The 280705-nt window shown below is 36.9% G+C and overlaps 3 protein-coding genes and 1 long non-coding RNA gene across 11 annotated transcripts; 2 read left to right on the top strand and 2 right to left on the bottom strand.

The window, feature by feature from the left end:
• Positions 1–21964: 21964 nt before the first annotated feature.
• LOC310886361 (collagenase 3-like) lies at positions 21965–29702 on the bottom strand. The gene is made up of 10 exons (XM_083810870.1): positions 29527–29702; positions 29189–29430; positions 27986–28134; positions 27762–27887; positions 26728–26889; positions 25978–26095; positions 25301–25434; positions 24783–24942; positions 23907–24010; positions 21965–23254 (listed from the first exon to the last, which is right to left on the bottom strand). The coding sequence occupies exons 1-10, from the start codon at positions 29647–29649 to the stop codon at positions 23154–23156; spliced, it is 1419 nt and encodes a 472-aa protein (XP_083666996.1). The 5' UTR covers positions 29650–29702; the 3' UTR covers positions 21965–23153.
• Positions 29703–61703: 32001 nt separating this feature from the next.
• Positions 61704–75294, top strand: LOC310904265. Its single transcript, XR_014588170.1, has 2 exons — positions 61704–66384; positions 67856–75294. It is a non-coding gene; the product is annotated as an uncharacterized lncRNA (long non-coding RNA).
• DCUN1D5 (defective in cullin neddylation 1 domain containing 5) lies at positions 73879–90658 on the bottom strand. Its single transcript, XM_083848723.1, has 8 exons — positions 90339–90658; positions 87770–87861; positions 85350–85420; positions 84870–84961; positions 79394–79502; positions 79196–79300; positions 78276–78378; positions 73879–77490 (listed from the first exon to the last, which is right to left on the bottom strand). The coding sequence occupies exons 1-8, from the start codon at positions 90422–90424 to the stop codon at positions 77435–77437; spliced, it is 714 nt and encodes a 237-aa protein (XP_083704849.1). The 5' UTR covers positions 90425–90658; the 3' UTR covers positions 73879–77434.
• A 161-nt stretch (positions 90659–90819) lies between these two features.
• Positions 90820–256625, top strand: DYNC2H1 (dynein cytoplasmic 2 heavy chain 1). 8 transcript variants are annotated; one of them, XM_083848651.1, is made up of 89 exons: positions 90821–91106; positions 93833–94003; positions 95034–95169; positions 95595–95713; positions 96286–96430; positions 97235–97467; positions 97787–97921; positions 98022–98135; positions 98328–98439; positions 98612–98736; positions 100199–100374; positions 101705–101900; positions 102608–102703; positions 103508–103660; positions 103771–103869; positions 105915–106054; positions 106144–106372; positions 106833–106960; positions 108240–108355; positions 109525–109652; positions 113151–113300; positions 114092–114297; positions 115072–115227; positions 115317–115431; positions 115776–115946; positions 116166–116548; positions 117306–117438; positions 117527–117644; positions 117814–117926; positions 118014–118133; positions 119112–119262; positions 119982–120184; positions 120698–120880; positions 121063–121245; positions 121407–121630; positions 122461–122576; positions 125506–125705; positions 126366–126630; positions 126980–127187; positions 127572–127701; positions 129112–129267; positions 130318–130577; positions 131247–131493; positions 132357–132508; positions 133519–133663; positions 134928–135030; positions 136527–136694; positions 136831–136955; positions 138120–138368; positions 139571–139679; positions 140445–140558; positions 141354–141496; positions 141897–141978; positions 144182–144336; positions 146163–146300; positions 148720–148833; positions 149426–149586; positions 149747–149870; positions 150404–150525; positions 151169–151255; positions 152789–152915; positions 154229–154370; positions 154901–155010; positions 156290–156388; positions 157638–157761; positions 160190–160353; positions 160755–160874; positions 162342–162476; positions 163300–163443; positions 164694–164783; positions 168775–168840; positions 170967–171017; positions 172557–172634; positions 173783–173914; positions 175984–176056; positions 177436–177596; positions 180356–180481; positions 183762–183872; positions 184527–184682; positions 186612–186687; positions 188278–188486; positions 189364–189468; positions 207126–207242; positions 218545–218754; positions 221990–222079; positions 240744–240853; positions 241197–241278; positions 251563–251679; positions 255948–256625. In XM_083848651.1, exons 1-89 carry the CDS (start codon positions 90918–90920, stop codon positions 256104–256106), a joined length of 12906 nt encoding a protein of 4301 aa, XP_083704777.1. In that variant the 5' UTR covers positions 90821–90917; the 3' UTR covers positions 256107–256625. The 8 variants fall into 8 exon arrangements, 6 of the variants coding, with proteins under 6 accessions (XP_083704782.1, XP_083704777.1, XP_083704778.1 ...); XM_083848652.1 differs by lacking the exons at positions 240744–240853; positions 241197–241278; positions 251563–251679; positions 255948–256625 and adding an exon at positions 228659–229979; XR_014588123.1 differs by lacking the exons at positions 207126–207242; positions 218545–218754; positions 221990–222079; ... (2 more) ...; positions 251563–251679; positions 255948–256625 and adding exons at positions 197796–197974; positions 198795–206123 and having other exon boundaries at positions 90820–91106.
• The last annotated feature ends 24080 nt before the right edge of the window (positions 256626–280705 follow it).

Here is a 280705-nt window from a genome sequence, read left to right as displayed (position 1 = left end):
TTATGTAATATGAATTAGTCACTGAATGTGTTAAAGTAATCATACAAGACAGCTAAATTGTTAATAGTTTTCTATTACTTCTTAAATATGATGTGCCCAGCAACTCTATTTTCCTTTTCTCCACCAACAAAGTTTCTCTTTCCTTTAGGAAATACGCTGGTCAAGTATGCTCAAAATTTCCCAGATTATATTTTAGCCATTCCAATCTTCTACGCCATCTATTACTTCATGTATTTAAAAAAAAATTTCCTGCCCAGAGTTGACCAAGAAAAAAAAAAGGGGGGGTGGGGAAGAAGAGAATTTATTTGCATCAAATTTTTAAGCTATTTGATAATCAGAAGGTGCCGAGTGCCAAGAACATTGAAACATTTGAAACAGTTTTTCTCCTGAACTTAACAAGTTTTGATTTTTGATTTTTCTTAATCAGAGCTTCAAATGATGGGAGAGCACCCTCACAGAAGAAGCTCACTGCATGTACCCTGTTTCTTATACTGCTCTCCAGCAAAGTCTACCACAACACAGTCTGGAGACAAAGCATGAGGTAAGCTAGGTCTTTCTCTTATTCACAGTGGCACCTTTTGTCTTCCTACTAAGAAGCTTTCACAGAATCACAGGATGGTTCACAGAGGAGATAATTTCCAGGTGAAGGGATCAGAGGGAGGAGATTCCTCCATTGCACTAGTGGAGCCTGAAGGATGGTCTTGAATAACATCAAGGGATATCTTTATGCACACAAACAAACTTCTTTAGAGGACTAGAAAAACAAACAAACAAACAAACAAAACAAAACAAAACACTGCAGCTGTGCCCTCCATTATTTCTAAAACCCCAGCATATTAAGGATCGGGTTAACCTAAAAGCTTTTGTCTGTGTAAATTCAGGGATCTGGTTTGTTAATATCTCCCATTACTGTCAAGGCTGTGTAAGAGGTGTCTAGGGAAAGCAATTTATTCAAACTGTCTGAAATAACTCTTTTTGGATGGAGCAAACTAACTTTTAGTTTCCTCTGTTTCTCCATTGACTATAGAGAGAATTTTATATCAGTGAGAGAAATTTTCCACAAGAGTCAACATTTTGGTGCAGCTGTATAAATAATTATGAGTTTTTCCTTTTAGCAAAAGTGCCAAAACTAGCTGCCAGTCATGTTATATACTGAATCATTAGCACAGAAAATGGCAAACATGGACAGGAGTACGTTCTGCTCTTAAGCAATTTAGAGGACACACAATCTGGTCAATTAAAGCTCATAATTTGTTATTGGTACAAAATGGATAGTGAAAAAAAAAAAGTAAAGACATCATGTGTGCTGTTCAACAAAGAATAATTCAGAAAGTGCAATAAGATTCTCATCATCCTATAGCATCTGTTCCCCATAGCAATAAAAGAAATACCTTTAGTTAACTTGATCTGGAAAATTTTCTAGAAAAAGAAATCTCCAGTGTAATCATGGCTACCGAATTCCAGTTCGGTAATTAAGCAGAGAGTGCCAATATCACAATTCCTCCTAGCAGGCATTTCAACAAAGGAGAATTTAACCTAAGTTGTACTGCAGGAAAATGAGTTTGACTCAGTAATCCATATCATATTTCTTGAAGCTAACTCTTTCTTAAGAGCGCTAAAATGATGTGTGACTCAGGTGTTTATGGATTATTTAGCAGAGTGATTCAATTATTAGCATCTGCTTGAGGCTCAGTTCTTGAACAAAGAGTATGGGAAAGTACTTGCATTTCACTGCAACAGTCACGTACCCACTTCCATAACTGGCAGAATTATACTGATGGGCTCTGAGCAAACATCCAGAAGATGTAGGTCTATGAGAATGAGGAAACACTGAGGATGGCGGAATATTCTGAAAATCCTATGTATTTAATGAAGAGCTAGGCATTGATCCTTCACGAGCATTAACTAAATCCAAGTTATTCCAAGGAACTTCCTTGAAAGAATATATTCAGATGAGAGATCTCTTGAGTCCAAAGCACATCTTCATGTTTAAATAATGAATTAGTAGTACCATTGTAGGTGTGGCAGCACAGAACCTTACTGGCAGAAATCTACTTTGTGTGTCATTTAGATAAACCCTATGCGCCCAGAGGGAGAGAGTGGCGACAACTTCTTAACACCTACCCAAGTACACAAAGAGGTTCAAGGACTGATCCTGGAGAGCATGGTGTGACTCCTGCTCTCCTGCAGCCATGATATTTTGTTGCCCCTTCCCCAAAACAGGCATTTCTTCTTCATGCTGTCTGCTGGGGTGCCTGGATGTATGCAGAGGCACTGCTTGGAGGGTGCTAACTGGCACATGGTTGGAAAACTGAACAGCACTGATCCACTGCTGCTGAAGCCATGTCCCTATCAGTTTGGTGGTGTGGGTGTAGTCTCTGCTGACTGTGACAGGTAATATTTCCCCTAGCTGTGATAGGGCCCTGTCAGGGCCAGGGACCAAATTAAGGTGTGCTCCACACAGGTGAATCAGAATAAGGCCCCTTCCCTCCTCCCACCAGTGCCATGCTGCAGGCCATGCACGTCAGTAACTACCCCAGGAACAAATCCCACCTGCCCAGCAGCTGACTGTCCATACTAGTCCCACAGCACTCAGCACCACCCCTCTCTTCTCCCCATGCCCTTTCTGAATGTAGGACATGGGCCCTGAAGTTAGCATGGAGTTTGCTGATATCTCATTTCCTGGCTTAGAATATTTTACCAGTGGGTTTGAGCAACCTTGTATTTGCCAAATACTTCTGCAGAAGAAGTACCAATCCTAAGGCCAACTAAAGTAACAAACACAAAATAACAGCTGCCACTTTCCTATCTGTAAATCTGAATTTAGTACTTGTGCAATACCTATCTGTCTGGGCTGTTTCATTGCTTTGTAATAGCATTAGCTATGTGAGAAAAAGAAAACTGAGAAGGAATCTCAGAGACGGAATCCAAAAATCCCTCTCCAGAGATCTGTCTTTCCTTCTACCCTTTCCTGATATCAACAACAAGCAAGGATTTGTCTTTTTTCTGTCGTTTCCCACACTTTTACATTATTTGTCCAAGAGCATTATTGACCACAGAGGCTTCCTGAATCTTTCTGCATCATCAATTTTTTTATGTGCTCAAATACAGTTTGAAAACATATATACAATGGAGATTCACTTATTCATAACAACTGCTTACGAGCAAACATATTGCTTTTCTTTTTTTTGTTGTTGTTGTTATTTTACTTTATTTATTTTATTCTTTCTCACCAACCCTTATTCTTTTTTCTTTCTTTTGCTGAACTTTACTGAATTTTATTTTGTAACTTAGTTCATCTTTAAATTTTGACTGCAAACAGAGACCCCAGACATTTAAATGCTGAAAGTTTCCAAATATATTATAGTATCTCAGAACAAGAGTCCAAGGACAGTTAGTAATAACATGACAGAGCAACAAGCACATGAGTTGTGGGTGAGAGACGGAAGAAAAAGAAGGCCAATTAGCCTTAACCATTATGATGTGACCTAGTGAAAAAGAACAAGTCACTTCAAATGAAAAACAATTTATCAGAATCAAAAACATATTCAGTTGAATAATCGTTTGAGATCCTTGGGTATATTTGGAAGAAACTTGTTGGAGCACTTTTAGAGAAATGAAACCTATGAAAGTCATCATTATACAAAGCTTCAGGAGTGAGACCTGTTTCTTATAATGCTGGATGTCTCTCTTTGGAGGATATCTATATGGAGAATGTGATTCGTTCAAGTGCAGGTACTTAAATGAGAGAAGATCTGAATTTTCTACAGGTCAAAGGTGGAAAGAAACTGTTTCTCCAAACAAAAACCAGAATCCTAGAAAACCTCTTCATCATATAAGAATACTGAGTTAATTCAAGGAAAAAAAAAAAAAAAGCAGAGGTGATACATGTAAGGTATAGAAAAGAGGTTAAATATAAGAGAAACCTGTCATGAATGTAGATGCTTCATTAGTTTGTCTAGGTTAGGAGCACAGTCATCCAGTCTCTCTGTTATGGTCTATGGACAGAAACAGATGTCTTTAGATAGAAGCTGAGATATTTGTGGTTGAATCACTTTCTGGCAGTGTCTGTCTCTCTTCATTGACTATATGGGAAGTAGAGAATAATTGTACATCTGGCTTAGCATTTCATTTAGAGGACTGAAGCTAAGTGGAAGAATGCAGGCATTCAAAAAAAGGTTCTAATTTAGAGGTTAGGAAATGTAGGGATAAAGTGAAAGCTGTCAAACCAAATTAGACCTTGAAAAGAAAATTTAATAGCAAGACAGCTGTCACTTGCACAGAGAATGAAAGAAGTAAAAGAGAGCAAGAAGAAACAAAGATACTACATGTAAAAAGGAGTAAAGATTTAAGATATTCTACGTATGGCTTGAAAGCAAGATTTATTGTCTCACTTTTTAGTAGGAACACTGGTACAAAACAGATGACCAAACACCAGATGAGTAAGAGGATGTAGACATGGAGTGCAAAGCAACACCTTTAAGCTGAAGCATATTTCAGAGAAAAATATATGAACTAAAAATTCTGAAAAAGTCAGTAAGCTGACTCTGAAAAAGCCATTTGTAAGTAGTTTCTTGAAAAGGAATGACATAGAATTAAGTAATATAAGACCGATATTTAGAAATGGTGGAACAATGAGCCAGACAGAAAAAAAAAAACAAACCTGTTAATCCAATCAGAGTAGTATGCAAAACATGAGATTAATTTGAAGGTAAGGAAAACTAGCTTTGGAAGCTAACAAAATATGAGATAATTATGGCAGGAACTGAATAAAATAATATGATAAACGAACTTACTACCTTCCTTTGACTAAGGAAATGCTTTAGTAGGCAATGAATATGTGGTAGATCACATTTTCTTGGGCTTCTGTAAAGTATTTGAAGCCATATCAAAGGAAAATTAATTAAAACATAGAACATGAACCTAAAGGTCCTAAGGCATTTGTCTAAAATGTATGTTATTTCTGGGGCTTTTTCCAATGGTAGTCTTTGGTCTTACTTCAGTTTCTCCTCTCCAGATCAGGCTAGCTTCTCACTCATTTATGCATATGCCTCTAAAAATATCTAAAACAATTGAATTTAACTTTCATTCCAGTTATTATTCCTCATTATTTCAGCTTTTTACAAAGCAGAAAAATGCAAAAATCAATTGTAGTATCAAAGTCACAGATAAAGCACAGAATTTAAAAAGTCCTCTAACACATCTTCAACATAGTTATATGCATCGACTATGTACATTTTTTAACTATACCATGTTACAAAAGGTCTGATATGACTATCATAAAATTTTAGATATTTTTGTTACTTTTAATAAAAATGCCTTAAAAATATTGATTTTCACTCAAAATGCTGGTATACCTATCATTTGCTTTTCGGTGAGAACAAGCATTATAGCAGGAGTAGATTTCATTGCAACTGCCAATCCCTATTTGATCAACATCCACAGGCTAAATTAGTCACTCTGTAAAAGTTAGCGACACAATAATATTTTGCAGTGCTGCAACAATCAGGCTTTAAGTGTGAATTTACTTGTATGCAGTCTGGAGTGCCTGCCTGGGTTCCAAATCTTAACAGAGCCTAACATACATATGTTATCATATATGCAATCTAGATATATTTAAAGAGCTATGTGGGAAACTGGCTATTGATACTGCCAGACTGACTTGCCTTTAACAGATGAGCCTATCTATGTTTTTGTGAAGATGCTAATGCAGAGAACTAGACAATCAATAGATCTAAGTCAGCCTGTACCGTGCTTTGCAGCTGCGCAGAAGACTCGGTTTGTAACTCATAGTGACACTTTCTTTGGGAAGTTTCTTATGAGGAATTTGCAATTATGCAAATGTCTGCTAGCGTTCTGGTGGGAGGACAGTTTTACCCAGGGCTTGCAGCAGATAACAGGAGGCAGAGGACAAGGAAGGAGAGCAGAGCCCTTGAAGAAAGGTGGGAGTTCTAGCAGGATGGGACCCACCCACAGTGCAGAGCAGAGACAGAGCTGGAGGGTGACACCTGGATGGGCTGACAAGGAGGGTCTTCAGCTGAAATCCTATTCAGGGATAACCTATAGGCTGAAATTCTATAGCCTGAAACCTGATTCAGAGTCTCTGTAACACCTTTAACAGGCAGGAACATGAAGATGTGAGGAGTCACCTTGTTGCAGGTGTAATAGGAGCTTGCAGTTACTGATCTCATTAAGGAAGTGAAAAAAAATCACCAATTTCTTTAACTTGTGTTTTCCTTTAATAGTTTTGTCAATGAAGTCACTTAAAAAATTTCAAAATAAGTGGCAAAAAACCACTATTCTTTTAACTTTCCAAAACTGCATTTGAAAAGACTCTGAGTTACGAGCCTTGACAAATCTCTTAAAGAGACATCTATATGGTGTTCTACACAGGCAAGAGAGCAAGAACTGAAGTCCTGATTAAATCCAATTACAAAAAGTGGCTCCATAAGCATCAATAAAATGAAAATCATTAGTTCCTATTATTATATCTAGATTAAGATTTACTAGTGCACAATGTGGAGATTTATTAGTGCAGTCTGTCACTGCTGCTAATACAAAACACATGAAATGTGCTCACCATTACTGTTTTCCCAAGCCACTGCTGCTCACGGCCACCACTGCTTGCACTATGCTAATTATTCAGTCCTGTGTCATCTCTGCACTCAATTTCATCCCACAATTTCCTTTGGTTACAAATGACGCAATGCATTTGGTGGCAAAGGAAGGTGCTTTAGTGTTCACAGAATCACAGAATCACAGAATTGTAGGGGTTGGAAGGGACCTCAAGAGATCATCGGGTCCAACCCCCCTGCCAAAGCAGGTTCCCTAGAGCAGGTTGCCCAGGTAGGCGTCCAGACGGGCCTTGGATATCTCCAGAGAAGGAGACCCCACAACCTCCCTGGGCAGCCTGTCCCAGTGCTCCGTCACCCTCACTGTGAAGAAGTTCTTTCGCATGTTGGTGTGGAACTTCCTGTGCTCTATCTTGTGGCCATTACCCCTTGTCCTGTCCCCACAAACCACTGAAAAGAGGTTGGTCAAATCCCTCTGTCTCCCACACATAAGTTATTTATAAACATTAACAAGATCCCCTCTCAGTCTTCTTTTCTCAAGGCTGAACACAATCAGGTCTCTCAGCCTTTCCTCATAGGGGAGATGCTCCAGGCCCCGTATCATCTTTGTTGCCCTCCTCTGGACTCTTTCCAGGAGAGCCCTGTCTTTTTTGTACCGGGGAGCCCAGATCAGTAGATCATGCTAGCCTCTGATAGCCTCTGCACTGTGTCTCTGTTATGGCTGGATCCTCACCCTGCTCAGAAGGGGATACATGGAAAAATAAGCCTAGATAAAGAAATCTGATGATCAGTGGAGATAACTGGACAGACTGCAGAACTCCAGGAACACTCCAGTATAAGGTAGAAAGAGACCAGGACTGAAAAACAACCACAGGTCCTTAAGTAACGTAAGTCAGAGTTAGTTTATGAAATGGAATGGTCTTACATTTTGGATAATACATAAGTACCTCAGTTTGTTATTCTTATTTGGAGCATCCAGCCACCTTTAGTAACGAACAAAACTTTGACTTTCTTTACACATTTGGCCATGAAATGATTTTTGTTTTCTGTGCTGTAGGTGAAAAAGGCTGCATTCAGACAAGCTGTGGGGCCAGTATGATATAAAATGATAGGAGCTCTCTTCACTAGTTCCCACTAATTCAAAAGTTTACGTGGGTTAACAATATATAGGAAGAGTTTATGCTGTATCTATACTGCCTATTCTCTTGGTACAGCCCAGCTAGTATCCACATATATTCTTTATCATCAGACCTATCTTATTCACTAGAAATGTGATTGTGTATTCATTTCTAATCTGGATGTAATTGTAGCTTTGATCAACTCCTCTTCCTTAAGCTCAAATTAAAACAAGGTACATGATGTCTCCATTATTTGACTTTAAGTGAACTCTCTGTTTCAATGAATTCATAGAAGAGAAAATGCATTAATTTGGAACTGATTATGGGGACAGAAGAATTATTGACTGTTAATAAAAAAATAATTACTCTGGTGTGCTGCCTCTGCCATTTCTGTCTCGCAGTTAAGTAAGTAAAAAAGAGTTTTACAATTTATCTTGTAGTTCTGCAGCACAAACAGATTTGTTATTTCTGTTATATACCTTAATTATTTTATTTCTTTTTGTGTAATACCATGAAAGCATTTCTTCTGGTTTACTGAAGCAATTTTTTATGTAAGTGCATGTTGTTTTCTGGGTCTGTGCTTTCACAGCCTTGAAGGTTTGCCTTCATTGAATAAATTCTGTTTTGCAATCATTCTTTCCAAGAAATGAGTCTCATCTGTTCAATCACCTGCCATCACATGTTATAATCTGTTCACTGTCAGGTGTTTTGGGGGCAAGACTGTATCCAAGAAATGTTTGATAAAGTCCCAGGACACTTGTATCTCCTTGCCTGCAAGGTGTTTTACACTGGGTAATACTTGAATTCTAGACACTTTGAAATTGAACAACATGAAAGATTTCAAGGCTCTGGGGCTGTGAGGTATGGAGATAAGAATAAAATGTGATGCTTAAATGTGTGCTAGAGCAGTTTGCTCCTGACAGATGGACCCCGTGGTACGGAGCCGTGTGGGAGCAGTTCTGGAAGAGCTGCAGCCTGTGGGCAGCCCCCCAGGCTCAGTTCGGGAAGGACGGCATCCCGTGGGAGGGACCCCACGGGGAGCAGGGGCAGAGAGGGACCGTGAAGGAGCGGCGGAGACGAAGCGCTATAGATTGACAGCAGCCCCCATTCCCCGTTCCCCTGCACCGCTCAGGGGGGAGGAGATGGAAGAGGGTGGATGGGGGGAAGGCTTTTTTAGTTTCTTTCCTTTGTTTCTCACTTCTCTAGCTTGTTAGTAATAGGCAATAATTTTACTAATCTCCCTACGCTGAGTCTGTTTTGCCCATCGTGATAATCGTTGAGAGATCTCCCTGTCCTTATCTCAGCCTTTGAGCCCTTTCCATAGTATTTTCTTCCCTTTCCCTTTGATGAGGGGGACTGAGGGAGCAGTTGTGGTGGATCTCAGCTGCCCACCTGAGTAAAACCACCACACATGGCTACAGAAATCTCACATAAATACACTAATGGGCTGAGGATTAGAGTTGGTCTTTCAACACTAAATCAAACTATATTAATCTTCATGCAAGTCCTAGCAAGCATGATTTCCTGTCACATAGCACACTGTAGCCCTGCACGTTTGTTCTTTGCTGGGTGTGGAGAGGCCCTCCAGGTCTCAGCTATTTATTCCACACCATCTGAATGTCTGACACAGCAAATGAGAAGAGGTTGTGGGCTGAGGCAGGGACCTGAGAGACAAAATAAAATTAAATCTGTGCAAGCTGCTTGATGGAAATATCTAATGATTCAAAGTGAGGAAGCAGACTAGTCAACTGGATCATTCTAGACAAATACTACACCCACACACTAAACACTGGATATTCCCAATAAAAACAAAACAAAATGAAACAAAACAAAAGCCAGTGGCTTATGATGATCGTCAGTATCAGAAGTAACTGGAAATCTCACCTGAGGAAAGTCACTTTCTCAGGTCTCCCCAGAAAAATGTTCTGAATTTGAATATGTTCAGTGCAACTAAGAATGGGCCCACAGTCCCCTGCTGATGGGTGATCCCCCTAAACCTAGGCTATTACTAACATTATCTTCTTGCTGGCTTAATACAGTTATTTATACAAGAACAGTTTCAGTGGAAGGTCCCAAGCAAATGTATTTACGATAAATTCAGAAATCTGGTCTGATTCTGGTCAGAAATCTGATTACAGATCATTCTATGAATTAGGTAGAAGGTGTTCAAATCTCTTAGAAAAAAAAAAAAAGAAAAAAAAAAAAAGGATTTTGAACCTGTATGTTTTTTATTCTGCATAAGTGATCTAACATAAATCAGGAGAGACAAATGCTTTTGCCTCTTCATCAGCCTTCAAGGATTTTTCTCTGGGGACTGACTTATTTAGACCACAACTACCACATGGGGTGACTGAGACAATTAGCTTGAGGAATGTGTAGTGTAACTGCTGTTTCCTAACATGCAGTGAGCTGGTTGCATCTCTGACCTCTTATGCAGTTCTGGCCATGCTCAGCGTCAGAAATATCACGTGACTTGTGGATTTACAGAGTTAGCTGGGAGCTTTGCAAATGCAGCTGACATTTAAATGTGTAGCTAGACTACTTAAAATTACTTAGCTACCTCTCAAACATAGTTCCGGATGCTTTAGAAATGCAGAGCTTTTGTGTCATTAAAAGATGTGGGAATAAGTGCAGTGACTCTGCCTGTGACCACACATCTGTGGCATTGTCACTCCATCACTGACGTGTATTCTCTCTTTGCTGTCTTATTATGGTAAGGGGAAGGAAGGAAGACAATTTGATAACCCGAAGCTGCTTCTTTATCAATCTTGTGGAAGGGTCCCTCAATATTACTTGTGCTGAATAGCAACAGAAATTCCTTGCTAAAAGATAAGTCACTTCAAACTTAACACTAAATTCCAGTAAATCTCTTCTTTTATTAAGACAGGAATGCAGGATTTTGTAAAACAACTCATGGAAAATGTTTACTGTTTGCATAAAAATAACCCATCCTTCTTCCTCTGAATCTTCAAACTGGAAGAGAGGGAGTTCAGCTTGATTCTGAAAAAATGCAAACAGTCCTGAGTGAATAAACAGGCAGGCTTGGAAGTCTTCTGTCTGTCTGGAGTGGTGCATAAGCCTGATATTTTCTTATAAAAATACCCAGTATAGACCAAAATCTAATTAAAAAAAATAAAAAATAAAAAGCAAAACCCAACAATCACTGCATTACCAAGCACAGATAGCATGAAAGTTTGAAGATACAATGTTAAGCTATGCCATTTAATGTCACCTCCAATAAATTCAGGGCACTTAAACACCTTCCCTAGGGCTAGGCAATGGGATCTGGGAGCACTTCTCAGCTCACAGGCCCGAGTGTGCTCCCTGGCTCCATTTCATTTCCCTATGGGAATCAGGTCAGGCACAAACTATCTCCCCCACACTTCAGTTCCTAAAGAAGGAAACGAGGTGGCAAAGGACCTCCTTCAGTGTTTCCCCTCTGAGTTACAGCACAGACCAGCTCCACAGTCCAGGAGTAGTTTGTGACAATCGCTCCAGCTATACTTTGCACCTCCCCTGCCCATCTCTCACTTTGTTCCCTTCCTTGCTACTTTTCAGGCCCCTTTTACGCCGGTCCTTCTCTCTTTGTTTGTCATGCTGCCTAGCTGCTTCTCCAGCCACCAAAATGTCACGAAACATGGGGAAAATTAACAAACCTTGGAAGGGCTCTGGCACCTGCATGGTAGGATTCTTCTCACACATGACCATGGTTGTACCACCATGCATTGTATCTACCTGGAGCACAAACTCTTTGGAGGAGGAATTGCTCCTTATCCCAGATTGGAGTTATAAAAACTGCTCTTATCTGGTCTGCAAGCAACAGCATGCCTGTGCCAAAATAGAAAGCATGACCCTTTCTTTGACCCCTTAAAGCCTGCCTCTGTGTTTCTCCCAGTATTTCAGAAGAATTGAGAATACCTTTTTGTCATTCTCAATGTGAGTAATTAGTGATACAGTAAGTCTCATATCATATAGGATTGCAGTTTCTATCTTGACTAGGTAGACATGCAGCATGTTGTTGTTTAGTCATCAAACACAGAGGAAGTGAGGTTACTTATGTCATTGCAGTGCTTTTAAAATAGATAATTTACATGTGCACTATTTTCAGTAACAAGTTACATTATTGGAAATACTTGACAATTGTCTTGGTTATACCAAAACCTACCCTATCCATTCTGAGCCTAAAATCATCTGTGACACCTACACAGCCGTGGTTGTTGTAAGATCAAGAGGAAAGTGGGTGGAATTACGGCTCCACAACCTTGCAGATAGATCTGCACTGACGGGTGATTTAATCCGCCCCTGTATTTCCGCATACGGTCATATCTGTTTGTCTCTCACATTTATCAAAGTTGTCTTGACAGTTTTTGCTCCTGGAAGGCTTGTTTTTATGCATCCTCCCTTTTAAGGACAGCAGCACTGATGGAGTTTACTGGTAATAACAACCTTCCCCTTTCCTGAGGTCTCTGTTTGTTCCTGTTTTGCACCCCAAAGTTTGTACTTCACACAATCGTTAGTCTTGTACCCTGACATAAAGCACAGCTGTTTACCCAAATCCTTTACCTCTGAAAAATGGATTTGCACGCTGAATTTCTTTCTTTTTTTTTTTTTTTAATTTACTCCCTAAAACCAGTTATAAGATTGGCACAATAATTTGAGCTCTAAGTACCCTGTCAGGAGTTAATCCGCAGTTTGTATTACATCAGAGGAGGTAAAACAACCTGTGGTTTCATACAAGTCCCTGACGTTGTCTAATGCTAATATCTATCTATTACTGTAGTCCTGTAGCGGAACCTGAGTATTTCCATTATAACAGGATGGATGGACTTTTTTTGTGATTCATTGTTGGTACTTAGTGTTGACCCATACTGAATTTGCAGTTTATTTCATTTAATTATTATCTTTTTGAGTAGCTTACACAAATCTCTGATCTTTAATAAAAACACGCAGAAAATGGTGAATTGCAGATAGTTAATCACTGAAGCAACACAGATGATGTCCTTGGCTCCTGCTTATTTGTCTGTTATTTTGGATGAATTCTTAAGTTTGTGTTCCCTTGGCATGTCTTCTCTTACTAGATGGTTTATCTGATAACAGCAGTTAAATAAACCTCTTAAAATACACACCTGTATATAAACAATAAGGCTATGAACTTTAGACAATGAGATTGAAGATAATGCTAGAAACACAATGGCCCGATTTACTTTGACCTGAATATTGTGTCTAGCTCTGGTCATACAGACTTGCTAAGCACATAGCAAGGATAAGTCTGCCAAAACTGTCAGAAGAATTCAGAAAGATGTTCACATCAAAGGACAGAAAATTGTCTCATCAGTTTTACAATTACAACAAATAGGAGATCTGCCAAAGACATATAGAGAAGCAACAAGGTGCTCTTATTCATTTTTTCTTAATATAACAATGATGACGTTCAGTGAAATAAGACAATAGTTTAAAATTAGATAATGGGGAAGTACTCTTTCAAAAAGAGTACAAAATAAATCAATAAAAAAAACAACAACAAAAAACAACCAACCAAACAACAAAAACTCTGGGGCTCACTGTATTATTTTAAATCTGAGATCCAAGTGAGAATGCAGATATTAAGAACATCTGTATCTATGCAAGACAGAACTAAAGAAAAGTCGTGTAAAAATCAACAAACAGGATCTGAGCAGACATTCTTCTTCTGAGCAAAAACTCTTGAAATAGTCCATGATGGCATTTTGTTTAGTCCTCACTTCCATTAAGGACAGAGAGAAATAAGATCATCTGAAAGGGCGTCTGATTTGGACGGCTGAGTAATTCTGATGTTCTGCAACTGTAATCATTAGATCCAAGTAGAAACTTCACACTTTAAACACGCAGCAACATTATGCAAGTCATTCCTTGGAGTGCCATGAAAAATCCAATGCAGAGAGCTGTGAAAGGAGCAAGAAGATCCATAAAAAATAACATTTCCAGTGTTTATTTAAGGCTGCATGCACAGTAGTATGTGTGTATGTGAGCCTGAGCTTTCTACAAGTATTTTCCCTCTGGAGTTGACGCTTGTGCAGCCTCACGCAGGGGCAGTAAGCCCACATCCGATATTTACTTTGCACATCAAGTGACTCAGTTTCATAGTGTGTAACTCATACTCTAAGTCCCATGAACATAATTTGGGAAAATTCCCGAATGTAAAGCCCTGAGCTGTGTGCTTCCTGCTTGGCACCCAGCAGAAAGCTGCCAAAAGGCTTCTGCTTTCATCTGGTAGAAATATTTGAATGGCACCAGAGCCAGGTGCTCATCCAACAAAACTCACTTATGTTAACGTTTTATCTAAATTATTATTCTTAGAACTGCTTGTGCAGAAGGAATAAGTCTCCAGAATAGAGCTTGCAAAGCAACTGTTTTCTGGGCAATTGCTTCCTGAACCAAAGTGAATTGAAATCAATGATGAGATTTCTGTTAACTTAATTGAATTTTGGTTCAAATCCTAGCAAGTCTCTTTAGCAATTCTTTATTTCTTCATTCTCACACTTTAGATGCTCATAACAGCTTTAGAAGTTAAGTAATTATACATAAACTAGTGTTATCACTTCCTTTGTGTTTCCCACCACATTGTGATTCTACTGTTAATCATAGAATCATAAAATCATAAAATGATATGATCATAGAACAGTTTGGGTCAGAAGGGACCTTGAAGACTATCTGGTTCCAACCCTCCTGCCATGGGCAGGGACGCCTCCTACCACACCAGGTTGCTCAAAGCCCCATCCAGCCTGGCCTTGGGCACCTCCAGGGATGGGGCATCCACAGCTTCTCTGGGCAACCTGTTCCAGGGCCTCACCACCCTCACAGTAAAGAATTTCTTCCTTATATCTAGTCTAAATCTACTCTCTTTTATTTAAAAACATTACTCTTTGTCCTGTACCAACAATTCATGATAAAGAGTCCCTGTCCATCTTTCTTCTAGGCCCCTTTTAGGTACCAGAAGGCTGCTATAAGGTCTCCCTGGAGCCTTCTCTTCTCCAGGCTGAACAGCCCCAGGTCTCTTAGCCTGCCTTGATAGGAGAGGTGTTCCTGCCTTCTGATCATCTTTTTGGCCCTCCTCCAGACTTGCTCCAACAGGTCCATGTCTTTCTTATGTTAGGGGCCCTAGAGCTCATACAGTACTCATGGGAGAAGATGGGGAGAATCACATCCCTCACCTTGCTGGCCATGCTGCTTTTGTTACAGCCTAGGATACAGCTGGCTTTCTGGGCTGCAAGAGCACCTTGTCTGTTCATGATGAGCTTCCTATCCACCAGCACCCCCAGGTCCTTGTCCTTAGGGCTTCTCTCAATCCATTCTCCACCCAGCCTGTATTCGTGTTTAGGATTGCCCCAACCCAGGTGCAGAACTCTGTACTTGGTCTTGTTAACCTTCTTGGGGTTTGCATGGGCCCACCTCTCAAGCCTGTCAAGGTCCTTCTGGATGTTATACCTCCAGAAGTTGCACCTCTCCCTGTTATATTATTACCCTGTCATTTCATTCTTTAGTGTCACTGTAGATAGAGCTGGTTGCATTTGATTTACCCAATATACTGAGATTCCATCTTTTCCTCATGGATGAAGTGAATTTGCACCAGGATTTCCAACAAAATTTCACACAGGACACTTCTGTGCTGCATATTACAGCCTCATTTAATGTTGTTTCTCTTAATTTGGAATTGACCTCAGTTGGAAATCTATTCTCATAAACAAGCTATTTTTTTTTGATTGATCACATTGAAGCTTTCCCTTTGTCCCTGGGGGTGTTCAAGGAAAGGTTGGACATGGTGCTTAGGGACATGGTTTAGTGGGTGCCATTGGTAGTATTGTGACGGCTGGGCCAGATAATCTTGAAGGTCTTTTCCAACCCTAATGATTCTATGATTTTGGAGCAGAACTTACACACTGAAATTACAAAGATATTCCCAAAGCATTATGTAAATAATTTTTTTTTGCAAAAATGATTAGTGTGACACACACAAATTTTCCATGAGAAAAGTTCCACAGAGGATTCCAGGAAACTGCAGCTGGACTCATTTGTGGTTGGAATTTGAAAACTGAAAACTATTGACTTAGTGAAGTAGGAAAAGTGCACTGCCATGAAAGGACACCAGCGTATTGCCAAGAAATGCACATTGATTTTCTTGCTTTGTCATGGGTATCCCGGGAGATGTGGATTAAATCTCCCGGTACTAAAACCATGGACAGACTGAAACTGGGCATCCAGCTGAGTTTCTTAAAGTGACCAATGGCCCAGTTAAAGCCTAAAGGTGTTAGCACCCTGTCAAGCCATCAGCTAAGTTTCTGCAGTGGACTTTGGGGCACAAACTAATTTACTACCTTGTGTCTAGGCTCTGTCAGAACCATAAAAATAAAGATTTTCTTTATGACTTTGACTGCAGGGTCTAAAGTAATAGACTGATACTATTAGATCAAAGCATGTAGCTGGAAGGGGACCATACATTTTACCGTGGAAACAGCCTGGTTATTCCGGTTGCTTGGCCACATCCTCACTGCCCCAGTGAGTCACTTCATTGGGCAGTTCCCTGTTGAACTGCAGGAATCATCTGATTGTCCAGGGTTAACAGTACTGAGGTCTTCTTAGGGTGCCCTCACACATGACATCCTATTCTATTGATCCTTTCAGCCTGCCCTGACCAAATTCTTCTTGGCATTTGTCTTACTCCAGTTTCTCTTCACCACTGATGTCTTTGACCCCATCATGCAGCTCTGCATGATTTATTGGCCACCATCCACTCATGTACTATAGCAAAAGAACAGGTGATTTGGACTGGGGGTGATATTTGTGAATTACCAGCTTTCTATGGCCAAGACATGCTGCATCAGAACCTGCAGGCCTGCATAGGGTTAGATATCTGGTTTCAAATTTCTCAGGCTTGATCTCTGTGAGTGGCAGTATCTCCTCCTTAGTATTGTGTGACCAAGGCTTCACAGCATGTCTGAAGACTTCTGCAACATTTCTGTGATACCTGCTCCAAAGCCTGTGTACCTTCTTTTATTTGAGGTACTCTGCAGGTCCAGGACAGAATCAACTGAGCTCGAGAATTCACAGAATCACAGCCAGTGGTGAAAGTCTACAGAAAGACAATTCTCTGGCTGGTGTGGAAGGAGAGAAATATTTTGGAGCCAAGTCCTTTCCTGAAGCAGTAGTCAGAATGCAAGAAGCATGCATCAAATGATATTCATTTCAACCCTGATAATAACTAAACTGTACTGCTAATATTAAAATACTACTGCTCTTTTTGTGAGTGATGAGTAATCCTCAGTTGGCCACCTAATGAAGAGCTCTTCCTGCACCTCCATGTCCTTGCCAGCAGCAGGGACCATGGTCAAGAAGAACTTTATCTCCTGATCTGTCTGGAAACAGACAGGGTGGAAATGTGCATTTAATGTATATGTATGGTATGCCTTGACTGCCGGGGCCTGTCTAAATTATCTTGATTCCTCCACCAACTCAATTGAATCCACTTGCCAAAACTAGTCACCTGTGTCCTTCCTGCCTTAGACTCTGGGATGTCAACATGAGCCACTCATGGGACACCAATGAACAGCACGTGTAAAAGCACCCCCCAAAAATAAAGCCCTCCTTCCAAATATATTCACTGTCCCTGGTATTTGCTAGGTTAGTGCAGGGCCATTCTTGTGTAGCACGCATTTACATTTCCCAAACTATTTACCTTCTCAGATTGGGGCATAGTTGGGGACATAACTTTGGTGACCGCCTAAGCTAAGTTTGAAAGTACGTATTGGCTAGATGTGTCGGAAGGACACTGTGAACTCCAGACCCTTCTGACCCAGCCAGTTCCTGACAAACTACCCAGGTTCCTCTGAGCAATGCAGACTCTTAAGGTCATTTTATTTCCTGTGAAGACATATAGTCTTCTAGAATAGATCAGATGACACAACTCATGCAGATATAAAAAGGACATTTTCTTCTTTTAAGAGCAGAACAGGACCACGTGAGGTCCAGCAGACACAGTGTGGACATGACCATTCTGAGGACACTATTCCATAAGCCAATCCTATCACTTCACAGTAGGACCCCAGTGTAGTCCATGCCAAAAGTAAAGATATAACTTGAGGGGCTCACTCAGATACACACAGAACTGCATCACAGTTTGTTACTATGCCAGTAGGATATTTATTATGTAACATATAAATAAGAAAACAATACCTGGTTTTCTGCTGCCTGGAAAGATATTTCTTGGAGGAAAATGCTCCCTCAACCTTTTATTATGAGGAAGACAGAGAGGGGCAGACAGCACACTCCATAGCACAATGCACAGGAGACAAAGGATGTTATAAAGGCAGCCACAGCCAGTGTGAGAGATACTCCTGAAACAGCATTGGCTGGAAATTCATACTGTAGTACGTAATTGAAAATCTGTGAGTAAAAAGGATGTGCCAACCACAGAACAACTGTGTTGGGTGGGAATGGGGAAGATCCCAGTTTAGAACGCAGCCTCTGTGAGTTTTGAACACCCTACACTATGCTGAAGAGAACTGGTGAGGTCCGATCTGGAAATGCTGTTTTCCCCCAGAAACAGCAGAATCATCAACCCCCCGAATTGGTGTGGACCCACAGTGCGTGTAGGCATACTACTTTGCACAAAACCAAGAATGCTGATTGACATGAGGGCTTGGTCCCTGAGCTTTCTAATCAGTGGGCAGTCAGTCTTTCCAGAGAGTGCTGTTTAATTGTATCTTTGTGAAAAGGAAACATCTCCTTCAGGACAGACAGAAAAAAAACACAAATAAGTGAATGTGCAGTTCTTTTCATTTAGAAGATTGAAGATTGAGGTCCAGACCTTCTTATAAATCAGGCTGAGAAAAAAACTGAAACAGTACATTGTTCCATCCAAACCCCGTAAGTATTCTGACTGATGATATAGCTACAGATTATTCCAGAGGATAAACACTGGAATCTCTTTATGTTTAGTTTAATTTTGTTTTTGATTAAAAGTTTCAAAATTTCTTGTTTTTCTTTCCAGTGGAAACAGCAAAGTGTCTGAAAATCTCAAAAATATTTTCAGGGTACAAAAATCAATTTCTGTCTAGCTTTAAATGCTCAGTACTCTTAATGATCTTGGCAGTATTAGGGATTCAGAGATCATGATCATATTCTCTGTCAAATATTCACAAGCCTGGAAATACTAATTCAGAATGACTGAGAAAAGCTGTCTATCAATTGTCCTTAGTTCTTTCAAGCAGATATGATCACATACTTGATATAACAGATTTTTATTTTTTGTATTTTTACAATTTTACATGAGTTCTTTGCAACTGATGTTTTCCTCTGCTTTTGCCTAGCTTCCATATCAGCAGTGCCATTTTTTTTCAGAAACCAAGTTGTAGCTGAGAGGTTCTCATGTTCCCAAGGAGTTGGATTACAAATCTGTGTCCGTGTGTGTTTTTTCCAGTTAATGAAGTTGAACTAATGGATTGTGTTATTCTGAGGACTATCCATAGAATACACTATTTTAAGTATTTTGCATTGATGTTGAAAGAGAATTATCAATAGATTAAAAAATTAGTGGTCTTTACAGTCTATATATCTAGAAGTTTCCTAAATATTTTAGTATCCTAATTTATTCCTCAGAGATCCACATTTCAACACAATATAAGCATTTAATTCTACTTTTTGGTGATGTTTGTTTGGTATCTTCATCTACTGTAAGAATTTGACATAATTGGCTGCAGCTTCCTTGCCCACAGTATTATTTTTGGTCTCGCCCCCTATGGCTGAGGGTTTCTGTGCTGGTCCTCTAGAGAGCAAAGTTATCACTGCCACCTAGTGTCCTTGAAACAGGTTTCTGGAGATTATACCAAAAATAAAACATTTTCACACTAAAATTGAATTTCTTCTCCAGTTCCTCAGCTAGTAGCTGAGTGTTTGTTGCCTTTCTAATGTATTATTTAACTCAGTGGACAGATGCCTAGTTTCTCACTTTGAAAAGTCTAAATGACATTTGCTCACTTTTGTCTCTCTTCTGAGTGACATCCTCTCCATCCTCCTTCTTCAGGATCACTTAACCAGCACAGAAACTGGTCCTGAGGAGCACCTGACAGATTTCATTCTCTTCATTACCCTTTCTTCCCCTCCAAATGATCATTCTTAGCAGAAACGGGACCAATATAAAAGACATATTAATTAACAACTCTTCCTGTGCTGTTAGGTGGATTTGTGTAGTTCCACATAAAACTGGCAATCTGGCAGGAAGCTATTAATTCTGCTTGTATTACAGCCCGGGACACAGCTGTCTCAGCCTCTTGTGGTCCTTTCCTCACTCACGACAGCTCAGGGAAGCCAGAGAGTTCAGTCAAGTTCTCAAGTAAGGGACCCAATTCTTTTCAATACCTGACGGTCTTGGTCAATACCCCTTAAGACCACAGCATCTCATCAGTGTGCATTCAGTGCTCTCACCATGGACTTGTGCAATGTTTTTCTCATGAGATGGCAGCAGGTCCAAAGGCACCAAGTCCCATGCTGAGTTTTCCTTTCTGGCTGACTGTGCAGTGTCAGGGCCCATCTGGCTCTGACCTCAGCTTTCCACTTCCACAGCACAAGCATTTTTGTTTTCCTTTTTTTTTTTTTTTTTTTTTAACAAAATGCCAGGAACTGACAGGCTGGTATTTTTCTCATCTGAGGTAGAGCTAACCGCAGGGCTGTGCGTCTCTCACTGGGGATGCAGATGCATGAGCTGGAGCCGTGTTTGGACTGGTGCCGAAGACTGCTTCCAGTCAGCCAAGCAGCAAACAGGAATCTGACTGTTTGGGCTGGGGAGCAGCTGGATATGTTCATGCTGAAGTTTCTGGAAGGTCCAGCTTCCTAAGTAGTACCTTTTACTGCTGCCAAATGTTCAGAAATTTACATAGATATGATTGATAGTAATCAATGTCTCCTTGCTTCCCTGTGCATTTTGCAATCCCTGCTCAAGTGAGGCTCAGGTCAGACCTCTGAAGCTCAGAGCAGTCAGAATCAACTGGTCTCTCTTTACTATTTTGACATAATTTTCCACCAAGTCTTTATAACAAAAATAACAAGGGCTAAGGTTAAACCTCCAGATCTTTATTTCACTGCAGACTGCAATGAAACTTCAAACTAAACTGCAATCCAATGTCAAACATCATTCACTCAAATGACGTCTATCTGATGTCTATCAAAAATGTTTTTGATATATAAATGAATGATTTTGTTTATTATGCAGAGAATTTTTCTTTTTTTTTTCTATTTCTGTCTTTTTTTCTAGCAGCTTTATCAACATTATGTCAAATAATAGGACTTTGATTTTAGTGCAAGTTTTTCCATTTGTAAAGCTTTTTCTTCATCTCTATTTACTTACATTTCCTTTAAATATTTTAAGGTCTGACATTGATTAATTCCAGTTTTACAGTCAGAATAGACCACTTAATCTGTTAAGCTCCCTCATCTGACCATGGAGCACCTCTCCTATGAAGAAAGACTGAGACAGCAGAGGATGTTCAGCTTGAAGAAGAGAAGGCCTCGTTGCATCTTTTCAATACTTAAAGGGGGCTTATAAAATAGACGGGGAGCAATTTTTGCTCGGGCAGACACTGTTAGTGCAAGGGGGGATGGTTTTAAACTAAAAGAGGAGAGATTTAGGTTAGAGGTTAGGAGGAAATTCTATACTGTGAGGGTGGTGAGACACTGAAACAGGTTGCCCAGAGAAGCTGTGGATGCCCCGTCCGTGGAGGTGTTCAAGACCAGGGTGGATGAGGCTTTGGGCAAGCTGGTCTGGTGGGAGGTGTCCCTGCCCATGGCAGGGGTATTGGAATGAGATGATCTTTAAAGCTCTTTCTGACCCAAGCCATTCTTTGATTCTACGATTTATGTGGCATAAATTACAAAATTAAACTCACCTAGCCTGTTGCTTGGTAAACCTGGCAATTTATGCCTATTTAAAAAACATTCAGCATTGATGGGCTTTGCTTGGTGGGCTGGCTGACTGACTGATTTGGGGTTTGGTTTTAAGGAGGAAGAAGAGGACAAGGCAGTTAGATTGAATTAGTTATTAAAGTTTAGACTTCAAGCTAGTGTGGAATTGATTTTCATAGTATTTTGTTATCATTTGTGCTACTTTCTCTATTGATAAGGACTAATTTCAACTTAGTTCTTATTCTGTGAACTCAGTGGTTCTTTTATAGTTTCTCTTTTTATGACTTTTTCTCTGCTCCTCTTTTCTATAAAATTAAAAAAAATCACAGATAAAAAACAACAGAGTTTTAAGTAGAAGCAAAAATTTTAATGAATAAAATGCACAGGTTAAGCTTCCTGATTTCTTTTATCCAATAACACTGTCTTGTTTTATAACATACAGTGTAGGATATCTTAACTGAAATCCTTTCACAATTTCATTTTATTCCTCCTGTTTCTTTAATACTACTTTTAAAACTGAGAAATAACCACAGTCCCACATCATTTGCATTGAAAAACAAAACAACCCCCCCCCCCCCAAACCTTACATGGTACTGAAACAATTGATATATTCGTTTTTAACATTATAAACATTTTTCATGTTTGACACCCTTTCAGTATTATTTTGAATATTTTAACTTGAATGTTCAGGTTCTCTGCTGGCATAGATAGGCATAACTTCTATAATTATCATTTGAACTACTTCAGTTTACACCAGCTGAAAACATGGGCTTTGTTGCCAGATGTAGATTCATGAAAGGTTTCAACCTGTGCGATTCTCTTGGTATCACTACTTTCTATTTTCCCCAGTGCCATACTAACTGATGATTTCTGTAGGGAATACTGTTCCCTTTTCCTGCTCTTCAGTCTGCTTTGAGATGACACCTCAATATTTCTATACCTGCAGCTTCTTCCAAATATCATATGGGCATCTATTTCTAGGGGGATGTTCCCATTCAAATTCCTTTGAATTTTCTAACTTTAGTGTTGCAACCTAGTGTTATGCTGCTGATGGCATCACCATGCAGTCCTGACTCATTCATTACATGTCTGAATCCCCAGTACTTGAAAAATAATTTTACAAAGAGCAGGAGGGTTAGTTTTAAAAAGAAACACTCCAGGGATTATCAACTCGATGTCTTCGGAATTGCTAGAAGATTCTGAGAAGATGCTAGACATGCATAGATTACTGGAAATTAGTAGTGCTTATGATCATGGAGGATGTATCCAGCATCTCACTTTAATGAGAGACAAACTTTAAATGGTGTAATGCCCCTTGAAATGCTTATCATTTCTTCTTCTTTCCTGTTAAGTTAATTCAGTTCCAGACTGACATACAGCTATAGAGTTCCATATATACAGTATACATTTGTTTCTAGGTATCCAGTGCATATTCACAGAACCTTGCTTTCCTCTAATAAACCTATATGCCCATATTATTACTTCCATGTACTACAAGCTGCTCTGCAGCCTGTAACATGTCATTCAACTGTAATCAGCACCAAAATATGGAGTTAGTGTGCAGGACACGGACAATTCTTTTGCTCCAGATGCTGTATTCAAATTGCAAAGATCCATTGAAGAGGTAGAGGTAACCTAAGAAAAAAGAAAATTAAAATGAATTAACCCTGAAAAATCTGTTATATTAAAATTTTCCTTCAAAATAAAATTACCTGTTTTGTCTTAATGTTTAATAACTCTTACAATATTTTAGTAAAAATGCAATATTTTAGTATTTAAAATGTTGAGCTAAATTTTTGAGAGTCTTCATTCCATTTGTATGATCTGGATCAGTTTTTTAAAATAAATAATATCTTAACCTAGTGTCAAGTTCTGTGTTTTATTATTATATAACATTTTTTTAGGAAAACATTAACAGGAAAACCCTGGTTTTAAGTCTCTGACTTGGAAACACTCCTGGAAAAACTGGCTATGAATGATCTGGATTTGAAGAAATAGAAACATTATGATGCATTTGTATTATGCATATCGCTTAGGTTCTCTTAGCAAGGTCTCCTTTGGATTCTCAAATACATATCTCCACAGTTTATAAGAGCATCTTTGCCAGAGTGCAACTGAGATCAGAAAATTGATTCAGGCAAGAACAGAAGTGCTGATGTCAAAATAAATAAATAAATAAATAAATAAATAAATTGAAATTACAAATGACAGAATTTCCCACAGGTTGTTAATCTCAGGTTTCAGCCACAACTAATTGTAATAAAGCTTTGTTAATTGGGCTATATACCATTTCTGTGATAGACTGCATCCACTCGATCACCAATTCCTGCAAATTCTTCCTCTATCAGTCTGGGGTAGCCTGCTTCCATCACCTCTGTCTCTTCATCATAACTACATTAAACATAAAAGAAAATAAAAATTCAGAGGATTTAGACAGCCTTAGATTTGGTGTGTGCCCTTTGTATGCATTGAATTTACCCACATCAAGAGTAGCCAGGAGCCATTGGGTACCGCATGTCTAGTGCACTAATGAAACTCAGTGTAATAACCAGGGCACCCTTACACCACAAGTACAATCCCAATAATCACAAAACCAGTAAAGTCACATTTTCAGAAGTATATAAGCTACATACTATAGGGAGGTGATGGTACTTGGACATATCAGCGCTGCAAGCGTACCCTAAGGCTGCTTAACACACAGGTTCTGGGAAGGGATGGTGACATCTTTCTTGATTATACAAATGACCTGGCTGTCAACCCCATTTCTGGCCAGGAAAAAAATGGCCATCCTAGGGTAAGATAGATTTCTTGCTCTCACAGACCAGCACTAATATCCAGCTTGTGCCACACAAGTGAATCTAGGAAGCAAGATAGGAATTTTATCTAGGAGACATCCAGACTCTCCTGCATCAGGGCAATTTGTTCTTCTCTCCTTTCTTTCACTTTCCTAGCTTTTACAGGCTGTGACTGCGTATTTATATCATGAATGTGCATGCAAGACTTCTATTCTACACAGCTGTTGCACCCATGAAAACCACACACTGGCAACATCTGAGCCACAATGTAGTGCCTGGTTTGAACCCCCCCAACTGATTTTTTGAATATTCTGGACAGGTTATGACTAAGGATGCTGAAAAAAAGCACCACTCTGTCTGCAGCTTACCTCCAGTACTTATTTCCAGTAAAAAAGAGAGTCTTGCCAGTGTCTTTAATATGGACAACTGCATCTATTCTTTTCATTTCTTTTGGGAATCCCATTTCATATATCTTTTTAGGAAAGCCTTCAACTATGTCATAGCCATTCATAGCCCAGACTTTCTTTCCTGAAAATAAGAACAAAGTATGTATAAGTCTTTTGTAAAAAGGCTCAGCTTTGAGAGAAGGATAAAATGAGGATGCCAGGGTCCTTATTTTCATAAAACTAACAGATTCTTAGGCCATGTACTCTGTGTGTATTAAACTATTTATGCTAAATTTAATCCTAGGCATCTGATCTTGTGTACATGTGCTAACTTACTGAAGGTTGTGTAAGTTTGCATGGGGTGAAGCCAGCATTCATAGGTTGTCTTTTGAACAAGGAAGATAGAATGTTATGTTCTTCCATCGATTACCTCTTGATCATTTACTGAACTTGACTATATATATATATATTTTCTACATACAGTAGAATAAAAAACTCACCTTTAAACATGAAGACAAGATCTTTAATGGGGTTTTCATAAGCTGCATCTATTTTGTTTGGAAGCTCTGGCCAAAATGATTTAATTAAAACCAGCTCTGCATCAACCATCTGAGGGTGCAGTCGCCAGAAAAACCTAGCTCAGAAAAAGAAAATATTGCATTTTTAGTGTCAGACTACAAAATAGCAGTATCCTCGATGTTCTGTACTAAAAATGAATTAATGGAGAATGACATTTTTCACAACATACAATTTTCAATACATAGAGGCCGTGGTAAGACTTTCCTCAGTCATCAGACTGCAGACCAATTCTGTCATTCACGTACTGTTATCATTTCAAAAGACAAAGGTGAATCTTCAAAGTACAACTTCATTCAGATAAATGTTAGTAAATTTTTGCATATTGAAGAAAGCCCTGTGAAATGAAAACTCTGTAAAAATGGGGTCAGCCTTCAGCTGCATCAGCTTCACTTCACATCATTGGGCAGTCAAGTCTGTAACTGCATTATAAATCCTGCCTAAAAAGATATTATGTAACTTCTTATAGGCATCTATGTAGATTTGGGATTTTTTTTTTAATTTATGTTTATTCAAATCTTTAGTGAAAAACTGAAACGTCTCTTTCTCTTGCTCAAATTTTATCACGTACCAACAATCCATCATATAGCAATCTCGTTACCTGTCCTTGAAGACCAGCATTTCTCCACGAAGTTCTGTTATTGCATCAAGTGATAATTCTGGATCACATTTCTCTGGTGTTTTAGGATGTTTTGGGTTCGGATCTCTGCCTCCAGCACCTGGAATCATGTAGTATGATAGGTTTAAAAACTTTCTTTCCCTTTTCCTGGATCATAATATTAAATAGGACATGGAAGAGTTCCCAAAAATCATGACGAATACTAGCATAATGAGCAAACCATTTATATTGGGGAAAACAGTTTTCTCCTTCTCTCCTTTAGCCAAATATGTTAATGGCCTTTGTAGTTCAGCTGTGCTGCAAAGATATTAAATGGACTTGCTTCCTTCTTTATCCTAAGTTTTGAAGGTCCCCTAAAAGTTTTATTCTTTCCATGATGGAACATTGAAAAAAGAATATTTGTTTCTCCTTTCTACTTCTCCTTGTTTCACCTTCTCTTATGTGGTAAAAAGGTCAAAAGAATCTACGAGCCCCTCACCACATGAAAGAGCTAGCAGCAGTCCACTGAAAAGTTACTTCAATGTTATTTCTTTTTCCGCTGAACAATTAAATCTGAGCATCTTCTGCTCCTAAAGAATTCTATTCCTAAAGATTGGTTGCCAAGAATTCAGTGATTAGGACTTAATCAGTCATGACTGTTGCTAGTGAGCATCTGCAGCTCTTCAGAAACAGTGCAGTGCATCTGTAACAGGTTATAATGACACCAGAAATATATATATTATACAGACTTACCATAGAGCTCTTGGATCCCTTGCACATCATCATCAGGAAGCACAAAACCAGTTTTTCCAGTATATGTGTAAATTGGAAACATCAGAGCTCCAGGGTCTCTGGAGTGTTCAAGTCCCAGTGAATGACCAAATTCATGGGCAGCAACAAGAAACAAATTATACCCTATAACAAACCCCAATGAAAGAAAATTTATAACCCTGGATAACCAAAGTGGACTTAACTACTCAATTAACATTAACACTGTGCTTTAACGTGGGATAATGAAGGAGATAATTGGAGAAATGGAAAAGTAATGTATAACTGATCGTCTTTTTCCAGTGACTATAAGTTTTGTTTTAATAAGGGCTCAATCAGTTCACTATCTCATAGTTGTTCTTCAAGCTAAATCTTATTTGACAACGGTGTTCTGTAGGCAGCTTTAGGTTCCTTGAAATTTCTTAGCAACACTGGGAAGATCTACAGTGGAGTCTTAGTCCCACTAAAGTCAAGAAAATATTTGTTGGGAATTCACCTCCAATGGAGAGCCTGTGTTGGTTTTGGTACTGCATCAATTAGCTTTGATGCCAGGAAGGTGAAATAACACTATCGAAAAAAAAAAAAATGTTTTGTTCTATTAAAGCTCAAAGCTCTCTCCTGAATAGGCAAGATGAAGAATTTTCGAATTAGATATAAGTAGCTGACTTGCAGCTGAGCTAAGTATATGCTTTTTTGCAAGTTTTAGGAAGATCATTCCCAACTAGCTGCCTTTGAGCAGAGTGAAATGTCTAGCTGACAGAATAGCTTGTACATGTTTTTTTGTTTGTTTGTTTGTTTTTTAAACCACTCCACTTACGATTTGTAAATCTGAAAACTTATTGTAGGCATATGTTATACTCCCATTTATGACTGGGGATTAAACTCAGTTTCCTATGAATAGACAGTGAACATACTGGTTAAAAAACAGGAAAACAGACAAAACAAACCATTTACAAACATCAAAAGGTAGAAATTATCCATCTATCACTGTCAGAAATAATCTCAGGAACCTCTGTTACCTCTAGAATCATCTGACCAAGTTTCATCATCATCAAAATGGGCATCTCCTCCATAGTCCGGACCAGGGGGGAAGGCATGAGCCAGTAATCCAGAGGGTCCATCAAAGGGGTAAAAGTCGCCGTGTTCTATACAACAACATTCAAACCAATGAAATCAATTATATTGCATCTTATCAAATTGGCAGCAATATAACTGTAATGAAAAAGAATTTGTTGTGTGTTACCTTTAGTACCAAAGGAGATCATGATATCAGCTATGCCACTTCGTATTCTGGTGAAGTTAAGTGGTGTCACATCAGACCAAACTTTGAATGCTTTTTTGAAAGCTCTGTCTACTTCCGCACGTCTCAGATCTGATGTGTAATTCATAATTCTATCAAGAAGATTAATATCTCCAGTTAAATTGTGTAGATTGAAGCAACTGTGTAATACATTTTTATCTGACTGTACACCTTATTAAAAAGTTTTGCTTGTTTCTGCCCTTTGTTCTTATCTAAAACCAAAGAGACAGCAGCATATAATACTCCAAGAAATCAAAATAACCATTTCCATTGCAGTTATTCAGAGACATGTGAAATGATCCAACAGATTTCTACAATAAATTTTATATGCACCAGAGGATTTAGAAAATGACAAATTGGCATCAAGTCAAACCATATCACTAACTTAAAACTATTTTAATGCCATATAAAATATCTCAGGACTCTCACTTCCTGGAGGAACAAACATGAACCAAAGAACTTTCTGTAGTCTTGAATCACCAGTATTAAAGTAATTATTACCAGATACTGGACTGGTATTTCTGAAAGAGTTCAGTGATTTTATATTTGGAATCTGCTACCCAGGGTCAACTGCCTGAGGACATGATGTAGTGAGGGACTCATCTAACCAAGCAAAGATATCTACAGCTGGGCTGTGAAATGGAAGAGGAACAAGGATCAGTCCCATGTCTCACAGCCACATTACATGGACTGTTTTGCATGCACACTGCTTTGAGATAACCCCTCTTGAGCAGATTTGTCCAGGACAGACCTAGGTGGAGCACACAACAAGCCTGGTCCAAAACAGAGCCAACCTAACGATTAAGTTCTGCAAGCTCAGTCCCTACCCCTCTTTCATTTGGAACCATGGATGTGCCCAGAGTGTTTATATGGAGGCCAGCTCAGGAGTGAGTGGCTTACACCACATTGGCTTTCCTACATGAAAAAGTCCAATAAAAAAAAATATTTGTATTTACTTCCTCAGACCGTATGGTGGTTCTAGGGGACCTTTCCAAAAGTAGGGCTGTAAAGACTATAAACTGCAACTTAAATTTTGTCAAACTTGAACACACTCTTCTCCCATCAACTTCATGTACTGAGCAACCTATGGAACAAGCTACATGGAAAGAAGGAACAGTAATAACATTCAAAATGCCATGCATTTACCTGTATGTCAAATTTGTTTTTGACCACTTGAGTTTTCTAGGGAAAAAGTTATATTCTCCCACATCTGGGACACCACATCTTGGTTTCCGCATGAGCTCATATGTTTCTTCATCTAATTTTCCTGTCACCTCCAAGCCAAAAAAAGCCTGCATTTCTCGAAGTTTAGATGCCACTGTGTTGGCACTCTTCTTCATTATGCCAGTGGGATTCAGACGGAGATCATAGTGAGTCCTGAGGTAGCGCTAAGAAGGTAAAAAAAAGTAATAAGCCTGATTTCCAAACAGCTGTAACTACAAAAGTATTTATAAAAAATGCAAATTAATTATTTTATACTGTACCTCTGCAAACTGAAGGTCTTCCTCTGTGAATTCATGGCTATCTTCAAGAGGAATAGGAATTGTCAGACAAAATGACAAACCCAACAAGAAAAAGAAGACAGCTGAAAGCCTTGACTGCATCATGTTGGATTTGTGAAGTCTGAAGCCCTGATGTTTTAGAGAGCAGTTACCTTTACTTTTATAGTCCTACCCCAGTGAGTCACCACTTAGGGACAAGTTAGAACTTCCTTGTCACTGAAAGTAAACATGCTTAGACAACTACTTTTTCTTTCCTCCCCGATGCTGTGGTTTAGGCATCTGTTGTCCCACTGAGGTCTCTGAAACAGTATCTTCATATAAACACAGTCTCAGAATTTACATGGGTTGTGGGAATAAATGGGCAGAAGAAAACATCACTTTTTGATTATTTTGCAATAACTTACACTGGCTTATTTCTCCTCTCTGCTGGAGTGATTGCTACTATTCTACTATTTGATAAAAAATAGAAGAGTTTTACAAATTTTTAAGCAAATTCTGCAACTTTTCAGTAGTTATACAGAGGCAGTTATATTTTAAATAAATGCTGCTTTGGCTGATGAGAAGTAACATCATGGAGTTTATAATATGACACCACATTTCCTTGTTTCTGTAAGGAAATATAATTCTAAAGCATTAATACTAATTATACTTCAGGGATCCTTAAAGTGACTTCCTGTCTATCTTTCAAACTAATTTACAGCTTGAGGAAAAAAAATATCAGAAATGTTAAACACCAGGAAAAAGCTTTGAATATTTAAAAGTGTTTTTGATTAGTAGTAAAGCAGGTCATGTAAAGTTCATACAATCTGTCTTCCTTAAAAACATGAATTTAATTTACTTCATGAGAAGTAAATTCTACATTCTACAGCTGTAGATCAATGAGAAAGCTACTTCTCTGAGAGAGACAACCTAACAGCTATAGGCAGGCAATGAATCTGTGTGTCTAGAATGACAGAAATATGTGATTTTGAGTTACGAGGTGGAAAATAGTATAAATCTGGCATTATGACATACATGGGCATTACTATGTTGAAGGTTCATTGATGACTAGTGTCTCCCCAGGGTCACTCCAACCTTAGCTGCTGCTAAGACTTGTATCGCAACACGTGCCCATGAGCGTGGATGCCAAGTGGAGGTCCTGTTCCACCTGAATTCACTCTCCTCTTTTGTGGAGGCTATTCTGGCATGGAAATCCTCAAGCAGCTTTCTGGTAGACATTGGTAAACACTTTCTGGTACACACTACCCTGCAATTGATGTTGCCTTGTTGACAAAACAGGAAACAAATAAAAATCAGTGTAGCTCGCTGTGAAAAAGCTCAATCTGTTACTCAAACAGCATTAGGAACTATTTCCTGAGACTTTGCAAAGTTGTGAGCATCACTGTTCTGCAGAACAGTACCAAACATATCTCAGAAATCTGTAAATAAAATGAAAAACTTTAAACTGCACAGTTAAAATTCTTGTGATTTCCAGATTCCCTGAAATGAGCTTTCTTGCACCTAAGGGAGAATAATTGTATACCAGCATTTGTATATCATTGCACTTTGCCAAGTTTAACAAAAAGTGTTTTACCTTTATCCAACTTCTCTTTGTCAGTTGTGACATTGGGACCTTTGCTTCTGAAATAAGAGAATTTAATTTAGAAGCTAATTGCCACTGTAAAAATGTGATCAGTCCATTGTTTTTTATGACAGAATAATCCCAAATTATTCCTAAGTGTTTTCAGGATTACGTTAATAAATATAGGTTAGCTAACTGGAAAAAAAGGCAACATTTCTGAAAACAATTTATTTTTAGATTTGTGTAAGAAGAGATGCATAAAGCTGGGCCTTAAGCTATTATAAGACAATGAAAAAAGCAAAATCACAGCCCATTGCTTTGAACAGATTCTGCATGTGATTAGATAACATTTAAAGTGAAAAATGTGAGGAGTCTATAATTATTTGGTTGCACAGAGTAAACAAAAATTGTAAGACAGAAATTGATTTCTCAAAGAAAGTGTAATGAGTATTCTGTGTATGCACTGTTGCTGAACTGTGTTTTCTGCACATTTGGTTGATTCCCTTGGGAGCCTTCGCCATGCAAATATACATGATCCAATATGTTTTCTTGCACATTTTATTTCTATTGCTATTTATAGTACACTAGTGGCAAGAGGCCCATATAGAGGCACAGATTTTGTTTGTTCCCTGTACACAAAATGAAGAGACACTGACAAAGCACCGTGCAAACAAGCATACTGAAGTGGCAGTGAAAATCAGCACTGTTCCCCCTTTTCAGAAAAAACATTACAGACGTAGTGTGTGATTTTTTTTTTTCTTTAAGGGCAGTCAAAAAGACTTTGACAGAGCTGAGAACTAAGTACAGAACCCTGAATTTGCTCTCTGTTACCTTAGTGCATTGACCCTAAAGCCTTTTCTAGGAAGTGGAGATTTTAAAGTTGGCAAGGACATATGGCAACTTCAAAGCCTGCCAGTCTTGGGCAATGTAAGATATTCAAGTTATTGCTCAGGCTCAAGTGATGCCACTGTCCGAGTTTAAAAATAAAAATAAAAAAATAATAAAAAATGGAGCTAAAAACTGTGAAGAGAGATGTAAATAGAGATAAAAGCAGACAGCAGTAGTTCATAGACCTTGTGCTGACCCCACTGCAAACAAGCAAGCACAAAGAAGTTACATTTTGCAAACACTGAAACCCACAAAACTGCTGAATACTATGTTTTGAATAAGCACTGCAAAATTTCTGCAGTCCTGGCATCTTGTGGGTGTGGGTAAAGTTGGCTGGGCTGATGGTAATTTTCACAGGCACAGCAGAGACTGGAATAAGCACGCTGTTTTTTCCCCCAAAGAAAAAAATGAATAAAGAGGAATGGGAGAAATGGTAAGAAGAAATGAAGTACCTCAAACCAGCATTAAAGTACTAAGTATTTGAAAACAAAGATTGTGCCAACCATATAGCTTCAACATGCATTTTGTGACCGCAGATAATTGAAAGGTGTCATGTTTTGATTTACCCCCTGTGTTTGGTGCTCAAAATAGCATTGGGGAGTGAACGTGGTGAATGCTTTCTAACTCTGAAACAGCAGGCACTTCACTCAAGACAAATAAACTAAGATAAATAAAGTCAATGGGCCAATTTGCTAATGTTTCTTACCACAAGTTGTATTCCAAGTTGGAACGTCTCCAGTGCCTAGGGTTACACCATCATGTTTAAATCAGCTTCCTCTGAGAAGGAAGGTATTCTGAGAGCCATTGTGCAGCTGGATAAATTAAGTCCTGGAGTGGTTAAAAACACATGCCCCAGCTCTGCCTCTGCAGGTTTGACTCCATCTGCAGGATCTGTTACAAGAGGGGGCCAATGACATGGGAATGGCTCCCACGGGCAGGTCTTCAGCTGGAACGGCCAAGGATATTGCGCACGCCTGACTCCTTTTTAAATCAAACCGCAGCATCCCTGTGCCATTTACTGGCCAAAAGATGCAACTGGGATGCTTGGATGTGTTCAGCAGGGGCTAGTGCCAGAGGCAAAAAACATATATACATTTTTGAAAAGGCAATGGCTCTTGATCAAATGAGTCCCTGCAGACCCTGTGGACCACTTTGTCCTACAGAGGCAAACTATTTGGATGGACTGCCTTTCTGCTTGCCTACATAGCAAAGCAACTTGCAGCACAGCACCTGCTCGAGCTTGGCAGGACCTGGGTGCTGCTGCCACACTGGGAGCTGCTGATCAGCAGCACCTTCTGTATTCATTAAGCTCCAGGGAAAGACTCAGCTGCAGAAGAAAAAAGAACTAAAATTTAAAAGAACTAAATAGAAGAAAAAAAAAAAAGAACTAAATTTGGGTATCTTCCTGGGTGCTGTGTGTCTAAACTTTCATTATAAATGATGAAAAGTTGGTCAATACACTCACTAAACTCTAGAGAACATTTCAGCTTACTCTGAGGTAGGCACCTAGGGCTTATAGTTGTTGACACAGACATCCAACATTGTTTGAAGGACAAACAGCTCTAATCATTCCTTCATTATATCTGACAGTCTCATGCAAATGTCTTGGGTTCCCTCCTGCATCTCAAATGCCACTGGATGCCTCTCTTCAAGGTGATGTGCTGACCCCTCACAGCTGGGTACTGCTGATTGTAATGACCTGATAGCCACCATCTGTAGAGGAGCCCTACCATCCAACGCACACAGAGATACACATTGCAGGTGACTTATTCTGTACAAACAACTCCTGGCCTGGCAGAAACTCAACAGATATGGGAAATGGGCCCCAGAGAAGTGCAGGCATCCCAGTCAGCTACTCCATGCAAGGCAGTAGCTGCAAACTCCCACAGAGGTCAGACCATGCTCTGTTCCTCCTTACCACTCTGAGCACTCACCAGGACCACAGCTGCCTTCCAGTTCTGCTGGAATGTCAATTTTTGTACATATGTAGTGGTATGTCACTAGGTACTGACCTGCTCGAGAACTGGTTCATTTGTTGTGCTTCTCACTGCAGTCAGGATAGTGCTCCTGTATCCAAGCTGCACTAACAGTTTGAGGAAGACACTTATAGCAGTTGCTGTAATTGAATTTTATTGAGTTGTGAAAGAAATAGATGGAACTTGTAAAAAAAAAGAGATAATTATTTGAAGAATGACAGCAGTCATTGTGTGCTAAGCTTGTATTTTATTCTTTCATTAAGGTTACTTTATTACTTTGTAAAATGTGGTACCCAATTGTTCAAGTCCAATAAACTCTGACTGGTCTCTTTTGGATATTCTACAAGTAGGGTTTAATGTTTAATACAAAGTTTACTTACTTGATTTTTCTTTTAAAGTTACATGGAATTTCGATTTAGCACAGTGATGTAGCAATACACTCAAATCACAATAAATTACAGTTACAAAGTGCAATTACAAATTACAGTTACAGAGTACAATTGCAACATTCAGCTGAATCACAATACAAATGTGATCCTTATTACCAGTCTCTGTTATATGCTCACTGTAATGCCACTGGGTGTCCACCGTTCCCATAAAGTAGTACATGGGTTGAAATCAGCTCACCCTTTGCTCTCTTCAGAGTTTTTTATTTTTTTATACTCGCTGTGGTGTTGAGCCACATATACATTCCCCATGCTGGTCTGGCTAACTCAGGAATACATTTTGCACTCTTCTGATTAATTCAGGGACAAACATTTACAAAGCTGGTTGATCCACTGAGTTAGCTGGCTGATCTGCTCAGCAGATGTAACCTCCAGTCCCATTTGCATTGAGAAAAGGTCAGATTTCTTTGCAACACCCACCATTAATTGTGCTCTGCATTCTTCCCTGACCTTCATGAGCACATCACCTTTCCCCATCTCCTCAGAGCCTTCTTCCATTGAAGGGGTTCGTTGACTGGTCACACCAATATGCACGTACAAAATATCCTGTTATTTCTATTGCTAGTAAACTGTAGGGAAGCAATATTTTTTTCTCTAGCCAGTATAATTTTGCTCCTAATGGGAAGGAACTGGTTAACAGTACAAATAATGGAAAATAAAAACCCAGTAATCCAGTTCAAAAGTAAAATCTTAATTTTCTATATTTGTCTTTTTGAGACATCCAACGCCCTATATTTCTATTTTTAAAATCCTACTGTTTACATTTGCAAACACAAAATCTATTTAAAGACTACCTCTATAGCACTGTGGGTCTCTGACATTCATAATTAGATCTTGGTTAAGTTTGATGTATTCTATTCCTTGTGTCAACAAAGAAATACATATAATATATAATAAAAACATTTTAATTTTAGTTCTTCCATCGTGGCAAAATATTTTCCCTGTCTGTAAACAGTTTTAGTAACATGCAACTTTATTCTCAAACCTTAAAAAATCCACTATGTATGGATAACTATTGTTCATAGAAATACGTAGTTGGTTGTAGGTGTAGTATAAATCATCAGTAGGAAAAAAACAAATGGCTTGATGATTTATTTATATAGTATTTCAACAGTTACTTCTAAAAGTTTGGACGATCCAGGGTTTAAATAAATTGTTCAAATGAAACAGAAATTCCACACGATTTACGTCCAAGTGGAGTTTGAACTTCAGTTTTGTGAATTCTACACCTTCAGGAAGGACAGATGGCTCTTTTAGAAATGTGAAATTAAAAATGTAATATACTCTGAAATGTTTTTGTTCAGGCAACTTTTTCGTAAAATTGGAGATAGCAGCCTAGCAGAACCACACACATCCTTCTGTCTCCACAAGGTCTTTTCTCTGATGTGTGTTAACACATTTACTATCAGTAATGAGGACTTCCCATGACTTCTGACTCAGCTTTCTACTGATTGGTAATTAAGAAGAGCACTGTACCTTCTGTACTTCCCACGTAATAACAAACCTGAACAAGTACAAGCATTGCTGAATAGATACTGGTATTTCAAACCAGTGCTGCCTCTTGCACTTAACCCTGTGGACAACTTTGTCTTCCTAGGTACTGTAAGAAGAAATGTCACAGAGGAAGAGGGCAGATAATGATGTGGATTTTGAGGAGGGGAGAGAAACCCTCTCTTTAGTGCCAGTTAAAAATATGAAAATTGTGGCTGCTGTTCACAAAATGATAATACATGCTGATTGAGGTATTACAAAACTCTTTTCAGATGCATCAGTCATTAAAAGTACAGCCTAGTTGAACCATATTCTTAATGCCTGTTCTTTTTCCAAGTCAATACCCAATTTCCACCTGAACATCTATCTCAGATTTCTGTTCAGGATCAAAGCCTCCCACATATATAAGCAAATAATTCAATATAATGTGAAATGAATGGGAAAAAAATAAATTGAAGATAAGAAAAAGAGAGAGCATCACAAATGCTAAGGACTGTTGCTTGTCCTCCACAGAAGTGCATAGAAGACCCTCTTTACAGCTTACTGTACATTTTTGATTTGTAAGCAGTTTTAGGAGCAAACCATACATTTTAAAAACACTTACAAAAGGAAATATGATTTTTACAGCCTTGGCTTTTGCTTGCCAACCACACATGTTTATACAGCTGGGCTTGTTAAAAAGCACTTTCTCAACTCTATTGCAAAAGCTCTTGAGAAGAAGGGAGGAAAACTAGATGTCTGATGCATACAGTTTTATAGGAAGTGTTACTGGCAAGTGGTGAGGTCAAAATTATGGTTTGAATTACTAGTAAAATTACTAAAAGGGGATTTAAGGAAATTCTTAGTGGTACCTAACAAAGTGCAGTTTTCCACTATAATGGTGAGTAGCACAGAAATAAACATCTAATTTTTCTACTACAAAGAAACACAATGTAAAGGTTTTGGTACATGTAATTAAAAATTCACCCCCTCCATATGGACTGAGTTTAGGGGAGGCCACCAAGATGGTGGGAGGTATATTCAAGTTCCATACATCACAGAATTTTGAGTATGAATTAGTCTTGGTGTTTTGCTGTATCTGAAGTCAGAAAAAGATGGGTTTGGAAAAAAAAAAAAAGGTTCCCAAATGTTGGCTGGCATTCAAAATCTATCTTTAGTGGACTCTCCTGTAGTTTACATTGTTTTTTTCAATCATGTTCAAATTTATTGATGCATATTTTCATGATATTAGTGGATTTCCTGTAACTGTGAAATACTGGTCAGAACCTGATATAGAAAAAGTAACCAATCAACACGGTTTGCAAATGCAAATGAAAGTTAATGTGATTCAGACTTAACTTCTCTAGATAAGTAAATTTAATAATTCAAACATACTTTATTAGCCTATCCACTGCCATAACATGCCTTGCATACTACAGTGCTCTATATAAATAAAGTTACCAGCATTTTCAGCAATTACTACAGATCTCCTCATTCCTTCTTCTGGCATTCTCTGTCATTCTGCCCTCTTTCCCCAGCCTCTGCTGTATAGATGTCCTCCTGTATTCACTTTCACAAAAAGATAACAGCTTCCATCCCTCTTTTTCACAAGACCTACAGATACTGTAATACAAACACATGATGACCAGCATTCAACTGCAAATACATGGGATGGGGAAAAGATGATGAAGTTTTCTCCCACAGAGTCTCTGGTAAAATGTTCTCAGTCTTCCTGATCAAAGTCATGCAGCTTTAAACACTAAACACTTTGAACAAGGTAGCTGTGGGAAGAAATGAGGATGAAAAAGATGAATTTCTACAGCACTTTTTATAAGGCCTTAGAAATTATTTTTTGCCATGTGTCTCTGTTCTTATACCTGCTGAAAAGTTCCAGTCATGTTTTTCCTAGCTCTGGACTTCAACATTTTCTTTCCTGTACCAGCAAATACCAGAAAGTGGCATTTTTCACTTGTTCTTCTCTCCTCAGTAGGCAGCACGCTCTCATTCACTGCAGTGATAAAGAGCATCTGCCATTAATTCACACTGGTTACTGAGGTTAAGGGATTATAGAAAAGTAAAATTAGAAATACATCAGTTAACAGAAGACTTGCCAAGGCTGTGACACTTATCATAAATGTTTATTCATATTGATGCTGAAATACCACAATGTCATTGTCAGAGAGACCATATCAGTGTTACACTATATGGAGGTTACACGGAGGCTCAATGCAGAGCCAAATTCATAAGAGCAATCAAATGGAAGCTGCAAAACTGTAAAGGCAAATGAATTAGGGAAAGTAGCACAGCTTACATTTGTGAGTAGACAAAGAAGGAGCTTTCAGCATCCTAATCTGGCACTCCCATCTCCCTTTCCTTAAGATACCTCCTTTTCACTGCTCCTCCAGGGCTGGCCAGCAGCAGGATCAGCAGCAGCTGCGAAATGCTCAGGGTGGGTGTATTCCCACCCTCTGCCATTGCTCTGGGTCCGGGCCCCAACCCTTCTCTCAAAGCACATCTGCACTCACGTTAAAGTACAACCATCCTCTAAAATATTTCTCTTGGCAGGCATAAAGACCATTCTGGTACTGAAAAGGATCTCACCAGGCTTCTCAATTGTGTGTGTGTAGACACCTGTGTTGTGTCACGTATAATGGAACAATTGTAGTGTTTCTTTTTTATGCCTTCCTGTGGCGGTTTTACCTTGCTAGGCAGCTGAACTCCACCACAACCGCTTTCTCACTCTTCCTCCTCAGAAGAGGAGGGGAAGAAGAAAAGAAAAAAAACAACTCATGGGTTGAGATAAGGATAAAGGGAAAATAATTATTAAGGTAAAATTATTATTAAGGAAAATTAAGTAATTTGGCAGAATTTGGCAGAAACCATTGAAATTTCTCTGGCAATCGGAGTTACAAACATGTTTCTCAGACCAGTCCCTAGTGTACAGTTTTATGAAAGGCAATATACTTAATTGTTTCAAGCCTTACTTTAGCATTGCTGTAGAAAGACAGTTAAACACATCTTACATATATGTCACTGTTTTCTATTGGATGAATTCAGTACTTCTCAGCTATACAATTTTGCACTGATTTCTTTTTAAATCTAGGTCAGATAGGCCATCTGCACAAACCTTTGTGGTAGAGGGGATCTGATGTTACACTACTCTGCAAAATTTCCCTTCAAATTCTCTGGGATCAGATAAGCTGCAGACTGAAAACTAGGATTTAAATCTCTCCCTATCAAGCTCTCATCCATAAGTGGAACTTAGCTTACCTTAAGGACAGTAAGCAATCCTTGGGCATAAGGACTTCTCATCTGATTGCCTCAGAGGACACCACATAAGACAGAGATAAATTTATGAGATTCTTCCTTCCTTCATCTCACAGAATGACAGAATGGCTGAGGCTGGAAAAGACCTCTGGAATTCGTCGAGTCCAACCCCCTGTTCAAGCAGTGACACCTAGGGCAGCTTGTCCACCACAATGCCCAGAGGTTTTTTGAAGATCTCCAAGTAGGAGACTCCACAATCCCTCCAGGCAACCTGTGCCAGTGCTCTGTCATCCGTACAGCAAAAGAAGTGTTTTCTGATATTCAGACAGAACCTTCTATTTCTTCTATTCAGCCTTCTAGAAGGTGAAGAGTCAGTCCCAGATCTCTCAGCCTTCCCTCACAGGAGAAATGTTCTAGTCCCTTCATAGTTTCTGTTGCGCTTTGTTGGACTCTCTCCAGTATGTCCATGTCCCTTTTGTACTTGGGAGCCCGAAACCAGACAGTACTCCAGGTGTGGCCTCATTGGTGTTGAATAATCTCATTATGGAGCCTTCTATTTCACTGTGTTCAAGTACTTTTAAAAAAGATATATAAGTTGTTTACTTCATTCCCTCTTGCTCTCTGACACTTTGTTTGTTTATTTGTTTGTTTGTTTGTTTTTAGAACTTTTGCCAAATGTATAAATAAAAATGTTTCTTTTTTATTGCCAATACATGCTGAAACATTATATATTAATCCAGAGTTAGTTTTCAGCTAGATGCATGTTGTAATCTGCAATTTCCCAAGATGTAAAGTAACCATTAAATTCTTTGGACTCTTCATGTGCCCAATAAGATAAGCAAGTACTTCTCTTCCTATAAAGCACCAGAAGAAAACAAAAATTAGACTGGTATTTTTCCCTTGCTGAAAACATTTCTAGTTGTAAGTCAATACCTGTGTAAGGAATCTTACAAAAGTTTACACCTGTAAAACACATAAGGAAAATACAGCTCAGAAGTAACTGCTCTTGCTAGAGTATTTAAAACATCACAGCAACAAAAACTAGCTTGTTACAGACATTAGATTCATGTTTTTTAATTTCCTGTAGTCCATTACAGTTGACTTCCATGTAAACTTTATCTGTCTGAAGATTGCATACAGTGGCTTATTGAGTTTATTTCATTGTCTTAATGAATATTAAATATGAAGGCAGTATATTTATTACCTGAGGACTGTGCTAAATCAGTCAGAAGGCTTTATCTAAGATCCACTACAGATGTCTACTTTTTGCGCATCTCTGTAGTTAACTACGTTCAGGCATTTCACAAACAGTAGGCGTATTAAACAGCTGCTTCTAATCACTACCACTATGATAACTACATATACATCCTGAGAGGTGCTTACCACTCAATGACTTTTACCAGCAATTAACCTCCCAGTTAAGGCTCAGAGCTGTTCAATCACCCTAAATTTCCTACTGTCTTTCCTAGCACTTGAGGACACACTAGCGGGAGACTAGGGGCTACTGGAAGTCATCAGCACATATTTCCTCCAGGTGAAGCATGGTTCAGTTTACTGGAAGACTTAGAAAAATAATTAAATATTCCATGTGTAAGAGAAGAATACAGACAAAATGCAAGCAATCTCATAAATGAGACTTCCTGTATGATGGTTCATACTTGCAGATTCATAAACATAAAAAAGTTTACTAAAATGACACAAGGCTTAAGTCAGAATAGATTCAGAGTAGCAAGTTTGTAGACTCCTTAAAATGGTTAGAGCACCTTCTTCTTAACCAGTTTTTCTGTTGAAATTGATCATGATACCAGAAAGACCACAAGACAGTCAGGAAAAGGTTTTAGGAAGATTTCAAGTCATATCATTCTCAAGTTTCAGTACTGTCTAGTTTGTTTAGTCACTTATTGCTAGTCAGTTCTGAAGTGTAATATATTATACAAACAGGTTAGAAAATACCTGTCTGGAGTTGTGTCAGAGTATTTCAAGTTAATAAAAAACCTGGAGCTATATGTCTTTTGGTTCCCCTGGCATATAAACTGGAAATTCCTCAATGAAAGCAAACTATGACAAACATTCACTGGAAGTTTCGTAGAGCTTATGAATTATGTTTTGTTATTGCTTTATTTATTTTCAGTGAAAAATAATTTATAAAACATGTTCCAAACTGACATGGAAAATTCTAACTATACAAAGTATCTCTACTATTATCAAATAAAAAGACTATTTAAATTCCAAGCTTAGATAAATGGTTACAAATAAGGTTTGCATATTTTTATTTTCCTTTAGTCCTGGATCAGTAAAGAGTAACAGTGGGGTACTATCTTTCAGGTTTGTTTTAAAAACAGCAAAATATTAAGAAACATCAATATTTTCTCCAAAGGTTGCTTTTCTATAAAGACTTATTTGAAGCTATTCCACTAACTCTACATTAAACGTTTTCCTACTTGTGTTTAGGAAGTGTCATATTTTAACTTCTGACTTGCTCCTGGACAGAAAGAGTAAGTGTTGTTTCTGTGTGGTATTAATCCAGTTGATTCTCGGGAACTGAAAGTCTTCCAACTGAAGAGGACTTTGCAACATGACAGATCTTATTTAAAGTGAATAACTTTTGGTTATTAGAGAATTTGAATAGGAAACATAATTTCAAATCCATGTAGTCAGCAAAGTAGGAATTTGAGCCTGGGTTCTCCCAGACCCTAGAATACCCATGTTGCTGTAGAATCATAGAATCATTTAGGTTGGAAAAGACCCTTAAGATCATCAAGTTCAACCATCATCCTAACACTACCAAGTCCACCACTAAACCATCTCCCTAAGTGCCATACTTACACAATGCTTAAATGCTTTCAGGAATGGTGACTCCACCACTTCCCTGAGAACCCTGTTCCAATGCCTAACCATTATTTCCATGAAGAAATTCTACCTGATATCCAACCTAAACCTGCCTTGGTGCAACTTGAGGCCCATTTCCTCCTGTTCTATCACTTGCTACCTGAGAAAAGAGACTGACACCCACCTCACTACAACCTCCTTTCAGGCAGTTGTAGGAAGCAATGTCTCCCTTCAGCCTCCTTTTCTCAAGATTAAACAACCCCAGTTCCCTCAGCCGTTTCTCATCTGTCTTGTTTTCTAGTCCCTCCACCAGCTTCGTTTCTCTTCTCTGAATGCATTCCAGCAACTCAGTATCTTTCTTGTAGTGAGGGGCCCAAAACTGAACACAGTACTTGAAATGCAGTCACACCAGTGCCAAGTACAGAGGGACAATCACTTCCCTGGTGCTGCTGGCCAGACTATTTCTGATGTAAGACAGGGTGTTACCAGCTTTCTTAGCCACCTGGGCACACTGCTGGCTCGTCTTCAGCCAGCTGTTGACCAGCACTCCCAGGTACTTTTCTGCTGGGCCGCTTTCCAGCCACTCTTCCTCAAGCCTGTATCGCTGCATAGAGTTGTGCCCCAAGTGCAGCACCTGGCACTTACCCTTGCGGAATGCCTTACAATTGGACATGGACCATTGGCCCCGCCTATCCAGATCCCTCTGCAAAACCTTCCTAACCTCAAGCAGATCAACACTCCTGCCCAACTTGGTATCAACTTCAAACTTACTGAAGGTGCACTTGATCCCCTCATCAAGACCACTGATAAAAATATTAAACAAAACTGGCCCCAGTACTGTACTCTGGGAAGCACCACTTGTGACAAGCTGCCAGCCAGGTTTAACTCCACTCACAGTGAGCCTTTGGGCCTGGCCATTCAGCCAGTTTTTTACCCAGTGAACAATAATCGATCCAAGCAATGAGTAGCCAGTTCCTCCAGGAAAACGCTATGAGAAACAGCATCAAATGCTTTGCTAAAGTCCAAGTAAATAAGTCCTTTCCCTTGTCCACTAAGTCCTTTCCCTTGTCCACTAAGTGAGTCATAAGATCATAGAAGGAGATCAGGTTAGTAAAGGGATGTACCAAAGGGATGAATCTGTTCCTCCTGCCTTTGTTTGTGTGAGAATAAATTAATCCAGTTTTTGACTCTACCTCCTGGAGCACCTAATTCCCAAAGCACAAAACTCTGATTGTAGAATTAAGTACAGATACTTTCATTTAGTTTTGATGAATTGCTTCAATTTCTCCATTTAACATAGAAATGCATAACTAATCAATCTAGTTCAGTATTCTGTCTCTTAGCAATGGTAACAGGAGATTACATCTAGGGAGAATATGAGTCTGATGAGTTTTTGACTGATGCTGTCTGCTTTAACAATATTCTGATAGCAAGCTCCAGACCAGATGTTCACTTACCACGCTGCAAGAGATATTGTCATTTCTGTGTCTTAAACTAGACTTCTACAAGCCTGACTGAATGCCCCATAGTTAGAATACTCTACAGCTTAAAACACAACAGCTTTGCATTCAGCTTATGATCCACCTTCAAGATTTTGCAGATCTTAATTACACCAAGTTCTTGATCTCATATTCTCCAAATTCCTCATTTGGTAGCTGGTCCATTCACTTAATTATTTTAATTGCCTATCTGGTTACTTTCCTCAATGTTCCTCAATTGTCATACATATGGAGAATAAAACCGCATTAAGTACTCAAGAACTGGACACAAGAATGTTTTATATAGTGGCAAAATTACGCCCTCCGTTGTGTTCTCAGCACTTATCCTGATGACGCCCAGAGATTTGTTGACTTCTTTTGACTGCCAGAGCATGTTGACCCAGTCAACATGATTTCTGATTTATTCCTGTAGAGTTCACTTTTGCTCTTATACTGCTGCTGTTTATCTTTCAAATCCAAAAGGCAGAAAGAATGTTTCTTACAGAAATAAATCTGACGATTGTAGATTTTTGCTACCATTGTCTTAGTGTTACCAAAAAAAAAAAAAAAGCAAAAAACCACCAACTCTAGAAGTGCATACTGTCCTCTAACATTATCAAAACACAAGGATTGTTTTACCTTATTGTGCAATTTTAGTTGCACTGCTTCATTATCATTTACAGGAAAAGAATAAATAACAGGAAGATCAATTTCCCATTCAAAGCTGACATGACAAAAAAAAATGTGGCTAAGTAAACTGTAAGTTAAATTATAGGATATATGATGTGCTGTGCACCAGATAAATGTTTTTTTTTTTTTTCCCTAAAGCTGTGTGAATAACTAATTTCTGTGTTCAGTCAGGAAAAAAAAAAAAAAAAAAAAAGGAATGATTTGATTTGAAAGTTTTTGTGTTTGTCTTTCTTGTCAGTGAAAAAGAACATAACACCTTTCAGGTATTTTTAATGAGAGCTAAGGTCTAAACAAAACCAGTTTAAAACATATGGTTTGCATTAGCAAACATAGCCATCAGATGCAGGGAATTGATCCTCTCCTCTTCTGTTTGACTCTAGTGAGAGCATATCTGAAGTAGTGTGTCCAGTTTGGGCCTCCCTAGTATACAGAAGAGAGTATGAAGAGGGTCAGGGGTTGGAGCACAGGACATGCAAAGAGAGGCTGAGAAAGCTGTTTTTTTGTGTGTGTTTGTTTGTTTGTTTTTTATAGCTGGGTTTCTTACAGCATTGGTGGACGGGGAAAGAGAAACTGATGTCTTCTACCTGGACTTGTGCAAAGCATTTAACACAATCTCCCCCAGTATTCTTGTATCTAAATTATCAAGACATGGATGTGATGAATGGACCACTCGGTGGGTAAGGAATTGGCTGGATGGTGGCACTCATAGAGTTGTGGTCAATGGCTCAATGTCCAGGTGGAGATCAGTAAAAAGTGGTGTTCCTCAGGGGTCAGAGTTGGGAGCAGCAATATTTAACATCTTTGTCGGTGTCAGGGACAGTGAAATTGGGTGCACTCTCAGCAAGTTTGTAGATGACACCAAGCTGTGTGGTGCAGTCGACATGCAGGAGGGAAGAGATGCCATCCAGAGGGACCTGGACAGGCCTGAGAGGTGGGCATGTGCAAACTTCATGAGGTTCAACAAGACCAAGGACAAGGTCCTGGGTCGGAGCAATCCCAAGAACAAATACAGGCTTGATGGAGAATGAATTGAGAGCAGCACTGAGGAGAAGAACTTGGAGGTGTCGTTTGATAAGAAGCTCAACATGAGCCAACAAGGTTAGCTTGCAGCCCAGAAAGCCAACCGCATTATGGGCTGCATCAAAAGCAGTGTGGACAGCAGGATGAGGGAGGTGATTTTCCCCCCTCTGCTCTGCCCTCGTGAGACCCTACCTGGAATGCTGCGTTCAGCTCTGGGGCACTCAACATAAGAAAGACCTATTGGAATGAGGAGGGCATGAGGATGCTCAGGGGGCTGGAGCACCTCTCCTATGAAGACAGTTTGAGAGGTTGTTCAGCCTGGAGAAGAGGAGGCTCAAGGGAGACCTTAAAGTGGGCCTACAGGAAAGATGGGGAGAGACTTTACCAGCGAGTGTAGGAATAGGACAGGGAGTAACAATCTTAAACTAAAAGAGGGTAGATTTAGTCTAGACATTAGGAAGAAATTCTTAACTATGAGGATGGTGAGGCCCTGGCACAGGTTGCCCAGAGAAGCTGTGGATGTCCCATCCCTGGAGGCCTTCAAGATCAGGTTGGATGGGGCTTTAAGATCTTGGTCTAGTGGGAGGTGTCCCTGCCCATTTCAGGGGTGTTGGAAATATGTGATCTTTAAGGTCCTTTCCTACTCAAACTCATTTGATGATTGTATGATTCCTTATCCTGGAGAAAAGAAGGTGAAGGGGAGACCTTAATGCTATCTACAGCTACCTGACAAAAAAATGCAAAGAATAGGGAGACAGAATCTCCTCTGAGATGCACAGAGATAAGAGGCAATGAGCGCAAATTAGAACATGGGAAATTCTAGTTAGATATTAGAAACATTTTCTTTGTCTTGAGTGAAGTCAAGTATTTGAACAGGCTGCCCAGAGAGGTTTCAAATCTTCATCCTGGGAGATGTTCAAGATTTGAATGGGGTCAAGTCCCTAGCAGCATAGACTAATTAAACTTGTTTTGAATTACAGGCTGCACATTGACCTCTGGAGGTCCCTTGTAACCTAAATTAAGCTATGTTTCTGTGATTATTGGTAAGATGGATGTTACCAATCTAGTAGGTCATTGGAAGGTCTTTCAGAAGGAATCTAAGTATTTTAAAATCTGAGGTGGTGAGAATGCAGTGCACTGCTCTTCCTTTGCTGATTTTTGTGGTCCTAATCTGAATTATGTTTCTTCTGTTCACTTCCGGTTCATGAACATTTTCAGGTGCACTGGAACTGTATCTTTCAGTGAAAAAAATATTTGTCTAAAAATTCGTTCATCTCTGAGTTTTCTCGGATTTCACAGTAACGAACACGAAAAAAATTGTGAACATTTGTCTTCTAGATTCAAAGTGCTTCACAAGCATTAATTAATTAATACTCATATATACATAAAATATATGTTACCTAAATAAGCAGTTTTTCTTGCAGTATATATAGTAATATTGAGAAAGATTGGTCTCAAATTTAAGGCATCTGTTAATTTCAGTACGCTTGTGACTAGTAGATTGTTAAGCACCTCATTTTAGTTCTCAAGTCCATGCCAGTGAAAATTGAAAGGTAACTGCATAAAGGAGGAACATAAAAATATTAGTGAAATCATCAATCAATATTAATTTACAGATCAGTAATATCAGCAAACATATTAAATATAGTCACAGATTTGAAAAACCAAATTATTTTTCAATATTTCAATTTTGCAAATTAATTCTTCAGACAACAATCTGAAAAAATAGTATCCCCTGCTAATTGTTTACCAATCCAATCTCTATATAATCACAGTGTATTGGTATCTCAGCTCCAACCAAATAACAAGTTGACCACCCAAAATACATATACCATTGGTAGGTTTCTCTGTTTAAATTCTATGCCAGACACTCTATTGATTCATAGAGTGAGTGAGTGAGTGAGAACCATATTTATGAGAGATGTCTGGAAAAATAAAATGAATCGTTACGTTGCCAAACCTAATAACAAACTGTGCAGGAATAATTTATACCATGCCCACTTTAACCTAAGAGAACTGAAACTAATCTCCTGTGATTTGATAAGACTCAATTGATGGTTATTGACTTAAGTCTATGACTCAAGCCTGAGGCTGAAAGTCAGACAGTATTTTTAGATTATTAAAAAATTGTGAGACAATTGAGACAGGGAACTCCCCTGTCTTGTTTACCTAAGCAATGAAGAGTAAGGTATTTTGCAGACTTTTGAAAGCAGAGGTCTTTTCCGTGAGTCATGAGTGGATTTTCCACAACTGTTAATAAATAATTACTAGAAGCACGATAGCAAACTGCAGAACTCTTAAATGAGCTACATACCAAAGAAGGCTGAAATTAAACTCTTCAAAGTTCAGTCTTTTTGAAGCAATTCAGAGCTAAACTTTGCCCAGATAGAACAGTGTGTTTGCATTTTCTCACCTCAAATCCTTTAGCCAAGTGATCCATTTGACATGATGTTACTTTATGCTACAGTGCACTTTATCAAGTCATTGCCTGTAGGTAGACGGTGCTCTAAACAACTTCTAAATCTCTTGCAAAGAGTCAATAAACAGTTTTTAAAAATGTATCTGAAATATATAGTTAATTTATTCATATTAGTATTTTCAAACAACCTATATTGGACATTTATGTCCAATAAAATGCAACCAACTTTCCCACTGTTTACCAGAATTGCCATTGAGTGCCAGGACTTTTCTAACTCAAAGAATTTTGTGATTAAATAAAAGGTGTATTTTCAAATACAGTCCTATACAGACAGCATTACCGATATGATTAGATATATATTCAGAACTATCTTGTTAAGAACGTTGGATACCTCTTTCATTGATACTGGTTCTCTGAACCAGTCCATACAGACATTGAAAATGTGTCATAGGGAAAATCCTGCTCCGTTATCACAAAGTACTCTTTCTCTCTCTCTCTTACTCTCTCTCTCTTTTTTTTTTTTTTTCTCATGGAACATTCTGTTTATGGAAAACATTTTCTGTTTCTACAACATGCTCTTAGTGGAATTTGGTGAATCAGCAGATTACTTTTATCCAGACAATCTAATTCACAGGTGAGACAACAGAATTAACATTCTTTGCTGATACCAGTGAAGTTACAGATATGTTGATTTCTCTGAGTAGCTGCCAAGTATCAGGAGCAATTTGTTAAAAAAGTTTGAGTATTGTCTGACTCAGACTGAAACCAAACCAATCCAGACAAAAGCAAAGTCCTCAGAAGTGGTAACTTTACTTGTCAGTCAGATTTATAGAGCAGGCTGTTAAATTCCAGTGTGATGACCCATATCTTGATTAACAAGGGTCAATCTTCCAGTATCAAAATGCTGAACCTGTACAGATCTAGGTTATATCCTAAACTTGAGATGCTAGAACAAATCCACCTACAGTTAGACAAAGAAGAATACATAATATACCCTGAAATTATTTTTTCCAACTCAACCTGAGTTCATTAAATTTTCAACAGAGGTATCCATAGAAGGAGGTCAATACTGCTTTCTTATTGGGAAAAGCCATTAGCCCTACAGATGCTATCTAAAGCTGGCTGCTAAACTTGGACTGCAAAATAAATAAATTTGTTGGAGTGTCCCCCTTAATACCTCTCTTTTGTATTCATTGCAGAAAGACCACTTCATCCTTCCTGCACTTCAGGACTCCTAATAAGAATGATGTATTTCTACTGGCCAAACACTTCCTGCCCTCCTTATTTGTTATCTTAAATCAGCTCCTAAATCAAATCGTCCCCCACTTTGAATCAGCCTATTATGCTGTCAGTACTCCACTTACCACATGCTAGATCACCTTGAGAACTTTCATGCCTTCTCTAAGCCAATGCTTATGACTACAAAAATTTTCCTATACATATCAAAGTTGCCTCAGTGTTTATCTTCACAGTTTCCTTTGCTACTGTACCAACAAAAACAATTAGGCCATTAATCTACCTGTTAAAAGTGATGCTCATCAGGACTGGCAATTTCTTACTTAAACACATGATTACATGTCCAGTGTTGTCTTTTTTCTTATATAGTAAGGCCTTTGGGGACAAATTCACTTCTTGTTCCATGTTTCCAGTGCCTACGTATTGTTTTGTAGAAAACTTTGTGTATACAATTGAAAAAGAGGTATTGAACATAGTTTTTATTCCATCTCCACTGCTATTTTATTCCAATATATCTCTAAAACTAAGCAAAATTAGGGAACATGGAAAATATTAGAAATGAAGCATAAACAACACACTAGGTCATGCAGAAGTGTTCCCAATAGTCTGATTAGAGGTTCTTTGCTCTGAGAATCTTCACTATATTCAGATAATAGGTCATCACAATTTTCCCAAATCCACCTAAAGAGTCACTGCTAGGAAATCTTTGGTATTAAGCTAAACTAACTGACCCTGCATTCTTTTTATCTGTATGCAGAATACTGAAACCAAGAACTGAAAGATTAAAAATAAAAAATCAGAAGACACATTAAAATGTCCCATTTTAATATCTCAGCATTACAGCATAAGCCTTGTGATTCTGTGCATTGATTTTATTAATTCTGTGGGATCTGACTCAGCTGTGGCAGGTTTGTGTCAGCAATCTGCAAAACCCTCTCAAAGGGCGTTGCACTTCTGCAGCCTCTCTCTCAGAAATCAGAGTGTGATCTCCCTCATCACCACATCTACCTCATTACCACATCTACCTCTCGTCATTGAGATCTGAATGACTTGACAGATTTCCAAGACTGAAATTCATTATCAGTTTACTATGTACAGGCTGAGAAAGAAGGCTCTTTTTTTGTTGTTGTTGTTTTTTCCTCTCTTTTTTCCCAGTCAGTCAGTATGCATTGCACCACCAGAATCACAACAAAAACAAATCACTGTATCCTAAATTTATTTCTACTGCTGTCAGTATTGGGACCTCTGCAAAATTTTGTATCTGCTTTAATGACAGGTAGGATATCTATTTTTTCTTTCTTATCATTAGGATAGAGCAGACCTGGCATCAGCATGGATTAGGCAGCCAGATCTGGCACTTAACTCAGTTTCCCATATCCAGTGAAGGCAACACCCTCACAATAGCCATACACTGTGTGATCAGACCTTAGAATGATCAGGAGCCAGATTTTATGTTCATCTTGATGTGTGTGTTCTAGCCAATTTGTTTATACTTTTGAATGGATTTTCTGCACATAGATCTGTGCACTGAAGAGAGGAGCCTCATGAAGGAATCGAAGGGCTCATGCTAATCTTTCTGATGACATGAGTACACAGGAGTTGTCCTAAAAGAGACGTTAATGATGAGAGCTTTCTGAGTCTAAATGTATAGCAAGATCAAACTAATACTTTCATGCAAGGTTCTGATATTTTTAATTCAAGCTATCTCTAGACTTTCTCCAAAAAAAAAAAAAAAAGTCCAAATACAATGCAGAGGAGATAGGTTAACAGAAACAGGGCAGGGAGAAACTGCTTTTCCTACACAGAAAACAAAACAAAACAACAACAACAACAACAACAAACACATGAAATAGCAGTATGAGATTACGAAACACAATTAAAGTCAGCCTTTGAATAGGTAACCACTAAAACAAGAGACAGAACCACTCATTAAATAAAATAATTCAGAATGCAAATGTTTATGGAAAAAAGTCCTTAGACCATAAGGTCTGATTATATGGTTAGTTGAGTGGACAGGGAACTTTCTAACGTACATTCATCTGCCTCCCACACCATACTTATAAATATATAAATATATAAAATATATACATATCAAATATATAATCTTATAATGCAGAACAAAGTTTTCAAGACTACATTTTACATTAATTGGGTTGCTAGACAGGCCTGGGATCTGAAAATGTACAAGAGAGACTGTGTTTTCAAACTATACGATATACAATGATTTGGGCATTCAGAACATAGGGCAATCAGAAGATGAAGCATTGCAAAACAGACAGGATAACAGTGTACTCTATTCATAAAGGGACTAGATTAATTAATTTGGGATGATGATTGTCATGAGACTGAGAGAGAAAGATCTGATGGAATTACTTCTTCATGTTCAGGTGAAAGGTGCTACAGGTTGTCCCGAGTATAGTCCCAGACTTCAGCAGAGTTAATCAAGCAGCAGTCTTGCTAGTGGATTTATTTATATATTTATTTTTCTCACAACACGGAGACAAAGAAGGAAGGTTGATTTATGGCTTGAAATCTTTTCCCCACATGTTCATCTTTTCCTCTCTGCATTTCTCTTGAAGTACTGGTTCTAGTTATATGAAATTGTGCATGCTCTAGTTGTAATTCACAGCAGAAGAACATGTTAAAAGTGAGAGGTTTTTCTGAGAAAGGTTTGTCTCAATACATTTTTCTTAGATATATTGGGGTAGCTTCATAATTAATTATTGGCATAAAATAACTCCATAATAGATATAAATAAAACGATCAGAACAAAATACAGTGTAATTGTGCTTCCTATCTGAAGCCTCCATCAAGAACAACAAATAAACAAAGATTAATAGTGTGAAGCCATTGAAATTAAAGAGGAAGCATAGTGATGCAGAGGAGACTACAGCCCCAGATTTGGAAAGGTGAAATATCTGTAATCTCAGATGTCCTGGACTGGTCTGTATTGTGTCACAAAATGAAAAAGTCTGGTAAACACAACACATGATTCATATCCTGGTACTGAACTCAAAATACCTATAAATAAATAAAATAAACAAAAATAATTGATGAAATATCAGACCCTGTTTTCTGAGGTACCTTGAACTTTCTTTGTTTTGTCCTCCACTGGAATTATTTTTTGCATTCCAAGGAGGAAATATTTATGGTCTATTAGAAAACAAGAACATTAAAAAAAAAAAAAAGGGATATGAAAAACCCATATCTCACATGCGTCACTAGTCATCAGAAATTAATGATAAAGAAAGGAACAGACAGTTTTAAAGCAGTTTTTAAAGCAGTGAAGCAGCTGTTAAACTCTACTCAGCAGTTCCTACATTGTCAAGCTAGCTACTCACCTCAGCACAGTATATGATCCATTGTAAGTCCAACCAGTGCTCTCTTCAGGTCTATAGCTAATGAAGGAGCTTGAAAACCATCAGAAGCAGGGATTCAGGTCCAATATACAGAGTCCATAATTAAAATCCAAGTATGCAAAATTGAATGCCCATTGAAAACAATTTACTTATAAATATAGGGATTTGAGCAGCGTAAATACTGACCGCAAGGATGAGCTTTTGCAGCCACAGGGAATATAAAACTACTGACTCAGGGTGGTATGCTGTCCTCAGCCTGGAGTAATTGGGCCACAAATACAGGTTAATCATCCCACAGGCACTTTGGCTAACAGAAGTAGACATTTTAGATAAGTCAAAAGTTTTTGTCTGAGGTTACAAATGTTCCAGGAGAGATTCCCATGGCCATTCACCAATTCAGACATACAATGACTCAAACTTCTGTTCTGTAACAGAATCCAAAATGTGATGGAGTTGAAAGACTGTATTAAATATTAATAACTATTGCAATGTTTTAGGACTAATGATACTAGCAAGAGCAGAGATTTCAAAGATTTTTTTCCCCTATTTCATTACCTGATGGTTTAAAAACTACATTATAACTATATTTTGAGTCCCTGGACTAAAATTACTGAGGGTTATAGATGACATTTAATTATTATATATACCAGAGGTGATATCTCTTTTTAGCAAAAGATAATACATGAACATAAAATTACTGATATTTGTGCTGTTCTAAATCAGTCATGAACAGAACAGAAGGCCATAAAGAATTAAACACATTAGCATTTACTAACCACATTAGTGATAACACTAATGCCTTTATACATCTGAGTTACAGGGCAAGGTCCTGTATGATTTCAATAGGTAACACGAAAACTTGAAAATAGAAAAAAAAATAGTTTGAAATAGGAGGAAGATTTTTCAGAGGGGTGAAATTCTACAGAGAATTAGGGTCAACAGCTGCGCAAGAGGGCCTTTATTGAATACTAAACACTTTCTCTTTAGATCAGTATTTTATCAGTTGAACATCAATAAAAATATATTTTGTATATAAATAATTATAAATTTCTGTCCTATCACAATTCACTACTATAAAGAATCCACATAGTTATTAGAGATATATAATCTTTCTTGACTAACAGGGTTTATCAGTCTTTTTCTCTTTCAACTCCCATTTCCAGATATAATAACTAAAACGGGATCGAGAACTACATTTTTAGATTGGAAAAAAGATATAAGATGAAAAACAGACAATTTACAAACTTGTTTTTGTAGTCTGCTGAAACAAAATGGAGTAATTCCATCAGTCGGCTTGTAATTTTATTAATTTATTTTTAATAACTACTTTATAATTATATCAGGAGAGTATCTTTCTATCTATCCCTAACATACTAGTTTTTTTTTTTTTCCAAAATAAAAGGAAAGACCACGATTGTAAACCCTGAACAAAGAAATCATAAGATTTTAATCATAAGATTTTTAAGGCTCATTCACTCCCAGTGTAATTCCATGGCTTGCTACTCGGTGGCACCACTGTGTTTCCTTGTGACTGTTGGGTTTACTGTGTGGGTGTGGAGTGTGGTGAGAATGGGAACCAGATTTCTGGCTTTCCCATTAATTCAGGCATCGTTTTGGGAAGGGAGCAATGAGCAAACTTCATTTATACTGTTTCTTGGCAGGGCCTAGGAAGTGTATCGGTAGACATTTAGGTAAATCCTTTCTTTAATCCACCTCAACTTTTTTTCTACTGAATTGCTACATTAGTTTGGGCAAAGCTATCCAGGATTAACAGAAATGATCAAGAAAGTCATTGTCACTGAGCATCCTGGACTTTTCCCCACATTGTCCTTGGGATGTGGAAATAACAGAAGTTTTACTGAGGCAGTTGTAAATAAAATATTTGATATAATTCAGACAGTTAAATAAAAAATACCTTCTGACAGGAAGAAGACAATTCAGCAGCTATGTAATCTTGGCAGAAAATGAGGCTAAAGTTATGGCCAATTGTAGGAAAACTCAGGTCTGTGCGTACAAAAGAATTACATCTGGATCACACTCTCAGTCTTGTCAACTGTATTTTAAAAATCTTAACAGTAAAGAGAGATAAAGGCCTGAGATCAGGGGGAAGCATTTTCAGCAGGGCAGGGACAGACACTTGATTGAGACCAATGATTTTTAGCACCAACTGCTCTTCGAAGGGCAGATAATGCAGTATATCAGCAGTTTTGCATGAGTAAGCAAAAGACAGGCTTTGCTGTCACCCATAGACGTTGGGAATGGAGATGGAGCCTGCGAGGTGGTAGGAGCTGCAGGGGCCTCATGGCTTCCTGCAAGGATGGGCTGTGGTGGCCTCAGGGCCCTCAGCAAGGGAGGTCAGGGTGGCTCAGAGCCCACAGCAAGGAACCTCAGGGTGGCATGGGCCAGTAATGAGGAGGGTCGAGGTGGCTCAGCCTCACAGTGAGGATGGTTGAGGTGGCTCAGCCCCTGGCAGGCCCTGCATGGGCTTGCAGAAGCTTCTAGAAAGTGCTGCAGCCAAACCCAAGTCAAACCACAGGTGTTTCCCAGCTAGCCTGTTTGGAAATTTGTGAACCTTCTTACAACACCACAGCACATAAATGTACCTCTCTACCTGATTTATTCTGAGGAACCATGGTTTACAACTCTTTTTTCTTGATTTTCCCTTTTCTTTCCTGTCTCATGCTGTTCAGGCTGAGGACCAGTCTGAAGCGACACTCCTTCCCAGCCCCATTCCTCCCCAGCCTGGCTGATCTCCATCTCAAACACAATATAAGTAGACAAGTCAGCTTTCTCACAATTAGAGGTGGGACGAATATATTTCACTCCTAGCTGTGTTTATCACTCACCCAAATGCACTTCAATATTTATATTCATACATTTCCCGCAGCAGCACTTTCCCCCCAGCCCAGCTCCGCACAGCAGGATCCAACAGGATTTCTTTATGGGAGACCTCAGCATTTTTCTTCTTGTACATGTAGGAATGACAGACACCTTCTTCTCCTGAACAGCCTGCAACTGAGAGAGAAACCCAGGGGTGAAGGCACGGGTTAGTGCCAGGGCTGTAGCAAAATCCTTCGTCACAGGCTCCTCCACCACAGCCACCGAGGTGCTCCTGAGGCAGAGCCCAACAGGGGCAGCACAAAGGAGGCTTACCAGTGTTTTATTACTAGCATGTTGTCTGAGAATAAAATACAAATACAGACTTCTGTAACAATAGTTAATTGTTCCATTTTTTTGTAGTAGAATCACTGGATTACTTACAGGTAAATCTTGAAATGAAGCATTATTGTCTGCAGACCTGAGCACCCAGTATAACAAAACAGGAACCCTACTACCTGTAGTGAAAACCATGCAAAATAAAAACATGAAACTGTGAGTGCTAGTTTTTCTTGTAAAGAACCAGGGAAAATGTAGTAAGCAAGAAAAGTATATTTTCCATGAAGTCTTTGTATGTTCTTTTTTATTTTCCCTGTAGGTTTTTTTTTTTTTTTTTTTTTTTTTTAATTACTCTCTACTGGTGAACATTGGCTGCTTTCTCCAGTCTTCTCTGAAGGTATCATTTTTGGTGAGGTCTCTACTCCGTTTTGTGGCTTCCAAGCATAATTTGGCTCTCAATAGCAGCCTGCAGTCCCAACTCAAGCCAACTTCTGATTAAGCATTTTACCAGACAATTGGCGTAAGAGAATAAAACAATCATAAAAAGTGCCTCAAGGTTCCTCTCAGCTCCAAAATCACAATTACAGTTAGGTAACTGCATGATGTGGAATAACACTTAGCGAAGGCATAAACATAATTATTTGGCACCGAACCTCATGAAGTGTACATACTGGAGCACATGAGGGACAGGACTGGTGAAGCCATGCTACTGCATGGGCACACCTGTGTTGTGTGCTGCTCAGTAGGGGGGGAGCAGACATGCCATTATGAGCTGTGTTAATGGAGAAGTATGGCTCTCCTGCATTTTCGGTGCCCTTTGGGAGTGGTCTGCTTGTATATAAGAGTGCACAGTAGACAAATAGCAGAAGTATGGTCTGGAAGCACATATTCTGGAGTCTCAAGTTGTGCAAGGGGAGGTTTAGGTCTACTCTGCGCTAGTGCTGCTTCACCTCGAGTACTGTGTGCAGTTCTGGGCACCACAGTACAAAAAGGACATTAAACTGTTGGAGAGCGTCCAGAGGAGGGCGACGAAGATGGTGAAGGGCCTAGAGGGGAAGGCATATGAGGAGCGGCTGAGGTCAGTGGGCCTGTTCAGCCTGGAGAAGAGGAGGCTGAGGGGGGACCTCATCGCAGTCTACAACTTCCTCGCGAGGGGGAGTGGACAGGCAGGTGACCTATTCTCCATTATCACCACTGACAGGACCCACGGGAACAGTGTTAAGCTGAGGAAGGGGAAGTTTAGGCTAGACATCAGGAAGAGGTTCTTCACCGAGAGGGTGGTTGCACACTGGAACAGGCTCCCCAGGGAAGTAGTCACTGCACCAAGCCTGTCTGAATTTAAGAAGCATTTGGACTGTGCACTTAGTCACATGGTCTAAACTTTTGGGTAGACCTGTGCGGTGCCAGGAGTTGGACTTGATGATCCCTATGGGTCCCTTGCAACTAGGGATATTCTATGATTCTATGATTCTATAAGCTGAATATTAGGAAGAATTTCTTCATGGAGAGGGCGTTCAAGCATTGGAACAGCTGTCCGGGGAAGTGGTGGAGTCCCCATCCGCAGAGGCATTTGAGAGACATATGAACATGGCACTAGGGCACATGGTTTAGTGATGGGACTAGGTAGGTCAGGTTGATGGTTGGACTTAATGATCTTAAATTTTTTTCCAACCTACATGATTCCATCACTTGCTGGGGTTCATCAAAAAAGAATGGGAGAGGTAGAGAAAACAGTAATGGTTGCAGGTTTGAGAAGGCTGGCTTGAAGAAGAGAGCATGGGATGGAAGGAAATGCAGTGGCAGCATGCTCTGGCCTAATGCCAGTTAACCAAAGTCTTTCATAATCTGCTGTCTCACTGTAATTTCACATCCTGTTCTAACTCATCTGCCTGCCCTGAGCTTGGGCCATACCTCTCCAGGAAATAATTTAAGAGTCGCATCCCATGCTCTTTCCTGTCTCACTGCTGACTGACATCACAAAATCTCATTCCACACTCTGAAGTTAGTACTGTAGCTTGCTGCAAGATCAATTCCAACTCTGTACAGGGTAGTTAAAAACTCATTTTTTATGCTGAGCTGGCAGATATGGGGATGCAGCACTAGGCCTCGTAAATGTTTTTTCTCTGACATTAGGCCCCATAAATTTTGTTTGTATTCTTAGTAATTGTGTAGTACATCAGCAGATTTTTGAGTGGCAGTATTTCTTCATTGGTTTAAAATCTATGCATTATGGGTGCTGTAATACAAACTTCTGAGTGGCTATCACTGCTCTTTCCCATTTTCCAAGCAGAGTTTTTGTTCCTAGAAGCACTGCTTTTGCCAAGAAGGGTAACCACAAAATTGCTGTTTACATCACAAACTTGTAGGGGACAGACAGCAAGTCTCTTTCTTGTCAGAGTAGAGAAGAAAAGACACTTGAGGCCCCAGGTTACCTTAGTGGGGAGGTGACCGGCCATATGAGCTAGCGTGGGAAGCATCCACCACAAGGAACATGACACTAGCAGTGGTTTTACTGCTGCCAGGAAGGATTGCAGAATGCCCTGGAGGACATTTCTTGGCCTTCCTTTGTTGTTATACTCTAAGGTTTAACTGAAAAATACCACCCTCCTCAACAAACTTTTCCCAGTTTTAGCATCACAGAGATTATAAGCAGCAGAATTGACAGTAGTTACTGACAGTAATCTGAACCAATAACAAAGAAACCAGCTTTGTGGGAAAGAAAAAGCATGCCAGCACACAAAAGCAGGAGAAATCAGCACATGCTTCTAAACATGTCATTAAATTTGTGTCATGTCCTGTTCTGTTTACGATATGCAATACTACTGGGGAGAAGGCAGGTTTGTACAAATGCTTCATTGTGGGTTCAGTCCTGCCATGGTGCTGAGCAGCGGAGCTTGCAGGGTGCCAGTGCATACAGATGCTAGGTGTGGGACCACAGTATTCATCGCTGCGGAACTGAGCCATGTGCTTGAAAAAACTCTCTGACAATGCTGGTGAGACTCATTTCAGGTCAACTGTAATTTGTTTCTTTATCTATTGTAATAAAGCTGAAGGATGCAACTACATTGTATTACTAAATCAGCAAAGCTCATTTTAATTCTTCAGCTTTCCATGATGTGTAAATTGCAGCTCCTGCACTTTCTTTTTTTTCTTTTTGATTTAGTTGAGATCTTCAGAACTGGATTTGCCTCTGATACTTAAAGATCCTGTGAGAGCCTTCATGAAAATACAGCTTACTTTTGGTTTTCTTGCCCAAAATATTTATTTCATTGCTTTTAGTGTGTATCACTCAGGTACCTCATCTGACCTCTACATTCCAAGAATTTCTTTGTGCACTGATTTCATCCCTTTAACACTTTGAATCTGCTGTTTAGCATTCAGTAGAAGCATTAGCATTCTGTAAAAGGAATTCAATTATTTAATATAAATCCCTAGTTGTTTTTCAAATGAGGTAGAAAGTATCCCTCTGTCGCTTTTCATTCGGATTTAGATAAATAAGTATTTAGCTACATCTCAGATTTATTAATTTCATGGTTTCTCATCCCCACTACATTTGACAAGGTTCTTCTGTCTATCTTTAAATGTTTTAGAGATCATAGCATCATAGAATTGTTATGGTTGGAAAAGGACTCTAAGATCATTTAGTCCAACAGTCCACCTACCACCAATATCGCACACTAAACCATGTCCCTAAGTACCGCATCTACCCTTTCCTTAAGCTTCCAGGGACGGTGACTCCACCACTTCCCTGTGCAACCTGTTCCAATGAAGATCCTTGGAAGCAAAAATAAAACACCATGATTATAAACATCAAGATAAATTAATGATAATACATTGTTTTATCCACTTATGCATACCTGAAAATGAATATGAAATAAAACCTTCAGATTAAAATAAAGCTAGAATATTACTCACAGATCTGATTACCCATCTAGGTCATTACCTAGCAACTGTAGCAACTTGTATTGTTTGCCACAGCTTTATTTCCATTTTTCTATATAAATGAAGTTTGCTTTTGGAAAGAAAGAATAGATGAGAGCAGTTGGAATAAGAATCACTGGTTTCAGGAAAGCAGACCACAACAAAATAAGGCAAGTGGTAGATTATTACTTTTGAGAAAATAATCTAAATCTAAGAAAATAATCAAAGAGTATAGGACAGAGTAACCTCTAAGAGAAGCAAACATAGTACATAAATTCTGTAAAGCAAACTCTTGAACAAGAGAAGGGTCAAAAGAAGATACCACTGTACTTTAGGATACCTGAAAATATGAAGGAATTGAATATAAAGTGGAAATACTATCAAGTATGAATATAAAGTAACAGCAGTATTATGTGGACACAGAACAAGAAAGATTAAGGCATGAAATCACTTGATTTTTGAGGGACACAAAGGGCAAATAATTGTAAACCATAGAGTATTTATACATGTCTTGGATGGCTTTGTCTATCAAAGAACTTAAACATTTTTTTTCTTTTTCTTTTTTTTTTTTTAAATTTTATTTTTAAAGATGTATTTATTTGCTCTTAAAGGTGCAGAAGACAACATACTAAAAATGAGGTGCTGCAGGATTTGGCAAATTGATGAGCAAATGTGTGCCTAAGCTTCTACATTTGGTAACATACAATCACCAAGCAAAGATGAGCAGGCTATAGAAGCATCAATGATGTTACAGATACTCCTAGAATATGCTGTCTTTCTGTTTTTCTAAGATGGACCCTAAAGCATATTTGGTGCAATTTTAATTAACGTGAATGTAAACATGAGCAAGGTACTGCATGATCAATAAATGTCATCACATACCTAATGAGAGAAGCAATCAACAAACAAATTTTAATTTTACAAGTGACAGTATGCTTCCAACACCAGTTAATCCCAGTCAGGCTCAAAAATATTTGCATTCAGTTGAGAATAATGGGCTAGATACATAGTATAGAGCAGCTGAACTGAAAGCAGTTCTGTAGTAGGTCACCCCAGCTAATGACAATATCGAAATATTGAATGGTGGCCATAGGCAGGAGGGCGTGCCCCGTCCACTGTTCCCACCACAGGTCTGAAGCCAAAGTATATTACTGAATATTTTAATATATTAAAGATGATGAAAATTCCCTTATTTTGCAATTTATGAATATTCCAAAAGTGATTTTTTTTTTTTTTTTGGGGGGGGGGGGTGTCTTTTGAAATAATGTGCAAATACTTTGATTTCTTGGATTTCTTAAGTCTTCACCAGTCCAGACTGCTGTCCATGTTCTTTAAGATCGTAAACTCTCACTTCACTCGGGAATATGTGGTTACTTATTGTGCCAGAATAAACTAATGACTACATGAAATGATTGCTCTCAGAAACTCCCATTCATGGTGAAATGAAGACATTTTGGATCCAGGATCTTTGTATTTTTAAAAATAGCTATTGGCTTCTGTTTTCTGGCATGCTGAGTAGCATTTGCAAGTCAGCTCTATTACGTGATGATTTCAGCATTCTCTCATTGTGCTATGGAAGTTGCTGGTGCTCAATTTTCTTTTTTATTTATGTAGATACTACATTATAGCTAATATACAAGCAAAAAATAGTGCAACTTCCTTTGAGGATAAATTTCTTTGCCCAGATGGAACAGAAAATGCAAATATTTATATAAGTCTGACTAGAAACACTAATACTCTGATCTTGTCCATGTTTTCAGCTAAAAAATATATCACACACACAAAAATGCTGACCGAGTCTTTCTAGAATTTCAGATCATATTCAGTGCCATAATTCATAAGGCACTACCTCAGATCTGTGAGATAATCAAACTGACAGCAATGCTGTTAAAATGAAGGATTGCTAAGGCACACAGATTTGTGCAATAGCTTTGCCTATTATCCGTATAGTGTATTTTATGATGAATGCTGCATACACGATATAACATGGATCCAAAAGTCAATCCTTAATTCACGTTTTTAAATGCACTGTGATTCAAAGTAATGAATACCAAAGACAGAACTGCAAGAGGGGGTGTTTTTCTCCTTGGTTATTCACCTATAGCACTCTTCAATAAAAGAGACTCATTCTGAACACTTCAGATTTAGCAGTGGGTACTGTAAACCTTAGTTCTAGCCTATCTCTGCTGAAAGCTTCTGTTGTTCTACTCTTTCTCTGGAATCTTTTCTCAGTGCATACATTTGAAGCAAGTTCAGGGTTTGTATTAGAAAACAAACATTTATTAAATTATGATTTTAGAATAACTATAAAAGTATTAAAATGTGTGTTTATTAATGTCTTCAGAGCTGCCCAGTGGTGCTGCTATTTGGTAACTCTGCTGTGCTTTGGGAAGCCCTGAAGGATTTGCTGTCATGCTTCTAGATGGAAATGAAAATAATTTTGGTCTCAGCTGTTCTCAGAGTTAACCTATTTTGGATCAGGTTGGTAGTGCTTGACGCAATGCCAGCCTCTGAAAAACAATATATATTATTAATGTATTTCCAGGAGAGATTTGTGTCATCAAAGCTACATGGTCCTGCAAAAGGGTGTGATCCTTTTCTCTGAGCTTCACAAATTCAAAGTCTGATCCTGTCATTCACAGTACTTGGGGATCCACGCTGGTATGATTTGCAGTTCCAGGTCTGGAGAGGACAAACAAGCAAAGGATGAAGAGACAGGATACAATACAAAGTAGTGAAAGTGATGGTAGAAGTAGTTCATTTATTTTATATGTTCAATTCAAGTAATAAGAAAAATGATGCTACATCCGAGAAAAAAAGGGAATGAGGAGTAAAATGAGCAATAAGTCTTGATTTCTGACTGTTTTTCCCTAAACAGAGAGCTGTGACTTTGCAACTCCTTGGAATTCAGAAGAAAAGTATTTTTCCAGTTACAGAAGGACAGCCAAAGCTGTTATTAAGAACTGCTATAAACATTTGGAAACGAGTTGCAAAGCAACAACTGACATTCAAACTGGAGGGTTATCACATGAACTTGTGCCAAACTGAACAATACAAAGCAGGAATTGTTTTAACCTGAATCACTGATTAGGCCCTATTACTCAACACAGAAATAGAATAACCTGACTGTATTTCTGACTGTCCTTTTACAGTACAGAGCTAATTTTGTCTGTTCATTGCTCTGTTTGGTGCTCCAGATCACCACCAGTTCTAAAAGCAGGAAAAAAAACAGGAGATACAGTGGTTGCAAATTAGGAAAGCTCTTGGTGGAGTGTGTGAACAGTAAACGAGGGGCTAGACAAGCTCCCAGGCTGTAAACCAGAGCCCAGCCCTGCTGCCTGCCACAAGGGGGTGAGTGGTTTTGGTTTTCCTTCACCTTGCTTATGCTAAACCATTCTGTTCATAGAGTACCTAGAGGTACAGGAAGATACAGGAACTTGGATCCAATATTCTGCTCTTCTCTGCCAACAAAAAGCAGCTCTCTGCCAGAATCATAATGAAAATCACAGAAACAAGAAATGTGGAGGCCTATTGTCAACAAGTCGTATGATCATACTTCCTGCCACCACAGGATTTTTACCTACTGCGCCCAAACAAGAGTTTTGTGCCAAGTAACTTTTAGGAAGCCTGAGCTCAGGTTTGTAGACTTTTCTCTGTAAAAAGTCATATTTATTTACCTTTTAGCTTAAGTTTTCAACTTTGTCATGTCACTGTCAATTCATCTTAGGGTGATTGCTTGTAAAATGTCCAAATATCCTCAGTCTTCTCAATGGTATGAAAATAAACTCAAGAACTGATTAGCCAGCTCTCACCAAGACTTGTACTCTTGGTTGGATTCTCCAGGTCCCAAGATACTGAGCTGATAAGGATAAGAATAAGCACTGACATTTGTGTTAAGAACTTTTGTTCATTGGAAAGCATTGGGCTTAATCAACAAGGCTCAATTTCCTTCTCCTTTTTTTTTCTTTTTTCTTTTTTTTTTTTTTTTTGAGTTAGAGGAGAATTAGTCACCTCAGCAAACGTACCTAGCAATTCAGACATCCATCTAACTAGATTTTCAGAAATAGGGAGTCAGCAAGGGGTGCTGGGTATTCAGGTTCTCTATGTATTTAACACCAAGTTGCAAGGTAAGCACTGGCATATTTTTAAGACATGGTCAACAACTCAATTACCAACTTAAGACAAATACTGAATTGGAACTTCCAGGAAAAACTGGTATTTCTTGCTAGAATGTCTGTATGGCAATACAGTGGCTTTTAAAGTCTGCAGTTATATTTCTTTTTACATCTTGAAGGCTGTTCTAGCTGCTATTGACTTCAGCAGGAACAGGCTCTGCATTATGCCTTTGTTGCTCCCTGAATACCCAATTAGTCCAGGAGTGCCTGGCTATGCTAGCTTGTAACATTCCATGGTCTTTATACTTAACTGACTTAGTTCTCTAGTTTTGTAAGAATAAGTCTCCTACATGATATTGTCATATTGTTATGATAATAACAGAGAACATTATGACAGTTCTGGATAATTTGTTTTTGAGGAAAATAAGTATTACGGGGGTGTGAGACCAAATCAATAAATAGGCATGACTGTTGCCTGACTTAATAACTTTCTGTAAGGGTAGACAGAATACAGCAAGAATGGTAATCACAGAAACCAGGCTTTAAAACACATTATTAAATTTCTAGTCCCTATTATTGTTAGGTCATTGGGATTTCGTTATTAGTGAAATTTTCTATTATACTTTATCCATGCTATTTTTAAATGTTGCGAAGTTGCTTCTACCACTCCCTTTGGGAGATTGTTTCCCAGTAAAATAAATCTCACATCTGGAACATTTTCACTATTATGCCTTGCAATAACACAGTTCTTTTGTCTCCACCAAAAATCAAATCAAAACCAACAAACACAAAACACCAAAAAGTATAATTTTTATTCCTTCTTACATTGTTATCATTACGTTATAGGTAAAAATTGGTATTAACTTCCACCCTAAGCCTTTTTTCAACTTTTTAGTTAATTTCTTTGTTCATTTTGTTCTAGGGCAAAATTTGCAAATGTTTTAAGAAGTTAGACACCAAGATGCTTTGAGAAACATCCACTTTTGTGTTGTGTTGCTCTAAATACTTTGGATGACTGAAGATTACTTTCTGTTGACTTTCAGATGAGGCTGCTATGCACTCGAAATAGCAAAAATGATACCTTATGCATATCCTTGAGTAACTCGGAAGAGCCATAAAGCTGGTTTATCTAGTGAGAGCTATCAGAATCAGATACTTTTATATGTTTCAGAATTCCATGTGTCTAGATCACATTTCAAAATGAGACTTAATCAAGTAACTCACTGAAGTGTTTGTAGGGATGCTTGTCCTACAGATAAACATTATTTAAAAGTCTGTTTTTATTCATTTTGTCCTTGTGAAATAAATACCCCAACAAATATAGACAGAAATAGCTAGGCTTGTACTCTTGGTATGCTTATTTCCTGTTTAGACTAGAATTAAAAGGGGAAAAAATGGTGACTTGCAAAAAAAATGATAATAAGGTTACTTGGGCTCATTGACGCCATCTCCAGGCACTGAGAGAGTTCAGCTCGAGCTGAATTACACGGTAGTCAAATTTGGGCTGCTCTATAGGGCTGAGTCTGAACTCTGAAGTCCAGGAGACCCCTAGTGGTAGCAACTTTGTTAAAATGTAGTTAACGAAACAAATCGTCATGTCTGGGCTCCTTGCGCACTGCTACTTGTTAGTTTGGGGAGGAATTAGGCTGTTTTAGTTTCTTTCACAGGGCATGACTTTTCCACTAATATTACAATGTTATTGTTATTACAATAAAAAAAATAATTTATTGAAAATACTCACAGAACTTCAACACTGCTCCAATATCAAAAATTTAACATCAGATACTACTCTTGAAGAACTAGGTAAAATACTATTTACATCCATAGCAAGAATCACTAGGTAAAACTCTACTACCATACTGCCAGTGTCATCGAGCGGATAAAACTAGGTAGTCATTTTGTTTCATTCTGTCCATACAATGTATTTGACTCACTCATAGAAACAAATTACATGTACAACTGAAAAAACAAACAAACAAACAAAAACACACACACACACAAAACACAGAGTACATAGGCTTCAGGCAGACAATATTTAGCAAAGGGCAGTGTAGTTTCACTGTTTCCCAGCATCATAGACAAAATATGGATATTTCTATGGTTAAACAAATTTCTGAATGTATACAAGGTTACCAACTCAGTACAGCAGTCTGGATTTTTGAGATCAATGGAAGAATTTCATACAGGGTTTAAACAAAGGAAATGGGCATCACTGATAGAGGAACTTTCCCGGGTGTCCATTGCAGGATTCAAAGTCTTGATTCGAATGGAGATTTTAGAATTTTAGACAGATGAAAGCAGCCAGCAAGGGATTTTATGAAGGAGGCACAGACACTTGGAAAAAGATGTCAGGGTAGATTTTGGTAGGTCAAGTGTTTTTGGTATAGAGTACCTTACATCAACTTTTTACTTTGAAACAAAACCACCAAATAGATATACAATAGTTCTATATTTGCTTAGGTTTTGCAACTACATTCTTTAGCACTACTCTTCAAACAACAACCTTGTTTAAAATCTGACAAAGGCTAATGCTGAATAACAAATCATGGCCTTTTTACGTATAGTAATTTAGCATGCTTAAATCAGTTTTCTTAAAGCAACACTCTTATAACCAAGCTGTGTTAAAGAGCTAAAGAGAGCTTGTAAAAGAGCTAGAAAGAGGTATTAAAATCCCATGGTTGTAAATACTCTGAGGTAGTAGTTATTTTTATCTATTAAAAATTTCAATGTGGGTACAGCCCAATGTTTATGCAAAGCTACTCTTTCTCAATAGTAAACTCATTCTCTGCAGAGCCTTTCTCAGCCTCTATATTTTCCTAGGTTAATTGAAGAGTTAAATGTGCTTAGTGCATCTGTAGTATTAACAGATTTAGAAGTGGACTTGGAGAATATTGCCCTACACGTATTCCTGTTTTTGTCATTTTAGGAATTCCTGCTTGTCTATGACAGCGTAAAGATAACATTCCCAGATCTCTTTGGAAAATGATATTTAAATGCTTAGCATTACTGGTAAGTCTCTAACTTTGGCTCCTTTGAGTTTATAGCAGGACTCTGTCAGTCCTCACTCATTTTTTCTAGGATTTTTTTTACAAGACAATCATGAAGGCTCTTGTCCCATTAACAGATTACATGGATGAGAATCTTGGTTAGGTTGTTATTATTAAAAATAATCTGATTGTTAATGAAAGTAGTCATAGTTTAAAAAATGCAGACAGGCAAATGTACTGCAGCAAGTGCAAGATGCTTGTTTAATGCATATTATTTAATCAGCAGATGATTGTTCACTACTACTTCTCTGGTTAGATTTAGCTAAAATTTGATTTGCTAAGTTGTATCATTTAACGTTCCACATCCTCCCTCTTTGTTAAAACTGAAAAGAACCTGTTATATTTCCCTATTCCAAAGAATTTCACACATTTCTCTTTGAAGACGTAAATAGGGCAGAGAATGGAGATGACGATTTCTAATTTAGTCACAATAATAGCTTGCCTTGATGGCAGAAATAATAAAGCCCATTGTAGAAGGCAAGATAGTTGCATTAGACCTAATTATTCTCTCTTTTAATACACTGAGATTAAAAAAAGTTAATTGGACAAATTTTGAATTTATGGTTTAAAAAGAAGGAAAATTATTATCTCAAAACAAAAGTGTCCTTGTTTTAACATCTCTCATTTCATTTTTAAAAATAAATGTGAAATGTTTGTCCAAGTCAAATTGATGCCACTGGTGGAAGTCTGAAGTACTGTAAAACATTTATAGCATAGAGTATTAGTAAAGAAAAAAAAGTGGGATTTTTTTTTTACTTGCTTTAGCTAAAAAAGCTATTTCAATATTCCTCCAAAACGTATTAATCCAGTGGTATCCAATCCAATTCATCCAATGGTATTAATCGGTATTAATACCATCCCTGCTCTCAGACTCCTGCATCAGATCGCTTTACTTGAATTGCATCTATCAGATATTCACATTTAAATTTAATCATACTGCTTAGGTGAGAAACCATTACTTTCTTGTTTTTACAACATACTTTCCTCAGATTGTTCATGCAAGGAAAAATTGGGAAAGACCAGATCCAAGGTGCAATTCTGAGGAAGCAAAAATAATTTTTTGCTTTGATAACAGTAGAATTAAAAAAAAAAAATCCTTGAAAGATGAGAGATCCACTAATATCTGTTACTAAAACTGGGAAGCAAAATATGATTTTAATATTAACTGTGAGCAACCTAATCTAGTGGAAGATGTCCCTGCCCATGGCAGGGGTGTTCCTTCCAACCCAAACCATTCTAACTGTACAAGAGTAACTTCTCCCAGATGTTTACAATACCCAGCAATGCTATGTATTGCAATATTGTAGCTGTAGTTCATTACACTTTTTTCTGAAGCTTAGATTCCAAACATTTAATTTTCCAAGCAAAGTATTCAGTAAAATGATGAATAAAATAAAACTCTCTAGTCACAGTTACCTTTGTCTTTATTTCAGCCTTCTGAACATTTTCTTCAGGATTTTTCCATTCTACAGCAGCTATATACCAGAAAGATGCACGATTGTGGGGGTGAAGAACAAGAAAGGAAAGGAAAAGAGAACAGAGGATTTCTTGTTGTCTACATGTAAATTCGTGTTTCAAATAGTAATATAAAATAGTATTTTTTTTTAACATATTGCTAATTCACTATAGTTTGGCTATAAACAGAAAACAATGGCAATGTTTATACTAATAAGAAACATTTAGTAACAACTGTAAGCACACACACACAGTATATTTTGCCCCCAAATCTTAAGATTTAAAGCCCTCCTCTGCTTGTTGAGGGCAAGCGAATAAACAAATCCCTAACCAAAATTGCTTCTCTATTTTATTTCCCTAGGCGCATTTATGTGAAGTGGTGCTGAAAGTTATAGAATTAGTAGATGTTTACATGCAGAATGAATTCCACCTGTACAGCTGTATCAAAGTCCCTCAATTTCACTTTCCTGCAAGCATAAAGCCAATGAAACTTTGACAGGATTGTAAAGGTTAGTAAAGCAGGTGTGAACTACAGACTCCTGATATGCCAGTGACTTGCCCTGTGACCTCTGGCACAGCACAGTCTATTAAATGCCAAATAGTTTTGTAGCTACAATACTGTGCAAAGTTTCACTCATTAATGACTACAAAGTGCTTTCAGATCAGTACATGACAGGCATTCTCTAAGTTCTCATATATTTCCAAAATGTAGTAATCTGTTTTATTTTCTTCTGTGCATATAAAATTGTATCTTATATAAGCAGAAAATACATGCATTTAGGTGATGAAACACATCTTACCTCATTGCATGTAGTAGTTGTATAGAACTTTTGGCTACATTTAAGAAGTTTGTTTAGTGCAAGGCTTTCAAACTGACTATTTTCTGGTAGTGATGTGCTTAGTTTTTATGCTAACATTTGAAATCATCTATTTAATATCTTTGGAATAAGAACAAAAGAGTTAGATAAAGCTATCCGTGTTTTATCAGGAACTAATTGAAATGGAAACTACTGAGGCATCTCTGGGCTGCAGTGACTGTGACCACAGCATAGTGTAGACAAACTCAAATTACGTTCCACGAAAGGGCTCAGAGACCTTTAGCTGTCTGGCGGCGATTGCCTGCACCTCTGCATACCACAAAGCCTGCACAAGTCACTAGAACAACTCAGTTGCTTAGCCTGCAGCAAGCTCTCCACTGCTGCACTCCTGGCACTGTTTCCATGAGCCAATAATACAGCCGACTTTACCATTAACAATGGCAAACCAGGAGAAAACAGTTACATAGGAATTTCTGTGTCTGCGTACAAACTTCTAACATTTCAGCTAGCATCAGTTGTTCCCCTTCTGTGTGTTGGTGGAACATAAAGCGTTGACTCATTGATTTCATGGGACCCACCTATGCAACTCTGGTTTGTGTCGATGAGCAAAAACTGAATTTAATGGAGTGATGTAAAAAGGACTTCTAAAAACAGATTAGCAACATTCAATAAAGCAACCATGTAAGCCGCCCTCTGAGGACAGAAGAAGTTCTGGACATATAACCATGTCTACCTATTCTTCAGCTATATTTTACTGACACTGCATCATGATGGAAAACCGTGATCAATTCCTTGTTTACAAAATCTGTTGCATATTGGATGGAAATATTTCCAGCTGAAAACCCACAGAGCTAACTCCGAAAAAATTTGGAACTTTCTGAAATGCAAAAACGCAACTTTGGTCCACAAACAAACTAAAATCTATTATTGTTGGTTAAATCCAGTTCTGCTTCATTTAGATTTGAAATGGGTATTTGAACATTCTTGCTTTTAGATTAGCTACAAAGCATTGGCATGTCACATTTCCATAACACACAGACATTTCAGGAAAATTTTGTTGGGTGCGTCACTCACCGACTCCTTTCTCTAGATCAGATCTGTCAGAAGCTCACTGTCTCTGGGTCACACGCAGCTGGGGACAGCCAAAGTGCATCTACCCCAAATGTCCAGCATGACATTTCTAACAAATGTGCAAGTGGAGAGGAACAGGATTCCAATGGTCTTATGTTCCCTCATGTGCTCTGTCATATTTGGGAAACTTTGAGCAATTAAATGGTTTCCTTTTCCTTGCAGTCACCAGAATGCTATTAAGGGGCTACATGAGTGCAAAGGAAAAGTGCCATGATTTTTGACACCCAGACCTTAAGAACAGGCCCTCTGTGTAGCATTTTAGGCATCTGCATTAGGAAACATCCAAAACCTAAAAATTCATACCAGATGATTTTGTTTGTATAATGCACTATACCAGCCAAAAGTTAAGCATCTCATACACTGCCTGACACTTTTGTACACTTCCTTCTATTTCTCTATGTCCCATCATTTCTAAATCTAAGAGGCTGAAAAATGTAGCATGGCAATCTTTGTTTCTGCAATATATATATATATATATATATATATATATATAAAAGCACAACAGAAATACAACCAATTCCACACCCATTTCAAATTGTAGCCCAAAGTGATACACATATAAACCTGGTCAGCAATTCAACCTGAATGTGAGCACTCCCTGTCTTCCACCTGGCATTCCAAAGTAGAAGTTTACAAAATTAGTATTTATTCCTTTTGTAGTAGTTATATAAGGTAGCCACAGTTTGAAGCTTAATCAGTTCACTAACAGCTACTGACCCTTAGGATGCTTTCCTGTGATTTCAGAAACCAGTGATTCATTGAGCTATGCATCATATTCCATACATATCAAAAGTATGTAAACCATAATAAACTAACCCTGTATCTTTAAACCAATCAGCATTTCAAATTGTACACTAATGAACTTCAGTGCAGCATATACTCAGTTGTACAGCATAGGTACGATAATACCCTTGCAAAATTTAATACCTGACCCAAAATCACAGTTCCATAAACAACCTAAAACAGAAACAGGCTAAGGGTAGGTCTTGGCACATAAGTATCCTGGTGGTTCATTCAAGTGTCAGCAACAATTACTGTCTTCCACCAAACACTGTTATGTTTGGCATCTCCATTTCTATGAGGGCATTTTTCCACAGCAGGCTGTTCATTCCTTATACCAGTAATCACCACCCCAGGGGGAAGGGGAAAAAAGAATAGAAAAAAAAGGTACAATGAAAGTAAATGGGTTTTGAACAAGCCTATCAGAAGATTCAGGAAGGGTGCAGCATTTCACTATCAAAATTTTAAACTAACTCTGAGGTCAGACCCCTCAGAAGAGATTTGGGATTTGCATAGGTTAGAAAGGTGACCAGCTGTATCCAGCAGCCCCCAAATATACATATGCTATAGGAAAACATGAGGAGAATGAAACCTCTTTTCTATTTCTCCTTTCCCTAGGTCAAACACCAGATGGAACACATTTTTATATATAAAATCTTGTGTATACAAACAGACCAGAACTCTGAAACAGGAACAAAGCATTCCCCCAGTTAAACAAATAGAAATGGAAATGATTGGAAAAGTGGTAGAATATGACCGTATTTTATTTTCAAGTATTTCCTATTCTTTCCCTTGTGTGCCAGAGAGATTTATATCTTACATCAAAGATCAGTGTCATTATCATGCCCAGCCCTTGGCACTCCAGCACTGCTATGTTTCATATAACTGCTCCAGCCCTTATGCAAAAACCAAATGCATGTGAGGGAATATGCTGCATTTTGTAGATCCATGCAGGTAGGACCAGTACCTCAAATTACACAAAAGAGGAACTCAGAAGCAAGTGCCAGATACACAGAGGACCTATTCCTTATGTACTTGTTACTCTTTCTATTGTTGCTGTAACATACATGTTCAAGTGATTACATTCCTCATGGAATAAAGGTAATTTATTTCAGATGTGTTCTGAGTTATGCAGGTGTCTTGACCAACAATTTCACATCCTCAAAGTATTTTGGCTGGATAGATGAGGACATAATATTAGCTGTTAAAATTTTATCATATTTCTTTTAAAAGTGATTATTCAGAGGCATTGCATCATAGGGTAATATTTCAGCTTTCAAAAAAGGATTTGGAGGTAACAGATTTTGAACACAAAATGTAATTTCACATACAGCTCGTAACAGTTAGCAGGCCACAAGTCACACCAAACATTGCATTTTAAGGCAATTCAAATTACTGTAACAGCAAACATTTCTGAAATGTTCTAAGATTAAAAAAACAATCATCTAAATCACCTGACTTGTATACCATTCACTTAAACTAGCTGGAAATACTGTTTTGTAGCCCTTAAATTTGTTAAGACAAGATGCGCAGTGCAAATAAAACTTATATAACTCTGAAAAGCATATGGAAATAATTAAGTTCCATATTACTTAGAATTTAAATCACCCAGAAATACCTTTAAATGTTTTTATCAGCACTAATTCACTACCAAGCTGATAAAAATTACATATCAACAAGAACAACAAAAGATGCGTAGCAATTTTTTTCTTAAATTAGGGCAGAACTTTAAGATGAAAAATACTTGTTTAAACCATCTTTATCAATAAGCGTATTTTGTAGAAGAGGAGGACAAAACCACAATATTTTAATAACACAAGGTGGTAAGTCATTCAACAGAAACATGTATGGAACCAACTTGGATGAAGAAATTGTACTCAGATCATTGAGATAAAATTCTGTCCACTACTGAGGCCTATCAAACATTCCTGAACTTACACCTCCTGCTACTGTTATGATGGTGAGTTACTATTCAAGAGTAATTTTCATCCAGACAAGAAAAACTAAGAGGGAGACCCTAACCTATAGGGAATGCCATACTCTGATTAATTAGGCTAAAAACATGACCAAGATTAAATTTTGCAGTCTAGATGAAGTGGTACACAGATTTGTAAAACTAACTTCATTTTTCTAAGTGGTTTAAAAAAAAAAAAAGGTAGCATTAGCCAACATCATCTTGCAGTACATATTCAGTCTTTAACATGCTTAACACATAATTGTCCTTTCCTAGAGAGTCAGAAAGGATAATGCAGAAGACAAGGGTAAAGAGAAGCAATAGAACAGTTGCCACATTTTGTAGCTACAGATGCGATGCCTGGATTGCGTGCACCTAAACACCTTTCTGACTCAGGGAGGCATCAAGCACTTCACCATCAAAAAAGATGAAAGCAGAACTGCGGAGTCAAACTGGCCTTGCCTTAGGTCTGAGAAAGGCTGATGGTCCTTATGGAGGGAAGGGCATCCTGAGGCAGGTATGGCACTGGAACGCAACAATGAGAAAGTGACAAGTAATGGAACCAGCAGCATCCATATGGAAGCAGTGGCACTAACTCAGGATGCTGGCTTTCATCCTTTCGGTAATGGGCTCTGAAAGACACTATGGAAGAGTACACCAGAAAACACCCAGACACATCACAGAACGGTTGAGGTTGTAAGGGACTCTGGAGGACATCTGGCCCAACCCCTGCTCAAGCAGAGACACCCAGAACAGGCTGCCCAGGACCACATCCGGGCAGCTTTTGAAGACCTCCGAGAAGGAGACTCCACAGCCTCTCCGGGCAGCCTGTGCCAGTGCTTTGCCACCTGCACAATAAAAAAAATTTCCTGATGTTTAGAACGAAGCTCCTGTGTTCTAGTTTGTGCCCAATACCCAGACACAAAGTTGTGCCCATTGTCCTGGCACAAAACATAAACAGATCGATGATCTAAGACAAGGGGGAGTGATAGAACTTCATCCTCTTCATTCACATGCATTGCAACAGGTTGTTGGAACAGAGCTGATCCAATGCAAAATTCATGACGGTTAATTATCAAGACCCTCACCTTCTATCAATAGCTACTAACATGGATATAACCAAGGATGGTGTGTGGTGTTGTTCCCAATTCAGGGATAGTTCTGGTTCTAGTATCTGCAGGTGCACAGAGCAGCAAAGAAAGCATTCAGGTTCAGTCTAGAAATTAGACTGATCCATTTTACTGGAATTAAGTCTCTCAATGATTAAGAACTCTTATACATACACAATAGAAAAAAATAAGAGGCAGCATGACAAAAATAAGTTTTCTGCCCTATTACATAACACTTTTATTCATCATACTTAACAAAACTAAACCTGTACAAGTTTGTACACATTGCATTGAAAGAACTGTTCACCAGCTTAAAAAAAATCAGAACATCAGAAACATTAGTCTTATGGTCCCTTTTGCAACTTTTTTCAGTCAATATCAATATATCTGCTCAAAGCTTAGAAAGATATGAAAAAACTTAACTGAAACATAAGACTACAGGGTCCCCTTCTGGGGGGGATCTGTGATTGGTACCAAGTTTGTATCTACATCTCAAATGCAAAATCCTAATTCCACTATATAGAAATGTGAAATTACAGCCATTAGTAAAGAATTAGATGTTTAAACAGTAAAGATAAACTGGATCAAAACTACAGTTACAGTTAAAGACACAGGTAAACATACATGACTGTTTAATTCAAAATCACATTTTTACATAGAAGAAATATTACATTCTGATCTACCAGTATGGCTTTTTCCATGAACAGGTGGGTGTTTTCAGATTAAAAAAACAAAACTAAGTTGTCTAAGAACTTAGAAAAATTTAGTATGTTAGGGAGAATTAGTACCAAGAAACGAAAGTCAGATTAAAGCGAAGATGTTAACATCAAGGTAGACACCACTATGATTTACTTTTGGAAGACATTTCACCTTTGCTTTTATTATTTGTCTTAGCTATGGCAGCATCTTTCACCTGTGAACTTTCATCATAAGAAGTTGAAAATAAGGTGTTATTTTTTCGATAGACTAAAATGCACCTGAGCAAAGGAAAATTAAAATTTAAAGGCTAAAGAAAGCATTTAACTGAAGCCAGTTTTGGCTTGTGGATGTGCATGAAATAAAACAAAAATGACAATTTTTGGCACGTATCCACATTAAGCTGTAAGGTGATTTAATAAAAGATAGCTAATAAAAGTGACCAGCTCACAATGAAACTGTACAAGCCATTAGTTCACATTTAAACAATATATCTGATTGCAGTTTAGAGCACAAGAACATAACTTAAAATCCTATTTTATTCAGATTTGAAAAACTATATTGATTTTAAGTAGTTTAAATACATTCATTCCCAGTCAAAGTTTTACAGTAACTGATGATTTTCAATCACACACACAACCAAGTTATAAATCCCTGAAACATGGATTTATTATAGGAATACTGATAAAACCTTAACAGAGATACAAATGATACATCACATAGTGTCTTACACCTTAATGGTAAGTACTTGACTATGTTGGACTGGTAGATGCATCACTCCTACTGTTAGACACTAATACCATCCTCTAGAACCAACTGGTTTAAATTGAATTCACAACAGTTCGCAATTACCTAAAAAAAGGATTATTTCTCCCCACCCCCCCCATCACACTACAAAATGTTCAATTTCTAACCTTTATTTCAACACTGGGAAAGAGAATCTCCCAGTTATGACAGGAACATACTAAGCAAGGAAAGCCATTGAAGTGAATTTTAGAAAGTCATTTCAGAATCAGTGTCCTTGCAGAGATTTAATATATAGCAGGACTTCCCTAGAAATAAGTCAATTGGCATATCTTTATGCTGTGCATTTTAGGATTTTACCCTATCAGTTGATCCTGGGATTCTTGAAGTTACTCTCATTCTGGCACTGAGTTTCTGTAGACTAGGGCAATTTCCAAATGAAAGGCACTCTGTTATGGGTGAAATCAGAATTATCAGCAATGCAAATGGACAACTTGTAAGATACTTAAGAGAACTGTTGTAGTCTACATGAGGTTTAAAATTAAGTACTTTCCTTAAAAAAGGTGGAAAGATATTTAGAACGGCTATAGCACATGTCTGCATGCATACAGACGCTAGCCACTGTACAAACACAGTGATCTGCCAGTATCTCAACTGTTCCTCCCTCCCTTCCCCCCCCCCCTTCACCTTCCCAAAGCTCTTTTGGATTGGGCAGAACCAAAAACTTCTAAGGTTCAACTGCACCATCAGGTGACTTTGCAGAATGGCTCAGGGAACACCACTGACCAGCACTACCACCTGCAGCCCTGACAGCAAGCAGCTTTGGAGAGTAAGTAGCAAAGGTGATCCCCTAGTAGAATGAGAGCATGGTCACACAGTTACTTTGTCCCACTTCTTTCTGCTATTTCTTCCCTTCTCATTACCCTTCCCCCCCAAGTCTCCCTGTAAAAAAAAATCCATCATCTTGGGAATAAAGCTTTCCTTAGTGATAGGAAAACTCATGCTTGTTAGTATGAATAAGGGATGTGCAAAACAGAAGTCATTTCCCTGAGGCAAAGATCTTCAAGTCATGCCTATCTTACATTGTCTATTCTTATTTCAAGCTGCTAAAGTATTTGGCACAATGAGGCCTTGATCACTGACTGGAGTCTCATGGCATTATCACAGTCTAAATAATGTAAGTATGCAGTAAAGTAGAAGTTACAAATGCTTCATTCTCTCCTATTTTGGTTTCTCACATTTACTTATTAAAATCCCCTTCTTTCTCAACGATGGCATTCAGCTTCCTGTGCAGAAAGGTAAAGTGACAAACTTCTACTGTATTTAAAGGTTGCCACAAATACTGAGTGCCTAAAAGGGGCAATCACAATAGTTATTGGACTCAATATATGAATAACAGGGTAAAAGTTATTAGCCTGTTATATACAGGTCAAAACTGGATGATTTAATAGTCTCTTACATCATGGAAAAACTTCCAGGGAGATGAAAGTCATGCTGTGAATGCTTCCGGTCCAAAACGCATAAGAAGCGAAACTTGAAGCCAAGTCTTTCCAGATTTCCCTTTTAAAATATAAATTGCACTTCTTATACAAAGCAATCCAAAGTCTAAACTGTAGTAAAAATTTGAAGCTGCTTTTCTGCACCACAGAGTATCTCTGTCATCTGAAGTACAGGCAACTTGTTTTCAGCTGTTCTGCTTGTAGAGCCATACACCCTACACCTTTCTGCTTAAAAAGTGTCTGCCATTAAACGCCGTGCCACTGGGTGGGTACTGAAAAAAACAAAAGTTTAAGGCCTTTATCTCCACAAGGAGCTGAAAGTTGTGGTACAACCCATGACCGATACTTAATATACAGCACACCCCCACCCAGGGCTCAAATAATTAGTCATTCTTTCTAACATTTGTTGCACAAGACAATCATACCAATCAGCAAGCGACAGTGCCAGTTAAGCATTTTTAAGGTCTCAACAATTCATAGCAAAGGGCACTTCCGAGAAAGATAATCTTAAAGATTTGGTTTTAAAAATCGACACCACACTCACATTCAAGGGACATTCTTCACTTTTAGGCCTTTGTCACAAATCTGAATCTTTATTGTTCTGAAATAAATGCTATAAACATAAGACTCAAAAACAAGAACTCCAACTTTCAGTCTCAGAGGTGTGGTTCAATGCCCATATCACATGTAACAAGAAAACTTCCTTAAAAAAGGAAAAAAATTACTGTAAAGTCTTTCATAAGAATGAAAATGCAATCCTTTGTTTTTCTCATTAGTTTGTGTACAGGCGGGCACCAAAAAACTTGCATTTTCTTTTAAATTCTTGCTATGACGCTTGACGAACTTTTTGCCATTCAACAAATTCATCCAGAAGTACAGGCCCTGCAAATGGACAAAACTTGGTGTTATATTTACCAGTGTCTTTCAAACATTTCCTCTTAACGTATGATGATTAAAACCGTTAGTCTAGGCAACATCTATGTCAACCACTATAGCCAAACACTTATGAACACCCAAATATGCCTACAATCACTTTAGTCCAAGGGTGGCAAGAGGTGCATGAATAACGCTATGCACAGAACTATGAAAAAAATGTTCCTGACACTTGACAGGTGCACTGAACTGAATGGAAAGCACAAAAAATAAGGTTATATTCTAAAATAGGACAAGTAATTCCTTCTTGTTAGACCTTTCAGAATTGCACATAATTAGAAAACAAAGAACACGATGGGATGCCTAAAGCAATTCAGCCACAGTAGGACTGACTATCAGCTAAGTGGAGATTCATCCTCATAAGCTATTTATCACGTATTAGTAGTTAGACGACTTTCTAATTTAACAAGAATTTATTATATATATAACAAAATACAAGTTTGCTGTTTGTAGTTTTGTTTCCAAGACTACAGTTTCATCTAGCAAGTCTCTATACTGGATCCTTAAACTGGATACAAGTTCACTCAAGTACGCCAGCATGCTTCTGCCATATTAGCAAAATTAGTATCTGCAGTTTGAAAGTGTGACTATTAGGACAGTTTTTCTATGTATTGTTGAAGAATTATTTTATACCTTATACTATTTTCTAGTACATTCAATTCCTATAACAATGTTATATGCCAACTGAAAATACTAAAAGTAATAGTAGAATGAACAAAGTTATGAATACTTACATGCACCATCTTCGTCATAGTTGCTAAGATCTGCATGGACAGTTCTGCTGAACTCTAGCACGTTGTACCACTGATCTTTGTTCATAACTCTATACTTCGATTGCTAGGGAAAACAATTTAATTTTAAAACACTGAAAGTGTCAAATGACATCTGACAATGCTGCATATTATTTCTAGTTTCTCTAATTTTATCTTGTCAGTTCCTAATAAACAATTCAATGGATAACAATGGCTACTATTCCCTCATTTTTCCAACTTTACTACACAGTACGTATTTGGTAGTTCTAGAACAACATAATATAGCTTCTTGAAAGAAGATCAGAGCAAGACTGAAATACCAAGGAATCAATTCACTGCTCTGACGCTTTAAAAATGGGCAAATATTCATTTTGCCCTGAAGTGGGGCGTGCTTAGTTAAGATGTTTCTAGAATGAGCAACTACAGAAATCTTTTCTCCAGAGTACATATAGCATGATCGTAAGGACATGTGCTTTCCAATGTTAATACTGATTTGAAGCCAGGGAACAGTATCAAGGCAAGCATGCTCCTCAATGTATGCACATCCACACTACCAAGCTGCTTATAGCTGAGCAGAATCTGAGCCAGCCACAGCTTTAGTTACCGACATATCCCACCTACACAAAGCAAACTAAGTTCTGCACAGGTGTAAGCTGGAGAGACCAAGATGCTATTAATTTTACCTTTATAGCCTAATTAAGATAGAATTTTAGCTGTCTTTTATGAGAGAAGGGGAGTGGGGCACAGTGACGCATACAAGCACAGCACAACTACATAAGCAGCCTGAGCAAGGGAAAAGAAGAAATACGGATACATTCTTGATCCAAACACAAATCCTGAAATCTTTTCACAGAACAGCCCAACAAGCATGCCATCAACCAAGAAGTCAAGGAAATGTGTACCTCCAGGTATTGATAAAATACTGAAAACAGTGGCCAAGTTCTTCCAAGCAAAAGAGCTAACATGGATTTTGCAGTATCGATATCAAGACTTCGCTGGTCTTTGTCCTAAGGTCAAATAAAGAAAGCACAAAAAACACTCAAGTACAAATTCATTAAGTAAGTAAAACTAGAAGTTCTTTAACATTCCAGTAGTCTTACCCTTGCAAAATCAAAGGCATATCTGTAGATATTCTTAAACGATGAAATGTCATTCAATTGCGACCGCAAGAAATCAAATTTACTCTGTAACTTTTCTGTACAGTCACACCTTAAAATAAAGGAAAATATGTTAGAATTTCAAAACAAAACATTTGAACCATTCCAGGAAACGTAAAACAATTAAAGTCACTAAAATGCAATTGTCAGGCTTACAGTAATAATACTACGAAAGTGACTTGAACACTGAACATGTTCAATGTTTTACTGACACGATGAATGCTGTGGTTCTATACTTTAAGCAAGTTTAAAAAAAATAATTTAGCAGCAACATATCACAGTCTCAGCTTTACTTCTCAAATAGTCTTTCTGTGCCATACTCTGCAGTTTATATTAATATCCATAACTATTTTATCTTCCAATCATTGTGAAAGTTTGGAGACGAGTATTCAGTGTACATTAAGGTGATACACAAAATCTTTATTTACAGCTGGATTCTCTGCCATGTACCTCTGAAAAAAACAGTAAAAAAACACTTCAAGACTGTACATGTTTATGATTGGCAGGATTGAGGAGGCACTCTGCAAAGCTTACAGAGGCCTGAGAGTAGTTTATGGCTGATAAATGCAAGCTCTGATAAGCCTATCACCTGGACTAGTCAGTAGTTATTCAACAGAAAACACAAGGTTGTACTACAATTTACAGGTCTGCTAGCTGGCATGAAAACCCTTCGCCAGAAAAAAACCTTTTTTAGGCCCAGAAATTATTTCAAATCCCAGACATAAAGGTCTTCATGTATTTTTATTTAGCAAGGACTTCTGTTTCCAAATAAAAAAAATCTGTTAGCTTCGCCAACACTGGCACTGGAGAACGTAACTTACACCTGTAAAGCCTCCAGGAAAGGCTCACTCAGGAGAATAGGTGTTATACTATAATCATATTTTATTTTTATAAGATAATGGCTGCTTTGAGTAAAAAAAAGCTTCCACCTTGTCTTGTGTGACAGAAACAATAATTTCATTAACACAGGGAAGAAGCAATGTGCATAAGTATTTCCTTTGGTGCACCCGTCCCTCTGCTGGTAGCCTGCCTCTCTGAGAACACTGCATCTTTCACAGCTCCTTCTGGACTTGCAACACAGGCCCACAGCCAAGGGCACTTCAGGAGTACTGCAGCACATTGCTAAGATGTTGCACTGCTGCTGTGCTTCCTATTCCTCAGTTCTGCTAGCCTGCGCATGCACCTGTGGTTGTCTCTGTCAGAACAGCTGCAAGGAGAGAGATGTAGCAATTCGAGCTGGTGGAGCCTTTTTGTTATAGGCTCCACCAGCCCCAAGTCCAAACTAAGGTCAGTGTTAAATAAATAAAGCTATTAGCTAATTAGGCTGCATAGTTAAATGACAAGAGCTAACATTTTACAATAAAAAAATATATTAAGTTGAAAAGAACCGTTGTTCAAAAAAATTAGGTAAAATTGAAGATATTTTTCCCTGTCTTCAACTACGTGATTGGTCTCAGTGTTGTATCCTTTAACCCTTAAAACATTATCATGAGTATAAAATGAGATGACCTTATAGCATAACATCTCTTCTTTCTGCATTCAGACCTTCATACTACAGTACCTGTCTACGTTTGAGTAGAAGTCTACTACTTAACACGTATCCAGGTGATTATGCAGCTTGTGTACTAGTAAAATAGGCAAGTTACTTACAGTAGGCTTAGCAGGCATTTTGTGAAAGGTAACCTGACTGAGGTTATTTAACATACTAATATGGATCCACACAAATTTCAGTATATCTACACTTCCTACAAAATATTCTGTTAAAGTTCCTCAAATATTCATAAATTTAAATACAAAGTAAAACTTACTGTCTACTGTACTATTGGTAATAGGTATTGTAACAAGTGATTTTCTTGATATAATTAGTGTGAAACTGTGCTAATTATCAAGTCTCAAGACTCTTGAGCTATTGTCAACCTATTTAAAGCTGAGCAGTTAAACGGATCACATTCAGACATGCGCTACTCTCAGGATTTGCAGGGACAAATCTCTTCAAGCCATTTAAGGCACTCCCACACCCAGGCAGTGATTTTCTTCACACCAGTGCACTAAGGAATAGTCAAACTTTTTTTTTTTTAAATACAGCCGTTTGGATTGCTGCACCATCAACAAGATGACTGAGATCACCCAGAATCATTTTCCTAGCTTAAAAAAAAGCCACGACAGCCTTTTAATTAGCACAAGTAAAGTGACAGCAAACTGCTGTACAGAGACAAGAAAAAAAGATACGAATTCTCAAACTGCCTTTGATGGAAAACAGTATTAAAAGCTACCTCAAAAACAACAAAACGACTTTAGCTTACTGTATTCTCTTCATATCCCTATATATATTTATAACACAGAACTTAAATTAGCATCACAAAGCAGTCCTATTTTTGTTTCTATTGAGGTAGAGAGCTCATTTGAGGCATAGGTGACATGGGCAGAGTAAAGATAGAGAATCTCCTACTCAAATATTCCCATGTTTATTCACACATGCTTGTCTTTTCTTCAATTAGGAAGAAAAATTAAGAGGAATACAAACATTAAACTAAAAGCATCTAGTAATGGTAATGTATAAGTAGTTTGAATGATCTTTGAATCTACAAGCCATTCCCCCCTCTCCCTGACAATCATTCAGCCCTCCTAAGGGAGGAAAGGAAATAAATTATCTTGCCTTCTTCATGTTCTGAGACAGGATCCTCTGAAATTTAGGTTTTATGTAGTAACTGGAGCATGGAGAGGCCCAAGGAAGTATCAGCTTAAAGAGCAAAGGTGCATTTTTTTTCCCCCATGTCCTGACAACGCAAAGATTTTGTTACTTCAACTGATCTACAGGTCTGGAGACCAGAAATCGGACTAAAGCATACACTAAGTAAGTATTTACATGATGCTTTGCATTAGCCCAGCAGCAAAGAAAAAGAAAGGCAATAGCTACAAAAATTCAAAAGTGGAAAATGAGCTGGTATTAGGTTTTCAAGAAAAAACAACCCATCTAAGTTTCTACTAATAATTGCAAACAGACAAATTACAAACCTGGCTTTCCTACCCTGTGCACCCCCCTCCCGCTCCCCTTTGACTTCTCTTGTACCTAAAAACATAGATCTTTCCCACAGTTGGGATATATTTTGTCTCTCTCCCCTTTACCTGGCCACTTATTTTCCAAAGATGTTTAATATAAGATTTTACTAATAATCTAAGGTTCAGACAATAGCCAAAGAGAAGTACTCAGAGAAAGCATCTGCTAAAGCCTCACTTCTTACACAAGGAATTGTTTGTTTGCTTTTAGCTATTTCGAACAATGGGGAATTTAATAAAATCATGAATTTTAATCCTTTTTTCTTGACCTTCATTTTATACCTAGGTGTTTTTCTTTGTAGGCCTATACAGCCCACATCTGACAAATACATGAGCACACTTCTGACCTATTTGTCAGATACCAAGGGTTAAATGCTCAAGTTCAAGTTATTCAGCCTCCAGTGCAAGTGTAGATAAACAGCCCCTTGCTGAGGGCTATTCATTTCATCCTAAGCAGGTGAAACAAACTGCCCACCTGAGGTACTCTGCCAACTACAAGAAGAGAGTTTCAGACAACCAGTTTTCAAATATATGTACAGGACAGGATTCACGCTACCAACACAACATACTGGAATCCTCTCTTTTGTACTGAAGTCTAATAAGCTGCCATTTAGTGCTTGAGCCACCTTCATTTTTGATGGTATATCACATACTTATTTTTCCTCCTCTCTGAAGAGGAAATCTCATCAGCATATCAGAAAGCTACAGGTTAAAAAACACAAATTTTGGTGGTCACTAAGATTCAAGCACCCAATGTTGGCATCTAAATGTAGGTAAGACTTCAGATTTAGGTGTCGCCATTCACAGAGCTCTAGTGAAGAAACCCTTAAAAGCAATTTGGGTGACCAGTCACAATGCCTTAGCATACACTGAATACCTCCCTAGGCTCCACTACACTGGCTAGATCTCCAAAGTTTGCAAAAAGAGCTTAAGAAATCCAGCTCCTGCACACAAACCACACTTGTTAATCTGGAGCTGAATTCCATCCAGCACTGTTCATGCACTTACATTATGTGGAATTCCACATATTTTGGAATAAGGATTCTGTAATATAAATCAGACTTAGAACACACATGGGGCTTTTAATGCATTCTAATGTCATTTCTTCATGCAAAATTGAAACAATGCTGTGCAAGAACGTAATAATACTCTATTGCTTTAAGTGTAAATCCTTCTCTCTGAAAAGATTTGTCAAATCTATCACAGGAAAATAGATTCCCCCCCTAGAATATTCAACAATTCAAGCCTACAGACTTATACTCTTTTTAAGGTATTCAGTCTTTAGTTCCTTCATATGAAGGTCACAGCTTTATCCAGATGCTTAGTCTACAAGCCTATGACTAGCACAACCTGTATTGTTTTGCTTCCCCTGAGTAACTGTTTAGGCTTAGCAGTTGCTCTGATTACACGTCCGTTTATATAAAGTGCACATCAGTACCGTATTTTCTCAAACACGTTAAATCTGAAGCATGACAAGCTCTAGTCTTGAAATGAATATTCCTAACTACAGCAGATTATTAGATAGAAATACAATCTACAGTATTGGCTCTGAGGAGCTGCAGACTCCATACATTTGCTTACCTTTTCGCTAGCCTGGCTGACTTTTGAAGCCTTCCAATTGGGTGTAAAAGTTAAGTACTTCAGAGAAGTGACTCAGTTATACCCATTTACACACTGCATCTAAAAATTCATGCATCCAAATCTAATTGAATGCAGTATCATAAGAAGTCACCCTTAAAAACATTCATGTATCATGTTTCATGAAGAACAAACAAAATGTGATGGCTGAACCAAGCCTCACCAAAGCAGATTAGTTTTATGAATCACGCTCTTTAGCCAGAACATAATCTCACCAAAAATTCCTGCTCACTGAATGATGTGAGAAGTGCATTTATAAATCAAAAAAAGTGTTATTTTACCTATGCATTAAGCATTGCTTCTGACCTGTATCCGATAAATAACAGTAATGATTGAAGATTATCAACAGTCCTTATCTATACAGCTTGGAAGTCAGCAACAAACTTCTCAGAATACCAATGCTGAGATGTTCACGGAGATCTCCAGATCTGCTTACGTGTGTCTGATAGCCAGTCTGTAACATACCTTTTTCTAATAAGAAGCCACCAAAGCCTGATTTAATTAATGTTAGACAAAATTTTGAGTGAATGCATTGGATTCACAATCTGATGAAACACACCAGATATTTCCATTTGGTGACTGAGACTGGACCCCAAACCGAGAGGTTCTGTGTCTTACTGCCAACGTACACAAAACTGAGGGCAAGAATCATTAAGCTACTGGTACAAAGAAAAATTGAACATTTTTGCATATGTGCAAAAAAACCCAAAAACAAACCACTTACTGTAATGAAGTCATCCCCTTTAACCATTCTTCCTTGGTAAAGAACCCCATGCTTTCAGCCTCTAGCTTCCAGGCTAAAACTAACATAATAATCTGGAGGGGGAAAAAAAACAAGGGGAGAAAAAGGAGTTAATACGTAAGACTGATTTCTAGATGCCAATGAAGAAAATTCCAAGCATTTAAACACTCCAGCAATTGTACATGCTTGCACTTTACTTGCTAGTAATAAATTCATAATTCAGCCATGTGCAATCATGCCCTTAAATTTAAATTTCTGAAGATGAAAGTACTACAATAAAACAAACAAAAACACGAACAACAGCTGCACATAATTGATGTATTCAGACAAAATCTTAGAACAACTCCTAAACGTAGCAAGATACACAGCACTTTACTTACTGAACTTAAGATTTGTATACAGAACTAAATCTACTAATCCAGTAACTCCTTTTAAAGGGTTGCTAGTATTGTAGAAACCTACATTTTCAGGCTGGACACCGATGTCTTCACAGAACTTTTCCATTCCTTCAGGCCCCACAACTTCATCAGGACCTTCAAAACAAAAGGAACCAGACTGAAATATAAGTAACATTCAATGAAATGTAAGTAACATTTGAATTGCATCATTGCAAGGGTTACACACAAGAATTAGACTACATTTCATATAAGCTATCTTCAAAAACAATTAATTATTCTATGAAGTAACTATTGTGTTAGAACCATTACATCAGTTGCAACTTGGAGGTGAGTGCATTACCTAAAAAAAATAACAGTACAGACTATAAGCAAAACTAAAACAGAACTGTTGTGAACTACCTCCCTAGAACAGCAAACATTTTGCTTATGTGAGTTTTCATAAGCCTCCGGTGAGCTTCAAATTGACTCACGGAGTTTTGCTGTGTATCTCTACTCTAAAAATAATATTCTTCAAATAGTTATTCTAACAACAACAAAAACCTCTATTTCCTATCTGAGTTACTGTTATGGATATTACTCTTTCAACCATGTTAGCATTATAGGTTCACACTAACACAGCAGAGGAGGAATCTAATAATAAATATGTTAAATTCTTTATGATGCTAAATAATATGGGGAGAGTGGTAAGTCAGAAAAATGCTACGCATATTAACCATGTATAAAGCACAAAAAAAACTTGACTATATTGAAATTACCTTGACTGGGGCCACAACAGTTAGTTTTATGCTGTCACTTTTCCCTTTTAATACAAAGAATGCTTCCAAAAAGCAGCAATACAGCATATTTAAAGAGCACATACGGACACATTATACAATCAGTTGTATCTCTGAATCCCTCTGGTTTCCATTATTTCTGTTGAGCCTGTTACAAAAATGACTTCTGCTCAACATCCAAGTATTATCAGAAGGCTTGCTGACATTCCATTTCGATGTATTTTGGATCATTTTGTTAACATGGTTTTAGTGAGTATGAACCTATGTAAAAGTTAAAGGCTATGTGTTCCACACCAAAATACCATTCTGTGATATTTTCGGCAAATGTTGCTAGTTAGACAGAAAGCCCTCTTTTTAAAAAAAAGATCTTGACGATACCTGTCTCCCCTTCATCTATATCTGCTGTTACTCTAAGCAGAACTCTTTTCAGGAGTTTGGATAACATATTTGAAATAATTATTCACTGCGAGATAAGAACATGCTAAATAAAAAGATATTGAGAATGACTAGTAGTACAGGAAAATAAAACAACTGGCATTTAAGATCACGAACGCTTACCTCTTTAAAAACATTGCACATTTTATTTTTTTTAACCTAGCTAAACAAGGCAAAACAAAGCCCTTATATAGAACATGTTAAACAGCCTGCAAGTTTAAGGTATGAAGTAATTATGAATTATTACACATGCAGAGCAGTTCTCTGGTAATGACGTCAAAATATGAATCAGTTTTCTGGCACAGAAATCACGTATACAATTCAGACATTATGTACTGTATGTACACATAGAGGTACACTCTCAATACAAAGGTTTCATTTCTCTACTTGCTGAGTATATGGAAATATATATTTAACTGCGTCTAATTTCACTGGAAACCCATTTTATGCTAAAAATGTTAGTTAACTGATAATCTAAATATGTCACATGTATAATTTTGTACACCCAGTTCTTGATTCAACAAGAACATTTATAGGCATTAAAAAAATAAAATTTTGTGCAGGTAACTCAATGCCTACAAACTTTATATGAAGAAAATCAACAAAACTGAAAGGAAAATTTTCCCAGGAAAGACTGATTCCAAAAGAGCATGCCTCAAATGCAAGTTAGAAAGTAGATTACTAGAACCAAGAGTAGTTCATTACTCTGGAAAGACTGCCAGAAAGGTATCAGTTCTGATTCACATGCCCAAACCAATTCCTGGCAGATAAATCATTTCATACTGAGAACTGGCCAATAATGAGTTTTAGTCTCCAATTAGTCAGTCACTTCAACTAGTCACTAGGCAAGAAACTCGTAACAGTTCACAGATCCAGAATTTCTAAGCATATAGTTAAATGGAGTAACAGTTTAGTAAATAAGCTGCAGAATACACTGGATATTTACTGAAGGCAACTTCTGTCCAAACTCTCTCACTTTCCTTTTAAAATCAGAAGCAGAATCATTCAGTTCAAGTGCAGTACCAGTTATTTCATTTTGAAGAACATCATAGTAAATTATAAAGCACAGAGGAAAGAAGAGAAAAATATAGAAAAACAAATACTGAGAATTACTATAGCTTTTACTAACAATTTAAACGCGTCTTATAAGGAAGTGAATATGGACATACCTTTTATGTCTACATGAGCACAAAAACCAAAGTGCAAATAATATGATGTGTTAGTTTGTTTTAAAAAAAGCCATATAATTTTAATTATCGATACACTACATTATTACCTGCATATTCATAAAACCAAGCTAGGCACTTCTTGCTTGAAAAGTGTTCCTCTCCACTTATTACTTTACCAGAGGCTTGTGATCTGCAATAGCTTAGAGAAACACAAGAATAATAAGTGTTACTTTGAGAAATGGGAAATCAAATTAAATTCTAAGTGTTTATTAGTTCAAACTAGGTAAACTGTTTCACAAAGTCAATATACATAAAAAAGCTGAATCTGTTAAGAGACAACTGTCAGTCATCCTATTTCAACATTTGTTGGAACAGAAAGTTACCTTGAAATGCAACTTTCTCATAGTCCAACTTACTGCAAACGTTACTTCTTCTCAACTGCCAGAATATTGTCACCTTGTAGATATTAAGCCAAAACCCCCACATGCAGATATTTAAAACACCACTGCTCAGTAATTCAAATGCTCCATTATCTGCTTATACTTATATATACAGGCGTTTAAAGTCAGGTCTCTAATAAGCAGCATGATCTTCAAGGGTGCTGAATATGCACAGATCCAATTTAGGTCAACAGGAGCTGCAGAGTTTGACATACATAAAAGTCAGGCTATTTATATTTAGGCATCCAAATTTGGAAAGAAAATTCAGTCAGTTTGTTTACATTAAACATGTAACTAAATCTCTAAATTCTATAGCTGTTTAGTACACACACCAGAATAGCAATATGCAATCTATGGAAGGACCAAAACTGCTCCGCAAAGGCAGCTCCCACCCCCCACATTATTTTCCTTATGTGGCATACAATCTCATTTGCCTAGGAAGTGATTTTTTTTTTAAATTGTTATTCTTTGAAAGAATACAGAAAAGAACTGATTTCTTCCAGTAAAAACACTGACACATGAAAGCATCTTTGCTCAGGGAGGAGTTATAGCACCTTTACAACGCACTCTCCTCTCAATACAAATTACATACTTTTACAACATGCTAAGATTTCTAAGAATGAGGTGAAAATTAACACCTCCCATGTATTGCTTTAAGCTTCACTAGGAGGAAAAGCAGTGCTTTCTAAGATGAAGCCATATGTGCTGAAAGCTGCAATTAAAGACGTACCACAGACAACCATCCATTAAACTGCCATTAAAAACACAAGTCACTAGAAAGAAAGAGCCATACTTTTGCTTGATGCTTTCAGCCAGTATATACCCACATATATACACTTGTAATCAATTTTTATTTAAAAAATATTAGCATTATATAGCTATATAAAAATGTTATATTAAAAATGCTCGTATCTTTACCATTTTGTTACCAGCTAACAGTGAGTTTCATTTACTTCATAGTTTTTGTCCAACCAGTGACTTTCATGCAAAGCTTTTTATTTAAAAAAAAAGCTTCCAAAAGATTTTGTCGAGTCAAAAGAAGTTAGAATAAAGTTCTGGTCAGCAACATTCAAGAAAGATGAACTGAAACTGGAACAGCTGCAGAGAAGGACTAGGATGGGCAAGGAAACTGAAAATCTCTTACGAACCAGAAGAATTTGGCTTGTTTGATTTAAAAAAAGCACAAGAAAACACAAGCACTCACTCCAAATGCACTTGGAGGCAGAACCATGAGGAAGAAGCTTTAGATAAAGGATGACTCAGTGATCCTTGTGGATCCCTTCCAACTTGGGATACTCTATGATTCTATGATAATGTTGACACAAGAAAGGTTATCGAGCACTAGCTGTGAATAAACTTAGACTGAAACTAAAAGCTCATTAACAAGTACAAAAAATGAGCTCCAGAACAGCTATCCAAAGTGATCAGTCATAAGAAGATAAAAGCCTAGTGACTTCTAACCTCAACCTCTAAGGTCAACCTATTAGGAAGGGCATACGCCACAGTTTCTTGCAATAGCCATTCCCATAGCATTGATTTCGTAAGTCTTTTGTATTCTTATGTCCTCAGGATGTTTGTCGTAACCACTATTTTACTGACACACTTGGAAAGGTCTAATAGATTAAGGAGGCATACAGCTCCTGCGGAAAGCCGTGCTGGAAGCTCCTGCTACACCATGCCAATGCTTTATCATGCTAATGGCCATTTCAGGTACAGAATCACAGAATCATCTAGGTTGGAAGAGACCTCCAAGACCACCCAGTCCAACCTCTGACTTAACACTAACAAGTCCTCCACTAAACCATATCACTAAGCTCTACATCTAAACGTCTTTTAAAGACACCATCCAGGGATGGCGACTCAACCACCTCCCTGGGCAGCCCATTCCAATGCCTAACAACCCTTTCAGTAAAGAAGTACTTCCTAATATCCAACCTAAACCTCCCCTGGCACAACTTTAGCCCATTCCCCCTCGTCCTGTCACCAGGCACGTGGGAGAACAGACCAACCCCCACCTCGTTACAGCCTCCTTTAAGGTATCTATAGAGTGCGGTAAGTACCATGATATTAATAAAAACGCTGCAGATAATAATGCACTTTCTACACATTTTGATCAACAAAATGCTTCGAGATCCTTCAGGCTCCGGAATTTATTAATGAAGAATGTCTTGATTCTGTTTTGAGGCGTGCTGAGGGCCACAAGCGGCCACCTTGGCCCGCCCCGCCCCGCCGGTACCTGCCGAGTTTACACTTCTTGAGGCCGGCCTCGTCCTGCGCCGCCGCCGCCCCCGCCGCGGCTTTCCTCTTCTTCTTCACCGGCATCGTCCTGCCTCGGGGCGGAGGCCGCCCCGCTGCCGGGGGCCGCGGCCGGGGCCCCGCCGGGCTCAGCGCTGCGGCGGCCGAGAGCGGAGAGAGGAGCCCCGGGGAGCCCCGCGTCGCCCCGCTGCTGCTCCCCGGGCCGCGCAGGCCCCACGGGCCGGGAGCGAGGAACCGAGCGGCGGCCGCTGAAGGAACAGCGGGCAGCCCGGACGCGGCCGCCGCTGGGCAGGAAGTGACGGCACCGCCGGGGCGGGGCTGCCTCAAGACCACGCCCCCCTCGCTGACCCCTCCCACAAACGGGCGGGGCTCCCTCTTCCCTCCCGCCCACAGCGCGCACGGCCTCCCCTCGGCCCTGCACCAAGGGGGCGGGGCTAATATAGGCCACGCCCACAGCGGGCGGAGCACCGAGGCGCCCGGGGCCGCCATTTGCCGTCACCATAGAAACGGGGCCTGGCAACGGGGAAGCGCCGCCGGGCCTGGGGCCGGGGCCTGCAACATGGCGGCGCCGGGCGACCCCCGGCAGCGCTTCCTCGCCGCCACCGCCGCCAACTTCTTCGGCCTCGAGCCCGCCGCCGCCGCCGCCGCCCTCCGCGGCCGCCCGGAGGTGGCCGGCTTCCTCGACGACGGCAGCCAGGCGCTGCTGGCCCTGCGCCGCTCCGGCGGCCGCCTCAGCGCGGCCACCAAGGTAACGGTGGCCCCGAGCCAAGCGCCGCGCGGCGTCTGCTGCCCCTCGTGAAGGGCTCTGAGATGCGGGGTGGTGCTGCGCAGTTGTGGGGCGAGGAGCAGTTTTGGGGTGCTGCATAGTTTTAGGGTAATACTGTACATGTTTAGGGTAATCCTACTGTTTAGGGTAATATTGATGCGTAGTTTTAGGGAAATATTCAGTTGTAGGATGATGCACAGTTGTAGGGCAGTGCTCACTGGTAGGTTGATCCACAGTTTTAGTGTGCTGGGTAGTTGTAGGGCGATGCACAGTTGGTAGGGCAATGCACAGTTTTGGGGTGCTGTGCAGTTGTAGGACGATGGGTAGTTTCAAGGTGACGAGCGGTTTTAGAGTGCTGCATAGTTGTAGGGCAATGCGCAGCTGTAGGGTGATGAACAGTTTTAGGGTGCTGCATAGTTTTAGGGTGCTGCATAGTTTTAGGGTAATAGTTGTAGGGCAATGCGCAGTTGTAGGGCGATGCTCACTAGTAAGGTGCTGCGCAGTTTTAGGGTGCTGTGCGGTTTTAGGGTGATGCGCAGTTGTAGGGTCTGCTCAGTTTTAGGGTGCTGCATAGTTTTAGGGTGCTGCATAGTTTTAGGGTAATACTGTATATGTTTAGGGTAATAATACCGGTTAGGGTAATACTGATGTGTAGTTTTAGGGTAATACTCAGTTGTAGGGTGATGCACAGTGGTAGGGTGCTGCGCAGTTGTAGTGCAATGCTCGCTAGTAGGGTGATGCACAGTTTTAGGGTGCTGGGTATTTGTAGGGTGATGCACAGTTGTAGGGCGATGCATGGTTTTAGGGTGCTGTGCAGTTATAGGACGGTGCGCAGTTTTAAGGTGATGAGCAGTTTTAGAGTGCTGCATAGTTTTAGGGTGCTGCATAGTTGGCAGGGCAATGCATGGTTGTAGGGCAATGCGGAGTTGTAGGACGATCCTCACTTGTAAGGTGCTGTGCAGCTTTAGGGTGATGTGCAGTTGTAGGCTGATGTGCAGTTTTAGGGTGCTGTGTAGGTTTAGGGTGCTGCATAGTTTCAGCGTGATGTGCAGTTGTAGGGTGATACGTAGTTTTAGGGTGCTGTGTAGGTTTAGGGTGCTGCATAGTTTCAGTGTGATGTGCAGTTGTAGGGTGATACGTAGTTTTAGGGTGCTGTGTAGGTTTAGGGTGCTGCATAGTTTCAGCGTGATGTGCAGTTGTAGGGTGATACGTAGTTTTAGGGTGCTGTGTATGGCGGCCTGCGGGATGGCTTGTCTCGCAAGTGCCAGGGGGAGCCTGATGCACAGCTTGTTCCCAGGCGACCCTGCAGGCAGGTGACAGGAGGTGGCACAGGAATGGTCACAGTTCCAGCGACCACGCAGGACACGTAGCCCAAAATGTGGCATATTGTCTCGTATCTGACGAGTCCCCAGGAGCAGGTTTCACCAAATCCTGCATCCGCAGGCTGCTGGGGCAAACCTGGGCTCTGCTGTGTGGAGTGACCTGTGCTGAGCACCGGAGGAGTTTTGTGTCCCGTCTTTCTGCTGTGAGAGCAGAACGGTGGCTGAATGGAGAGCAGAATGGGCACGGTGGCTGGTGCCTCAGGGACGGTTCCTCGTGGAGTGGCAGGTGGCGTAGGGAGTTGTTAACGTGTGAACTGCTCTGTGGACCAGTGGCTTACACATGTCTGGTGTCAGCACCTCTTCAGACTTTCAGGTCTAGTGCACATAACATTCATGCAGGGAATGTGTACGTTTTTGGGGTGTGCTACTTAGCCACTGTGTGATATACAAAACCACTGTCAGCAGCTGTGGAAGGTACAACGTCAGGTGTGTACAGGGGCCACAGTGTTCACCTGTTGTCCCACTGAAATGATGTTTGTAGAGTATGGGGAAAAGTCATGGTGTTGGGCTTAAGGACCTGGTAAGAAAGTAAGCCTGGCACTGTCCACTAAAACTGAAAGCTGTTCTTGCTAGCTTTCCATTTCTTTTAAAAGAAGAAAAAAAAAAGTTCACAGGTGTTTACAATTGCACAGAATTTGGGATTAATAATGTTAATAACGTTAATAAAGTTCTTTTGTTTTATGGATTCTTCTTTGCCCCAGGTAATTTCAACGCTTGATTTTAACGTGACATTTAGAATTTTGTCCACAAGTGGGACTGTGAAAGTAAAAAGAGTTGTCTGACATATTGAGATTTTACTGGTGAATGAGGATGCCTTTCTCTTTCCCTGAACAGTCAATGAATTACTGTAGAGCTCTGTATCTGCAGACTTAGAAAGACAATATAGAATATTGAGAAAAGTATTTCCAAAGTAATGCTGCGTAAAAATGCAATAAGGAAATTTAAATTCTTCACATTTACTCTTCTCAAGGCATGCGAGTGAGTTTCTGTTTTGTCCTCAAAAAGCAGCAAGCAAACATTTCAAAATAGAATAAGTAACTATGGTGTTTGTGGATGGTTTATGATGAAAAAGGCATTATGTTTTTGATGTTGGAAATTACATTTCAGGTTCCTATCAACTCAAGGATGAATATAATAAAAGTTTTGATTTTCTTTGCAAGTCAGGTACTACCAGAATGTTATCAGAACACATATGGAATAATGTGGTAATTTATCATTTTTTTCTTGATGTAAATCATTTGTGTAAATGGTAATTTAGTATAATACGCAGTCAATCACAGTTTTCTGAAAAACTTTCTCTCTTTTTTTTTTATTTTATTATCACAGATTGAAGCTACTGATTCAAAGAATAATGTGTTGGTATTCTTTAAGCTGCGACCTGATGTAATTACAGAAGATAATCTTCATAGTAATATCCTTGTGTCATCTATGCTAGATTCACCAATTAACACCCTTTATCAAGCTGTTCGACAAGTTTTTGCACCAGTATTACTGAAGGTGAGCAATACACTGATTTAAATAGTCTATAGATTTAATTGAAAAAATTAGAATTCCACTATCTTAATTATTCTGACAAAATATTTTATATTATAAAAATAAAGTATTTTAAGAGCTTAAATAGATATTTCTAATATCTAAATATCTGATACCTAAAATATCTATCTAAATCCATATTTCTAATTTCTGAGTTAAAGAAAACACTTTATCATATTGTCTCATATCGTCTTAGGAGGGTTCTGGATATGTGTGTGCCTGACTAGAAACATGGAATACATGGTGCTGTGGTTATTGGAGACAATGGCTCCTTACCTTCCTTTCCAGCAGTAATTCCGATCTTGTGTATTTTTCCTGTTTTAGATGTTTTATATTTTATCCAAAACGCATATGTCAGTATCACACAAAGTATAATTTCTACAGAATGTCAGATGGGTGTTCTGGCCTCTGGATTAGTTTGTACAACTGCAGTTTTCATAGATCTGGTATTTTAAAATGTTCTTAGGCTTTCGCTTCATTTCCATTAAAGAACATGTTTCTTTTGTGGATTTTTTTTTGTCAAAAACAATAATCATGTCTATATTTCATTATCTTTACAAGCAGAATTTCAGCAGTTGCACGTTTTTAATTTCTTGCACATTATAACATTAATAAAATAATTTTAGGAAAACACAACTTTCAATATTTGATTATAGCAATTTGCAGATTCTAGTCTAGAATTAGATTCAGAATTCATTTTTCTTAACAGAGAATTACTTAAAGAATTCTGAACACTCGCAAAGTCCTTTTATAAATCCAACAATTGACTTATGAATTTGTGATTAAAAAAATTGCACTGTATTACTCTGATTTGAGAAGTAAAAAAAAATAAATGTTTTTCCTTGGTGTTAAGAAAAATATTATGGCATCCCATCATGTGGGTAACTGTCACTAATCTGTCCCTGTGTGTGTGTGTGTGTGTATTTAGATAAATGGAAGGAAAATAGTAATGGTTCGGTTGTGTGAGTCACATTTTGTGAAATTTTCATTGCAGGATGAGACATGGAGTAAAACATTTGATCCCAAACTCCAGAAGCTTCTAAGTGAGCTTGAAACTGGTTTGAGTACTGTTCTCAGAAGATCAGATCCTAATTGCATGGGAGAAAAGTTCAGTGAAGATGATGTGCAAGGTTTGTTCGGCAGTTATGTTTTTTGTAATTAATTATCATACTATCGATATAAAGATTAAAAACACATAGTATAACAATCATCAACAAAGTATAATAAATTATGTTGCTATAATCAATTAATTTTAAATTAGGAGTAAATCAGTGTTTGATAAATTGAATTTCCAGTCTTCATGGAAAGACTGAAGTGCCTGCAGTGCCTGCAGAGTGTGAAATATAACAGCTTGTGCTGAGTAGGCTGGGCTTGGTGATGATCGACTCTGGTCTCTTGGTATGAACTTGATGCTACGTTTAGTCTGAGTCGGAAGTCGAAGGGCAATCACATAACTGTAAGGCAAAAATTTACTTTAGAAAGTATGTTCCACCTGTAAGTCTTTTGTTACCATTCATGTGTTTTGTATTTAAACATTTTCTGTTCGTATTTGCAGCTATACTTACACCAACAGATGAATTTCAGTTCTGGATAGAATGTGCTCGTCATGGAACGAAATTGTATAGTAAAGAGAGAGCTTCTCATTTTAAAGACCTATTTGAGGACATTGCAAAAGTATGTTTTCTTTTGTACAATAAGTGTATTGTATATTTGTAGACTTAAAAAAGCCCCAAACCCTCTCTCCTTGTGAAATATGTGTCTGTATATTTACACTCTTTTTAAACACATGAATATATAGCTATTTAGTTAATTTTTCTTAGGCAAGATTTTACTTTAAATGACATTTATTTAGTTCCTAGTGACAATGATAAAGGGGAATGCCAGAAGTAAATGGGGAGCAGATTTGACCATTAAATCCTGAGATCTGCTGTGAAAATGTAATGGTATGTTACAATTTGTTTATGCTAGTTGTGAATTTATTAAAAGAGAAATTAAAAATGCAGAGGACAAGAATCAAACCTTATACAAAATTTTAGGCACATGGGCAGCGCTTGCTCGAATAGCACTACAGATATCAATCATTCCTAACACAAATAAACTTAAATATTTAACATTTTTTGAGGGGATCCCTCCATATTCTTTTAAGCAATAAAACAAGAAAACTATAGCAATTACTAGCTTCAGTAAAGTATAGTTGTTTCTACAATACTAGTTGGAAAATGATTGTATTATTTTTTTTTCCCTAGGATTATTATAACTTGGATAGTCTCTCTTTATTTGAAGTTGTGGATTTAGTGGAGACTACCAGGGATACCCTGGATAGTGTGTGGAGACAAACGGAACATGATCCTTATCCACAGCCACGCATGCATAATCTCTTGGATGTAATAGGTAAACCTTTATGCAGTCTTTATTAAATGAACATTTGAGAAAAAATGAAATGAATCCTGGAGCAGAGACCTTCCTCCTCTTAAAGACCCCATTGATACCCTCCAGCATTAAGGTATTTGCTTGTTGTAATTATGATCCATTAATGCTGCTTGCCTTGCGGTGTCCAGCAATTCAGCCAGTTTGGGTCAATGCCTTCAGGCGTGCCTGGGAGGATGATAGATAATACCAACATGGAGTTTGATAACTTTTGAACCTGTTGATTAGATTTGTTTCACTTCTGTTTGGCTTCTTGTCTTTTTCCCAGAGGAGAATGTTTATTTGCATAAAACCCTCATTTGAAAGTTAATTCAGTTTGCATGGAAGTGGGAGCAGGACATACAGAGAGACTGCTTCCCTCATTCTCATGACAGTAGTCCCGTGTTCTGGGACAGACATAAGACAGCGAGCTTTCCTGCTGCTGTCAAACTTTTGTGTGCATGAGGAGGACGGCTGTTTGTATCAGGATGGCTGGGGGCAGACAGCTGCCATCACTGCTGATACAGATGATGCTTGTGCGTGAATTCCAGAATCAAAATCCATCAGTTTCTGGTATTGGGCCAACCTCCAGTTGGACTAACATGGAGATGTTTAAGCGATTTATTGAAGCTGAAACGATGTGAACAGTTACTGACAAATTTGTGTGGTTTTAAATAATAACCTTATAATAGTTTTTCAAAAATATTGTTGGGACTTGATGTGGAGTTTAAAAAAGTTATTTTGAACAAACTGTATACTGTTTTCATATACTTTTTTTTTGTGTTCTAGGGAGCTGTCTAGGTAGATTTGTTCAGAGAAAATTAGCAGCTTTGAACCTGTGGGAGGATGCTTTTCACACTGTTAAAGAAAATCTAAAGGCTGGCATCTTGATTTGTGAACAATGGGCATCAGCTTGTGAGTACTTAACTGGACAACTGTGGCAGCGTTATACTCTGCATCAGTGGAAAAATGAAAAGTATTTCCCTGAATCTTTAGTCAAACTCAGCAAACATCTCGATGAGGTATTATCCACATTTATTCATTATTTATTTATCACGTATTACTATTATTGAATAATAATTACTATTTATTGTTATTTATTTTTATCTATTTCATTAAACACCATTATTTAAAAGGAAATAGAAATAAAGTCATAAAAGGAAAGTAAAAACACTTTTTATAGCCTTTTTAGAGTGAGCATTCTGTAATTCATATGCTTGCCTGAGCCTTTCAAAAACTTTCTGTAAAAAGTAGAAGGGTGTCATGTAGTGCTTGTGCTTTTTGCTTTTAAATGTAAGTTTTATGTAAAAGCATGTTGATATGTCATATTTTCTTTTATAGGTCTTAACTGTTAGAACACTGCATGAAAAACTTACATTTTTTTTGCCATCTGGAGAACAAAATGCTTTACATGTTGCCCAGGTGTTTGAGCCCTTTGCTGGCCTAAATCCTGTACACTATAATCCTTACACAGAGGTATAATGCTTATTTTTAATTTATTGATACTCCCTGTGTGACTTTTTAGTATTTAGATGAGCAGTCCTAAAGTAACATGTATATACTGATTGTCTTCTAGCCATTATGGAAAGCTGCAGTCTCTCAGTTTGAAAGAATTATTGCACCAGCAGAACAAAAAGTAGCAAGCAAACTGAAGAAATTTATTTCAGAAATTCAAGACAGCCCTCAACAGGTACAGGCATTTTTGCAGTCTGAAAACTTCCTGATGGGAAAAAGTTACTGAGTTCTTAAGTAGTCAGTTTTGAGCAAAGGGGTAAATACTTACAGGCAAAGACTATTTATGAACAGCCATAAAGAGTAGTATCAGAATATGTTTCATTTTTTTCAGGAGAAAGAGATAACTTGTTTTAATTTCATATTCTAGCTTCTTCAGACATTTCAAAAACACAAGGAACTGATAAAGCGTCCAAATATAAGCAAAGAATTACTTTTAGAAAGGGAAACATTGCTAGCAAGGCTTCAAGATTATGTCAAAGGTAAAAATTATCTAACCGTGTTTGACGACATTAGTATTTTTGCAAATAATATAATTGTTTGTTTACTATAGAATTATGTCATTATACCTACTATATTTTTATAACTATAATAATACATTTAAGCTTGTTCTGTTAGGTTTCTGGTCTAACGTGAATCTTTTTCTTGTGTTAGACTATCAGACAGACTTTGAAACTCGATGCCATGGTGTTCCTGGTGATGTTTCTGGACCACTGTCAGGCAAAAACCTTTCTGAAGTTGTCAATAATATCGTATGGGTGCGGCAGCTGGAGCTGAAGGTAACAGATTCCATTACAAACAGATTTCATTGCTAGTTAGATATAGTGTTATTATACGAACATAAATCATACATAAGAGATTGTGGAGATAAAAGGTGTAAGAGAGTGTGGAGAAAATAACATTAAAAAAATTGTGGACTTCCAAGAGTTATAGAATCAGGATTCCTTATCTGTGGCACCATGTGCTAAGTTGAATTCTATTAACTGACACAATAAACAATCTTTTCATGATGAACTGAACAGCCTCTTTTTGTGACTTACTATTTTCTGGCAAAACAAAACAACAACAACAACAAAAAGAAAAAAGAAAAAAAATTCTGAGTGGAGATGACTTTTTTAAATTTTATCCTCCAGTTTGCGTTTTAAAATTCTATGTAAGATTTACACATAGCTAGATTCTGACATCGTAATTCTCATCTATTATTAGCCTTTGCAGTGTCCCCTTGAGAACAAAGAGATTTCTTGGTAATACTGTTTTGAGTCAGTGTCTGACAGGGAATTTACATTGCTAAATTAAGGAGTGCAGTTTATTTCTGTGTAGTAGAGGTAAATGGCAAGTAATTCTGTGTTCTCTTACCGCAGAATGAGTTTAAGACATACCTGATTCTGTTTTAGCTTCTGTTATTTTTATTGATCTGTAGTAAAACTTCAGTTGGAAACTCTGGAACTTTGTTTTGGAAAAGTATGGACTGGTTAAAAGCAAAATGTTTTGTGTAAACTTAAGTGCCATTGACAATAACTACGTATTTGAATGAGAATAGCTGTTATCCATCCCCAAATAACGATTAGTACAGTTTTTTTTGGATCACCTGTGATTTGCAGAAACTCAAGGGCCCATTTCAGCTGAATGTGACAGAAGGTGGAGATCTTAAATATCTTTTTGTGTGTGTGTGTGTGCGCATCCTTCAAAGGGAAAAGCAGCAGATAAGGTTTCACAATGATTTCTTCTGCTTGGTCTGCTAAAGCATCTCAGAGGGGAACTCAACTGGTGTGTGAGTTGTGTGTCTACCTTAAGCTGAGCTGAACTTTTGAATTCCTCTCATGTCTTCACTGATTGCATTGACTAGGGTCTTGATTCATTTGTCCACACATAGGTGTGAAATCCTGTCTGAAATGCCCTTGAGCATTGACATGAACCTTATAGATACAGCACACAATGTGTTGGCATGTGATGGGAGACCTGTAACTTTATGGAAAATGAACGAAAGACCACGTGGGATACCCCAGGATATCTTAATAGTGGTAGACACTTGTGGTGGACAACTTACTCAAGCCAACTATTTCAATTTACTGTAACTAGAATTCTAATACATAGGACACAATTCAGTATTCACTTATTTTTTCTAATCTGTTTTTGAATCCCACTGGGATGTTTTATAGTACTGATTTTTATTGTGGTGATTCTTCTTTTCTAATTTATTAGCAGGAATTTAAGCTTCCTTTCTTTGTGATTGTATTCAAGGTGGATGACACTATCAAGCTTGCAGAGTCTCTCCTCTCTGACTTGTCTGGATTTCAAAGTTTTCATCAAAGTGCAGATTCTTTTCTGGAACTGTTAAAAGTATATGAACAAGAGCAATTTGATGACTGGTCTAGGAATATACAGTCAGAATTATCAAATCCCAAGTCAGGACTTTGGTAAGTATTTAAATTTTCATTTGAATAATGTTAATGCTGAAATCTGTACCGTAGGGTAATTTGATAGGACCTGATTAAAGAAATACAGATTTTACTGAATGAATGCAGAAATAAAGTGAAAGAGTTCATGATCATTTCATCGTTCTGCCAGGGTTGGTTGTTAAGATGAAGCACACAGGACAATGCTAATGGCTAATCTTGTGGTTTCTATTGACACCTGTAATGAAATATGTTTGTTTCGCTTTTTGTTGTATTATCCATAGTGTGATAATGTCTAGAAACCAGATGAGACAGGAATATAACTGTTGATATACAGATCACACATGTAGAGTTACAAATAAATTGCTATTCACAAGAAATTCTGTGGTCTAAATTGCGCAGATGAAAGAAGGGTAAGAATACCAATTTACATCTCATAAGTTTTATTCACCAAAATAATGAAATTCAAATATATATCTATATATATTTAAATTTACTGTTTTTTTTGTTGTTGTTGTTATTTGTTTGTTTGTTTGTTTGCTTTTTAATTGGGCACATATCTTCTGTCTGCATCCAAGTGTTGCAAAGTGTTCACTAGGGGAGGTTTAGGTTGGTTATTAGGAAAAACTTCTTCACTGAAAGGGTTTTTAGGCATTGGAATGGGCTGCCCAGGGAAGTGGTTGAGTCACCATCCCTGGAGGTCTTTAAAAGACGTTTAGATGTAGAGCTTAGTGATATGGTTTAGTGGAGGACTTCTTAGTGTTAGGTCAGAGGTTGGACTAGGTGATCTTGGAGGTCTCTTCCAACCTAGATGATTCTGTGATTCTGTGAAACTTCTTTTGAATAAAGTGAGGGTTTGTCCACAGTTCCACTGGACACAAGTGTTGCTACTCCTGTGCCAACTTTTATTTTATGAAAAACACACTTATGTAACAAATTAGCAGATTCAGAACTGCAATATGTAGAAATGATATTATTGATTAGTACCATAAAAATTTGTTTTTGTGAGAGTTTTTTAAAAAGTTTTTTTTTTTAGCTTTCTGCAAAGAGATTAATTAAAAGGAAGAGAAAAGAGGTAGCTCACTGTAAAGGGGGATGCAGTGGATATGTGAACTCGAATAAGGTGAGAAAAAAAACTGAAAAAAAATGAGTAAACCTGAAGCATTTATGAAAGAAGCCTAGGAGGATGATGGTAGAAGCATTACTATAGTAGAAGAAATAATTGGAGTAAAATCTAATGATAGTTTAATGTTTTTGTTAGAATTATTTATTAGATTATTATACAATGCACCTAAGAAAAGACAAATATCAAATTATGTTCATGAATATGCTTAATTTGATTTTGGCTTAGCATCCAAGCTAATAGTCCAGTAATGGAGTTGGATCATGTCTTTGGAACGTTAAACATACTCTATTCAGACCGTTTGGTGACTCTCCTAAGAGAAGTACGTCAGTTGTCGGCACTCGGCTTTGCTATACCAGCAAAAATACAGCAAGCTGCAAACACTGCACAAAAGTTCTGTAAGCAGGCAGTCATCCTCAAACAGGTATAACATTAAATGTAGTAACAGGTAATTCATTGATACTGTGTTTTATTTTTAATAAAACCATTTTATTTTTAAAATAAAACCATTTTATTTTTAATAAAACCAAATAAATGCTATTGATATCTGAGATATTTGCACAGCTAGGGCAGAGGTGACACAGCACCTACAAAATACCCATGCATCTGGATTGTTGACAGGTGTTCAGGTGGAAACCTTAGCCATCTTAAGAAGTATTAGCTATCTATGTGTCAGCAGCTAAAGCAAGTTGTAGGATATCCCTGTTAGTCCAGCTGCCAATTTGTAAGGAAATAAATTGGTTTTAGATCTTGTATCATGTCCATGGAGGATGTCATGGATACTTGAAGGCATCTGAAATGGTACTAGATGCCTATGTTTGCATAAAACAGTGGAATTGTTCCACTTGCAATAAACTAGAGACTGAAGCCATTGCACTTAAGGTGAAGTATAATCACAGACATGTAAGTAGCACGGTTTTTTAGCTGTTAGAATTCATCACTAGAAGATATGATCACATTACCACTGAGTATGTACTTTATTCTTGTAAACATTTTACTATTATAGTTAATTCTAATTTCTTAGTACTGTTGATTTCACATTATGTTCAGAAATATTTTGTGAATCTTAAATGTACTTATATACAAGAACCAATTACATTATTTATAAGTTTAATCTGTTCATTTTTACAGGTGGCACATTTTTATAATTCTATTGATCAACAAATGATTGAGAGTCAGAAGCCAATGATGTTACAGTCTGCCCTAGCGTTTGAACAGATAATTAAGGTGAAAGAATTCCCCTCCTTGTATTTGGAATATCAGTGGTATCTGCATACCACCATATCATGCTTTTTCTGTGTTTTTACTGGACTTTTTAAGTGCAGTCTTCCAATACAAGCAACACCATCCGTTTCGTTAGCATTTGTTGAAATCAGTGGACCTTTCTTTTTGAAATCATGAATTTCAGTTTCAAGTGCTCTTCCCTCTTTCAACACTCTGCAATGTGAAAATGGTTGGAGAATTATAACATTCCCATAAATTCTGTATTGGGCCAGAAAATGCCTGCAGAGAAAGCGTTGCAAAAACTGTTGGAAACATGCTCCTGAGAACCATTTTGCAAAACAGAATATAATAGTGGGGCTGAAGGTAGAAGAGAAGTTTGGGTTTGGGGTTATTTCACACAAAATGGTGTGGACCAAACTGTGGGTTCAAAAGTGTTCTGGAAAAGTTTCCCAAACTTTTTCCGTGGTTGGGCTGCTGTTTGTGCCACAATATTTTATTAGTGTGCAGACCATAAGCTGGTGATTGTGCAGAAGTGTTCTGAGCCACAACATATTCTTCTGCCTGGCACGATTTCTGCGCTGTATCTTTTAGGAATGGGTCCAGCTGTGGAACTTTAAATGCTTTTGTTACTATTTTCTACTGTAAACTGCAAAATATGTTTAAAAAAAAAAAAACAACAAAGAAACACCAAGAATATTGATTAAAAAAACAAATGAAAAGGAGCTCCCCAAATTGTAATTTTTGCTTATGAGTCAGTGGAATTTTACAGTGGAAATATTATTTTTACTGATAAATGTGTTTTTCAAGCATTCAAGGTCTGGTCCTGGAGGAAAAGCTCAAATAACATGGGATAATCCCAGGGAATTGGAAGCTTATATCCAAAAACTCCAAGCTGCTGCTGAGCGACTTTCCACTGAAAACAGGAAACTGAGAAAGTGGCACACAAACTTCATTGAAAAGGTATGTTTTCCAGGTAAAATCAAAATTGGGTTTTTTAGAGCTTACTTTACTCTTTCTTCCATTTATGTGGTTATGAGCATATGTATTATCCTTTCAAATTCTTTTAACAGGTTATATCTCTTATGAATATTGATCTACTCCGGCAGCAGCAGCGTTGGAAAGATGGACTCCAGGAACTCAGAACTGGTTTTGCAAGCCTCGAGTCACAGGCAGGGTTTCATTGTCATATTGCAAGCAGCAAACATCTGATTTTTCAATACTTATCAAGATTTAAGACTCAAACATACTATGATTTAATTAATTATGATTAATGTTTTAATAGCTCATTAATCAGGATAATATTTTTTTTGTGTCATGCTAGTAATGGGAGAAGAAAAACACTTAGTCAAGTACCAGGGCTTAGGTGAATAAATGGGAGAACCTTAAGTCTTGTACAACAGTTGTGTCTGAGCCATCAACATGTGCTGAAATGCAGAAATGGGTGCAGCTATCTCCAGGCAGAATAAGATAAATGTATAAAATTTCGAATTGAAATGCATTTCTGACTGAAATAATGAAGATTACTTGTCCATCCATTAACTGCCAATTTTTGATTAAGAATATCAGATTATCAAAGTAACTCGGAATGATATTAGTATCACCTAAGTTATTTTGATATATCATTAGTCAATTTAATTTTTCCTGTTGCCTTCAACAGTGATGGGTCTGTAATCTTAGGTGGTTGTGGTATCCTTGGCCTCACTAATAGAGATCTGAATCATTTTAATTGGTATTTGCTAGTCAAATAAATGCAGTAGTTTCACTGTATTTTTTTTTAATAAAATTTTCCATTTCTCAGATAATACAAGTAAATGGATATTTAGCTGTATGTGTATTTTCCTTTAGTTTTTGGTTGGTAATTTGTATTGAAATGTAATTTGCAAATTTTTATCTTGAATTCAATTTATTTTTTAAGAAATTAATACATTATTTGCTCTTAAAGTTAGTTTGAAAATATTTTCAGTATTACAGTATATGGTATGGCATTTTCATATGGTATATAAAAAATGGAAGTAAACTGTGTTAAATCACTTTTTTTTTTTTTTTTTTTTAATCCTTGACTAGAACTGATAAAACTGAAGCAAGTGTATCCTGCTTTCACCATCCAAAATTACAATATATTATCGTCTGGCTATACCTTGCTAATATACTTCATTGTTGCCATGAAGCTGTTAAAATTCTGCATTATCTGACAAAGTTTTCAGGGCTCTATCTACAGAATGTGTAGTAGCATAGGGAAAACAAGTGCCTGGGTTTATCTGTGTAAAAATTATAAACAGGTTTGTATTAACACTTTAGACACATCATTTGGAAGAAAGGAGCCAGAAGTAACTAACTGAATTATAATTGTACATGATGGAACATTACTATTTCTGTAGGTTTCTTCCTTACGTTGTCCTTGTTGTCATACAGGTGTCAATTTATAAGAATTTTACACTTTTATTTAAAACCTATATTTATAATTGTCTTAAGATTTAATTGAGACAATTTCAAATTTCCCTTGTTTCTGAAACATTTCTGTTGGAAGAGTTCCACTGGGCAGTCTGAAATTGTTGGACAGACCTTAAATGTATGGCTTCCTTAGCAGCCTTGGTCTGACTCCAAAGCCCTGACTGAAAATTACTATTGAAATAAGTAAGAGAAACTGTTAAGCTGAAAGATGTTTCCAATTTCTTTTTTGGCTTGTATTGCCACTTTGAAAATGCTTGGGTGGCTTACCAGTGACCATTTACAGACTTAAGTATGTGATACTGCTTTGAACATTCTTATGGAATGTGCAATGTAGCACATTCCAAGGAAATTTTGATTTAAGATAAAAGTCTTGTATTGACTTATTAGTTAATACTTATCTTAAACACACAAGAATTTTCTGAAATAAAGGTTAGAAGGTAGCTTATATATCACAGGGAAGTAAAAGGTGTGATACATATTTAGATCTCTCATTCAGCCATCCTTGTATCTTATATCTAGCAGAATTCCATTTATTTTAGGGTACCATTGAAGAATCTTGTCATAGATTAATACAGTTGGTGAAGTTCTTAACCTGAAGTACAGTAGAGACTGTTTTGATAAGGCCTTCATTTTTTATTCCTATGTTCCTCTGAAAGACATTCTATATCTTCTTAATAGTCAAACACAATATTGCTTTGAATTTTACTAAGATCACTATCTTCATTCTCAGTTTCACTTAATTACAGTAAATGTTACATTTTAGGGTTTCAAATCATGTGATATGAAAGCTTGGAGACAACACTGGAATCATCAACTTTACAAAGCTCTGGAGCATCAGTATCAGATGGGCTTAGAAGCACTTAATGAGAATTTACCAGAAATAAATATAGATCTAATATTCAAGTAAGATTTTTTTTTCCCTAAAAATAAAATATTCTGGCTCAAATTGTATTCAAGTATTTATTTTTTGTATTATTTGTTCCACTTTTCAGGCAAGGCCAGTTGCAATTCAGACCTCCTTTTGAAGAAGTACGAGCTAGATATTACAGAGAAATGAAGAGATTCATCTCCATTCCAAATCAGTTTAGGGGAGTAAGTGAAACAGAGGAAGAGTCTATCTTCACAGTTATGACTGAAAGAAATGCAAATGGATTTCTGACTGCTTTCAGTAAAGCAGAGGATTTGTTCAGAAAGCTGGCAGAAGTTTCTAATCAATTCAAGGTATTTTCAGTATTGGACTCATACTTTTTCATGTAGATTTATCTTTTTAGGCTTCAGACATTCTAGAAGTAACTGAGCAATGAAACCTGTGCATTATCGTCCTTTTCTGCAAGGCATGTAAGCAAAAGTTTATTAATTCTATCCATGTTAAGCCAACTACTCAAGCACATGCCTAGCTTGAAGCATACATACAGTTCCCATTGAAATCTCTGTATTACAGCAGTCTTTTTACCCTTGCTCAAAATGTGTTTTGATCTTCCTTAAATGACTGGATACATCAAACCATTCTGTACCTCCTGATTTTTGTATTAAGTGAATCTGTAGGTAATTGAAGGAGCATAATGGTTAAAGAAAATGCAGCTTGAAAACATGATTAAAATATTTTAATATTATTGAGAAACAAAGTTTTTTAGTCTACTAAATATTTCTTTTCCATGAAATAAAAAACAACGTTGAAAAGGAATGGATTGTAATTGGGCAAGTAGATATGGAAACCCTGGTGACAACGCATCTTTCTAGCAAACAAGACTGGGAAAAAAACTTCAAAGCATTAAAAGTGAGAGGCAAAGAAGCTGAACGTCTTCCAAGGTATAGTGTAACCGTGTTCCTTTGTTTGAATAACGAATTCCATCAGATAATAAAGGTAATAATAAAATAGAAATACTCTTTTTATGTGGAGATACAGATAGAATTTCAAGTGTTTTTGAAGTAGTTGTACTTTTTAAAGGTTTAGATTTTTGTTCTTTGGTTTTATTTTTGGACCCTTACTCCCTTTTATCTATGGAGCCCTCTCAAAAAGCTTTTTGATATGACAGGAATCTCCCTCAAAATTCAGAGCTGGTTCTGAGATACTACAAAACACGGTGATATTTTAACAATTCTTTCAGCTGAGTCATGTACACCTGCAGTATATGTGGCCATTGGAAACAAACTTAGCAGATGTTTATACATTAAATAATTAATGTATTTAAGCACTTGATTAAATCCTGTAAGTAAGGTAGGCTAGTTTAGGCTTTTATGCTTACATGCATTCACACAGGATTCTGTGTATTGCATAGTTAGCATTATCAAATGATACTGGGGGGAAGCATGTTCAGAGCAACTAGAAAGAAGTCACGTTTCATGCAGGAGGATGTTCTGGTGGAACTTATTGGCTAAATGATATTCTCAGTAGTAAACATTTTCACGTATTTGAGGATAGACAGGGTGAGTAGAAGAGAAATCAGGTGATAGATCTTATAGCCAGAAAACACACACGGTTATGAAGTGGCAAAAGGCGAAAATAATTGGTGTTGAGGCAGGATACTCAGGAAAGTATCGAGTAAGGTACACTTACACTTTTGATGGTGTTCTTTAGTCTTCTGCTAATGGTCACTGTCGGAGATAAGATACAGGGCCTTGATATGGCTTGCTATGGCTTTTTTATGTGCATAGGACTATTAAAGCCTGGGTTAGTAAATTCTCATGGAAATTAGAGGTTTAAGGACATGACTGCACAAATAATTATTCTTTTTGTTTTTGAGTATAAAAATAGCCCTTTTGAATTTAGTGACATTAATTATATAAAATCAAGTGATTTTCTAAGTATTTGGAAGACTGAAGCATTAGACCTTAGTCTCTGTAAAATTGGGTATATATGCCTAACGGTTAATATGCCTTTCAGTATTACGAGTAACACGATTATTTGTCCATTAAGCTGGAACTTTTACTTGTAGAATTATGTATTTTGGCTTATGTAGAATTATGGTATTTTTTCTTATTAGGCTATAAAATCAGGGTAAACTGTAGACATGCATTGATCTTAGAGCTATTGAGACATATCTATACTTCTGAATATTTGCTATTTTTTAAATCTTTTGTCTTAAAGCATCATCAAGATAGACTGTTTAACTGTTAATTGCAACCCTGTGAAAACTGCAATTGATGATTTTATCCAGAAGTTCTACGATGTTCTTGTCCTTTCTTTGAGAAAATCTATACAAGGTAAATACCTTTGATGAACAGTAGCTTTTTATTTCTGTTGTACATGTGGGCATTAGTGTTACTGTATTTGTTAAATACTCTTTTTACTTTAGAAATACTTTACTCTTGGACATAGTGAATGGCAGAAATCACAGTGGAACAAAAATAATCTCTCAATATTTTTTCACTACATGCCAGATCTGAAACCCTTTGATATTCGTATGCATGTATTCCATTCACTTGTTTTGACCATATCTGTTCTAGGATAAACAGGATACATATGGATATTCTTTTGATTGTTTCTTTTATGTGGAGAATAATTTCTTAGTTGTTTGAAGTTAATTGAAGGAAGCATCACAAAATGTTGCATTCAAAAATAGCATTTGATTTTTCTTTTAAAAATTTAAATACTTCACCAGGAGTCTTAAATAACCTAGGCTTATTCCATAGAATTCCTTGTCAGTTAGATTGTCAAAATGCAGAGTATTGAAGAGTGCAAAATATTTCCCCATTTTTTTGTGTTCTGGGTACAGATGATGAGCAATACCAGTGTTTTATGCTTAAAATGTAACAATCAGCGCAGGAAATGTAGAACAGGGGTCATGCAAAGAGTGAATTAGTTCCATAGCCTGAAAGTTGAATTGTTTCCTGGAAGATGCATTATTTCCTGCAATTGTATATTTCCTTGCTAGGTGCTGTGCCTTTACTGTTAGGAAAATGCGATATTATAGCTCAGTCAGGCTTTTGTTTGTGAATCTTTTCACTGTTTAATGCAAGGTGCTTTATTTAGTTAGTTTCTTTTGAAACAAAACAAAACTCCCAAATAAAAAAAAAACAACAATTTTTATGTGTTTTTCTCTTTTTGCCATTAAAATACATACAGATTTTGAAAGTGTACAAATAAATGCACTAGGTCTGAATGTTTAATTCTCAGAAGAGACTGATACTTACATTGTAAATCATACTCTGAAAGTAGTGGATTAAATTTAAAAATCTATGTGTAAGCACAAACATGCAGTCTTTGTTGAAGGAGCATGTAATATTGAGGTCAGCAATTTTAAAAATTAAAACCTTGTGTGCAGTATCATAAATTATGATAGTGTTGTATCACAGTACATTTGTCTGACCGATATTTATTACTACAAGTATTTTTTCCATAATAACTTCATGTTCCGCCTTTCCTTATATAGCTCACCTACATGATGTTTCTTCATTTCTTACTGATGCCATGGAAACACTAGTGGTTAGGCCCCAGACTGTAGAAGAAATATCAGAAGACAACTTAAAATATTTAAAGCTACATGAACAAAAAGGAGGGGTAAGATACTATTTTATCATATCCAATACAAAAACTACCAAAAAATGTAATTGCTTTCCGGTCTGGAAATCTATGTTTAGTGTAACTAGTTTAGAACATACAGTAGCATTATAGGGTCAGGGCAGTTGTCCATATAGCACAGTATTTTGTCTGGGGCAGAAGAATAAGGTAACTATGTAGGGAAAAAATACAAAACCAGGACAGTGTATTTGATGCATTCCCAGACTTCTAGCCCTTAACCAGAACGGTTTAGAGCTTTATGTGGTTCCTCTCTGTATAGTAACACTCATGATTTCTCTTCCACAGACTTGCGTAGTCTCCTCTTGATAGCAAACACACCCTTCACATCCAAAATATCCCCTGAAAAAGTGTAGGTTGGTCACCCAAATACACGACACCTCCTTTTATTATTTTTTTTTCACCTGCCATCTGTTAACTTCATACTATTCATGTCCTATATTAGAAGAGATAAGGAGCAATCATTCTGTAATCTTACTTTTCATGACATACAATTGTATTGTTCTTTGTTGGATTCTGTATTAGCCATCTGTTATCTAGATGGAAGAATTTTAGTTTGTCTCATCTTATACATAAGCATATCCATTGCTTTGATCATCCTTGTTACAGTTTGGTATGCCTTTCCCAGTTTTGCAACAATATTTTTGTGTGGCACCAGAAGAGTTTTGCACAGCTGGTAAGATGCAGACAACCATAGATTTGTATAATGATATAACAACATTATATCTTTTATTCTCTTTTTGTTCATTACTGACTCCTAAAATTTGATTTACTTCCTACTGATCAGAGTAAGCTGGTGTTTTTTTAAAACTGCCTGTAATAGCCCCAAGATATCAATCCTGCATAGTCGTTAGCTCAGAACACAACTTGTCTATGTGAAATTAGGATTACTTTTCCATATATGTATCACATCATGACATTGTCACTGCTACTGTCAGTCACTGTTTCTTCTAAGATCATTTTCCCGTTCTTACGTGAACTGGTTTAATGCCTTGAATAACACAGTCGTCATCAATAAACATTATTGTTTTACTAATGTGTCTTTTTACAACTCGCTTATAAACACTTTGAGCAGTCCAATACTGGGCAATCTCTTTCAATCACAGGAACTACCCATTTCCTCCCATCTCTGCTTTCTATCTTTTACCTAACCAGTTACCTGGGGGTGGACCTTTCCTCTTACGTTGAGGTTACTGTGTTTCCTTAAATGCCTCTGGAGAGGGATTGTGTTACCAGATTTTTGGAAACCCAACTGAAATAGATGACTTTAATCTCCTTTATCCATACCCTTACTGATGCCTTTAAAAAACTCTTGTAGAATTCCACAGTTTTGTAGAACCGAAGCCGCATTTACTCTTCCCAGCTGGGCAATGTGTGTCCATAATAGGATTCAGTTCTAAATTAATGCATCTTGAATGTAGGTGTCTCTGTGCATGTGGCCATAGTGCGTGCACTATTAATGCACATAGTGGAACCCTGGTTTAGTTGTCCACAGGTACAGTTTTAGAGTTACTTGAGATGCGTATTCAATATCCATGCTAGACTGGCAGACATAACAGAGGAGCACTTGGGGGCTGTACCTTTCTATAGTTAGAGCTGGAGGCCATGCAAGTGTTCTTGGGTATCTCAAATGGCCCTGAACGTGTATATGAGAAACTGAATCAAGTCCCTAGCAAATGCAGTCAATCCATTTCTAGAGAGCAATCCATTTCACCTTAAAATAGACACCTTGTGGTTGATTTATTGATTTATTAGCACCATTACTGATTTATTAGCATAAATTGATTTATTGATTTATTAGCACCAATCGATTTATTAGCACCAATTGATTTATTGATTTATTAGCACCAATTTTGATTTTAATTGATTTATTAGCACCATTAAAAGCAGTTGTTCAGATGTAGGTGCCTACTGTTTTGAGTATGTCCTAGCATATCTGACAGTTCCATACCTGGCTGGTAGATATGACACAGGACATATGGAATACCCATAACTTTTTGGGCAGCGGCTTTAAAGCCGATGGAATAGAGTAGGGAATCTCAGGTAGTGCTGCCAACCTCTGTCATTAAATGAGGCAGTCTTGATTTCAATGATCTTCGTTAACAATAATGAGATTTTCATGCCTACTTAACAAGTCCATATACTGACATCTAATTTTAGCCCGATCTTTATCTTGGGTGCAGTTTGACCTTTTGGATGTTACTTAACTCAGTAAAGTCTGCGTTAGGTTGAGTGTAAGTATTTTGATTTTATAGCAGATCTCAGGGAGAACTGTTGGATATTGAAGAGAATTGATTTTCTGTAATTTATAAAACAGTATTGACCCTTAGCATTAGGGCCTGTTGTCACCACTTAATTTTTAAAGGAAAGCAGTCATAACAGGACATTTTGGAAAATATATAAAAATCTATGCATTCATTTAATTTTCTTCCAACTTTTAAAAGTTTAATTTTTGTTCTTTAAATTTGGTTGGCTCTTATGTGGAAAAAGAATTGATTTTTTATTTTCTACTATCAGAGAAAAAAGATCTCACTCTTTTATATGAAGATAGTATCTGTTTCAAAGTGTCTCCTTCTATCTTTTTGTTCTTCCATATTGTTGTAGGTTAACCGTGGTAGGCAGCTAAACAACACACAGCCCACTCACTGCTTGTTTACTTTCCCCCTGACCCACTGTGATGAGGGAAGAGGAAGGGAGGAGTAAAAGCAAGAAAACACGTGGATTGAAATCAAAACAATTAATAAAGGAAAAGTGGAAGCAGAAAGAAAGAAGTGATGCAAAGGCAATCACTCACCACCTCTCTTGGGTAGAGCAGTGCCCAACCAGTTCCCATACAAAAGATAACTAACCTCCCTAACTCCCCAGCTGCCCTCTTATTGCTGAGCAGGATGTTATATGGTATGGAATGTCATCTGTTTAGTTTGCGTCATCTGCCTGCTTCTGTACCTTCTCAACCTCTTGTACATCCCAAATACATTCACTGGGGAGACAGAAAATGCCTTGATGCTGTTCAAACACTGTTCAGCAATAGATGAAACATTAGCGTGTTAGGTGCATTGTTTTGCTCACAAACCTAAAACATAGCACCATACAGCTGCTGTGGCAAAAATTAACTCCTTCTCAGCCAGACCCAGTACATGTATATATTTACTGAATTTTTGTTGCTCTGATACTGTTCTTGAATCTGGTTGATTGGATATCTGCAAAAAATAAACAGTGTTTATCTGTTTCATGGTAAGCATTTGCTTCTGTGTATCACATGATCACGTCACATCAAGATGTTCTTTAAATACATTAGATACTATTTTCCTAGTGCTTTACTGTTATTATATAAACAGTATTAAAAATCAGCTGCATTTAGACAAATAATCTGGGTGTACACAATTGATGATTCTTATGTTTTTATTCACTGTCTGGATAAGCAGCATTTATTGATTTTTTATGTGTACACATATGTATTTTTAATCCATTTGAATTTAGATTTTTCTCCTGTTTCAAGAAGCTGAAGATAAAAACAAACTTTTGCGAACTGTGGCTGGTGCAGGTTTGGACACTATCAGTAACCTGAGAGCTACATGGGATAAATTTGAATTAATGATGGAAAGCCACCAGCTTATGATAACAGAGCAGGTAAAAATGAAAGTTTAGTATTTTATGTAAAAATAAGAGTGAAAATGTAAAATATGTAAATGTAAAATATGTAAAAATAAAGAGTGAATATGTAAAAATAAAGAGTGAATAAGTCTGGAGAAATACTTTTTCTTGAATTATATAAAATCCATAAATATTCTCAGTTCAGTGTTTACACCAACGTTAATGACTTGAGTGTCAGCCTTTATGGGAAGAATACTTAGACTGTTTAAACAATAGCTACGTGAAATTTCTATAGAACCGATGCGGAATGAATGTTACTCTGTCCTTCTGTCACAAAGAGCCACCTAAATACAGAGATGGCTTAGTGAATGCAATGGGTAGCTGAAGAAAACAGAATAACAGTTAAAAAATAACATTTATTATTTTATCATGCTTTTAGTACTGATGTTTGGTGGGTTTTTTTTGTTCATTTGTTGTTTTTTTCCCCCACAATTTGGCTAAACTATGTGCAACCCTGTAAGTGCCAGTCCATTGGCATACCACTGAACTCATTTGTTGTATTACTGAAGATAACAACATGTGATAGAAATACAGCAATTTTTCTGTGTCCAGGCTAAATAGACAGTATAGGCCAAATAAATAGTTCTTAAATACCAGCATAAAAAGTTAGTACCCCTTTTTTGAAACAAAACCAGAAGAATAAAACTGAATTCTTTCTTAGGGTATTACATAAGAAGTTGAAACAATGCAGTTACTTTGATTTTGATTGGATACTTAATGTAGTTCAGACCCATTGAAGGAATTCCATTTTAACACTTGCTTTACAGATTGAAATTATGAAGGGAAATGTGATGTCACATATTAATACATATCTCCAAGATCTGGAAAAATTTAAAGCTCGTTGGGATCAGCTAAAGCCAAGTGATGATGTCATTGAAACAGGTGATCACGATATGCTTGAGAAAAGTGCTCAGATCATAAAGGAAAAAAAGAAAGAATTTGATGAACTTGAAACCACGAAGGAAAAACTCATGTATGTTTATTTCTCTGTGTATGCTACTTATTAACATGTGGATCTTTTGCAGTAATTGTATCTCAGAAAATATTAACTAAATTTTATCACAACAAATGATATAGGTAATTGCATTTTCTTCTTATTACATGTTTTTTGTTCATTTTTTTTCAAGGTTCTTTTTATTCATTATATAACAGAAATTTCTTGAACTGAAGTTTTTTTTTGAAATGAAAAGTTGAAGAAGTGTCTTAGGCTTCCAAGTAAAGGAATGTGTAAAGTAAAGGCTTGATTCTGACTTTTGAACTTCTCACCAAGAGGTTTGCCATATTGGCCCAAGAAAGGGGAGTTATTGCTTCAGTCCTCTTACAACTTAAGTGGGCTAGAGCTCACCTCTCTCGTTTCTTGAGCAAGTGTCTTAACCACTAGTCTGTTGTGCAAAAGGAGAGATTTTTTTTTCCTCTGAGTGCCTACTTTTCAGTAAGTTCATCATTGGATATCCTGAGTGGACAAAGTTTTCTATTTCAATTCTTAGCTTGGCATTTAAATATGTAGAAAATAAAATTAGCATGTTCTTTCTTCCTAAAAGGAAGAAACAATCCATTCAAACTTATTTTTTAACCTTTTTTGGGGGGACACAAAATAATTCATTTCATAAATAAAGAAATGAAAGTTTATGGAAAATAATTGTGAATATGGAAAAGATTGCTGTATAAGAAGGTTATGCCTATTATTACTTTATAAAAATGTATAATGGAATAACATAGTGTATGTTACAATATTGTTTTTATTCAGTGAAGAATGCCATCATTTTAAATTGGAAGAGCCTGACTTCTCATTGTCAAAAGTTGTATGTCAGGATATTAAGAGTTGTGCAGGAGTCTGGGCTTTGTATGAAGAGTTTTATCAAGGTTTGCAGGAGAAAGCCAAAGAAGACTGGATTACTTTTAGGTATGATTTTGTTACTTTATTTTTCATGGACACTTATGTGTGGTTATAATACTATGTTATGACCATTTCTGTATTTAATTTTAATGCAGGAGTAAAACATACCTTTTTGAAGAATTTTTGTTTAACTGGAATGAAAAAATTAGGAAGATGGAAGAACATACTGTAATGACAGTAAAGTTGCAAAAAGAAGTGGACAAATATAAGGTAAAATGCTAACTATAAAAAAGTATCTAAAATCGAAAGTGTTCTGGTATTACTGGGTAGCATACTTCATCATGTTGCTCATTAAAAGCTTTAAACTAAAACAGGTTTGGATTAGATAAGAAAGAAGTACTTTAAAGTTCTTTAGTACAAGGATTACAATTTACATGAGCACACACTTTACAATGAGTTTTCCTGAGCAAATTCATAAAAATTAAACCTAGGAATTGGAAGGGGAAAAAAAGTGCTTTAGTTGAAGAACGGTTACAGAGTGAGAAGAAAATTAACAATTAATTTATTAATTTGCATAAGCACAAGATAGATTCACATATGAATTTTTTCCATAGATGATAATTCCAATCCTAAAATACATCAGAGGAGAACATCTTTCTCCAGACCATTGGCTGGATCTCTTTCGCCTTTTGGGTCTTCCGCGAGGCACTGCGCTTGAGGGGTTGCTGTTTGGAGATCTGCTTAAAGTGACTGATGCCATTATAGAAAAAGCAATGGAACTTAAGGTAGGAATAATGACATGTAAAGGCACTGTATTTTTATTTTATGTTTTATCTAGTATTCTTTTGTAAATGCAACAGCATCTTTCCATAGAATATCTTGTTCTGTATGCATAATTATATTTTTCTCTTATTGTAGAAATAGAATTTATCTTTTATTTTTGAATGACAAGTTTATTGCAAGCTCTGTAGTTTCAAATTAAATGTATTTGTGCTTATAAATAGGATTTGAATTGTCGGGCCCAAGGAGAAGTTACAATCAGAGAAGCATTACGTGAACTTGAACTCTGGGGAGTTGGAGCTGTCTTTACATTAACAGATTATGAAGATAGCCAAGGCAAGACTATCAGGCTTATTAAAGACTGGAAAGACATAGTCAACCAAGTTGGAGACCATCGCTGTCTTTTACAGTCCCTCAAGGATTCTCCATATTACAAAGGTTTTGAAGATAAAGTGTCCATCTGGGAGAAAAAAATGGCTGATTTGGATGAGTTTTTGCAGAATTTAAACCTAATTCAGAGGAAATGGGTGTATTTAGAACCTATATTCGGTCGTGGAGCCCTGCCCAAAGAACAGGCTCGTTTTAGCAGAGTTGATGAAGACTTTAGGTTAGTGATATACAATGAAGCTTATTTTCTATAGTATCTTTTGCAATATGTAGGCTACAGTGTTCTTCATGGTGAAAATATAAGGAACATCTGTAATATATATGGCGAAGAAATTCAAGAACAGAAATTCAGGAGGTATAGATGCATGGCTGTGTGTAAGTCTGAACAGAATGGGTAAGACATAGATTTTGTTTAGTGGAATATATGTTTCACATATAACGGAATTGCATGAAACATCAGTGATCTTGAACAAGGCATGCAAACACAAGATTAGTCTTGTGAAATGAAGCGGAATTGTTTTTCAAGAATCATTTCTTGCTGAAGAGAAATGCTTTGCTATGAAAGTACAAAGATGGGCAAAAAAGGTCAAACAGAAGGCTTATTTATTCCAAACAAGTTGTGGAGATAAGTAGGGAAGAGATTTCAGCAATGTAGAAAGATATGTACCATTACCTGTTCTGATTTGAGTTAAAATGACTTCATAAAGGGAGATAAAAGTCAAAAATTTAATTTTCTTGGTTTTGGATGGAGATATTTTAACAAAAAACAGTTATTAAATTACATTGATGTAAATTCTGAACTGTTTCATCATAGATACTGAAAACTGAAAGTTATATGTCAGATATTTATCCAGTTTACCTTTGCCTTAATTTTTATTAAATAATTGTGTGCATACGCCATTCAGATTAAAACTGAATGTAAAACTGGTAGTTTTATGAATTAATCTTTCTTTTTTTTCTTTTTTTTTTCTGTCAAGATCTGTTATGTCAGATATCAAAAGGGATAATAGAATAATATCACTGAATGCCCGGACAGGATTAAGAAATACCTTAATCACCCTGCTTGACCAGCTTCAGAGGTGTCAGAGATCTTTGAATGAGTTTTTGGAGGTACAGCTGACATTAGTTAAGTTTTCTGTAAAGAAAGTAAGTTTGAATTTAGATCAACAACAACAAAAAATCTTTTGTTTTTATACAGGAAAAGCGCTCAGCATTTCCAAGATTCTATTTTATTGGAGATGATGATTTATTAGAAATTTTAGGACAATCCACGAATCCTTCGGTTATCCAGTCTCATCTCAAGAAACTTTTTGCTGGTAATGCAATTACTCTTCATTTGTGAAATGCACTTACTTAGAAATAAATTTCTTCAAAACTAAATAATCTCTTGCAGATTTTTTTCTCCCTTTCTGCTACGAGACCTTAAGGATTTAATGTTTAAGACCTTAATGATCTATGACTTCATTGCCATTTTCTACTTAATAGGCATTAATAGTGTGAGCTTTGATGAAGAATTTAAATACATAGTTGCCATGAAGTCAGTAGAAGGAGAAACTGTGCCACTTAGAAATAAAGTTCTTCTGTCAAGTGATGTGGAGGTAAGAAAATTTGATCCAGGTATATTTCCAGGAATCTTTGAGAAGTTAGTTTGCTATGTAACTAGAGCTTTTTTATCTTTTTTCCAGGTGTGGCTAAATGGTTTGGCTTTGGAGATGAAGGAGACCCTAAAAAAAATGTTACTTGACTGTGTTGATGCTGGAAAAAAATCACAACGTTCAATTGATCCATCGCTCTTCCCTTCCCAGGTAGTAGATGATCCAATAGCACCATTGTGTAGTCTTAGATATAACAAAAAAGTTATTTTTGAAGGCTTATAAGGAAGTATACATATGGATTTGGAGGAAAACTCAAAACAAATCCCAAATTCTATTTATTCATATGGAGAAATTCTTTAAAATGTTCTTTCTTATAATTCTTCTGCAAACATTTGAAATTCTGAAGTCTTTTACATGGCACCTGATTTAACATCCAATTTATTAAATTTGATGTAAATCTTGATCATAGTTAGTAGCTCCACATCTAACAGTTACTACTACGATGTTGTAATGTTAAAAAGAAACCACTTTCTGAGTGTGATTATAGTGTGATTTCTAAACATTACCCCTATAAACAAAAGCAGGCATGAAAATGGACTTGTTTTATGCAATTTGGACCAGCAGCACATGTTACTTAGTTACTGTTACAAACCTTCCGACTGATATAATTGGTGGAATTTTGTGATACAGTTCTTTCCAGTTCCAAGTTTGACTGAATCTTTATAGCTCTCACAGTGTTTTTCCAGTGAACTTAAAGTATTTGAAACATAAGTGGTGTGTCGAAACCAAAAGACAAAATATTGTGTTAGCTGGTCAGTAATACAGAAAGTCAAAGGTGCTCCTGAGCCTGTGGCCTTAGTGTGCCTAAAAAGTGTTAGTTTCTGTATTACACGTCAGTTACGGGGAATCAATGCTTTTGACAATTTTGGTGCTATGTGTTGTAGAACAGCTAAGGAACTTGCTGTATTAGATTACATTGCAAGGTTTTGCTAAATTTTGTCAGGTTTTTAAAGGTGGCTGTATTTGTTCTTAAGAACATAGCAAATGTATCACTTCATTTAAAAATGTGGTAAAATACTTCAAACATTGATAATATTTTCATAATAAGCAATAATAAATGAGTTGAAAAACTTTTTTCCTTTTTGTCTTCTGTATTATAAAATATAATTTGAACTTTTTCTTCCAAAGATTCTTTCCTTGGCAGAACAAATTCAGTTCACCGAAGATGTTGAAAGTGCTATCAAAGACCACAATCTTCAACAATTAGAATTAGAACTCATGGCTAAACTGGAACATTATACTAGCGTTGATACTAGTATGGAAGATAGTAGCAATACAGGTACAAAAATGATCTCTAATATATAATACCTGACAATGGCTTTATAGTTCATTAGCATTTGGCATTCTGTTTATTTAAACAGGAAATTACAAGTTACCCACCTATTTTTGCCAAGATTAATGTATTTAATATTTCAGTGAACAACAGATTTTCATTTAGATGAAAAACTATCTTGGAGCTTTTTCATATTTGCTAACATAGGTGATTTATATAATAAAAATGAATATAATTATATATATAATAGCTAAATATAAAAATTAATATAGCTGTATATATAGAGAGCGCTCCCTCTCGAGATCCTTCCTGCACTCCCACTCTTCTGAGGTAAAAGCTCCACATGCATCAGTTTTCGGAGCTTCAGCATATCACTTAACAGATTGTGCCTCACTGGTTACTAAAGAGGACATAGCTGAAAACACTTCTGGAATAAACTGCTTTCTGGAAAAGCCTCTATCTCTGTTGAGCATAGAGGCAGACAAAAATCATGTGGATTAGGATAGTCACCTGTCTATCAAGTGAAGTCATATGATGATTCTCTTCCTCTGTCAGGATCTCATTTTATGCTGATTAATAATCTTTCTGTGTATAATTAAAACAAGATCTGAATAAAATCAGTTGATAATAGAAAGCAGCCCAATGCACTTGAGAATGGCTAATGTATCTTCCTTAGTATTCTGTTATGATGTTTTTTTCCTTTTTTTTTTTGTGGTTGTTTGCAGAATCGGGGATCCTTGAGCTCAAGCTTAAAGCTTTGATTCTTGATATTATTCATAACATTGATTTGGTGAAGCAGCTAAATCAAGCTCAGGTTCACAGTGCTGAAGACTGGGCTTGGAAAAAACAGCTGAGATTTTATATGAAAGACCAAAAATGTTATGTACAGATGGTAGATGCTGAACTCCAATATACTTATGAATATCAGGTGTGGTATTCTTAATTTTTGTTTGGTGGCTTTTAAATATGTATCAAACACTTTCTCATTTCACACGTGCTGCTAGTTGCCTTCCAACTGTTGCCATATTTGTTTCAACTTTATTGTGTCCATAGCGTCCATTTTTAGCTCTTGATATTGATGGGGTAAATGCAATGGTTGTATGGAAAGGATTTCCAATACAGTATCATGTAAATACTTTCTAATATGCTTGCTACTTTGATTAAAGTGCAGATACATATATACATTTGATTTGACCCCTTTTTCATTCCCTTTTAAATACATTTTCTGTAATTATATATATAAAAAAAAAGCTTTGACATTTTATATAAAGTCAGGAGAACTTCATAATTGTGAACAAATGCAGATACTTAGAGATAATCTTGGCAATTGTGTTATCTGTTTACCTGTTTTCAAATTATTTTTTTTATGAAAGTAATTAATGAAATTACATCTTAACTAAGTTCTGTGCACCAATCCATATAATTTGTTTTGTTTCTGCAGGGTAATTCCCCCAAACTTGTTTATACACCTTTGACAGATAAATGTTACCTAACTCTTACTCAGGCCATGAAAATGGGCCTTGGAGGCAACCCTTATGGTCCAGCTGGAACTGGAAAAACAGAATCAGTAAAGGCCTTGGGTGGACTTCTTGGAAGACAAGTATTAGTCTTTAATTGTGATGAGGTGAATATAGTCCTGTATAATTTAGTAAATGGATAGCTATTCACGTACTTCATAGAACAATATTACATTCTAAAAATAATGATTTGTCAGGTTTCTTCTGACATTTTTTTAATAGTTGGGAGAACAGTCTTCTATTACTTTTTTGTTATTTGAATTTTAATAGTATTCTTTTTAATTTTAAGGGCATTGATGTGAAGTCAATGGGGCGCATATTTGTGGGTTTAGTGAAGTGTGGAGCCTGGGGCTGTTTTGATGAATTCAATAGACTTGAAGAAGCTGTACTATCTGCAGTATCTATGCAGATTCAGACAATTCAACATGCCTTGAAGAAACATAGTCCTTCATGTGAATTGCTTGGCAAAAAGGTACATCAAAACTTACTTATTGTTTTCTTACAAAAATAGTCTTTAAGGAACTGGGTCTCTACTAACTTAAAGACGGCTACCATAACTAAACACAGTATATCCAACATTTCTCAATGCTGTCTTGTGACAATATACTATTACATTTGTACGTCTAATGCCAGGTTGAAATGGATCATAATTCTGGAATTTTTATCACTATGAATCCTGCTGGAAAAGGTTATGGAGGAAGACAAAAACTGCCTGATAACCTCAAACAACTTTTTAGGCCAGTAGCTATGACTCATCCAGACAACGAACTCATTGCAGAAGTGATTTTGTATTCAGAGGGCTTTAAGGATGCCAAAACACTTGGTAGAAAATTAGTGGCTATTTTTAATCTAGCAAGGTAAGCATATTTTTTTTTTCTTAATATGTTTGTAGTTCTGTTCCCTACTGCTTTTATTTTTGCATCGATCGTTATGGTTATTTTCCTTCAATGCTGTTTCTTCTCTGTCTAGTATATGCCAAATCATGACTGTAGGGATACAATCTACACACAATTTCTGATAATTTTCTGTAATATTTTATGACTTGGCTATTGTGGAAAGCTGTGTGTCAGAAACAAAGCTAGCCATAAAAGTGCAGGTTTGGAGTCATCTGAACTTTTACTTTCAATACAGCCCTTAAATCTGAATGGTGTTCCGTCCAAATCTCTGTAGCTACTACTTTTAAAGACTTTTAGAATAAAAATATTGCCATTTATTGGGAGTTCAGGTATGAAAATAACATTTTTAAAAGCATTTTAAATATCATTAAAATCTCAATGCATTAAAAATCTCAAGGTGGCGAAGTACTGCTTCCCTATTGCCCTCATTAAGGATGAATATAAGCATATGACTGCATGATTAAGTGTTGTGTATTTTGATTCTTGAAGTAATTGAAATGCAAGTGACTATTTGGTTATAAGTATTCACATCAGAGAGAACAAATTTATAAACTACTGGAGATTTTAGTTAATGCTGCTAGAGATAATAATACATTAGCTGCTAAATATGCTCTCTCTGAAGATTTTAGGGTAATATTACAGATATTGCATTACAGATAGTGCTACAGATATTCATTTATTTTTCTTCCGCCCAAAACCATCTTGTGAGCATAGTCATTGGCCAAAAAAAAAAAAAATATTCCAGTGCTGTTGCCTAATGATTGTTACAACATTGCTGTTTTTAAATTTAGGGAGCTTCTGACACCACAGCAGCACTATGATTGGGGTTTACGAGCACTGAAGACTGTTCTGAGAGGCTGTGGCAGTCTTCTTCGTCAGCTGAAGAAAAGTGAAGTAAAGCAAGAAAGTAAGATTGACCATGTCAAACTTTTGATTATTTGGGGTATTGTACAGATACCACTGTCTGTATCTTTCTTGATCACTGAAGTTTTGAGAAGCCATGGCTTGGATCTAGAAACTATTTAGCAAAGAAGAAAAAACACCTGTGAAAGTCCTTCTTTGTCAGGAGATTACAAAAGACTGATGTCATATTCTAGATTGAGCTTTTATGTGATAAGGATATAGAGATTTTTTTTTTTTCTGGGATGATCCTAAATGATTCTCAGAAACTGTTATTTTCACTTTGCTTAGGTCAGGAGTGTTGATCCTCTGATGCTGTCATTATTCATCAATCATCGGACCATTCTGATTTTATTTGAGGTTTGCTGTAATAGTCACATGGCAAAAAATAAGGATCATATTACTTGGATGCAGATTGGTAGACAGTAGTAGATACAAGGACAGATAGAAATAGTAGAAAGTACTGGATTATTGGATTGGATATTTTTTAGATAATTTTTATTTTTTATTGTTGTTTGGGTGTTAATTGTGTGGTAATTAAGAATGGAAGGTGGATGAGCATTTTATGTCTTTAGGACAACAACTAGTGCTTCTTGTTCACCTAAACAGCGTATGTTTCACAGAATCATCTAGGTTGGAAGAGACCTCCAAGATCACCTAGTCCAACCTCTGACCTAACACTAACAAGTCCTCTACTAAACCATATCACTAAGCTCTACATCTAAACATCTTTTAAAGACCCCCCAGGGATGGCGACTCAACCACTTCCCTGGGCAGCCTATTCCAGTGCCTAACAACCCTTTCAGTAAAGAAGTTCTTCCTAATATCCAACCTAAACCTCCCCTGGCACAACTTTCGCCCATTCCCCCTCGTCCTGTCACCATGCACGTGGGAGAACAGACCAACCCCCACCTTGCTACAGCCTCCTTTAAGGTACCTGTAGAAAGCGATAAGGTAGCCCCTGAGCCTCCTCTTCTCCAGGCTGAACAACCCCAGCTCCCTCAGCCGCTCCTCATAAGACTTGTTCTCCAGACCCCTCACCAGCTTCGTTGCCCTTCTCTGATCACGCTCAAGCACCTCTATGTCCTTCTTGTAGTGAGGGGTCCAAAACTGAACACAGTACTCGAGGTGCGGCCTCACCAGAGCTGAGTACATGGAGACTATCACTTTCCTAGCCCTGCTGGCCACACTGTTTCTTATGCAAGCCAGGATGCTGTTGGCCTTCTTGGCCACCTGAGCACACTGCTGGCTCATATTCAGCCGACTATCAACCAATACTCCCAGGTCCTTCTCGGCCAGGCAGCTTTCCAGCCACTCATCTCCCAGCCTGTAGCTCTGCTTGGGGTTGTTGCGCCCCAGGTGCAGGACCTGGCACTTGGCCTTGTTGAACCTCATGCAGTTGGCCTCAGCCCATCGGTCCAGCCTATCCAGATCCTCCTGCAGAGCCTTCCTTCCCTCGAGCAGATCAACACACGCACCTAACTTGGTGTCGTCTGCAAGCTTACTGAGGATGTTTGTCCAGACTATACTCGTAGTTTTTTAGAGACAGCTTTGGTTTACAAATCTTGCCATGACAAATGGTCTGACAGTGAGTGGTAAACAATTTGTAATTGACTTCAGTTTGGATCTGCTAAAGGATTACCAATGATGTGTTTTAGGATACATTTCTATCAATGTTCCTTGCTATGACTTTTTTTTTAGCTTCATGTTTAGAAATATGGAATTTCCTGAAATTTGTTTAGTTTAAATTATAATTTTCAGTAATCCCCATGAGAGGCAAATTGGATAGGTCTTGTTTATGATATAGACCCAGAAATTTTTCGTTTAATTTCATGTCTTTGCTTCAGAAACTTAGAGTATTTCTGTCAAATGGAGTTTCCTGTTTCTTTGTTTACTTCTATTGTTCATCCAGAATCATTTGACATGTCAGAATTTTGGCCATGCCCTTAAGCATTGCTTAAATTTTGTACTGCTTGCTTTGCTGTCTAAAACAAGTTCCTTAATGTCGAGATTTTTTCTCTTTATCACGGTATTTAGAAAATTTGCCTATAGAAATATTTGCAATTAAAATGTTGTCCAGAATGAAGAAGCTTGAACTTTATCCAAATCCTGGAAGGGTATACTAGTTCTCAGACTCTGGAACATTTCGGGGAAAGACACAGAGGAAAGGGAGATTAAGGAACAGACACTTTCTGCCCCTTGGGTTGAATTTAGGTTATAGTGCATTCTTTTTTAGGGCAATCATGCTTTCAGAAGGAGGGCAGAAACAAAGGATGACTTTCACCTGTATTTCCTAATCCCACTCTCTACAAAGAGAGATTTTCCGTGAGAAAGTAATTTCATTAGAAAAGCAAAAAACAGAGATCAGAGCCCTGTGCCTTTCCCGTTATAAATCGTTATTTTTCTGGCAGAATAAAGCTTTTCTTGTGGCTGTTCTTCTAGTCCCAAAACATTTACATGTCAGTGGTACTTCAGATTTGAGAGGAGTTGTGGAGAGTGTTCGGTTCTGGAGTATTTGTAGTTAATTAGGATGCACTTGAGAGATGTGACTTCAAACTGCCTCTGGCAGAGGAAGATCTAAAATCCAGGTCCTTCGTTTCTTACATGAATCCTTTAACAAGTAGGCTATTGTGCACTGCTGTTCTTAGTGCTGCTTTAATTATTATGCTATTATGTAATATCTAGGCAGTATCATAAGCATCTCCTGTCTGCATAGAATGCACTTGTCAGCATATGATACTTAGGATGCTTACAGTGAGGCACTCGCTCATTTAACTTCCAGGTAGGGTGTTACAAAGACTGGATTGTAGTCTCCACTGTGATTCTACCTTCAGTGTTTTAGCAGTGTGGGTTCAAGCACTGATACATTGCAAGCAAAAAAAAAAAAAAAAAAAGCAAACAAAAAAATAATCTGGCTTCTTTCTTTTTATTTCCAGTTAATGAAAGTCACATGGTGGTTCAAGCTTTGCGGCTTAATACCATGTCAAAGCTTACGTTTGCAGACTGTGCACGATTTGATGCACTGGTTAAAGATGTCTTCCCTGGCATTGACTTCAAAGATGTGGAGTATGTCAAGTTAACTACAGCTTTGAAACAAGTCTTTGAAGAAGCACACCTGGAAATTATAAACACTCAGGTAAACATCAACCACAACAGCAAAACAAAACTAGTTATTCAGAGTTAGGACTAATCAATATTACATTTGTTTCATTTCCTTCTACTTTTGAATGAAATCTTTTATTTAAAAAAAAAGAAAAGAATAACTGAAAGTTAGATTGTTTTTATCTGTATAAATCAGATCTGTATGGCCGAAGCATGGGAGATCAGTTGTGTAACTGAATGAAAAACAGTGCAAGAAAGCTTAAAGATGTGAACATGTGATACACAGTTTTGTTCAAGTCACGTAGGAATTCCTATGAATGTTTTGGACAATGAAAGAATTAAATATGTGAACACTTGTTTTTATCAATCATTTCTTTATCTCAGCTATATTTATTTATTTATTTATTTAGAGCTAGCTAAAATTTTGTGAAAGTTTTTTTTTTTTTCAGGAAAAAATAGTATCCAAAGAGGGCTGATATTCTCATATTAGTAATTCAGTGAAATGCTTCTAATGTGCAAAGTAAGTTTCTTGCTGCTCTTTAGTATCAGAATTTGAACTACTCCTATGAATACCTATTATTTTGAAATTATAGAAACAAAGTGACTGCAAAATATATTGGAAAAAACATGAAAAAAGTACAGGATTGCTTTAGTTATACTACTTTACATAACCTTTATTTCTTTTATTATCTAGATCAAGAAGGCTTTGGAATTATATGAACAACTATGTCAAAGAATGGGTGTAGTTATTGTAGGTCCAAGTGGTGCAGGTAAATCGACACTTTGGCGGATGTTGCAGACAGCACTTGGTAAAACCGGCAAAGTAGTGAAACAGTATACTATGAATCCGAAAGCTATGCCTCGTCATCAGTTGCTAGGCCATATCGATGTGGATACCAGGGAGTGGTCTGATGGTGTGCTAACAAATAGTGCTCGACAAGTGGTACGAGAACCACGAGGTATGTTTATGAGAGAGTATATGGATCATTGTGCTTAATTTACTGAATTGTTTGTTTATTTTCAATTACATTTTTACAATACATTATTAATAATTTGTGGATATTGTAAATTAAGTAAAACTCTTGGTGATTGTCGTACTGGAGAATAGACACTGGTATGCACTTTCTAGCTTTTATGACAAGAAAGCAAAATTAGACATCAGAAGGTAATGTGAGGAATATATTTAAAGAGCCTATATATTAAAGTTATAATGAAGGAAGAGTAAGAAATAGTTTTAAAGTAGCCAGGGGCAGTATTCCCTAAGTATTTTTCTTGGGTTTGATATTTTATTTTTGTGTCTGGAAATAGATACTACTTCATGGATAATTTGTGATGGTGATATTGATCCTGAATGGATTGAATCCTTGAATTCTGTTTTGGATGACAACAAATTGTTGACTATGCCTAGTGGGGAAAGAATTCAGTTTGGCTCAAATGTCAACTTTATATTTGAGACTCATGATCTTAGCTGTGCTTCTCCTGCTACAATATCTCGAATGGGAATGATCTTTCTGAGGTAGGTCACAGGGTATTGCATACTGTTAAAGTAGGTAAGTATTCTTAACTTTTCTAGAAGGATATTCTAAACTGTATGGAGTGATTGAATTACTTCAGTACACTTAAAAAGCAAATCACTGAGAGAATTTGCTTTAGGTTGCACATCCCTTTTAAGCTGTGCTATTAAAACCTTTTTGGCTAATCATACTTGTTGAATGAGAAATGCTGGATTGATTGTGTGTGACCCTTGGAGATCCAAAATAATTGGTTGAAAGTTCTTACGTTACAGTCTTTCCCTGAACTTTTCCTGGAATGTTTTTGTTCCATTTGAACCCATCTATGTGAAGATGTGGAAATCTTATGTTTGTTTGAATCTTGTTTTTTTTTTTTTGCTTTGATTTAGTGACGAAGATATAGATCTTAATTCTCTCATAAAGTCTTGGCTAAGAAGTCAGCCTGAAGAATACAGATACAATCTTGAAAACTGGATTGGGGACTATTTTGAAAAGGCTTTAAACTGGGTTGTGAAGCAGGTTGGTAACTGAAGACTTGATAATTTTTCAGCTTCTGTTAAAGTGATACATTTATCTAGTTTAATACTGACAAGATCATTCATATTCTTTAAGTTAAAAAAAAAAAAACAATGCTTTTTTGCTGGCTATTTTCTTAATAAGATTAGTACTGGAACCATTCTAGTCCCTGTGAGTTTATAAAACCTGCTTGCCTTATGTAAATTTTTGAAACATTTAATAAATTTTAACTGGTTAAATTCATGTATTCCTGTGAAACTAAATATCTATCTTCAAATTTCTACATTGGACATTTATTTGTATGTTTTCAAAGATTTGAAAGATATGAATGTCTAAGCTAAAAATGAAAAAATGTTTTTAAAACAAGTTTTTCTAAACTTGTCTGCAACAAATAACAACAACAAAAACCCTAAAAGTTAAAACATTGCATAGCATAGACCAGATCTTATAAGGGGTTAGGGAACAATATAAAGCTAGACACCTAAAAAGATTGATAGAGGGATATCTGAAAAAGTAGTCTGATTGTTCAGAATGCTAAATTTTCACAGCTCCCAATAGCCTGTCCTGGATTAAAGTATATAACTTTAGCTCTTTAAAATTCTACTCAAAACTTTCACTGAAAGAGGTTTTAATAGGCAAAAGGTAATTTTCAATTACAGTGTAAAAAAGGATTTTCCTGAAGGGTATATTTAATTTGATTTTGTCCAAAACCTTGTACATTATCTGGATTCTGTGATGCTAGGACATGCACCAGGATAATTGTTCTGCATGTTCTATATTTTTTCTAAAGAGTCTAGATCCTTCCCTGCCTCACCTTCTTATGAAGGAGTTGTATTTGTATTGATCAAATGTTGTATGTTGCATGCAATATTATTTAGGAGAAATCCCCACTGTTGTGGCCAATAAACTGGTATCTGGGACACCTGCATTATGTCGTCTTAGGGAACATAGATGGTCCTGTTGTTTTTAAAATACTACTTTCCCTCTATGTTCTTTCACCCATGGATGTTTTTCTACTTTAAAAGTATCTTCATCTGGATACCAAGGAAAGACATCATATTAATCTTGAGGCTGCAAATCCTTTGGTGCAAAATAGCAAAATCCATAAAAAATGTATTCGTGAGAGAGATTTGCAGTGTACAGTTATATTGGTTTCTTATGGAGTCTCAAAATCCATGAGAAAAATTCTGATTAGTATATTACATCAATACATAATTAAATATGGAATTAAATACAGGATTAATACTTGCAAATCAATGTTTAAAATAATTTCACATCAGGTGAATTTTCTAGAACAGCGGGGTTGGGATAATTTCTGGAGGGGTCATTGGGCAATGAGGAGTAGTTTGATAGCAATACATCACATTTATTATTAGGAGTATGCTTAAATCTGCTACAACTTGCTATTTACAGAATGACTTTGTGGTAGAAACAAGTTTAGTTGGAACTGTGATGAATGGACTCTCTCATCTTCGTGGGTGTACTGATCGTGGACAGTTTATCATTAACTTGTTACGGGGTCTTGGTGGCAATCTCAACATGAGGTCACGGCAAGAATTTGCAAAAGAGGTAATAATCTTTTTCAGCAAGTTTATCAAAAAATTCTCAGAACATTTAAAAGGAATAGCGATTTTCTGTCTTCTGACAATGAAAATTTGTAGTAATAGAATATCTGTGCTCTAATTTCTTTGCAGTCTGTGTTGTTTACAGGGAAGTAGCTCAGAAATAAAGAAATGTTTTGTATGTCCCTGCTAAGTGTACCCAGCCCAGACAGCCATCCTTTGGTGTAGCACCAAGTCATACAGAATAGTCTCTGTCCGTACTGTCTTATGCAAGAACCATCTAGAGTCCACATTGTGTGTTTACTGCATCTCTAACACTTTTTTTGTTGTTGTTTTGTTTTGTTTTGTTCAGGATATTTGAAATAATAACATGGGGACTTTGCACCTCACCAGGGATGTGCTCTTACAGCATTATTGTGAGGTTATATATTGTATGCACTTGGGTATGGTTCTGTCTTTGTATACTTGAGGGCACTAGTGCTGGAAAACTATGTCATACTGGTACATAATGCTGACATAAGGCTGTCTCTGGAGAGAGTTATATCCACAACCACACTTGGATTTTGTGTTGGAAAGAACAAAATATTTCTTTCCAAAAGACAGCCTGTAACTTACATGCAGGGCAGATGGTTAAGGATGGACTCAGCTTCTGGAATTAGCTGTTCATGCATGGCAATGAATTATCTTGTTTTTCGTCTTATTATTATGAATGTTGCTTAATAATAATAACAAAAAGTTTATATAAAGGTTTGCTAAATACACTATTTTATATTCTTTGATTTCAATGAGTTGATGATTCTTTATATTTCCAAAAAAAGAAATATGTGGAAGAGAATATGTTACTGTTTCATTAAGGTTTTCATTGTAAAACACGCATAATATGATTGAATTCAATTTCAAAAATAGCCTTAAAATTATAAAATGGATTACTGAAATGCTTGTTTTTATAAAATTATTATTCAAACATTCTTTATATGAATTTCAAATTGTTGCTCTTGTCATTTGGAATATGGAATTAACAGAAACCTTATTTTACTTTATTTTATTTTATTTTAAGATCTTCACTTGGGCACAAGAATCTCCACCAAATCCAAGGAAGCCCCTGGACACATATTATGACACCGACACTGGACAACTAATGCTATATCAGCTGAAGAAAAATGAAAATTTAACAGCTGACCATTTCAGTAATCTTCAAACACTTCCTGTCATCCAAACCCCTGACATGCAGAGGGGGTTAGATTACTTTAGACCCTGGCTAGACTTGAACAATAAGGAGCCATTTCTTCTTGTGGGTCCTGAAGGATGTGGAAAGGGGTAAAAAAAAAAATTGCTATTTTAAGCAAAATATACTTCTAGCTGTTTGAAAAAGTTTGTAATATGTTGTATTAATGGTTTTATCATGTGAACTTCTAATTTTTAGTTGCAGAATATAATTTATTTATCATTTATATATTAATGAAATGAAACTTTCTATCGTGGCAAATCGATAAATTCAGGGAAAGCTCAAGCTGCCACTATGTAGCTAAGACATCTGCATGAGGCTTTTAGATGTGAAACAGGACCTTTTGAAAAACCTGTACTATTATGGGGCAACAGCTGAAAGGCACATGAGATACCTCGTCTCATCTCAAGAGGTCATCCTAGGTGCCTGTGTGCAGGCAACTGAATTAAACTCATTCTGTTGCCTATTTTAGGTTCCTTATTTAGCTGGGTTGGATCAATATATACAAGGTATTTAGACTAGCTATTTATTCTGTGTAGCTGTATACTCTGCTTTAATTTAATTTTCTCGAATGGAAAATGATACCATTTAAAAAGCAAGAATATGTAATTCAGCAAACCTCACGCAGCACCTCTTATATTAATATAGTATGCAGTATATTCATTTTAATTCAAAAGCTGTAGAATATTTTGGATACCCAGTATTTTAATGCATTTATGTATTATTTATGCTTACATGTATGTACATATTTGCTATTTTAGGATGCTGCTTCGTTATGCATTTTCTCAACTCCGATCCACTCAGATTGCTACCATTCACTGCAGTGCACAAACTACCTCTCAACATCTTATACAAAAACTCAGTCAAACTTGCATTGTAATCAGTACAAACACTGGTCGAGTATTCAGACCAAAAGACTGTGAGAGGCTTGTTTTGTATTTAAAGGACATCAATCTACCCAAACCTGATAAATGGGGAACAATCACTCTCGTGGCTTTTCTGCAGCAGGTAAACACTTTGGTCTTTGTTATTTATTAAGAGACTTAAGTATACTGTAAATAGTTTAGTGTAGGTACCTACATTGATTATTTTCAGAGTTAGCATCCTGCATCTGTATTGACATCATTTTTGTTTGTACATGGATAGAATATGTAGATATCAGCTGGAAATAAAATAACATTTATGTTGGGCTTATGCGTAAGCAATAAAGACAGTGCTTGCCTCAGTGAGTTATAATGTAAGCAATGCTCAACAATGTAAGTTTATTATGTGACATCATACTTCCGTCAGAATAGAGTGGAAGTTAAAATGAAGCATTTAAAAACACTTTTATCTGGATTTTTATATCTTTTCCTGCTTATCACATTCCCTTTCTCTTTCTCCACGTTTCTTTGAATGCCTAGTGTGGAATAACCCGTGTGTGTCATCCATTTCCTTTCTGGATTTGTTTCTCTTTAGTATACTTTTAGACATAAAAGCTTCCAATACTGAAGATCTGGCCAGAGTAAGATTTCACTTAGAGCCTTCTTATCGCTGATGAACTTTCTAATCTCCTACTAAAGGCAGAAAACCAATATTTGTACCTTATGTTCAATGCTTTTCTCTGTGGAGAGTTACCAAGTAATGATGGGTAATTCTAGCCAATACAGGCTTTTCCTTTGACCTCACAGCACGTGACTAATTTTTCTCTACAGGATTTTATAATTGGTTAAGAATTTACATCTCAGACTCTATTATGGAAAAAGACACGAGTACTGAACATACCGCTGACAGTTATGAATGTAATAACAATGGTATGCTTGTCACTAATTACTTTTTGTAAGACATGCTGTTGACTTTATTTTAATAAAATGTTTATATAATTATAAAAGGTTCTGACATATCAAGGATTCTACGATGAAAATCTGGAATGGGTTGGTTTAGAAAACATCCAGATTGTGGCTTCCATGACAGCTGGAGGGACATTAGGAAGAAATAAACTTACCTCCAGATTTACTTCTATTGTTCGTCTTTGTGCAGTTGAGTAAGTATGTGAAAGTAGGTTTGACTCTCAGAACTTAGATACAACCTCTGTTCATGGGGCCTTGCTGAATTTACTCTTTATGAAGATGTGGCTGTTCTAGTCTTTTATCTTTTTTAACAGTTTGGGTTCTTTACATTTTGAAGAAGGTGGCTCTCCCCATCTACTTTGCTGTCATGAGACTCCACTTGGAGCACTGCATTCAGCTCTGGGGTCCCCAGTATAAGAAAGACACGGACCTGTTAGAACAGGTCCAGAGGAGGGCCGCAGAGATGATCGGAGGGGTGGAGTACCTCTCCTGCAAAGACAGGCTGAGAGTTGGGGTTATTTAGCTTAGAGGAAAGAAAGCTCCAGGGAAACCTTATAGCAGCCTTCTGATATTTAAAGAGGGCCTAGACTAAAAAGGAGTAGATGTAGACTAGATATAGGGAAGAAATTCATTAGTCAGAGGGTGGTGAGGCCCAGGGACAGATCGCCCAGAGAACCTGTGGGTGCCCCATCCCTGGAGGTGTTCAAGGCCAGGCTGGATGGGGCTTTGCACAACCTGGTCTGGTGGGAGGTGTCCCTGTCCATGTCAGTGGGGTTGAAATTAGATGATCTTTAAGATCCTTTCCAACCCAAACCATTCTGTGATTCTATGATTTGGTGTTGTTTGGTATCTCTTTGCACTAGAAACCACTTAAGGAGCAATCTGTAGCTACCTGCAGGTAGTGATATGATTGAAATATGTTTCCTATCAGATGATTTTACTTTTACTAAACTACTTTCTGCAGCTTTATATCAAAGTGCCCTTTAGCCACAGAATTACAGAAATTGAATTTCTTTTTTGTCTGAACACATTTATAGATGTGTTTATAAAATTTCTAAGGGTAACAATAATGTTACTTAGCTGCTAGATGGAGAGCTTATTTACTGAAATTTATCCATAATTGTGGGTATAATTTTGAATCTTTTTAATAAAATAAGAATGATAGTCCATAGTAATTCTTTTTTTTTTTTTTTTTCCTGTGTAGCTATCCAGAAAGAGACCAACTGCAAACTATTTATAGTGCCTACTTGGAGCCTGTACTACAGAAAAACCTAAAGAATCACCCTGTTTGGGGTTCTTTACCAAAAGCACATCAGCTAGCAGGATCTATGGTTCAAGTATATGAACAGGTACGGAAATTTAAATTTGTTTTTCATGGAGACGGATGATTCAGAAATATATTTTTAATAATTAGCTTTTTATATTAACAAGAGAATAAAAAGATTGATCAGTATTAAAATCTAAATATGTATCTTTTTCATGAGATATCAATTTTAGAGCTACTATTTGGAAGAGATTTCTAGGTATTAGTGGCAAACTGAGTAAGTGGTAAGAGCTCTTGCTTTGTATGACTTTGGTAAGTATATAAACCTATCTATACTTTCAGATCCTGATTTATAAAATGTGGTTAGTAGTATTTTCCTACTTACTGGAGCAGGAGATAGTGTACTTTAACATCCAAGCTCATTACAAGCTTTAAGAATGTTAATAGAAGAGAGAGGTGAGTGTGGAGTTGGAGTCCCTTACACAGATCTAGTGTATATTTATTATCTATTTTTATATAAAATGTTGTATCTATTTTGTATAAAATGTTGTTTAGGCACACAAGCTTGTTCTGTCCCCCCACTTAAAATTTTAGGAACTTCTGCCTAGGAAAACATTTAAGTAATTCCTTTTCTTAATCATGTACATAGCCTTACTGGGGAAGATACGGGAGGAATGTAAATGTATGTTCACTCACTGTATGTTCCAAGAATGTATGCATGCCCCCATCTAGACAGAACCATGAAACAAAACCTGTCTTTATGACTGGAATGTAGGTATAGTCACTGGCTACCATGCACAAGTTAACATGAATTTCATATAATATTATTGATGTATTCTACGAAATCTTAAGTCTAAATTTCATCATATTGGGACCAAATAACTGAGGATCGCAGTTATTCTTTGCATTAAAGATACAGTTGTAAACGTAAGTATCCTTTTTGGGTGAAGAGACAGTATTTCTGTAAGACTTCATTTCTAGTTCTAAGTGTTATTCATTTAGGTAGTCTAGTGTTACACTTGAATATTTCCCTTTGTATTTCATATTTGGTAAAAAAAATGCTATGTCTAGTAAAAGTGCACTAATAGTTTTAGGTGACATGCAATTGTTGTTTGCTTCAAAGATGGTAGAGAAGAAAAGTTCTAATTATGAGAAAGTCTTCGGTGGTCAGAAAAGACAATCTCCACATTTTTCGAAACAACGACAGAGTGCATAAATGAGATATCTGAATACATAGCCATAATAGACTAATTGCCCTGGTATTTTAAGAAAAATGAAAAGCACGTTTCCAAGTGCTTTACATTTTAAAATAACACTTTTATTTTTTGACTGACTGCCTTTTTTTTAAGGTACGAGCAAAATTCACAGTTGATGATCACAGTCATTACCTTTTTACACCATGTATTCTTACTCAGTGGGTTCTTGGTTTATTCAGATACAATTTAACAGATGGTAAGTCATTTACTTGATTTTCATTGATAAAGAAGTTCTAAAATAGCCTAAAATATTACTGATGTTACTCTTACTATTGACTGCATTCGCAACGTGTAAACCTGTGGTACTTTTTCTAGACTGTGAACTCTGTTATTCAGTAGAGAAGAAAAATGTCTAACAGTTCATTCTGTAACATGTAGTACACACATTAAAAAAAAAAAGATGTTTTAAAATGCATGTGGCATCTATTTGTAGATTCAGGGAAGTAAGTAGTGTGGGGTTGTATTTTCTGCTGAAGGATCTTGTAGTGTCCCTCCTATTCCCTACTTTTTTTTTTTTTTGAGAATATGTCTTGTCTTCTGAATTCCCATAGGCTTGCCTCTCCTGCTTTTCTTTTCATAGCTGATTGTGTAGAACTAGTGATGTGACTGGAACTACAACTTCTACACACCATCTGTGACCTACTTAATAAGTGAATAGAACCACCCTTAAACATACCTAAAACTGTATCATTTATATAAAAGCTTACAAATATCAGTATAAAAGCCTAAATATTCTCACAGTTTGGGAATGCTTGATAATTACAGTCCAGTCTCAGTTTTTTTTTTTTTAAATTGGAAAATATGAAATTTGGAAAGGTATTCAATTTTTGTCCTTTTCCAAATAGCCAGCCTGAACTTCTTTCCAGTCTCGTTTTTGTCTTTCCTTTGAAATAACCATTATTACTAGGTTATGAGCAGTTACTCCTTATTGTATTTTAGCTCTTACATTAATTATAGTAAAGATTTACATAAAGGGCTTGCTGAAAGAATATAAAAGAGCTAAGAATGTTATGCTTGTGTTCTGTTTACTTTATTTGATCATCACATGGTGTAAATGGAGCTTGAATTAGGTCAGAAAAGCTATACTGGCAATCAAGGAATGGGTAATCTCAACCTGTTAAGAACTCCACTGTTTTATCTGAAGGTGACATGCTGATGCTTTTTCAGTGATGAAAAATGTGGCATGTAATTTACTATACCTTAAAACTCATCTCACCTTCCTTCTTCTGTGAATATCTTTGTATTCTCCAGTGGCATTTTATAACACAAACAGTTTGGAGGATTTATTTTTATTTTAGTGTGTATTATCAGTCTTTCTCTTTAAAAGTCTCCTTTTTTTGTTGTTTTGCTTTTTATGTTTTTTTTTTTCTTAATTACCCAGAATTTTGACTTTTTATTTTTACTTCGTGTTCAACACATTGTTTATTTTCATTAGAATGCTGGAACTAAACTGGAGAACTTTCTCTAATAGAATATTTTCATTTTATCTTGTAATGACACACAAAAATTTTATTAAAAAGCACTTTATAACGTGTTTACTTTTTCTCTTATTTCTTCCTTACTGATGCTCTCCTGCTGGTATGTAATTTTACTTATTCATTTTCAATCTCATATTTTGAAACGAGAATTTGAGAAATGTAAAATTACTTTGAAAAATATAAAATCAAATCTTTCCTTCTATAAATTTTCTAGGACCATCTACACAAACTGCAGATTATGTATTGGAAATTGTTGCTTACGAGGCATGTCGTTTGTTCCGTGACAAGCTTGTAGGCATGAAAGATCTCCATGTATTTGATAACATTTTGATGAAAGTGTTTCAAAGTGACTGGGGCTCAGATGTTCTAGACAATATGGCAGGTAAAGCATTTGAGGTATACTACATAAGTTTGAAATATTCGATTAGAAATTGCCTAATAAAATTAGTTTAATCAAGTCAGATAGTACATCAGCTGAGGACCTGAACTTTTAAATGTGTTTCATTTTATTTTCACAGATATCTTTTATGTAACTTGGGGAGCTTGTCAAGAGGCATTCACTACTCCAGGACAAGCACTACCACCACATGGGAGACCGCTTGGCAGACTAAACTCAACAGACCTGAAAGATGCTATTAAAAAAGTGAGACCAGATTAAAGAATATACACAGCAAGGATTCATAGCAATGATACCTAGATTTTTTTTTTGCAGAAAGTGACATAAAAGCACCAGGTTTAGGGTGGAGTCTGCTGCTTGGTTAAGGAATTATTTCTGATATTTGGTCAAGTGTGGGAAAGACTGTGATGCTATCTGGGAGGCAGCAGAAGTACCTTGTAGCAAGGTTGTTTAAGATTTACAACAGCCTAATGGACAACATTTTGAGAAACAGTGATGTACACTTATGTTTGTTGTTTGAGTACCAAAGTGTTTTATTAATTAAACGTTTTCTTTCTGAATTTGTAATTTGCAAACATAATTTCTATTTGAAGAAATACAAATACATTGTTTGGAGATTTCACATGCTTTTAAAGGTAAAGTATAAAAAATAAAACAGGAAATGCAAACATGTTACCTCTGCTAGGCTGATTGATTTTTCATAAGAGCCTTGAGGTCATCTGCCCCTTATTAGTAGTGTTTGATGGACTGGTCTTCTAGATGGGAAGCTGCTCCCACTCCCTAATTGCCAACTTGTGACCAATAGACTATATGGGAAATGATGAAGTTCAGTAGTCTTAGTAATCAGAGGTTTTTTTTTGTGTGTGTCTGTTTTTTAAAATCTGATTCCACAAGTATATTGAACTTCGAAGATGAGGTTTTGCTGAGTATAATGAGGCCTGAATTTAATCTTAGGATCCATTATTACATGTATTTGAGTAGAAAATTTCATAATCTGCAATTACACAGCAATTAGCTGCCTAAAACACCGTTCCGTGTTTTGCTAATATTCATCTGTAGTCAGAGACACAGATCAGACTTTGTTCTGGCCCATTATTTAATTCTAATGAATTCAGTGGTAGACTTCTGTTCCAATATATGAAAGAATACTAGGAGATACCATTGCTGGGGGTGTTGCATGATACGTTCGCTAAGGTAATGTGATCTATTCATTGCTGGAAAAGGGCAAACAAGGTATATAAATTCTATCACATAAATAATTTATTTGTAATGAATACCAGCGTGGCCTCTTAGGCCTTCTTCTCTAAACTTTTAAATATTGGATGCTTTCATATCTTACTGGTTGTATTTAGTATCAATTAATGCATTTCTTTCTTTTATTTTTTCCTTTTTTTTTAATTTTCTCAATAGGGTGTTATTCGTTATGGGCGAGACAAAAAAGAGATAGAGGTTTTACTGTTCCAAGAAGTCCTCAACTATATGTCTAGAGTGGACAGAGTGCTAAGTTTTCCTGGAGGATCGCTTCTTTTGGCAGGACGGAGTGGTGTAGGTCGTCGAACAGTAACCTCGTTAGTTAGTCATATGCACGGAGCTGTTCTAATTACTCCCAAAATTTCCAGAGGCTATGAATTGAAGCAGTTCAAAAATGATCTTAAATATGTAAGTCACTCAATGTCTTACAATTTGAAGTTTCATAGTTGTGTATTTAGAAAAGAATAAGGGATTTTTGAGGATATAGAAGTGTTGTGTGATAGAGATTTTAGGAAAAGCATAATGTAAACAGTCTAACTGAAAGATTTTTAGAAGTTCTTAGTGTTTAGAATGCATGCTGTTCTTCATAGCACTTGCCTGAAACTCTACTTTCTTGAATACTACAGCTGTTTTTCTGAGTGTTCCGAACATTATAATTCTAAGCTTATGTGAATGTTGGATTTTTTTTTTTTCTTCATGTATCATAGAATCACAGAATGGTTTGGGTTGGAAGGGACCTTAAAGAACACCTAATTCCAACCCCCCTGCCATGGGTAGGGACGCCTTCCACCAGACCAGGTTGCTCAAAGCCCCATACAACCTGGCCTTGAGCACCTCCAGGGATGGGGCATCCACAGCTTCTCTGGGCAGCCTGTGCCAGTGCCTCACCACTCTCTGAGAACAGAATTTCCTCCTTATATCTAATCTAAATCTCCCCTCTTTTATTTAAAGCCATTCCCTTTTGTCTTATTTGACACCCCTTGACACCCCTTTGACACCCCTTGACAAAGAGTCCCTCCCCAGCTTTCCTGTAGGCCCCCTTAAGGTACTGGAAGGGCCACTGTAAGCTCTCCCCGGAGCCTTCTCTTCTCCAGGCTGAACAACCCCAATTCCCTCAGCCTGTCTTCATAGGAGAGTGTGTTTTCATATTCTGTCTCTGCTAGGGTCTGCTTGTTCATAGGGTAGTAGCTGAATCAAGTAAAATTTTAGTGATTGATGAAAGAATACATGCTTTTTAAAAACAAATGCAAACCTTGAATAAGGAGCTCCCAATACCTTCAGAACGGCTGAAGAAAATTTTACAGATAAGCCCACACAAAAAGTGATGCAACTCCAGAATCGAGTCACATCTAGGGCATAAATATACTCTACAAAACAGTCTGTTTTAATTGTTTTCTTATTACTAAGTTGTGCACCTAGGTAGACTGTTCTTTATATTTGATCTCATATAACTGAACCACGCAGTAATCTTTTAGTAATCTTTTGTAAATGTATCACAGTTTAGATGCTGTGGAAGAAAAATGTGATTTATAGCCATAGGAAGATTATCATTCTGTTGTGAACAAGACATACTCTATATACTGAGATTAAAATACCTTCCCTGCTTGTAGGTGATGGAGCTTGCTGGCATCGAAGCACAACAAGTGGTTTTGCTCCTCGAAGACTATCAGTTTGTTCATTCTACATTCCTTGAGATGATCAACAGCTTACTATCTTCAGGTGAGGTGAATCCAAAAAGATTTGGTTCTGCTTTTAACACACAGAGTTGGTTCAATGAGGCAGAATTAGATGATGTTTTCCAACTTTATTTCCATACCAGATAGCTAATTAACTTTCAGTACAGTCTTGGCTAGAGTGATTGTACATGAGGCAATGGATTTGAAGTTCACTTTGCTATCCTCTAACATATCCTGCAATATGAGTGCTTTCGAAATCCTCAGCCTTGAAAATTAAGTAATTTAGCATTTTTTTGGATAATGTAATAACAGAATGATAACGTATTCAGCTCTACAGTTTCCCTTTTTATAATCAAATTCAAAATTGAGAGGTGTCCTAATGTTTTACTAAATTTTACAGAGTAATTTACTTAAACTAACATCAGCAAAGCCCCTTTTCTAAAAGTAACAATATGATAAATAATAACAAATAACAAAAGTGGCTTTACTTTGTTATCTAGCTTTGTTCCTTGATCAGAGGAACACTTTGATTTATATGCAGTATTGAATCACTGTCTTTGGGTAGGCTTGAATGAGTTGTAGAAGTATATTTCAGTAATAAAAGTAGGCTGTTTAATTTAAATGGAATTACTATCATTTAATTGGTCATTTTCATGATATGAAAAGAAGGATGGAATTCATGTGATGAAAATCATGAAAATATGGTGGTAAATACTGCCATACTCAAATTCTGTATCCAGGCTGTTTAAATGAATTTGAATAATTCTAGTGTGTTTGATCTGACATTTTAAATTAATTCTTTAAATAGGAGAAGTTCCTGGACTGTATAAAATAGAAGAATTAGAACCATTGCTATCTTCGTTAAAGGATCAAGCTTCACAAGATGGATTTACAGGACCGATTTTCAACTATTTCACGTATCGTAAGAGAACAGAATTATAATTTATTACAAGTTTACAAAAGTGATATGATGGACAAATAATTACTAAATCTTTTTTGTGTGTATTTTGAACAGTCAAGTAATTATTAAAAACCAGGCAGGAATAATGATTAGTGTGATATGTTAGGGCACAGAACTCTTAGTTTAAAATTTATTCCTCTATCTGAAATTTTGTATCCATGAATGTTCTACAAAGGTATTATAAATTCTGCTGTTGAAAATAATTAAAAGGAGGAAAGCTTTTGTCTCCATTGTTTTCTGGTTTGATTAGGTTATGTGTATCATAACAGAGTTCTCTTCTATTTGTCAGTTTTACCTACAACTCTTTGGATTCTGAGTACTTACAAGCAAGTTTATAGATAGGTTTTTAAATAATTTGTATTTCTTCTTGGACCAACAAGAAGATAAAAGAGTTTACAAATAAATAAATTAGTGTGACTAAAAGAATACAGCAATTGGCAATCATACTAAAGGGCCTTGGAACTATTTCTAGTTGTTTTTCTACTGATTGGAATGTAAACCTGGTGGTATCTATTTAAATACTGTCAGCTCTTCTAAATTAAAAAATACACTGTAATATCCATAATGAGAATATATAATGCTATATTAAGTTACTTAAGTTCCATTTGTAATAATTCCTGCCCTACTGTGTTGTAGTGCAATAATATTTTTTTTTCAGAAATTGTTTTCTGGTAAGTATTTGAAGGACAGTTGTATTGGCAGTAAGTCTATCATGTAGTCAAATTGTTAGTTACGATATATGTTGCATTTCCTTAGGGATCCAACAAAATCTGCATGTTGTCCTGATCATGGATTCTACCAATTTAAATTTTACAATAAATTGTGAAAGTAATCCAGCACTGTACAAGAAATGTCATGTTTTGTGGATGGAAACCTGGTCCGAAAACAGTATGAAAAAGGTAAAGATTTAAAAGTGTAATGTCTTTAAGACTTAGACTTAGGCATTGTTTAATTCTGAGTAATTGTTTAATTCTGGACACCTTTAATCCACAACAGTTGTACTTAAGATACTCTCTAATTTCTGTTGTGTAGCTTTGAAATTTGTGTTATTGTAGGTGTCCTCTGAGAATTAGTTGTTGTTTCTTACAGCAAACAAAGTTCTTCTGCCAGACCTAACAGGAAGTCGTCTATTACAGGCAATTGTAGAACTGATCTCTTGAAGGCTCTAAATATTTTATAAATCCCTTATTATGAATAAAGTTCTAATTTTCAATCTTTTCAGATTAGCAACTAAATTGAAGTTGTTTTTTTTTAATTCAAATTTTAATTTCATACAAAAAATCATTTTGATTTTCTTAGATACCTGAAATGCTTTTGTATGATTCAGATGAACAAGAGAAGACTGGAAAAGCACATAAGGAACTTAAGAAAAAACATTCAGGTAGTATTTTGGTAGACCAGCTATTTGTTACAACTTTTTATTAAGCACTTACTCAGGTCTCTGTTGGGCATAGACGATAGCATAGGTACTTTGAGTAGTATTTTGCCAGCATATTCATAAAGTTCAGTATTGTCCACATGGGAGGCATTTTTCATATAGGAATATTAACCTGGAAAGTGCATTCTGAGTCACCAAACGTAGTCTCTTCTGTCGCAAGTAACCACTCTGTATACTCAATTTTATAAACTGATTAAACTATATCTTGCTATGTTGTGCATCTTCTTTCTATGTGGATGTTATTTCAGAGCCTCAAATTTTGAGACATTTTGAAAACTGTTATACTTTCTGGTCTATATGTTTTCATTCTTCCATTAGCATAGACATGTTTCTAGACATGTTCATTTTATTTTAATAATTTTTTTCCTTTCAGAATACTTAGCAATGGAGAGGTTTATAGAGAAGAAAAGATATTGTCCTCTCAATCTTCATGATTCCGGGCTAAACAAGTCAAGTTTTAAACTCTACTGTTCTGTTTATTTTAATGGCTTTCTTGTGAGCCTTGGGAATAGTGGAGAAATGCACAGGTTTGTGCATAGTGAATTTCAGGAACAGAACCAAAGGTTACACTTTGGTAGCAAAACTAGGGAAAGACAAGTTAATGATAATGCTAATATTGGTGTTAGAACGGAGAATTAAGTGGTTCCTCAGAGAACAATTCAGATAGGATAAGTGTTCCCCTTGATGATGGGAAGAAGTTACTAATACATAGGAAAAAAAAAAACACACAAAAAAACAGAAGACAAAAAAGAATATAAGGAAGGTTGCAATGTTTAGAACCATGTTACTGTGGTCATACATAAAAGACAAAAGCAATTTACCAAACCCATTCTAGACACACTGTAAATGGAGATAAGGTAGAATAACAAACGATTAAAAAGTTGGTGAGGTACTATTTTAGGATTGGAATTTAGAGAGAAGTGTTCCGATTTTAAACATGTTGAAGGAATAGGAATGTCTGTGCAAATCTGGTTGCTGACAGTAAATGGGAATGAGTTAGAAGAAGAAAAGTCATGGTGTTGTAGATATCTTTGCAGAATGTAAGAAGGGAAAAATACATAGGAAGAGAGAAGGAAACAGTTTTTGTGTACTGAATTCATGAATATAGTAGAACGTCCAGAATCATTTATCAAAAGGTGAGAAACATTAAACTTTGCCATCAAGCAGCAACTTGTGTGAAGAGGTATGTTTTTAATTTTCACTATATATGATTGGAAGTTGCATTTTTATAGGCTTGAGGTGAATAAATCTGGAAACTGCCTTTATGCACAGTGACAGAAAATGAAGTAAAAGAAATCTCACCTGTACTCCACACCAAGTAGAGTATAGCAAATAATTAGAACTTCAGATAAAGATCTAAACTAGTATCTTTGGACATTAGTCACCATGTAGTCTCCATTCAGATGGCGTGAAAATAAGCTCCTTATCCATCAAGAGTGGGATTTCTGATTTTTTGGTTTCCACCCACCTTTATGCTTAGAATTTGAATTTATAAGGCAAACCACATGTAATACCATTTTAATTCTTTCCAGTTTTCTGGTGAGTTGAGGTGCTACTTTATCAACCTTCTGACTACCCAGCTAACTACTGTTTTTCTTTCTTCCTCTGAGAGTCAGTAATTTCTTCATAATTCATTTGAAAGCAACCTTTCATTTCTTTTATGGCAGATATTACTTTTATTTGTATAGATTTCAGTGCTCACTGTAGCCTATGGTACTGTCCAAGCTGTGGTGTCAGTGTATTCTCTGGAATTAGTCTTTTTACTTCTGAAGATCAGATCATGTGGAAAAAGCCCAGTCTTTTTCCTCTGGAGGAGACATTGTTACAAATCTAAGATTTGAGCCCTAAAGGGATCTTTATAGTACTGACTCTTCCCATTAGAGAGGCTGTTTTCCTTTGACTATGACAATGCTTAGGAATGCTTAGTTCACCACCATCTTCCCTTTCTGTGATTCTGTAAGAGTTGTTCTGTATCTTTTTCATCTGGAAGCTTATTCTGGCTGCTACAAACTGCTTTTGTGGTAAGACTCTTTGTCATATTTAGAATGTTGTTAATTCATATCTCAAAACCCTTCTGTTACTCATCCTTACTGTAATGTGAGGTAAGAATGATTATATTATCTGTATGACACTTTCTCTTGTACAGGTGATTCAGATTTTTTTAAGTCATTTCTGGCAATCCACGAATCATGTAAAATGTATGGAGCAACACCTAGCAGGTATATGACATTCCTTCACATATACAGTTCAATCAATAACAGTAAAAGAAGAGAGCTAATAAAAAGACAGAACCACTTGCAGGTATGTATTTAAAACATTTTTAGCGTGCAGCCTTTCAAAAACACTCTTGCGTTTGGAAATACCTTGTGTATTATGAGCTGTAGCTGCTAACACAGTTGTGTGGGGTGACCCCTGTCTGACTATACTCATGCTGTGATTCTAAAAGAGGAATAGAACAAATCTTAATGGACATCTCTGTTCAAAAGTTCTAGGGTTTAGGCTTGTTACTTGTTTTCATTAATATTTTACCTCAAGCATGTATCAGAATGGGTATGTTTTCTTGTAAAAGTAAAAAGTAGTTACAAGCACTTTAAATTTTATTCACCAGTATGTAATGGAATTGTGTTTTAAACAACACATCCATCTTTTTATCAATTTAAGTTATGCCTCTGCTTGTCTACTTTTCCTTCCCTGTAGCTACCTACTCCATCCCTTTCTTTATATCTCTACAGCAACTTAATTTGTGTGATTCTTGCATCCTCCTAGTTTAATAAGCTGTAAACTCTGTAATCTCAGGGTTACTTCTGTAGCGTTGGCCAAAGCTCCCTTTTTTATGTTTTTCTCTTATTTAGTGTTTTGTAATTGATTTCGAACTTTTCCACACATCAAAACTTTTATGCAACCCTAGACCAAATGTAGTTCATCCCAAAGATGTCACTTTATTCCTGTTCTGTATGTGTAACATGCTTATTTTTTGAAATTTATTTGCTATCTTTCCATTAATACTTCCTTGTTTGTTTGTTTGTTTTTCCCTTTTCTTTTTCCCTCGTATTTCCAATCCTTTAGGAGATAATGCTTTTGTCTTTTCCCTTTCCCCTTCACTTTCAGCTCCTTTTCCTAGTGATCCCTAGTACTATTCTGAAATCACACTTGCGACTTCTTGCCTTGAATTCTATATTCTTTCTATTCTGCCGGCTAGTATTTTTTTCCATAGCTTACTAATTGCATAGTAAGCAATTTACAAAGAATTTAAGTTTGTAGTGATAGAAATAGGTTTTTTTTTATTTGTAAGAAGATAGGAAGTGTTTTTTTTTTTTATTGACTAGTTGAATTCTTTGGATGGAGAAAAGTAATCATTTACAGGAAAATGGGAGATGTCTATGCTACATCAAACACTTATTTTATCTTTAGTACTTTTTCAGATGTGTTGAAATAATTCTATTTTCTTAAACTACATAATTTAGAAAGTGTGGATAAAGAAAATAAACAAAATTGGTTTAGGCTTTGTTTTATGTTCATCTAAGTTCTTTAGAGAGCGTAAAAATACGTAGAAATAGGATAATATATTTTGTTTCATTTTGTTCAATTTTTGTAGATTTGCTATTATAGGAAATAGAATTGTGTGGAGTTAATATAAGTTAACTGAAATGTTATTGAATTAAATAAAAAAAAAGATTCTGTGCAAGTTGCTGTTCCTTTAAAAGTTTGTTATTTTGAGGATTTCATTTTCAACTTTTGGATGTAGTAAAAGACCTTACACCAACACGTCTAGGACTGTCAACTCTCCTTTTTGATTTAATCAATACTAAGAAAATGTAAACAACAATGAGAAAATGTGGAACATAAATTTTATGAAAAGTTGAACATGACAAATGAACCTAAAATCTGTTGAAATTTTCATTGACATAATTAAAAAGTAAATCATGTTGTTCGAGAACATGAGACAATGGGATATTTGTGACTCAAAGTTTACAGGTGAGAGCTAAATGCATTTTTTATAAAGAAATTAAAAATTAACTATGTTAGTCTACATCACTTTTAGTCTGTATGTACTATTTCTAACCAACTTTTGTTTAAATCCACTTAAAATTCCTTGCTAAGCAATTTCTTTTTATAAACTTTTATAGGCAGGTGTTTCAAAGCTGAATGAAGCTAAAGCTCTCGTAGACGAACTGAACAGAAAAGCCGGAGAACAAAGCATTCTACTCAAAACCAAGCAGGATGAGGCTGATGCTGCCCTTCAGGAAATTACAGTATCTATGCAGGTGCTGTATACAATCATATCAAAAGTGAAAAAAAGAAATGCTTTTCTGTTTTCCATCTCCATAGCTGCCTGTGTTTGGTGTTCTTTTCAAGGAGTGCTAAACCTGATGCTTTTACAAGAAGTTGCGTAAGGGACTGCATGAGCATTGGTGTTTGAATAAATTTGCAACAACAGAACAAAAGATTAGGTAACTTAAATCAGGTGTGAACTGATTGAGTAGGAAGAGAATACTGCCACTTCCTGAGTAGCATTTACTGCTGTAGATCAGTCTGTAAGGTTTCCTAGAAGACCATAAATCCAAACTGATAGATTTTATGATGCTTTTTAAAGATAGAAACTTTCAAGAAAATGCTGACAAGTAGCACTAATTTAAGTAAGAAATCCTATTAATTGTATTTTTAGACTATTAGAAAGTATGTATTTCATGATGTTCAGTCCTACAAAGTTAACCTCAAATAAAGTTAAGTAATTGCTCAGTGTTTTTCACTCATTGAAATTTTTATCCTTCAGCTCAGGGGTAGACCTTTTCTTTGAGGAGGTGATTTTGTTTAGTAGTACTTTCTCAGTTAAATAAACTAACTGTGTAGAAAGTAGGTCTCTACATTGATACTTCCAGAAATAAATGTAGGTGAAGCCATAATGAATCTGATCTCATTGCACTGTGTTTGTTTTAGCATTGGTTTAGTCTGGTCAGTCTGAAACAAGCTTAAATAAATAATCTCAAAGAAGAGGTATTTTCTCTGTGCAGTAAAGTAAACGTCTGTTCTTTCAAATCATTTGTTTCAAAATGCTGTTAAGGTGCATTGCTTTCTATTCTTACAAGCCTACTTCCTGTGAGCAATTTTTTAATATTTCTAGCCTCTGTCTGCTTACTGTGTATGTATTTGAATATTGATGATTGGCTTGGTGTACTCACTGCTGGCCTCAGAGAATTTTTGTGCCATTTCCCATGACATCTCTTTTAAATCTGTATCTGCTTTTATTCAGTAGAGGAATCTGCTGCCCACGCAGCATCTATTATGTTGTAGAACAAAAGCGAAGATTAAGCCAAAAGCAACGAAACATGATGGGTGATGGGCCTATGGATATCAGAAAAATTATGATAGAATTGTGGTTCAGATTAGCATAAAGTACAGGTGCCCCCTGACGTATTAATGTCACTTCAAATGTTCCAATTTATGTAAGAGAGAGGTCTTTAATACATAGGCACTTTTTATCTTCTTTCAGAGCAAGGCTTTTGACCTACAGCTGAATTTTAAGGTTTTCTTACTCAGAGCTATCAGTACATGTACATTTGCATGAAATACCTAAGCTAGTTTTATGTAGTTAATGTTCTCTGGATAAGAATGACATACTTTTATGGATTTCAGCGACATACTGTCTGTAGCTTAGGTTAAGCACTCAGAAAGATTATTATTAACCTCAGTGTTTTCTCTGCTTTTATACATTTATTACTTTATCCTACAAGTTCAACGCAGCTCAACAATTGCTGGTTAAAATAATATATTGCATACAAGAAAATATATAAAAATATGAACCATAGGCTTTGATGTCTTGTATCTTTTAGTTGAACTAAGCCTAGAATATTACACTTTTATTATTTTATCCATTTATCCTCCATTATTTGTTTTGTGACTGGTTTTGGTAGTTCCTGTTTTTATGTTAACTTCAGGCTATAAGCTTTTTTTATTTAGTTTATGTATTGGGTATTTATTGTTGCTTAGCAGTTCCGGAGATGGCTAATGGTTGCTATCCCTCTGTGGGAGGCACAATACAAATTCAGAAAAAAAAAATAATGTAAACCCAACAGCTCAAACAGCTTATAATATATGCGTAGGATGTCAGGCAAATATCCTTACGAACAAATAAATGCAACTTTACAATAAGTCTTGTAATAGTATTTTTAAGATAACAGGCTGTAGTTTGAACATAGTTTGTAGTTTTATGAATGTCACGGAAAAGGAGAGTTTCAGTGGTGTCATGAAAGAAATAGAAATGTGATTAACTACAAAAATAAAGGCAGGATGATACTATTTTCAAATGTGTTAAGTATGTTAGAGGCTGCCAGTCTTAACCTTTTAGAGAAGGTCTGACATCTTCATATGGAATGAAGAATCATAGGCAAGGGAAAAAAGGTTATAATAAGCATCAAAAACAGGTACAGATCTTGTCTGTGGTACAGTAAAGGAGATGCAGTAAAAGCAAAAGGTGCTTAATCTGTATAATTTAGTTACATGAATATAAGCTTAATACCAATGCCTGTGTATGTTTCTGAAACAACCTCTCTCATCAAATAGTTTCAGATACTTTTTGTGACTGGTATTATGGTATTTTATTATAATGAAGACTAAAAGAAAGGAGAACAAAAAGTAGAATAAAATCTGTGTAAATTTGAAAATTAAAGATATTATTTTTTACAGAGTGCTAGTGAGCAAAAAACAGAAATGGAAAAAATAAAACAAAGGATAGCAGAAGAGGCTGCAGAAATAGAAGAAAGAAAAAGAAAAATTGAAGATGAACTAAAGGAGGTTCAGGTAAGAACTAATACAGAAAAGTAATATTTTGTGGTGAGATTTTATTTGGCTTATTCAAGTTCTGCCATGCAAAAGGATTCTGTACAATTTATCCGAGTATTTCTTAAATTTTGCTTTAAATAATTTAAATATAAAAACCTTCTGGTATTAGAAAACAGTTAATTGTTTTTGTCAGAATGCAGATTGTCACTTGGGCATTCAAATTGGTATATTTGATCTTAATTGCAGAAAGACTTTTCAGGTCAAAATTTAACTCCAGTTGCTATTTCTGTGGTGCCATGGTGTACTGCAGCTGAGCTTTGCAGACTTAATGGAATATTTTTGGATTACTAATCTGTTCTATAGACCTACTGTATTTCTTCTCCTTGATGAAGCTGGTAATATCATAAAGCTTGCACTATGAGCTGAAGGGAAATGGTTTAATGGCATTTTTGTTTAGTGACTTGTGTACATGAATACATATCAACAGTATTTGGTTAGGTAATGAAATATTTAATGCTAAAATGAGGAAGAAAATGCATGAAAGCCAAAATGACAAACTTTCAGCTTCTTATATCCTCATACCTTTTTTGATATGTTCTTATGTTTTAAGCCACTGGTTAATGAAGCTAAGTTAGCAGTTGGAAATATAAAGCCAGAGTCTTTGTCAGAAATTCGGTCATTACGGATGCCCCCTGACATAATCAGAGACATCCTAGAAGGAGTTTTACGGCTGATGGGGATTTTTGATACATCATGGGTGAGCATGAAGAGGTAAGGATTTTATTTAAGCTTCAACCTTAGACAGTAATTTGCAATATGAAATACTTTCTTAATATTTGGGAATGATGTGTGTGCAGAATTCTTGTTTCATATGGAAAGAATCTCTTGAACATTTGTATTTTCTTTACTTAATTATTTAATGCTTTTACAGTTTCTTGGCCAAAAGAGGAGTGAGGGAGGACATAGCAACCTTTGATGCCCGTAACATTCCAAAAGAAATCCGAGAGAGTGTTGAAGAACTTCTTTACAAAAACAGAACATCTTTTGATCCTAAGGTAATTCTTTATTGCATTACATAAAATGAAATAAACAAACAAAAAAAATACAACAAAAACAACCACCATCACCAAAAAACTCTTAAGAGTCTTAACATTACATGCAGTTAAAAAAAAAAAAAAAAAAAAGGTGAGCTAATGACAATTAGTATATTGGTGATCTTTGAGACCAAATTTGGGAGTAGCTATATGGAATTCACTAGTTAGTAGAATTCTTAAATACTACTTCCTTAGTTTTAAGAGGACAGTTGTTCCCTGGGAAGGAACACAATGATAAAGATTGTACTGATTTAGAACTTCGTAACTCCGGTGGAGCTTCACAGTTGTAAAGATACACATTATTTTCTTTACGCAGATTGATGGCCTACAATATAATCTCTTAGTAACAATATAAAAGATAAGTTTAAGAGAGGAGTTGGCTAACTGGCATATTAAACTTGATAAGTGGTAAATCTGTTGCAATTATTTATCTTCTATTTCTCATGTACATCATACTTAAAGGACTTGCTTGTTACTGTTACTGTTTTTTTCAGAACGCTAAACGTGCCAGTGCTGCAGCTGCTCCATTGGCGGCTTGGGTAAATGCCAATGTCCAGTATTCCCATGTCTTGGAACGAATTCAACCTTTGGAAAAAGAAAAGGCTGGCTTGGAAGCGTGAGTTAGACACTATTTAAAGATAAATGTTCTTAATTCCAGTGTTGGCAGGAGAGACTAAGAGGACTTGAAGTTAGTTAAAAATAAGAAACTGTAGCTCAATAACAAGTATTAAAATATTCATGCTGAGACAGAAAAAAGTGTGTAACATATATATATTTTTGCCAATCACTAGTTACCAGTCTATGCTGAAATATGTCTGTGAGAAGTGAACATTGCAGATATGCTTAAAATGTACTCTGTCAGTGAAAGCTATGCTATAAGAAGTGCGGTTCCTCTTTTTTTTTTCTTCTCAAGCATTACTAATCATTGTCGGTTTCTCCATGTAATCACAAAGATATGAAATATTCTTATGACCGTCTGTAATTTGAGAAATATTTACTGATTATCTTAAAATAATATGTTGGAAGAATTTGATCTGATCTATAAGAATACACTTGCATGTAGTTGGTTTGTATTTCTAAAGATATCTGATAAGAATTAGTCAAAACTTTTAAACAAGAAAACAGATTTTTATTAATACATCTAACAAGAATTATCTCTGGACTATCTGTATATAAACAATTTTTCTGCTACTGTCCCCACCCCTTTTTTTGTTTGTTTTTGAGATGCATATTCTTAAAATAAGTGTTATATCTTTCAGTAATCTCAAGAAAACTGAAGGCAGAAAACAGAAGTTGGAAGATCTTCTGAACTCTGTTGGTCAAAAAGTATCTGAACTGAAAGATAAGTATGTTGGGTTTGTTTATTTCAAGAGATAAATAAAAACACTGATGAATTTACAGTATGAATAATGATATTTATTATAAATAAATGGGAGAAGTGCAGAGTTCTGCACCTGAGGAGAAACCACCCCAGGCACCAGTACATGCAGGGGGCCACTCAGCAGGAAAGCAGCTCTGTAGAAAAGGACCTGGGAGTCCTGTTGGGCACCAAGTTGAACATGAGTCAGCAACATGCCCTTGCTGATAAGCAGGCTGATCGTATTCTTGGCTGCATTAGACAAAGTGTTGCCAGCAGATGGACAAGAGTGATACATCCCCTCTGCTCAGCACTGGTGAGGCCACACTGCATCCACTTCTGGCCCCCATTACAGGAAAGACATAGACATACTGGAAAGAGTCCAGCAAAGGGCCACCGAGATGATGAAGGGAGTGAAGCACCACTCCTATGAGGGAAGGCAGAGAGAGCTGGGACTATTCAGCGTGGACAAGAGGAGGCTGTGCGAAGCATCTTGTCAATGTCAATAAATACCTGAAGGGAGGGTGCAAAGAAGACCGAGACAGGCACTTGTCAGTGGTGCCCAGTGCTAGGACAAGAGGCAACAGGCACAAACTGGAACACGAGGTTCTGTCTGAACACTGGGAAGCACTTCTATGCTGTGCAGGTGATGGAGCCCTGGCACAGGAGGCTGTGGAGTATCCTCCTTCGAGATCTTCAAAAGCCACCTGGACATGGTCCTGAGATATCGGCTCTGGGTGTCCCTGCTTGAACAGGGTTGAACCTGATGGCCTCCAGAGGTCCCTTCCAACCTAAAACAGTCTATGATTCTATGGTTCTGTGAAATGTAACTCTCTGTACTGTGAGATGTGTACATCAGAAGAAGCCTACCTGTAGCAGTTCATCTCATTGATAAGATGGAATGCTCTTTCAAAGTACGTGTTTCTCACTACTGAGTCAGAAGCCTCCAGTGTAGATACAGCAGATGTCAAAAATAGAGTGATGTGTGTCTCACCTTTTAAATCTGAGATGACTTCAGTGTCTTTTTAGGACTAGACTTGTCCGTCTCCAGAAGGCTCTGGGGAGACCTTACAGTGGCCTTCCAGTACCTAAAGGGGACCTAACAAGAAAGATGGGGAGAGACTCCCCACCATATTTATAGATAGTATTTACTGAAGAGTTACAAATTTGTAGCATGGTGTTGAGTCTGCTATTGTCCCAACTATGTGCAGAACAAAACATCAACCACTAAAATCAAGTCATACTGTTTAAGTAGAAGAAGGAATGATTTTCAGACATTATAGTCTTTATTGGAAATGTGTTTTTATATCTCACCTGTGAATCTAAATTTTGTTTGTGGTAAGTCTAACAAGCTCATTTACTAAAGAGCAGAGGATGGTATAAAAGACAACTGTTGTTGTATTCTTCATGAACCATAAGGGAGGGATTCATGACAAGTTCAGTAAGTTAAGCTGCCTTTGAAGTAACTGTCCATAAATTTAGTAGTTTGTGATAGCAATTTTAAACAGTAATTGTTTTACAGGTTCCAGTGTAGAACAACTGAAGCAGCAAAACTTGAAGCAGAACTAAGTAAAGCTCAGAAGACATTGAAAGCTGCAGAGGTACTGATAAATCAACTTGATAGGGAACACAAAAGATGGAGTACCCAGGTTGGTGAAAATTTTCATAACGTACTTCTTATAGCTGATATTTTGATAAGTCCATTTTTAAGTGAAATCTTGTTATATTTGGGAGAAATTGGCAACCCTTTGGACACAACTCTTCAGTCAGAAGCAGGAAAGGAAAACTCCAAGATATATATAAGCTGAAAATAGCTGCCACCTCCAGAAATTGATACCTAGCTTTCTTTGGTACTTAAGGATGGGATATATATCCCTGCTGAGAGACAGTTGCCTGTCTCTTCATTGACAGTAGAAAAAGCCTAAACAATCAGCTTAGGTTAAATGCCTTCATTTTGAAGAACTAGTGTTAGTGTTGGATGAATACTCTCACAGGATGACCAGCAGAATGGAAAGAAAGGGAAGATTTTCCTTTGCAAGTAGTCTTTTAGATACTCCATCTGCTGCAGTAAGGTCTGGGCATATTTGAACCTGAGTTTAAACACTTATAAAAATGACTCAGTTTTTCACCCTGGTACATTATCCCTCTCTTTAGAAGATTACCCTGCTCTGTTAATGGTATGGTGTAGATATATTAGCATACCTAGCAGAATAACGGATGTATTAGTCAGGTACTCATCCTATATTGAAGATGGTGCTTAATTTAGTGCTGAAAATGCTGTGTTCATCTCCCTTTAAAGTGAGGAGGTAGTAGTAACAAGTTTCTTGTGTATGTGTGTCAGCTTTTTTTTTTGTCAGTTTGATTAAATGCAAAGGTGACATTACTTTTTCAAGTCAATAATGGCAGTATTCTTTGTTGTTTTGCTCTGCTGTATTTTTTTCCAAAATACTAGAAGAGTTCAAAGCATAGGTGGTGAAGTGCAGGTAGCTTATTCAAAGATACATGATAAATGTATTTTATCTTGTGAGTCTTCAGAGAATCAAATTTCTGAGTATAATAGATAATACACGGTATTCAGTATCTACATACGTATTTGAGTAGCATTCACTAGCTGATACTATGAGATCACATATTTCCTATTTTTCTTATAATATTATGATTTGTCCAGTTGCTCACAAGTGACAACCTGAAGTGTTCATCAAATCCGTAGTTAGGAGCTAAATTCTCAGAAATATCTGTCCACATTGTAGCTGAGAGCTAAAAAGAACTTTTCTCACATTTTCACTTACATTTTGGAGTGAGTTAGCTAAATAGAGGTACTTGAAATTCAAGGAGCGAAGCTGTCTAATTGTATTCTTAATGGCAGGTGAATTTAATTCTGACTTTTAAATGAATTATGAGAAATATTAACGTAGTTTTTATTTATAATATACATTCTGTAATTTTTCTTTTTTATTTGAAGGTGTCAGAGATAACACATGAACTGTCTACGTTGCCTAAGAGAGCTCAGTTAGCAGCTGCATTTATTACCTATCTTTCTGCTGCTCCTGAGGATCAGAGGAAAACCAGATTGGATGAATGGACCAAATCAGCAGGCCTTGAAAGTAATTGGTGTGGGTGTGGGTGTGTAAGTCAGCTTGACTGAGAAAGTGAGAAATGCCAGTGATTTCTAAAGAACAAACTCCTTTGTCTTGGTGTCCCCATATGAAAAATGACAACATTAATTCTTATTCAATAAGTAGTTGTACATACAGATACAACTATTTCTTAGGATTATTCTGTTAATTCTTAAGATTATAACTACTTATATTTTTTTAAGATTTTGTTCCATAGCCTGTGCTTAAAAAGCAAAGTTTACATGAATGAATGCATTCACGTTAAGTGTTGAAAATTTGCCTATGGGCTCTGAATGCTTCTTGTTTTTCAGTAATCATCTTTATCTGTCTGTGTTAACAGTGCCATTTTTTTTGGTAACATCAGCTAGAAAATAGCAGTACGTTCAAGAAATAATGTAAGGGCAATTAACAGACTTGCACTCCTTTAAGACAGAATCTCTGCTGTATATAAAGTGGTGAAGGCTTAAAATGTGCAAGCTATAAATATTAGCACAAACTTATGATCTTTCATTTATCAGAGTTTGATTTACGGCGGTTCCTGTGCACAGAAAGTGAGGAGTTAGTTTGGAAAAGCGAAGGCTTACCTTCAGATGACCTTTCAATAGAAAATGCTCTTGTTATCTTGCAGGTAAACTTGCGTTTGTATCTTATCTTAGAAGTATTTCAATTTCCACAAGTTTCAGTAACATATCCTTCTGGAATTTTGAACAATTTCATTTTCAGTGTTTTATTAGCACCATAAAACATGCACAGAGAAACAAATATTTATCTAACTCTGGGTACTCCGTACCAAAAAGAAAATAAATAGTTAAAGAACATCCTTTTTATTTTTCTGCTTTTATGGTTTTCTTCCAGACGTTGAACAGATGAGATCTGCTATTAGTCTATTACTAACAATAAACACTACTACAAGAAGTGGAAGATTATGTTCTATAAATGTGCACTTGACATATCATTTCTCACTTTTTTGGTCTTGAAAAAGTAAAAAGCTGTATGCAGATGCCTTTCAAAATATCTAGATCTGAAATCCCTAAAGCTAATCATTAGCTTATCTCTGTGATATAGGACATAAAATGCCATTCACTTAAGGCCAGTAGCTAATACCAGAGAAAATAATTTTAATAAATTATAATACTGTGCTTATAACCATGATTCAGTATTATCACATAATAGCATATAGATATATGCCAATAAATGGACATATTACGCAATTGCACATTTATATAACACAATACTGTAGTTATAATGTAGTTATTTCTTCGATCTGATAGAAAGTAAAAATATAATACCATTTAGGAGAGGAGAATTTACATTTGCCACACGTTGTTTGCTTGGATGATTAATGATTCTCACAAACCATTTACAGCTTTTTTCCAATTTAAATAAGTCTTGCTTTATCATCTTGATATTAGATCTAGCTATTACTTTCTCACTTTGATTAAAAAGCTCTTCAACAAATATGATTTTGTACTCTCAAAGGTACTTACATGCTGTAATCAAATCTTATTTTCATCTTTTTCTTAGTTAAATAGATTGAGCTCCTAAAAATCTCATTGTACGTTAAGAACTTTTTCAAGCCCTTCCTCAGCTCAAATCCTTTTGCTTGTGCAGGTATTTTGTTCAGCATCTTTTAAACTGGATTTAAACATGATATTTTACCAAAAAAAAAAAAGACAAGAAAATAATGTTCTTATACTGTTCTTATACTGTTGTTGTTTGTTGTCATTCTGTTATTAGGTCATTAGTGTTTCTTTAAACAGTTTGTTAATGAAAAAATATTAAAACGCGCATAACATCAGTTTGGGGAAATAAAAGAGGACTTAATTCATTGTACAGTATTCATTTGTTTTACCTATTCAATTTAATTCTTAAAATAGATTTCCGTGATTTTCTGATTTTTTTCTTAGAGTAAAGTTTGCCCGTTTCTGATAGACCCTTCTTTCCGGGCTACAGAATGGTTGAAGACACATTTGAAGGAATCACGGTTGGAAGTTGTTAACCAGCAGGTCCAGTATTTACTCTTTGTCTTAGTTTTGTTCTGCTTGATATCCTCAGTTCCAGACTTTAGAGAGCAGTTTATTAGTTGTGATAGCTATCACCAAATATGAGCTCATATTTCATGAAGCATTTAATTTCTCACAGAGTTTTAGTTTATGGTGATTCTATCAGATGCTACTGATAATCTATTTACTCAAGAAGGAAATCAGAATATTTAAAGTTGAGGGTCAGCATTATTGTAGTTTTATTTCTACAAGCTTGTCTCTTTGTGCCGCCCTTTTCAAGAGTATCAGTATTCCCTGCTGGGAGAGAGATAGTAAAATATTTCTAAAAATATATTATTTATTTATTTATTTTGTATTTGTTGCAGTTCATAGGATTTCAGGAGTATGTATATACTTCTTCCTTGTGATTTTCGTGTTTTATTATCTACATTGGAAGTACTTGCCTAGTTTTCAATTCAGGATTAAGACACCATGTCAGTTTACATGGGTGGCTAGGCTTGTTTCATTTGCACAAACATAGACGAACTTGTGGTGCCATCCTAAAGTCCCTTATTGGATCCCACCTGGCCTCAGGGTATTGCTTCAGCAGAGTGTGGGTCTTCTAGAGATCCGTGCCAGCCATACGTAGGCATTTTGGATACTCACAGAAGGTACTAGTTAAGAGTTGAATACTTAACCTGCTAGCAGATTGGCTTGATTAACTTTTGGGCTTGTTGACTGCATTATCCAGGATCACCACTGACTTTAATGGAATCTTAAAAACCAAGTGTGTGTTTAGATACCTACAGGCAAAAGCCTGTATTTAGATATCTTAGTATCAGTGTGAATCCTGGCTTTAGGTCTTGATTCCTTTTTGAGGCACAGCTAACCAATACTATTTGAGATGTACTAACTAGCCAGATACATCTGGCAGACATGACACAAGATCTGTTGCAGACCTGCTTTCTTCTGATGCAGCACAAGGAGAGCTAGGCATGTTAAATTGGCTGCTTGTATGTCAGTAGCTGAAGCAATCCTTTAGTCGTATCAAATGTATTTAAATTAAATACTTGTGGCTACCATATGATGCGTGTAGTAGAATTGTTTGGTTATCCTACTGATATTTAGATTCAGATTCCTGGTATAATGACTTCCTGTGCATTCCTAAAATGATTTAAAAGTGTCTATAGAGTTTTCAGTCTTTTACACTGCTGTCAAAGTGTTGATATTTCAAAATAACATGAATCAAAGGAATTTGTTTTCATTTGCCCAGGACACCAACTTCCTAACAGCTCTTGAGCTGGCGGTGAGGTTTGGTAAAACACTTATTATACAGGAAATGGATGGAGTGGAACCTGTACTTTATCCGTTGCTGAGAAAAGATCTTGTAGTCCAAGGTAAATGACCAAAATCTTTAAAAATGCTTGTTCAAACCTTTTGAAGGTTAGATCCATATACATCATATAAAAACTAATTTTTCTGAAACTATGAGTATTACATTGTTTTTTCCTTTTTTATAAGCTGCTACTATACATGCTGCTAACAATTCAGTGCATTAGTTATGTTGGAGTTATGCTCTTGTTTGCCAAGTTGAAAAATACTGAGAAGTATTTAAAGATTTTTTTTGTCTGGAGTTAGAATAAAGTGTTTTTATGAATTCTTGCAGAGTTTAAATTTTAACTTAATTTCTAGCGGCAATTTCAAACACATGGTCTTTCTTAGGAATTTTGGGCAATGAATCGACCAGAAATTACACAACTGATTATGCAGTTAGAAATCAGAATCTTAGAATGTTGATGTTGCTTTCTGTCTTTCATTTGTCTAAAGACTAAAGAAGATGCTCAGATCTATCCCTGACGTGACTTTGGAATGGGAGTGCGAGGGGTCATAGAATTCAGTGAAATGCGTCCCCTTTACTGATGCAGTGAAACAGTATAAAAACATTTGTGGAGTTCTTAGATGTAGTTATCCCCTATATGGGGACAGGTCTGTAAAATAACAAGAAGCTGTTAGTTCAGATCATTCTTCCATTACATATGTGCTTACTTTTCTTTTTTTCTCATCAGTAGGAGCTGAGAGCACTACCTGAGTGGTGACTTCAAGGTTCTGTAGGAGGCTAGATGGAAATCTTGACAACTGTTTTATTTCACTAGCTTCTGCTGAATTTTGGAAAGCAGAAATACAGTGTTATCAGAGATACATCTCAAAAGGAATCAAATTAAGAGATGAATGTGTTTGCAGAACTGTGGAGAAAGCAGATTAAGTCAAAAATACAAGTTTATTCAGGGAAATTGCTCATAACACCTCAGGCAGCCTCTTCCATGTGAACTCTGTTAACTCTAGATCTGTGCAAGTCCAGACTAGGGAGCTGTATTTTGAAAAGGGAGAGCAGGTCATTCTTTGAGTCATCTCAGTCATTTGGCTATGAAGCGCACACCTTCTGTTTGTCAAAATGTGGAAGTGGTAGTGGAGGCCTCTCTGCATTATTTTGCTTGTGATGACTGGGCAGCTTTTCACTACTTGGAATGAAATGAAGTTAAGAAAAAAATGTGAATTTATATACTGCAGTTACTTTGTCCTTGTACAGCTTCCATTTTCTGTTTGACATTTTTACAACATAAGCCTAAAATTTATTCTGATCCTTGGCACAGAAGCAAAATTGGTATGTGATTTTCATCTGTAGCAGTGTTTTAGCAAGAGATTTATACTTGGAGCATTTCTGATCTTCTGCTCCTAGTGCTAATAATAGAGAAGGACCTAACTGCCACCTCAGAAATTTCTCTGGGAGAGAAATTTTCACTTTGAAACTTTTAATGTTCTAATTCTGTTCTTCCTTCTTTTTAGTATCAGGAGGCAAAAATCTTATTCTAGTCGTGACTGTTAAAGTTTATTTGTTTCTAACACAGCTATAATGAAAATTTTCTGTGGTGGAAAGAGAGTGGTGAGAAGCCATATATATGGTTTAATTTTGTGAGAAGCATATTGAGAAATGTCAGAATCTCAATATTATAAAAATAGATTGAATATATGATAACAAAAATGAATAAATTCATTCTTTTCCACTGTGATTAAATTAAGTGTATTTACAGTAATTTACAAATTTACAGGATATTTCTTAACAGAATAGTTTTATTTTAATCTAATAACTAGATATTCCAACATCTTCAGTTTTATAGTCTTTCTCCATAACAATATCACCGAAAGTAATATTTTAATGGAATTATGATTGTATAGCAGCATCAAACTTCTGCAAGTAAATGTAACAGATTCAGAGATAAAGACTGATGTTTTGGTGTCACATTCAGAAAATATTGCACCATCTTAGCCAATATGTATTTGTGGCAAAGGTGATTTTACAGAGTGGTATACCTATGTGGCAAATTAAATGAATATGTTTAAATAATGACAGGATTCTTAGACAAAAGCAGAATTATCTAATGTGTCTTCTGTGCTGTTTTGTCTCCTGTCATTGTTAGAAGATTTCAAATATTCATTCATATCGCTTTTACATCAAGTGCATTTTCTGCCATTTGATCTTTTTTATTGGGAGTGATAATTAAATGAACCTCGTCAATTAAATATTTTCACCATATAGCTTTCACACACCATTGCTACACTATTGCATTTTTCAGTCTAGAAATGCAGAATAGCTTATGTTTCTTAAGTTTTTATTTATTATTCTTTATAAAATTCATTTATAAATTATTCGTAAAGTATCTTTTAATCTGTTGGTCATAAAGTATGACACAAATACCATTATTTTCAGATAATTGTAGCATGACTAGAATCTAGAATCAGTGACTATAATATATTTTTTATCTGCAGGACCCCGCTATGCTATACAAATAGGTGAAAAAATTATAGATTATAATGAAGAGTTCCGTCTTTTTCTATCAACAAGGAACCCAAATCCCTTCATTCCACCTGATGCTTCTTCTATTGTTACAGAAGTAAACTTTACCACAACAGGAAGTGGCTTAAGAGGTCAGGTAGGCATTTAAAATAAAAATAATGTAGGTATTTATAGATACATCCAGCCTTTAGTAGAAGCCCCATGGTGCAGTTTGTGTTAATGGTCACTGAGATATTTTATAGGACACAACTATAAACAGAAAAATCAGTGCTGATACTAAATTAAAATTTTAGAAGATTGTTTTTATGCACTTTGAAACCAAGTAGCAAGTCTAATAATGAAAATGGAAACTATCTCATTGACTTGAGTTACATGAGATTAATTGCTAAGCTCCTGTTTTCTGTTCAAACCCTCAGAAGTCTACTTTCAAAAGTAGACTGTAAACTGGTACACAATTAATGCTATATGATTTATTATTGTATATTATGAAATATTAAAGTGTCTTCTACCACATCAAATAATCTCCTTTCTTTTTAGCTTTTGGCTTTAACAATTCAGCATGAAAAGCCCGATTTGGAAGAGCAGAAGACAAAGCTGTTGCGACAGGAAGAAGATAAGAAGATACAACTAGCTAAGCTTGAGGAATCTCTTTTGGAGGTAAAATAAATTCACCTGCTGTATCTGTTAGGCCAATAAGATAAATTTAATATTTTTATGTGTTTCAATGTAAAAAGAAAGTACTGGAATAGTGACCCCTCAGAATTTTTGATTTGAGAAGATAAAAGCATTATATACTTGGGCATGTTGGTAAGAAAGAAATATAAATATGTACATCAGCCACCTTTCCTAGGTGGCTCCATTAGTACCTGTACCAAGATGATCTTATCCTACTCTTATCAACTAGATAACTTAGTGCATTCTTCTATTCTAACTCTGCATCCAGATATCCTGATGTGCTATCCTAGGAAGTATTGGTTTGACTTCTCAAAACATGCTAGGGTATACAACCTGTAAACCAGTTGCACAAAACAATTCATCACATCTTGCCCAATAATGTTTTTTTACTTAAAATATGGAAATAAGGAATACAGTTTGCAGTCAGTTAAGCAGATCTGAACCTTTGATGCAGTGTCTAAAGTGCATTGCTTTATGATCACTTTTTTTTTATTATTATATAGTAACTATTTTAATTTTAAAATATTAGGTGTGTGTTGTATTAAGGTGAGGAAAGCTCATGGCTCTTTTTTTTTTTTCCCCTTGGCTGTCTTTACAAATCTTGCATGTTAAGATGTTTTCATGGCCTAATGAGTTAATATAGTTGCAGGTATATTTGTTAGGTAATTTTTATTTTTATTTTTTTTTAAGATAAAACTTTAAATTAACTGTCTACTGTGTATAAAACCCATTTAGTTTTCACTTTCAGATGAAGCCTGAGAGTAAATATTAACCAACAAGAAGCCAATTTTGTGTTGTGTGACCAAGAAATTGTATTGAAGTGTGTTTACTGAGAGCTAGAAAAAAAAAAAAGCAAACCTTAAATGCCAGGGAATCATTCATTTTTCCCTCTTCTTATTAAAAGTGGAAGCGTTTGTACAGGAGAACTCAGGAAAGAGGTGGGGCAATCAAAAGCATTTTGAAGGGATCTCATTATGAAACTGGGAATGTTGTAATCATGAATATTTATCTCTCAGTTGGAAATGAGGACAAAATTGTATTGGGATGTTGGACTGTACTGTTTTGAGGCAAAACAAATTTATGATTGATCAGGTACAGCAAGTTACTGCAAGTAGCCAATTTCAGGCTAAATTGGTAGTGAAATATGAAGAAAAAAAAGATTTGTATTTGCTGTTGGGATGTTAGTGTATAAGAATCTGATCATACAAATCATTCTGAAAAGCTTAATGACAGCTTGTTTCAGAATTTGGCAATCTGGATTTTGGGAGTTTGGTCCTGAGTTTTATTTTCCAGCCTTCATTAATACATCATCTGAGTTTTTGGAGTAAACTTTCTAGTAATCTCGTACTCTCGGTGCATTCAGTGATTCAGAAATATGCACGTCAGCTTCTAAAATGCTTACTTTGCAGTTGTTTTTTTTAATGTAACATAGGTGACTTTTTTTTACAGACACTTGCAACATCGCAAGGCAACATACTAGAAAATAAAGATCTGATTGAATCTTTGAATCAGACTAAAGCAAGTAGTGCCCTCATCCAAGAATCGCTTGCTGAATCTCACAGACTTCAGAGTTCCCTTGATCAGGTAGACAAAAAAAAGATCTTTTATTGCTGCTTTTTTCCTGCTGAGAATAGTTATCTTGTGTGTGTAAATAGAGTATATGTACATCTGCAGGACAGTAAGATCAGTAACATACTGAATTCATCTTTTGAAGTAAGAGATACTTGCATAATGCAAGTACAGAAAGCATTTTCAGTACTGAAATGTCTTTAATTTGCACTTGTTACACAACTTAAAGCCTGCCAGTTTGAATTCAATTTTTTTTTTTCCCAAGGACCTATTGGCAGGTATTAGGTTTTGACTTTGTTTTTTTACTTTTACCATCAGCTATTGCAAACAATATGACTGACTTTCAAGGCTCAAATGGACATTCTTGTTTAATAAATCCCTTGCTATTGCAAAAAATTAATTAGTTGGTGGTGTTATTCATCTGGCATGGCTGGGTTTTGTAACACATTACAAATTTTTCTCCTGTGTCCTATTTGTTATGTTTTGAATTTGCTGCTGAGTTTTGGGAAGTGCTTTGTGGTGGGAGGAGACCTCAGTGCCCTTAGAATTAATTTCCAAGGTGTTCTTCATAACTTAAAAAACTTTTTACCCAGGTGTTTTCTGCCAAGTTTTAAACCTAAAGATAGTATTGAAGTCTTGAATACACGGCCCTCAGTTTGAAAAGTCGGAAGGGATTCTGTTTTCTCAAGTAGCAGTGGGAGTCATCTGAATTTTTCAACAGGGGTGAATAAATGTTTATGTAATATCCAGTAGATGGCAGCAATGTACTGTTTTCATTTGTGTGTATATATATATATATATACCATATATATATATGCTTTTTTTCTTTTATCCACAGGAGAGAGACGCCTATCTCCCTTTAGCTGAGAGTGCTAGCAAGATGTATTTTATTATCTCTGACTTGTCCAAAATTAATAATATGTACCATTTTAGTTTGGCGGCCTTTCTACGGCTTTTCCAAAGGGCCCTGCAAAGCGAGCAGGTATTTTCTCTTCTTCTAAAGCTGTGAGTGCTGCAGATGAATCACTCTGTTTTGATCCTTAGAATTTTTTAGTTGCTCTGAACATTTTTAGGGAATAACGTATAATAAGTAGTGATGCTGAACTGTTGTGCTTTACATATTCAGAATATATACACATGGATTTTTTTTTTTTTGCCATTTACATTACATATAAATTGTAAAATTGCTAGGCCATCTAAAACCAAAGTTGCTCTTATTTGTTATTTCAGGCTTGTGCTTTGTCTAAGGTGAATGAATTAGGAAAAGCAAGTTTAACTATAACTTCAGCTCATTACTGCAGGCTTTATTTAAACAATCTCCAATTAATTCTACCAACAAGGGTTAGAATAAGAAAAGACCTATATTTCTACATGGTTCAGTTATTGGAAGGAAGATAAAAAACTGTTTTTATACAGTCTGTAAGCATGCACGTCTTAGGAAAATGTCACTTTTACTTTTCTGTATTCTCATGGCCATTACATTTTTCTTACTGAAGTGCAGAATTATGGATTTATCCTTTGTCACCTCACTCTTTAGATGTAAAAAACCCACACTGACTAATGATGTGCTTTCTTTTTATTGAGCATCTCCAAAATTCGTCTTTTTTTTTCCTGTTTGTTTCCACTTCAAAAATGAATTCACATGCCTTTTATCATGTCACTTTGGATTGCCCTTTATTCTCACGTCCATGCTTACAACATTCCTTCAGCTCCAGTCATTAGCAGAAACGTCCTTCCAACAATGCAAACTTGCCTTCTTTAAGGTTTTTTACCCATTCCTTCTTTTCCACAACATGAAATTTCTAACTTCTTGTTTAGTTTCACAACCTTTCATAATTTCTTCCTTCCTTCCTATTATGATAACCTATTTAAAACTGAACTTCTGTCTTTGCCACTCATGTCCTCCTTTACTTTCTTTCTTTTTATTCCTCTATCCCCTTCTGCATTTTTCTTACACTTTTAGACTTAGGGAAGGGGTTAACAGCTTGTGAATCCACATTACCCTCCTTTATAATCTCCAGAAAGGTAGAAAAGAATTTGTTTCAGATAAACCTCACAGTACCTGTAAAACCCCTTGTAAACCTCCTTTTATATCTTCACCCCTTCTTATTCCCTCCTGTTTCTATTCCTCCTCTTGCCCCTCCCCCCTTTATTTCCCCTGGTGAAATTCACTCGGTAATAAAAGATCTCTTACTTCCACATGAATTTTAGAAATCCAAACTTTATTTTTAGGATTCAAGTAATACTGAAGAAAGAATCAAGCTGCTTATTGATGCATTGAAACATACAGTGTATGAATATGTTTGTCGTTGTTTGTTTAAGGTAAGATTGTACTTTTCTGGCTTTTATATAGTGCACTGCGCTTGGAAGTATTCTTTCAGCAACCAACACTGATCTAGTTCAGATAAGCAGTATTGTGTCAGTACATATGCAATACATGTAAAAAAACTTGCACTTGTAACATTTAGCATAAAAAATTGAGGACAGAAATTTAGACTATGACAAAATTAAGGTTGCTTATGCACATTTTTTCCACAGAGCAGTGTTCTAATGGGTGAGGCTATTCTCAGTGTAGTCATATTTCTGCTTTACCTCCAGTTTCTCATCTCTCTATCATTCTGTCTACATAGCCAGTTCCAGGCTGCTCAGTATTTAGAGTACTCTTCATTCTGTTCGGTCTTATATCTAGCATTTCCAAAGTATAAGTGTTTGACTTAGCTGTCGTGGTAAGGTTGTGTATGATCATTACTACTCTTTTTTAAAAAGAAACAACAACAAAAAAAACAACAAACCCAAATCATTATAATATTTTCTTTCCTCTTTTCACCTCCTGCCCCAAATCTCTACTGTATAGCTTCTTTGTTTCTCCATTTTTCTCTTGTTCCTCCATACAATGTTCTTAATGTATTTCTTGTTTGTTCTGCATGTCTGTCAGATGGCTTTTCTCTTATTGCTTTCTTGGTGAAAACCTAGGATAGATAGGCCCTTCACTTCCACTTTTCATTTTCACTTTCACCTGGAGCAATCATAACAGGAGGTCTCATAGTATTAGGGTGAAGATGACACAGTAGGTCTGCATAGACCATTTGAGCAGTAGTAGAAATGATGCAAGTCTGAAGTTTGGTGAGTGAAAATGGATAGATCTTGGAAGATTTTACCCCCTCCAAATCTAGCAACAGTACATTGAGGATGCAGAAGTAGCAACGTTTCTAAGGATTTTGATTTATCAAAGTTCAGCTGGACTCTTATGTAATATTCGCATAATAATTTAATGTTTGTGTTTGAAGTGGTGACTCTGTGAAGTCTTCCAGTAAGTCATCACATCTTTTGAATGTTGGAAGGCAAGCTATTTTTATATGTCAGAAAAGATGAAAGATTTCAAAAAACAAGGTGCAGATAGGAGATTTCTCGTAGGAAAGATTTTCACCATGAATGATCAGGCCAAGGTTTAGAAGATACTGGAAGTGTAAGAGTTACAATGCAGCTTCAGACTAATGATGCATCCTGCTTAGTATCCTGCTCTGATACTGGATTTAGAGAACTAATAAGCTCCTCATGCCGTCGGCTATCTACTACTAGTTCAGCCTTTTATTCACATTTTTAAAGACTGCTGTGGCACTGAGGCTGTACTAGAGTCTTCATATATTGTATAGCTGATAAAATTTTTACATCTATGTCTGAGGTGATGTATCAGGCATGTAAAAAGGAATCTGGATGAGAAAACAGTAATAATGAAAAGAAAACAAAAATAGTTTGGCCCTCTTGTGTAATTTTGAACCTAAAAATGTAACAGACGTTAAAATGAGGAAGACAATATCAGTCAAGTAATTCATCTTATACTTCATAACATGTACGTAATATTTCCTAGATTATGCTTTCTCAAATTTGGTCCCATCTCTTCTGATGTCTCATGCAATTCATTTTTCAGTAGTAGTCTTGGGAACCTAATATTCTTCGGAGACGTAAGTCTCATCGTCATTAAACTATTTTATGATATTTAAATAAGAAATCATTTTAGATCTTTGTCTTAAAGTTTCAGCTTAACTTTGTTCAATTATTTAAATAAATAATTTTACATTCATCAGTGTATTCATAGATAATATACACAATAAGATACACAAAAAAAGAATGCAGTTCTCAGAATCACAGAATGGTTTAGCTTGCAAGAATCCTGCAAGAACCCCTACTCAAGCAGAACAGGTTGCCCAGGACCATGTCCAGGTGACTTTTTATGAGCTCCAAGGAAGGAGAATCCTTGGGATGTATCCCCCGATAATCGTGGTGACCGTTAGCCCAACTCTTCAGTTTATCAACATCGTTCTTGTACTGGGGGACTAAAACTGAATGCAGTATTCTACAGATGAGGTCTAACAACTGCTGAGTGAAGGGTGGATAATCAATTCCATTACTCTGCCAACTATGCCCTTGTTAAAAGAACCAGGGTTCTGTTGGTTATCTTTGATGCTAGAGTACTGTGTTGGCTGATGTCCAGCTTCCTGTCTCCCAAGACCCTCCTGAGTCCTTTGCAATCCACTGTCTGTATCATTACAAGGGATTCTTCCTTCTCAGGGACAGGACTTACACTTGTTTTACACTTGTGTTACACCAATTTTGCAAAGTTCCTGTCAGCCACTTCCTCCAACCTGTCCAGGTCTCTTTGAACGGCAGCCCTGCCTTAAATGTACTCACTGGTCCCCCCAGTTTGATGTCACTTACAAACATGTGGTGAGATGTTACAGATTGCAGAGACTGGTTCATTTGCTGACATCAGTATCATAATTTCTGTCATCTGAAATACATGTTGTTATTTCTTCCCCGAATATAATATGATGAAGCGGTCTTCATCTAGACTTACATACTGGAATGTGACACGGCTTATCCTTACAGACCGGTTTCTTCAGTTGTGGGGAGGTATCATAGTGGATTTTCTGTTTAATTCATGAATTCAGGCATCTTTTTTTCAAAACCAGTGTGCAGGACTGGTAAATGTTTGAGGCGCTCTCTGATATGCAGACAAAACATGACTAGTGTGCACCTCTGGGTCCAGGATAGCAGTGTTTCTAGTGTGCCTAGATCCCTTGTGGGATCTGAGTTCAGGTGTCCACCAGGTGGCAGAGCCATCACAACATGTGGATGTCCATTCCTGTTCAGGAATCTGTGAGATTTGGTTTTACAGCCCTTAACAGCAAAAGACTCTGGAGTTGTTGAGTATACACTATTGCCCTTTTGTTTTAAGGATTACATGGAGAAAGTAAGAGGATTCTCATGTAGATGCCCTTGAGCTAAGGACAATCAAGCTGTCATTTTGAGGTACACATAAGGCATAGTATGTGGGAAACCACACTGTGGAAAATTCAAACAGCGTTGTTTAGAAGTCAAAAACAGAATTAATTTCTATAGGAGTGCAGGGGTGTTGTGTTTATCAGCTGAGAGTGCTAAGTTCTGCAGCTTTAATACAATGCTATGCATTGTGTTCTGTTTCCTTCTCTTGTTCTTCCCTGTCACCTCTGCTTTGTATTTTTAATTACATTTCACCTTATTAAAATGAAAAGAGGTATCAGCTTCAATATGCCTTATGCTAACTTACATTCTAATGAAATAAAATGTGTTTATCTTCTACTGTCTGGTAAAATACATCTTCCAGGTTACAGGACAGTCCTTAGAAATTTGATGTCTCGATCTAGGTGTCTGTGCGCTCCAGATTTTAAAGAGTATTTACTTTCAGTGTTTCACATCAGCTTCACTATGTGGTAATCTGTGCTTAACAGTACAGCTTTGGAAAAATACATCTGTTTGTGAATGTTTCTGTCTATGGACATAAGAATCCCAGTTTTAATAAGCCAATATTATTTTCATAAATATTGTTCTAAGTGTTTGTGTGGTGTATTCAATAGTTCCAATGAATCCTTGCTCCTCGTTTATTGCTCCAGTGCTCAAAAACTGGCTGAAATTTAAGTGGTGCAACAGACCTAGGATTTTTTTTTCCAAATTTCTGTCTTCTCTGGTGGTTTTGAAGCATTTCCTGTCTATAGTTTCAAAAATAATGGGTTCTGTTTAGTATGATTGCTTTGTTAAAAATACCTGTTTTTTCTTCTTCCCTTGAATTTTAGATGTAGTTAGATACAGGTTTCAGGTCAGTGTTTCTCTCAAAGTTGCAGAAGTAATTAGCAATTTGGAATTAAGATGTGTCATTAAGTCTCTGCTATAGAATTCGAGCTGTTTTATTAATAAAATTTTCTTTATGCATAAGAAAGCATAAGAAAGGTGATGTCTGATGAACATACAAATGCAGTTTTTTCTGCTTTTGTTTCAGGCTGATCAGCTAATGTTTGCTCTGCATTTTGTACGAGGAATGCACCCTGAATTATTTCAAGAGAATGTAAGTGCTAGAGAAGAAAATTCCCCAGTTCCCTCAGCCACTCCTCATAAGACCTTCATGTTCCTCTCCTTGGGTCTTAGATTAATGCTGATGGCTGATTAGCACAAGTCAACATTTAATTATCCAAAATACCTACATGGAAAGGAGATACAGAGCCTGCAGGACATCCATGGCTTTCTATAGTAGCAGAAGCTGAAGGCCAGAAGGAATACAAAACATCAGTAAATACCAACTTGCTAGAGTCAAGTCAGTAAGGGGAAGAATGTAAACACCAGATAATACATTTGAAGCAAGTAACGGAACTTCATTATATGAAGGATGTGGATTTAATGAACAAGGTTGAAACTTTTTGATGTTATGAATGCACTATAGTTTTATTGCAGATGTATGGATTGACTAAGTGAAATCCCATAGTCTGTGGGATTCATTTCCTCAGTGAAGCTGCCTGATAAAATTAACTTGAATTTGTCATGTTGGTGGTAGTTGTGGTTATTCTTTATTATTAGGACTATCCTAATTCATATACATTACTCATCTTCAGCTTCTGAAAATACTGTTTTATCTTCCTAATCGTTGACTTTATAAACTCATGAAGGCAACAATTTGCAAATAGTTTTCTGACTAAACTGAAGCTTGACTGCCTAGGCTTCTTAAGTGCTGTAGGTACTGATTTCTTTGTTGATTGCTGTTGTTGAGCATGTATTTCCATCAGCTGTTAGAGTTCTTAACCCACTTGATATAGGTTACATGTAATGCACATTCCTGAGTACTCAAGTATCCAAGTATCTCAGTACTCAAAAGTCAAAACAGGCAAATAATAATCCTCTTACTTCACTGAAAGGTAGAAATTATTTTCATTAAAATTGCTAAGAAAAGAGTGCTTGTGCAAAATATTTATTGAGGAAAATTAAGGTGAAGTGGTTATTATTCCAAGATATTTATTTGAAAGCTTTTAATGTGGTGAGAATAGAAGTCACATAACTGTGCTGCTAGAGAATTCAATATTCCAAGTCCCTCTCCCAAAAGAATTTGACCTATTGTGCTTATGATTTTTTTGGTAGTGATAAAAATTTTTCTAGCACAATGTTTAGTAAGAGATAAAGCATTCTAATGTTAAGACACTGTCTTTCTGAATTAATGTGTATAGATTTTTCTGAGGTAGTTCTACATGGCTGCACATATACTGTTTCTGCTTTTCTATATAAAGATATTACACAATTTCTGGTTTTAAAACAAGGGAAACTTCATGAATTTTTCTGTACATGAGTGTTTATTAATGGGAGAGGATCATCACTTAAAATTGAAAGAAAATTAATTCAAGACTCAGCTAGATCTATGGGTGCCAAAAGATTATATCAGAGTAGTTTTAGTTGATTGGAATTTTTATTTGGAATGTTACAATGGTCTTTAACAATAAAAATAAAGTTTTCTTTTATCACAGATTTACAGATACTGACAATGGAAATTTTCTATGCTCTGGAGGTTTATTAGTACTACCTCCAAATATAGGGTTATATAATCTGTAGCATGTTTTTAAATACTTATCTAATCTGTTTAAAAATGATTAAAAGCTCTCTTCCTGGATACGAATACTAAGTCTAAAAGATTTAATCATTATATTGCCTCACCTGACATTACCCCTTTCTTAATGCAACTAAAGGGTTCATAATACCAACCTGTTTTACTAAGTACTCCTTTTGTTCTAGTAACTGCATTGTTTGATTGCTATAACATGAAACAACACTGAAAAATTAGGTCCATATTCTATGGGCCTACTGATAACTGGTCAGGCAGTATGTGTGTCCTTGTCAGCCAGGCGTATTACTCCTTGAGAGTCTGTACATGGATGATCTGGGTGGAAGCTGTGGGTCTTGGAAACTATAAGGTTTCTCCTTTGGTTTATTTGCTTGTAAAGCACTGCAATCCCATAGCTTGGATACTACAAAAGGGACATACTGTTAGTATTATGTGGAGTTTAAAAAATGTTGTATAAATCTTTCAGATTCTAGGTTTTAATTGTTTATCCTCTGAATTATTTCTGTTTTGCCTATATGCTACTACGCATTATTTTTTTATTCTTAAAGATGTCTGGTCATTTATCTGAGTTGTTCATTTATTCCCCCTAGGAATGGGAGACTTTTACAGGTGTGATTGTTGGAGATACCGTAAGAAAATCAGTAAGCTACTTTTATTTGTGTATTCTGGAAAAAGTAACATCTAATTAAATCATGAGAAGTTAAGATTATGTGCTTTCTACATTGTTTTGTTAATTGCATTAATACTTGAAAGGAACAGATAACCTTTCACATAGTAATATTATAAACCTTTTTGAATACGGCAACTTGTTTTCTATGCATATCTTTTTTGTTTTTGCTGCCTTTTTTCTTTTTATTACTGTTAGCACGATTGCTATTCATTAAAATTCAACAGTATATTTAAAAAGGTTTTTAAACCCTTTTCTGTAACTAAAATAAGTGTTTCTCAATCCCTCTTTTCTACAGTGTCATACATGAGTTGTAGTCTTTGCATGAGTTGATGTGATTGTCCACACACTTTACTACATTTGATTAGCTTTTTTCCAGAGCCTCAGTTCCGCATCTGGAGATGTACTTACCTACACCTAGTTTACATAAGCTAGAAGCATCAGTTGCTTGCCTGATTAATTATGCTACAGTTACTAAGTGTCCTTCAATTCTACAGAAGCTGTATATTTTCAAAATAATCCTCCAGTAGAAAAGGGTAGAGAAAAGAAAAAGCTAAGCATTTCCTAGTCTTAGCCATTATAGACATTCTTTGAACCAGATATTCTGGCAGTTTTGAAAGGGGTGTTAAGAAACCTGAGTTTTGTCTCTGCCTCTTCTGTTGCTAATCTCTCTTCTTTTGGTCAGGGTCAGGCTAGCTTATTTCCGTCAGTGTTGGCTGCAGTTTTCATTACTCCCAATTACTTTTAACCTTTAATCTTATTTACATATCTATATCAGGACAATGCAACCAGTTCTGAGTTGTTCCATAGCTTTCATCATCCTTGTCAGCTTTTATGCATCTTTTCTGGTTCTGATGTATACTTTTGGAGATCTGTGGGATCAGATGACAGGGTACAATTGTGACTCATATGGTGGCATTGTCCTGTAGTGAATGCAGAGCTTCCTGATGAGGGAGATTCTGCTGCAGCTTAGACTATATTGTTGTTCATCCTTAGAATTTCCTCCATCCCCAACAACTAAGAAATAGAAACATAAAGCTGTGGCCAAACTTTACTAGTGCAGAGTTGTCCAGAATGATACTTTGCCTGTTGAATTACCCTAGAATTGCCCTTTATGTGAAGAGCCATCCTCTTCATGACTGTGAATAAATGTAATTGAGTTATTTTTTGAAGTCAGTTGATTGGAGTGCATATGCAAATAGTCAGTCATTTGGGTCACTTGTCTTTATACAAAAGAAAACTACTTAGACTTGAGCGGGACTTACAGATACACTAAATAATGACATTTTCAGGCTCAAGCAGTTAAGCAAAACTTGATGTGAACAGTGTATCTCTAAATTGGTAGCTTTTGTTTCCTTATGCCATTTATGATTTTAGCAACAGTACACAGAAGGATTCCTGTTATGAGCAATATTTTTTATTAAAAGTGTGGGTTTTGCAGTCTTTCCACTGAATATAGTGGTTCACAAAAAAATGTGTAACTTATATGTCCAATGTAACTTGTCTCAATAAGGATTCACAAAGAAGTGCTCGTGACCAGATTCCTTCTTGGATAGAACAGGAACGAGCCTGGGCAGTAGCATCTTTGAAGGTATACATCACATGGCAGTTTGAATTTACCTTAAAATGTCTTTGGTTTTAGCAAATGTAATTTGAACTTGAGTACTCACATATGTATTTGTCAAATGGAAGCATTTTGTTATATTATATTGTTACATCTTACAGAAACTGTGATATATTATATACCCCTTTGAAAAAAAATCTAAGTTGATTTGTTATTTCATCTGTTCTGAAATCTTTTGTGTGCGTCTCTACCCAATTTAACAATGATGTGCATGTGAGCGAACATATCATCTTATATTAGAAAATATTTTAAGCCTACCCAAAATATTACAATTTGTATAAATTGAAAAATATGCAAAGGAAAATTGCAAATACTTAAATTACAGGTTACTCTTGTATAATGTCTTTTCAGAAACCACTTTATATTGTATTAAAATCCATAGGTCTTTAATTGGGAAACTAGTTTTCTACTTACCAAATTTTTGTGCAAACACTTAGAGGTATTTCAGAGTTTGTAATTGCTCAGATCAAGTAATTTCATATTAAAACAACACAACACTTTCTTGGCTTTGATTCATCCTGCAGTGGTCAATGTTGAAATCCTTTCATCTAAGGACAACTATATGAAAATATTAGTCCCTGAAATTCTGTCCTAGCTTATTCTTCCTCCGTGTAGCTCAGCAGCAAGGCAAACCTGAGCAGTCTTTGGCAAGGACTTTTGGTGCTAAATATACAGATGATTATTTTTCAGTTCTGTTCACCAGACATAAAAACAATTACAATAACGGTGTGGCAAGCATGATTGGTGCTCACTGTTTTTTTTAATCCCTAACTAGGTCAATCAATAGCATGCACGAATAGAAAAAGATCCTTGTCGTGATGAAAGGGAGGAATAAAATTAGGTAGGGCCCAAAGTTTGAAATTGAGCCTAGAAGTTTAAAAACTAAAATACAGAGCAAATACAGACTTAACATTTGCAGAAACTAGGTAAACAAATGGTTAATTTTAAGTTGTAACCTTTTGTTTTTGAACTGCAAGATTAAAATTGAATGGAGTTACATGATACACACAATTATTTACAGGTTTAGGATCATAGTGGTATTTGTGAGTGACTTAAAATATACGATGTCTAAATGACTATTCTTTATTGTTAAACATGCATTATTTATTTTGTAGATATCTCTCCCAGGTCTCTATCAGACACTGTGCCTTGAAGATGAAGGTCTATGGCATGCTTTTTCTCAGAGCTCTGTTTGCGAGCAAGAATTTCCATCTACTATTGTAAAAAGAATTTCTTTATTTCAGCAGGTAATATTCCATATTAAATTATTTAAAATTAATTGTGATTTCAGCATTGAAAGTAAGTTTTACATCTTAGAAATTTAGGCTTCAGACCTGGTTGAATTATAAGCACTGACAATATCTATGCTGTCTTATAGCTCAACTAGTTTATTTAATCTAAGGTGGTTTTTTTCTATAATATATGCTAAATTCTCTCATATCTAAGTCTTCTTTGTGTTAGCGTATTGGCTGCAACTGAGCATATGCTGCAGGGTAACAAGGTCTCTGTTAATACTCACAGAATTGATTTTATGAATAGGTATTTAAATTATTTCATGGTTGCTTTGTTACTGCAAAATTTCTCAGCTTGTTGAGCATCATTAATTTAGATAATTGTTAAATGCAAACTCAGACACCTGACTGAAAATCATAAAATGCTGTAGCAGCCACTGCTTATTAGAAAAGTAGTCTTGAAATTCTACTCTTCCTTGATTAAAAAACTCACCAAGAATGTTGGAGAGACAGGTTCCTTACTCCCCTGTAGGATCCTTCTTCCCAGGAAGAGAAAAATGTCATTCCTCTTGTGTTTATGAAAGAAAGGGTGTTGCTACTTATTTTCAAAAGTAAGTAATTTTCTTACAGTCATTTTTCAATTGAAGAAACTCCATATAGAATGATTGCCCTTTTCGATCCAAAGAAGGGATGGGTGTTAAAGACAATGCATTTTCATGTTGGCTAGCTATCAAAAGCTCTCTATTTGGTCATTTTTGTGGAGGAAAAGAGAGAATGTCTAAAATACTGTACACAGAATGTAGGAAGAATCATTTTGCAAAGGAGTTTGTCTGAGCCATGTTTGATTTGATGAAGTGCAGAACAGTTATTCTTGTGTGTGCAATGTACTGTCATTGAATTTCTACATACAGGAAAATAAATCTGGAATGATCAACGTATTATATATATCTAGTTCCTTGCATAGAGTGCATTAAGAATGCTTGTCATGATGAAGTCTACTGAAACTACCTAGTACAGATTTATGTGCAACTCATAAGTTATTTTCTTTCAAACTGTATATTGAACACTTAGCATAGTTTCATGCTTAAAAAGTAGTGCTTTCCTAAAAATTTAATAAAATTTATGTTTTCCTTCAAAACCAACAAGAGATATTCCAAATTTTGAAACTGGAGTATGATGGCAGGTTCAGAATTGTGGTTTTGTGTACAGGTCTGATAAGTGAAGGGGTGAGAGAAGGGGTGGTGATTTTAACAAATCATTTCCACTGAAGTAGGATTAGCTGCCTGCAGTTGCCTGTACTGAACATTTGATGGAAATTGCTGAAAAAGAGGTAGCTAGTGGGGAAACTGCTAATTTAATTTTATCCAAATTGTTTAGCTGTTCATGTTTTGTAGCCTTTTGAAGAACATAAGAAAAACATTGAGCCCTTTTGTTCTTTTTGAACCCAGTGTTCTTTTGAAGAACTTTGAACCTCCCTTTGGCAGGGGGTTGGGCCCGAGGTCCCTTGAGGTCCCTTCCAACCCCTACAATTCTGTGATTCTGTGATAAGCATCTGCATAACTAGGAGGTTTGCAAGTCTGAGTATCTCAGTAAGTTAAAAGAAATGTAAAGCTCTGAAGTTGCTCTTAAACAAAAGAACTTATTTCAAAATTGATTATTTTACTGTATTACAGCACTAAAATCAGAAACACTGATGTTCCATTTAAGGATTTACAATCTAAATATATGTATAAAATTATAGTTTAGAAGAGCTGTATAAAGTCAAGTTTTCTTTTTGTTGTTCCTGCTATCCGCATGATATATACCTTTATTCTGAAACATGATATAAAAAGTTCCAGCTTACAAATAGGCATTTTATGTAGAACTATCCTCCAGTTCTATTCAGAAGACAAAATGCTTACAAAGGATGATTGTATTAGGTTATATTGGAAAGGAATGATTGGATAGCTATATATATTTAGAGAAAATAACTTAGTTCTAGAATGAAGTTAAAAAAAAAAAGTTTTCTTTGAAGAGTTTTGCTTTTTTAGTTGTTACAGTGTATTTTTATAAATGAATTTCGCCTGAATATATTTTATTTTAAGGTACTTGTGGTCCAGGCTGTTAGACCAGACAGACTACAGAGTGCTATGGCTCTTTTTGCATGTAAAGCCCTAGGTAAGTTCATTTTTCACCAGGGTGCCTCCACACAGCAATTAAATCTTGCGTTTTTTTTGGTCATACATTTTATTTTATGGTTCTTACAGAAGTTTTATAATTTAAAAATAGGTTGTAAATGGAATTTCTGTTTTTGTTTTTGTAAAGTGTTGTTGCAAAGTACTTCTAAAATTGTTTGTTTTGCTGCATTGTGATTTTAAGAATCTGTCAGATTAATTTATTTTTGAACACTATGCTTTATCTAAATATTGTGTCCAACTTTCTAAAACCCAAACTTTTTTATGGAAGAATACTTAGACTATTTATTTTCATATGTGGTGTATCTCAAAAGTGCTACAACATATTTGGCTAAGCAGTTACTCATTTACAAGGCACATCTTTTAAATATCATCATTTCCATAAATGTGTTACTACAATAAAATAAGTTGCAGGTGTGCACAGATTCCAGTCCATTGCCCAATCATGGCTTTTTATGCTATTCCTCAGTTAATGCAAAGCCAAGTTTTAGTTTCCAGTTAACATAAAATTATGTAAGATATCAAAACTAATCAATGAAGCTTTTCAGGAATCTGAGTGCATCTACTTGCACTGCTAAAAATAGTAGCACTGCCATCAACCTCTTGTTTATTTTGGCTGTATAATATTTTGTGCATCTGTTTATAGAAGCTAAGCAGTTTTAGGAATAAGAACTTGATGACTGAACAAGTGAAGAAGAGCGGTTGGTCTAGTGTGTTACCATCTTTGGCAATGACAAAAGATAAATGCCAAGGAAAGAGTATAGGAACATCACACACCTGTAGTGAAACCTTTTGCAGTGACCATTGTTTTCTGAAAATACATCCATATTTCTAAACTCTTAAAGAACGACTTCAGCAACATCAGGATGTTTTGGAGTGATTTCATTTTCCCTTGCAAGTAATATAATTCCTCAATTTAAAGCTTGTATGTGTGCTTGTATTTTGAAGGTTTCAGATTTTCTTCACTCAGATCCTGATAATTGAATTATTTGAGTATGTACAGATGTATATTACTGTTTAACCATACTAAAGTAATAGGTTATTAATGGAATTTTAGAACCAAAATTTTGGCCTGTGGATTTGTGGCATGCCGGGATCTATAATAATGTCTACTTATGTGTCATACTGCAGTTTAATTTTTTTATAGTCATTTAATATTCTCATTTGTATACCGAAAAGGGCTTTTTTATTAATTTTAAACCACATAAAAAAGCAGAAACAGTATCAGTCTTTAAGCTTTGAAGAAATCTGACTTAATTCCATTAATTTGCTGGCTCATTTTGTTTGAATAATAGGAAAAGTCTTTTGAAGAGCACTCCATCCTGTGTAGTCACTTTATTTTCATAATATTTCTGATTACAGGAATAAAAGAATTATCTCCATCACCTCTGAATCTGAAACGTCTGTATAAAGAGACTCTAGAAATTGAGCCCATATTGATAATTATTTCTCCTGGTGCTGATCCTTCTCAAGAGCTGCAAGAACTTGCCAGCGTTGAAAGAGATACTGAATGCTACCATCAGGTCAGTCTTTGATGAGAGTAAATACTTGGGTATTTTTGTGAAATTCTGAAAAATATTTTGAGGAACTTTAGAAGTAAAAGTTAACCAATTAAATTGTTGATGGGAGTTCTGAACAGAACTCTTACATTTCATGTCTGTTGAAAAAAATGTTTAAGGTTGACCATCCAGGACACAGTTTCTAAGAGGACTTGCACAATAATCTTCCCACAGCCTGAGTTGAGGCTGACTGGCCTGTATTTAATAGATCTTCCTTGACCTTATCCTTCATGAAGACAGATGTGACTTTTGCCTTTTTCGTCAGGAAACACCCCAAATCAACATGACCTTTAGAAGTTGATACCAAGTAGTCTTGCAATGACGTTAGCTGCCCCCCCAGCACTTTTTGATGCATCTCATCTTTTCCTGTGGACTTACATATTTTTAAGCATGTTGAGTGATTCCTAAATCTCTCTGTCTCTACTGTGGGCAGTGCTTCACTCCTGCTAGTAGGCTTGGGAAACCCAAGAGGCCTGAGAACAGGCCTTACCCGTGAAAACTCAGGCTAAAAAACTCATTGAGTATCTCAGCATTTTCTGTGTGCCTTGTCACTAAGTGCCCTGCCCCGCTGAGTGATGGGCTCACAGTGCTCCTTAGCTTTCCTTGGCTAAAAGGAACTGTACAAAACTCAACAAGAAGGACGAGCAAAGTCCTGGCCTGGACAGGAAGAACCCCTTGCAGTGATATTGGCAGTGACCTGAATGGTTGGAGAGCAGCTCTACTAAAAAGATCTGGAGGGTTTTTGTAGGCAGGGGGCTGGACATGAGCCAGCACTGTGCCCTGGCAGCAGAAAAATCTTTGTGGTGACCTAATTACTGTCTTTCAATACTTGCAAAGGAGGTCACTGAGAAAATGGATTCAGAGTTTCTGCAGTAAGGCAAGAAGCAATGAGCATAAATTGTAACTACAAGTTCTGCATATAAGGAGAAATTTTTTCAGTCAGGAAAAAAGAACGGTTAGATTGTCTTGTGCAGCCCTTGGAAGTTTCCAAGAGTCCATTGGACAAAGCCCTCAGGTTTTATCACTCATTGCTGATCCTTCTTTGAGCAGGAGGTTGGACCTTCCAAGATCCATTCCAACTTGAATTACTCTACCATACAAGTGATTTCCTAATACTCCTAATACACTCTACTGTTGCACTTTATACCTTTCAGTAAAACATTCTTTCCTTCTTTCACTTGAAATACTCAGGGTAGGGGAGTTACATAGCTGATCACTGGTTAGTATAGAAATAGAAAGTTTAATGTTGCTCTTAGATACTTGCAATTATTCTTTTCCTGGAACATGCACTAATGAAAAATACATTTTTCCCATCAAATAGTAAAGATTTAGATCTCACTGCCATCATGTCTAGCTGTGTGAGTGTTTAAGAATGCATGTTTCTTACTCAGCCACACAGCCTTTTGTGTTTATCTCTAACTGTCCTTTACATATTCAACATGTAAAATGTAACATGGCACAGTATTTGATTAAAGAGGGGTACTCAAAAGTAATTCATCTGAAAGTTTTCCTATTAATGAGAATATTTTGGTGGTGGTTATTTTTTTCCTGTACTTTCTGATACATTTTGAATAGAATGTAGAAGATCGGATTTTTCTTCTCTCTGAAATCATTCCTCTTATGGCATAAAGAACAGACACCTAAATTTGTGTGGTACACTACCATATCGTATGGTGACTTTATTCTCTTTCAGTTATCTTCTTTTGTCTATTTAAAGTTACTTCAAGATACTATACTCAGTTTTGTGTAGGCAGAGTACACCCTGTATCAACATATAAAGCTAAGGCCACAAACTTCTTTCATTCAGTGGAGTTTTTGGATAAAAAGATGTGATGGATTTCCTGTTAAGGGATATTTGGTAAAGTTATATTAATCATAATGGTTCTATTTTGTTACGGCAGTAATGCCAATTCAAGACTTTTCATATCACTTAAAGCCACTTTCATTTCAGCCTGTTTCATTCAGGGTTTTTTGTTATGTACAGCTTCCAATTAGATTCTAGGGGAGAACTAAGGTGAACATACTGTTAGTCCAACATTAATTGTTGCAGTAATTGTGCTGCAAAACAAATCTTTATATTATTTTCAGTTTTCACTGATTTCTCTGAAAATTCAGTTTTGAATCTTTGTCTTTACATTTGATTACCAAATGTATTTTAGCAGCAATATAGTACTATAAAAAAATATGAAAAGACTTCTTACTAAGTTATTCATATCTCCCAGCTGGAAAGAGAAAAACCTTAGTTTTTCACTCATGTCAATATGAAATTGATAGTTTCTCTTCAAAGGAAGTACTCCTAACTTAAAGTCAAAAGGAAATTTGTTCCCATTTATCTTTCATTTTTATCATATCAGCAGTTCTACAGTAATATAGTTCAGTCACTGATATTTAAATTACTTCTGAGTTCCCAGGGAACGCCATCACTGTCACTGAGTGATGTATGTATTTTTTCGTAAAACGATTAGGTAATTTTGTTTCTTAAGAAGCTCTGGTTAGATATGCTGCAAAGAAAAAACTATACTTTCATCAATCTTTTCCGTACTTTAGTACCCTATCACATTAGAGAAAATGTTGGTTATGGTTAAGTCATCTTGTGTTTTTTTTTTTTTTACATATACAGTATGTATACATACACATACTTGGAAAAACTGTTTTTTATTTAGCTCTTAAATGAGGCATGATAAATTCCTGATACAATATTTTTTTTTCTTTCCCCATTTCAGATTGCAATGGGCCAAGGTCAAGCTGACCTAGCTATTCAAACTTTAAAAGAATGTGCACGCAATGGAGAATGGCTGTGTTTAAAGAACCTGCATCTTGTTATACCTTGGCTTCCTGTATTGGAAAAGGTAATTGTGGCTAGACGAGAATGTTTTGGAAACTAGACAAAATTAGGAGGCAATTTTGAAACAATCATGCATTTCCATGGTGATGTTTAGAATTCCAACAATTGAAAAATAAACCGTTGCAGGTTTCTCAGTCATGAGTAAGTTGAAATGCTTCAGATCTAAGCAACTGCTTTTTTTGTGTGATTGCTTTAATCTTCAGACTACATAGAGTATTTCTGCCACAGGGAGTGTACAAATGCTTCTGTTAGGCTTTCTGATACTTTATGAGATACTGCCTCTGTTCGCTGAACAATGAATCCATGTATACTTGATTTTTTTTCTTTATATAGTAAAATTTATAAGTTTATACATATTTTTACGCTTCAGTTCTAGAGCTATCTTAGTTCTTTTCTTGTTATTTTTAAATACAGCTTGTTTCTCAGTCACTAAGCGGTGTTTGCTAATTTGAAATTAAAATGTGTAATTTTTTATAGAAACACACTTATTGCATCTAAAGTGCATTGACTTGCTAGCTTTACCTATATGTCACTGTAAAATCCAAAAAGCAAACTAACTAGAAAAAAAAAAAGAGGTTTCTTATCAACAATTACTACAATCTTAGTTGTCCTATTTCTAACAGTTCTTCATAAAGTGTACTCCATGCACATGAGCTAGGAGTGTATTTGTGTCTAACAAGAGCCATGTAGTGTGCAAGTACCTTTAATCCATTATGAAAAAATGGACAGGCAAAGCAAGATAATACTGATGTGTGTTAATCTAATTTGAATATGGTAATGAATTGCAAAGAAGTGTTTGTAAGCCTCTTACTAATTATAAGAGTAAAATTTTAAATCTGGTAAGTACATATGGATATATATCAAAAATTTCTTATTCCTTCTGCAAGAACATAATTCTGAAGGTGTTAAACTTCCTGCTGAACTTAATATAGACTGAGATTCATTGAGGTTTGACTCAGCTCACCCTCTTGTCTGTTTTGCGTACCGTTAACAAGTGAGGCTATCATGTTCATATGTTTGAACATCATAAGAGAGATCTGCCTATTTGTAGTTCAGTTCCATCCAAATACTTAAATTTAGTTCTCACAGCCTTTCCCTTTGAGCAGATGAAATACATCTTCTAACACACTGGTCAATGTGAGCTTTATCAATATGAAGGTTAAAGCCTCACTACTTACAACTCACTGCCCTCAGCTGTCTTCTACCTAAACACAGTATACCAGAGGATACATGCAGCTGACAATTTCGCTTAAACCAGCATATAAATCTCCTTTTTTTTTTCTTTTCTTTTTCTTAAATCTCCTGCTTCCAAGGGTATGGATCATTTTCACATCTTAGTTTGTCTCCCATAACATCCTCATAGTCAAGATGATGAAAATACATGCTCAGTTGTACCACAGCAAGGTAGATTGAAAATTAGCTGAACTATGAGGCTCAAAGGGCTTTTTGTCAGCAGCACAAAGTTCAGCTGGAGGCCAGTCACCACTGGTGCCCTACTGAGGTTGATAGTGTGGCCAACATTGTTTAACATCTTCATTAATGACATGAATAATGGGACAGAAAGCATCCTCAGCAAGCACAAATAATACGAAACTGGGAGGAGGGATTGAGAAGGACCTTGATAGGCTGGAGAAGTAGGCTGACAGGAACCTCATGAAGTTTAGCAAAGAGAAGTGAATCAAGTACTTCTACTGGGGAATAATAATCCTAAACCACCTGGACAGCTGGAGGGGGGAGTCCTGGCAGGTAGGAAGCTGACTATGAGCCAACAGTTGCAATTGTAGCAAAGAAGGCCAACAGCCTCCGGTGCTGCCTAGCACAACAGAAACAATGGACATATGGAGTGAGTCTTGCAAAGGGCCCTGAAGGCAATGAAGGGACGAGAGTGTACCTGGAGGTATTTTAAGAGCTATGTGGATGCAGAACTAAGAGGACATGATTTAGTGATGGGACTAAGTAGGTCAGGTTGATGGTTGGCCTTTGGTGATCTTGAAGGTCTTCTCCAACCTAGATGATTCTATGATTCATTGTGTTATAAATGTGTTATCTGAGGAGAGGTTACAAGACGTGGGACCATTTAGGCAGGAGAAGAGAGGTTCAGGGGGAATCTTATCAGTGTGTGTATCAGCTGATGAGAGGCATTGAAGGAGACAGATAGACTTCTTACTGGTGTTCCATGACAGGACAAGAGGCAATGGGCACAAACTGAAATACAGGAATTTCTGTTTGAACATGAGATAAACCATTTTTTTATTTTTATTTTATTTTTATTTTTTTATTGTGAGGATAGTCAAACACTGAAACAGGTCACCCAGAGATGTGTAGGTGTCTTTGGAGATATTGGAAACATGACTGGACGCAGTTCTGGGCAACCTATTGTAAGTGACCCTGCTTTGAGCAGGGTTTGGGCTAGACAGTCTCCAGAGGTTCCTTTCAACATTCAGTGTACCAGATAGAGTTGTTGTTTTGCCTAAAGAGAAGAATGATTCATGGGTTAAGAGAATATTTTTTGCTAAAACTACTGAAAACAAAACAGTTATGTCTTAGAGGTTACCAAAATGAAGGGATTTTAAGCAAATCTGCTAGGGTTTATTGAGGTATGAATAGGCACACCCACAAAACTGTTGCCTTTGTTCTCAAGGCACTTGTCAAGCAACTTTGCTGGCTTTATACATAAAGCATCTGTGAAAATATATGCTTTTGTACATCAGTAATTACATGAAGTTTTGTGAAATCTTTATTTGAAATGGAGTTTAACAATATTTATTTTATTAGAACTCATTTTCCTATCTGTAGTTTTCTGTGAATCGTAATACATGAAGTATGCATATAACATAAACATTTAAAAAAAAAAACAAACACAAAACAACAAAAATTAATATAGTTGCACAGTTATTGAAATTCATTGAGATCTGTGGTTGATATGCAACCCACAGTCCAAGCCTTCTTTTGAGACCTAGCCTTTTGGTGTTCTTTACTTAAGAGAAGTAAAGAACTGCTATATATTTTTAGGCTCTGAATTTAGAATCTGGGAAGGAGTTGCAAATATTTTGACACAGCTAGGATGAACTTTGAACTTGAGCATAGCAAGCACATAAAATGTGTGGAGACAACACACCTTGAATTGTAGTCTTTTAAGTAACCTTACTTATAAAAAACAAGTAAGTAATTTTTAGACAAGCATAACTTTTTAATTCAAAATATCATTTTGTAAATACTGTGCTGTGTATTAAAAGAAAAACAAAGTCCAAAACCTACCTCAATATATAACATATCTTTGACAGGAACTGAATACGTTACAGCCTCAACCAAACTTTCGCCTTTGGCTCACTACTGAAGTTCATCCAGAATTTACTCCAGTGTTGCTTCAATCAAGTCTGAAAATAACTTATGAAGTAAGATCTGTTTGGAAAGCTTGTATTGAATGTTTAAAAAGAATAAATTTTAATGCATAGTAAGCTATGTATTCAGATAGACTGAAGTTTGGATAATGTGGTCTATTTACAAACCAATAAGAAAAAACATCCTTATAAACAAGAAAATGTGATTTAAATCTCTAAAAACACTACCTAATATTAAATCAGAAGACCAACATTTTATCATATTTATCTATCATATGCTAGCGAGCAGAGAGCTATGCTGGCATAAGGCCAGTTGGCTCTGGTCACAAAAATAGCAATTGGTAGTTGAGTTTGTAAAACAGAAGAAAGATTCCTGTTCATTCCTGTTCCTGGAAAAAAAAAGAATTAATTTTTAAATTTACATATTTTGATACATTACTATCCCTTTCACTAAGTTGTTTTACTGTAGTTCAGTCCTCCTAACAATTGGTTCTGGTTATAATTTAATTGAGTATGCTTACATTATTTTCAATATAAGATCCTGTTGTTAGGTGATTTATTATAGGCAGTTGTTTATCTTAAATTTTGTTTGATTAAGTACTACTTGTCATATCATTAAGTTATAATTTATAACTTGGAATTTGAGAAAATAAAACATAAAAGCATAATTTTTTTTACTAGAACACAGTGTTTTTATCTCCTTGGCAGGCACCTCCAGGCCTTAAAAAGAACCTCTTGCGAACATATGAATCTTGGACACCAGAACAAATTAATAGAAAGGGAAACTTGTCTCGAGCCCATTCTCTCTTTTGTTTAGCATGGTTTCATGCTGTGTGCCAAGAAAGAAGAAATTATATTCCTCAGGTAATACTTTTTTGATGGCTTTTTAAAAGTTTACCCCATTTACTACCTTTTGTATCGAGAAGTGTTTTTCATCTTGTGTATGTTGGATCATGCTCAGAGATGAGAAAAACTTGGATATTTCTGGTGCCTGCTTTTATTATTATCTTTGAATTAATTTCAGAATAACATTTTAGTAGCCTAAATTCCTGTCCCTCTGAAAACTGCCACTGCCTGCATGGAGCTATTGTGTGATTTGTGTTCTAATGGATGCTGAGGAGTGAGGTCCCATGGGAAATATCCTGTGATTTTTTTTTTTTCTTTGAATAGAAAAAATACTTGGAAACGAATGAAAGTCGTAAGAAAAGAGACACCTCAGTGGAAAGGAGGATGCAATATTTTCTACTCTTTATGCACACAAATCCTATTCAGAGCAAAGGAAGAACAAGGGAATTTGCTTAGATACTTTTTTTAAAGCAAACATTTTTTTGTTGGTTCTGGACACAAGCTAAACAGGGAAAAAAAAAAAGAAACCTAGCAAACTATTCTATGTCTTGTTTATTTTATTTAGACTAGTGATGAAAGTAACGTGTCATCCAAAAGATTCAATCTGACAGAGCCTGGAATGTTTAAGAGTTTGGTTTCTTTTTGGTTAGTTTTAACTTTATGAATTATAGAGTTGTCTGCCTCTTGCAGGAACAGGCTTTGAACATAGTGTTTCAAGAAGAATAGATGAAAATACTTAAAGTAGTGATGTTATATGATATCTTGTTTGCTTTGTTCAAATTAATGTTAATTTACCACAAGCTTTCCAACTGACACAAGATAGGGTTAGTTCTCTTTCCGTAATGTATAACTATGTTTGCTTCATTCAGACTTGGTAATGATTTTATCATTCATTTTTTTTCTTAAGATTACCAGTTTTTAACATAGCAGGACTGCAATTGATCCCAGCCAAGATGCTCTTCTATTTTCTAATGACTTCCAGGTTGTTTTGGGTTCATATACAGATCTGTCAAATCAAATACGTTAAAAATATTGAGAGACTGCAGTATCTTGCCAGTTTATGACCTTCAGGGTGACTGGCTGATAGCTAAATTGTGATGTGTGGTGCAGCTGCAGTCTTGACCTGAGACTGTATTCATCTTACTGCATATGCGCGTGTTACCTGATGCATTAGAACCTTTCTCATCATAAGTCATACACACCCGTTCCTAAGATATTATCTATATGCAAAAGTACAACCATAAGAAGGTACAGCAACAGGAGATGCCTTTGAGATCTGGACTTCCTAAGTTCTTTGTTATATACCAATGAGAATTACGCTGTACACGTTAATGCTATATAAAGAATAATGCCACCAAGAACCGAAAGAAGTATGAACTGACAGTGATCAAAATATGCGTGCAGCGGTCAGCATTCTGGCTGTAATAGTCGCAGTAATTGTTTTTCTCCTTACGATTTTTTCTGTCAGTAGAGAAGTGGTGTGAAATATGGAGTAAGATGATTAAAGTATAATGTAGACTGCATTTGAGGAATTAGACCTCTTTATTAAAATCTAAATGAAACTGAAATGAAAAGAACTCTTCAGAAATAAAACAAAGCCATAATTCAGTGAGTGATCTAGATAAAGCTGTCAGCAGGTTTGAACTGCATTAAGTACTGTTAGGAAAGAAAAGAATCCTAAGTTTACCTTCCTTATTCTCCATGGATTCTAGTTTGGGTAACTATGTAAAATTAAATGAACCGGTAGCATTATCTTACTCTTTTTTTTTTTTTTTTTTAAATATCTTAATGTTTCTAAAGATGCACTTTATAAGACCTAGGCTCTCTCTTTTTTCACTTAGCACTTAGCATTATAAAATATTCAGAAACCACATAATATTTGCATTTTACTTTATGATCGTCATTGTGTGACTAACTGAATTCTTAATATTTCTTTTTAAATGGCAGGGTTGGACCAAGTTTTATGAATTTTCTTTATCTGATCTCCGTGCTGGTTTTGACATTATTGATGGACTCTTTGAGGGTGAGTCACTTATTAAGGAAAGTTTTCTCACCTTTCTAGCCTAACCTTTCGGAATGTCTCTCATTTAGAATTTTTTTATAATAGAAAAATTTTCAGTAATTTTTATAAATAGGCTTCTTCGCGTGATTGTTTTGTTTGGAGTGGTGGTGTTCTGCTTAAAGGCTACTTTGAAAGTATCTAAATTTTGCATTTGAATCTTCACTGGAACACGTGTGGACCATTTCAAAAATATAAACACATGACACCCAGAACTATTCACTTCACTTTCCAAGTATAGAGGAATAAGTAGAAAATACTGAAATGCCTAGATTAAGTCATCTGTCTCCATCCCTTCCCAGTATGAGCTCCTCCATATATTGAATGAGTGTGAATTGAGTGAGTATGAGCTCCTTCGTACTGAAATTCATTGTTTAATGGAACCCAAGTCATTGATCTGTTAAGTAGCTTAGTAATTCTTCATTATAGTTAATGATTAATATTTAATTTTTATATAATTTCAATAAAAAAGTTAGGAACTGATATTTAGAGACAGTTTACGATCTTTGACTTAAATGAGATTTATGGATGATTAGTACTTCTGGAATTGGACCTTTGTTACACAGGCTTGAAACATACAATGATATAAAGAGCTTGAATCATTAACTATCAATGATAATCATTAATCTAATCATTAGCTACTGCCGAGAAGATATTGTTTCCTATGAAGGTATGATCAAAATGCTTGTAGTAGTACACCAGTCACCACCACAACAAGAACAACAAAAACACGACACCAAAAAACACTTAAAATAATTAATATTTCCTTTTTTTCTGGAGACTTTAAGAAGTACCTTTCTGATCAAGCTTTCACATTAGAAAGCTATAGGGTATAGATGTAGCTATTTTTCCTCCTTTCTATCACAGTTGTCCAAAATAAGTTATTCTGAAATTGGGAGATATGGCTATGCCTGAAAAATGTAATTGCAATAGAAGTTTGACCAGCAAATTAATTAGAACCTGGTTAGTTTTATGTACTATGTGGTATGATTTATAATGATATAAAAAGTACCTAATCTGAACCTTTTTTGTTTGAAAGATGATATCTCCAGCAATGCTATCTATTTAGCACATGATCTGGGTTTGGTTCAGTGAGTTTATTTTATGAGATCAAATAGGACTATGATGCAAGATAGGATTATGATACAAGATAGCGTAGAAAATTTTGAAGAAAATATATTAACCTTATTTACAATAAAGGAGCACATAATTAGAACTATTAATAGCATCATCCCTGAAATGAATATATCCAATTTCTTTATTGTGTATTGTTTATCATTTGTGTTGCGCATTATAAGAAAAAAACACTGCAAAACTTATGTAATATTTCTAATATGTTTTGAAACATAGCAAATGTTGTATCAGTGACAAATATTTACAAACTCATTGAAGCTTCTACAACTTTTATTATTTGGCAATAGAGATGAAGAACCATTAGAAATGAATTGTTACACGTTTATGTACTTTTTTTTTCACTGAATAACTACAATGATAGGAAGAAGTGTTTATAAGGCAATGCTAATTGATACAAAACTATTATTGATATATTTATAGGTTCCAAAGATTTTCAGTGGGAATTTGTGCACGGTTTGTTTGAAAATGCAATTTATGGAGGCCGTGTAGACAATTACTTTGATATGAGGATTCTTCGATCCTACTTGGAGCAGCTTTTCAATTCCAGAGTCATTGGCAGTTTAAATGCTAGAGGCAAGAAGATTAGTTTCCCACATTCAATCTCTTTACCAAATTCCTGCAGTATTTTGGTATGTATACATCTTCTGTTATCTTATATATATATTGAAGTAAGTTGTTTTTAAGAACCATTGTATTCGCAAAGAAGGCCAGAGATATGATATAAAGAATATCTCCACTTATTTGAGAATTCTTTTGCACAGAGCAGTAGTTCCTAAGTTGTCAGAACTATTCTGCTAGTCTGTTCAATCACTTTTTTTTATGATACCTGATTGGACTATGGTGCAAAGCAGCATAGCTATGAAGACCTAAATAAAAGAAATGGGGTCATCTTATGACAAAGAAGGACCTCAGTAAATTTATTATATAAATTTATATAACTTTTTATATAACTTGTACAGACTGCTAGACATTCTTACAACTTATGGGTGAAACAGGAAATATATTAATATATCTCCTTATTTACAAAATATATCAACATTCTGACATAATTTGTTGGCATGCTGTGGAGAATGTATGACATTTTATTTGGAGATAAAAATAAATTCTTGTGCAGTATTCTGGAGGTCAAATTATTTCACTTCATATGAATGATAATATCTTCACATAGATTTAAATAGAAGTGTGTTCTTCATTATATAAATATTTTTATAGGCTATTCAAATTCCAAATGCTGAAATCTTTTTTCTGTTTTATATTGTCATTAATTTTGCTCTTAATTGCTTTTTAATTGCTTAAATTCTTGTTGCTCTTTTAGAAAAAGAAACACTGTTAAAAAACTGCGTTTTTTAATAAATGAAAAAAAAATCCAAGATACCTGTGTTACATACATTTTAATCTTTGTGTCATGCAACACTTAACAAAATTCTTGTTAGCATACACTGTTAATTTCATTAAATGAAAAAACCAGTACCTTCAGTTATGTTTATTCTGTTTTTTCAAATGTAGGATTATCGTAATATTATTGAAAGCCTTCCAGAAGACGATAAACCAGATTTTTTTGGCCTGCCTGCTAATATTGCACGTTCATCACAACGTATGATCAGTTCCCAGGTAAAATTACGTTTTTCAATTACCTTTGATTTTTTTTCCGCCTCTAATGTAAGCTAGAGAATCCAATCACCTGTTCATAAATGTGGATTTCCATAAGAAAGACTAAATGGAGGGATTATGTATTTAAGACATCCACTAGGAGCTCCCAGATATGACACAGGACCCAAGGGAATACATTTTCTTGTACCAGCAGTGGAAAGTCAAGGCCAAAACGGCTGTAATAGCTAGTGTTCAAGCATCTGATTCCTACTACTAGGGTACCATAATGCAGTAGAGCATGGATCTTTTGCAGGTCCTATGTTTTATCTGCCTATCCATACCATTTTCTTGGACAACATACAGAATGGTAGTATGTGTACTACTCGAATGGTAGTATGTGTAAGAGCTGGATTGAGCCACTAAGGCTTTTAGTCCTGGGAGGAGTTTGACTAAGAAGTGGCTGTACCTCAGTCTGAGTTGAAGTTAGGCAATACTTACAGGCAGATCAAATTAATGTTGTCCATCCTTTGTTCATTCAGGTATGCTGGAAATTCCAGTAATACTCAGCTCCAATATGGAAAAAGTTTTGTACTTTGAGACAAAGCTTTATTTTTTTATTCTATAATTTTTCTTTTCATTGCTTTTCTGTTTAAGAAAATCTGGATGAGAGCACACAATTACTGCATAAGTGCAGTTAAACAGTACAAATCTTTAGTGATTAGAGTATTTTATTTGACTGGTAAATTAATTATGTCAGGTAACACTGAAAATTGATTGAATTGTGAATCTTATTATCAGAGCTGTGAAGTGACCTAGTCTGTGTATCAAGACTCACTTTAATTTTCTGCATAGCCCTAGCATGTTGTCTTTTATAGGGAAAAGTTATAGGGAAATAAAAAAGATTAAATTAATTGGAAGTACAATGCATCCCCTATTATTTAAAGATTTAAAGTTACTTTGTTATATATAAAAAAAATGTTTGCTTGCATTTACTTAAAATTGGTATGAGACCTTTGAACTGTAAAATAAGTAAATTAATCTTGCTTTTGAGTATTGCATTTCTTGAATACCAAATATATCACTGGTAAATTTGTTTAAATGTGTTCATGGAAAGCTGTGTTTTCAAATGATTTGTTTTATTATTAGGACATGATACTATAAAGCTGCACAAAGATATATCAGTACAATCAGGGTGCGTAGGATAATACATTGAGCTCAAGGACTCCTCCTCTGTTAATAAAGCCAAAACTTGCACAGAGTCTCAATGTACCTCTGTGCTTTGTCTTTATCTGATAGAAAAGGCTATGAATTCAAAATACTGTCTTGTATAATACCCATTTCAAATATCTGTGTTCTTTCAAACCATATTTAACATTTGCTCAGTTAGAAAAATGCATTCGTACCAGATGGAACACAGACCACAAAACACAGTGGTTTTTAATGCGATTTGAAAACACGTGAAAATATTTTCTTTATATCCTGGATTATTCTATACCTATGCTAGCATTGTATCAATTCTGAGAGGCTTATTCAATATCACTTTTATAATAACAAAACCTTTGAGTATTTCTCTTGATACCTTTGCATCCTAAGCCTTTAGATGCAATTTCAGAGTGCCTATGCTATGTAGTGGAAGCACTGAATTTATGGAATTTAAAACATTTGCCTCTGTTTAAAAAAAAAAAAAAAAAAGTGAGAAAATGTACTGGTTATTCAACTGCTTATTAAATTAAGAACAATTTTTTTTACCCCTTCCTTCTAAACACACCGAATCCAAGAACTGCTGCTATTGACAAGCCCTTGACAAGAGTGAGTTGAAAGGCTCTTTTATACACAAAACCAGTTACAGTATCTATTTTTTTGCTGCATCAGTACAAAGTGGTCAAATATTAAATATTTACTTAGAGCATCAAGAAAGTTTCTTGATGTAGCTGCTCTCCTAGATTCTAATGCAATGTCTTGAAAATGAGGTAGTTGGTAATCTTCACTACAGAAGACAATGTGGTAGCAAAAATGCTGTCAAATTGAAAAACCGACTAAATGTTCTAAATATTTCTTCTTTTATATTTAACAGTGAATAGATTTTGTTTTAAAAGCTTCTTAAAATCATTTACATAAACATCAACTTTTGAATACTGTCAGATACTCTATAGACTGTTGATTTTTTTATACATTGCAGCTATGCTTACATAACTCGTTAAAATTCTCAGTTGTTAAAAATGCTACTATTTGAAAATAAATCCTTAGTAAACCTCCACAAAATCAGAATAGATTCAGAGTTACTGTGTGAAGGGAAATAGAAGGCAAACTTTTCCCTTACATCCAAATTTGCACTCTACTGAACTGTTCTGTTGTAGCATGGATTATGATTTATAAAATCTGGATTGTAATCTTGAAAATATGAGACTGTTGATGTAGTTAAGTGATGTAGATAAAATGAGAGATTTTCTCATCCTTCCAATAATAGTTTGTTGCATTTCTTTAAGCCTTATGCAATTTAAATAACAAAACTGGGAGATATTTTTTATAAACTGAGTTTCTATAAAACTACCATTGTACCCCCATTCCATTTCTGGCAGTTTGGTAGTCCTAGGTCCATAGATTCCACGGCACACAATCTAAAATTGGATGATTGCCTTCTAAAAGCTGGTTGGTTGGTGGTTGGTTTCTTTTTGGTCAGCAAGCCAAAGCAGAGAAAAGCTGAATGAATACAGAAGTGGGAAATAAATTGGCATCAGCTCAAACAGTCACCATGTCACTAACACCAGAAAGACCGAATTTAATACCTTCTGTGTCCAGTGCTTCACGGAATCCGTGCTAAACATGTGGTGTATTCTCATAATTTGTATCTACTATCCCATATAGGTTCTCATCTACAAGATATTATCCTATCTCAGTCTATATTTTTACTAACATCTTCTTCCTTATGTGGAGATGCACGGAGTTGTACTGTCTGTCCCACTGAGCTGGGGATTGTAGAAAGTAGTTTTCTTTAAACATACATACTTTGAACTCATTTGTTTAAACCAACTGACAGCAATTGTGACTTTCCTCATCTGAGTGATTACTTTAAACCTCTGAGACTATTCAGATATACACTGATTTAAAGTCAATTGCATTTAGCAGTCTTTTATTGTTTCAAAACCTTTCAAAATAAATAGTAAAATACGTAACACTGATATGTTACTAACTGTGAAGTTGTATTAATGCAATTCTTTGATAAGAAGTCTAATTTCTTTTTATCATTTTTCACTACACAAGACAGAGACCTTAGATAATAGAAATGTACATTTGCCATAGACTTTCTATGAATATTATTTATTTTTCTTGCATATGAATGATAGCTTGTATTGCTACAGCATCGCATTTTTCTGCTGTCGCAAAAATTTGCTGCAGCACAGTGCAGCATTTTGCAGTTATGCAGAGATCTCTTCCATATCCTTCTACTGCACTGCTAGTGTTTGGGTAAGCCTAAAGCATAGTACTAAAAAGAAATGGACTTTTTTCAGCAATGTAAAACACAATTATTAACACAATTATTGAATTTATTCATAGCTTTTGTTTCTTTTTTTTCCAACAAGAAACTTCAATTCTAACTTAAGACCAGAATAACACTAGCTGTATTATTTTAATATTGCTCATTACTAATTGAATTATTAGAAATTATGTCTTACAATGTTCTGTAGTGCAATTCAGAGCATATTAATACTGCATGCATTCTGGTAAGAGCCATTTTCTTTTTAGAAAATATTTGACTTAAGTATATATATGATCTTTTCAGCAACATGACTTTTAAATGTTTTTCTAGATTTTGTGCTTAATTGCGTTCTGTAGGTAGAGCTAGGTTAATTTTTAGTGGCTGGATTTCTAGAGTTCACTGTGTCTCTTTGGTTCTGCCTTACATACTGTTACAAGACATAGCATCCCATAGGTTGGATATGACTGCGAGTAATCTCACGTCTCTTGCGATGTTTTCCCTGCAGAACAGTGCAGTCAAAATAGAAAACAGCTCAACTGACAGTGCAGCTACAAGAGTCATCATAGCTCATCCTGTCTGTTTTGTACCAGACAGAGACTTTAGGCACAGCTGCAACTCCAGTTCCCTCACGCTCACCAAGAGTAGTTACCACTAGGTTACTGTCATGCTCCTTTCTTGTGATCTGATAAACACTGTATTTTTGCCTGTATATTGGCCTGTATTCAGATGGTTTAATCTCCCAGTCTAACCTATAACTAATGATTACAGCAGTCTATTAGACTATGTGAAGGTTTGCTTAGTTTCCTGTGGATGAGAAGGGCTTATAATTTGGATCTTTCTTCAGTCACCTTCTTACATAACTGACTCTTGACTCCATTGTAGTCTCTTAGTTTGGGACTACATTTCTCCTTTTTATGAATCCCTATCAACCTATTTCATCCTTGATTGTAATTGTAATAGAATAATAATGAAGTGCATTCAACAAAACACCACTTACTGTATGAGATAAATAGAATTTCTCCAGACTGAAACGTACAGGCCTCTGTGTGTATTTTTACACCTTGGAAAAGCAATTAAGAGCTACCTTGTTCAGTGCAGGACTTAGCATAACTGGCAAAGTAGTGTGAATTATCGCCACTAAACACCGTAGGCAGATGAAATGGAAATGCAGGGACATTGTTCTGTCTCCTTCCCTTCTTTGCACAGCAGACTTTACTCATTACAGGCACTCTTAGGAGAAAGTCTTCTGTTAGTGTTGCATGAGTCCATCAAATCCAGTCAAATGGCTGCAAATGAATATAGCCTGTATAGTAGCTATATATGGTCAGCTGAACAGTTAATCGAAATACTCTTCAATAATATAGTAAATCATTTTGTCAAAAAGGCATGTTCAGTAGCCAGCAGGTTATCCAAGACTCCTCAGATATGACTGTCAATAATAATCAACACAGCTAGCATTTAGTTTAATTATTATTAATTTTTTCATAGAATACTGCATATAATAATTATAATAATATTTCTGTATCAGGAGTTCACCATTCTTTTACGTGTGTTGATTCATAATGGTTCACAGAAAGAAGTTAGGCTTTATCATAGAACCGTAGAATGCTTTGGATATGAAGGGACCTTACAGATGATTTAATTCCAGCCCTCTGTCAGGGGTAGGAACACCTCCCATGAGACAGACCAGGTTGCTCAAAGCCCCATCCAACCTGGCCTTGAACACCTCCAGGGATGGGGCATCCACAGCTTCTCTGGGCAACCTGTATCAGTGCCTCAACAGTCTCATAGTGAAGAACTTCTTCCCCATATCTAATCTAAACCTACACTCTTTTACTTTTAAGCCGCTACCCCTTGTCCTGTCACTACAAACCCTGATAAAGAGGCCCTCCCTTTAAGTACTAGAAGACTGCTATAAGGTCTCCTCAGAGCCTTCTTTAGGTTAAATAACTCCAACTCTCTCAGCCTTTCTTCATAGGAGGAGGTGTTCTAGCCCTCTGATTGTCCTTGTGGCCCTCCTCTGGACTCTCACCAACAGGACCATGCTGTTCGTATGTTGGGGGCCCCGGAGCTGGACGCAGTACTCTAGGTGATGTCTCACGGTAGTGGAGTAGAGGGGGAGAATCCCCTCCCTCGACCTGCTGGCCACACTTCTTTTGGTGCAGCCCAACATGGTTGGCTTTCTGGGCTGCAGCTGCAGCCTTCTGGCTCACGTTTGTTTTTTCATCCACCAATATTTCATATCCACCATCTCTCATGAGATAGGTCTCAGTGAGGTTGAAGAACATACTTTCATGGACAAATGAGTACACTTTTCTTACATATATCATACAAGGAAAAAAAATAATTACAGTCTCTCCATATACTAGTACAGCATCTTGAATCTTCTGTGTTCGCCATCTCAGAAATGGCAAGTGGAGGAGAGGTCAGTGGCTTTGCAGTTCAATTTTTAGGATCTTTGGTGAGCGGGAGTGGGAGGGCTGTACATGCATAATTGACTTCTTAAAGTTCTTCAAAGTGCTTAAGGTCTTTATAAAATTAAACAATCTTTTGAGCTTCAAATTGTTGAAGAGTCCAGAGACTAGTTTCTTGCCAACCTTGCAACGAAATACTATAAAATAATTTAATTTGATACTTTATATACCAATTAAAAATGTTGAGCTGTGAATACTTAAAACTTCAAATAATTGGGTTCTGATTTACTTAAACTGACATTGCTGGAAGTCTTTCACCTCCTATTTTTGTCCTTCTTCATTTTATGGGCTTTGAACCTGGCCAATGATTTTGTAATAGCTACTTGCTTCAACAACCAGTTTCAGAAAAATTTTGTAGTGTTACATAGCGTCCAAATCTGACTAGTATTTTTCTGTGGTAAGGTAGAGAATATAAGATAATTTAATTTCCCCAGATGCATTTCTCTCAAGCCCAGCTGTATATTTGTCTTACCCATTTTGTTCCAGAGTGAGTGATGGGAATCACTCTCACTGCTCCCAGTTAGCTACTCCATTATTTTTATTATCTGAAAGTGTTTGCAGAAGGATGGTTCCTTGAGATACTCCTTTTTCTTTTAATCAGAGATACTTATCTCAGCTCCTTTGGTAATTATTGATTCTGCCTTAATGTCCCATCTAAATAACCTCAGAATGTCCTCATGAATCTGTTTGGTATTCATGAAGACACCATTAAAAAGAGTTGAGTTGACCAATTCCTGTGATTTTAATGTGCTTTTGTGTACTGTTAACAAAAGAGACAAATTTACATTTGACGTATCTAAAGGAATGCTTCTCCCATCACGTTATTCTCTAAGTGCTTTCTTCTGGCTTTCTGCACATCCACTTCTCTTTGGACTTTGGTTGTTGCTGCCTGACAAACTAGTTAATTGCTAGGTTAGCAAGCCTGCTGGCAACATCCCAGCTGTGCAACCAGGTATTGTGACCCATGGGATGCATCCACTCCTGATATGAATATCTCTTTGACCAGGTTGGGTCAGCTGTCCTAGCTGTGTCCGCTCCCAGCATCTTGTGCACTTCCAGCCTCCTTGCTGGCAGGGCAGCACAAGAAGCAGAGAAGTCACACTCTGTGTGAGCACTGCTCTGCGACAAATAAAACATTGGTGTGTTGTAAGCATTATTTTTGTCCTAAATCCAGCACCATACCAGCAGCTAGGAGGAAAACTAACTCTATCCCAGCCAAGACCAGGACAAAGCAAGTGACTGGTTCACCCAACTAATTGTGGCAACCTTAGGCAAGGCCATCATTCGCATTGTTGAAAGAGAACGTGCCTCTAACACTGACCTAATAGTTGTCCACTGTCAGGAACTTTTCTAGAATGAATTTTGAGATTGACACATTTTTTCCAAAACTTTATTTCAAAATGTAAATGGCACTTTAATTTGAAATTAATGCATGAGAAACAGGGAGAGCCATGCATGCCAATATCAGATGGCATGAAAGGTTGGAGTCTGGGATAGAAAGTTTTTTAAATCATGTAATCATAGAAATTTGGTTAGAAGGGACCTCTGCAGTTTATGTAGTCCAATCTCCTTCTCTTAGTGGACCTGTTGCCAACACTGACCATGGCTTTGTCTAGCCACATCTCGGAGGACCTCTGAGGAAGGAGCTTCCATGACCTTTCTGGGCAGCCTGTGCCAGTGCTATACTTCACAGATTGTGAACACTTCTTCATGTCCTGTTTGAACCTCCCAAGCTGCGGCTTATAGCCATTGTCCTTTTTTATGTAGTCTGAACCTAGTAAGAAGAGATTTTCTCCACAGGCTTTGCAGTTTCCCTGCAAATAGTTTTAGGCAACTATCGTGTTATAAATTAGCATCCTCTTTGCCAGAATAAACAGGCCCCTCAGCTTCTCCAAGTTCACATGTAGTAGGATCTTGACTATTTTGGTAGTTCTGCTATAGGCTATTTCCAGATTTTTAACATACCCCTTGAATGAGGGATCCCAAAAGTGAACAATGGTTTTCTGATGTTGCCTATATAAGTAGAAATGGATAATATCCTCCCTTGATCACACACCTCCTACTGCAACCCAATATGCAGTTTGTGTTACTTGTATGAAGAGAATACGCTCTACCTTGTGTCAGCACAACTACCAAGTCTTTTTCGGGAGGGTTCCTACTTTGCCAATCACTTTACCGTCTGTACTGGTGGATGGCATTGTTACACTGTAGGTACAAAATACTGCCTGTTGAACTAGACAAGGTTTTTGCTTATCCAGCCTTCCATTTCGTGAAGGATAGCATCAAAAGACTGGCACCCCCGGATTTGAAAACTCTCAATTTATTGTATTATGCACTCCTGCTAATTTCGTGTAATCCACTGACTTGTTGAATGTGCACTGTATGCCATCATCCAGGTTGTTCATGGAGAAATTGAACAATGTGGTCTCAAGTATCAGCCTGCACATTTCCTTCTCACAAGCTGCAAGCTAGATGCCAACCCTTGATTCCAGCATTCCAGCCAGTTTTCAACCCAGTCCATTATTTGAGATCATGCTTCATGCCTGTGCTTCCTCAGCTTCCAAATAGGAATGAGGTAGGAGAGGATGTCAGCAGCTTTATTAGTGTTATCCCTCACTCTTCCCTCATTCACGTAGTCAGTCACTTCACCACAAAAGTGGATTCCACATTGATGTGCTCCTTGATCTCTCAAGGGACGGAGAGGAGGTGAAATAAGCTGTTGTTACATGAATCCTCCTCCTAATTTCTTCAGTTGGGCATGTTACCCATCTTACCATGAGTAAGGATTTTCCCTGATCGCCATGAGTTTTCATGTGCAGTACAGAGCAGTCTTTCCATCACTTTGGCCAGCAGCCATAGACAAATCTCATCTAGATTCCATCCATTTGAATGCATTCATGATTCCTAAGTATTGTTTCTCTTCCAGTATTTGCTACCCATTTCTTTCCATGCAAGGAGGCCATTGAATACTTTAGGCTTTTATGTACTCTCCCTCACTTAAGGTCTCTTCCATTCAAGAAAAGCCCAGTGTTTTCTTTGAATTTTTGCATATGTGTTGAAACACACCTTACCATTAAAGTTATTTGCTAGTCACAGACAGGCTTTGTTTTTTCTTATTTCATCCTAAAGTGCCCTAGCAGTACTTTTATCTTCCTGTTTTGTCTGTCCTTGATTTTGGTTCTTGTCTATTCCTTTTTTAGTATTTTATTCCAGTGAGATGCTCCCAAGAATCCATTAAAACTTCTAAAAATCCAGGTCTTTCTGCACATTGAGATGGTTTGTTCTGAGGCTTGGTCAGAAAAACCTGCATTTTCCTCCTTTTTAATCAGCTGAAAGTCATGTGTTGTCCACTAGGCTGTCTCTGATTTTACTTCTCCCTTATGTTTACTTCCCAGGTGATCTTGGTAGCAGTTTCTTGAATAGACTGGTGTCAGCTTTCTTAAAGTCCAAAATCTTAACTCTGCAGTTTACCTTATGCCCATCGTTAACATATCTAAAAAAGGTAAATAATTCATGTCTGCATTCGCAAAGTTTTCTGTTAACTAGGGCTTTAGAAATTTCCTTTAATGGTGTCATAATGAATATAGTACAAAAAGCAGCTTTTTCACTTTGAAATGTAAAGATACATATTTACAAATGATGATATTAAAAGGTCTTCTCTGACTGAAAGGTAACTCTTAATTCAAATTAAAATTGAATATGATAGCAGGTCTCCTGTGAATTTTATTCAATCTTTTAAGATATAATTCCCATAAAAGAATTGTTGATGCGGTTCTTTGACATAATATAAAGCTTGTGTTTTATTTCTTATACTCAGTAAAAATCTCATCTTGCAGATCACTGCCATAAATATCAATTTAGATTTGTACTGTAGTAGAACGCACATTGTTATAGGGAGTATTCAAAAGTGTGTAGAAATGACCTATCTCTGTTTCACACTTATTTTCATATATTCATACCATGACATTTCATACTTACCATGAGTGGCAGCTGAATCACCCGAAAACTTCAGAGCTTGTTCTAGAAGAAACTCAACATACTGAAATAGCATTCATATATTACATCAGAATGAGTTAAGTAAATTATGGTATCTGAACAAAGTCAGATTAACAAATTCTGGCGAAAAAGCCTCTTGCCTAACTGTATACTCCAGAGAATTTATACAGTCATAGAGACCTCACACTGAATGCATTGTAGAAGGGATTGCTTAAAAAGAAACAATTTAACAAGATCCATTAGAAGTCTAAAGGAGTAGTCAGGTGGTTTACCAGCGGTAGGTAGCTAAGCACCACTCTTTCACTCCCTCTTCTTGAAAGGACAAGGGGAAAAAATATGACCAAAAAAAGTTGTAGACTGAGATAAGGACAGGGACATCTTCACAGATTCACAGAATCATTCAGGTTTGAAAAGACCTCTAAGAGCATCTAGCCCAGACTTTAACCTAGTACTGACAAGTCCAGGGATAGTGACACAAACACTTACTTCCCTGGCAGCCTATTTCAATGCCACACAACCCTTTCAGGAAAGAAATTTCTCCCAGTATCCAACCGAAACCTCCCTTGGTGCAAACTGAGGCCATTTCCCCTTGTCTTATCACTTGGTGCTTGGGAGAAGAGACTGCTCACTCACCAAATACTGTCACAGACAACACAGACTCAGTGTAAGGGAGATTAACGTAATTTACTGCTTACTGCTATCAGACCAGACCAGTGAGAACTGCAAACAAACTAAAAACACCTTCCCCCCATTCACTTTCCCTTGCCTCCTCCCCCTGAGCAGTGCAGGGGAACGGGGAATGGGGGCTGTGGTCAGTCCCTGACGCTTCGTCTCCGCCGCTCCCTCACGGTCCCTCCCTGCCCCTGCTCCCCGTGGGGTCCCTCCCACGGGATGCCGTCCTTCCCGAACTGAGCCTGGGGGGCTGCCCACAGGCCGCAGCTCTTCCAGAACTGCTCCCACACGGCTCCGTACCACGGGGTCCATCCCCCAGGAGCAAACTGCTCCAGCACGGGTCCCCCACGGGCGGCAGCTCCCCCCAGACCCCCTGCTCCTGCGTGGGCTCCTCTCCACGGGCTGCAGCTCCGGCCCGGGGCCTGCTCCTGCGGGGGCTCTCCATGGGCCGCAGCCTCCTCCAGGCCACATCCACCTGCTCCACCGGGGGCTCCTCCACGGGCTGCAGCGTGGAGATCTGCTCCGTGTGGGACCCGTGGGCTGCAGGGGGACAGCCTGCTCCACCAGGGGCCTCTCCACGGGCCGCAGGGGAACTTGTGCTGCGTGCCTGGAGCACCTCCTGCCCTCCTGCTGCACTCACCTTGGGGGCTGCAGGGCTGCTTCTCTCTCAGCTCTCACCCCTCTCTCCCAGCTGCTGTAGCACAGCAGGTTTCCCCTTCCTTCAATCTGCTCTCCCAGAGGCCCAACCAGCGTCGCTCACAGCTCAGCTCTGGCCAGCAGCGGGTCCCTTTTGGAGCCGTCTGGAGCTGGCTCTGATCTGACCTGGGGCAGCTTCTGGGCTCTGCTCACAGACGCCACCCTTGCAGCCCCTTGCCAAAATCTTGCCATGTAAACCCAAAACAAATAGCAGCTTAGGATAACTGCAAAATGTAATACTCATTTAAAATAATTACTGTTGCTATTCCGCCTGTGCTTGAAAATTAGAAGTTTTGTTGAAAAACTCTATAACCTTTTGTTATAGCTATTTTTTATTTTATAGAGAATACTTGTGGAGTTAAAATGAATGGTAAACTAATAACGGAAAATAGTGCAAAAGCAATCTAGTAAGACAAGCAAGTATGAACCAGGGTCAGGAAACATGAAGTGTATCTTGTCTCATTAAATGTAATTGCAATAATCTCACTGACTTCAGGAAAACAGCATTTTATCCTTTAGTTCTTGTTTTTTTTCAGCTTTGTTTCTGACCTGCTCACATTTTCAGCAAGTCACTGGCTGATCCTATACCTCGTCCCACCATTCGTTATGAACCTTGTGGCTTACATTATAACTTCTTGATATCTTCCTAATATTGCAGTCAGTTTCATGATGGTAGCACAGATTCAGTGCTGGTTTTTACCTTACGAATGACAGCAGCAGAGACAACATGGTTAGTGGAGGGCATACAAGGCCACCTGGAACTCTGAGACTGCTAGGTCATGCTCGAGCTTATACACCTGGTAAGGTGAATACACCCACCCAGTACTAAGTTATACATACAACTGCAGTGTTTTTACTGTATATAGAATAGTGGGGCTGTGGGTTGTGGTTATTTTTCAAGGTGCAGCTGTAATATAACGATAGCTGTAGCTTCTTGTCCGTTCATCAGCAGACTACATTTTCCTTTTCAAACTCTAGATCTTTAAAGGGTTTGAGAGCATTAGTAGTTAACTTTTTATCTACTTCACCCCCATAATTCTAATCATGGTACATAGAGTAATATGGGTGTAATTACTGCAAAGCATATAATTGAAATTATTCTGAACTTATTATGTTATTGCTATTGATGTCAGGATGAACATAAAGCTGTTTTCTTAAAATAATTTTGCGTTATATAATTTTTGTATCAACTGTGCAGAGCATATAATTATTGACATTTATTAAATGCATCCCACATCACAAATATATGACTAATAGGCTCTAGCAGAAATTGATGAGTAATTCTAAACTGTATTTATTATTACCCTGTAATTGAGCAATTTGAGTACTTAACTAGAATTTTTAAAATATGTGAAGTATTTTATATATACCAATGGTGCTGCATAAAAGACGTGCTGTGCCAAATAATGGAATGGAACCCACAGTGCTGTGCTCCGGTGGAAAACACAGCCCTTTGTCGTTGCAGTGTAATAGTGCAGTACTTCAGTTAACCTCATTAATTCCCACAGCATTGGCACTGTGTATATGAGAATATATTTGTACTCTGTATATGAAAAGTTTGTTCTTTTCTACGAACAGGCTGCAGTTTTCTAGATTTCTTATTTTTTTTTCAGGGTATGTAACGAGCTGAGGTCATTCACCTCTTCTAGCCTTCCTTTTAGTTATTTATATTCTCCAGGTAATAACGTATCCTGGGGGCCTCTACAACTTCAAACCCCGGGCAGATTACAAGGAACAATATGGAAGCATATAGTTTTATCAGAAGGCATATCAAACTGGAGTCTGTTCCTGCCTTGATACAGTATGGTCAATGAAAAAATAGTCACATTGTCCTGAGTTATTACTTTGCCAGTGTTTATCAAGGTGACTGTTATAACTTCCTATTTTAATTTAAGCTGTAAAGTCTTATAAAAATCTAAATATGTCAGTGAACAGGTCTTATTCAGGTTTGAACAGGTTTTATTCAGAGAAATTAAATGTAGAAGTGGTTTCTTTGCTAAGACTACATCCTTTTAAAACTGGTAGATGGCAGTAGAGTATCTATTTTGATATTTTCTATAGATTTACAGAGAGTTTGTTAGCTGTTTGTTCAGGAATAAAACTGTTTTTATCTGTTCCATAGTCTTGGAAAAAAATAAAATAAAATAAAAAAACAGAACAAGTAGATATCTGACTGGCAAATCCTTTCTGCTTTGTATTCCTAGAGCTGTTAACGTATTAAGTTCAGAAATGATGTATCCTAGAATTTATTTTTTTTTCTAATTTATTGACATGGAATTTCACACTCCCTGCCCATGGCAGGGGGGTTGGAACTAGATGAGCTTCAAGATCTCTTCTGACCTGAGCCATTTTATGATTCCATTCTAATATGTTTAAGGCTTTAACTCATTTGTCTTTTGCAAATTATAAAACCACATGTAAAATTTGACTTTGTTGTATAATTTTTTGAGTGAATTGCTTATGAAATAAATACAAGGCTTAGATATAAGCCTGTTTTTTATTATTTATTGAATTTGTGGTAGCAGTTTTTGCAGTAGCTGTGAATTACTGAAGCCAAGACTTTTTCTTCATGTCGTGCATGAGTATAAAGCCGAAACAGATTTAGTGTTGTTGGAATTCTGTTTTCCTGGAATTCTATTTTTATCAAGCTTCAAAGAAGGAAATGTTAAAATCTTGTCATCACCTCATTTTTATTTTTCAATCACATTTTTATTATTTGTTTTCAACTCTGACATGACTTTCTAGTCATTTCATATGAAGCTACATGGGGATCATTCATTATCTTTATTGTTTTCCATTTTGTTCATTCTCTCTCTTAATTTCTCTAAATGTGTTTTCTTTTACTATAATGCAGTGGTCAATATTAGAACAGCCTATATCCAGAGAAACCCATAAAGTGTGAAATAGATTTAAAAGCTGAGCTGGTCAATTAGTTTTAATAATTGGGTCAATAAATATTGACATTTTAATCTTGAGTACCCCACCTTTACTAATATATGAAATTTACATTTTCCCATGCTGACAATGCAAGAAAGCATACAGTGTATGAATTTTCCACTAAGAAGGCCAGAAGTATTAGGTAGTAGTTTCTGTGCACTGTCCATAGTTATTAGATACTCTGTCCACAAATAAATTACTCTATTGAATTTTTAAATATAAATAGTGTCATGATTAGTTTACCTTAGTTAAAATAGGCAGTTTCTGCAAAGTTTAATTTTTCTGAATAATCTTCTCACCTCTCTTTAAGCAGACCATTATTTGTGATTGCTTTTATTTTTTGATTGTATTTATTTCCATCCCTCTCATATTTTCAGTCATGGTATTGCTCTCCTGCTTTATGGTAGATTTTTCCCCCTTTAATCATTTATTCAAAACATTTAGATTGTATTTGGACTGCACTAGAACAACATGCAAGAGCTTTTAATGCATAATATATTAAAAGAATATGTTGAGATAACAAAGGTAAGCATTGAAAGGTATTGTAAAAGTATTGTGATTTTGAGTACCCTGTTTTATAGAAATATGATTAGATTTTCAGATTGTTTAGTATTGTAAGTACACGTGTAACTGCTTGGTACCTTTACAAAACAGAGTGCAAAGGATATGAATCAACAGACCTAGATGTCTATATCTGGGTCTGGTCACTTTGTGGTCATGGAAGTATCATTTTTAAGGTATGATTAATCATGTTGTAGAGTAGGTATCTGAAGTTGATTATAAAGTGAGCTAACTGCCTCACTTATTATAATACAGTTAGAGGAGCTGAGTTCTGCTTGAGGTTTGAAGTTAGGTTTCCAGGAAATAAAAACCTTCCTTCTAATTTCTACCACATAGTCCCATCTATCTGAGGTACTTATGTAAGGAACTTAGTCTTCCTATGCGCTAGGAAGGACTTTCGAAGGACAGTTTAGCCCACTTAAGATCTGTCTGTTCATTATTTAGGGAGACAAAGGTGGTAATCTTTGTAATTTAGATGCTTTTAGTAAGTTCCTAAAGGTAGGTGGGGTGAATTTGAATTTGCACTTGTCTTCTCTAAGTTCAATTTAAATGCCTATACATAGTGACCTCTCACAACTTAAAAGTTATTTCTTATCTTTAAGTACAGATTCCTAATCACATTCCCTTTTTCAACTGAGTCAAGGTCTCACACTAGATACTCATCCAGTTTGTGCACTCATTTCTGTCCTGCCATGTCATAGACCCATTTTTATTTTTCATATGACTCCCACATAAAAGACAAAACTTAACTTGTTTTGCCTTGAGATGGAAACAGTTCCTGTGGAGGGACTGCAAACATACCATGTAACCTGGAAGGCTTTTGTGGTATACCTTGTAATACTAACACAGAAATAGATTTCACTCCTAGTTTTTGTCAGTTTATTCCCAATCTTAGCGCATTGCTTGTACCAATCTGAGTATTTGACCCTCTTGTTTGTACAGGACCTAAATTGAAAAGAGAAAGATCCAGTTTGGATATTAGGGGAAACTTTTTTATCATTAGAACAGTAAAGCAGTGGAACAGGTCTTCTGGAGAGATTGGGCAGTCTCTGTAGTGGGTATTTTTCAAGATCAGACTGGATAAAGCAGTGAGCATCCTGGCCCGATCCCAGAGCTCACCCTGCTTCAAGCAGGATGTTAGACTACAGACCTTTTGAGGTCCTTTTCAAACTGATTTATTCTATGACACTATAAAATTTGATTTATTCTATGACAGTATAAAAACTCAATTTCTCTTTTCATTTGCACAGCATTCGGAAAGAGACTGATTTGAAAGCACCGAGGAAACCTTTTCACAGGCTTTGGTTTCATGGATGCAAAAAAATGGCACACTAAAAAATGTCCATCATATTTAGTCCCTTACCAAAAGTTTGGAGTGTTGGAGCATTTCAATGATGAGGTCAACCTGAGTAGTTTGACATCCATAAAACATTTTCCTTTACCTCTTGAAGGTGAATGACTGTTCTAAGCTACATTTTTCAGAAAGTATTCAGGCTGAAAGAGCCACCCGTACACAAAGTTGCAGCCCAGCCCATTATTTTTTAAAAATGACAGTCAACTGAAAACACTAAGCTATCATGGCAACTTTAACAGTAAGTTATGCTACCATCATACCTGTTACACTTGAGAGAAGAAATGGGAAGGAATGGAAAAAGTTTAGTTAGAGTTTTGTAGCTTAATTAAAAGCTTTTTTTTTTTCAAACTTATTGTAAAAATTGGTTTGTATATTTTACAGGTAGATTTGTATATATTTGTAGTTTATATATATATATCTTTTGGTTTATGTCTTGTAAGACATTTAACATAAGAATCAATTATAGTAAATGTTATAAAACAATTACAGTTCAGTTTACTGTCATCTTGTAGTGCTTCATACTCCCTATCAAGGCTGATAAACAAAAAGCTGCTGTTTGCTTCAGCTAAAGAAAATGAAAACAATTTATCAGAAAAACAAAAACAAAAGCAAACATTTGCATATCTTTCAAGAATAGAAAATAAGTCCAAACTTAGCAGAAACAACTTTACGTCAAATGCCTCATTCTGGTTAACAGTTCTTCTGAAAGATTAATGATTTTTTTGTTATCAAGTTTTATAAGTTAAGCAAAAGAGAATCGAATTAATAAATCTTTCTCTAAAATTTCTTGCAAATAATGTTTTGTGAAAATTAACTAAAATTTTATCTAAAATAGCTAAGATACCATTTTTATATGTTGCGTAAGGGGCATTATCGTAGAATTTTTACTGCAGTATTATTTCTGTATAAATATATATATATGTATATGATCAGTTTGTGTAGAGTTACCAGGGTTGCTAACAAGAAAAGGCAGTTGAATCTGATGAGCTGGGTGCTTCCCTTCTTCCTGAGAGTTTTGCAATTATTCTTTTAATTGCTTTCTTTCTTTCTTTAAGTGAATAAATATACATGTAAGTAATTTGGGCTAAGTAAAAAAGAGATCCATGGGAGAATTCTCTTGGTGTTTTGATGCCTGATAAGTACTGTGTGTTTAGTAACACACACTGTTGTTTTATTGACTTTTTTAAAAAAATATTTTTTATTTAGATTTTGTGGAAAAGAGGGTTTTAATGAATTATACACCTCATTAGTTTTTAAATTATAGTTGAACACAGACAATGAAAATGGTAAGAAAAGTATGGAAGGTTTTTGGATTTTTGACTTACTATGAGTGAGGCTCAAGTAAGTATTTGAATATGGGTGTTGCTTGTGTTTCAAATAAATCATGATTAGTAGTTAAGTATGCAGAAAAGCGTGGTCCATAGATAAATTAAGAGTATTTGCTGTTTGCATTCGTGTACATTTTTGTTTATCCTTCTTCAAGATTTGCTTTTGTATTCCCATCCCTCAGGTCATTTCACAGCTTCGGATCCTGAGCAGGTCAGTAAGTGCTGGCTGCAAATTTGACAGAGAAATATGGTCAGCTGAACTTTCCCCTGTTCTCAACCTATGGAAGAAACTTAATCAGGTAGGAAAGTAGCTTATTTGAAAAGACAACTATTTTTTCCCCCAGCAACTACATTAAAAGTAAGGTTTAAGAAATTATCTTGAATATTGAAACATAGGGAGTTAAAAGGTAAATGAAATGCATTTGAGATGGAAAGTATAATGTTACATGTATGTAATTAATTATTAAGTCTACATGTGGCCTATCACTTTCTCCTTCATATGGAAGTGAACCCACACGCGCAAGACATAACTAGCATCTTGTATGTGTTTACAAAAAGAACAGTAATATATTAGCTTCGAACTGAGTCTTTTCATTTCTCTGATATTCACAAAGCAATGTTTAATGATTTTAAATATTAAAGTATTTCTTCTATGATATTGAAATATGTACATTAGCTTTAGATTGATGATTCATTGTGACCAGAGACATCATGACCTAAAAACATATCTTTTACATAAAGCATTAGAATGAGAAAAAACATTTCCCTTCCTTAAATAACTGCATACAAAAAAGTGACGCAAAAAAGTTACACATTAAAATTCACAATTACATTTTGAAATTGCTCATCACATCCTTCTTTAGTACATGCTAAGTGTATGATAAATCAACTTTTTGTTAAAATATCTCTTGCTACTAAATAACTTTGTGATGAATCTGCCGCCCCTGAAATGGGCTGTTGTTAACCAAGTCTGTCATCCTATAAGAAAAAGGAATATATTTCAATGTGACACTTTCCATTATACCTTAGTAACTACACATTTAAGTCTGCAATCCTTCCGTACAAGAGCTCTGATGAAACAGTTTCATATATGTATACACAAACAATCAGAAAATTAGAGATTTTTGATTGTAGTGTTTGGAAGATTGATAAATGAGACTAGTTTTAAACTGTACAACATAAATACTCATTAACAGCACCTATTGCTAACGATTAGTTCCTTGGTGTTACTAGTCATTAGCACTACATATTCAAAGCACTTATACTTTAAAACTTGTGTCATAAATTAGCTGTGACCATACAGTACCAGGAAGCTGAAGCCACATATTTGGTGCTGATTGCTATGGTCCTTGATGGTCTTAGTCACCCACATGGGGGTAATCGAGCCTTAATGTTCCTTGACAAGGGAAGCTGGACCTGAACCACGTCTTGCCCATTGGCCTCAAATTTGCGATCTCCTTTTGTAAGAGTTTTCAGTCTCAGGACAGCTCTTAGCCTTTTTACCCTTGTTCCTGGACTACAGTACAGCCTGCACAGTGCTGTGATGAGCTGTAGGTGGTACCTTACTTTATCACTTAGATGTTTAACTTTCTTGCTTAACTGCATCTTCTTGTCTTAAAGCAAAAGCAGTCTTGTCAGATCTTAACATTGCCCTTCCCCAGTGACTAGTAGGTAACCATCAGCTAGTTGTTCATACGTCTCAGACCACTCTTCTTAACCTGTGCACAATACTTTTATAGCCTTTACTGTTATCCCATGCTTCAACTTCACATCATATCAGGAGACCTGGTAGTGTCTTGTCCATGTCAAACAGCAAGCTCTCTTAACAGGTTGATACCAAGCCTAGAAGGCCAGTACTGGGGCCTCACTGAGTTAACATAAGGCCTAGTTAGTGTGGCCTGTTCCTAGCAATAGCAAGTTTATTTGTGCAGGACTACAGGGTACAAAATGTTATATATTGTTTGCAATCTTACTATATTCTGTTTGAGTTCAGAAAAAAAGCTAAATATTGATTAAAGCTTGTGCTTAGTGTGCAGTACTTCTATGGATGCAGGAAACCTTTGCTTTAGCTAGAGAACCATTCTGTTCACTAAAGATTAGCTTCAGCCTTACTGATTTATACAGTGTGGATGATCTCTTATCACTGACCATCCTGCCATTCTTCAGTTTTCTCATGTGAGTTACCGTATAGATTGTCTGGTTCAGAGAACTGAGCAGCTAGTTTCTTTCTGTCGTTTGGGTTTATTGATGTTCTGTTCTTGCCACACTGCACCTGAGAACTTTTAATAGATGCAAAATGCTCTCTGTGATCTGTGCTGTAATAAGGGTTCAGTTTAGCTGCCTAAAAACGAGGCTTCCAGTACTATTTCAGAAACCATCAAATATTCATGGCCTGGCAGGTATAAAACAGAAGCTGCAGGAGACCTGTGATCTGCTGGAGTAGCATATAGAGGCAGAGTGAGACATCTCAGATGTCACTAGATGCCTGCCTGAATCAAGCCTGTAGTGCCTATCTGTCCTTCTGTGTCATTTTAAATAGAGGAAGAAGTATCACCATATGCATCTAGAAAGGAATCTGTATTTGACCTACATTTTTACTGTTCATGATATTTTGGGGAAAAAAAAAAGACTCCTGTATTATCTGGAACTTTTTTCTTTTTATAACATTTTTATGCTGTTAGCAGTTTCTCTTTTTTTTTTAATCATTTGTAGATCTCATTTAGAATAGGATGGCCTCTGACCTGATGAAGGATTTCTAGAGAGAACATCTGACGAAATTTCAAAAATATAAATAAATATGCTCTTCATCAAAAGTTGCTTTCATAGGCTGTTTGCTTTACGCTTTGAAAAGGCTGGACATGTATAAAAATTCTACATATATTCCATACACATTTACATTCTAATTCTTTATTCATTGCTCAGTGAAGGCATCATTTTTTTTTTTCAGAACTTTTAAATGAAGACCTAGAAATCAAAATAAAATAGTTGAATTGCTACTCAAGTTAACATCCACACATTATTTATGCATGAATAGGTACGGAATATGAGCTAAAATGATCTCCCAATTACAAAGAAGTTAAAATCACAAATAACTTTTTATTCCTGAAACCTGTAAATTTATTTTTTTTATTCTCAATTCTGGAAGCATATCATTTATATGTAGCTGCAGACTATTATCCTTTTTCTTTTATCTCTTGGATACAGATAATATTAAAGTAGAAGCAGATGGGATAGATGCTGAAAAGACCTTCTATTCCATTTACAAAAAGCAAATGTTAGTCTTCTACCCGTGAAATGTAATTATTACCAGCGGTAGTTGGGAATAACGATTAACTATCTGTTTCAAACTGTCTGAAACTCAGGAAGTGTCCAGTATAGATCTGAATTGATTCTAGCTAATGTATTTATAAATTCAAAGCTGTTTTTAAAATCAGGCACTTTTTATTCCAAAGGGCAAAAGAGCCACAGAAGCTTGTTAAAATTAATATGTAGACAAAGATTAACTATGTTTTAAACATTTTTATTCCAGTGCTGAGAATATAAATCAAGGATTAATTCAAAAAGGATTTTCTTACAAATGCCTTGAAAATAGTTATTCAGCACTTAAGTGCTGATGATTCTGAAGCATAACAAAAATGTCCCCATCACATAGGTTTGACCTATAGAATTTCTACTGAAATAATTTATCATAGTCTTCAAGTGTGGACATATGTTTGTCCGTCCACTCTTAATACCATATAGTGATCACTTCTGTATTTTGTGATACAATGGCCAAGTTTAGGTGGTACCATGAACAGCAGTTGACTGCATATTTCTCTAACCTGAACATCAGTGCTTCATCCTATAAAAATTGACATAGAATATATAAGAAAGACAAATTGAAAGAATGCCTGTGACAGAATGATAGAATTTATGCAGTCAGTGAATTTGAGAAATCAATCATAAAACACACATTATACCTGATACTGGCTAATGCAGTGGTTTACACTGATGGCTAGCTAAGCTCCACCATGCTGCTTTCTCACTCCCCCTCCTGAACAGTCCAGGGGAAGAAAATATGACTGAAAAATAAACCCTCATGGGTTGAGATAAGGACAGGGAAATCACTCAGCGAGTGCTGTCATGGACAAAACAGGCTCAATGTAAGGGAGATTAATGTAATTTATTGCTTACTGCTAACAGACTAGAGCAGCGAGAACTAAAAGCAAACTAAAAATATCTTCCCCCCATTCACCCACCTTCTTCCACCTCCTTCCCCAGAGAAGCATAGGGGAACGAGGAATGGGGGCTGCGGTCAGTCCCTGACGCTTCGTCTCCGCCGCTCCTTCACGGTCCCTCTCTGCCCCTGCTCCCCGTGGGGTCCCTCCCACGGGATGCCGTCCTTCCCGAACTGAGCCTGGGGGGCTGCCCACAGGCTGCAGCTCTTCAGGAACTGCTCCCACACGGCTCCGTACCACGGGGTCCATCCCCCAGGAGCAAACTGCTCCAGCACGGGTCCCCCACGGGCGGCAGCTCCCCCCAGGATTACAACCCTGCTTCAGGAAAGTAGACTTTGGCCAGTTCAGTGATCTACTTGGAAGAATCCCATGGGACACTGTTCTGGAGAGTAGTCCTGCAAAGCTGATTGCTTTTCAAGGTTCACCTCCTCCAAGCTCAGTGGTCAATCTCAACTAGCAGAAAATCAAGCAGTGGCAGCAGGAGGCCTCCATGGATGAGCAAGGAGTTCTTGGCAAAACTCAAGCATTAATAAACGTGTAGAAGAGGTGGAAGCAGGGTGTGGTGGTACAATTGGCATGGGAGGAATAGCTGACATAGAGATGCTGTCTGAACATGCAGGGATGAGGCTAGGGAAGCCAAAGCATATCCTGAGTTGAATCTGTTGAGGGATATAAAGAGCTGTACTAGGTATGGCTTAACTTTAAGTTAACTTTACAGCCTGTAACTTAGCAGCAGTTATGGTGCTGTCAACCCACCACAAGACCAACAAGAAAAGTTTTACACGTATATTAGCAATAAAATGAAGATTAGGGAAAGTATCGGCCCACTGCTTGAGTGGGAATGAGGGTCTGGCCACAAAGGACAAGGAGAAGGCTGAAGTACTGTGTGTCTTCTTTGCCTCTGTTTACTGGTAAGTTCAACCTTCAGCAATCCCAGGTGCCCAAAAGTGACGGGAAAATACAGAGCAAGGAGGCCTTACCCTTTGTGGAGGAGGGTTGGGTTAGAGAATGTTCAGACCAACTGCATTTAAACAAGTCCACAGACCCTGATGAGATGCACCCGTGAGTGCTGAGGGAGCTGGCTGCCTCCACTGTGAGACCGCTCTTGGTTTTCTTTGAAAGATCAGGGTGATTATCTGAGGTTTCTGAAGACTGAAAGAAAGCAAATTTTACTCCTGTGAAGGAATGGGCAGAAAGGAGAATCTGGAGAATAGGCCAGTTACTCTTACCTTGATCCCTAGGAAGGTGTTTGAGCAAATAACCCTGGAAACCATTTCCAAGGGTTTCCTGGGGCCATGAAGGTGATTAAGGATCTGTGATAGGAGGAGCAGGTGAGAGCCTGGACTGTTCAGCCTTGGGGATGAAAAGGTTTAGGGAGATCTTATCAGTTTGTGTATCTGCTATTGGGAGGGAGCAAAGAGGACAGAGCCAGACTCTTCTGAGTGATGCCCGCTGACAGCAAGAGGCAATAGGAACAAACTGAAATAGAGGAAGTGCCATTTAAACACAAGACAAAACTTTTGTACTGTGAGGATGATCAAACACTGGAACAAGCTTCCCAGAGAGGCTGTGGAGTCTCCATCCTTGGAGATGCTCAAAATCTGACTGGACATGGTTTTGGGCAGCCTGCTGTAGCTGACCCTGCTTTGAGCGGGGGGTTGGACTAGATAATCCCTAGAGGTTTCTTCAACCTCAGATATTTTGTGATTCTGTGAATAGCAATCCTTCCTGCTCAGTTTTCGGAGCTATCTCACACAAACTGAGCAAAAATGGCAAATATGCTTTGAAAATTTTAGATATTTTGGAATAGGAAATCATTATTATATATTAATACAGCAATGAGATCTTAAATGCTTTAGCTTTTTCAAAAATATTTCTGGAAATTTGAAAGGCTGTTTTTCCTGTTAGTGCCATACATTTCACAAAGACCTGTTAAATGTAGCTGCCAATTATTCAGACATTCTGCAACTGCTGAGACGGGGAGTTTATTATTTTTAGTCCATCCATAGCAACAGAATCATTGAAGTTGCCTCTCTTTCATAATGGTTTATTAATCTATCCAGGATGAAGACTCTGGAATTAATTTTTCATTGATTTTTACTTCAAATTAAATAGATTCTTATAATCGTGTTCAAATCAATACATTGATGTGTTCAAAGTTACACAAGTTAACTTTCCCTTTCTGTTTAGCTGTTTGGGACTAACGCAGAATCTCTTGACATTTTCATTTATGTTAGCTTCATTTGAAAACACACGTTTTTATTCTTGCTGTTGGAGAATATCCTGGTAATAAATACAGTCCTAAAACTGCTTCTGCAGTGCCTTTCAGCATGATTTAATAACAGTTTAACACTAATCAAATTAATTATACTCTCATGAACCTGCCATTAAGTTAAAAACAAACAAACAAACAAACACAAACCAGAAAAACCCACAAAATACTCAGATGCTCAGTATAAGCTTGCATTCAAGATTATTTACTTAAGAAAATGAAGGCATCACTAAATAACTTGTCAAACAGTTGTTACACAAAATTTAAAACAAATCTTCCTTGATGTTGAAGGATCTTAGAATCATAGAATGGTTTGGGTTGGAAGAGACCTTACAGATCATCCAGTTCCAATCCCCCTGCCATGGACAGGACGTGTCCCAGAGATCAAGTTGCCCGAAGCCCCATCCAGCCTGGCCTTGAACACCTCCAGGGATGGGGCATCCACAGCTTCTCTGGGCAACCTATGCCAGGGCCTCACCACCCTCCGAGTGAAGAACTTCCTCCTAACATCTAATCTAAATCTCCCCTCTTTTAGTTTAAAAACATTCACCCTTGTCCTATCATTACCTGACTGACCAAAAAGTCACTCTCCATCTTTATTATAAGCCCCCTTTAAGTACTGAAAAGCTGCAGTGAGTTCTCCCCGGAGCCTTCTCTTTTCCAGGCTGAACATCCCTCATTGGGTTCATATGGGCCCACTTTTCTAGCTTGTTCAGGCCCCTTTGGATGCCATCTCTTCCTTGTGTTCTATCGACTGCACCACTCAGTGCAGACTGCTTGGTGTCAACTGCAAACTTGATCCCATTGTCTATGTCACTGATAAAGACATTGAACAGTGCTGGTCCCAAAACTGGTAGGGCGATGCCCCACTACAGCCTGTTGGCCAGCCCACGGCCATCAGAGTAGTTCAACCACCCGGTGTCCTGGTGTCTGTTCTCTTCCCACACAGCCTTCTGCCATGACAGTGTAGACCAGGCCCCGTATAAGCACTTAATTGTCACGTAACTGGATGTGCATCACTGTCCAACATAATGCAGGTATCATATTTTAGTTTTCAGGGAAGCACAAACATTCTGGGCTGCAGCTGGGGCTGTGTAAGTGTTCCGTCATGTCCAAATGGCTGTCCGTCACGACCAGAGAGAGACAGGAGAAAGGGCTGTAATTTGTTTGCAAGGTGGATGCATTTTCTGCCTTGTTTCAGGGAAGTTTTTTTGTGCCTTCATGAAAGTTAAAAGGCCCACTCATGCTAAAAATTTTGAAACTGCTTCAAAACGATATTTGCTGAATAGAAGATCATAACCTGTCATGATTGCCAAAATCATCATCTGTTCTGCCTTATCATTTGTTGGGTTTGTAAATTGAAGGTCAATCAATTATTTTCATAAAGTTGCATAATGCTGCAAGACAATTGCAAAAGAAGTTTTCAAGATCAACGGCTTGCTGCTGTTTTACCTAAAAGATTAGAACCTCAGCTGTAACAAAATTTTTTTTTTTCACCAAAGAAAAGCAGTAAAATGGGAATATAGGGTCATTTTCTTTTGGTATTTTCAGCAAAGGAAGGAAGAGGCAGAATAGGTGTATCAAAAGACCAGTGGCATATTCCAAAAACAAACAACAACAAAACTGAATTTTAGAATCAAACACAGAACTAATCAAATGCAGAAAATATATTTTCATTATATTTTTTGCATTTCTGAGGGGCAGTTTTCAGAACATACTGGAGTTTGAAACAGCTGAGTTTATGAAGGTACTGAAGAAAAGCTTAGAGCAGCTTAGGTGACTGTATGAAAACTAAAATTGTACAGACATAGTAACAACTACAGAAGTCAAAAAGGGAAAATGATCAAAGTCTCAAAATGCATCTAATTTAATATTGGTAACATAATACAGTTTTTAATGTTAAAGATTAGAACCTATCTTGAAGTTTCTTATGATTAGGAAGAACAGTCTACTTCAGAAGTTCTTCATCTTAATTTTCAGGCAGGTCATGAGAATATTTTTAAAGCTGATGTGAGTTATCTACATAATGGATTTTAAGGCAATGTAATAGAATATTAAATGTATAAGCTGATATTGGTATTCATGTTTAATTTTGCTATAAAAAAGACAGATTGGTTGTTTTAACAAATTCCCAGGAGAAATCACTAAAAAGAGTTATGAAATTAATATGCAGTTCATAGGAGACTTATGTGAAGGGCAGTGTTGAGGAACTTACAGGACTCCTCCTTTCGTAAGCTTTTCATGAATGAAGACAGTATATGTGAAAGACTGAGCAAAGCATGCAAGTTGCAATGTCTTTTTTTCTGTCTTTTTTGTGCAATTAAATACTCCAACAAGAAATGATCAACTAGATTGTGCCACAGAACCAAGAAGCAATTGATATCAAATATGATCTGGATCCCAGATGAGTTAATTACATTTTTATATACTCAAACTATGGTCTCAGAAAATACTGAAGTGAAATTGGTACTGTGATTTCAGGATGCATACAAAGATAAAATTCAAAACATGACTTTTATAAATACAGTGTATGTATTTTACACTTTGAACAGTAAGTAAGTTTGTTGTATACCTTTTTCATAATGCAGGAAGGAAGACTTTATTTTTCACTTTTCTGTCAGTCACATCATAAAGTATCTTTATTAATCTTTCATTTAGCTTTTCTAAATTTTTTGCTTGGTAGTTGAGTGTGAGCTGGAAATGAAAAGCACATGAAAGTTCTGATAAACTTAGAGTGCCTGGGATGTTGCAGGCAAACATCCCGTGTGGTCTGGAAAGCAAGATGCTCAGTTACAATTCAGAAGTTCATTTAATCTGAATAAACATGAAAAACACTAATTTTTTGGAGAGATATTTCACAGAAAGTAAAATCTGATTTTATCTTTAATAAATTACTATTTTATTACTATAATATAAATTACTATTAATAAAATTGAAATGGCAAAACACTTTTTCCCCAAGGCTAAGATTTTTTTTTTCCATTTGTGACTTGTAGACTTTTTCAATAAAGATTTAAATTCTATGGAATTCAGCACAGCCTCTTGTCACATCTAGTTGGCAGTTTCAGAACACATACTAAAATATATTTTTGTAATCTGCATTTGAATTAACATTTGCAAAATGGTATCATCCTTTTGAATTAATGAGTACATTTAGATTTTCAATGGCTCTAATGGAATATTAGTAAGTAATAACAAATGGCAGTGTGAAAATGAGAGCAGCAGTACCTCTCAGAGTCTTAGTTACTCGGTTACTCAGGATTTATACATAATACTACATCAGAAGTATTTGTGGTTTGTGTGTAATATGGAAGCTAGGTTTGAAAATAAAATGTTTGTCTTCTAAACAAAAGCTAAACAAATTTGACTATGTAAGTTTTGTTCCATAAAACACTTACTTAAAATATTTCAATATAATGCAATGAACTGATTATGTACATTGTTTCATAGTGTAAACCATGAAACTCTATCCACTGAAGTCCTTATTACTGCTGTGTTTGGTTGTGCTTGAGGGAAGTTTAACTGTTTCAAGATTAATTAAGTTCTTTAGTCACTCAGTACAGTTTATATTTTTTTAAGTGCTTTTTTCAGATAGTGGGTATTTGATTTTGGAGAATCAGTAAAACTTGCTATATTCTCTTTTTAGTGAAATAGATGTGTGTTCTAAATCTGTTCTGTACTATATTAGCTCGTTAAAATTTCTGCTGTTACTCTGTAACTACAGATAAGACAACACATTCCAACTGATACACTTTCTACACTGCTATTCTTATTTTTTAGTATTTTTTTTGCTGTGCTTTCACTGCACAATTAAAGAAAAAACATCAACAAGACATTTAGAAAACCGTAGCAGAGTAATTTCTGCCACTACGTTTGCTTAACAATAATTTGCTAAATTATAAGTTTAAGAAAATTTAGTATTAAGGAGAAATAATTCTTAAATTATAGGATAAAACCCATCCACTCGCCCACAAAGGAGCACAGAGAGACAGTGGCAAGTAGGGGAGTCCTAATTTTACCCTGCCAAATTAGTGGTATTGTTAGTACTACCCTTCTATTCCCAGGCCCAACACAGCAGCCTGTCAAAGGCACATCACAAGTCCAGGGTATCAGTGGCAGGTGGGAAGCCAGGTTAAAGACTGAGATGAAGGGGCACCCTCTCCAGGCAGTCCCTGGAGAGCCATCAGCCGCACAGGTTCAACTGTGCAAGTCACTGAAAAGCTGTATTGAACTGAGCTTTATCTGCATAGCTTCTGTCCGTCAGTTGTTTTGTGTGTGGGTTTTTTTTTTCCTTATCTGTTAATGTTTGATGAATAACTTGTTAGACAGCACTTGTTAAAATTGCTGATCAGTTGCTATCAGTGGTTCTGTTTTTGTCACATGGGATGGGATTTGTCTTGAAGCGTAACTATAGTTTCCATTTCTCTCATGTAGACATGTTAATTATAAAAAAGATTGCTTCCATTTTCCTGTTACCGTATGTAATTTTCTAAGTCAAAATTTTTCTTCTATATCTAGATAACAAATGTCAGGTGTCGAGAATAAATGAACACGAAAAGAAAAAGAAATATATAGGACTGCATATACCTAAAATAAAGTACTATATGGCTGTGTATGTATCTTGTATTTAAGAGATACAATGACCCAGTTAACCAGTTTTGGAAGGAGGTGTGTGAGTTCTTTGCTTTATGTGTCATAATTTATACAATCAGTGTGTAGTCTTATCAAAGGGAGAGCTATATCTGGCAACATGGTGTATAGTACCCAATGCAGTCGTGTTATGCTGAGTACACGACTGATAATTATGTTGACATATTACCACATATGCTAAAAGCAGTGATTCAGCTAAATGAAGAATTTTCAGGAATCCCAGTACTTTTAAAGTAATAGGGTAGACAGAGTTGTCTGAGAAGCATGGTTCCTTTACTGAACATCTCAGGGACAGTATTGAAAGCATTATTATAGTTTTGATCCAAAAAAAAGAGGAATGTCTGAACTACTTTGAAGACAACATAAAGTCATTTGAAGTATTATGAATTAACAAAGAATATGCGGCATATAACATAATAGTTACTATGAGTTCATTAACTGGCTATCACGTTTTTTTTTTTAGAATTCTAACCTGATTCATCAGAAGGTTTCTCTTCCCGTGGAGCAGCAAGGATCTCCAATCTTATCATTCATTACTCTTGAACAATTCAGTGCCATTCGCCTTGTGCAAAGTGTCCATCAGTCACTTGCTTCTTTAAGTAAAGTTATTAGAGGTACCTCATTACTGAGTCCTGAAGTACAAGGACTAGCGAATGCTCTACTAAATCAGAAGGTAAGTAATTTTTAATGAAGTTCTATTATAAGCAATGAAAAAATAACAAACAAGGAAACTTAACAAAATTCTGGTACATATTTTCATGTCACCATTTGCTCTAAATTCCTTTATCGATAGTCACTGTAAAATGAATTAGTGAGTTCCAGAGGTTCCTATTCTTTTATGGATCTTTTCGGTGGTGATTATACTTCAGAGTTCAAAACTCATTCTCAGATGTACCCTGAGGGATCATTACAGTCTGAAGATATTCAACTGTTTTTGTACAGAGCAGGTTATTTCTGTCTTCTTTAACAAAGAGCTGTCTACATTACAAACAGCTATTATCAAGCAGTCATAAGCAACTTCGAATATTTAAACAAAGCTGTTTTACAGATTTGGAGTTTAGGCATATGTGCTGTGCAGCTTTTATGGTTGACAAGTTGCTGCTAGATAAGCTACATGTTGTTTGGAGCTAAGTAAATTCATTATCTGGAAACCTTCTGGATGACATTGGGTTTTCAGGATGCTTTTTTGATATTAAAAAAAAGGATTATCCATTAAACAAGCCCTCAGTTAACTGTATGTATAAAGGTTGCTTATATATATGTGTATGTGAGAGTTATACATAAATATATTTAATGTACTTACTAACAGAACCATATTTTTTTGAATTAAACACAGAATGTTGCTTCAAGTATTTGCAGAAGCTTCTGAGTCTATTATACTTTCATCAAGCTTTCTCTTAAGAACAAATCCGATAAGAAGTTGCTAAATAGTATTTCCATTTCAAATACCAAATCGTGCTAGATAAGTCAAATAATATTAGCCAGTAAAACATGTAAATCTGTCCCTTTTCTCCATTTTTAAAGTTTCCTAAATTGTAAGTTGTACTGCAGTCATAATCACTATTTGCACTCTGCATTTATTCGGTATGGATTATTACCATATCACACCAGACAAGATGCAGCTATGATATCAAAATATCATATCACCCTATATTCTTCATATATGAGAAAAGTAGCCAAAATTTGCACGTTTTCTTCATGTTTTCTGATATCAAACTGGTTACGTTTATAAACAAGTACAATTAGTGAATGCAGATTTACACACACTGTCATTAATAGAAAAATAATTGGAATCCAAAGATAGTCAAACATTGACTCTGTGTTTTCTTTCACCTGCAGCAGTTTGTGAGTTGTGTTGATGCTAATGCATAGATATTGAGACTGCCCCTACAATGAAAAGTAATCCCTACTAACATATTTTGTTTATCTTCATGTGTGGAACAAGTACTGTTTCAAATATTGTTATGTATTTGTTGATCTGTCAAATTTCTAATTAAAACAATAATTAAATTCTTTGTCTTTTTAGATCAACAAGATAGCATTTGTGAGCAAACTTGCAGTACAATTTGAATAAATTAACATTTTCATGTTAGCAATCTCATTGCCTTTTTAAACACGTTTTGACTGTGTAGTAGAAATCGGTGCTACAGTTCAAGTCACAGTGAATGCAAATGATACATGTAATGGCTGTTTTTTAGTATTTACAGTTACATTTCTTGTTACTGAGCAAGAATATGTCTTCCTTGTGTGCTTAAGTTACACACTTAAATTGGAAGCAGCAGGAACCATGAAGCCAATCACTGTCACAAAAATGTACTTTAAAATTCTGTGTGTTTTTCTCCCTCCCAAATATCAATTCAGTGCTTCCTTATATATCGAACAAAGTGTTTCATCTGCATACTTACCCATTTACCTTGACACAGATCACTTTGTTGGATTGTGACCCTAAAGTGAGCTTTTCAGCAGCCCTGCAAAGAGACTAATTTTAGTTTCATATAACCATGGCACATAGACGTCAGTATATTTATCATCTTGAAGTGATTCGTTTAATGTATTTTCTCTACACCGTTCTTGTTTTATTTAATGTGGTCATGCATTGGTTAATAAAGGACTATTTACAAAAAAAAAATATTAAAAGAACCAAGATTGCAGTTCTTTTAAGATTATAGCACTGGAAGAAGCTGCTAGAATACGAAGGGAAGTTTGAAACTCAATAAATGTATGATTTCTAATGGTTTCAACAATGTTCTTTATTTATGCAAGACAGCTACGTTAGTGTATATCTCAAATATGCTTCCATACTAATAATTAGCTAAGCTCTTTTAAACTTAGAGTAACTTGGAGCAGTATATTTGCAATATAAGTTGAATGCCTTCTAAATGACAGATAGAGGAGCTGTCTGTAAATATCTAGGAAGAGTCTGCAAAAATGGAAAGATAGTGCTTACTATTCTGAAAAATCATAATTTTGCAAAAAAGCTTGCAGCTAACATTGCTTTATCTACTTTTTCTGTATGTATTCTAGTTTATTCAATTCATTATTATTGTTCATAGATATTATTGTTCATAGACATTTTCACAGATGTGAAAGATAGTTTGGAAGATATATTTTTTATGAACTGTGATCAGATTTTGAAAATCTGTTCAGCACATGTGCAGTTAGATTGGGAACCTCCTTGAAAATGCAACTGCAAATGTTAATCAGTATAAACTGAGATGTTCAACATCTTGAGTATTGTGCAGTATTCACCAGGTAATGATTTACACCAATTCTTTTTTAGGTAGAAGAATCTTGCAGTGTTAATTTCAGTGTGCTTTACAGATTCCTGTGGAGTTGGTATAATTAATGTTTTTGTTCTTATTCTAACCGAACAATCCTGTAAGGTTCTCTTTTTAAGTAAATGAGAAATTTGTATGTTGAAATCTTTCAGGATTTTGTTCTTGGGTCATTTTCTACAAGCTCTTTAAGATCATAAATAAGTGATCATGTAGAGGAATTGTACCAAGATTCACTTTACCAGAGCCACACACCTGCATGTTCTTGTATGAGGAGGCAGCAGCAAAGGAATGGGAATGTGTGGCTGCAGTTGAAAAAATCATATTATGGCTTCAGAGAAATGATAAACTTAGGCCTTTTTGAAGTGTTTGCGCAATCTACTGATGTTTCTTGTTTGAATAGTAGAGTGTCTTATAAGTTCTCCATCAGCACTGTGTCTTTGTGGGCCACATAAAGAATTTGCAAAAATAAGACCTTCCTCTTAGTGGTTATATGCTTTGATCATATTACTTGTATTGCTTTTTTTCTTTGTAGAAATATTTTACTTCCAGATTATTTGGTTTCATTCAGATTGCTAGATTAAAATTAAATAATTTTGGAAGTACTTTCAGTAAGTATATTTTTTATTTCAGTGTCCCCTCGCATGGCAAAGCAAGTGGGAAGGTCCAGAAGATCCTTTACAGTATCTCAGAAGTCTTGTAGCTCGAGCACTTGCTATACAGGTAATTTTAAAGAGTCATTTTACCTCTGTATGCTGCTGTTCAGTGACACAGTATATAATGGACATTGCATTACAGTAGGACTTTCCAAACTTGAGTCCAAAAGAGTTTTAGAAGTTGTGTGAAAAGGCATGTTGAAATGTGAAGATGGATGAGATACGTAAAGACAGCAGACAAAGCAATTTGAAGTCATTAACTTTACACACACAGAGTTTACCAGATAGAGTAATGGTGTTGTTTACTTCACAATAGGCTTGCACTTTAGATTTTAGTCATTAGTCCTTCTGATGAACTGTGGGACAAAAAGGTACTTGGGTGTATCTAAGTAAAGACACACTCTTCAGTCTGCTGGTGAAACATGTATAGATAAAAAGAAGCAATTCCAATAGAGGTAATGTAGAAATTAAGAGAAAACTAGTTTTCAAAGCAAATAAAGATAACATCTGCATCCCCCAGTTTTATAAGGGGATATAATAGACAATGCAGAGTCTGACAACAACTTTATCAGTCAAGAATCTGACAATGAAGAAGACGATTTTGAGAATTTAGAGTTTAGAATAGTTCAGATGGAAGAGATCTTCAGAGGTCATCAAGTCCAGCTGGCTGACCACTTCATCAGGGCTAACCAAAAGTTAAAGCATAATAATGAGGGTATTATCCAAATGCCTCTTGAGCACTGACAGGCATGGCTAATCAACCACCTCACTAGGAAGCCTGTTCCAGTGTTTGACCAACCTCACAGTAAAGAAATTTTTCCTCATGTCCAGTCTGAACCTTCCCTGGCACAGCTTTGTGCCATTCCCACACGTCCTGTCAGCGGTTCCCAGGGAGCAGAGACCGGCACCTCTCTCTGCGCTTCCCCTCCTCAGGAGCTCTGAGGAGCAGTGAGGCCGCCTCTCAGCCTCCTCTTCTCCAGACTGGATACCCCAAGGGTTCTCGGCCTGTCCTCGCAGGACATGTCTTCCTGCCCTTTGACCAGCTTTGTGGCCCTCTGGATGCTTTCAAGCACCTTAACATCCTTTTTATATCGTGGAGCCCAGAACTGCGCACAATATTCAAGGTGAGGCCACACCAATGCTAGATATGGTGTGAGAATCACCTCTTCTGACTGGCTGGCCATGCTGTGTTCAATGCATCCCACAATGCAGTTTGTCCTCTTGGCTTCTAGGGCATACTACAATCCCTTTCTTCTGAGCTGCTCTCCATCCTCACCTCCCAGTCTGTATCTGTGTCTGGCACCACTCTGTCCCAGCTGCAGAACGCGGCATTTACCTTTGTTGTTGCACTTCATGCCATTGATGATCGTCCAATTCTCCAGTCTATCTAGATCCTTCTGTGAGGCCTCTGTGAGGCCACAGAGTCAGCAGCACCTCCCAGCTTAGTATCATCAGCAGACTTGCTGAGGATGCATTCCACTCCTGCATCCAGTCCACTGATAAAAGTGTTGAACAGGACTGGGCCTAGAATTGACTCCTGGGGAGCACCGATAGCGATTGTCTGCCAGCCACATTTGTAAGGTGAACCTTGGGCAAGTTATCCAGAAGAATGCCATGAGGGGTGGTGTCAAAGGAAACATATTTCAGTATTGTGGATATATAGATAGAGAAAAGTTTCTTCAGGAGTGAAAAGTCTTCTATTATCTCCAGGTGAAAAATAGAAAGCAGTTGTTTGACCTTTAGTAATACAGTCTTGTCTATGAAACATATTTCTGTGAACATTAATGTTGACTGTCATATTTAGAAGGAAGATTAGAGGGGAACATGTTTTCTAGGCCTTACTTTTTTTCTAAAGAAACTATTGATTTGGATATTTCCAAAGTATTCATAAGATTCTTGTTATGCAAACCATTTCATTTGGCTAATACTTTACTTTTTCTTAATCTTTTCCTCAGGCTCAAAAAAACTCAAATTATAAACAATAAAGTGTAAAAATTTATAGCAATAAGTGATTATGCATGTTCAGATGTTACTTGGTCATATATTCAGACTGGGGTTTAGTCCCCTAGGTCTTTTGATTGACTATTATATTATATTCTATGACTATATGACTATTATATTCATTATTATAAAGAAAAAAAAGCATCACTTGCTGCTGGTTCTGACTCTGTGTCACTGATGCTCATAATCTTCCAAGAGAACCTCGCAGTTAATGACTTCTAGCTCTGTTTGGTTGTGACCAAATAGCATGTGATTTTCTTTACCTCTGTGAGTTTTCTTTAAATAGAAACCTAAGATCAGAGCACAAGCTTTTGTGTGGAGTACACCTCTCCATACAAAGTGCAGATAATGGAGCAGAGTGTAACAGGATGAAATTGCTGTTAAGCAACAGCAATAGATGGTTTTTAAGCAAGCATATTCAAAAAGTTTCCCTATATTACTCCAGCCAACTATTAACAAATGTACTGCATTTTATTACTGTGATAGTAATATTTCTTTCTTATTGTTCAAACTGCTGACAATATTGGGCATTTGAATTACTTGTATTTCTGTAAAGCTGTTATGATTAAATTGTTTACAATTTTTAAGCACCTATTTACTGTTAAGGGAGGGACAGATTATTAAGGCAGACTTTTACAGTAGATATTTAATTGTATTCATAAGCAGTAAATTATGTTAATTTTTTTCTTAGCAACAACGGAAAATAGTGGCAGATGAACGGATACTGGCTATTATCTTTTTGATATGATTTTATGATGTCAAATATATAATACTGTTTTATTTGAAGCTTCTGCTTCTCAAGCTTCTAGTCAGATCTCATCTGAATTTGTTTTTATTTTTGCTGAATTTTACCAGAGAATGTAGATTATTTCTAATTAAGCATTTAAGTTGAATCATCTTTTTCCTTAAATGTTATTCCAATTCATTTGTATGCATATTACACCAAGATTTTGATTAGCCTTAATCATTTTTTAATTAGCTTTCCTTTTTTTTTTTCCTGACTTTTCATTATTAATTTTATAAGTGTAATTAATCATTTTTTAACTATAACTTTAGTTTTTCAGGAATTTAATAAAGGGAAATAGATGTTCTCATCATTTGGAAAATTATCTTCAGATTTATATTACAATGAAGGCGCCATTTTTTGGATTGGTTTAGTTTTATATGACCGACTCCATCATTACATTTTTCTTCATAGTTACTCATACATTGCTCTGTTTTATTCACTACAAGATAATGACTTCTACCTTCACCATTTGTTAAAGTTTGATTTAGTACTTCAAGAGGTAAAAGGAGACATGGAAACATGAAAGCGGTACTGAACATTTGCGTCTACTAAGGATGCAGTAAGTCTGTGCTTAGGGCATTAGTTAAAGGCTGCCTTGTCAAGACGTTTGCTGCCAGTGTGGAAAATAAAAGCATCTGCTTTGCTACAGAAATTGAATGGGGATGGGGAGGAACCCAAAATATAGAGCAGATGGTAGAATAGTTATAGCAGAATTTATAGAAGTGTAGAGATGTTCTGAGAGCATTATATGACATCAGGCAGAAAAATAGCAGGTGTTTCATTTTCTCAGATCTGAATTCACTCAGTAAAAGCAAATTTTTTATTATTTTTTTTTTAAAAAGGAAATTTTCCTGTATAAACAAATGAACAAATAGGTATATAAAAATGCTACATAGGCATCTTTGCATTGTATTATGCTTTGGTGACAGAGCTGATGGAAATAGATGATTTTTAGCATTTGGAAGTTCTGATATTTGGATGTTAGCTTTTCCTCTAAATTAGAGTGGAAATTCTGTGTATTGAATATTCTTGTAAAATGAAACGGTCTGAATAATTAAAACTAGCAAAGCTGACATTGAACAAAATTCTGTTTCAGCTTGTCTGTCTACAGTGATTTATTTGTGGTCCCTATAGTTCTAGTTTCCTCATGGTGGCATCTTTAATATGTTCTGTGGTTTGCCTCTCTCATGGTACATGGTTGTAGCTCAGCAATAATATATATCAGTGTACAATGGAAATGAAGTCTATCCCAGTCTTTAGATAGTATCTTCTCATGGCTATAGATATCAGCAGAAGAGAAGGGAGAAGACACTCAGAACTACAGATACTGTGAGGCAAAACACAGTCCCAGGCAAATGGGAGAAGAATGTCAACATTAAAAAAATGTTTCCGGTCAACAAATTGAAACATACTTTTTGTTTCTTGAACAGCTAAATACAGAGCTTAATTTCACTTCTTCTGAAAACAAAACAAAGCAAACCAAAACCAAAACCAAAAAAAAAGCCACCACAACTCTTTTTTGAACAAGGCTTTATTTTTAAAATGAAATATTCTATTTCATTCTTTTGGACTCTGCTTTTTTTAAGTCATCTGTAAAACAGTTCTTACTTTGGATGGCTGGTTGGTTGGATAGGTGCTAAAAGGTTTATAGCATACACAGAGAATCAAGACTGTTTCACACAAGAATCATAAATATTACTTGTAGAGTTTTAATCTAGGAATTTTTTATGAATTCTGAAGTTATGAAAGGTTTTGATGGAAATGTGTGTGTACCTATATAGTACTAATATATATCTGTATAGTAATAATATAATATTGTCCCCTCCCATTCCAAGTGAAATCTATAGTATTGATATTTAATTGCAATGCCAGTTTGACTCCTTAGTGTAAGATTTTTACTATTTTGCTACTCTTCTACTATTTGAGGTAGAATGACATTGTGTTTTGAAACTCTTAATATACTTTTGAGTTTTTGAACAATCAAAGGTAAATTGGATACCCAAGGCACATGAGGTTTGAACCCTTGGAAATCACATGGTAAAGCTACTAGAAAACATTCTGGGGGTAAGGGACACCGGATTCTTCTTTCACACCCAAGGCATCTAGGCAAAGAGGTTCAATTTTCATTCACCAATAACAGGCAGAAAATCTGTTCTTAGAAGGCTGAAGAAATCAAGTCCTTTCCATCAGCCTATAAATCAGGCTTAATGCAGTAGTAGATGATATGCACATAAACTTTGAGGAATGGAATGGGGAGAAAAAATAGATTTCTTTTATATCTAGTTAAATTTCTTGGTTTCTTTGAGAAGATGTTTTAAAATTTGGGACAGTATTTGGAGAGGCTGCTAGTGATAGCTTCCTGGAAAAGCTTAATTTGTTAGAAAAAAGTGAGATAAAAGTGAGCATCAAAGAGGCTTTTTTGAGACACAAGGTAAATCTAAACTGACAAGGGAATTCCCAGTGGAAGATGTTTTGAAATCATTATTCACTGCATTTGTTACTGTTGGATCCATAAATTTTTCTCCAATCTTACAAAAATTCTAGGAATCTAGTACTTACTAAACAGCTAAATCAGGATTAAAACATATATTATTCTGTATCTTACAAATTATCAGTTTGAATAGATATTACAGCTCTAAGCTACAATTTATGCAATGAATTTATTTGGTTTACAACATTATTTTTTTTTATTGCAACACCTTACTTATCTGTCTTTCTTGTGGTGACTTGCCATCTTAGAAATTTCTATAGCACAGTTTTGCACTGTTCACAATGGCGATACATGGGATGGTCTGCTAATATTTTCGTTCATTATATACTAGTCTTCCATTTTAGTTCAAGAGGCCCTAGTTTTCTGTGTTGTGACCTACTAAAAGATATGAGGGAGGAAAAAAATATATCTGGCTCTGTTTGAACAGCTGTTGCCATAACAGCAAAGCAAATGTAAGAGAAGGGAAAGCAAGGGAATGCCGCTTCAAAGCGAAAAACACCCTATGGCTGAACAGTAACTCACTGGACATGAATAACATCTCTGTTAATACTTTACATTATGAGAGACTGAATCTTTGAAAAGGATGCTGAGCTGGTGCCCTGGTGTGTGGTTCAGGACATTTGAAAGGAGAGCAGAATCCTTTAAACATACGTTCTGTTGTGTTGGGTTTACGTGGCAAGGGTTTTGTAGCACAGGGGCTTCAAGGGTGGCCTCTGCGTGCAGAGCCCAGCAGCTGCCCCAGGTCAGATCAGAGCCAGCTCCAGACAGCTCCAAAAGGGACCCACTGCTGGCCAGAGCCGAGCCATGAGCGACGCTGGGTGGGCCTCTGGGAGAGCAGATTGAAGGAAGGGGAAATCTGCTGTGCTACAGCAGCTGGGAGAGAGGGGGGAGAGCTGAGAGAGAAGCAGCCCTGCAGCCCCCAAGGTGAGTGCAGCAGGAGGGCAGGAGGTGCTCCCAGACCTCTCATCCTATTTACTGGTTGTTATGGCTTGAAGATTGTTAGTGGGTTCCCTCTCTGCAAATGGAGAATACACTTGCACAAAAAATAATTATTTAGAGCTTAAGACAGGATAGGGTAGGACAGACTCTGGTGATCTCATTCCTTTTCATTCCTTATCCACTCTGATCTCTCACTTTACCCATCTTTGCTCCTACCCCTAAATATCTTGTAATAAATCCTGTACAATATCAGAATTGTCGTGTTCCCCAAATTCACCTACCCTGGCACTCCAGGAGTCTTATACCCCTTTAAGTATCCTGCTTAGTTTGCATAGCATTTCAGAGTTTCTTCTGATAAATTGCTTTAGCGGATTTTGCAGCAGGGACAATAGCTTAATGTCTTAATAGTTTGTCTTCTATGATCTTAGGAGTAGCTGATTCAGATGGGTTATGTTGGCTGCATTTCCCACCTCATCATTGTTCCTCTCATCACACTCTCACTATTTGAACAGCTGCTTTCCAGGTATCTGTACAGTGCAGAATACTTCAGATTTAGTGTTCTAATATTCAAATGCAAAAACTCATAGAAATGTTGTTTTAAATGTACTCATTCCATTATTTTTAAAAAAAGTTCAAAATGCTACGAAGAGTCCACTTTATTCTGAAGAATTAACATTTTCCTGTTCTTTTTCTTGACTTTTCAATTGTCACAAATATCAAAACAAAAACACAACCACAGGCTAACATTATCTGCTAAGAAACTGAGCCTTAATTGGTTCCCACAGCTCTCATCATGTTTCAGTATTGTGTATATTTCACTTTGTTCAGAATTTATCAGACAGGATTCAGCTTTAAAGAACTTTTTTTTTTTTCTGAATTATATCTGCTTGGTAAATATTGGAAATAGCACCACGATAAAAATGTAGATGTTTTCTTTCTCTCTCATGGAGTAGGCAAATTTGAAGCTCTGATAGATCCCACTGTTGTGTCGTCCTATCCCTTTTCAATCACTGGTTCAGTTAGATTGCGTAAATTAAGTAGCGGCCTGTATGGAGAAGTAGTGATTTGTCCAAATGGGAGGTCTGAAGGCTGCAGTGAATTGCCCCACATAATGTAAGATGGAAGTATCAAACTATTATATGTCAAAGGAAGTTGTCCACTGGAATAAGGTCCAGCTTCCAAGGAAGCTGAAGCATTTTTTATGTTCAGAGAGTTCATGTACTTACGGATCATGTATGGGTGCCTGAGGTGGAAGGGTTCCTTAAGTTTTGTTTTTTATTTTGCTTTGTGCACCAGTTGCAGGCTTTACTTTCCAGAGGTACTGATATCACTGATTCTTGTAGTAAAACGATTCTTTTCCTGCAGGCTCCTGTAGACACTAAATCTACAAACAATGAAGTATTAAATGGAAATATTTTTTTGTTTGTTTGGCAATGAGCAAGGATTATCCCAAGTTAGGGAAAAATATTGGTTTTATTCAGGAGAAAACAATTTTTAAAAAGCAACATTGGAAAGTAAAAGATATCTCAACTTGCATGCTGTTTGCTTTCATTTTGAGTCACTGAAGCTCAGTTGTAATGAAATGTAGACCCTCTGTTAAGTGAGACTTTCACAAGCTATGAGCTTTTCTCTAAACTTCAGCCTTAAATGTTTTGAAATGTAATCTGTTTCAATAGAATTCAACTCATGTTGATTAAGTTCTCAGTTCTAAGCATGCTTTATGAGAATGGCTATTCTTTTTTCATTATTAAATACTACCTTGTAAGCAGAAGTTTGAACAGCATCCTTTATCATACCTCTAAACAGTAGTTCAGCTCTCTGACTGTAGAAAATTGATTGCAAAAGGTGATCACTCATAAAAAGACTTCTGCGTTGCATAAAAAAGAAAAGCAAGTTATTGTTTCTATGCACATTCTAAGAAATTAAATAAAATATGTTTTTTTTTCATTATTTAAATGTCTCAGTTTAAATAACCCCCTAGATTTAGTGGTTTGGGTTTTTTTTTCCACCCTGTTGGTACAAGTTACTCTTTATATACTCCATAATTTACAAGAAACTGGGTCATATATATGTATATGATTTAAAGATGTAGTTTGTATACTTTATTAAATCTAATAAAATAAACAGCATTTGCTGATTTTTCTCTTTAAGATGCAACAATAAATATAAAACGATAAATATAAATAAACTGTATGCATTTAAATTGATAGAAATTAAAGTGTAGATTGTTCAATTTCAAATAACTTGTTTTTCACTATATCTGCTTCCTTCATCGTGGATGAAGCTGAGCTGCAAAATATAAAGAAGAGAATAAAATGGATAGACTAGTCTAACAAAAGATCAAGCAAAAAAAAAGTTAATCATAATACAAGTGGAAGAAGATGTTATTATCATTTGCATGTGAAAATGATTCTCTCTCCAACGCTGTCAAAACGTTGATAATATTAAATTCTGGCCATTAGTAAATGAGAAACCTGCAACACATGCTAATACATCAATTTGCAGGTACATTTCCTCAATCTGCTTTTCTTTCTTCTAGGCAATTCAGTTGCAGTAACTTGTTCTTCTGATTACTACCCTATTGCCACACATATTGGGTCCACTAGTAATTAGCAATCTATTCAAAATCCTATGTTGCTTAATTTATAATTTTGATTTCATAGTCATACATACACAGAAATATTTTTCTTACAGTAATAAGACAGCTTTGAAACTAAAAAGTAGCTAGATTTGTTCATGGTGGGTTTTTTGTTTTGTTTGTTTGTTTACAAGCTGTAGATGTTTTGGTGGGAACTGGTTTGGTGAAATAAACAGAAGATTTCATTTCTTAATTTGAGATTTTAATCAGTCAGGATCGTTGGTAACATGATATAACTACTATTCAAATAGCATTTGCAGATATATATTTATATATGTATATATATATTTATCTAAAGTAAGCCAGTTTTCTAATACAAACATTGCCATTCCACATGCAAACATCATTCTTAAATAGCAGTCTTTTTGACATTTCTTTGGAGGAAGGAAGAAATGTATCTATATGTTAACCTATCTCTCTCTTTTTGAAGGAGATTCCATATAAGTGAATATGAAATGATAGCATAGTTTCATATTGTACTCTTATACAAATATAAAAAATGATTTAAAGTTTCAGAGCTGCCATTTGGAATTTAGTTGCTGAAAGAAAAGCAGAATTTCACGGGAGTCATTCTTGTCTAAATCATTGTTTATCTGTTGTGCGTGCAGTAGTTTTACTCTTGAGAATTCATTTTCAAATGAAGCAACCGGTGCAAGTTGTAGGTGCATTTAGCCACACCGTTATCATTGTTATGTTTTAAAACACGGATAAACACAGAGGCATTCCTTTGTACCTTTGCATTTTTTTTTCCTTTCTTTTATTTATTTTTTTTTGGTTTTAGTAGTGTTCTTCTTTGTGTGGTCTATGTTACTGAATGTTCAGCAAGGTACATAACTGAGGAAAAAATACAAAGCATTGAGTCAAAGGAAGAGAGTTCTTAAGTGTGATGGGAAGGTTAGAACCCCATGTTAGCCATTAAGAGATGCTTCGAGGCAGGAAGGGTAAGACCCTTGATGGTCTTTAGTAGGGAGTGTAGTATTCAGTCTATTCAACAGAAAAATATAATTAGCAAATATTTTAGAATGTTTGCCCTTCCTGGAGGAGAATGAGTAAGAGCACATTTGCAGGCAGTGATATTTTTGTATTTTTAATTCCACATAGTCACCTCTGAACTAGGAGTTATGATCCACTGAGGAATCTGTTTTCTACATCTAGGCTTGAGTTTCAAAATTCCCGTCAGGTCTGTACTGTCGTAGTGTTGTATATGATTTTCCTTATAGGGACAATGTATTTTCTTGCAAGCTCTCTGTAATTACCATTTTCAACAGCATGTCTAATATTTCATGATCCTGTATGATAAATTTAATCAACTGAAATTATCTACATAGTTGGTAAAATGCAGTAAATAATTCAGAATTAAAACAAATACTGTTCATTATTCAGATATGTAGCTTAACAAGCTAGAAAAAAAAGATTTATTCAGTTATGTGTATTTGTGTATTTCATTCTCATCAGGCTGAGAAAGTAAAAATGGATGGTTTGAATATATTTAACAGAAGAATCCATCAAGTAAGAAATATTAGAATAACAAAAATAGAATTATGTGTTGCTTATTAGCCATACATTTATTAAAAATATGCACCATCCTTGATATCATGGTATCATAGAAATGCAAAATTCTCAAGGAACCTGTTAAAGGTCAAGGACAGTTATTATTTTTTCCTATTCTGCACTTTTGAAACCACATCTGAAGAGCTTGACCAGTTTTGGGCTGTTCAGTATTAAAAAAAAATTGTTGCTTGGCTTGCCCAGAGAGGTTGTAGAATTTTCATCCTTGGAGATATATGGAACTAGAGTAGACATTGCCCTGAGCAACCTACTCTCACATTGAAGTTGGCCCTACTTTGAGCAGGGGTTGGATCAGATGACTTTCAGGGGCCCCCTCCAACTTAAATTCTTTTGCAGTTTTAAAATTTAGAACCTCTCCACTATGTCTTTTGAGATTTTTTACACATTTCATTTAAAAACTTATTTTTAACTGCAACACCAACAATTCTTGCACAAGGTACTGTCTGGTATTTGGGTCTTTTTTGGTTGATTGGTTGGCTGTTGTTTTTTTTGTTTGTTTGTTTGTTTGTTTTGGCACAGGTTGTTGCAAATTTTTTTGCAGTACTGTGATGTGACCTGTTTTTGAAAGGGTAATCCAATCAGTGCCTTAAAGAAGATTCTCTAATGAATCAGCTAAGTTCTTAATTAAAAAAAAAAAAAAGTATATATATTTTTTTTCAAACGTCAAATCTGTTCTAAGGAATATACACTTGATTTGTAGCTCTTCAATATTGTATGTCTCTCATAAATGTTAAATATTCAGCAGTGGTATAGCTAGTTATATGCCCTGAAAATTTTAAATTTCTCACGTATTGCTTAGACATACATAGTGGCACTTAGTAAGATCAGCCAAGATAAAACAGACATAATTTGAAAAAAGGGAAACTCTGGTTAGGCATTTGAGAGAAAGAAGTTGTGGTGAGGGTGGTCAGACACTGGAACAGGTGAGCCAGAGAAGATTGCAGAGTCTCTGTCATTGGAGATATTTAAAATATCACTGAAGAAGCCTGTGAGCAGCCCAGTCCTTCTTTGAGGGTGGGCAGTTGGACCAGAAAATCTTCAGAGGTCTTCCAACTCTAACGATTCTATGATTCTGTGATACTGTAAAAAAGTATAAAAATCTGAATCATTGTGTTTACACGAAGTTATTCTTGATTGAACAAACATCTTGATAGTCTGAGCAGGAATCCCAGGTTGCAGAGTTCTGCTCAGCGGAGCGTGAGCAGCATTAGCACGAGCCGACACGGTGCATCGCAGGAGGCTGTGTTGCAACATCACAGTATCACAGTATCACAGATTTCTAGGTTGGAAGAGACCTCAAGATCATCGAGTCCAACCTCCAACCTAACACTAAGTACTCCACTAAACCATATCGCTAAGCTCTACATCTAAATGTCTTTTAAAGACCTCCAGGGATGGTGACTCCACCACCTCCCTGGGCAGCCCATTCCAATGCTTAATAACCCTTTCGGTAAAGAAGTACTTCCTAACATCCAACCTAAACCTCCCCTGGCGCAACTTTAGCCCATTCCCCCTCGTCCTGTCACCAGGCACATGGGAGAATAGACCAACCCCCACCTCTCTACAGCCTCCTTTAAGGTACCTATAGAGAACAATAAGGTCACCCCTGAGCCTCCTCTTCTCCAGGCTAAACAACCCCAGCTCCCTCAGCCGCTCCTCGTAAGACTTGTTCTCCAGACCCCTCACCAGCTTGGTCGCCCTTCTCTGGACTCGCTCGAGCACCTCCATGTCCTTCCTGTAGCGAGGGGCCCAAAACTGAACACAGTACTCGAGGTGCGGCCTCACCAGAGCCGAGAATGGAAAACCATGGAAACCATGTGCTACCATGTGGTTCCTTTCTTAACACTGGGGCTGCATCTGATACAGCTTCTGTTCCGTGATCTCCTTTTCCTTGTAGAAAAATAGATTTCTCTCTTTGCTTTTACACTGTTGTGTGTTTTGGGATATGCACCCCGCACAGTTAAACAATTTCTAATTAGGTTGTTTCAGTATGTCCGATAATCCTTGTGTACATACATGAGAGTATGGTCAGGCTTAATAGTTACCAATATAGAAGAGTTCTGTTACACAGGCATGGCTGAGAGATTTTCTTTGAATTTTGGCAGCCTCCAGAGAGGGTGTTAACAGAAAACAAATGACTCTGGTAAACACACAGAAAAAAAAAAAATCCAAGAGAATGATTACTGCAGGGTCTTTATTTCTGAAGAGGAACAAGGACTGTAAGGACATGCTTAATGGAGAATCTGTATCTCATGAGATGTTCACCAAAGGAAATGAACTAGAGCAAAGGAAGCAGCTCTCTGTTGGCACTCTTTATCATAACATAGCCTTCAAGGTGGTATTATAAAACAAGTTACTGCTGTGCATCCCTTCACTGACAGTGCCGAGTACACAGAATATTCTGTACCCCTGTTCAGCCATACTGTTATCATCATAACTGCATACACTTCAGCATCCCTGCTCCAGAGCTCTGCGAAGGAATTAAAACTCACCTTGTGGTATGCAGTCTTGACAGTTATCTGTAAATAAATGTTATGTGTGACCATCTCCTGTGCCCTGCAACTTCTTATCGGTGGAGATAAGAAGTAGGACCATAGTCTGTGTATAGTGATCACGTAGGACATAGCCGACAGTAGGGATTTTGGGCATATGTTGATAATCAACTTGTTAGAATGATGTCCCAGCCCTTACGCAGGGTGATTGTTTTGTTATTCTTGTTAAATGTAGGAATCCGCAACTCACTGGAAAGTTAAGTTCCTGTTTTGATAAAATTAATTAATACAGTAACCAGAATGAAGTCGCCTTTGCTAATGCTTCCCTCAGCCATGCCTTGGTGCACATCTGCTTCTGGCACATTGTTAGCTAGCATGTTGATGGTAATAGACTCAGAATTTTTATGCTGTACACTGTGCTGTTGTGTTAGCATTCAGATTCCCTGAACAAACATGGAGTTTCTGAGGCATGTCGAACTGAGGTAAAGAAATAGTATTTAAAGCAAAACAGCACTTTTGGTCTGCATGCTCCAAAACAGCATATTGAAATCCAAAACCAAAAATAAATTAAGACTCCAAACTAAATTCCTTTGTGATTTACCATTCAAAATGTAGTGTGTGCCAACACCTTAACCTATACCTGAAATGCTGCAGTATTCATGTGCTCAATTAATAAAGAATAATTACAACAGCTGAAGGATTTCACATACGAAAAAATTACCTCAAGGAAACAAATTGTATGCCAGTTACTCAAGAGTTACTCAACATCATTTGCTCTCAGACTAATCCATGGTCTTGCATTTTTTCCCTAGTAACTTTGAATCTAAACATTTTCCCTCTAAAACTAGTGGAAAAACAAAATTGTACTACATACAGTTCCTGGCCAATACTGAATACAATTTTCTGCATAGGCACAAAAATGAAATCACTTCTGTAGTGATTTATATTATTTTCTCTTTCAAAAAAAAGATCTCTTCTGGGATCACAGCAAGGGAAAAATACCGTAGAAGAGAATATAATCATAATGAATTAAAACAGGTGAAGGAGAAGTACTTGATTCATTGTTGAGGAGTACTGTGATGAGCCTAAAATTGCATAAATGATAGTGTGAAAATCCGGCAGCCTCTTTATTCCTTCCACTCACTGTTCAGTAAGAAGTGCTCAGTTTGCTTTGGGATTATAGAAGATAAGGAAGACTTCTTCCTGAAAATGGAATAGGTGTTTCTTGGATGTCAAGATACGTGAAAAAAATAGTATTTGAACCACCTGAGACTGTGCATACAGATTTATTGTGGCTAAATAAATAAATAAATAAATTCCTTTTATTATACAAAACAGAAGCTCACCTTAACTGAAGTATTGAAACATTCTGATATGAATTGCTTTGCAAAGCTTTTTAGGTACTGCTGCTAAGTTTTCATACTATATTTCTAATCTTCATATCCTATATTAATCTGTCGTGGACAGCTCAAATTTAAATTCTAGCTTAATGTAACAGTAACATTTTGAGAAACATTTGGGAAATATTAAAATAGTGTTAATTTAACAGTTAAAAAGAAGAGTGTATTATAGATTTTTTTGTATGTGTGTGTGATGTAAATGTTTTTGGTGTTAGGATCTTCAGACTTCTAGACCAAATTATTGATATAATGGGAATTTATTTTTAAAAATAACTTATATGCCATTCCCAAGACAGACTCGGGATTCATTTAATTTTGTTTCATAGCTAAATGCTATTTATCAATAGTGCTTTGATTTCAGGTTTCATATGCATTTTCCCAGACTTTATTAACTGTCAGATATAACGCAGTGAACAAAAGCTGTATTGTTAATTCATATTCTGAATACTGTGTTCAGTGAATTTAGATCTTGACTATTAGCTGTTCTGAACATGAAAACTAAATCCTGAGTTGCAGCAAACCCACTAAACACCATATTATGGGCAGTGGGAGGGAGGAGGCAGTTGGGAGGGCATGGCCTGGACCACAAAGGGATGATAGCTGGATTTTACACCACCTTGGTGCTGATGATAGTCTTCTCATTGTAATCCAGCTGGCAAGTGACAAATGCATTATTTTGGCCTACCTGGCAGGAAAGGCAAAGTTGTCTACTGAAGTGGTGATGGAAGAAGGCACCTCAGACTGAAATGGTACATGGCCATCCAAGATCAATAAGTCATTTTGACAAAGGAAGGCAATGTGTATTTTTGTTGCAGTGGGGGTAGGAGAGGGAAATGAAGATATCATAGCTAATCTGTTAAGGAGTTCTTCTTTTCAAGAAACATTACTTCAGTCTTTCCACAGCTCAGCCTAAGCTTCCTCCCCTTCAAGACCTGATCTCTTCAAGGCAGTGGTGGTGGATGTATTTGTGGTCCATTTAGTAGGGTGTCGTTGCCTGTTGAGACCACGGCACTTCTCTAACATGATGCCATCTAATGATATAAGATGGAAAGGAGAATAAGCATAAGAATATTTTTTAAACTTTTGTTGTAAAATACATTTAATTATCATTTTTTATTGCATTTAACACTCTTTTTGACTGGTATAGAGTTATATTCTTCCTATTAGCTAGTTCGGTGCTATGTTTTAGATTTCCTATTAAAATAGTGGTGACAACACAACAATGGCTTAGTTGTTGCTGAGCAGTGCTTACATGAGTCAAGAACTTTTTTGCTTCTTGTGCTGCTCTGCCAGTGAGTAGATGGGAGGAGACAGCCAGGACAGCAGACCCATACTGACCAAAGGGATATCCCATACCATATGGCATTGTGCTCAGCCGTAACAGCTGGAGGAAAGAAGGAGGAAGGTGGGACATTCAGATTTGTGGTGTTTGTATTCTCAAGTAACTATTAAGTGTGATGAGCCCTGCTTTAGTGGAAATGGCTGAACAACTGCCTGCCGATGGGAAGTAGTGGATGAATTCATTACGTTGCTCTGTCTGCACATGCAGCTTTTGCTCTACCTATTAAAAGTGCCTTTATCTCAACTCATGAGTTTTTTCCCTTATACCATCCTCATTCTCTTCCTCATCCCACTGGGGGGGAGGGAGAAAGTGGCTTCGTGGTGCTGAGATGCCTATGGGGGTTAACCCACAACACATTTAAATATTAAATATTTAAATATTTAAATCTTAAATATTTATTAAACAATATGAATGAGTTATGTCTTCTGCTTTATGTAGACCAGTTCAAGTAGCAATTACAAACTTTGCTTTTGTGATCTAATGAGAGTTTTTGCTATTGTGAGTTTCCTAGTGCTACTTAATTATATGAGTTCAGAATTAATATCTCCCATACTGGTCTTTTAATTGGATGGAACATAGGCACGTATGTTCCTGATGGTGTTTCTCTTTAGCAATTACATTAAAAGTTTATTTGATGACAGCAGTAGAATGATTATATTAAATACAAGTTGAAATAGTTGTGTCTACTTGTACTATACAAAACAATTTACAAAATATGCCGTAACCTGATTGCAGATTTACTGCTATACAATAAAAGGGACTGTTGTTATAAAAAGTCATGGAAAAATCAGGCAGATGAACCATTAACTGTGTACATTTAGCTAATGAAAATGGAAAGCAAGAATCTCCTAACTGATTCATAATCATTTGGGTTGAAGGCTCATAAGCTGTGATGTGATAGATAAAAAGGTCACCAATTAAGTTTTTGTGCATGGTGGAAAAATTACGGAGATGTGTTTGACATACTGACAAAAAAAAAAAAAAAAAAAAACACTACCACCACCAAAAACAACAAAGCCCACAACACAATGCCTGTGTGATATTCGCTTGTATTTTGGATGATTTTTTCAGTCCAAGATGCTTCTATGAAATTAGGTTATCAGCAGTTCAAAGAATACAGTAAAGTAGTTTTCAAATGAGACATGGATGCCTGGTAGGTGCTTTGTGTAAGAGAGCGTAGCCTCACTAATATTCAGTAACTAGAGTAGTTTCATAATCTTCTAGTAGCTGATAATTTAGAGAGGAGCGTGTTTTATCTTCCTCTGCTTAGTGATAGCACGTAGAAACTTAGTATCTGAGTATTTTTTTGTCTTAATATTAAGCATTAACCTGTGCAGAAGCATATGACTTGCTGGTACTCAAGGAGGTAACTTAATGTTTATACTACAGTACCACAGTTATATACTGTATAGAGTATACAGAGTATACAGTGTACCGCTGTATACTCTGAAAAGAAATTTACCGAGCATATGCAATACATGACTCAAAACTTTCAAAATGTCAGATTTTGAGTGCATACTGTTATGTAACCGCTTGGGTACATAAATAACTGGTCTGAACAAGTTCTTTAGTCTGAGATCGTTAGTGTTTAGAGGATTAAACTGTTAAAAAGAGAGAGAGAGAGAGAGGGAGAGGGAATAAGAGTGCCAAATATGAGAAAATGGTAGGTAGTGCTAATTTTTTGCAAGTTGAAGACCAAACCTAGATATTTTAAAATAAATGAAAATTAATAAACGAAATGTAATGATTTGACTACATGCATTGGTAATTTTTTAGAGACACTGTTTGCATACTTACAGGAGTGGAAAAATAACATGTCCTTAATGCAAACACAGACAACCATTGGAATTTTCTTCACAAGACAATAAAGCACATAGTCCACCCTGATGAAAAGTTATCTGTTTATGTATAGTGAGCTGTTTGAGGTTTTTTATTGAGGTTCCTTCCCTTCCTCCTAGCTTACTGGATTTGGGAAAGAATTTCATATAGACTGTTTAAAATGGGAGTAGATCTTCCACATCTCACCTGGTCTACAAGAAGGCTGTGAAATAGGGTTTAGCAACCTTTGCTTCTTCAGTTTTGAAGACAGTGGATTGCCATAAGGCTTTCAGGAACAAAGTACATCCTTGATAAAGCGATAGAAAATGTGGGAGTTAGCATCTGAGGTTTCATTTATTAATACACGTGGTTTATCAAGATTGCAAATTAAAGTACAACGTGTGTATTTTTCTCTCAATGGCACAAAAGGCATTGTGTTGATGGGAGGTTTCAGGCTTGCTGCTCATAGTGACAGGCTTCATAGCTGCGTAAAAAAATAGGTTGGGGCAACATGTTTGGTAAGGATAAATGAGACTAGTTATTCGCTCCACTCATGTTATTTTCATTTACAACCAGTTGTAAAAGAGGTCAGTTTTTATCTTATCAGAAATTCTGTGAATTCATGTCTTAAACTAGTACATCTGAAACATCCTTTGAAACTTCACCCAATAAAAATGACAGTGTCAGCTTAATACTGAGAGATTTCCAAAAAAAATGGTGGCTATTAATCACAAAAACTCTTGCTACAGACTGAAAACTAAGTGCTTCTTGAATTTAATATGCAGTTTACACAAAAGAGAAGGACAATCTTAAAGCATGCTTGAAAGGAATTCAATTATTTGTCTGAACTCATTAAAGCAAAGATGGTAATGATAACCATTTTTATGGAAAACATGAACTTGCTTTTTAGTAAAGGTGAAATAGCATTTCAACAGATTATTAGGAACTTGGTAAAAGTTTCATCATACAAAGTAAGCTGCAGTGTACAAAGAATGGAACAGAAGCTTATTTGTTTAGAATAGGTGAGTCACATTGCACATTACACAACTGCTAGCTTTCTTTTAAATGGTGTTAATTTTCTGTTTGCCAGTTTGAAGTAATGGAAATCAATATTCATCTTTGACATTACAGTATATTTACATAACAATTTGTCATTAATCATACCATTTGACAAATCCACATCAACTCAAAATGATGAAAAATCAGGCAATAACTTCAGGATTCATTTTTCCTCATTTTTTTTTCCTCTTTTAGAACTGGGTAGAAAAATCAGAGAAACAGAAACTACTGTCAGATACCCTCGACCTTTCAGAGCTATTTCATCCAGACACATTTCTCAATGCCTTACGCCAGGAGACTGCAAGGTGAGGGAAAAATAATCTACCTACTTATGTGTGCAAATGTGCCATTACTCCACATCGTGAGGATGGTTACCTTATTTTCAGGACACAGACCCAACAAATCATGTCAATTACTGTCATTAGTCATCTCCTTTTTATCACTTGCACTGAAGTACAATAGTTAAGAGTTTCTTGTTTAAATGCTGATTATTATTTTTTTAAATAGATAAAATTCATAATGTATTTTTCTTCAGAGTAAGACTTACTGTGATATGGTAAACATTGAAAATACATTGATTTTGTTTTGTATTTTATTTTCTGTGGTTATATGTCTCTAAGATTTACTGTATATGTGTTTCCCTTGCAGAGTAATGAGCTGTTCAGTGGACAGTCTGAAATTTACAGCATCATGGAAAGGGCGAATACAGGAAGGCAAACTCCAAGTTAAGGTATTGTGCTTAGCAGTATTTCTCTTTGTTTTTCTTTTGCTCCTAAATGTTTCACATATTAAAAAAAAAAAAAAAAAAAAGATTATTAGAGGTATTGTAGTATTTCATAAGACGTTTTATTAGTAGTCCAAGTTGTAGTCGTAGTTGTAGTCCAAGTCATCTGTCTACATACTTTTTGGAAGATTGAACTATAAATATATTGGTGTATCAGGAATACAAAGGCTTGTTAATTATAGACATCTACAATAACGGTAGTGCAAAAATTGTGTAGTAAATTCTGCATGGAAGAAAGGGGGTTATATTTTTATCCCTCCCTAGTCAGATTGCTTATTTAAAAATTCAGAATTAAAATTATTCTTGCTCCATTATCTTCATCATCCTCTTATATAAAATTGAAGCTGATATTACATTAGCTAATATCCATTGTCCAGGAAGTAGCTAAAAGACTTGTGACACATAGCAAGAGGAAATACATACAGAAGTGTAAGTGAAAGGCCATGTCTTAGCAACTGTTGAATCATTGAAGTGAGACTTTTCAGGAAGTAAACAGAACAAAGTGAGCTATAATATGACTAGCTTTAAATATGACAAAGATCCAACAATTTGTTAACGGACATTTAAGGCTACAGCCAGCAGCTATGAAGTCACTACTGATTGCTTAGACAGCAAGGTACAGATGAATCCTCAAATGATTAGTTTAGGTTCTTAGCATTTCAGATGCCACTGTTATTTTGGCTAAATCCAAATCTCTTTGCACCCATTTTATGCTTAAATTTGTAGGGAATTTTGAGTATTGATTCCAGTGGATATGTTGGGCCCATGATAATACTGCTCAAAGAGATGTGTTCAGCACAGAATCATAGAATCACAGAATGGTTTGGGTTGGAAGAGACCTTAAAGATCATCTAGTTCCACCCCCGTGCTGTGGGCAGGGACACCTCCCACCAGACCAGGCTGCCCAAAGCCCCATCCAGCCTGGCCTTGAACACCTCCAGGGGTTGGGGCATCCACAGCTTCTCTGGGCAGCCTGTGCCAGTGCCTCACCACACTCTGAGTCAAGAATTTCTTCCTTATATCTAATATAAATTTACCCTCTTTTAGTTTAAAACCATCACTCCTTGTCCTATCACCACACCCCCTGACAAAGAGTCCCTCCCCAGCTTTCCTGTAGTGCCCTTTAGCTACTGGAAGGCCACTGTAAGGTCTCCCCGGAGCCTTCTCTTCTCCAGGCTGAACAACCCCAACTCCCTCAGTCTGTCTTCACAGGAGAGGTTCTCCAGCCCCATGATCATCTTTGTGATCCTCCTCTGGATTTGTTTTAATACGTCCTTGTACTTCCTCTGCTGGGGGTCCCAGAGCTGAATGCAGTACTCCAGGTGGGGCCTAACAAGAGCAGAGTAGAGGGGGGGAGAATCAACTCCCTTGACCTGCTGGCCATGCTTCCTTTGATGCAGCCCAGGATACAGTTGGCTTTCTGGGCTGCTATTATACATTGCCAGCTCACGTTGTGCTTCTCATGAACCGCACCCCCCCCCCCCCCAAGGTCCTTCTCCTCAGAAATGCTCTCAATCCGTTCTCCACCCAGCCTGTATTTGTGCTTGGGATTGCCCTGGCCCAGATGCAGGATCTTGCACTTGGCCTTGTTGAACTCAAGCCTCTCAAGCATGTCCAGGTCCCTCTGGATGACATCCCATCCCTCCAGCATGTCGACAGCACCACACAGATTGGTGTCACCGGGAAACTTGCTGAGGGTGCACTCAATCCCACTGTCAGTGTCACCAACAAAAATGTTAAACAGCACCAGTCACAATACTGACCCCTGAGAAACACCACTTGTCACTGATCTTCACTTGGACACTGAGCTATTGACCACAACTCTTTGAGTGCAACCATCCAGCCAATTCCTTACCCACTGAGTGATCCATCCATCAAATCCGTGTCTTTTCGACGTAGAGACAAGGATATCATGAGGGACATTGTCCAATGCTTTGCACAAGTCCAGGTAAATGATGTCCATTGCTCTTCCCCTATCCACGAATGCAGTAACCCCATTGTAGAAGTCCTCCAGATTTGCCCCACACAATCTGCATGACAAAAATAAAAACAAAACAAAAAACAAACAAACAAAAAAAACACAAAAGCTACAGCTGTGTTCTTTTCAGAAACATGAGTGAATAATGCAGGACTCTCACCTTGTGACTATGTACTGATGTACTGCTACAGCAGAGTTCTGTAGGATTAGGAGAGAGAAAGCAAGTGGCAGGACTCCTTGTCTAGTCTGATAATGCAGGCAGATGCAAGACTGTGGGAGTTATAAGAGTTCTCATTCAGCTTCTGACACTATACAGAATTATTAATACAAAATGCATGAGAATTTCATGTTTCTAAAATATTAAGGGATTGTACATCCAGAAAAGATAACTGTAATTATCTAATCTGTCCTTTATCCAGTACAGTCTTTTGAACATTTTCAAATTATTTCCTGGTGGCACTGGAAAATATCACTTAGAAAATTAATCAGTCTTTTAGTAAGAGTAATGGTTGTCTACCTTATTTAATGAGAATCAAACAGGCACCTACAACCTGTAGATAAATAAGCCAAGAGACTTTTAGGGTACTCTATCTCCCTGTAAGTCTGACAGCCTGCTAATCGCATGTTTTGCGGTTCCATATTCACCCAAGACTTCTAAGTCCACAGAAGTGAGCAAAAAATGAATTTTGTTTTTCAGACCACTTATTCTAGGTTAACTTACAACTGAAGATCCCAGAAGCTTGGACTTTTTCAAAATCATCCTTCCACCTTTGACAAATGTCAGAAGTCAATGTCAAATGTCTCAAGTGCATGGATAAAGAATTTCCATATACTAAATAATATTATAGTATTTTACAGTTGCTAGATTGAAGTGGCTGCTTGGAAACTGAAGAATTAAAGGTTAATTTGAGGAAAGATATTTATAACAACACTCATATCTAGGTGTATTGAAGGTTATAATTTTTTTAATGTGTAAATTTATATGGCAATTTTTTAGAAATATTAGTAAAGTAAGAATCCTCTCAGTGTTACTTGCTTGTTCTGAGTATTTTCCTTTCCCCAGTAAGAGCTATGTTCATTGAATCTGTATTATTATGTATTCACCAGTATCTTCACTGCTACATTGAATCTTTGACGTACAAAAGGGTGTTGGAGCCCTTTGCCATGCTGAACATTTACATTCCTTTCCATGAATCTTTTCTCACATGGACATGAAAAACTGGGAGCAAACTTTTGCATTAGTAAAGCTAAATTCTAAGCATCTTATTTATTTAAAATGTGCTGTAATGAAGGCAGAAGTATGTCAGTGATACAGAAAAATCGTCCTCTGAAACATGTCACCCTTGATAAGGATCCTTTGAATTACACATTAAGCTTGGTTCACATAAGCAATATGAATTTTAATCCTTCTAAAATTAGTGTTGTTTATACAGTTTCAAGAATTCAGGCTAATCTTACAGAATGGGAGCTTCCCATTCTGTGGAGTGTATTTTGGAACATGGACTCAAAAAATACAATTCAGAAAGCAGAATACATCAGTCCTTGAACACATGCTGTGGTGTGGTAGCTGGGGCCCTATTATATCCCATCCATTTTGATGCTTAAATCAGAAATTTTAATTTATCAGCTGTATTTTTTCAAGGAAAGTACATTTACCAATTCAGGTCTTAGAGTAGCTAAACCACTTTCAGGAAATAACCGTCTTTCTCTTCTGACAGGAGAAAGAATGCAATTGCAGTGGTCCTGCTACAGTAATTTCGGTCAATTGCCTGAAGTTAAATTTTTTATTTTTTTTTTAAATCCCTGCCACATTTTGGAAGTTTAAGTAAACAGGTGTCAAGGAGACATAGGGTTTAGGAAAGAGCTATTTTAAGATTTTCCAGACATAATCTTATACACTGTTGTTATTAGGAGCACAATTTAGCTACTTTAGTAAAGATTATATCACTGTATAAAAGCAACAGTGCTGATTAAGATGATCTCTTCTAGTACACTGGTCTTTAATGTAGAAAGAAAATGTGTAACAAAATAGCAGGAATGCTTTTTCAGGAAATTCCAGCTAGAATAAATGTACAGCTTTTTACAGAGTGTAATTCACTAATGCAAACATTTACATAGGACTCAAATAGCATAAAACATGGTGCAATCACAACAGGATGTTTTGTCCTGTGAAAGCAAGGTGGAAACTGTTATCAAAAAATAACGTCTACTTTTGCTAGCTTAGGCTACATACGGTCTAGTCAAATACATGTGATTCTCAGTGAAGTGGGCCACAAATGTGACATTGTGTATCTCAGCCATGTACTTTACTGTTATTTCCTCATTTGATAGCCTGCTTACCACAGACAGGACTGTTAAGAATTTTATCCCATTTAGAAAATTCAGTTAATAAGCAAAAGAAGACCTGTTTCCATTTCAGCTGTGTGCAGAATATAAAAAAATAAATGCAAAATGTTTCCTGGCATCCTATAGTGTACGCATCTACAAATGTAAATAGTTAATAGTATATGGGCATAGACATACTTTCATGTCTGCATAAAAAATGGTTTTTGTTCTCTTTGGAAATTCTCCTCTCATTCTGATTTACCGTTTCAGTTCAGAACCTGCCTGATTATATAGCTGCCTGTCTGTAAGATAAACACAGATATACCCAATCCTGCTGGTTTTCTTCCTCTTGGTACCTGTCAGATGTTCAGACGATACTATTGAAGTAGCATGAACTTGAATTCGTTTCTCTTTCTTAAGCCATTCTCTTATATGAAAATATAAACCAGGAAGGCTCGTTAATATTCAGGGATCCTCTCCTCCAAACTCAGGAGCGATGCATCCCAGCAAAGAGGAAGTTGGGCAAAAATACCAGGAGACTTGCATGGATGAACAAGGAGCTCCTGTCCAAGCTTAGACTGAAAAAGAACGCCTATAGACAGTGGAAGCATGAACAGATAGCCTGGGATGGATACAGAGACAACGCCCAAGTAGCCAGGAATCAGGTTAGGAAAGCCAAAGCCCGTTTAGAGTTAAATTTGGCCATGAACATCAAGGGCAATAAGAAAGGGTTCTATAGGTACATCGGTGATAAAAGGAAAACTGGGGAAATTGTGGGCCCTATCTGGAAGGAAATAGGAGACCTGGTCACCTGAGACATAGAGAAGGCTGAGGTAATTAATGACTATTTTGCTTCAGTCTTCACTGGCTAGAGCTCCAGCCGCATGGCCTGGGCCCCAGAAGGCAAAGGCAGGGACTGGAAGAATGATGAACCGCCCAGAGTAGGAGAAGGTCGGGCTCAAAACATGCTAAGGAACCTGAAGGTGCACAAGTCCATGGGACCTGATTAGATAACATCTGTGGGTCCTAAAGGAACTGGTGGGTGTAGTTGCCAAGCCACTATCCATGATATATGAGAAGTCATGGCAGTTTGGTGAAATTCCTGCTGACTGGAAAAGGGGAACACCCCCTTTTTAAAAAGGGAAAAAAGGAAGACACAGGGAACTACAGGCTTTTCTTGTCTTCAATTATAAAAGTTTTTTTTGTGGCCTGAAATTTGTCTTAATAAGGAAAAGAAGGTGGAAATCTCACAATGATCTGTTGTATTGGGCTTACATGACAAGGTTTTGGTAGCAGGGGCGCTTCAAGGGTGGCCTGTGTGCAGAGCCCAGCAGCTGCCCCAGGTCAGATCAGAGCCAGCTCCAGACAGCTCCAAAAGGGACCCACCGCTGGCCAGAGCCAAGCCATGAGTGACGTTGGTTGGGCCTCTGGGAGAGCAGATTGAAGGAAGGGGAAATCTGCTGTGCTACAGCAGCTGGGAGAGAGGGGTGAGAGCTGGGAGAGAAGCAGCCCTGCAGCCCCCAAGGTGAGTGCAGCAGGAGGACAGGAGGTGCTCCAGGCACGCAGCACAAGTTCCCCTGCGGCCCGTGGAGAGGCCCCTGGTGGAGCAGGCTGTCCCCCTGCAGCCCACGGGTCCCACACGGAGCAGATCTCCACGCTGCAGCCCGTGGAGGAGCCCCCGGTGGAGCAGGTGGATGTGGCCTGGAGGAGGCTGCGGCCCATGGAGAGCCCCCGCAGGAGCAGGCCCCGGGCCGGAGCTGCAGCCCGTGGAGAGGAGCCCACGCAGGAGCAGGGGGTCTGGGGGGAGCTGCCGCCCGTGGGGGACCCGTGCTGGAGCAGTTTGCTCCTGGGGGATGGACCCCGTGGTACGGAGCCGTGTGGGAGCAGTTCTGGAAGAGCTGCAGCCTGTGGGCAGCCCCCCAGGCTCAGTTCGGGAAGGACGGCATCCCGTGGGAGGGACCCCACGGGGAGCAGGGGCAGAGAGGGACCGTGAAGGAGCGGCGGAGACGAAGCGTCAGGGACTGACCGCAGCCCCCATTCCCCATTCCCCAAGGGTAGACGGGGAGAAGGTGTTTTTACTTTGCTTTTAGTTTCTAACTGCTCTAGTAGTCTGCTAGACTATCATATCAAACCTGATCTTAATGTATCAGTGTTAATTCAGATGATAGTTTAGTGGTATGATGCAGAGTAGATCCCTCCTAGTAGGATGTGCTGAATATTTGATTTAGAATCATCTGCATAAAATTACACCTTCTTTAACATCACTTAGGGTTACTTTAACAAAAGGTACTGAGAATGTATATCTGTTCCAGTGTAATTGATGTGCAAATACCTCTTTTATTTTCTGTGTGCACTGATTGCTCTATCGTACAAAAGCAGGTATTCATTCCTTTTGATACTAGAATCTCATTTTCTGTCATTGTGAAAAAATAAAGAAAGAAAAGAAGAAACATGGTAAGAGACTTTCTGGGTAGTAAATGCTATGAGCTCGGATATGGATTAATATAAATAATGAAAAACAAAAATGTGTTCTGAGAATATCATATTCAAATACATAACATCAGCATTAATATCAAAGCTGTGCTCTTAGCAATTGTCAGAAATACTATTAAAGGGCATCCTGAGAGGTCTTTTTTTACAGTATACCTCCATCTGGAATATCAGGAAATTCATGATAGAAGCCTGTAGAGGTAATGGAGTGAAAATATGACTTCCTGAACTCTGCAGTAGTCTGTATAATTTCATGGGAAATTGTGGCATTAAATAGGAAGGAAAAAAATAATTGTGTGGAATTTGAAGTTTTTGAAACTTTATATCAGCACACTTTCTACAAATGTATTTTAAAGAATTATCTGTATCATGTAACTGCTTGATTCAAAACTAAACTAGCACTAATAATTGCAAAATGCCAATTGCGTTATCTTTTTGAGAATTAAAACTTTTAAAATCATGGTCAACTCTAGCCATTACTCCAAGGTGGACTGCAAAAATACTACACATGCTAATTGTAGATACTGTGAAATCCATGTACTAGTAGTTGTAGTTTTTCTATACCATTTATCGTAGAAAAGGGAACGTGGCTATGGGTGTACTCAGCCAACCAGTATTTGAAAATGCATTGTTCCAGTATTTTTTCTTTCCGATAGCTTTTAATATTGAATCAAAGTCAAAGTTTTGGTCTTCAACTTCAAAGGAGTTTCTATGATTGGTTGAAACTTTCCAGGAGATCAAGCGATGTTATTTTACGTAACTGCAATGTCAAAGGAACTGCCAATATCAAGAGAAGAAACGTGTGCTGTAGAAAGAGATTTTTCAATAGGCAACCCAATTCTATAGAAATGTCTTTCAGAGATGTTCAGAATGGCCAGACCTTTGAACACACTAACAATAAATTGTAAAACCTCTTCATCAGACCATTCTTCCCTCAATAACTTTGCCAAACACACATATTTATCAAACTAACCTCCATAACCAAACTTCCTGCAGAATGCATGAAGGGCAGAAAGAAAAACATGAGAGATGAATCTTTCTAATACTTTTATGATAGGGATAAATAAGTGCTTTGAAAGCAGTCAATCAGAAGTGTAGTGAGATAAAGTGTAGTCTAGGACTTGTGCATATGATAAAGTGAGGCCTTAGGTATCGAGGTTAACAACAGGGAGCAGTAGGAAGAAGTCTGTGGCAAATCTCGGTATAATCGTTAGTACAATATTGTTCCTTTTATGCCTTTATAATGTTTTTCTTCATGTTCTTTGTCCTTGCAACACAGAAGAGGTTGTACTGGAATGTACATAGGCTATCATTAAAGACTATTGACACCCAAACTGCTTTTTCTTACTAGATAAAGGCAGCTTTTTCCAGCCTCTCTGTGTGGAGAGATTTTGAGTTTGAAAGGAAATGGTACAAAATACCATATGTTAACACTGTACCTTGAAAGTGACAGACCTGAAAATCTTAGGGAAGATTCAAAGGAAAGGTCACAAGAAACTTGGCAGGAGAAGTCAGGAGGAGAGTCGTGCTTTCACAACGAAGAAAAGATCTTAAGCTTTCGACAAGAGAGCCCGACAAGGGAGGAAAAAGTGTTTTTGCAGTTCTAAACTGAATGTCTGAAAAATTGAATTCATTTCAGTGAGGCCTTGTTATAACAATCATAGAAGTTAATGAAAATAGAGAAAAAGTCATACTGCTGTGGGCTTACCTCTTGTGATTCTTATGAGTCAGGTTTGCCACAGTTTTGAAAGCTTTACTGTGAGTCTTATTCTGTATGTAGCACAGGTTATTTCAAAGGATGTTACTGCAGTCACTATCTTGTCCAAGGACCAAACAAAGCTTTTTTTCCTATTGCTTTTTTAAATGAAATTGCAAATGTTAGAATATGTATATATATATATCCTGTGCATTGTAAGGAAGAGCCCTCAGCCCAGAGCTAGTAACACAAGTTTAAAGAAGCAAGTTTCTGAAGTAAAGGCTGCATTAGTCTATCTACAATCAAGAGAATAATTATTTATTAAAAATGCAGAATATATGCTTAGCTACTGTACAGTTAGTAGAGTATTAACATAAAACAAAAAACAACATCCATCACTTGGGAGGAAGACGTTGTCTTTGAAGCATGACAGTTAACACTCATTGTATTACTGTTTAACTGCAACTTTTTTGTCTAATAAATAATTTTAGAATACCGTAGTTACCTAAGTAAAGTATTTCCATTGCATCTTGTCTACTACTGGCTTTCATTGTAACATCACACATCTGTGCCGTGTACACTTCTAAAAATTTCTAGCAGGGGAAAATGGATTAGAAAATGATAGTTTTCTCCATTTCTTGTCTGTTGTTTTGGTTATACAGTGACTCATCCAGTTTCCAACAGCACTGTATGTCCTAGTTCCAGCACCACTTCATGATCCTTGTATTTGGTGAAAGCCTGCTTCTTTTTTTTTTTTTTTATTTAATACAGGACCTTAATATGATATTACAACAGACAAGCAATTTTCAGTTTGTAGGTTCCATTAGACATCTGCTCCAGTTTTAGATTTAGCCTTTTGAAAAGCTGCATAAAAGTTATTACTGAGTTAAATTTTATTATTACTAAAATTGAAGTTACCACTTTAGCAGGCCAAACCTATTATTACTATTATTTATACTGGCAAACTATTATTATTTGTACTAGCAAAATAAAATGATGAACAGATAATGATTTATTTTTTTTATTTATTTTTAAGATATCCAAAATAGATATCATTGTCATTAATTTATTCAAGACTTGTTAAAAAAAAAAGGAGAATTAGTTCAGAGTCTGAAAGTACTCATTTATTAAAAGTAAACACTTTAAAACATGTTACATTTAAAACATTGCACAGTTACTTATATAAATATGTGGTTCTTAATTATTTCTTTTTTTTCCAATTAATACTTTAAGTAAGAACTCTTGAATTGTATTAAATAACATTTTCTCTCATATTATTTGAAAATTATTTATTTCCCTCTGCAAAACTGTGTAATAGTTCATTGCATTCTCTGAAAGCTATGCTCAGACTTCCAAGCAGGAAGTCATGCTTATTTCAGTGATTGTTCTTTTCTTATTCTTAACATGGTAATAATTGTGGACTTGGCCGTTGCTATCATATTTCCATTAATCTACTGCCAGGCAACTGCAGTTTCATAAGTGATGACATTTACAGGTATTTTTCTCTAGCATTTCAAAGAATGTGAATCAAATCAGAGGAAGTTCACGCCGAAGCATGATGCAGATTGAACCTTTAAATCATGTTTCCTATTCTCACACATGACATTACAATAATTGCCTTCCTGTTATTTAAAAATTTGGTCACAGTAAAAAGGATTGTTGTTTATTGAAGCATGGTGTAATCATTACTAACGTTTCAAGTCTTTTATATATGTTTCAATATTTCATATTTCCATGGCAGATCAGTGGCTTACAAATGGAAGGCTGCAGTTTTGATGGAAATCGACTTTCAGAAAATCTGCATGATTCTCCCAGTGTGTCATCTGTTCTCCCTTGTTACATGGCCTGGATTCCACAGGTACTAAATTATTAAAAGCCCTAAACTTGCAAGACCCATAATTTGCTTTTCTCTGTGTAGTAGCTTTTTAGTATGACATTTATGACCAGTTTTTTTTCCCTCATCTTAGAATAAAGATCTGTATATTTAATAGTAAAAAGTTACTTCTTTTATATAAAACAAGGACTTATTACCACTTTGTCAATATTTTTTAGTTTTTATTGTGCAGATTAAAACAAAGGCTTTATTTCAGTCATACTTTTTTCTTGTCTTTTTAAAATTTTTTACAATTTTCAAAAGTGTATTTACTAAATGTATACATGAGTTTGGGAGAGTATTTATTGGTAGAGTGTATTTTCTTTAAATTTTAAACATTGTACTAAAACATAACAGCAATAAAGAGTCAGAGAACATAATGTGATCTGTAACCAAAGAAAGCCTGTCCCCTATTTACACTGATTTAAAAAATGCAAACACTCGCAGGACTATGTAAGATGAAAATTAAGCAATCCAAACAGTAAAAATTGTTACTGCTTCTACTCTCTAATTATAATAGCAGTCTTCAACAAATAAAGGAAAAAGTTATGTAGAACTTCTTCAAGGATATGTAGCATTGGAAATTCATATACTTACATTCTTAAAAGAAAACTTGTTGTAGAATTCGTCTCATCTATATTTACAGAATCACAGAACGGTTGAGGTAGGAAGGGACCTCTGGAGGTTATCTGGTCCCACCCCTGCCCAAGCAGGGACACCCAGAGCAGGCTGCCCAGGGCCACGTCCAGGCGGCTTTTGGAGATCTCCAAGGATCTCCAAACCCCACAGCCTCTCTGGGCAACCTGTGCCAGGGCTCCCTTACCCACACAGCTATCTAAAAGTTACTTGCCCATTCGATTTAGTTACCTTAGGCCCTTGTTTGGTCTCAGAAAAAGACGGGCATCTCAGGAAGCTCATTCCATCATAAAGTATGAATCTCACTGGATGAGAAGGTTCGGTTTGGTTAGGAGAATGTTAAACAAAAAAGCTCACTGGACTCCAGTAGTTGACTTTTCAGTTAGAATTAGCTTAGTAATTGTAAAAAAATGATGGTGATTATGAGATTTATAGTATCTTGTGATAGATATGCAGGGAGCTCCATTGCTATCACACCACTGTATCCCAACGATTTTTTTTTGTTCTCACTGTTATTTCCAGCACTGTAAACATGGCATTCCATTATAGCACAACATTAGAAGTATAACACTCAAGATTTAGACCTAGAACGCACAACTAGATACTAGCCAATGTCTGCATTACTGCTTCCAGCTTTGATGGCAAAGAAGATACTGGATGTTTAAAAAAACAGAAACAAAAACACACACACACACACACACACAAACCAACCACCTGACTCAGTTATGGGAGGGAAAAGATGGCAATATGCTTTGTTTTAAGTGGTAACAGCAAATGTCTATCTTATGCTCACTGAAGATGAGGATTATAAGTAACCCTTTTTTTTTTGAAAAGTGTTTAGCTTCTGTTAGAGATAGAACAGATTCCTAAAGTGTTTTTCTGAATAAAAGTCAATATTCTTTAGACTTCAAAGGTATTATGTGACATTAGCAGAGATCTGCCTGTAAAGACATACAAGTGAGATCAGTAATCAGATAATGAAGCTGCTTCCAATGTACTTCGTACTTGAAAAGAATAGCAGCTGAAGTTTTTGTGTTGGAAAAAAAATGTATTTATTTTACAACACAAGCCAATACTTGCCAACTGCCCAGATTTTAAATACAATGTATCTCTAAGAAAAGTATTTCTGATTTTCTATGCCCTTTAGTTGTTTTGCTATAGGCTTTGCTGTAGGAATTGACCATGATCAAACATCATGCTTTCAAACAGAAAGGTAGAACTGGGACGTCATTCTGCACTTCCCCTGATCTCATTATCCTCTCCACAGGAGAAGAGTGTATGAAGTAGAACATGCTATCTTATGAGTTTTTCCCCAAAAATATCTCTTATGAAATCTGGTGAGCAAAAATCTATGTATTTGTAAAGCAATGCTTTCAGGTCATTTTCCATCAAACTAATATAAAGTGAACTGTCTGGAAAAAAAAAAAAAAAAAAAAGCAGTCTGCAGAATTTGTCTGAGATACCTCCCCATAAAAAGGCTCAAAATGCTAAAATGTTAAAAATGGAGTATTTTAAGCAATAACATAGTACTTATTAAATTGTGAAGGCCTTTTCTGGTTTTAATTCATGGATAGATCCCAAGCTGTAATGGACTAAGTAGGATAAAACTATGTGTGAGGCAGGCTAGACAAAGAAAATTTTTGGAGTGCATGTAAGGAAGGACTTATGGATTTGTGGTTCATAAAGCCTTTCACAGAATGGCTTTAACCCTCAAATAATGTGATTCTGTAAAACATCAGTGGAATTGAGAAAAGCATGTGAACAGCTATTTCAACACAAAAAGGGTGTTAAAAAGAAGTCTTGGAAAGCAAACTTGCCAACTTTGGGCTTCCCAGCTTTGGCTGTACTTAAAGACCATTCTCTGGCTGACATTTTCCTCTCAAATTTCCCAGTATTTTCTCTTCCTCTGTAGTGTTAACCAAGGGATAAATGTGGTAAGGTTTTAAACACTAGTGTTCAAAAGACAAGGGAACTTGATTTTCAAAAGGAACAACAAAACTCTTCAGAAATGGCTTAACACTTAACATGCAGGGCAAAGTGCTTGAAACAGTTGTTTGCATGTCTCCTTTTAATGTTTCCACTTATTTTCTAATAATGGTGCTTAACTAACTTGCATTTGATGTAATTTGCATTAAAAAAGCAACTCTTCTTTTATTTCGAATTCCTTTCTGACACATGTGCTGCTTTATTGCTCGATTCTTGAAAACATTTTGACAATTTCCTGTTGACAAGAAGGGAAATCTTGCGTGTGGAGGAAAACATGCTTAATATATATGAATTGAATGAAACCCTCAGTTACTTATATAAAATAAGTACATGATGGGTTGAAACCTGAGTTACATGCTGTAGGAAGTCTAATCAGTCGTTGAACTCAGTTCTGTAATCATGCAAAGGTACAATGACCTGTGCAAAGCCCGAGGAGGAAATTACGTTCAAAGTGCACACACTTTGTAGTACAGAAAGTGGAGAGGAACTGTAATTGTTCTCAAGAGTGCAGCATCAGGGTACAGACTGAGAGGTAACGCTGTGGCTCCAACTGATGTCCTTCCCAACATAGTGTTTACAGCATAATTGTAGTCTCTGTAGCAGCAGTACTATTAATACTGTGCAGTAGTAAAGTACATGCACAGGAGAATACAAAATTATAAATGAACTCAGCCAAAATGTTCAAATCCGAATGCTTAAATTTAACTTGAAAATTTCCTGCTTAGGCACTTAATGGAAACAACCTGTTTCCCAGAAGTGCCAAAGAACCCCAGCTGCAACTGTGATCAGTGTTGGTATGAACGGAACTAAAAAAAAAAAAAAGAGAGAAATTTTTACACATGCATCTGTGTCTTGAAGAGCAAAAAGTATATGGAAAGGATTGGGGAATTTGAGCTTTTTATTTTTATTTAAAGTCCTTGTCTGAACTGAATCATGGTTAATACTTTTAGTTTCCCTCTGAGGCTCTGATGTAAGGTACAGTAGCTCTGTATCAGACGATAATTTCTTTTTATTTGGATTAATTGTTTTTAAAAATCATTGTTAAACACAGAAGGTAGTTTGGGAAGACTGGGTTAAGATTTTTTTGGTGCAGCTCCTGAAGTATCCCACTTGCAAGTAGCTGAGGTGCAGATCACACCTGGGGCTGCATTGCAGGAGGAGCAGCAGGGCTTGCCAAGATCACTGGTGCCCCAGGACTCCAGCCTGCCCCAGCAGTACAGCACTGGTGCTCCCGAGGGGCTTCTACCCTCTGGAAACTGTTCCCTTGTCCCTGGTTTGCAGAAGCTAATGACATGGTTTTTTTGTTGTTGTTGTTTTGTTTTTTTTGCTGAATGAAGATTTTGATATGCAATTTAAAAGATCACTCCTATTAGATACATTCTTCTGTTTTCAGTTTAATGAACTGGAGAGAAAACTTAAGAGGCTTAGATATGGAGTAGTCTAGTGAATTTTCTAAAGTCTCCGCTTTGTTAGTAATCCTTCTCCTTTGTAGCCTGGACCAAGAGTTGTGTATCAAAGGCTGCTGTCTAGACTTTATCTTAGGATCCAGCTTTGGATACCGCATCACTGAAAATTACTCTTTTCTCATATTTTGTTCTCTAAGTGATAACTAAGTACTGGTTTATTGACAGGATGCATATGGTCCATATTCTCCGGAGGAATGTATAACTTTACCAGTCTACACTAGCATGGAGAGAGACCGTGTGGTGACAAATATTGATGTACCTTGTGGAGGAAACCAAGACCAGTGGATTCAATGTGGAGCTGCTCTATTCTTAAAAAATCAGTAATCTGAGACTGCATTAAATTAGCTCTTGAAGTTAAGAATCGTTTAAACATTTCAGTTATTCATGTTTAAAAAAAATCCTTCAGTTTCATTGCTTATAGATTTTTAAAGCAATGGTTTATAAACTTTTTTTTTTTTAAAACACTATCTAAAATTAACTCTACTTGAATGGAACTTCATTGTATCTTTGTGAGATATTGTAAATGTTAAAACAGCACTAGTAAGCAAACTGTTAATTTGGGTTATTTCTTTAGACTGTAATGCAATGTATTTCTTTCTCAGATTTGTTGTAATCTGCACTGTTTTTCCCAGTGCAGTCCCATAAATATTGTATATAAATGCGAAGCCAGTGTATTTTTTGATCTTTTTTTTATAATACTTTCTGAACTGTTATTATTCTTACCTACCTGTAATAATTCTTAAACCTCATTTAATAAAAGCATATGATAAAACTTACCTGTTCTAATTAAAATTGAATGTTTTACTTGAATATAAAAATGAGAATAAATATTTCATTCTGTTTTAATGGTGTTTTACTTCTAATCCTATTTTTTGTGTTGGTAGTAAATAATAGAAGTTTCATAAACTTTGTGTGAAGTTACAGACTCAGTTAGACTATCATCATGGGTGTTATCTAGGAGTTACTGAAAAAAGCATTTTTTGAAACCATACTAAGTTCCAGTAAGAATGTGCACATAAATGCGCAATTTAGACAAACAATTCCTTCAATGATCAAAAGAGGTTTTCACTCAGTTGTTAGGTGATTAACAGAGGGATATAATCATGCTCTTGGTGTGTGATGTGAAAGACCCCTGAAGAAAGTCTCAACATAAGAAGGTGTGTAATTTTTAACTGCAGCTACCAAATGATCTCATGAAGATGTTTTTGGAAGGCAATAACATGAAAACACTTTTTTATTTTGCTTGGAAAACAAAATATATGTCTTGGCTCTGACACTACTGATTTTGTATTTTTAATGTAGCATTTAAATTAAAACTGTATTTCACTCGCATGCTATTTTTCACTAGTGGTTTGAGGGAGGGAGAAGGAAGGCAGTGAAAGAGTTGGCTGCATCTCCAGGTTAGCTTCCCAAAGAAAGTCTCTCTCTGTTCTATTGTTTTTCCCTTAAACTTCGTCTTCTGTCTCCTAATTGAAGATCAATTAATTTGTTGCCTATTTAATTCTCCTCCAAATAAAAAGATGTTCTAAAATAATTTGTTACAAGTGCACATACATTTCTAAAATTTAATCCAGTCTAACAACAGAATAGATTTCCTTGCAACTTTTCAGATAATTTCTTCCTTTATACATTTGAATATGAAGAATAAGTGCACAAGTTCACAGGACCTGGTGAGATGCATTCGAGGGAACTGGCGGATTAAGTTGTGTCCTGGTTTTGGCTAGGATAGAGTCAATTTTCCTCCTAGTAGCTGCCATGGTGTTGTGTTTTGGATTTAGGATGAAAATAATATTGATAACACACTGATATTTTAGTTGTTGCAGAGCAAGGCTCACACAGGCCAAGGACTGTTCAGCTCCTGGTGCTGCCCTGCCAGCGAGGTGCCTGGGGGTGCACAGGGAGCTGGGAGGGGACACAGCCAGGAGCTGATCTGAACTGGCCAAAGGGATGTCCCACACCGTGTGGTGTCATGCTAAACAATTAATATGGTGTGGCTGGCAGGGGTGGGGGGGACCACTGCTCCGGGATGGGATGGGCATTGGCCAGCAGGTGGTGAGCATTTGCATTGTGTATCCCTTGCTTTGTACATCCTATTGTCATCATCATCCAATTCTTTTTCTGTCCTATTAAACTGTCTTTATCTCAGCCCATGAGGTTTTACTTTTTTTTTTTTTTTTTTTTTCCCCCTCCCAATTCTCTCCCCCATCCCACTGGCGGGGGAGGAAATGTGACTGTGTGGTACTGGGCTGCCTGCTGGGTTAAACCACAACCAGCTGCTAAGCCATTGTCCATCATATTTGAGAAGTTGGGGCACTCCAGTGAAGTTCCGAACAGACTGGAAAAAAAGCGTAAACATAACCCCCACTGTTTAAATGGTGAAAAAAAGGAAAACCCATGGAATTACAGGACAGTCAGTCACACCTCTGTGCCTGGCAAGATCACGGAGCAGATTCTCCTGGAAACCACGCTAAGGCACAAAGAAAATAAGGAGGTGACTGGTGACATGGTGACAGCCAACATGGTTTCACTAAAGGCAGATTATGCCTGACAAATCTGGTGGCCTTCTACAATGGGGTTACAGCATTGGTGGATAGGGGAAGACAACAAAAAAATGCTGGTGGATGTTGCATTGGGTCATGTGGCAAGGTTTTGGTAGTGGAGGGCAGCAGGGGTGGCCTCTGTGAGAAGAATCCAGAAGCTGCCCAATGTTAGATAAGGGCCAGTTTCAGATGGCCCCAAAGGGACCCACTGCTGGCCAGAGCCGAGCCATAAGTGATGTTGGTTGGGCCTCTGGGAGAGCAGATTGAAGGAAGGGGAAAAAAATGCAGCTGGGAGAGTGAGGAGTGAGAAGCAGCCCTGCAGCCCCCAAGGTGCGTGCAGCAGGAGGGCAGGAGGTGCTCCAGGCACGCAGCACAAGTTCCCCTGCGGCCCGTGGAGAGGCCCCTGGTGGAGCAGGCTGTCCCCCTGCAGCCCACGGGTCCCACACGGAGCAGATCTCCACGCTGCAGCCCGTGGAGGAGCCCCCGGTGGAGCAGGTGGATGTGGCCTGGAGGAGGCTGCGGCCCATGGAGAGCCCCCGCAGGAGCAGGCCCCGGGCCGGAGCTGCAGCCCGTGGAGAGGAGCCCACGCAGGAGCAGGGGGCCTGGGGGGAGCTGCCGCCCGTGGGGGACCCGTGCTGGAGCAGTTTGCTCCTGGGGGATGGACCCCGTGGTACGGAGCCGTGTGGGAGCAGTTCTGGAAGAGCTGCGGCCTGTGGGCAGCCCCCCAGGCTCAGTTCGGGAAGGACGGCATCCCGTGGGAGGGACCCCACGGGGAGCAGGGGCAGGGAGGGACCGTGAAGGAGCGGCGGAGACGAAGCGTCAGGGACTGACCGCAGCCCCCATTGCCCGTTCCCCTGCACTGCTCAGGGGGAGGAGGTGGAAGAGGGTGGATGAGGAGGAAGGTTTCTAGTTTTGTTTGTTTGTTTTTTGTTTCTTACTGCTCCAGTTTGTTAGTCGCCTTCCAACCCAAACCATTCTATGATTCTAATGCTTAGCTATGGCTAAATCCCTGAATTATATTTTTGTCTGGACAGAAGTCCTTTGGGAGCTCATCTTGACTGGTTCATATTACAAATAGAAAAATCTGTCTCTTCTTAGATGCTTTTTAATTTCATTCTTTGATTTGTCATTTTTTAGCACAGGACAAAAAGCTGAGTGAAGTAAATTTCAAGATAGTCTGGCAGCTTGAAATCTAGTATATTTTTAATGATATTATCATCACAGAAAAAAATTAGACCTGTATGTTTTCCAGATCATATGGTTACAGTTTATTGAGCAGTAGGTTTTATATCTATTTTGACTGATTCACTGATTTCATTCTCAGGACTCTAGACATAATCCTGATGTTTGGGAAGTCTCCCAGGTGACCTAAGGAGGAAAATGAGATTATTTATCAAGTGTTCTTTGGTATTTATTTTCTGTAAACATTGTATGATGTGCTTTCTTTCTACACAATGTTGTAATCTAAATGAAAGATACTTTAGGTAGCTACAGCTACTAAGTAAGAGGGATGATATTTTTGGTAGTAAAAGACAGAACTGTGGAATATTTATGAGCGCCAAAGTGCACCTGTATCAGAAACACAGGCCAGTCAGAAATATGAGTCAGGAAACATAAGAAATAAAAATATCAGAAAAGCCTTAGTGGTCTCACTAGTGTTCCCACTAGCCTGCTGCTTTTCAGTTTCAAGGGTAAAGGAACTTGTAAGCCTAAAATAGAGAGATCTCAGAAAACCCAAATTACCGCTTTGCAAACACCCTTTTTTGAAGACTTGGAATAGAGGCATATCTTAAGTAAATGCAAATTGTTACCATTAGGAATCAAAGTTACAAAATGCAAAGTGAAGAAGCCTTCACCGAGTAAATACAAAATCTTTGAAAATAATGAAGATTCTGCTGTAATATTGCTTAAAAAATACACATACATATTACAAATTTATTTCTCTTGTATTTAAAAGGAAGCAGTTTCCTCCTTTTACACTTCATAGCAGTCAAGTGTTTGTCAAGCATCAGTGCTGTCATCTGTCAGAAGACAAGCTGTTAGGTGCACTTAGCAAGTTAACAACAAGTCTACTGTCACAGGGCACGCTATGTTCCCAAACAGAAGACACGTTTGTTGAAGAGTCAAACTCTAGTCTTTTTTTGTTGTTGTTACTTGAGATAAACTACTTCTCAGAAACAAGAAGCACATTTTAGTTGTTCTCAAATTCTCTGTAGTTTACAAAAGATGAAAAATACTTCTTGTCATTCTTTTCACAGCCTGTAAGTGTTAACATTGGATACTGAATTCCCAGTCAAAGGTTTCAGAAACAGAAAAGTAAATGAGTGGATTTCCTGGTTAATGGCATGCATGCTAATTTTATCAAGTGAGTGACCTATGGTTATGATAGAATACCTCAAATTGCTGTAGTGCTAAGGTTGATTTAAGATTTTTTCCAGAATATTTTTAGATTTTCATTGAAATCTAAAAACTGCTGTGGAAGGGAAGTTATGCAAGTTATGCCAAGTACAAACAGAACCGATCATGCAAAGCAGCCGTTCCCTCCTATTTCTTTATTTCAGCTTTCAGAGAACAGTGTTCAGAAGAGCAGCAATTTCTCCCAAAACAGCTATATAATTGTTAGAGCTGGAGGGAAAAAAATGAACTATGCTCAAAAGGATCACTTATGATTCATTATACGACCTCTTAAACTGATGTAGCATCTTTCAGCAACAAAAGTGGGTTTCCATAAAATATACATAGTACTGGTTACCATACTAAAAATATGCAGGCTTAATTAGGGCTAGAAATCCTCATGTGAAGTTTTACATTTATATTTAAATCCTTTTAATTTTTACATTTTTTAATCGTTTGAAAACAAAAGCTGTGAATGAGAAACTAGGTGTGTAGAAGAGTCTGAAGACAAAGTCTGAGTCACAGCTGACAAAATAAACTCACCCTCTATAAGTCCTTAAGCTACATTCTCCTCTGAGGGGTAAAACATCATGACTGTGCTTGACTTCGTCATGTGTAAATAACTTTCTTGGAAACTCAGCCAGTTTTATCCTCCTTCACCTCAGCTCATGGACTACTGTGTGTGAGGCCTCATAGCTCAGTGCTGCTTCCTGTGTCCTCGTTTCGTTTTAGCCACTGAAATTGCTTATAGCAGAACTCAATTGATGTACTTCACGGAATGCCTCTCTTGAAAGTCTGAATTTTTTGTTTCTAATTCTCATGACCTTTATGTAAGATGCTTAAAAAGCAACAGAACTTTTTATTTTTCACTTTCAGTAGGTTTGATGCAGAAAGCCTTTTCACTAATGTGTTTTAGAAAATGGAGGAATAAAATCTGTGTTACTTATTTGAACAGCTTCATGACAATCACTGAGTCACAGAATGGGTGAAGCTGGAAGGGACCTCTGAGTCCATCTGGTCCCACCCCTGCTCGAGCAGGGACACCCAGAGCAGGCTGCCCAGGACCATGTCCAGGCAGATTTTGAAGATCTCCAAGGAGGGAGACTCCTCAAATAATGCCTTACAATAACTATTGTTTGCATGGACAGCAGTTTGCCTGAGGAACGGTTCTTAGGTTACAGATTTAAATACCAATTAATTGCTTGTTTTGTTTTCTTGTCTTTTAAAATTATTTTATTTGAACACTTAATAACACGTAAGGAATTGCTGCAGAATTTCATGAAAGCTTTGCAGTCTGATCCTAGAATGGCACTCTAGGTATGAAGATGCTATTTTAAGAGTCTAGTCAATACAAGAAATTTGTACTCAAGTGATGTTACATTACATTGCTATTATACTTTTGGTTATCAAAATCATCTGTGTTCTCATTCAATACATAAGTTAACTGAAAACACATATAATTTGAGCTCAGTGTAAACATACTGTCTAGCATTTATTCTAAGTTGATGATCCTGTAAAGGAAGTTACCTAAACAGCAATAGCCAGATGCCTAAGATGAGTATCAGATATATGAGTTCTCTAACAGAGCTGTTTCTAAATATGAGTATGTCAGAAGTATTACTGGCTTTGCATCTCAGGAGAAAGCAAGCCCCCCAAGTTGTCCTGTGACAAGAAATCTCAGAGATGTTCCTCATATCTTTGTCTAGTGTTAGATTCACTTATTTTGGGGTATCTTTCAGATCAGCAAAGAAGAATCTTAACAGGTCATCTTGAGGAAAAGTTATTAGTAATTGTGCTTATGAAGTCTACCGGATAGGTAATTTGATCGTCATGGCTCTCTAACTCATCTCACTCACTGACAAGGTGAGTTCTTTTCTCACTATCCCACATGGTGCTATTTCCAGGCAGAAGATGTTTCCTATTATCTCTCTACTGAGATTGCCAAGAATTGTCAATAGTTAAGGGCTTTTTTTTTTTTTTTTTTGTGATGGGTAAGGTCATATCAACGCCTGCCACTAGATGGTACTGTGGCATAGACCCTCGTAAGAGACAGAGTCAAAAAAAGTTGGGGTTTGGAAGGTAAAGACAATTTATAGGATACATAACATTGCATCAACAGCCTGTTCCAAAGGAAATTTTCTTATCAGCACTGCTGAATAAGCAGCTGTGTCTTAGAAAATGCTTATAGTTAGTTGTGATGTAGTTCTTTGTAGAAATAAAAGAGAAGTGGTTCACTAAGTGAATTTCTCACTACTGAAAGACACCTTGGCTGTGGGAGTGGATAAGGCACCGACTGTCCACTCTGGCCTGTTTGCAGCTACTTCTGCAGGTCTTCAGCATCCACATGGAAAGAAGGAACAGCGAGGAGACGTTTGCCCTTGCAGCATGGAAGACCAACAGCCTCCTTATCTGCATGAGGCAGAGCATTGCCAGCAGGTCAAGGGGGGTGATCCTTCTCCTCTGCTCAGCCCTGGTGAGACACACCTGGAGTGCTGGGTCCGGTGCTGGGCCCCCCAGTACAAGAAAGAGACACGGACACACACTGAAGTGAGTCCAGAGAAGGGCTATAAAGGTCACTAAGGAACTAGACATATGAGGAAAGGCTTCAGGAGCTGGAACTGTTCAGGCTGCAGAAAAGAAGGCTTGAGCAGCTTCTGACGAGGGACAGGTGGAACTAGGCTTTTCTCATTGGTGCCCAGGGGAAGAAAAAGAGGCAATGGACACAAAATGAAATGCATGAAAATTAATTTAACATAATAAAAAAACTTATTTATATATTTTTTTACACTTAAGGGTGAACAGCCACTGGCACAGGTTTGCCAGAGAGGTTATGGGGATCTAGAGTCTCCCTCCTTGGAGACCTTCAAAAGCCACCTAGAGCTGGTCCTTGGCAACCTGCTCTGGCTGTCCCTGCTTTGAGTCGTGAGGTGCTTTCCAACCTCAGCTCTTCTGTGATTCTGCAATTCTAGTGCAATAGCTGGAAACAGGGAGGAGGCATGTAAGCTACTGGCATCAGGAACACTGTGACTTGAGAACAGGAAACCCATTTTAGTGACACAAGAGTGCAGAAATACTGAGCCCTCCAGTTTTTGTATGCAGGTTTCTGAAGTGATGCTTCTATCTTTTGGGTACTAAATTTGAAATGAATGAAAATCCCAATATCATCTACTGTTACCACCCTGTCCAATCCATATTTTTCTTTCTCAGTTGGTTTTGAAATATTTTATTTTTGATTTTGTTCATAAAATTCCATATCAAAAATAAGAGAACTTAGTAAACTGGAATTTAAAAGCATGCTTGGAATCCAGTACATTTCCAACAAAATAGCAAATACATCGCTTATACTGTGAAGACAGCACTTTAATTAGATATACAATTTGCATAACTCACTAATAATTAGCATTTATAAAAATAATTTCTGCAAATCATGAGAAGACTATGACAAAGAAGATGTCAGAAAACTGGAAGTCAAAAGCCACCTTATATGTACTCCAATTTCAGCATCTTCAAGGTGTACTCAAAAGTAGATGTTTGTAGTTGAAGGTCTTTCACTGTGAACTTTCTCCATTGGAGGGAACTGTGTCAGGCCTTGGGAAAACATGAAATGTCCCTTGTAAGAGCATACCTGGTTTTCCTCCATTCAGAAATACTTCTTGTTCATCACCTTGAACACAGTGTAAGACATTGGGACATCTAGCCTATGTCCTCGGAAAGAAGAGTTTCATCCATGGTTACACCAATGTTGGGAGATATTCTTCTGAAGAGACAAACAGGGGATGGGACACAGAGGGATACGAAGGAGTCAAAGTCACACGTATCATAAAGATGTGTGTCATCTGTTACTTTCTCGGTGGAGTTTAAATGCAAACAGATGCTGGCAAATTGTGTTCCAGTGTCAGCTTTATGAGACCATCTCTTCTTTTCCAGCTTTTTGCTTCTAGTTTTTTCTTTCTTCTCTTTGTAGAGGATGAAGGAGCTTTTCCCTCAAGGACTTTCTCTAGGATTTACTTCACTGGGCTTCCTGAAGCACCATCCTCCCCAGGTTCTGCCTGAGGAAGAGAGATTACACTTTTCCTTTTGGCATCAGAGGTTAAATGACATAATTTGTTCTTTGTTGTTGAAAAAGACATTTGCACTAAAGAAACATCTTCTCACACAGATAATTCCCTTTGTTGTCGGAGTTCCATGAAGAATGATCGGCAGGAACAAGTGAGACCCTAAGTAAATGTGATAATTGTTTTCGTGCCTTTGATAATAAAAGGGAAACACAAACACATCAGTAGGATTGTCAAGGGAAGGTACTTCATTTCTGGTAGTCACACATTAGGTACCCATGATTAAATTTTTTAAAATAAAAGCAGGAAACAATGACATGGCTGCCTCTCAAAGCAGTACAAGGATATTAATAAGTAGCTAACATCCTGTTTTGACTGATTCATTAGGCCTTTTGGAGTTGTACTTTCAGCATCTGCAAACAGGGATTGGGAATTACAGTACCCACTCCCCTTCACATCATACCGGTTGCACCCTACACCATATGGCAACCCAACACCCGGCTTCCTTGCTCTTTTCTGTAGAAATCAGCATGCAAGAGGGCCAGTCTCACTGCTAGGGAATGGGAATATAGACACAGTAATGAGGGCCCACTCCTAGCTCCCCTGACCTAGGCACAGATCCCATGGCCATTTTTGGCTAAGACTGTGGGATACCTAGAAGCTGCAATGGGAGAAATAGAACTGCATTCAGACACTAAAAATTATGGCTTACTGTTGAGAGAGAGTGGTGGAATCCAGCAGTTTGCAGGGGCAACACAGGAATGCTTAGCCCAAGAAAGACTGGACTGTTCTGAGTCCTCCAATACAAGGTAGACAATGAAATACTTGAGGCAGTTCAGTGGAGGCCACCAGGACGCTTAAGGAACCTGTCTTGTTCAGCCCTGAGAAGAGGGAGGTTTGTGGTGAAAGATTTTTTAGCAGCTTGTCATTGTCTACAAGGATGTTATTAAGACAATGCAGCCAGGGTCCTCCCACTGAGCCATGGCAGGAGGACAGGGGTTGTTACGACTATATAGGGAAAAATATTTTCACCATGAGGACAGGCAGGCAGTGGCACAGGTTGTCTAAAGCTGCGCAGTCACCTCCTTTAAAGATTTTGAAAACCTGACTGGATAAAAAGCTGAGCAACCTGGTTTGAGCTCAGAGCTGATCTCCCAAGGTGCCCTCCAACCTAAATTATACTGTGCTCCTATCTCTGAATAAAAGAGTGGTGGGTTAGTTACATGTTCATCATTCCAAGCAAAGTATATAAATCACAAAACGTAACGCCACTCTGTTCTTTCCACCTTGTGCTCCATATAGAAATGACCTACAAGTCCTTCAGTTTTACTGCTGCTTCATAAGCTATCAAAAAGTTCAGGGGTAAGTCAATGGAAAACAAAGCAGTTCACAGAATAAATGGATGAATGAAATGTAAAACCATAACAGGGCAGGCCAAAAGCAATTTAGAGGAACTACTCACTTAAGGCATAAAAATAATAATAATAATAAAAAGTAATAAAAAAATAAATGTTCTGAACACTTCAGAAGCAGGATGTCTGCCAAGAAGAGTATTGGGTTATTAGAGTACTGAGGTGTAAAAGTAGTACTGGAGAGGATACTATAATACAAAACTAAATTCTTTAAATCAGTATTTATTCCAGAAAAGACAAGGGAGGCTCTCACACTGATTTTTTATTTTATTTTCTTACAGGGGATTACATACATCTCAAATGTTCAAGAGACATGGACATACTGGGAAAAGTCCAGTGAAGGGCCACCAAGCTGATGAAGGGACTGGAGCACCTCTCCTGTGAGGAGAGGCTGAGAGAGCTGGAACTGCTCAGCCTGGAGAAGAGGAGGCTGAGGGGGATCTCCTCAGTGTCTGTAAATACCTGAAGGGAGGGTGGAAAAGAGACAGAGGCAGGGTCCTTACAGTGGTGCCCAGTGCCAGGACAGGAGGCCATGGGCACAGCCGGGCACCCAGGAGGCTCCCTCTGAGCACCAGGCAGCACTTCTGTGCTGGGCAGGTGACAGAGCCCTGGCACAGGCTGCCCAGAGAGGCTGTGGGGTCTCCTCCTTGGGGATCTCCAAAAGCCGCCTGGACGTGGTCCTGGGCAGCCTGCTCTGGGTGTCCCTGCTTGGGCAGGGGTTGGAGCAGATGGACCCAAAGGTCCTTTCCAACACAACAGTTCCGTGATTCTGTGATATTGACCTGTCAATTTAGAAGAAATTCTAAATGAAACTGAGAAAATGATCAGTAAGTAACAAGTTGTTAGCACCAGATGCTCCTCATCCAAGAGTCCTGAAGGACCTCAAGGAACTTACGCATACTGTTACCTCACTACTCAACATGACGTCTTACCCATCATTTATGTGGGCTGTGGATCTAGAGGAATGAAAGATTCACTTTCTTTAGTGGTCCTCTATAAAGACATATTTCTATGTTTGCAAAATGTATTGAAGCTGTATAACAATTAAACTGCATACTCGATTTTAAAATGAAGAAAGGTCAACGTGGATTTTAAGTCCATACTTAGATGAACTGTTTGCTAAGTTTTGAAAAAAAAAAGTTTTAAGCTTCTTTGATGGAACTGAGAAAATAATTTTATAGCGTGTATAGGGAACTGTGAAATGTAGAAGATGCTGGAAAAAAATAACTAAGCTGCATAACAAGAAGAAGGGGACAGAGGTGGAGTGCGGAGGGAGAAAGTGGTGGTGTGACATTTTCCACCAGCTGCGGATCTCAATTTCTTACTTGTTCTTTGCCAAAGCAGGAATCCCAGGCCACAATATTTAATGTCCCTCTTCAGTACAATGGCATGCTTCTCAAGGAGAAGTCTGCATTAATTTTACTGCTTTTGCTATGTTCAGCCACACCATCCCCAAGGGTAGGTTATCTTTTAACCCAAGTACCCTCTGTGCCTCTCCGTCAAACATTGTATAATTAATCATCCTGAAAGGTGGCAAAGAGGTAAACAACCAATTTTTGTGTTGCAGATGCTGCTGCTTTGTCAAATAATCGGTGCAAAGACATGTTAACAGTACGAAGGGAGATTCATGTGTTTGTTCATTCATTCATTCCACTAAGCTGGTTCCATTACTGGTTGTCCAGTAAGGTAAGTGAAAATGAGGGAGAAGTTACCCAAAATAAGTATTAGGAGAGAATGAAGGATCTTTTATCATGGCAGCTGTGATTCAGCTTGTATAAAAACAATAGGCTGGATCACACCCGCTTCTAGGGATTGCTTGGAGCAGAAACAAAGTAATTATTGGAATTAATATGAACAAAAGTACCCTGGCTGATCTTCCTGATGGACTCCTGAAGTAACAAGAAACAGACCTGAAGGTTTCAAGCTGGTCACTTCCTAGAACAAAGCTGCTTTTGGGAGTGAACTGATGAGATGTGAAATTTGTATTGCCACAGGCAAGGCAGAATTACCCTGCCATGTGTCTGTGATGCTAATGTAATTAATCCCAGTAAAGCTCATTTTTAAATAGCTTAAACTAGAAGTTTAAATTTATTTTATTCTACTATTCATTGAATGCATTCTGATACATTGGATGGAAATTGAAAGGTCCAAAATGGTGAAACTGGAAACCCATGTAAAGTACAAGATGGTTGCACCCTTCAAAAAAACAAGTGAAAAGTGATAATTACCAAATTAATGAAAAGTTGTCAGTAAAACTGAATCAGATTTAAAAACTGAAAGCTAAAAATGAAATGAAAAAATAAAGTAATTGAAGAATCCTGAGTAATGAATCTTTGAGGAATGCTGGAGGGTGCCTCACTACTTGAATATGATGCAGTTACTGAAGACCCAGTCAGTCGCTGGCACAGTGCCTGCTGCCACGAAGAATGGAGTTTAATCCACAGTGTAAAAACATCGACTTGATGAAAAATTCTGTGCCTTCCGATACAGAAAATAGTTGTGCAGTAGAATAGTGCAAAGAAGAGTCAAACTTAGGAAGCCCCTGATCAGGTCTTGAATGGAAGGTGAAAGTTGCTGTTTTAGATCAGAACTATGTTCAGCTGATCCAATATGCTGCCACTGTTGGCCAGTGGCCAGTATTGAATATTACAGAAAAATGGTAATACAACCAGAAATAGGCAAAAGTAATACAGTAAATGTGTTTAAGTTTCCTTCTCTTTCCTACAAATTAAAAGTTGGCTTAGGTTTTTCCAAAGAGCAGATTTCATTCACTTTTTGGGGCACATTATATTAACTACTATATCCCTGAATATTCCTGTAATGCATATATATTGTGCATTGGTATGTACAAACCTTGAGTTTTCTGAAATTTTGGGCTTATGACATACTTGTGAAACTACATTTCTTTCTATATTCTTTATTATACATGTTTTCGTTCTCCCCTCTTGATAATTTCCTAAACAATCATGGTTTTTCAAAGTCTTTTGAAAGATAAAATTTGCTATTTTCTGTCTTATCATCTCCAACTCACTCTGAACGATCTGAATGATTTCTCTCTCTCTCTCTCTCTCTTTTTTTTTTTTTTTTTAATCACGTAGCCACAATATTCCAGGTGCCACCATATTACATTTTTATTTAATTTGATATCCATACATTTGAGGAAATTGCTTCCATACACATTTCACATTCTGTTGAACAGCACTATTCCAGTGCTCTTTCATTGACATGATAAACCAATTATTGTAACAGCAGAGGTTATCATGTTTCATTAGATTAGGGGAGTTTGCCAAGTTCTGTTAATACTTTCTTAGTTTTCACAATTTTACTTTAAAGCAACTTACTTTATTTTTTTCTTTAAAATACCTTTTCATTTTAAAGCTATTTTAAGTAGATCACATTTCATTTCCACCTATAGATGGAACTGCTTCAGAGGTAGGTGATGTCATTCTTAACTTCTCTGCAAAAATACTCTGAGTTAAATTCTTAATTATTTTGTGATTGAACTGCACAGTTTTCTCTGGATCTCTCACGGAAACTAGCTTTCCTTCAAAGCCAGAGGTGTCCTTCTGAGGCCTGGGCTTTTCTCTTTGCTTGTTCCAGAGCCTGCCCTGTTTCTGGTGGTGTTGCAAGTTCCCTGTCCTCTGTCTGCTTTGTCTGCCTTGCTTTCCAGAAGGTCCCAGCAGCTACAATTATTTGGTTATTTCTGAGGCAGATCTCCTCCATTTTCCAGTGGTTCCAGCTCCCAGAGCTGGCAGACAACTTTTCCCACTGCTGCCAGGCCCCAGTCTTTTAACAGAGAAGAAATAAAGTAACAGAGAAAAAAGACAACCAGCAGATACACTTTCTGTCTGCATTTGTTTGCATCCTTAGTGTTTTATACATAATCATTTTTAAACATTATTATAAAAATAGTTTAAACATTATTTTAACATTATATTTAACATATAATTTAACATAATATATTTAACATTTCCAAAGCATAGGAAGAGCCTTTGGGTAGTTTTCATGGAGGTCCAAGAAAGAAGGGATACCTCTGTTGAAGGATCATCTTTGCTCTCATCTCAAGGAATCTGCTGATGATTGTTGCTGGAGACAGAAGACTGCAAGGTGGATCTTTGGCCTGACCCATTATGTGGGTTGTTTAATCCATGTAGGATTTTATAGTAGATCTCATATCACAGAAGTTGCTAGCTGTCTTCCAATATGACCATCTTGAAAACCTGTCTAGGGGAACATCATTCACAATAATCATCAGAAGGGTTGGATCTAGTAAAGGATCATGGAAACACTGAGAAAACTGAAAACTCAGCAAGCATGCAATGTGGCTCTGTTGGCTTCAGGGAGATTGTGCTGGTTCACACCTGCTGACCAAATGTCTCACTGTATCAATTTAATCTTAAATGGCTCTGTGTACTAGGCCATGGCTGTGGTGAACAGCAGAAGTTATTGGCCAGGGTATTTTTCATGGGGCTGGTTAAGAAACTGCTGATAATATTTTTTTCCATTGGAAAATGATAGTTCAATGCTTTCCTGAGAAAGAAAGTATATTGAAGCCAGTCCTAAATAAAAGAATAAAAAAGAAAAGACTTTTAACACTTTAAAGAGTCCCACTAACATAGCTGCAATAAAAACTGTGTTACTCCTCAGTTCTAAGCAATTTTCTGTTTCAAAATCTGAATTTATTTCTTCACATCTGAAAGGCTATGCAAATGTTTGAGAACTTAGTACCAAAATAAATGAAGTGAAATGTCTAGGATGAACCTGATCCAGTTCTTTTACGTGTTACCCAATCGTAAAATAAAGTGTCTTCAAGCAGCTAATGATAAAATTATATGTCAAGAGAATTAATTTGTTTTGTAAATGGTACTTGGTTCCACCCAAGACACATGAACATATTTTTGTGTACTTCAGGGACCCACTTCTGATGTTGGAGAACTTGGCTTTCAGAATCTGGGCACTCTGAATATATGAAGCATAACCTTTCATCCAAAATGTCACTAAAATTTTATTTTATTTTTTTCTGGAAAAATTGTCTATCTGATTAAGATTCCAAAGCCTGTGATATCTGAAACTCTTTGCCCAGACTATATTAGCACAGGTAGCACTGTTCAGTGAAATAGGGCTTTGATATGCGATTGTATTCACTGTTATTTGTTAGGTCATGTGCCCTGTTTTTTTCATAATATATTGTTCCTATGGTTTACTGCATTTGTTCTGGGTGCTGGAACAAAATTTTAAAAATACGTATTTTCAGACAGACAAGGAGCCTACTAAAAATTTCAAATTTAGTTACTAAATGAATATGTCCGACAGTGTAAAATACAGCAGGCTATGCTGAAACCATAGACACTAGCATTTTCCCTCAGAATTCAGAATATGGTATGTGATATTTTGATAATTATGAACAGGGCTTTTAGGAGTGCCTCAGGCTCAAAAATCCCGTGGAGTTAAGAACCTTTTGAAAAATCTTGTGCTGTGCTTTTAAGGTTTTCATGAGGATTTGGTGCTCAGCAAAACACTGATCTTCCATGTTTTTGCTGCAGTATCGACATAAGCTTTTACTTGTGAGTAATACCAGGGTATTTTTCTTTACATAGAATTACTCTCATCTGTATGTCTGAGTTTTCCATGAAAGTTATCTGGTCCAAACTGGGAGCAGATAAGGCTCTCACTTGGCCTGGCAAGTCACGATATGACTTGAAATCCTAGCTGCAGCTATCAGTCCCGAGAACCTTACACCGTTCCCCTGTCCCCCCCATAGCCAGGATGCTATCCCCTGACCAACATACAGGTCTTACTGACCATGGCCCTGCTTTTCCAAGTTGCTCCTCCAGGCCCTGTACACGAGTGGTGGATGGCAGACCCATAGCCCAGACCTTCAGCCATGCCACTTCAGAGCTGCAGACACTGCACCCAAGTCAACGCCTTGGGCACTGAGAACGGGCTTCAACACAGTACAGGGCTGGTAGGAAAAGTATAAGCCTCTGGGTACCAAATACTTTTTCAAAAACTAATTCTGAGCATTACCATAGCTAAAGTTATACAGCCACTGTTCTGCCTGAATTTTCTCTTTTTCATACATCTTTTGTTTCCACTTACATCTGAGAATACTCTGACATAGATTGCAGGGAAACAGATTTCTGTTCCTTTTTCTATTGACATCATTTGTTACTTTTTCTTGCTCCTATAAACCACATCAGGTAGTAATCAGCTTCCAAGCAACCACTTGTGAGATTTTCTCATGAAGCAGAATAGAAAAATATTTTACCATTTTTATTTGTCTCACTTCATATAACTCTAGCTGTTTCAGAATTAGAAATGGACAGAGAGAGAGAGAGAGAGAGACCAAAAGCCCACAAAAACAACCCTTCAGCAGTCCTTTCATCCGCGATAAAATTAGTATGTAAAGTAGGTGGAATGAACCATCTCATGAATTTATAAATATTTTCCTCTGTGAAGTCTTCAGTTAAAGATCTCTTTGCAATCTGCAGAGATGCCTCTTTCTCTCCAATTGCTTCAGATAAAGTCTAAATGACCAGCCATGATATTTTGAACCTAACGTTGTGAGCAATAATTTATATAAAATGAATCACATCCGTGGTGACAAAAGTCATTTGCTACTTCAACCAAGACACTTTTGAAGGGACTGCGGCTCAAAGGAAGAGAGTTTTCACCTTAGAGGTGTGTTGAGCAAGATAACCAATGCACTGGGAATTGTAGAAAATGTGCTCTTCTATTGTTTTTTGTTGTTGTTGTTGTTTTGTTTTTTCTGTATTAACTAAATAAGTAAAGTATAAAATCACAAAATTTGCATAGAGCTTAAGTAGACAAATACCCAAATTATTTAAAACTCTTTAAAAAGGGATGAAGTTTCAAGACAAAAGTATAGCTTAAACTTAAAAAGTATAGTAAGGTAGGAACAAACAATCAGCAGCTGAAGAAAGCTGTCCTCAGAGCTCAGGCTCTCCCACAGAAGTGGGAGGCTGGACTCTGAAAGGGCCTGAAAGATTCTGTCATATTAGAAAATATCCTAAAAATCACTGAAGACTGTTGTATTGGAAATATTAGATTATTCTCAAAAGTAGTGAATTAATGCCTTTGGTAGCTCAAAGTGTGTGAGATTTTTCCTCTTTTTCCCTTTTTTCACTCTCTCCGGTTCCATTTAATGGTTAGCATACTTTTCAGTAAAGCCAGACTGACTGTTAAAAGCAGATGGATCATGCATATCAAGCTTTGCTTGTAGGAGACACAGACCTTTTAATGCCTTTTAAATCCCAACACAGGCAAAATTAATTGGCTTTGGAATGTTTTGGAGTTATTTTCTCTAATGCCTTAAGTCTAACCTCAAACTTGGAGATCCCCATTGCGATAAAAGAAAGATTTCAGCCACAGCTCATCAGTTTCACCAGGCTCTGTTGGGCACAGAGGGGCATTCTGCCAGAAATAGTTGTAAAAGGCACTGTCCCCATAAAGGACAGTGGAAATTGTGTTTTCAAAAACCTTCAGTTGTGACCAGTGCGTCCTAAAGACCTCTTGGGGGTTTCCTCAGAGAGAACAGCTTAAGGGATGTACAGAGGCAATAAACACTTGCATTTAAGCATTGTAAATACATCAGGCTGCAGAACCACACCAGCAGCAAAGCCCCACTAGCACTCCTGGACCATAAATTTTGATTGGAGTCCTGCATGGCTTAGAAATAGTAAATGGTACAGGAGAGGGTGCAAGCAGTAAGTGCTACCATTAGCCACCACAATGAAAAGGAGTAAAAAGAGGCTGAAAGGCTTCTCTGAAACTTGTGCAGCGAGGAATGCAAAACATGGCAGGTAAAAACCACTGCACGCTATTCCTGCCTTGTCCCTCTCTCTCCAGGACTACCATACTGTGAAGATGACTTGCCTTAACAAATTGCTCTATTGTGATGGTTTATGTTGTATTGAGTTAGATTTTATGCTCTGTTTAACTGAACTAAAATAATAGATTAGAGGTTTCCTGTACACAAAAAATAATTGAAGGAGATGGCATTCCTACAAATAAAATCTTCTTAACACCAACAGAAGAAGTCTCAAGATACTGCAGTGCAACAATATATTACCATAATTATTAAATAACACTGCACTGGGTGAAACCTACATCATGATTTTATTGGAGGAAATGAATAACAACTGGGAAGAGTGTGTTTAAGAATACAGTAGATCAGACCTGTATTTATCATCAGGTAAATCCATCACCTCAACCAAAGAGACAAATTAGGTCAAGCAAAAGGAAGTGAAAGTCTGTGGGTTACAGAGTACCACCTCGCCTGCACGACAGGACACTGGGTTAACTCCTTTAGTCAACACAGTTATGCTACAAAAATGAGATCAGACATTAGGTTTGAGAAGTTTCTATGCAGTGCATGGAGCCATACCCTAGCTAACATGAATCAGCAAAACCCTGAAGTTAAGCAGGTTGGTTTTCACTAGCATAGAATTTGACCCACTGACTGGGAATGAAAACTTCTTGAAAAGTAAGGACTGTAAGAACAGCTCTGGTACTTGGGAAAACAAAACTGCAGCCTTTAAAATTAAAGCAAAAAATCCAGCAAGGCACCATGGAACCATATTTGTGCCTTTCTATATTGAGTTTTCTATTATAAGTCTGTCCTCGTTCCTACAGCGTCACTTTACTTTTTGTACGCAAGCAGAGCAGAACAGAAATTGTATAACCTGCTATGTTTGTCCATGATTAAGTTAATGGCTCCCCATATTGGTGGCTGTCTAGGCACTGCTTTAGTAAACAGCATTATTACAAGACGAGCAGAATGCACTGTTTCTCTTCTCTTGTAGTTTTGGGAATATATAATTTGCTGTATATTTGTTTGCCTTGCTAAGGTTGTATCTATTCATCTTCAAATGTTGTGATCTAAATGCTGATCTTCCTAGAGATTGTTAAATCTTCATCTGTGTCTGGGTGATTCAATTATATTCAAGTCACCCTTTAAAACAGCAGAAGTTAACTTCTTTTTGCAGGAACTTGATACCTGAGAAAAAAATATTCATGAGCACAACTCCATATGGATGTGCTTGGTGGAGAAATATTTTTATCTTGTTAAGGAAAATGCATTAATGCAAATGTGAATACAAGAAGTTATAAACATTAAAGGTAATTCCATCTCAGAGCTACTTACAGAGACAGAAAATATTACACGGTCTTTATAATGCTGTAAATTATGTCTGATTTGAACTTCATTTTAAACTCCATAGTGAAAGAGAAATCAGAATTTCCAGTTAAATACAAAAGCTTAAATGAGAATTCAGCACACAGGAGACAGCAGGCTGACAATATACAATCTCACTGAAGCTTGAGTGTGCATAGACTAGCACAGTTAATCAAAAACTCCACTCATCTGCCAACTCTTTATGCATTCATCAAAGCTCAGCAGAGAGTTATCAGCATAGAAGATTCATACATCAAGGCTTCAGCTCCAGCTTCTTTGACGTCCCAAGCAGATTAGTCTGTGACAGATTTCTGTAGCTCAGCAAGCATCCCAAAGTGAAGCTACAATGGATATGACAAGCAACTCCTTGGCATCTGATGTCATGTCCACTTGTTCCATCAAAGTCAAACAGGCTCCACTAAGGTTACTGAAGTCACACAGGTTTAGGACCTGTGTTTTGATTTAGACAATGTGACAGGACAAGTCCTTGGTGGCTCAATGCAGAAGCTATCTAGTGATTCTCTTAGAGACCATATGAATAAATAAATCCCATTTAGACTCCTTTCAAAACAGCATGTCTCCCATGCAAACAGACCAAAGGATGGCTGGCTCACAAATAACTTCAAAAATGCTCTTTCTGCCCTAACAAGGTATTCTGAAGGGAATCACTGTGCACATCTCAGTGCCACAAGGAAGCTACAGCAGAGCAAACATCTCTCCACATGTGTGCCTCACATAGCTGATGCTGGGCACATTCTGGATGGATGCAGATCTTTTGATCTGGGTTTATAGCCAGCCATTAAGGAGCTTGTTGCCCGTGTTGATCCCACAGCCTATCTACATAGGAAGTCACACTGTCTTTTCAGCATAGGACCAGGGTCTGGTGTTGAAGAAAGGACCATTTGGACCTAGGGATATCAGGTAGGCTTTGGGCAGCAGCAGGTAAGCCTGTCTTGCTCAGTTTGTGAAAACCCCCAGCCCATTCATTTTATTTCTCTAAGCAAGACTCTAACATCTGTGTCTGCAAAGACACCATCATACCTCATTACTCTGTACCACAGGCATCCATCTGCACCACCATCTCTCCACTGGGAAGTCAGAAATCTCTACCTCTGTAGTAACAGCTGCAGTTATGAAGGTGTGGAAACACCTGTGTTTTCTCAGGGTTTTCAGGAAACACTTTTTTCACTGTGTGGGTGAAGGAACACTGGCACAGGATGCCCAGAAAAGTTGTGAGGTCTCCCTCCTTGGAGATCTTCAAAAGCTACTTGGATGTGGTCCTGTTTGAGCAGTGGGGTTAGACCAGATGACCTCCAGAGGTCTCTTTAAGCCTCAACCATCCCATGATTCTGTGATTTACTGAGGTCATGCTGTCTGCCTAAACGTTCACCTGTCCATTTTCTGTCCCACACTAGAGTATCAGTTTTGGGAAGTATTTGATTTCATTCAAATTTCTTAGAGAGGAAGAGGGTTCTAAGACAGTAAATTCACCATAATTTAATCAAAATCTTTGGAGATGATTTTTTTGAGTAAAGAGAGATAATATTTGTGTATGTGGTGGTAGATACATCAAAATGTTAAAGACTCTTTCATCTCCTTCTTCTGGTTCTGACCCATGTGTTTGGTCATGCATCCTGACTAGTCTCAAATTTGTTTCAGTTTCCCTTCCTCTCTCCATACACGTACAGACCCTCTGAGTTTTTAACTCTGCCACCAAAAAAAAAGCTTTTAACTTCTCTCTAAACAAAGTGGAAGAGAGGAGGAGCAAAGAGCCACTGTGACTTCTGAGAGGTACAGGACTTCTCTGTGCTAGTGTGGCCTTACCTTGAATACTGCATGCAGTTTTGGGCAATACAGTATTAAAAGGACATAAAACTATTGGAGAGTGTCCAAAGGAGGGCTACAAGGGTGGTGAAGGGTCTGGAGGGGAAGACGTATGAGGAGCAGCTGAGGTCCCCTGGTTTGCTCAGCCCAGAGCAGAGCAGGCTGAGGGGAGGCCTCATGGCGGCCTGCAGCTCCCTCACGAGGGGAGCGGAGGGGCAGGCGCTGAGCTCTGCTCTCTGGGGACAGCGACAGGACCCGAGGGAACGGCATGGAGCTGGGACAGGGGAGGGTCAGGCTGGGCGTTAGGGAAAGGTTCTGCACCCAGAGGGTGGTCAGACACAGGAATAGGACCCCCAGCAAAGTGGTCATGACGCCTAGCCTGCTGGATTTCAAGAACTGTTTGGACAGTGCTCTCAGACATATGGTTTACTTTTGGGGTGGTCCTGTGTGGAGCCAGGAGTGGGACTTAATGATCCTTGTGGGTCCCTTCCAACTCAGGATATTCTATGGTTCTATGATTCTTTTTGGCAATTGTAGACTGCAACTGCTTGTTTCTTGGGGCGTGGGGTGTGTGGGGGGTGGTCTTTCTGGGGCTTTGGCACATCTATTTCCACTTTTGAGACAATGTAATTCTGCTTACTTACTTTTCCAAGCAAATAAACATTTTTCTTCAGCATTTGAAACAGCATGAATTTTACAAACAGAATTTTAATAAGCAAGTGGTGTGCTTGTACTCTTGGCCTCATCTAATCTTATCTTGTATGGCCAGATACAAAACCCAGGTCAGCTTAGACAGGCTTTTCTCTTCAGTTACAAGAGCAGGGCCAGCCTGCATCCATTCAGGCAGTGAAGATTCTTCTTTGTGGTTTTATCTGAATTTTCTTGTTCATAGTGGTTTGGATGCTGCTCAAAGGATGAGACTAGAGCCATATTCATTTTGGTATTGTCTTATAAGGCTCATTAAGTGTAAGCTGTCAGACAGCTATTAGAAAAGGATGATAGATCAAGGTATTATAAGAATCTATAAAACAATAGCTTCCTTATGCAGTTGACTGACCAAGCATCTCCACATACAAAAAGGAGAGGTTTCTATGTCCTGTTGCTTCCTGCAACACAGCAAGAAAGAAGTCTGGATTACATGAATTGCAGCAGTCATATCAATCACTCACCTCACTTAAAAGAAAAATACAAGTAAATTCTCCAGAATTGATATACAACTTGTACTAAACAGACAGTGCACAAAGAAATACTTCAAACCCAGGGAGTTTTTAATCTTCCATTGGTACAGGTAAAATGATCGATACGTAGTCAATGAATTTATCAATGCTTTTGGTATGTACAATCAGATTTACTGTAAATGCTGTAAATATAAAGAGACATAGTTCCCTTTTAAAAAGCAAATAGAGTAGATAAACTGAAACCTCCAGGTTGCTATGGATTGCTTTTAAAGACAACCTTAGAAAATGTCAGTTCCAAATAGACATAAATACCCTATAGAAATTCATGCAAGAACAAGCATAAACCCTCAAGGCTCTCAACATATTTTTTTTTCCCTATCAGTACTCTGCAACAGACACTTCTTATGTGTGTTTTCTCCCCGGAGATAGCTGTCCTTCAAGGGCCTTAGATTTCTGAAGCCCATTCAAAATAGAATTTAAATGCACATGCAATTAATGTAGAGCAAATCGTTTCCTGATATTGTGAAGATAGATTTTATTTATTTTTTTTTTTAAAAAGAAAAAAGATTTCTCCTGGAACCTTCTCTATTTGCAAGGAAAAGTCTAATTGCTGCACATATTAACAGGCTCACTAATTCAGTTAAAAATGGAAATGTAACAAGGTCTAGGATTACTTCAGTGCCCATTAGGAATGCAAAGGGCCTTAAGAACATATTTTGCTTCCCTAGCTCACAGGAACCTGATCATAAGAAGAGTGGTAGCTGTTGAAACTAGCAATAAATTACAGAAACTGAGAATATGAGTCAACTAGGCTGATAATCTGATTGCCAGAAACTGGATTTTAATGGTCTGAAAACTCATGTAAATTTTCTTTATGTTTTATTTTATACGCACATGCATATATAGACGCATACATATTTCACTTGCAAAGGAATTACTTTAATGAGTTTCCTTCATCCACATGAATGCTGCATATATGCTAGCATTTGCAGCCTGTAGGTAGTCCTTTTTATGACCAGAGATCACTCAAGATTATTGCAGATGTCCCTATATTTCTAGCTACTGAGCAAACATGGACCTCAGTAGCAATTACACAAAATGGGTACATGGCCAGTAGTGATACCCAAGTGATACCTTTCTGAGCCTGGGAGCAAGGAGCTGTCATCGGTTGGATCCAGGTGATATCTGGCTACAGAAAAATTGGCCTTCTAATTTAGGTGGTTCTTGTCCTGAAGACATAACTGTATTATGACATCTCTATAGGCAAGTGGCTTGAGTCAACGTGAACTTGGTGCGCATCTCTCACAGGCTGAATTAAAGCACAGCTGTAGGTGAAGGATCTGGCTCCATGATTAAAAACAAGTCAAAGGGCAGCCAGGCTGATCTGGAAGGACAGCAGCAATCCTGACAGAGGTAACGAGTAGTCCTGTGCTCCTTTAACAGGGTCAGACAAATCAAATGAAAGGTGTAAGCAGCACACGCTGTCTTGTCTGGCCTGTTTTGCCTTGGCTGCTCACCAGGGAAAGGTTAGATGCAGCTGAAGCATGGAAACCTCCTAGAGACCTTTGTATCCCACCTTTGGGCAACAACTTGTGTTTCAAGGAAAGACCAAGCACTCTGGTAACATGCATCTGCATCTGTTCTGGGCTCTTCATGCAGCTGGCAGGGAGATAAATTTTTGCTGTGCACCCCAGAGGCGCTCAGCTGGTGCCATCAAGCAAGAAATTTGGTTACCTACATCGTGTCTTCACATTCCCACCTGCAAAAGCTGAAGTCGTAATATTTTCCAGCTTTTCTAAAAACCTATTGACAGGTTGTGCTTCAGTGAGCTCCTACAGCTATGAACAGGCAAATCATCTGCCTCTGCTTTTCTGTGGCTTGCACACAGGCTACCCTTTCAGCCAGGAGGAGAGGGTCACTCTGCATGGCTTGAATTTGTTTTAAAGGCACCTCTCTGAAAAAGGAATGATATATTTTTTATAACTATAAAATAGCACTGAACAATTATATCACTGGGAATACTAAAATATGATCAGATATTTTATGCAGCTATTATTAAATAGTCATTAAACATTTCTGGAAATTATACTCCTAGGGGAATTGACATTGAAGAAAGAGACTCTCAAAGCCCAGTCTGAGCTGTGATTTGTAAAAGTATAAACCTAACAAATGCTTGTCTTCATCATAAATTATCTCTGAATTCAATGATTTTCCACTTACTGTGCAGAATTTGGTCTAGGGCATCTGCTTCTGCAGCACTAAACACCCCATTCCCACACCATCCTGGAAAGTTTGTGTCCTACAGGAGTGCTCAGCACAGGTCT

The sequence above is a fragment of the Anser anser genome (genome assembly GCF_964211835.1).
Source record: "Anser anser genome assembly, chromosome: 1".
Classification (NCBI taxonomy): Eukaryota; Metazoa; Chordata; class Aves; order Anseriformes; family Anatidae; genus Anser; species Anser anser.
Note: the sequence above shows the minus strand (reverse complement) of the source record. Positions and strands in the feature narration are given on the sequence as shown.

Excerpts from the sequence above, each read along its gene's own strand:
- LOC310886361 (XM_083810870.1), bottom strand. The coding sequence starts at position 29,649 with ATGATGCAGTCAAGGCTTTCAGCTGTCTTCTTTTTCTTGTTGGGTTTG. Across the intron at positions 25,435-25,977 it reads ATGCTGGTCTTCAAGGACAG|GTTTTTCTGGCGACTGCACC; the intron begins GTAACGAGATTG and ends TTTCTGAGCTAG. Across the intron at positions 23,255-23,906 it reads TGCAGTCTATCACAGAAATG|GTTACCTCTACCTCTTCAAT; the intron begins GTATATAGCCCA and ends CTTTTTTCTTAG.
- DCUN1D5 (XM_083848723.1), bottom strand. The coding sequence starts at position 90,424 with ATGCCGGTGAAGAAGAAGAGGAAAGCCGCGGCGGGGGCGGCGGCGGCG. Across the intron at positions 84,962-85,349 it reads TCGGTGTCCAGCCTGAAAAT|ATTATTATGTTAGTTTTAGC; the intron begins GTAGGTTTCTAC and ends TTCCCCCTCCAG. Across the intron at positions 77,491-78,275 it reads CTATGACGAAGATGGTGCAT|GGCCTGTACTTCTGGATGAA; the intron begins GTAAGTATTCAT and ends GTCCATTTGCAG.
- DYNC2H1 (XM_083848651.1), top strand. The coding sequence starts at position 90,918 with ATGGCGGCGCCGGGCGACCCCCGGCAGCGCTTCCTCGCCGCCACCGCC. Across the intron at positions 157,762-160,189 it reads AAAAGATCTTGTAGTCCAAG|GACCCCGCTATGCTATACAA; the intron begins GTAAATGACCAA and ends TTTTATCTGCAG. Across the intron at positions 240,854-241,196 it reads TTACGCCAGGAGACTGCAAG|AGTAATGAGCTGTTCAGTGG; the intron begins GTGAGGGAAAAA and ends TTTCCCTTGCAG.